Source organism: Diospyros lotus, chromosome 2 (genome assembly GCF_014633365.1).
Source record: "Diospyros lotus cultivar Yz01 chromosome 2, ASM1463336v1, whole genome shotgun sequence".
NCBI classification, from domain to species: domain Eukaryota; kingdom Viridiplantae; phylum Streptophyta; class Magnoliopsida; order Ericales; family Ebenaceae; genus Diospyros; species Diospyros lotus.
The window spans coordinates 42,382,619-42,650,774 of record NC_068339.1 but is presented as its reverse complement, the minus strand read 5'-3'; the positions used below and the strand labels follow the sequence as shown (position 1 = coordinate 42,650,774).

The 268,156-nt window shown below is 36.3% G+C and overlaps 9 protein-coding genes and 1 non-coding gene across 18 annotated transcripts; 3 read left to right on the top strand and 7 right to left on the bottom strand.

Annotated features, from left to right (window-relative positions):
• Positions 1 to 13,989: 13,989 nt before the first annotated feature.
• TRNAK-CUU (transfer RNA lysine (anticodon CUU)) lies at positions 13,990 to 14,062 on the bottom strand. The gene has a single exon. It is a non-coding gene; the product is annotated as a tRNA-Lys (tRNA).
• Positions 14,063 to 83,105: 69,043 nt separating this feature from the next.
• LOC127794548 (casein kinase 1-like protein HD16) lies at positions 83,106 to 92,272 on the top strand. The gene is made up of 17 exons (XM_052325726.1): positions 83,106 to 83,272; positions 83,464 to 83,890; positions 88,478 to 88,606; positions 88,694 to 88,767; positions 88,873 to 88,942; positions 89,057 to 89,109; positions 89,220 to 89,291; positions 89,603 to 89,697; positions 89,791 to 89,857; positions 89,998 to 90,127; positions 90,204 to 90,422; positions 90,537 to 90,679; positions 90,933 to 91,107; positions 91,240 to 91,330; positions 91,421 to 91,578; positions 91,657 to 91,845; positions 91,931 to 92,272. Exons 2-17 carry the CDS (start codon positions 83,525 to 83,527, stop codon positions 91,988 to 91,990), a joined length of 2,091 nt encoding a protein of 696 aa, XP_052181686.1. The 5' UTR covers positions 83,106 to 83,272; positions 83,464 to 83,524; the 3' UTR covers positions 91,991 to 92,272.
• Positions 92,273 to 92,743: 471 nt separating this feature from the next.
• LOC127794549 (protein SAWADEE HOMEODOMAIN HOMOLOG 1) lies at positions 92,744 to 138,455 on the bottom strand. The gene is made up of 9 exons (XM_052325727.1): positions 138,286 to 138,455; positions 137,868 to 137,953; positions 137,669 to 137,714; positions 137,439 to 137,577; positions 112,467 to 112,530; positions 96,539 to 96,590; positions 93,690 to 93,833; positions 93,413 to 93,532; positions 92,744 to 93,143 (listed from the first exon to the last, which is right to left on the bottom strand). The coding sequence occupies exons 1-9, from the start codon at positions 138,343 to 138,345 to the stop codon at positions 93,102 to 93,104; spliced, it is 753 nt and encodes a 250-aa protein (XP_052181687.1). The 5' UTR covers positions 138,346 to 138,455; the 3' UTR covers positions 92,744 to 93,101.
• A 14,320-nt stretch (positions 138,456 to 152,775) lies between these two features.
• Positions 152,776 to 155,144, bottom strand: LOC127795426 (jasmonate-induced oxygenase 1). Its single transcript, XM_052327085.1, has 3 exons — positions 154,370 to 155,144; positions 153,786 to 154,146; positions 152,776 to 153,143 (listed from the first exon to the last, which is right to left on the bottom strand). Exons 1-3 carry the CDS (start codon positions 154,903 to 154,905, stop codon positions 152,910 to 152,912), a joined length of 1,131 nt encoding a protein of 376 aa, XP_052183045.1. The 5' UTR covers positions 154,906 to 155,144; the 3' UTR covers positions 152,776 to 152,909.
• Positions 155,145 to 161,384: 6,240 nt separating this feature from the next.
• Positions 161,385 to 192,387, bottom strand: LOC127794976 (protein MODIFIED TRANSPORT TO THE VACUOLE 1). 3 transcript variants are annotated; one of them, XM_052326333.1, is made up of 6 exons: positions 192,254 to 192,387; positions 191,814 to 192,085; positions 190,435 to 191,184; positions 190,152 to 190,307; positions 174,568 to 175,536; positions 167,557 to 168,077 (listed from the first exon to the last, which is right to left on the bottom strand). In XM_052326333.1, exons 2-6 carry the CDS (start codon positions 192,018 to 192,020, stop codon positions 168,036 to 168,038), a joined length of 2,124 nt encoding a protein of 707 aa, XP_052182293.1. In that variant the 5' UTR covers positions 192,021 to 192,085; positions 192,254 to 192,387; the 3' UTR covers positions 167,557 to 168,035. The 3 variants fall into 3 exon arrangements, with proteins under 3 accessions (XP_052182294.1, XP_052182293.1, XP_052182292.1); XM_052326334.1 differs by lacking the exon at positions 167,557 to 168,077 and adding an exon at positions 161,385 to 161,926 and having other exon boundaries at positions 191,814 to 192,377; XM_052326332.1 differs by having other exon boundaries at positions 191,814 to 192,375.
• A 429-nt stretch (positions 192,388 to 192,816) lies between these two features.
• LOC127795635 (tRNase Z TRZ3, mitochondrial) lies at positions 192,817 to 203,228 on the bottom strand. Its single transcript, XM_052327430.1, has 12 exons — positions 202,827 to 203,228; positions 202,269 to 202,358; positions 200,228 to 200,272; positions 200,043 to 200,097; positions 199,829 to 199,872; positions 199,211 to 199,714; positions 198,875 to 199,143; positions 198,627 to 198,774; positions 198,450 to 198,500; positions 194,133 to 194,536; positions 193,392 to 194,034; positions 192,817 to 193,189 (listed from the first exon to the last, which is right to left on the bottom strand). Exons 1-12 carry the CDS (start codon positions 203,211 to 203,213, stop codon positions 192,872 to 192,874), a joined length of 2,958 nt encoding a protein of 985 aa, XP_052183390.1. The 5' UTR covers positions 203,214 to 203,228; the 3' UTR covers positions 192,817 to 192,871.
• Positions 203,229 to 218,137: 14,909 nt separating this feature from the next.
• On the top strand, positions 218,138 to 222,041 carry LOC127793942 (photosynthetic NDH subunit of subcomplex B 3, chloroplastic). Its single transcript, XM_052324761.1, has 6 exons — positions 218,138 to 218,382; positions 218,525 to 218,635; positions 218,755 to 218,811; positions 219,464 to 219,526; positions 221,243 to 221,305; positions 221,860 to 222,041. Exons 1-6 carry the CDS (start codon positions 218,170 to 218,172, stop codon positions 221,932 to 221,934), a joined length of 582 nt encoding a protein of 193 aa, XP_052180721.1. The 5' UTR covers positions 218,138 to 218,169; the 3' UTR covers positions 221,935 to 222,041.
• An 8,301-nt stretch (positions 222,042 to 230,342) lies between these two features.
• Positions 230,343 to 231,652, bottom strand: LOC127793921 (aquaporin TIP2-1). Its single transcript, XM_052324715.1, has 3 exons — positions 231,399 to 231,652; positions 231,024 to 231,274; positions 230,343 to 230,860 (listed from the first exon to the last, which is right to left on the bottom strand). The coding sequence occupies exons 1-3, from the start codon at positions 231,523 to 231,525 to the stop codon at positions 230,492 to 230,494; spliced, it is 747 nt and encodes a 248-aa protein (XP_052180675.1). The 5' UTR covers positions 231,526 to 231,652; the 3' UTR covers positions 230,343 to 230,491.
• A 6,232-nt stretch (positions 231,653 to 237,884) lies between these two features.
• On the top strand, positions 237,885 to 239,219 carry LOC127794829 (protein JINGUBANG-like). Its single transcript, XM_052326084.1, has one exon. The coding sequence runs from the start codon at positions 237,885 to 237,887 to the stop codon at positions 239,217 to 239,219; it is 1,335 nt and encodes a 444-aa protein (XP_052182044.1).
• A 3,297-nt stretch (positions 239,220 to 242,516) lies between these two features.
• LOC127794461 (uncharacterized) lies at positions 242,517 to 267,895 on the bottom strand. 7 transcript variants are annotated; one of them, XR_008021663.1, is made up of 15 exons: positions 267,792 to 267,895; positions 267,508 to 267,571; positions 265,917 to 266,058; positions 265,020 to 265,285; positions 263,322 to 263,359; positions 263,048 to 263,124; positions 262,020 to 262,087; positions 261,229 to 261,559; positions 260,802 to 260,914; positions 260,658 to 260,723; positions 244,090 to 244,180; positions 243,928 to 243,995; positions 243,325 to 243,417; positions 243,001 to 243,038; positions 242,741 to 242,851 (listed from the first exon to the last, which is right to left on the bottom strand). XR_008021663.1 is itself a non-coding variant. In XM_052325554.1 (14 exons), the coding sequence occupies exons 1-14, from the start codon at positions 267,821 to 267,823 to the stop codon at positions 242,665 to 242,667; spliced, it is 1,572 nt and encodes a 523-aa protein (XP_052181514.1). In that variant the 5' UTR covers positions 267,824 to 267,895; the 3' UTR covers positions 242,517 to 242,664. The 7 variants fall into 7 exon arrangements, 6 of the variants coding, with proteins under 6 accessions (XP_052181514.1, XP_052181513.1, XP_052181517.1 ...); XM_052325554.1 differs by lacking the exon at positions 243,325 to 243,417 and having other exon boundaries at positions 242,517 to 242,851; positions 265,020 to 265,276; XM_052325553.1 differs by lacking the exon at positions 243,325 to 243,417 and having other exon boundaries at positions 242,517 to 242,851; positions 267,792 to 267,894.
• Positions 267,896 to 268,156: the final 261 nt, after the last annotated feature.

The window sequence follows — 268,156 nt, the reverse complement described above, 5'->3', positions numbered from 1 at the left end:
ACGATAATATATCTCATTCTCTACTAAGAATAAGGCTAATTATACATTTTTATTGACACTCACAAAGGTAAATCTAGGCGCAACATAGCCCAAATCTATAAGCCATTTCTCAACCCTCATCCTTTCAAACGGGCTAGATTTATCTTACAAATTTGCAAGAAGGCTAAATCGCGGGAGGAAGGGGGAGTTGCAGCCTGTATCTACCCCATAAATTCGCTTTTGGACACTCATATGGTGTGACTAACATTACCCATGCCACAATTAGGATCCTGATATAGAGATGGTTTCAAAAAAATATGTGGGTCATTTGGATCATCATAAGTTTAGTTGATTGGGCCTAGTTTTTGCACACTAATTTCAATAGTTATAACTTTTAATTGGAGAAAAGTTATTGATGTTGTAAGATATCGTTAAAAAATTTATTCAGAACTCTGTGACATGCCTAAAACAACTCGTTTCAGGTCTCAAAATATTAGGTTGCGTTCTTTTTGCTTTTCAATTTTTAGTTTTGAGTTTTGAATTTATTTTTAGTTTTTTATTTTAGTAGTCTGTTTTTAGAAAATAGAAAATGCGTTCTTTTTGTTATTTTAAAAAACTATTTTTCAAAAACAGATATTTTATTCAATAAATTTGATTATTAAGTAAATTATAAATATTTAATGTTAATACATTATTAAAAATATATATACATTTTAAAATTAATGAGTTTTATAATACTTTTTCCCATTACAATAATAAAATATGAATAAATAAATAAATAAATATGTTTTTAGTTTTAAATTTGTTTTGGATGAAAACATTCAAAATAATTTTTTGTTGTTTTGAGTTTTGAATTTTGAATTTATTTTTAGTTTTTTATTTTGGTAGCCTGTTTTTAAAAAATAGAAAATGCGTTCTTTTTGTTATTTTAAAAAACTATTTTTCAAAACAGATATTTTATTCAATAAATTTGATTATTAAGTAAATTATAAATATTTAATGTTAATACATTATTAAAAATATATATACATTTTAAAATTAATGAGTTTTATAATACTTTTTCCCATTACAATAATAAAATATGAATAAATAAATAAATAAATATGTTTTTAGTTTTAAATTTGTTTTGGATGAAAACATTCAAAATAACTTTTTGTTGTTTTGAGTTTTCTTTATAATTTTTTTTTATTTTCAAAAATACATTTTTAAAAACAACAAAGGGAACGCGTTTTCATTATTTTAGAAAATTAAAAACTAAGAATGACTTGAAAACAGTAAAGAGAACGCAATCTTAGCTTTTAAACTTTTTTTTTATTTTCGTGTTATTTCTTATCAATAATTGTTTTTTATTTTATCATTTCCCCCCTTGCTTAGCTAAGCGTCTATACTAAATTTTTTGTGGACCTCACTATATCAAATCTATTTCCGACAAGCAAACAAGTTTAGTATTTAAGAATATTTGATGTCTTGACCCTCAAAAGTCGTGTTTAAAACAAAAGAACCAATCAACAAAAAAACAATTAACTTTTTTAATGAACTATATATATATATATATATATATGATTAAGTTAAACCAACTAAACTGGAATGCTTCAACCAATCAGCGATCGCAGGTAATTTTTTTGTAGCTTAAGTTGAGGGTTTTTTTTTTTTTGGTATGATTGTGAACTTTTGGTAAGAATTTTTTATGGATTTGTATCTATTTGAAGATGGGTGGTTCTTTATGGCACAGTAAAAGTTATAAGGTACGTGTCCTCGTACATCAGGAAGGATTTGAGTATTTTATATTATATTTTAATTATTATTTATTTTATAAAAATTAACTATGATTGGTGATTGATATTAACTTTTACCGTAAAGTGAACACTTACAAAAAGAACCGGAGTTAGATCTCTTAGGTTGGGCAATGCAAGATAGGCTTAACCACGATTCTAAAATTGGCAGTTCTAGTTTCAATCTGGTGGAATTGGAACCAAACTCTCTATAAATGATTTTGGTTTCAGTTTCCAAGATTTTGGTATCGGTTTTGATTGTAATTGATTTAGTAAAAAAAAAAAAAAAAATAGGTTAGACTTAATTTATATAAATCAAGTTCTCTATCCTTTTGGCATTTAAAGGAATCAAAGTTCAAATAATTCACTTACCATTTGAATTTGTAATCCCCTTAACTTAATCAAAATTATTTTTAAAAATTTTGATTATTATTTTTTTATTTGTAATCTCATATAAATCTTCACTATTATTGTAATCAAATTCAAAAATTAGATTGTAGACCGAATGCAATTTAATTGCATATTGCAGCAATGGTCAAATTTAATTTTTGATCGTTGTTGTATTATATTATATATATTATATTTATTTAATTTATTTTTTAACAATTTTCTTCTTTTTAAAAATTAAAACCAAACTGTAAGGTGGTGTTCTCTTTGTATTTGAGTTTTGAGTTTTAAATTTATTTTCAGTTTTGTGTTTTGAGTGTCTGTTTTGAAATTTTTAAAAACGCGTTCTTTTTGTCATCCTGAAAAACTATTTTCTAAAATGGAAAACTGAAAAACACGTTTACTTTAAAATTTGGAGAAAAATTATTTTATAATATTTTGCTAAATAAATTTGATTTAAAATAAATTATAAATATTTATTAATACATTATAAATATAATTCTAAGACATTAAACTATAATTCAAGAGATAATTGATAATTTAATTTTAGAAATGAAAGGAAGTAATTATAAATTACAAAATAACATAACATTATCAAGGTATAATCCAAAAATTTAAAAATATTTTTAAAACAATTAATACAAAAAGAATTACATTACATATTTAATTTAATATTTAAATAAAATAAAATAATAAAATATAACAAAATAACAAAAAATCAAATCGCATAGAGAGGAGCCACAGCAAGCAGGAAGAAATGAAGAGAGGAGGAAGGAAACCGAAGGGGAGGGATCAACGGTGGTGGGCGGTGGCGGGCCTGAAGGATCATGAACGAGGAAACAAAGCATGCAACGGAAGCGTTTTAAAATAAAAAACGTTCCTCGTATTGATAAGAATCTAGGAGACTTACTTTTGCGGCGGATTACCGGACGGAATGGAGCGATGGGAGCTTCTTCGCGTTGTGGAGACGACGGCTGTCCTGCTAGCCTTCGGCTCCGTCGCATCAGAACTCAAACGCACCCTTTCGATCTTCCGGAGTATGACTCGAACTCGTGGCCTCTCTTCGGTGAAAAAGAATGAAAAACGACTTAGATGAAAAAACAACTAAAGAGAGATATATATAGGGAGAACCCTAGGGTTAAAACACTAGTGGGCCAAACCCTAATGGGCCAAGATCTTTTAATTAATTTTCTAATTGGGTTAGCCCAATTAATTAATTAAAAACCCTAATGAACTATTATTTTATTCTAGCCCAATGGACCATTCTGAATAAAATAATTCTCTCTCAATGTAATTCATCCAACAAGCCAAATGTATTAAAAAATACATGAGTTACATCGAGCTACCCCGGGGACCAAAAGACAAATTATTCACGGCTACTAAAATGACCAAAATATCCCTGCTACCTAGTAGCTATATTTTGTCATTCTAAGTGTTCCAACTATCACCATATGGTAACACTGACCCCACGAATAATTTTGCATATGCCATGTCTTTGACCTACTAGTGTAATGACGAAAATACCCCTCTGCGTAACACCCATCATTTAGAAAGGAATAATGTACTAACACCTTTCTAAATGACTTCTACCATCCTTAGATCACTAGTCCAATAATCCGTGACTACTCGAATGTACTTGCTTATCACTGGGAGCTACCTAGAAGCACACACTCTTAAGTCATGTTCCCAGGGCCCTGGATTATTCGATTATTCTTAGACAATCACAAGGGGGTGAATCACAGAAACTATTTTGTATTAGTTTGTCTTAGCTAATTAGAAACCATACTCCCAACTCAAAAGGATATTGATCTTTGATAGACCTCACCTACAATGAATCTAAGAATATAGCTCTAGGTTCACTAGACCACCAACTAATACTCAAGTATTAGAGTACTCGTCCACGTAGTAGCAGTGATAGACTAGCCCCATGATAATTAGTACTTTGTCATTAGCTTCTATCACAGGTCCACTCTACGCATTCCAAATGCGCTTGTACAATTAGAGTAAACGGACTGTTTACTGGCTAAGGCAAGCCATCCTCCATTAGGATCTATTGCACAATGATCTTATCATGATAGAATGCCCAGTTCTATCAAAAGATCAAGAGTAATATTTTCTTGCTTATTAAGTACCCATGATTCATGCCTAACTGTGAAGGACGACCCATCACATGAATCACTTACTTAATAGCATGGACACATTTCCAACAATTAAATGCAAATAATATATGTGCCATAAACTGAATAAAAGAAATATCATTACCATAAATTAAACAAAACGTGTCTTTAGGGCATACATTTCCAACAGGGCCAAAAAAGAAGAGAGGAGAAAGGAGATGGGGGGTGATCAACAGCGGTGGGCGGTGGTGTCGGTTGCGATCCGAGGGTTTGCGATAGGGGCGGTCGATAGTGGTGATCGTTGTAGTGGTGGCAGAAGCGATCTGCGGCGGTGATGCCATGGCGGCGGTGGGCCAGAAGCTCAGAGAGGAGAAAGAAGATGGCGGGCTATAAGCTCAGCTCAGCGATGGTGATGGCGGTCGACGGCCAGAAGAGAAGAGAGGCAAAAATGGAAAAGAGTGAGAGGTCTGGGTCTCTGCAGCGGGTGGGTGGGGGTTGAATGTGTTTTCCGTGTTTTGGTATTTTCAATGTGCTTTCACTGAAAATACCCATTTTTTTGTTTTGAGTTTCCTTTACAAATTTTTTTCTTGTTTTCAAAAACGCGTTTTTAAAAATAGAAAAGAGAATGCGTTTTCAGTGTTTTGAAAAATTGAAAACTCAAAATGGATTGAAAACAGTAAAGAGAATAGGCCCTAAGTTTTTTGTTCCAATTTTGATTCTTGAAACAAAATTGAAAAGACGATTTCTGTTAGATCCTTAGAAAAATGATTCCGATTTGTTTCATGGTTCGAATTGAATTGTGGTCAAACCTAATGTGAGATACTCGGTGTTAATTTTATGAAATTCTTGGGCTCAATAGATATAGTTCGGTACAAGGCTGGACCTTCCATGAGGCTCATGAGATAGCTGTCTCAGGGCCCATGGAAACTTCACAATTTAGGGGCCCATAAATTGAAAATGGCCCATGAAAATTTCACAATAGGGGCCCATGGAAATTTCACAACTCAGGGCCTCATGCTTTTTCCACTCGCCCACCCCTTCTCGCGACCCTTCTCCATCTCTCTCTTTTGCTCGCTGCCCTAGCCCTACCTCTTTGGCTCCGCCGCGCCTTGCCCTCGCTGCTGCTTCGTCGCTGGTAGCTCGATGCCTCTCTCTCTTCTTGCTATTTCTCGCCCTCGCTTTCTCGCCTCTCGCTGCTCGATTGGCGATGGCTCATCCTCAGCAACTTGCCTCGCCCTCGTGGCCGGTGGCTCGCTGCTCGGGCGCTCGCCCAGCAAGCATCGCCTCTCGCTGCTCTGCTCGGTCGCTAGCTCGCCATCGCCCTCCGTCGCTCGCCCTTGTGGGTTGTGGTCGGTGGCTCGCTACTTCTTGATTGCCGATTTGGTCATCAGATTAGATTTGCTTCTCAGATGCTATAACTCCAGATCTGCTTCAACTTTCAGCGGTTAGTTGCTTCTTCATTTCATTTCGTTTATGGTAGTATCTTTCGTTTATAGTAATTTTTAATTAATAATTTAAAAAAAATTAATTTTATTCTTATGGTATAAATATTTATTTATTTTTTATATTTTATTATACAATTTGGGGCTATTTTCACATCGAGCCTTAGGGCCCCAAAAACTCAGGTCTGGCACTGGTTCGGTAGAGAATTTCCAAGTTAAATTAAGATAATAGTAAATCCCGTAATTTGAAATTAAAATTCAGTTAAATCTATCAAATTATTTTTTAAATCAAGATTGAACAAAATACCGCGTACCATTATTTCATTAGTTAATAATAAATACACATAGTATCCGAAATTCATTGCCCTTTTAAGGGGTAGTTGAGTAATCTTACCCTAAAGATGTGACTTCTTATAAAAAATGCATCTCTATTGGTCTATGTCAACCATTGAATAGTAAATTTTCCCATTTTTCAATTCCATATTCCAATTGGATTTTTTTTTTCGGAACATTATGAGGACATTAACAATTTTGAAATATAGGCCAATTTGAAGTTTTACTTAAATTTCAATATATAACTATTACCAACCTTAACATTTTATACGAAATTTGTATACAGAATTTTTATTTTTATAATATTATTAGGAGTTCCTAATTTGTTATATCAGAATGAATGAGAAAACATTATTAATTGTGCGGGCTTCTTTAAAACAATAATTAATTGAGTAAGCACTTCCTAGACCTATATAGTCTTTGCATGTTTCATTTGAAGTACAACTGGGGGTACAATGGGCATGTATTAATTTAACAAAAAATAATGTTATTCATCTTTAATAAAAATAAATAGTAAAAATATGACATCTCATGTATTAATGTTTGTCTGAAAAAGATGAAATGGTACTCAATAAATTTTATTTTTTATATTATTTAAATAAAAGTATAATGTCAATTAAATATTTTTTATACGAACTGTCACATTATTGCTATTCATCTTTATTAAGAATGTATATTACATAAAAATTAAGTTAAATTAACCGATGAGCATCTTAGTATTCGTATGTTTAATTAATGAAACTACACAAACACAATTTTATTATAAAATTTAGAAATGTTACGTTGAAAAACTTGTTCATTAGTCCTAGAAAATAATTGTAACATCTCGTTCGAGCGATAGAAAGGACCGGAACAACTTACCTTGATGGGCTTACGTGAACTTTCCAGGGGGGTCACCCATCCCTGGATTATCTCATGTCAAGCACGCTTAACTTGTGAGTTCTTTGCCAACATTCAGCTTAAAAGGTATCCAGGTGGTGTTGTTTCCTTCCTTACACTATCCTCGATATATACTAACTTCTCTGGGCTCTTGGGGTATTACATTCTCTCCCCTTGAGCACATGACGTCTTCGTCATGTGACCTTACAACCGGTCCCAGATCTCCCCCCGATGCATGACCGATGTGGGATTTGCCTAAGGTGCCTACACGCACCCCCCTCAGGGACTTACCTTCCTCGCTGAGGTTTGCCCCACCACCGCGCTCAGAGGCTCGGGGGTCGGCTCTGATACCATTTGTAACATCCCGTTCGAGCGATAGGAAGGACCGGAACAACTTACCCTGATAGGCCTACACGAACTTCCCAGGGAGGTCACCCATCCCTGGATTATCCCAGGTCAAACACGCTTAATTTGAGAGTTCTTTGCCAACATTCAGCCCAAAAGATATCCAGCTGCTATTGTTTCCTTCCTTACACTATTCTCGATATATATTAACTTCTTTGGGCTCTTGAGGTATTACAATAATATTCTTATCACATCATTTTATACGACATTTTTGCATGAAAACTATGTGATGTAACACGAAATTACACACCCTTGAATATGACACCTAAATTATCCACGTAAATTCTGGGTATGTGCATTGGTGTGTGGCCGCTGGGTTTTTAGAAACCATGGGCTTGCTGCATGGCGGCCGGGGAATCAGCTGGCAAACAGCAGGACATGTATAGCCTTCTTAATTATGTATGCGAAGGGTCAGATTTCTTCAGTGTTAAGCTTTCCCTAAACTAACTTAAAGCAAAGGGCCGCCTCAATATAATACAACACATTAATTATTTTATAGCCGATCGATGAAGCTACGTACAGTCTTAACGGGGTTAATTATGCTTCCAATCAAAATCAAAAGTTTTTAAATTTAAATATTGTGTTTTGTATAAGAATTTGAATTGATAGTCCATTAATCACATAAAACTGAATTTTATTAACGACGAAGCTTATTCTGTTTATAAAAATAAATGATCAATATTATATACATATATGTGTGATAATTAATGTCCTTTCATTTTCATGCCATGGCAGTACCGGGGAGCACGTTTGAAATGCAGGAGATGACCTAATAATCATTGATCAACCCGGCCTCCAAAAGCTCTTCAATTATATTATATATGGCCCGAAGACATTGGCGAAAGATGTGTGATTTAGTAATCATGAAATCCATGCAAGATTTGCACCACAAGAAATATTTAGATGTGACACCTTCCATTTTATATATTAAATTAATCTTTAAATGGAAGTCATTCCCAACTCCAATCCTAGGAGTTTGGTCACGCTAATATATTCTATGGGTAGCAGACAATTTTAGTTGAATGGGGCATAAATTTATTTGTTTTTCTTCTAATGTTTTATTAGTAAAAATAAAATATCTATCTTGTTGGGCAAGATTTGAATTTCTTATGATTCTAGTAGCAGTAGTCTATAGTCTCATTAACGTTAGACAATTAGACTCATGTTGGTATGTCTTTGATTAGAAGATTGATCTATATATAGTCTATAGTCTCATTATTTATCTATCTTGTTGGGACAGACTAGGCGACCGTGAAATGGAATGGAGTGTTTGATGAATAATAATAATAATACAGATGTATTGAGAAACACGTGTAAGCACAATGGCCAACAAACCTTGTTTAGGAGTTTTTTCATTTTTTAAATGTCAAATGGAAAAAGACCCAAAGAAAGAAAGAAGGACAGAAAGCAGAGTGGGTGAAAGGTGGGGTTGGATTGAGGGCCCCACTCAATTATTGAACTGTACAGTACACCACCAACACCGTGGCCGGCCGTTCATGAATTTAATCAAATCCCACCCTTTCCCTCTCAACTTTACATACTTTTTCAAACGTTTTTAGGTTTGGGAGAGTTGAAATTCCAGTTCCCATTCATTCATTGTTTTAAAATTCGATTCACTTTTAATTCCAACTTATATTATCACTATCACTTCGATCGGATTCAAAATTTGTCTAAAATTAAAATTAAAATTAAATAATATTATTTACTAATAATAAAAATATCTTTTTATATTAAAAATTTTAAAAATATATTCAAAGTCGATTATTAGGATAAGACTGAATTGGTCCAATCTAAATGAACATTCTTATTTAGATTTGGAGATTGAATGTCAAAAATATCTTTAAGTTAATAAAAATATTTCATCATTGTGAGGAAAAAATTATTGTGAAAAAATAAATTAATAAATTTTTTAAAATATAATATGAATCGTGAACGTGTTTTAAGAAGCAATGGGCGTATGATAAAGTTAATGAAAATAATCTTAAATGGCGATATAGGAAAAATTTTTAGATTCATGAAAATGTTAAGTTATAAATTTATATTTTCATATTTGGTATAATTTTTTAAAAATAAAATTATAAAAAATAACATTCTAATAATTTATTTTTAATTAACTTTCTCCCAAAAAAAATTTCTTCCGGGGATTGGGAATCTTAGATTCTCATGGACTAAATTTTTTTTTAAACAAATAGAAATACTAAAAGACTCTTATAATCTCATAGTCCTTTCACGATTATTTTCGTCATATTTCTTACCATCTTATAACCCAATACCTTTTACCCTCTTATAAGCTCATAGTTTAATATTTTATATACTAAAAGAAATTTATCATTTTTAAATAAAAAATCAAATAAGAGTAATTTTAAAAAATAACATAGATTTCTAGAAATATTGCATTTAAATCAAATATAGCAATGTAAAATTCTCATAAAAAAATACCCAACATTCTTGAGAATGTTTAAAACTAATCAAATATTAAATTGTATAAATCATGAGAATCACAAATTTTCTAAAATATTGTCAAGAATCATGAATATTAGAAATTTAAAATTTTCTCTTACAAACGCCCGTTAGGATGTGTTTAATTGGACAAGTTGTAAAACAAAATGTTTTCCAATTTTTCTATAAAATCAAAATTACCCCTCCCCCACCCCCCAAATTGATTTTCCTTATCTTTTCATGAAAATATGACACTTTTGTATTTAGGTGTAAAACAAATCATTGTTGTTAAAATCCCGATTTTATGCGTACGATTTTACGATTCGAAGACCCCCAAACGATTCAAATCCCATGTAAAATCCAATTTGGGATAAAATCCTATAAAATCTCGATTTTACATGTACGATTTTACGATTTTACGCTTCAGAAATTCCCAAACGATTTTACGATTCAAAGACCTTCATTGATTTAAGTTGTAATTTAGAGGATGTTTCCAACGTCTCAATGTCACATAGCATCTGACATTGGAACTTATGCAATGAATTGTTATATTTTGCCTCTAAATTGGAACTTGATTTAACATTGATTGCATAAGTTCCAATGTCACATAGCATCTAACATTAATTGCATAAGTTCCAATTTACTTGATTTAAATTATAATTTTTACTTGATTTAACATTGATTGCATAAGTAAATCAAGACAAACAAGTAATTAATTAATAGACCACCCAACTCCAAATCGGGATATTACTTGATTTAATCAATGTTAAATCAAGAAAAAATTACAATCTAAATCTAATGGAAGACGTTGGAAGCATCCTCTAAAGAATTTTAAGCTATATTTTACCTCTAAATTACCTATATTTTGCCTTTAAATTGCCTATACCAACCTGCTAGTTTTTGAGCTATATTTTGGAAATATCATCTTTTGAATTATAATAAGGAATAATTAGGTTATTAAATGATATTAATTCATTTTCTACAAAATTATGTTATTATAAACATATATTTACAAAAATTAAAGGATATTTTTAATTATCTCTAAAATCTTACGATTTTACGATTCGATTTTACGATACGATTTTATGGACCCTTTGTCGATCCCACTTAAAATCCCGATTTTAACAACCTTGAAACAAATTGTATAAAAAAATGACCAATCAAACACTTAAAATTAAAATTAAACTGAAAAATGTTTTTTTTTTCGTATTTTCCATGCCAATGAAACACACTCTTTACTTTTGGCATCATTCAATAAATGAAGACTGAATTATTGGAGGCTAATGAATGAAATTGATGCATTGACTAATTAATTAGTATAAATTCAGGTGAAATTCGTTGAAATGAGATTTAAAAATTCACGTTAAGATTTATTACGATACGTGTCAATTCCCCAGCTCCAGTCCAGTTGGATTCCTTCAGCCACCTGTCGCGGCCAAATAAATAGTGATCAAGGGAGGACACTTAGGGGAGTTAACATCCTCTCCAATGTACCCCACCAATATGATTCACCAATAAAGTATATAAAATTTCACAGAGAATATTAGGGTTTAAAACTTTATGGTTGTATTTATCTTATATAAAGGTGTGAACTGAATGTTCTTCATTTAAATTTATTTGACAGATGAACTATGGGATGGCCGCTCAATTGGGTTATTAAAAAAAAAAAAATCCTCCGCAATGGGAACAAGTCACTCGTGAGCTTCTATTCATCACATGATGTTGATGTATAATTTTATGCAATATCAAATCATTTAAGTAATTTTCTTAGGATTTTTATACTTTATAAAACAAATACCCTATTTTAGGACAAGCAACCATACAAATAAGACATAATTAAAAAAATAATTCTTTTTAAAAAGGTTACAGTGATGTTTAGTGTTTTTAACTTTTGATTTTATTTCATTTCATAATGATGTTTAATTGATCTCTTTGGCCTAAAAATTAGGTAAATAAACGTCTCTTTAAACAGTATACATATAATAGAATTAGGGGTTGTGACTTGTACTACACGAAAAATTTTAAATAAAAATTTGTTAGATGACTAGTGATCGTTGTAGTTTAGTTCTTAATTTTGTAAGTAAAGGGTAAAAGAGGGATTTAAATAAAACAAGTGTGAAACAATCTTTAGCATGATATATATATATATATATATATATGGGATATGGAGATCTATGCAACCCAAAAGGTGAAGACAAAGGAGAAAGTGGAAGAGGCCAACAAATAAGAGACTCAAGCACTTAAAAAAGCTGTTAAGACTGCTTCAAACTCCTTATTTTAGTGCCATGTTTGGTTGCAAAGTGCCCCCCATTACCAACCAACTTAGCTTTTGAAGCTTTGAAGCCAAAGGGAACCCAGCCATTATGAAAAGGCATTCCATAAATACGCAAGAATTGGACACTTTAGTTTAGGTATATGCTTTTCAAAGGCCACTTGGGCCCTGGCGTGTGTGTGTGTTCACTATAATAATTCAAAGCTTAAACCAAAAGGACAACCCCTTTAGAACTCATCCAAACAATACCATCTGGGGTCCGGTCCTCCCTTATCAGCTTCGTGGATTAGGAATAGGATGAATTAGTATCCCTGCACCCACTTCTCTCATAATTAAGGGTATTTATGAAGTTTTTAGATTATTTTGAGTTTTATATTAGCTCGTAGTTAAATCAATTTGATTATAAAATAAAATCAAATTAATTCAATTGAGTCAAGTCTCCATTTGAAAATATATGCAATGATATAAAAAATTTAAAACATAAAATTATAGGGTCTTGTTATGTTGCCCGACACAAAATACAAGGGGTGGTGGGACTCCCATTTCTCTCTATAGGCTCACGCCCCCTGCCTTTCATTTTGAGACACAAGCAACAAATCAAAATGCTAAAATCATAAATAAAAATAGTAGACATCCATTAATACAAAGATCATATTTGTTCACTTTAACAACAATTGTTGTTGTTGTTGTTGCTTCTGGTATGTTTTGGTAAAACAAAGCATGTTTGATGAAACCATTTTATTTAGCAAACTTGTCTTGTATAATTTTTGGGTAGATTGTAAAGACCACCCTAAGATTTGATGAAATTTCATAAAACTCCCTTACGTTTGGGAAATAGCAAAAGCTACCCCTTTCGTTTGTCTGCCATTATGTTGACCTTGAAATGACAAATTTACCCTTTTCATTTAAAAATATTATTATAAGATTTTTACTATTTGGTGAAATGACCAAATTTACCCTCTCCTTAATAATGTTTCTTCTCACAAATGTGCACAAAATACTCTTACAATTTTATAAAATGTGCATAGAAAACCATTCTTATTTGAATATTTTGACAAAAAGAAACTTCCGGACAACCCAATGATTCTTTTTACCATTTTTCATATTTTTTCCACTTTGTGTCCATACAAACACCAAAAAAAAAATGCAATCAAATCAAATTCTTTACCTTTTCCTCTTTCATTTTCAACAAAAATCGTTTGACCCCAACCACAACTCCTTTCACAACTTCAAGCCATAATGATTGTTTCAAGCCCTAAGCAAAAGCTCTTACTCAAATCAACCGTCTTCCAACACTTTTCTCAACAGTTAGATTGTCTGCAATGAAGACACACCATCATCTAAAATGATTTTAATTTGATGAGTGTTGCAGTTTTCAAAAGTAGTTAGACATATGCAATGCAAAAGGGTATTTTGGCCATTTAATATGCGGGTAAAATGGACATTTGCAACAACGAAAGGTATTTTGGGAGGTTTAAAACTTTTATGCAAACATCGACATGTAATGTTAAGGTTTTTGCATGGCTACTTAACGATAAGGGGTATTTGAAATATGAAAGTAAAACTCGAGGGTATTTTTTACAATTTTACTAAACACTCCTTAATTTGTTATTGAGATCTCTATTTTCACATTTACACGCTTTAATCAGTATTTCAAAGTATATTAGGTGTTCGTCCCACTTACAAATCCATCCATGAAGGCAACGTACATTCAGAATGGTTAACTTAAGAGCCCACCGTCCTACTGAGCCCATGGGCTGAATAATGTTCTTTATTTAACATATTTGGGTCCTCAATTCGGGCCTTGCATTGTTTAATCACAAAAAGCCCATGATCACCCTGCCCCGGCCCGGTAGGTTGCTTTAAGGCTTTCTGGGTTCTAATGACATGGCCCATTGATAACCGGCCCAAAAGTAACTGGGAAAGGAAGACCGTTAAAGAAGTACAAAAATAAATAAAAGAAACGCCCACCGTGGGGCTCGAACCCACGACCACAAGGTTAAGAGCCTTGCGCTCTACCAACTGAGCTAGACGGGCTTGGTTCTAAATTTTTAATATTTTATATTTATTTCAATACTATTCTTTTTTGAAATATAAAAAATGTACGTTTTTAATTATAACAATAAAGTTGAAAAATTATAAAAAGTTTTCTATAACTATTCTAAGGCCATGTTTAGTTGTAGAAAATATTTTATTCTAATTTTAATTGAATAATTGAATTTAAATTTCCATTTTCTAATTTTATTTGAATAATTGGCCTAATAAAAGAGATTTTGACACACTTAGCTTGATGGAATACAAAATAAGCTTGGAAACAGTGGCCTTCTCTTGAGCCCACACCAATTTTCTCTTGAGCCAACACCAATTTGCTGATCATGCTTGCTAGAGAGGCAAATCGAATCAATTAAATTTATTAGTTCAGTTTAATTTTTTTTTTTTACATTGATTTGGTTTGATTATTTTTTCATAAAAGTTCAGTGTTCGATTTTTGATTCAATTTTTTAGTTGGAATAATCGAACTAACCGAATCAATCAAACTTTAAAACGATATTGTTTTGATGTTTATAAAATGACGTTATTTTCTCCAATTTTGTGTGTTTTTTACTAGTTACTTTGATTTTCTTCGGGTTTTTTATTTTCCTTCAGTTAAATTAGTTCAATTCGATTTATATGATTTGGGTTCGATCTTTTCAGTTTTCAATTAATTTGGTTAATTGGGTTAATCAATCGATTCGGTTTTCTGTTTGACTTAACTGGTTATTTAATTTCGATCGATTATGAATCTGATACACCAACTATATCTTAGATCTCTCAGTGAAAATACCTCACTTTCTCAAGCATGTTATAATTTAGGACAATTTTGAGATAATAATTTTTTTCTATTTAAAACCACTTCTAAACCATATCATTCTTCAAATTCTTCCTAAAATTTTCATTTATCTATCTCGAATAAAAATCATCATAAACATCAAATGCAGAAGCTAGAATCGAATCTTCACTTTAACATTAACTAATAATAAAGTAATTCTCATATTTACTTTTTGCATGAGTAAGAGCAAACATGTTTAAAACCATTTCTCTTTAATTTAAAATAAATTTACATTTTTTATGAGAAAGAGAAAATATGTCTAAAAGTAATTATCCTTTAATTCAAAATAAATATACTTTTTGCATAAATAATAAAAACATTTATCAATAAATGAAAATTCAAACATAAACTTTTGAGACATAAATGATCAAAAGAAGAAAACATGTTTAAAGACAATCCATATTTAATTCAAAATAAATTTACTCTTTGTACTCATTTTTAATTCAAATAAATTTATTTTTTATATAAGAAAGAAATATATTTATATCATAAAAATATTTTTGTTAATCATCAAATTTAATTAATATGAGCAAGTTGGCTTAACATTCTCCCTATTTTTTATGATGACAAAAAAAAAAAAAAATGATTTATGAGGTGATTAATGTGATAAAAAAAATTTTGAACTTCCCCTTAATTTTATACTATAAGCTCCCCCTTTCAAAAATACTAATAGCATAAAAATATTTTGGATATACCTTAATAAATAAAATAATTTTTAAGAGTTTTAAAGATCAAACCTGATTGGCATTGTCTTGATTGGATCTGCTTAATGTCTTATCTCTCTAATATACTATTTCCTCACATATACAAAAAAATATCATAATACATTTTTCTTCCCCCATACAAAAATAATATACAATTTAGACTCTCATACATACAATCTCTCATCTCATAACTTCTTATTCTTTTCTCCCTTTTTGTCATAATCAAAAAGACATTGTTAACAAAGAAAATAAATATATATAAACAATATAACTCGTGAGAGAAATATATCAAGTATAATTCAAGATTATACAACATCAAATAAAGTAATCATAGTATAGTCAATGGATATAGTAGCATTACAAAATTCACAAAGCAGTAATCTAAGGCACCCACGTTGATAGCTTTGGATTTCGCCGATGCTCAATGCTGATGATGGTTGCCGAACATGACGAATCCAAATTTATCTATATCAACTGGGAATGGCCATTGGCTATTGCTAGTTTCGACTGGGTAAAGTTGCAAACTAGCCTCTTGGAAATAAGGAAATGATCAATTTTCTTCTTGGATGACTAGGTTTTCAAAATTCCAAATAGGGTTTGGATCATCCACGAGGAAATATCCATTGTCATAATATGGGTTTGAATTGGTTTCTGGGTGAAACCAATTTTGAACATTGAGAGGGTTTGCATAAGAGTTTGTAAATAATAATTTCTCCAATAAAGATAGATGAAATTGAAGATCAACGACCTGCTGTTGGAGGGAAAAAATGTAGCATATACAGCCAAAAATAGGATCTTGAAGCCTAGCTTGTGTTTCATATAAGAGTGTAGCGACAACCCTATAACAGTCACTAATCGGAAACTGGTCCAGTAGTTTTGAGGCATTACTGGCACCAAAAACCTTATGGATAGCTACAAAATCAGTAGCTCCTTCTTCATAGCAGAAGTAAGGGGCAAAACACATGATTGGGTACATTTTCTTCTTAATACTTTTCAGGCACCGCACGGAAAACCGGGTCCTGACATGATTTTCTAGTTGTTTTTATTTTATTTTATATATATTATTATTTTGTAAGACTAGACAGATTTGGCCGGATCTGGGTACTAGGTAGATCTGGGTAGATTTAGCTAGATCTAGGTAATTGGTAGATATATCTAGATCTTGGTAGATCTAACTAGATGTTGGGTTTGGATAGATCTTGGTAGATCTAGTTGGATCTGGGTAGATCGGGTTGAACAAACAGACGGACGACCAGATGGACGGACGGACAAATAGACAGACGACTAGATGGACGGACGGACGAAGAGATGGACAACAAACAAATGGACAGACGAATAGAAAGGGTGAAAGGTTGAAACAGCAGATGAAATACTGAAGCGGCGGGCTAAAGATGCGACAAACGGCTATGGGCACCAAATTTGAAGGCCGGATTTGGGTAGATCTGGCCACGACAGGAAGGAAGGAGGGAAGCTCACAAGAGAAATCAAACAGACGAACAAACGGATAGCTTTGAACAAGATTGTGTTTCAAAGCAAACAGATGTCTGATCGGCGAAGGATTAGATACGAGATAAAGCAAATAGACTTCTGATCGGGATACTAAGAAAGCAAATAGACAAAGAAACAACGAATAACTGAAAAAAATAGAAACTCACCCTGGATTCGATCGACGGGATGACAAAGAGGCGTTGAAGATACGTGTTATGGTAAGAAAATGGAGACGCGATAACACACACATCGAAATGGAAAGAAAAAAATATTTACTTGAGCCTGAAGAGGGAGATCGAAGATGAAACGACACGTGAAGAATAAAGGTGATGACGATGACAACAATCGACGAAGACAATGCTGGCAATGAGAAATGGAACGAATGAGTGAGGGAGAGAGGGGTATCCGGGTGAGAGGAGAGTGAGAGAACAACAACGACAACCGGTGGATTGATACTAGAGAAAATAGAGAGATTTGATGGAGAAGGGTGTTGAGGCACATATAAGATAAGGGTTCAACCTTATCTGGGTCAACCCTTTATTTTATTTTATTTATTTTTTGTATTTTTTTAAATTAAAGTAAATTTAATTTATTATTATTATTATTATTATTATTATTATTATTATTATTATTATTAAACAGAAACGAAATTTGTACAACAGATTTTCCCACTCAATATTCTAAGCTACCAAAAGAGATTTATTATCCCTAATTCCCTTCTAAATCATTATTGAAAATTCATTGTATTCCAAATATAGAAAAAATCTTTTGGTCTTGGAACTAATTTTCAATCTTCATTTTTCTTGCATAACTTTGATCCAAAATTCATCTTCTAAGGCTTGATCCATGTAAGTTAGCTCAATTATTAGATATGAAGGCCACATTGTAAAACATATAGTTCTTACACCTTGACTTGGTTCTCCAATTATTTAATCTATTGGATGATCTTGAACAAATTTATAATTTTTGGGAAGCATCCTAAATCATCCTCGTCTTAGAGAGATAATTTTATCATCTAATTCTCTTAGCTTTCTTTCTAAAGATTTGAAAAATTTTATTATTTGAAAACAAAAGCATAACCAAGTAATTCTAGAGAAACTTTCTACTACAACATATAATGTTTTCCGCCCAAACTTCTAGTTTGTGTAGGTTCAAATAGATCTAAGTGTAAAAGCTATAAATGCTTACTGATTGATATTTCACTCATAGATTTAGACTCTATCCTTCTTACTTTAATAGCAAGCATCTTAGAAATTTCTTCACTGATTTTCATTTTAGGAAACCTGACAACTAGATCAAAATTTTCTTGATTAGGTTTGGATTTGCATGACCTAATATATCTTTTATGCCACAAAAAGAATATCCTTATTCTTTACTATTAGGCATTATTTCTAGAATGTGACATACTTTATTTCTTTAGGAGTGAGATCTATAAATCTCTCCTACTAGTCATGTGCGATGAGCATCTACTATCCATATTCAATTTGCTACCCATTGTGGTTCTCACATACATCTACATATTTGGTAAGATCACGTTTTAGATTTGGGTACTCATCTATAAATGGGTCTCTTAAATATTTATTTATTAGGATCAAATGATTTAATTATTCTTGATATATGTGAATGAGGAGCAACATTTAAGATGTTATGATCTAACTCATTCATTTGCTTGTATTATCCTTTTGGGTATTCACATTTGTACTATGTTGTTTCTCTTAGTTTAGGGTCTTCATCTAGGTTGTTTCCATTATCTCTTAGGTGTTTTGTACCTTGGTTTGGGTTTTGAATTTTTCTTTGAAATTAATGTGGCTAAACTTTTCTCTATTACATTCTTTTCTACTAATAGTTTATTATTTTGAGTTTTTAATATTTTGTTTTCTTCTTCAAGATTAATTAATTGATCTTTTAATTTATCTTTATTTTCTTTCTTGAGTTATTGTGATTTTTCTTTTAAGTTCTTTAATTCACTCTTTAATTTTTCATTTTTTTCTTTATGATTTTTGTTGGTTGTTTTTACTTCTTTTTTAATAGATATATATTTTATATATACTTCTTCGTATGCTTTTTGTAATTCTTCTAACTCTAAGTTATCTTTCTCTTCTTCATCTTTTTCTATATCCATAAAGCATAAATATGTCTTTTCCTTGTTGGATTAGAATGACTCACTAGAATCATCCATATCTCATGCGGGAATGATATTTCTCTTTGATTTCTTGGCTCTTTTTTCTTCCTTCTTCTTTTTCTTTTTCTCCTCACCTTTGAATGCTAATGTTTTCTTTTCATTATACTCTTTAGTATTTTAATTCATTTTTCTTAGCATTCTAAAAATATTTGAGACTTTTTCGAACCATTCATTCAAATTACTAATTGTCTCACTAAGGCATAACTTACATATTTGATATTGAGATATAAGAAAACTCATTTTAGAATTATTGGTTCCTTCATGAATTCTCTCTAATTCTTCTCGTAATTCATGAGATGTGGAGTATGAAGACAATTTTTCACACTCACTAAGCATTAAAGAACTAAGAATTAAATACATTGCTCTATGATCCATTTTTATTTTTTTAGGTATTCCTTTGACCATTCTTCCTCATATTGAGAGGATAGATCAAATCCATCTCTAACAAGTCTCCATAAAAGATAGCTTATGGAAATGATATAGGATTCCATCCAAATCTTCCAAAAAGCACAATCCTTTCTATTGAGCATTGGAGGACTAGAGGAGATTGAAACATCACCTAGGGATTGACTAAAATAAAAGGTCATTATAAGATCTTATCCTAAGATTTGAGATTGATAATCACAAATATTTTAGGATTCGCTCTGATACCAATTGTTGGTCCCTTAAGTATGACCACTCTGTTGTTGTACTTTTTGTATACTAGTTTTGATGATGAAAAATATATTTTATTAAATCCCTAAGTCATGAATCAAGGTGGTGGTTTTCAACATAAATCAATTTCAATATCAAGTATTACTTTGTGAGAATGAAAACCAAATGAATTTCATCAAAATCATATTTTTCTAAGTCTGAAAGGTTAGCACCTTCTAAGGAGACATATATGAAAATGTTTTCTTTTTAGAAAACTAACTCCCGGTAATTCAATAGCTAACATTCATTAGCGATAAAATGATTTTTAACGAATTTTTCAAGAAATAGAAAGTGTATATCTTGGAGGTGGTAAAATCGCAAAATCCTAAGTTTCTACTAAAATCCAAATTCTACTTTCTTATTCTTATGGATTTTGATTTTTTTGATATTTTTATTGAATCCAAATGGGGGGTACTTTCTTATTTACATTTATATATTAAAGTAAATGGAAGGTAAAATATTTACATTTATTTACAAAATGTATATATGTTGTAATGTTTTCAAGTTTCATTATGTTGACTATCTTCTTCATCTGTCGACTATGCCCATAAATAGTCGACTATGCCTATTGTTCTGTCGACTATGTATGGTTTCTGTCGACTATATTTTATTCTATCGACTATTCTATTTCTTCTGTCGACTATGTTTGTATATGACATTCAAAATTTTCTTCATATTTCCGAATCTATCGACTATGTGAATGTGATAGTCGACTATGAGTAGTTTTTGTTAGACAATAGTCGACTATGATTTCTTGTCTGTTGACTATGCTTTGTTTTATTTGAAATATAGTCGACTAACCTATTTTGTTTGTCGACTGTTTGTTTCTCAGAAGTCAATAACGGCTAGTTTTTCATTCTCCAACGACTCAATAACGGCTAGTTTTGGGCAAGACTCTTGAGATGCTTATATATACATATCAAGGAGATCAAGAGAAGGCTAATGGATGGGAATGAAATAATTTGAGCTTACTGTTACTCTCGTTTGTATTTACAGTGATTGTGTTTCATTTTTTTCTCTCTTCAAGACTTTGATTTTAACTTGTATTAATTCATTCAAGCCTTATTTTCATTGTAAGAGAACTTGTAACTAAGAGTGTCAACTCTTAGCATCTCGTTTACATTTGTATCACTTTTATTTTCTTAGCTTGTTATGCTAGATGATTTGCTCGTTGAAGCAAGGGGTTGTAATTCTTAGCTAGGTGCTAGAGGGTTTGCTTGTATAAGCAAGATGTTGTAATTCCTAGTCTTGGACTAGAGGACCTACTTGGTTTAAGTAGGGGGTTTTAGTGAATTGTTTGCAAAATCCTTAGTGAGGAGTTAAGGTAATGGATTAGGCTTGGGTTAAGCCGAACCACTATAAATCCTTGTATTTCTTGTGCTTGTGCTCTTTGATCTATTTATCTTTCTAAGCATTTCATTATTCCTCACTTGGTTCACATATTTATCTTTGTAAACTTACATCTGTCATTTTATATACTTCACGTTTTAAATCCTAAAACCTCAATTTGTATTAAAAAGTTTTTCAAGTTCAATTAAGTTTTTAAAATAACCAATTCACCCTCCATCTTGGTGTGTGCTATAGCACTTCTCAGTCTAACACACTCAAGAGGGGGGTGAATTGAGTGTTTAAATTTTTTTTCCCTTTTAATAAATATTATTGATTAATTATTTTCTCTAAAAATATATATAAATTATTTTCTTTTAATTAAATTCTTGTTATTTAATTTTAAACAAATTAAGATTTTATAACTATGTATATGTAAGTTTGAGATTAATAAATTGCAAACCACAATATATAGTAAAAATAAATAAATGAGGCACAAGACAATTTATAGTGGTTCGGTGTCTCCACATACACCTATTCTACTTTCCTAATGTCTCAACTACTCTTGGGGTTCCACTAATTTCACCAAGATTTTCACACTAACTCACCTTGAAAATTAGATACACTTCTAGATTACAATGGGTTTTAGGAAAACCACCAACACAAAGGTTTTCTCCATATCTTACCTTGGAAACTAGATTCACCTAGATTTTAATGGTTCTAGAAAACCTATACAATTCACAATAGTAATTTAAATGTTACAAATAATTTGTCCACATTTGGACACAAATAAGCAATTAAGAACAAATTATACAAGATAAAAATATTTAAATAAATAAATAAACGGTGACCTCAGTTTAAATGGAGAATATTAGATTCGGCTTTGCGATCTCTTTTTTTTCCTCTTGTCTTGTGGCTCTTCAGTAGATGAACAATGAATTTTTGAGAGCCTTAGAATACTTGAAAATTAGCTTGAGAGCTTTTGAGAGTTTTGAATGTGCAATATGTGCAATGGATACTCAAAAAATGAGTTTAGGGGTATTTATAAGCATTTTAGCCACTAAAGAAATGATTAATATGAAATTTGAAATTCAAAAAATGTTTAGACTTTTTCAAACAATAAGAAAACATGTCTCACATTTAATCCAAAATAAATTTACTTTTTATATGAGAAATCAAGATTTGAAAATTCAAATATAAGATTTTGAGATATAAATGATTAAAACCAAAAAATATGTCTAAAAACAATCTTCTTTAATTCAAAATAAATTTACTTTTTGCATGAGTAAGAGCAAACATGTTTAAAATCAATTCTCTTTAATTCAAAATAAATTTACTTTTTGTATAAGAAAGAGAAAACATGTCTAAAAGTAATTCTCCTTTAATTCAAAATAAATATACTTTTTGCATAAGTAATAAAAGCATTTATCAATAAATGAGAATTCAAATATAAACTTTTGAGACATAAATGATCAAAAGAAGAAAACATGCTTAAAGAAAATTCACTTTTAATTTAAAATAAATTTACTCTTTGTACCCACTTTTAATTCAAAATAAATTTATTTTTTTTTATGAGAAAAAAATATATTTATATCATAAAAATATTTTTGTTAATCATCAAAACTTAATTAATATGAATAAGTTGGCTCAACAGTAAAGAATAATAATATTCTTTTTGTGGCATAAAAGATATATTAGGCTATGCAAATCCAAACCTAATCAAGGAAATTTTGATTTAGTTGTTAGGCTTTCTAAGAATGAAATATCAATCAATAAGCATCTACAACTCTTGCACTTAGATCTATTTGAACCCACACAAACTAAAAGTTTGGGTGGAAAATATTATATGTTGTAGTAGATAATTTCTTTAGAATTACTTGGTTGTGCTTTTGTTTCCAAATGATGAAATTTTTTAAATCTTTAGAAAGAAAGTTAAGAAAATTCAAAAAAAGTAAGATGATAATTTCTCTAGAATGATAATTTTTTAAATCCTTGCATCCCAAGAATCATAAATTTATGCAAGATCATCTAATAGATCAAATAATTGGAGAACTAAGCCAAGGTGTAAGGACTAGAGCGTCCTTACATCAATATTGCAACAATGTAGCCTTCATATCTAAAGTTGAGCCAACTTCCATAGATCAAGCATTAGAAGATGAGTTTTGGATTAAGGTTATGCAAGAAGAATTAGATCAATTCAAAAGAAATGAAGTATGGGAATTAGTTCTTAGATCCAAGGATAAATCTATAATAGGAACTAAATGGGTTTTCAAGAATAAATTAGATGAAAATGGAAATATAATAAGAAACAAGGAAATTCCTGTAACCAAAGGATACTACCAAGAGGTTTATGTGGGACAACCCCACGGGTTTGATGACCCTCACCTAAAGGACCATGTTCAAAACAAAGAAATATCTCTCGAATTAGTCCAAGTCGATTTAATTAGGGATAATAAATCTATTTGGGTAGGCTAGAATATTTAAATGGGAAAATTTACAAATTTCATTTCTGTAAAAAAAAAAAAAAAAGGCTTGACCTAGATAAGGACGACTGTATTCGTCCTCACCCTCTTGCTCTCGCCTCACCTCTGTTAATCATCTCCCTCTCTCTCTCACTCTCCCATTCTCTTCCAACAAACACTACTGTAAATCACCAATTTCTTCAAAATCAAACCATCCGATCTTGAATCCAACCGAATTTTCACCGTGAAAGCAGCCATCTCCCTCAAATCTCTTCATCTTCGGCATCTCCCTTATTCACCGCCGTCTCTCTGCCTTTGGTATCTCCTTTGTTCGTCGTCGCCTCTCTATTCTGTAGCTAATCAGATCCACGGCGTCGATCAAATCCACGTGTCTCGAGTCTCCCTCATTCGACTTCATGGTGAGCTCCATTTCATTCATTTTTTTTCTATCTTTGTGATTGGTCTTGTTAGGGTATTTGTTATTCATTTTTTGTTTGCCTTTGTGTTTGTGTTTGTTTGTTTATTATGTCGCCCATAGCGTCCGTCGCAGCCATTTGCATCCTTGTTGCTGTTGCCGCCACTCCCGACCTGCTCTCCAGCCCCCAAATCCACTGCCTCTCGTTGATTCACTCATTGCTTTGCCTCTCTCACTTTGTCACTCATGGTTTCTCCCTCGCTCTCACATATCGCTCTTGTCTATCGTTGCTCTATCACTCTCTACCTCCCTCTTGCTCTCACCATCGTCCTCTCCCCTATACTAATCGAAACCCTAAAAATAGTGACAAGTCATTGTTTTTAAAAATTAATGATAATAATAATAATAATAATAATAATAATAATAATAATAATAATAATAATAATAATAATAATAATAATAATAATAATATAATAAATAAATAAATAAATAAAAAACTAAAAGATCATGTCAGGACTCGGTTCACCGTGCGGTGCCTACAAAGTATTAAGAAGAAAGTGTACCCAAGCATGTGTCTTTGTCCTTTACTTCTGCTATGAAGAAGGAACTACTGGCTTTGCAGATATCCATAAGGTTTTTAGTATCAGTAATGCCTCAAAACTCCTGGCCCACCTTCCAGTTAGTAATCATTATGGGGTTGTCGCTACATTCTTGTATAAAGCTCAAGCTAAGCTTCAAAATCCTATTTACAGTTGTGTCTTCTACATTTTTTCCCTCCAACAGCAGGTCGTCGATCTTCAATTTCATTTAGCTTTATTGGAGGACTTACTATTTGTAAACTTTTATGTAAACCCTCTTAATGTTCAAAACTAGTTTCAAACAGAAATTAATTTAAACCCATATTATGACAATGAATTTTTCTTCGCGGATAATTCAAACCTTATTTGGAAGTTTGAAAACCCAGTCATCCAAGAAGAAAATGGGTCATTTCAATATTTTCAAGAGCTTAGTTTGCAACCTTACCCAGTCGAAACTAGTAGCAGCCAATGACTATTCCCAAGTGATATCGATGAACTTGGATTCGTTGTCTTCAGCAACCATTATCAGCAGTGAGCATCGACGAAATCCAAATCTATCAACATGGGTGACTTAGATTAGTGCTTTGTAGATTTTGTAATGCTATTGTATCCCTTGATTATTCTATGATTACTTTCTTTGATGTTGTATAATCTTGGATTATGCTCGATATTGTGGATTATGCTTGATATATTTCTCTCATGAGTTGTATTGTTATATATCTTTGTTCTCTCAACTCACAATAACTTTTTTATTATGACAAAAAGGGGGAGAAGAATGAAAATTTATGTATGAGAGTCACTTGTAATTTTAAGTTATAAATATTTTTGTATGAGAGAGAAGAACGTATGATACAAAATTTCTTATTTATTGAGGTAAGGAAATTGTATATTTGAGAGATAGGAAATCAATTTAGGCATTCAAGGCAAGTAGGTGCAATCAACGCAATCAGATTTGGCAATCAGGTTTGCTCCTTAAAACTCTTAAAAAAAATATTTTATCTATTAAGTTATATAAAAAATACTTTTATACTACTAGTATTTTTTATAGGGGGAGCTCATAATATAAAATTAAAGGGAGTTCAAAAATATTTTATCAAATTAATCATCTCATAAATCATGTTTTTGTCATCGAGGAGAATGTTGAACCAACTTGCTCATATTGATTAAATTTTGATGATTAACAAAAAGAGAATTTTCAATATGCAAAATATAGTATTTTTAGTGATTAACAAAAAGAGTATTTTTATTAAATATATTAATTATAGTATTGAATTATGTTTAATTAATTTATAAAATATTTTTCATAACATGTGTATTACCAAAAGTATTATTTTCTATTAAAAATATTTTTTATATAATTAATTTATTAAACATTTTTTTTCATATGTGTATGTATTTTTAAAAATGTTATTTTCCATTAAAATTATTTTTCAAAGTATTTCTAAAATGTATAAAAAATAATTTTGCCAAATTTGGATAAAAAATTAATTTTTCACTATTGCTACAATACCGCTACAGTGACGCTACATTGCCCCTCCAACGGTTAGAATTTTGATCGTTGCTACAGTACACATTATCGTTACTACAGTGAACTTGACCGTTGCTACAGTGCTGCTACAGTATTTTCCAGAATGCTTATAAATAGCTCCAAATTTATTTTGGAGAGCATTCTTTGCTCATATTACTTATCTAAAGCACTCAAAAGCTCTCTAGCTAATTTTCAAGTATTCCAAAACTCTTAAAGATTCATTGCACATCCATCGAAGAGCCACAAGGCAAGAGGAGAAAAAGAGATCGCAAAGCCAAATCCGATCTTCTCCATTCAATTTGAGGTTATAAATCTATTTATTTATTTAAAAATTATTTTCTTGTATTATTTGTTCTTAATTGCTTATTTGTGTCCAAGTATGGACAATTATCTGTGAATAATTAAATTATCATTGTGGATTGTATAGGTTTCTTAGAACCGTTAAAACCTAGGTGAATCTAGTTTCCAAGATAAGCTAGGGAGAAAACCTTGATGTTGGTGGTTTTCCTAGAACCCATTGTAATTTAGGAGTGTATCTAGTTTTCAAGGTGAGTTAGTGTGAAAATCTTGGTGAGATTAGTGGAACCCCAAGGGTGGTTGAGACCTGAGGAGAGTGGAGTAGGTGTGTGTGAAGACACCGAACCACTATAAATTGTCTTGTGCCTCATTTATTTATTCTTGCTATATCTTGTGATTTGCAATTTATTAATCTCAAATTCACATAGACATAGTTATAAAATCTTAATTTGCTTAAAATTAAATAACAAGAATTTAATTAAAAGAAAATAGTTTATATATTCTTAAAGAAAATAATTAATCAATAATATTTATCAAAAAGGAAAAAAATTTTAAACACTCAATTCACCTCCCATTTCGAGTGGCCATACCTTAAGGGACCATCACTATGATTTCCAACTAATCCGATTCTATATGTGAGCATGTAATCTTTTGTTCTCTATAAGTACCTCATAACTCGTGTAGTCGCTTTCCAATTATCCATCCCAGGGTTGTTTAAATATCTGCTTAGCATTCCAATAATGAATGCTATATCCAAACGTGTACAAACTTGAGCATGCATTAGATTCCCAACAACTGATGCATAGGAAATCTTCTGCATCTTTTAACTTTAAGGTCATTCTTAGGGATCTAATCAAGACTAAATTTGTCTCCCTTAGCGACAGGGGTGTCCCTTGGTTTACAATCATGTATGTCAAATCTTTTAAGCACCTTATATCGTTTCATCAATGTCACCATTGAGAAATGTTATCTTAACATCCATCTGATATAACTAAAAATCAAAATGTGCAACAAGCACCATAATAGTCCTAAAAGAGTCTTTCGTAGAAATCGGAGAGAAAGTCTCTTTGAAGTCGATGCCCTTCTTTTGGGTAAAGCCTTTAGCTATAAGACGAGCCTTATATCTTTTCACATTACTTTTTGAATCCCTCTTGGTTTTAAATATCCATTTACAACCAATGGGCTTCACATTTTCTGATAATGGGACAAGATCCCATACTTTATTGTGTTACATAGACTTGTACTCCTTATTCATGGGATCAATCCAGTTTTGAGAGTTAGAACCCTGCATGACCTGATGTGTAATATGCCAGATTTTCTAAAGGACTCAAGAATAATTTTTAACTTGGGTCATAGGTGAAATTATCAAAAGATTAGGAGCTTAAGTATAATTTCTTACAGTTTTCAGTACCGAATCAACTATAGGAAATGCCCTGGAGCTTAGATACCAAAGGAAATGGATATGGGATTGTCGAGCGTTTCAAGACGTGAATTATTGTATCAAAATAAATTGAATTAAAAATAGTTTTTGGTACAACTAAAATACAACTATGACTTAGACTAAAAAACTGAATTGTCATAGGAGACTCTCGAGAAGTCAACAAAACCTTGTGAGGGCTCCAATTTTGCATAAGGATCAACCCTGAAATGGTTTCAGGACGAAATAAAGGTTCAGCGAAGGCATAAAGACGAAATCATCCTTATCGAGTAATCCATGAGTTATTAATTTTAGATTTTCAGTGTTATAATGCAAATTAATTTGATGTTTGAGGGTGTAATTGCAATTAGAGAATTGCATAAGTGAAATGGAGATAAAATTTGGGATTTAAATGTGTGATTCTCTTTATAGTATAGTGTAATATATAATATATTATACATTTATATATATATATATAGTTGTCCGTGAGAACCCATGCCTTTGCAAGATTTAGCCATGCCTTGCAAGATTTAGGGAGTCTTTCACACAAAAAGGTATGGGCAGGCAGTGAGGGAGCAGTTGGGAGCCTATAAATAGATGGTGAAGAATGAAGAAATGGGAAGAAAAGCAAGCAGTAACAGGGAGTTGCACAGAGAAAGAGAGAGAGCGGTCGCGAGCTAGAAAAAGATCGGAAGAAAGAGCGAGGCAGCAAGGGTAACTGGCCAATGGTCAATGATTGGTGGCCGAAGTTGGCTGCAATAGCAAGCGGCAAGAGGCGTCAAAATAGGCAGCGGCCATGGCAACTGCGAATAATGCATAAACAGGGGCGACTAAGAGCGGTGGAGGGCGCGAGGGCAACAAGGCGAAGCGGTGGCGGTCTGAGCAACAACTAATGGTGGCGTGGTGGCAGTCGGCAGGCACACGGAGAAGGACCGGCAAAGCTGGGCCTGGCGAAGGCAGTTCGCGCGCATAGAAAAGAAGGAAGGAAGAAGAAGAAATAAAGAAGAAGAAAAAAAAAAGGAAAAGAAAAGAAAATAGAGAAAATTGTAGAAAAATTTTGAGAAATTCTAGAAACTAATTTAGGGCTAGAGGAGCATGCTTGAAGTCAAGAAATTTATCGGGCACGCATTTTGAGATCATAACATGCATACCGAGGAAGTTTGAGAGGCTAAGCTAAGGTAAGTAAAATTTCTTAAAAAATTTCAAAAAATCAGAAAAGTTATTTTATGAATTGTTATAGAGAAATATTGGAGAAAATATTTGAGAAATATTTAGTTTGAATTTATTGAGGAAAAATGAGAAGAAATAGAGGAAAAGTATGAGAAAATTAAGAAAAATAGAATATTGATATTCTCGAATAAATATGATGGGCAGGGTACATTGAGATTTTGACTTGAGTACGTTAGAAACCTAGCATGAGAATTAAGATATTTTGAGATGCATTCAAGGTAAGTGGTTCGACCCATAACCTGATTTTATGTAAATGGTTTTATCATGTTGTCATGTCTTGATGTAAATATGTCATGTAGATTGCATTTACATGCTATTCACTCAAGCCATCTCCTAAATAGGCACACGAAAGTCCTGGTGTTGACTGTCCGTGGTGATTTACACCAACAAACGGAGAAAACGGCATTTCGTATCTATTGGTTAGGTATGTGGTGTCAAATGGGACAACATTGTCAAATTCCTTGTATGCTTGTTGACACCTATTATCAGCTCAAAAGACGTTATTTAATGGATACTCTATCTAAATCCACACTAAAGTAAAAACCCAAACAAAAGGCTTGCATTTTCGAAAAGTAAGCTTGAATAGTAGCAGCAACATCTCCTTCCTTAAGTCTTAACCTTCTTACCCAGTCAAAACAATTCCTGCAATCCTTTCCCACAAACGTTAGGTTCTCATATCCACCAGCTTTAACAACAGTTGAGTTATAACTTTTGTGTAATGGAATTCCAATTATATCATTCGCTTCAAGTTGTCACTTCACATGTTTGCTCAATTGTCTGTTACATCAATATAACCTATATTTGGTTGGATTTGTTTTATGGTTATGCTCAAGATGGACTATGCTTATTCGCCATGTTCCTAAAACATTTGAACATGTTGTCATCCTAGCTTTACAACCTAACTGAATAGTTGGTTGAGGGTTCATAGAGGTGATAGCTTTAATATTTCTTTTACCTTCTCAGCTACAAGCATATTCCACATATTGTACCACCTCATCATCACCTTTCTTCAAATTCCTTCTTTTAACAGGAAAACTAACATGGTAAGCATATCTTTTATAAAACTCAAAAAATTCATTCTCATTATTAAACTTCATTCCAACTTTAGGGACAAGATCACTGTCTTCTCCCAATAATTCGTCATTTAACGTAGGACACTCATGATTTTCGATAATATCCTCATTAGCAATAAAAGTTTCCTCATTATCTTCGAATGACTCTGCAAGCACAATATGATTATCACTTATTTTTTGTTTCCTTTGTGTTGTAAAATAAAATTGATTATTTGCACACAAAAAAATGTAAATAATAAATTCTATTCACGGGAACCTAAATAGCAAATTAATCACAACAAATGTAAATAGTAAATATCACTCAAAGCAAGCTGTTAGCATTACGTTAAATGCTTCATTTGCTAGTTGTTAGCTATTCTAATTTTTATTTAACATCTTACTAATTTTTAATTTTAATAATTGTTAAATAAAAATAAACATCAAATCTGGAATAAATTCACAACTGAACAAAATATCAGCAAAATGTAATGCCAAATAAAAAATAAAAAATTGAATTTCATGAAAGAAATTATATTGTGTATGAGAGAGCTGACTATACTACAAGAAGGAATACTAATAGCATGTCGAATGAACTGATAGAGATGAGGGGTTACTTATAGCGAGAACGACCGGTGACGAGGGGAGAGGGAATGACTGGCGGGCTCAATCTTCTGGACTTTTGATTGATAAAGGAGCGAACTAACGAAGACCAAATCTAGCAAAAACAATATCGTAGTGGAGATCTATCTGAAAATGGGGGTGTCCGAGAGAAAGAGAGAGAGCGCACCTTGCAAATGCCGGCGACAATGGTGGAGCAACGTCTTAGTTTGGTTTTTGGGAACACACACAGAAAGAATGAGGATGAGGATGAGGATGAAGATGAAGGTGTGGACGGGAAAGAGAGAGAGTGCACCTTACAGATGCCGACGCTAATGAGGGATTGACGTCTCAGCTTGTTTTTAGGCACATAGAGAGATAGGGAGAGAATGAGGATGAAGATGAAAGCGTGGCCGACTTTGCCAAACTTAATAGGGGTATATTTGTAATTGTATTAAGGGATATATATGTAATTTTATATGATGTTGTCAACCAAATTGTCGACCAAATTGATCATGTAGCATTATCCATAATATTAATTGTAAGTGATATTTTTAGTGTAGTAATCAAACACTGATAATAATAACATATCAAACAATAAATCTTCCTTTGGGCTAATTTATTGGTCACATGTAAAACTGATCAATTATCATGCATTTATTACCACAAGTGCACATGCAATTATGTTAAATATTTACCTTCATTTGGGCCAATAAATATTCACACAAGTTATAAGCACACAACCGTTTATATTTCAAAATAAATGAATTAATTTCCACAAGAGAAGTCACTTTGGCGACACTACAAAAAAATTCATTATTTAGTGACAAAATTCATCCGTTACTAATCAGAGACGGTTCGGCATCGCTAATTCTATCGCTAAATTGAAATTCTGCTATAAATTTTTTTAATTATTTTTAAATTTAGCGACGGAATACCCGTCACTAAATATTTTTAATATTTGTTTATTAAAATTTTAAATTTAGTGATCAAATTATCTATCTCTAAATAATTAAAATAAATTAAATAAAAAACACATTTATCTAGTAACGGGCAAACCCGTCGCTAAATAATTAAAAAATAAAAAACAAAATGAAATATATTTAGCGACGAGCAATCCTATCGCTAAATAATTAAAAAAAAATAAAAACAAAATGAAAATTATTTAGCGATAGGTAATCTAGTTGCTAAATAATTAAAAAAATAAATGAAATTTATTTAGCGACGAGTAATCCCATCGCTAAATAATTAAAAAAATAAAATAAAATATATTTAGCGACGAAAAATCCCATTGCTAAATAATTTAAATAAATAAAAACAAAATGAAAATTATTTAGGGACGAGCAATCCAGTCGCTAAATAATTAAAAAAATAAATAAAATTTATTTAGCAACGAGTAATCCCATCGCTAAATAATTAAATCAAATAAAATCAAAATAAAATATATTTAGCGATGGAAAATCCCGTCGCTAAATAATTTAAAAACATAAAATAAAATCAAAAAATATTTAGCGACTGGCAATCCCATAAAAAAATAATTTATTTATTTAGCAACGGGCTATTCGTCGCTAAATAATTTAAAAAAAATAAAAATAAATAAAATTTATTTAGCAACCGGATTTCTTTTCGCTAAATAATTAAAAAGTAAAAATAAAATAAAAATTATTTAGCAACAGGCTATCTCGTTGTTAAATAATTAAATAAATAAAAATAAAATAAAAATTATTTAGTGACGGGCTATTTGGTAGCTAAATAATTAAGAAAATAAAAAATAAATGAAATTTATTTAGTGACGGGCAATCCCGTTGCTAAATAATTAAATAAAATAAAATTGAAATTAAATTTATTTAGCGAAGGGCAATCTTGTCGCTAAATAATTAGAAAAAATTAAAACAAAATGAAATTTATTTAGCGATAGGAAATCCCGTCGCTAAATAATTAAAATAAATAATAAATAAATAAAAATTATTTAGCGACATGCAATCTCGTTGCAAAATAATTAAAAAAATAAAAAATAAATAAAATTTATTTTACGACGAGCAATCCCATTGCTAAATAATTAAATCAAATAAAATCAAAATTAAATTTATTCAACGATGGTCAATCCCTTCGCTAAATAATTAAAAAAAATAAAATCAAAATGAAATATATTTAGCGACGAGAAATCTCGTTGCTAAATACTTTAAAAAAATAAAAAAAAAATGTAAATTATTTAGCGACGGGCAATCTCGTGGCTAAATAATTAAAAAAAATTAAAAAATAAATAAAATTTATTCAGCATCGGGCAGTGCCGATGCTAAATGATTAAATCAAATAAAATCAAAATTAAATTTATTTAGCGACGAGCAATCCTGTTGCTAAATAATTAGAAAAAAATAAAATAAAATTTATTTAGCGAGTGGAAATCCCGTTGCTAAATAATTAAAAAAAATAAAAACAAAGTGAAATTTATTAAAAAAATTACCAACAATATTTAATTGAAAAAGGGTCGAAACTAGGTTAATTTTAATAAATGCTATAAGGCTATAACTTTACTCTCCACACTCCATTTTTTCATATGCTGCAAGACTACAAATTATTTAGCGATGAAACAATTTCTTAACTAAAAAATAAAAATTTAAATAAATTTAAAAATTTTATTAAATTTTTTACTGAATATATAAATCTTTCCACCATATTAAGTTGTTTATTGAATATATATAAATCAGGACCACTTAACAAATTGGTATACAATAGTGCATTAGAAAATGAGAAATAATTTTTCAATTTGATGAATTATATGATTCAAAATCTTATCCACTCTAAATAAAACAAGTGTAGAATGAGATATGGACAGCTTGCAACATGAAAAAAAAATTCACTACATTATTTATGCGGGCTGGGGTCGCCATCTGATCAAATTTCACTACATTGTTTGTAATATTCTATAATTCTATATGTATGAATCAATCGACCAACATTTATAAAAATTTCCAATATTAGCACAACTAGAGATTGTATATTTGATAATACTTGACATGTCATACCAAGTAAAAATGAAATTAAAAACCTAACAATTAATATCTAGTGCCTTTAATGAAATAAAGGGGCGTAAAGATTCAATAAAATAATCTTGATCAATAAGAAGTCTCGGCCTACCAGCCTCGGCCCCCCTACACCATGTGTCCCCCCCCCCCGGTGTCCCCACACCACTCCCATTTGTTAGACTGAGAGGTGTTATGACACACACCAAGAAGGGCGTGAATTGGACTTTTTAAAAACTTGATAGAAAATCTTGAAATCTTTTTCAAAACAAATAAGAATATATTGAAATATTTATAGAAACTTGAAAGTCGTTTGATGGAAATGCTAGCAATGCTAAACAAATTAAATAACACAAGCACAAGAGAAGAATACAAATGATTTATAGTGGTTCAGTTTAATCCAAACCTAATCCACTACCTTAGCTCATCACTAAGGATTTTTCAAACCATCCACTTAAAACTCCCTACTTAAACCAAGTAGGTCCTCTAGTCCAAGACTAGGAATTACAACCTCCCACTCAAATGGGCCCTCTAGCTACACAAGCTAGGAAATATAAGAAATATAAAATATGAGAGAATCTAAGAGATTAATCTCTTAGTTACAATGTCTCTCGAAATTAAACAAGACTTAAATGAATGTATATAGATTTAGATCAAAGCCTTGAAGAGAGAAAAATACAACAGTGAAAGCACAAATTTTATAAGCTCGAGTAAAAATGATTTGAACTCTGTAGATCAACTCGTTCCCATCCATTAGCCTCTTCTTGATCATCCATGAGTTGTATATATAGGCATCCATAAAGATTGAAGAGGAAACTAACCGTTTGTGACCGTTGGAATTTTGAAAAACTAGCCATTGGAAGCTTTCTGCAAATGAGGTAGTCAACAGAAAAGAATGTATAGTTGACTGTATTTTCAAATAAAACAAGGTATAGTCGACAAACAAAAAGGCATTGTCGACTATTGCTCAACCAAAACTTCTCATAGTCGACAAATCCTTTTACATAGTCGACAGATCAAAAATATAAAGAAAATTTCGAATATCATGAACAAACATAGTCGACAGAAGAAAAACCATAGTCGACTATCCTAACATGATAGTCGACAGAGGCCATATATAGTCGACAGATCAAACCAGCATAGTCGACTATTTTCAGACATAGTCGACTATCTACTTGGAAAATCTGGAAACTTAACAGATAACGTATAGAAGCACACTTGATTGATACAAAACATCACCACATATTTACATTTCTTTAGTTTAAATAAATGTCCTCATTTTGTTTAATTTATATTTTACCTTCCATTTACTTTAATACATAAATCTAAATAAGAAAGTACCCCCCATTTGGATTTAATAAAAATATCTAAAAAATCAAAATCCATAAGAATAAGAAAGTAGAATTTGGGTTTTAGTAGAAACTTAGAATTTTGCGATTTTACCACCTTCAATATATACACTTTCTATTTCTTGAAAAATTCATTAAAAATCATTTTATCACTAATGAATGTTAGCTATTGAATTACCAGGAGTTAGTTTTCTAAAAAGAAAACATTTTTATATATGTCTCTTTATAAGGTGCTAATCTTCCAGACTTAGAAAAAATATGACTTTGAAATCTCAATATTTGAAATTCATTTAGTTTTCATTCTCACAAAGTAATACTTGATATTGACATTGATTTATGTTAAAAACCACAACCTTGATTCATGACTTAGGGATTAAATAAAATATTATTTTTCATCATCAAAACTAAGTATACAAAAGTAAAACAACACCCTTTCCCTGCCATGCCTCGCCACACGTCCCTCATTTTCCCACGCGAAATTGAAAATCCTCCCCCCCAAATTATTTCAATTCCCCACCCATCTCCCCCTATTTAAATCCCCACCACCATTTCCCCTCCCCCCCTTCTTTGCACTCCTTTCTACGTCTCTCACTCCCGCCCTTACTCTGACGATAAATTTATATTTTGCAATTTAATCGGATATCAATGCTTCTTAAGGTATTTTTCTTTTCTTTTGTTTATATATTTTTAATTTTTTCATTTTAATGGTTAGTTATAGATTGTTTTCTTTTAACTAATATGTCAATTTCATTTTAATATGTCTGTTATTTATATTTATTGCATGTATGTTATTTTTTATTTTACGTTTATATAATTGTATATTTTATATATATTATGTGTATTATGTATATGTTATTGATGATTTATACGAAAAATCATTACAAAATATGTAAAAAAATTATTATGTCAATCAACATTTGTAAATGAAATATAAAAAATAAAATGAGTATACAATTTTTTTAAAATAGTGTTGGACGTAGTTATTTATTAAATATATTATAATAATTTTAAATAAAAGGCTTGATATTTTAAATACAAATATAATGGTATAAATATTGTTATAATGTTATAATTATTGTTGGTTAGTTAGGTATTTATTAAATACAAGTTTTAAAATTGAAAACACAAATATAATGTTATAAAATTTAATAAAAATTTAAAATGATATTTTTTTTTGTAAAAAAATTATTAATTATATATACAAAATTTAATAAATATACAATTTTTTTGTAAAAACAGTGTTTTAAGTAGTTATTTATTAAATATATTATAATAATTTTAACATAAAGCTAAATTTTTTATTGAAATTTAGTTCTTATTTGTTTTTTAAATTTAAAAATACAAAAATAATGTTATAAATATTGTTGGTTAGTTAGGTATTTATTAAATACAAGTTATAAAATAGAAATATAAATATAATGTTATAAAATTTAATAAAAAATTTAAAATTTACATTTTTTTGTAAAAGAAATATTAATTATATATAAAACATTTAATAAATATACAATTTTTTTGGGGTAAAAATACTGTTTAAAGTAGTTATTTATTAAATACATTATAATGATTTTAAATAAAAAGCTTAATATTTGTATTTTAATTAGTTTTTATTTGTAATTTAAAATTAAAAATACAAAAATAATGTTATAAATATTGTTCATTAATTAGGTATTTATTAAATACAAGCTTTAAAATTAGAAATACAAATATAATGTTATAAAATATAATAAAAAATTTAAAATTACTTTGTAAATGAAATATGAAATATAAAATATTGATTATATTTACTTTGTAATGGAATTTATGGATTTGAATTTTGTGTCTATATTAGTTATCTCACATTTTTTTCTATTCAATTAATTAATTAAATTTTTAATTATCAAATTTTGTATAAAAAATAAAATTAAAATTTGTGTTTTTAATTAAAATATTTCTTAATATAATTATATAAATTATAAAAATATATAAATTAAAAAGTTTAAATGTGAACATTCGTAAATGGTAATATTTATGAAAATATTTATTTTTATATAAAAATTAATTTATATAATTTTATTTATATTTTCATTTGTATTTAATTAATGAAATTATTATTTTTTATTTTTTACATTCTTACATGATTTAAAATAATTGAATTTTATTTAAAGTATAATATATATTTTTTATTTTTCATTTTAAAAAATACTTTAGTGACAGGAACCCCCGTCGTAGATCTGTGACTAGGATTGTCGTCGCTAATCTGTGACAGGTTATCCCGTTGCTAGTTAGCGACAGCAGCCCCATCACAAATTAGAAATTAAAATAATTTAATTTTAATATATATTTTTTATTTTGAAAAATAATTTAGTGATGGGAAGCCTCGTCGCTAAGTGACGAGTAGTCCCTGTCACAGATTAGCTACAAAATAATTTAATTTTATTTGAATTTAATATATAATATTTAGTTTTTTATTTAAAAAAATATCTTAGTGACAGGTTTCCTGTTGCCAATTTGTGACAGGGGTTCTCGTCACTGATCTGCGACGGGAAGACCCATCACAGATCAACAACAAGAGACTCGTCACTAATTCCATCACTAAAATCGCTAGTCGCTAAATCCGTGACTAAATTTTAGTGACAATAGTTTTAGTGATCGATTTTTTCCGTTACTAAATTGTTTAGTGACGAATTTTCTTATTTTAGTGACGAATTCTCCTGTCACTAAATTTGACTTTTCTTGTAGTGACTTGTTGTTTCAATTAATTTATTTCAAAATATATATATAAAACCATGCCAATATTCGAATTTAAAATTGTACCAAAATAATCCCATAATTAAAAAGAAAATTTTGATCAAAGTCAATGGTTAAACATTGATTGGGTTAACTGGGTTAGGACTAGACTTGTAATGACCCAAATTTATTTATTACTATTATTGTTAATATTATTATTATTATTATTATTATTATTATTATTAATTAATTAATTACAAGGTGTTCCCAGCAGCTTTTCTCGTTGCCCACCTCCATTTGCTCCAATTAGTTCCTAAGCTATTTTATGCAACCGATTGAGGCGGTGGAATTGTAGTGGATTTTAAGAAAGGCTGGCCACGTGTTCGGCTAAGGATTTGAGTGGAAGGAGGGTGAGAGTTGAGTGATTAGCTGAGTGTGTAGAAGAAGAAGAAGAAGACGCAAGGAGGTAGCAGAGGAAGAAGAGATTTCAAAACAGAGGAGGACGACGGAAGTTGCTGTGACCTTTGTCTCGGGTTCCTGCAAACTAAATAGGCAAGCTCTTCTCCTCTCCCTCTTCGATTGCTTCTCCATCTTTAGTTGTTCTCGGTAATGGCCGGGTTAAATGGGTGCAGTGGGTTTGTTATTCAAGACTGATTATACAACGTTTATATATATACATATATGCAGCGATGTGTTGCAGAGTCCCTATTTGGCCGAGAGGGAGCTGACTGTTTTTCTGTTCGGTTGCTCCTCTCATGTACCTCTAGTGTGCAAGCTCTCATCCTCCCTCTTGCTGTTATTTTTTCTGTGAAGCGGATATATATATATATATGTATCGTAGCAGGTGGGCTGTGCAACAGGGGAGCTGGTTGTAAGTGCATATGTGTGTCCGTGGGTGCTGATATATATATATATATAATTATACGGGTGTGTGCAGCGAGCAGGAGCGAGACCATGAGTCGAGGAGTTCATTGTGAGTTATTCAAGGTTTGATGTCATAGGAGAAGGCCCTTGGCCGAGAGGTTGTTGGGTGTGTGTATCCATGCGTAAGTGTATATATGTGCAGTCACAGTGAGTGTTTGAGTTTGGATAGTGAGTTGTGAAAAAAAATGGCCTTTGGCCGTGAGTCTACAGGGTGTGTGAGGGAGTATCGCTGTGAGTTGCTGTGTGCGTGAGTGTGTGTTCACTGGGGAAGGTTTAAGATAAATAATAGGTGTGTTTTGGGTGTGTTCACTAATGTTTATATGTATATTGCAAAGGGACAACTTATATTTATATATATATGATGCCTATTGGTGTTCCTTAACAGTACATAATTAGTTGTTTACTCAAGTTTAGAATTCCAGTTAATTACTACTCGTTGGGGAAGGGACTTGATATATATATAAATATATATTTAATCATGTTATGGTAATGGTTGTGTGAAGACGGAAGTGGCAGGCACGTCCTTGTGCTTTGGGGAATATAAGTGTTCTTAATATATATATATATACATATATATGTGTAAGTGTTGCTTAAAGTCTATAAATACAACTTGTGGTATTTAAATAAATAATAATAATTATAGATAATATTAGTAAAGAACATGTAATGTTATTTCTATTATTATCTATCTTTCTTAATAATAATAATAGTAATAATGTTAGTAAATAATATGTATTGTGTGACATAATTCATTAAATTAAGGTATAATTTAACATGTCAATAGATGTTATAAATGTATCCAGTGTTTCTTGGCTGTATTCCAGAGAGTTTGTTTACTCTCTACCTTTTAAATGGAATGAAGATAAGTACATTCGAGTTAAACACTAGCTAGTGTCCATTGAGAACGAGGGTAAGTCTTGTAACACTACTTTCCCTATTCTAACCAGTTAAAAACAATAGTATTTTCAAACGCATGTCTTGTATGTGCGAGTCGGGTTTATGCATTTTGGGGTTGTCCATTTAATCTTGAGTGAATGTCACACGACCATGATATTTATTTATTAGTTGTTAAGCACGAGCATTTACATTTGGTGTGTGCTTTACTAGTTGGGCGAGGCTTGGCAGGATGCTTGGCTTATGGGGGTTTTGTATCCTGTTCGGTCTACTACGCCACCCCTTACATGTTGCATTTGCATGAGTCTTGGCGCCAGTTTTGAGATACAGCTGTACGGTGTTGGGCTTTCCCGGACCGAGTTATTAGGGACGCCTCGGCGTGCCCAGTTTTTATTTTGGACGCTTAGGCGTGCCAACGAGTGTGGTCGCTCCCACTCGAGCGAGCTTTGGCTCGTAGTTCAGAGACAGTTGCCTTCATGGCAGTAACAGGTTTGTTATCAGGACTTGGGTGCTAGTGCATTTCTTATTTGGGCCCCAAGATCCAGTATGTGAGCATTGTTACTTTTCAGTTAATACCTGCTTCATTTTATGAGCTTACATGGCATGTTATGCATGAGTTTTAGTCTGTTATGTACTTGAGAGGCAAGTGTACTTTTAGTGCCTATTCTTTGCGCCTTCCTTTCTTTATGAGCTTGTTGAGTCATTTGGACTCACATTGTTTCTCTTCATTCCAGATAAAGGCAAGGACTCGGTCATGGGCGAGTCTAGTGGGTCCCGACTTCTGGGTTAGACGGTGTACAGGGCCATGCAGACCTAGCAGTTGTCAGCCTGGGGATTTCTTTTTGTACATTTTGTCGCTTCCAGACTGTATTTTCTTTAGTTTATTTGGGTCTGTATGATTTATGTTTATTTTGTGGCCGGTGTGCCAGAGATATTTGTTATGCATGCCTGGGCTATGTAAGCCTAGAGGTTAGTTGATGTATAGCGGTTGAGGTTTTGTTATATGAGCCGGGATGGCAAGTTTTCTCTATCAGTTTTCTCTTGGTATTTATCAGTGGCATGCATGATAGGTTCTTCCAGATCAGGTTGTCTCTATTTTAGTAGGGCACTCGCTCTGGTTCTTTGGGGACCTAGGTGAGGGCCTTACATTTGTTGGTATCAGAGCCTGTTTGGAGTTACTTAGGATAAGATGTCCCTGTACACCTAGGTTGTCAGGTAGAGTTAGTCTTTTTGTTGTTGAGTTAAGATTTGAAGTTGCATTCTGCTTCTAAGAGTTGTTTTTTTTTATGTAGGAAGTATGAATACGTGTAGTGGACGAGGACGAGGACGAGGACGAGGATGACCGCCTTTGAGAGGTCGTGGGCAGAGTATACCTCCTCCTGAGGCTCCTAGTGATGCTGGTGGAGCAGGACAGCAGGATACTCCCGACGTACAGGTTGCCTTGGCGAGTCTCGCTCGTGCCGTAGAGGCTTTGACTGCTGCTCAGTTGCGTCAGGAGCGCCAGGGGCGAGGTGAGGCATCTCAGCTGGTAGCATCGGCAGGTGAGGGTAGTTCTGGGGCAGCTCTTCTAAAGACCTTTATAGCACTGCGACCCCCAGAGTTCAGAGGAGGAGCAGATGTAGCCGAGGCAGAAAATTGGCTACTTGAGGTTGAGAGGCTTATGCGTTCCATGGGATGTGTAGAAAATCAAAAGGTTCAGTTGGGTACTTTTCTATTGAAAGGTGATGCAGGGTGCTGGTGGGAGACCACTAGACAACAGCTTGGGAATCGCGCACCCACATGGCCAGAGTTTGTGGCATTGTTTCGTGAGACGTATGTACCAGATTGGGTACATGAGCAGAAAGTGTACCAGTTCATAGAGTTGCAGCAGGGAGAGATGACAGTTGCCCAGTACGAGACAGAGTTTGTTGCTTTGTCTAGATATGCTCCTGAGATGGTGACACCAGAGGCCCGTAAGGTTAGTAAGTTTGAGAGGGGCTTGAGATTAGAGATCAGACATGCCATGGCTGGTGTCCGAGCAGATGATTTTCCTTTAGTGGTGAGACGTGCTCATGCGATAGAGAGGAATATTCAAGAAGCCAAAATGGAGCAAGTAACCAAGACAGTGGTTATAGGAAAGATAGGAGGAAACAGTAGCAAAAAGCGAAGATGGGAGTTTAGTTCTGGTAATAAAACAGTTAAGGCTACAGAGTGCAAGATATGTGGAAGATGGCATCGAGGACAGTGTAAGATAGCACAGGGTAATGTGTGCTACCATTGTGGGCAGCCAGGCCATATGAGGAAAGACTGTCCGCGGAGGTCAGGTGTAGCATCTAGCCAGGGAATCACGTGTTATCGTTGTGGTAAGCCAGGTCACACATCTAGAGTATGCAGACAGCCAGCACCAGTTGAGGGGCAGAGGACTGGGGGTTCAGGTCAGAGGCCAGCACAGAGATCTACAGCGACTAGAGGGCGGGGAGCAACTTCGCGACCTGCCACTATCGACAGCCCCCAGGTATCAGGCAGGGTGTTTGCATTATCAGCTACAGAGGCGGAGGGAGGCAATGAGACTATACAAGGTATTCTCTCACTCTATGGCTCGGATGTTCGTGCTTTATTTGACACAGGCTCCACCCACTCCTTCATCGCACCACGTGTTCTGCAATTGGTACCTATTGCCAGTAGTCATCTACCGTACATTTTATCTATCACGACACCGGGTGGTAGCATGCTATTAGGAAGGGAAATGGTGCCAGATTGTGAGATTATAGTCCATGACAGAGTTATGCCAGGTGATTTGGTGGTGTTAGCTATTCAAGACTTTGATCTTTTATTAGGCATGGACCGGCTATCTCATCATTATGCTAAGGTCGATTGTCGACATAAAGTTATCACTTTTGAGCCTCCCGATCAGTTAGAGATTGTGTACCGGGGTATTAATCCGGTTGTGGCAACACCTATGATCTCAGTGATGCGAGCAGAGAAGCTAATCCGGCAGGGGTGTGAGGCATACTTAGCTTTTGTGACAGTTACTCTTAGGGAAATGAAGGAGTTAGTTGATCTTCCTATTGTTCGGGATTTCTCGGACGTATTTCCGGACGAGTTGCCGAGCGTACCACCCTATAGGGAGATTGACTTTTTGACTGCACTCTCACCCTGCAATTAAAACACAAAACAAAACACAATAAAAATTTTATATTTTATTATTTATTTAGGCGAGAGGTTTATACTCGTCAGTGTACGAGTGCAGTTGTAGTTCAAATTTAAATTTATACTTTCTGGATAAGTCCAGGTCGTCCACTGAGAGATTTATTTATGGCAAAAGAAAAAAAAGAATGTCACACACACGCACACGCATTTAGATGGATTGATAACATGATTTTTTATGATTTTTTTAGATAACAAATACTAGAAAATAAAGCAAGACAGAAGTTGAAATAAATACTAAACGTGAGAATATGAGATTGGAAAGTACTTGAGTTAAGACAATTTCAGTGCCAACCCGTTGATTCCCAAATATTAGCATAAAAGATTAGCAACATTAATTTAATTTCAGATATGAAGATTTGTTATTAAATGCAATTAAAGATAATGATAGCTCTAGTTTAAGCAATCCCCATACATGATATGCGGGATTCTAATTTAAGAAACTACCATAAATTCAATTACAATTAATACACAAAACAACTAAATTAATCATCCGGGTTTGGGTATGATAGCGTTTCCAGTTCTAGTAACTCTCATGCGTGACATGAAAGCTCTAAGTTAGGCTTACGCTCCAATCCAAACCTAGTGATTTTTCAATAATCAAAACACACTCATATTGAAGTTTAAACCAATGTTACTCATTTAAAGCGTAGCTTTCTTTGGGAATCATTGGCGTTAGACACTGTCCTTGCCTTAACCCAAGATTAGATTTAGCTACTCATCTCTATTAAATTAATTGACATCAATTTAAATGACATAATTTAAATAACAGAATTTAAATGACAGGAATTAAAATAGAAGAAACTAACCGGCCATTTAGGCGGTAGATAATTAAAATACAAGAATTAAAATTGCAAGAATTTAAAGGCAAGAAACTAACTGTCCATTTAGGCGGTGAATAATTAAATGACAAGAATGAAAATTGCAGAAATTTAAAGCCACAAATTAACCGGCCATTTAGGCGGTGAATAATAAAGTAATAATAAATGACATAAGAATTTAAAAGAAGAAAGGAAGGAAGTAAGATCACAAGAGAGAATACTAAAGAAAAGGGGAAAGAACAAGAACAATTCTCAAAGAGAGAATTATAAGGAAACAACTAAACTTTGATTCAAGAATAATAATCACACTTACAAATGCAATCAAGTGAGCTATTTATAGGCCACAAGATGCAATACAAACCACACAATTTCAATTATTCAATTAGACATAATTATATCTAATGGGCACTCACACACTTAAAGTTAAATGGATTTTAGCTATAATACACACCTAATATTAAATGGATTTTAGCTAAAATACATACCTAATAAAGCATTCATAAAGTTAAATGGATTTTAGCTATAATATCCACCTAATAGTTAAGTGGATTTTAGCTAAAAAACACACCTAATAAAGCTCTCACATAAAAAATAAAAATAGATTTCTATAAATTGATTTTTAATCTTCATTAGGATTAAAAATAATCCTTGGGCCTTCTCCAAATAATATCTTCCATGGGTTGCTCAAATTGGGCCTTAATTCTTCATGGGCTTAAATTCTTCATGGACTTTAATTTTTCATGTGCTTGATTTCTTCATGGACTTGAATTCTTCATGGGCTTGACTTTTCCATGAGTTTGATTTCTTCATGGACTTGAATTCTTCATGGACTTTAAGTCTTCATGCCTAAAAAATAAAAATAAAAATAATTTAATGTTATTAATAAATTATATATTATATATATGTATTACACATGGCACATATATATATTATATTATATTATATATATATTACATGCATGCACATAATGATGTATATGTATTATATATAATTTTATATATTATTATTATTATTAAATTTTACTTTAAAATTTCATTTCATTCATTTTTCAATTTAAACTTGCATATAACCATAAAATATATATTAATATCTAATTTAAACTATTTTTAAGATCAAAAGAAGGGTATAATTATAACAAAATTTTTATAAAATTAACCACTAATCATACCCCCCAACTTAAACATTGCTAGTCCCTTAGCAATCAGATTATACACCTACCAAACTTTATTCACAATAACTGTATAAATGTAAAAATTTCAAATTCGAAACCGAAATGCATAAAATTAAATAAATAATTTAGCATTCTAAATCAGATTTTTGGTTAAAGGTCATACAATCTCAGGAATGGAAATTAGGATAACCAACACACAGACTTACTCCCTCGAAGTTTTGACTTCAAATCTCACTATGGATTTTCTCTCCAATAAAAAGGATTCCTCAGGTGTACACACAAAGGGGTGCACCGTTATAAGAGTAAATGCAGAACAAGTTCAAAACTCGGTGCCATCCCAAATACAAGGAACGTATTTTCATGAAAGAACAAGGAAATTGACATAGCTTCATGATTGGAATAATGCTCTAGATGAGTAACTTCTGAATTTAAACATGATTCCCTACTCCAAACTCGAATTCTGAGATCACATGATTTATAGCATCAAAAGGGACCAGACTGGGTTGTAATGGGGCTATAAGGTTAATACGGGTTGTCAAAGAAAAGGTAGAGTGTGCAAAGGGTGTGTCGGGATTTTTTTTTTTTTTTTAGCATTTATTTTGAAACAGTTATGCTGAATAGCTAAGAGAATTTGCCCCCTTTTTTTTTTTCTTTTTCTTCTTTTTTTTTTTTCTTTTTTTTTTCTCTTTTTTTTTTTTTCTCTTTAAATATGAAAATAGAAAGACAGATTAATTCCCAAAATCACACTAGGTTGGATAAAATTCATATGGTTATGGGTTAACCGAGAGTAACGAAAGAAATTGTACTACAAATGGCTCAAATGGGATAGCAAGGGAGGTTAATTTAAAGAAAGAAAAAAGGTTTAATAGGCTCAAACTGAAAGAAATTGATCCCCCTATCATGCTTCTCAGTCATCTAAGTCGAAGTTTGAAACCAGTCAAATTCATCCGCTATCATACTAGACATTCAAAGCGAATTGATATTTTGAAGCCATTGAAAAGATAAGATAAACAAGAGAGCATATTTAGAGTAAGTGTTATTTCACTCAGAATTAACGGTTATTAGGCTCAAACACTTACTTGGGTAATAGTCTCCACTTCTGTTGAGGGATCATACAGTGTACTAATCAACTAATTACTGTTACCTTTGACTTTATGACCGATAACCAATTTCTAAATTTGAATCCCTGATGAATGCAAATTACTTATTCTAATGCATATACGTTTTCAAATAAGAAATCAATGCATTCATGTTTCGTATTGCAAACTTAGCCGGCTATCAGTGCATAACTTCAAAGCTTTAGGAATAGCATTATTTAAAACACATAATTTTTTTTTTTTTTTTTTTTTTTATAAGAGTAGATAAAGACAATCAATTCCCACAAGACTACAAACTAGTAATTACAAACTCACAGTTAAATATAAACCAGATGATTCATGACTAGACCTTACACCCCCCAACTTGAATTGCAATAATAAATCAGGGTTGTTAGGAATACCTGTAACTCCACAAGTCCATAGATTTGCTGTGAACTGCTAAAACTTAAACAACAAATGAGCACACCATATAGATATATATTTATATTTTCACACCAAAATAAAAATTTCATGCAAGTCATAAGATAAGCAAAATGCGTCTCAAGAGTACAAAAAGTACTCCTTACTCAGCCATCTTATCAAAGACTTTGCTAACAACATTCCACAGTTTTGTTTTTTGTTTTTTTTTTTTTTTTTTTTTCAAGAACACAACCAAAAAAAATCCTGCAAGTTGTACAATAACTAGATGCGTCTCAAGAGTACAAAAAGTACTCCTTACTCAGCCATCTTATCAAAGACTTTGCTAACAACATTCCACAGTTTTGTTTTTTGTTTTTTTTTTTTTTTTTTTTTTCAAGAACACAACCAAAAAAATCCTGCAAGTTGTACAATAACTAGATGCGTCTCAAGAGTACAAAAAGTACTCCTTACTCAGCCATCTTAATAAAGAGCATTTCTCACAGTGATAAATCTAAATTAATCGGACCCCTTGGGCGCTTGTTACTAATTGCCTTAGACCAGTCTATCCGAGGCTCATGAGGATCGTACTGTGGAACATAAGCATGTAATTTCTCTAACAGCTTATCAATGGTGGATGCAGAAATGAGAATCTTTCTTGCTGAACGAGAAATGAACTGTTGGTCCACAGCCTGATCAAGAAAAGAGAGTAACCCATCGAAAAAATGGTTAACATTTAAAAGTCCAATGGGTTTGGTATGGAGATTACTCTTGGCCCAGGAGATTATACAAAAGATTTCTTCAAGTGTTCCAAAACCTCCTGGTAAAGCAATGAAGGCATCTGACTGATAAATCTTACAAGCCATGCGCTCAGACATAGAAGTCGTTTCTATAAGTTGACCGCGTGTAATCCCGGAAATATGTGGTTCAGCTAAAGGGATTGGCATTATACCTACCACAGATGAATTTCCAAGATGTACAGCTTGTGAAACATAACCATTCAATCCACGACTTCCCCCTCCATATACCAAATTAATTTTTTTCTCTCCTAATTTTTTACCAAGTTCGTTCGCTGCAAGTGCGTAACAAATATCACTCCCAAGTTGAGAGCCACAAAGTACACATATGGTTTTAATTTGACGAACGAACTGCCCTTCCATGTTTGTTTCTTTTGTATGTCCTGAAAAGAAGTTTGGAGATCAAAAGTAGCTATACAACAATTCAACAAGAAATAAATACAAACAAAAATCTTGCGTATATATAAGTAGTTGTGATTGTGGCTCACATCTTCCTCTGGTTTTACGTCCAGAAACGGCTTAAACACTTTCTATGAAGTGGGGATAAGCTTCCCATCCAATTTTCTTATAGATTGGCAAACAGGGTCGTTTTTAGTCAGATTCCCAAGACTATAGCGTTGGTGGTCACTTCTGAACTGGGTCCATAAAGCAAGAAGTTCTCTTTGCACTATTCCACACGGATGCGTCTCAAGAGTCAATCGGATATCATCCAGAGACTCCTTACTCAGTCCATCCTTTATGAAACTAATTTTATCTTCTCGATTTATGGACGTAAACCCCACAGATTTGCATCGTGTGTTACAGGTCCATCGAGCACATTTGTAACAACCATTCACTCTTTTCGCTCTTCTTTTCTTCGCAAAACTACTCTTCCCTAAGCCTGGAAAATGCTTAAAACTAGGTGAAGTTTCACCAGCTAATCGAACTTTTGCTTCGATCAGCCAACGAATATCTTCAGGGATGTTATTAAGCATCAACAACCTAAGTCTTTCACACCTAGCAACATAAATTTTTTTCAAATCATTCTGCGGGAGAGATGGATAGTACTTGTGAATTTTTGAGAGATAAAGATCCATTTTTTTTTTTTTTTTAACTATACTAAGAAAAAAAAAGTAAAGAACTATAAACTTTACAAAAGGGATGAGAGTACCTGATCGGAGAATAACACAAAAGAGAGAAGACTGAGCTCAAGAAGGGTGGCTTGCCTTATACAGATATGGAGTCTCTTATAGAGCAATGACCATCACTATTTTACACTCGGCTCGAGGCATGCCATAATTACAGGGTTATGCTTGGCGTCTCTTTTTCAACGCTTGGTGCCTCATTTTTCAACATTTGGCAGTGTGCCTTATCCTTTATAGGGCAGTGTGATTGCACTGCCTAAGAAAAGATAGCTACCACCAGCGTCAATTCTGTCTCTCTCAATTCAAATTTTTTTTTTATTATTTTATTATTTTTTTAATTTTTTTTTATTCTTATTATTATTATTATTATTTTTTTTTTGATTTTTTTTTTTTAATAAATGTTTTGTTTTAGGGGCCCAATAAAATCATACATACCACACAAGACAATATTATCGAGTCTAACAAAATTATTTGCACAATAGATCAGTTTCAAACACCAATAAAATCAAGTACACCTTACCCCCCAACTTAAATTGTGCATTGTCCTCAATCGACAATAAAAGGATAGAAGATAGGCATACCTGGTGGTCTTCAATGCATGAACTCGTATGCAAAAAAAATTTTATTTAGACTGCACACAGAGAAACACTATTTGAATCAAAGTTAATTAAGTAATGCAGAAAATGAACAACTTATATATATAATTCTTTATTATTATTTTTTATTTTTTTCTTTTTTTTTATTTAATTTTATTATTTTTTTTTATTTTTTTTTTTCAGATCTATAAACATCCATTTAACCTAAATGGAAAGGTGGTCTTTTAACGTCAGATTCCCAGACGATAGGAAACTTTCCCTACTCATCAGATGATGATGGATCATCTAAATCCACAACTCCTTCATTCTCCTCAACACTACCCTGGTATGGTTTCAACCTATGACCATTGACTGTTAGAAGCTGTCCTGACTCCGGATTTTCTATCTCAAATGCCCCATATCCTGAGATGGACTTGATTACAAAGGGGCCGACCCATCGAGACTTCAATTTTCCTGGGAATAGATGCAATCGAGAATCATACAAGAGTACCCGTTGCCCTACCTGAAAGCTTTTTCGAATGATGTGCCGATCATGTAACTCTTTCATGCGAACCTTGGCCAATCGTGCATTTTCAAATGCTTCATTCCGAATTTCCTCAAGTTCATTCAATTGGAGCTTCCTGGATAAGCCTGCTTCAGTTAGACTCTTGTTGATCTTATGAATTGCCCAATATGCTTTATGCTCAATTTCCACCGGCAGATGACAAGATTTACCGTATACTAGCCTATAGGGAGACATTCCCAAAATTGTTTTGTAAGCTGTTCTGTATGCCCAAAGAGCGTCTACTAGTCTTAAGGACCAATCCTTACGATTAGCAGCAACAGTCTTTTCCAATATGCGCTTAATCTCCCTATTGGCTAGCTCGGCTTGACCATTGGTTTGGGGATGGTATGGTGTTGCAACTTTATGCAGTACACCATATTTCTTCATTAATCCTGTCACTACTTTATTACAAAAATGGGAACCCCCATCACTGATGATTGCTCGTGGCATCCCAAATCGACTGAATATGTTTTCTTTCAAAAATTTCACGACAGTCCTATGGTCATTTGTTCTGGCCGGGATTGCTTCTACCCATTTGGACACATAGTCAACAGCAAGTAAGATGTATTCATGACCAAATGAATTGACAAATGGGCCCATAAAATCCATACCCCAACAGTCAAAAACTTCTAACACTTGGATCGGATGTAATGGCATCATGTTTCTCCTTGACAGACTTCCTAACCTTTGACATCGATCACAATTTGAACAGAACTTGTACACATCCTTGAACAGTGTCGGCCAATAAAATCCACTCTGAAAAATTTTTGCAACTGTTTTCTTGACAGAAAAATGGCCTCCACATGCAAGAGTATGACTGAAATTGATGACACTTTGTTGCTCATGATCGGGTATGCATCTACGGATGATTTGGTCAGGACAATACTTGAAGAGGTAGGGCTCATCCCAAAAGAATGTTCTGACTTTTCTGAAGAATTTATGCCTATCTTGCTTACTCCAATGGTCTGGGATCAGACCAGTTGCCAGGTAGTTCGCAATGTCGGCATACCAAGGGACAACAGATGATGCACGAATAACATTCACTTTAAACAGTTGCTCATCAGGGAAATTGTCATGAATTGGTTCATCAAATTGTGTGAGATCTTGACTTGGAATCCTTGACAAATGGTCAGCCACCACATTTTCTACTCCCTTCTTGTCTCTGATTTCAATGTTGAACTCTTGCAGGAGTAAGATCCATCGGAGCAGACGGGGTTTTGCATCTTGCTTTGTGAACAAATACTTCAGAGCAGCGTGATCAGTAAAAATGATCACTAGTGACCCTACGAGGTATGATCGAAACTTGTCCAGGGCAAAGACAACTGCTAATAACTCTTTCTCTGTAGTGGTGTAATTCTTTTGTGCCTCATTAAGAGTTTTGCTAGCATAATATATCACATGAGGTTTCTTATCCTTCCTCTGCCCTAACACAGCTCCTACTGCATAATCACTAGCATCGCACATAAGTTCAAACGGGAGGGACCAATCAGGGGACTGAATGATAGGTGCTGAAATGAGTGCATCTTTCAATTTATCAAAAGCATTTTGACAGGCAGGACTCCATTCAAACGGAACATCTTGAGACAACAAATGGCACAAGGGTCTTGTTATGGTGCTAAAGGAAGCAATGAATCTCCTATAAAACCCTGCATGTCCCAAAAAACTTCTGATGTCTTTCACATTCCTAGGGATGGGGAGTTTTTGAATTGTTTCAATTTTTGACCTGTCTACCTCCATCCCCCTAGATGAAACGATGTGCCCCAAGACTATGCCCTGTTTCACCATGAAGTGACATTTTTCCCAATTGAGTATCAGATTTGTTTCCTCACATCTTGCTAAAACCTTTTTCAGATTCTCCAAACAGGCCTCAAAGTTACTTCCATAAACAGAAAAGTCATCCATAAATACTTCAACAATCTGCTCAACCATTTCACTGAAAATGCTCATCATACACCTTTGAAAGGTGGCTGGAGCATTGCATAACCCAAATGGCATGCGCCTGTATGCAAATGTCCCAAATGGACATGTGAAAGTTGTCTTCTCTTGATCTTCTAGTGCAATTTCTATCTGATTGTACCCTGAGTAGCCATCTAAGAAACAATAGTAGGCTTGGCCTGCTATTCTCTCCAGAACTTGATCCAAGAAAGGCAAAGGAAAATGATCTTTCCTTGTCACAGAATTGAGCTTTCTATAATCAATGCACATACGCCATCCTGTCTGGATGCGCGTGGGAATCAGTTCATTGTTCTCATTTTTTACAACAGTGACTCCAGACTTTTTGGGTACTACCTGTGTTGGACTTACCCACTTAGAATCAGAGATTGGGTAAATTATTTCAGCATCCAATAGCTTAAGCACTTCTTTTCTGACAACTTCTTTCATGTTGGGATTTAATCTCCTTTGCATTTGCCTAACTGGTTTTGCTCCTTCTTCCAAGAATATCTTATGAGTACAGATCAAAGGGCTAATACCTTGCAAATCTGAAATGGTCCATCCTAATGACTTCCTGTGTGCTTTTAGAACTTCTATCAGTTGTTGCTCTTGCTGAGGTGTCAAACTTGAAGAGATCACCACTGGGAATGCTTCCCCTTCTCCTAGAAAGACATATTTCAAATCACTGGGCAATGGCTTTCTCTCAGGCGTGGACTGATGGCTATCAGGAGCCATGAGCTTACTGTCCAAGTTCCTTAATGGCTCTAAACCAGGCATCCATGTAGGCTTCTCACTTTCTTTGCTTATGACTTCCACTTCTTTTATTTCTTCAAGATCTTGATTTCCTTCTTTGGGTCTTCTCATGAACTCTTCAAAACAGTCATTGGTCAGTGTTTGGATCAAGTCTACCTCCTCCACTTCACTCTCAGTGTCCTGATGTTTGGCTACCCTAAAGATATTCATTTCTACAGTCATGTTCCCAAAAGATAGCTTTAACACACCATTCCTACAGTTGATGATGGCATTTGATGTGGCAAGGAATGGTCGACCTAAGATGACTGGCACAGGAGGTTGAGGCCCCTGATGCGGCTGGGTGTCCAAAACGATGAAGTCCACTGGAAAGTAGAACTTATCGATTTGTACCAGAACATCCTCCACAATTCCTCGTGGAACTTTGACTGATCGATCAGCCAGCTGAAGGGTCACTCTAGTGGGTTTAAGCTCACATAATCCCAACTGTTGATACACACTGTATGGCAACAAATTGACACTAGCTCCTAAATCCAAGAGTGCCCGATCAACCTTTTGACTTCCTATGATGCATGTAATGGTTGGACAGCCTGGATCTTTGTATTTGGGAGGAGTTTTCAATTGGAGAATGGCGCTGACTTGTTCAGTCAAGAATGCCTTTTCATGCACATTTGTTTTCCTTTTGACAGTGCACAGATCTTTCAAAAACTTTGCATATGAAGGTGTTTGTTTGATTGCATCCAACAGCGGGATGTTGATTCTCACTTGCTTAAACACTTCATATATATCTGCATTTTGTTGCTCTTTTTTCAAATGATTCAACCTTTGTGGAAAAGGTGGTTTGGGCCTGTATTGAATTTCTTTCTCATCTTCTTTTTGTTTTTCATTTTTTTCATTTTTCTCATTTTTTTCATTTTTTTCCACGGTGGATTCATGATCTTTTGGTTCTTTTTCTTCATCAACATGTTGGTTTATCCTAGGATCAGTTGGTTTCTCAATTATTCTTCCACTTCTTAGGGCAGTTACTGCTTGCACTTGTTCATGAGTGTTGGTTTCACTATTTGAAGCTTCTACCTGGTTGGTTTGCCTAATTGGGTTAGGATTAGTTTGGGATGGAAACCTCCCGGGTTCTCTCACACTCAATGTTTGTGTTATCTTGGTCAACTGGCTCCTAATGTCTTCTATGGCTCTGTTTGTTTGGTCTTGATTTTTGACAAGCTGAGCAACCTGATTATTGATACCTGTTTGACTTTGGATGAACTGGTGCAAGGTATCTTCCAAAGATCTCCTATGAGGAGGTTGGTAAGTATTGGATGAAGAACCTTGATTTTGTTGGAAGGTATGTTGTTGTGTAGGGAAGGGAGGTTGAGAATGATTTCCAGAATCATTTCTCCAAGAAAAATTGGGGTGATTTCTATTATTGGGATGGTATGAATTGTAGTTCTGATTATTCCCATAATAGGCTCCACTCTGATTTTGATTTTGTCTCCCCTCAAAGTTGTGTGAATGATTGTTATTAGTCTGCCCATACAATACCTCCTTGAAAGCAGGTAGGGTAGGACATTCTTCAGTTGAATGATCTGTTGCATCACACACAGCACACTTTACTTCCACTTGATTAACAGATTGCACCTTTTTGGGTTGCATGTTTTCAACTTTCTTTGTTAAAGCAGTTAGTCTTGCATTTAAATCGTCACTCTCACTCAGTTGGTATCTCCCTCTAGGTTGTGGATTTTCTCTTGAATCAAGAGCAGATGTTGGACCAACTTCCCAGTTCCTTGTATTCTCAGCCAATGTGTCAAAGAAGTGGAAAGCTTCTTCTGGAGTCTTCTCATAGAATTCTCCATTGCACATTGTAGAAACTAGCATTTTCAATTGGGGAGTGAGTGAATCATGAAAGAAACTGACCACTCTCCATTGCTCAAAAGCATGGTGCGGACAAGTGTGAAGAAGGTCTTTAAACCTTTCCCACGCTTGCGCAAAATTCTCATTTGGTTTACAGGCAAAGTTCATGATTTGTCTTTGAAGAGTAGCAGTTCTGTTGGCAGGGAAGTATTTTTTTAAGAAAGTTGTTTGCATTTCTCTCCAAGTTCCTATAGATCTAGGTGGAAGAGTGCTTAACCATATTTTTGCCTTATCTTTCAGTGAGAATGGAAAGAGTTTTAATCTTATGACATCCTCATTTGCTGTATGGTCCATGCAAGTGCTACATACTTCCTCAAATTCTTTCATATGAGTATATGGATTTTCAGAATCCATGCCATGAAAAGTTGGCAACAATTGGATTGTGCCAGGTTTGAAGTTAAACCTATGATGATTGATGGGAAGAATAATGCATGAGGGGGTTGTCTGCCTAGGAGGATGAAGATACTCCCTAAGGGGTCTGATCATCTCCTGATCAATGGGATCAGGGTCACCGTGGTCACTACCACGTGCAGACATGTTCTGTGGAAGTGGCATGTTCTCATTGTGTTAAGACATGAGTGACTGATTTTCTACAGTTTTACCTGACCTAAGTATCATACACTATGCAAAAATAAAGTAAAAAGAAACAGAGTTACCGAATTTATCAGGAGATGCTTCTTCTTATATTTTGTTTTTCCTTTTTGTTTTTGCCTCAATCTCCCCGGCAACGGCGCCAAAATTTGACTGCACTCTCACCCTGCAATTAAAACACAAAACAAAACACAATAAAAATTTTATATTTTATTATTTATTTAGGCGAGAGGTTTATACTCGTCAGTGTACGAGTGCAGTTGTAGTTCAAATTTAAATTTATACTTTCTGGATAAGTCCAGGTCGTCCACTGAGAGATTTATTTATGGCAAAAAAAAAAAAGAATGTCACACACACGCACACGCATTTAGATGGATTGATAACATGATTTTTTATGATTTTTTTAGATAACAAATACTAGAAAATAAAGCAAGACAGAAGTTGAAATAAATACTAAACGTGAGAATATGAGATTGGAAAGTACTTGAGTTAAGACAATTTCAGTGCCAACCCGTTGATTCCCAAATATTAGCATAAAAGATTAGCAACATTAATTTAATTTCAGATATGAAGATTTGTTATTAAATGCAATTAAAGATAATGATAGCTCTAGTTTAAGCAATCCCCATACATGATATGCGGGATTCTAATTTAAGAAACTACCATAAATTCAATTACAATTAATACACAAAACAACTAAATTAATCATCCGGGTTTGGGTATGATAGCGTTTCCAGTTCTAGTAACTCTCATGCGTGACATGAAAGCTCTAAGTTAGGCTTACGCTCCAATCCAAACCTAGTGATTTTTCAATAATCAAAACACACTCATATTGAAGTTTAAACCAATGTTACTCATTTAAAGCGTAGCTTTCTTTGGGAATCATTGGCGTTAGACACTGTCCTTGCCTTAACCCAAGATTAGATTTAGCTACTCATCTCTATTAAATTAATTGACATCAATTTAAATGACATAATTTAAATAACAGAATTTAAATGACAGGAATTAAAATAGAAGAAACTAACCGGCCATTTAGGCGGTAGATAATTAAAATACAAGAATTAAAATTGCAAGAATTTAAAGGCAAGAAACTAACTGTCCATTTAAGCGGTGAATAATTAAATGACAAGAATGAAAATTGCAGAAATTTAAAGCCACAAATTAACCGGCCATTTAGGCGGTGAATAATAAAGTAATAATAAATGACATAAGAATTTAAAAGAAGAAAGGAAGGAAGTAAGATCACAAGAGAGAATACTAAAGAAAAGGGGAAAGAACAAGAACAATTCTCAAAGAGAGAATTATAAGGAAACAACTAAACTTTGATTCAAGAATAATAATCACACTTACAAATGCAATCAAGTGAGCTATTTATAGGCCACAAGATGCAATACAAACCACACAATTTCAATTATTCAATTAGACATAATTATATCTAATGGGCACTCACACACTTAAAGTTAAATGGATTTTAGCTATAATACACACCTAATATTAAATGGATTTTAGCTAAAATACATACCTAATAAAGCATTCATAAAGTTAAATGGATTTTAGCTATAATATCCACCTAATAGTTAAGTGGATTTTAGCTAAAAAACACACCTAATAAAGCTCTCACATAAAAAATAAAAATAGATTTCTATAAATTGATTTTTAATCTTCATTAGGATTAAAAATAATCCTTGGGCCTTCTCCAAATAATATCTTCCATGGGTTGCTCAAATTGGGCCTTAATTCTTCATGGGCTTAAATTCTTCATGGACTTTAATTTTTCATGTGCTTGATTTCTTCATGGACTTGAATTCTTCATGGGCTTGACTTTTCCATGAGTTTGATTTCTTCATGGACTTGAATTCTTCATGGACTTTAAGTCTTCATGCCTAAAAAATAAAAATAAAAATAATTTAATGTTATTAATAAATTATATATTATATATATGTATTACACATGGCACATATATATATTATATTATATTATATATATATTACATGCATGCACATAATGATGTATATGTATTATATATAATTTTATATATTATTATTATTATTAAATTTTACTTTAAAATTTCATTTCATTCATTTTTCAATTTAAACTTGCATATAACCATAAAATATATATTAATATCTAATTTAAACTATTTTTAAGATCAAAAGAAGGGTATAATTATAACAAAATTTTTATAAAATTAACCACTAATCATACCCCCCAACTTAAACATTGCTAGTCCCTTAGCAATCAGATTATACACCTACCAAACTTTATTCACAATAACTGTATGAATGTAAAAATTTCAAATTCGAAACCGAAATGCATAAAATTAAATAAATAATTTAGCATTCTAAATCAGATTTTTGGTTAAAGGTCATACAATCTCAGGAATGGAAATTAGGATAACCAACACACAGACTTACTCCCTCGAAGTTTTGACTTCAAATCTCACTATGGATTTTCTCTCCAATAAAAAGGATTCCTCAGGTGTACACACAAAGGGGTGCACCGTTATAAGAGTAAATGCAGAACAAGTTCAAAACTCGGTGCCATCCCAAATACAAGGAACGTATTTTCATGAAAGAACAAGGAAATTGACATAGCTTCATGATTGGAATAATGCTCTAGATGAGTAACTTCTGAATTTAAACATGATTCCCTACTCCAAACTCGAATTCTGAGATCACATGATTTATAGCATCAAAAGGGACCAGACTGGGTTGTAATGGGGCTATAAGGTTAATACGGGTTGTCAAAGAAAAGGTAGAGTGTGCAAAGGGTGTGTCGGGATTTTTTTTTTTTTTTTTAGCATTTATTTTGAAACAGTTATGCTGAATAGCTAAGAGAATTTGCCCCCTTTTTTTTTTCTTTTTCTTTTTTTTTTTCTTTTTTTTTTCTCTTTTTTTTTTTTTCTCTTTAAATATGAAAATAGAAAGACAGATTAATTCCCAAAATCACACTAGGTTGGATAAAATTCATATGGTTATGGGTTAACCGAGAGTAACGAAAGAAATTGTACTACAAATGGCTCAAATGGGATAGCAAGGGAGGTTAATTTAAAGAAAGAAAAAAGGTTTAATAGGCTCAAACTGAAAGAAATTGATCCCCCTATCATGCTTCTCAGTCATCTAAGTCGAAGTTTGAAACCAGTCAAATTCATCCGCTATCATACTAGACATTCAAAGCGAATTGATATTTTGAAGCCATTGAAAAGATAAGATAAACAAGAGAGCATATTTAGAGTAAGTGTTATTTCACTCAGAATTAACGGTTATTAGGCTCAAACACTTACTTGGGTAATAGTCTCCACTTCTGTTGAGGGATCATACAGTGTACTAATCAACTAATTACTGTTACCTTTGACTTTATGACCGATAACCAATTTCTAAATTTGAATCCCTGATGAATGCAAATTACTTATTCTAATGCATATACGTTTTCAAATAAGAAATCAATGCATTCATGTTTCGTATTGCAAACTTAGCCGGCTATCAGTGCATAACTTCAAAGCTTTAGGAATAGCATTATTTAAAACACATAATTTTTTTTTTTTTTTTTTTTTATAAGAGTAGATAAAGACAATCAATTCCCACAAGACTACAAACTAGTAATTACAAACTCACAGTTAAATATAAACCAGATGATTCATGACTAGACCTTACACCCCCCAACTTGAATTGCAATAATAAATCAGGGTTGTTAGGAATACCTGTAACTCCACAAGTCCATAGATTTGCTGTGAACTGCTAAAACTTAAACAACAAATGAGCACACCATATAGATATATATTTATATTTTCACACCAAAATAAAAATTTCATGCAAGTCATAAGATAAGCAAAATGCGTCTCAAGAGTACAAAAAGTACTCCTTACTCAGCCATCTTATCAAAGACTTTGCTAACAACATTCCACAGTTTTGTTTTTTGTTTTTTTTTTTTTTTTTTTTTTCAAGAACACAACCAAAAAAAATCCTGCAAGTTGTACAATAACTAGATGCGTCTCAAGAGTACAAAAAGTACTCCTTACTCAGCCATCTTATCAAAGACTTTGCTAACAACATTCCACAGTTTTGTTTTTTGTTTTTTTTTTTTTTTTTTTTCAAGAACACAACCAAAAAAATCCTGCAAGTTGTACAATAACTAGATGCGTCTCAAGAGTACAAAAAGTACTCCTTACTCAGCCATCTTAATAAAGAGCATTTCTCACAGTGATAAATCTAAATTAATCGGACCCCTTGGGCGCTTGTTACTAATTGCCTTAGACCAGTCTATCCGAGGCTCATGAGGATCGTACTGTGGAACATAAGCATGTAATTTCTCTAACAGCTTATCAATGGTGGATGCAGAAATGAGAATCTTTCTTGCTGAACGAGAAATGAACTGTTGGTCCACAGCCTGATCAAGAAAAGAGAGTAACCCATCGAAAAAATGGTTAACATTTAAAAGTCCAATGGGTTTGGTATGGAGATTACTCTTGGCCCAGGAGATTATACAAAAGATTTCTTCAAGTGTTCCAAAACCTCCTGGTAAAGCAATGAAGGCATCTGACTGATAAATCTTACAAGCCATGCGCTCAGACATAGAAGTCGTTTCTATAAGTTGACCGCGTGTAATCCCGGAAATATGTGGTTCAGCTAAAGGGATTGGCATTATACCTACCACAGATGAATTTCCAAGATGTACAGCTTGTGAAACATAACCATTCAATCCACGACTTCCCCCTCCATATACCAAATTAATTTTTTTCTCTCCTAATTTTTTACCAAGTTCGTTCGTTGCAAGTGCGTAACAAATATCACTCCCAAGTTGAGAGCCACAAAGTACACATATGGTTTTAATTTGACGAACGAACTGCCCTTCCATGTTTGTTTCTTTTGTATGTCCTGAAAAGAAGTTTGGAGATCAAAAGTAGCTATACAACAATTCAACAAGAAATAAATACAAACAAAAATCTTGCGTATATATAAGTAGTTGTGATTGTGGCTCACATCTTCCTCTGGTTTTACGTCCAGAAACGGCTTAAACACTTTCTATGAAGTGGGGATAAGCTTCCCATCCAATTTTCTTATAGATTGGCAAACAGGGTCGTTTTTAGTCAGATTCCCAAGACTATAGCGTTGGTGGTCACTTCTGAACTGGGTCCATAAAGCAAGAAGTTCTCTTTGCACTATTCCACACGGATGCGTCTCAAGAGTCAATCGGATATCATCCAGAGACTCCTTACTCAGTCCATCCTTTATGAAACTAATTTTATCTTCTCGATTTATGGACGTAAACCCCACAGATTTGCATCGTGTGTTACAGGTCCATCGAGCACATTTGTAACAACCATTCACTCTTTTCGCTCTTCTTTTCTTCGCAAAACTACTCTTCCCTAAGCCTGGAAAATGCTTAAAACTAGGTGAAGTTTCACCAGCTAATCGAACTTTTGCTTCGATCAGCCAACGAATATCTTCAGGGATGTTATTAAGCATCAACAACCTAAGTCTTTCACACCTAGCAACATAAATTTTTTTCAAATCATTCTGCGGGAGAGATGGATAGTACTTGTGAATTTTTGAGAGATAAAGATCCATTTTTTTTTTTTTTTTTTAACTATACTAAGAAAAAAAAAGTAAAGAACTATAAACTTTACAAAAGGGATGAGAGTACCTGATCGGAGAATAACACAAAAGAGAGAAGACTGAGCTCAAGAAGGGTGGCTTGCCTTATACAGATATGGAGTCTCTTATAGAGCAATGACCATCACTATTTTACACTCGGCTCGAGGCATGCCATAATTACAGGGTTATGCTTGGCGTCTCTTTTTCAACGCTTGGTGCCTCATTTTTCAACATTTGGCAGTGTGCCTTATCCTTTATAGGGCAGTGTGATTGCACTGCCCAAGAAAAGATAGCTACCACCAGCGTCAATTCTGTCTCTCTCAATTCAAATTTTTTTTTTTTTATTATTTTATTATTTTTTTTAATTTTTTTTTTATTCTTATTATTATTATTATTATTATTTTTTTTGATTTTTTTTTTTTAATAAATGTTTTGTTTTAGGGGCCCAATAAAATCATACATACCACACAAGACAATATTATCGAGTCTAACAAAATTATTTGCACAATAGATCAGTTTCAAACACCAATAAAATCAAGTACACCTTACCCCCCAACTTAAATTGTGCATTGTCCTCAATCGACAATAAAAGGATAGAAGATAGGCATACCTGGTGGTCTTCAATGCATGAACTCGTATGCAAAAAAAATTTTATTTAGACTGCACACAGAGAAACACTATTTGAATCAAAGTTAATTAAGTAATGCAGAAAATGAACAACTTATATATATAATTCTTTATTATTATTTTTTATTTTTTTCTTTTTTTTTATTTAATTTTATTATTTTTTTTTATTTTTTTTTTTCAGATCTATAAACATCCATTTAACCTAAATGGAAAGGTGGTCTTTTAACGTCAGATTCCCAGACGATAGGAAACTTTCCCTACTCATCAGATGATGATGGATCATCTAAATCCACAACTCCTTCATTCTCCTCAACACTACCCTGGTATGGTTTCAACCTATGACCATTGACTGTTAGAAGCTGTCCTAACTCCGGATTTTCTATCTCAAATGCCCCATATCCTGAGATGGACTTGATTACAAAGGGGCCGACCCATCGAGACTTCAATTTTCCTGGGAATAGATGCAATCGAGAATCATACAAGAGTACCCGTTGCCCTACCTGAAAGCTTTTTCGAATGATGTGCCGATCATGTAACTCTTTCATGCGAACCTTGGCCAATCGTGCATTTTCAAATGCTTCATTCCGAATTTCCTCAAGTTCATTCAATTGGAGCTTCCTGGATAAGCCTGCTTCAGTTAGACTCTTGTTGGAGCTTCCTGGATAAGCCTGCTTCCTGAGAGTTGAGTGATTAGCTGAGTGTGTAGAAGAAGAAGAAGAAGACGCAAGGAGGTAGCAGAGGAAGAAGAGATTTCAAAACAGAGGAGGACGACAGAAGTTGCTGTGACCTTTGTCTCGGGTTCCTGCAAACTAAATAGGCAAGCTCTTCTCCTCTCCCTCTTCGATTACTTCTCCATCTTTAGTTGTTCTCGGTAATGGCCGGGTTAAATGGGTGCAGTGGGTTTGTTATTCAAGACTGATTATACAACGTTTATATATATACATATATGCAGCGATGTGTTGCAGAGTCCCTATTTGGCCGAGAGGGAGCTGACTGTTTTTCTGTTCGGTTGCTCCTCTCATGTACCTCTAGTGTGCAAGCTCTCATCCTCCCTCTTGCTGTTATTTTTTCTGTGAAGCGGATATATATATATGTATCGTAGCAGGTGGGTTGTGCAACAGGGGAGCTGGTTGTAAGTGCATATGTGTGTCCGTGGGTGCCGATATATATATATATATAATTATACGGGTGTGTGCAGCGAGCAGGAGCGAGACCATGAGTCGAGGAGTTCATTGTGAGTTATTCAAGGTTTGATGTCATAGGAGAAGGCCCTTGGCCGAGAGGTTGTTGGGTGTGTGTATCCATGCGTAAGTGTATATATGTGCAGTCACAGTGAGTGTTTGAGTTTGGATAGTGAGTTGTGAAAAAAAATGGCCTTTGGCCGTGAGTCTACAGGGTGTGTGAGGGAGTATCGCTGTGAGTTGCTGTGTGCGTGAGTGTGTGTTCACTGGGGAAGGTTTAAGATAAATAATAGGTGTGTTTTGGGTGTGTTCACTAATGTTTATATGTATATTGCAAAGGGAAAACTTATATTTATATATATATGATGCCTATTGGTGTTCCTTAACAGTACATAATTAGTTGTTTACTCAAGTTTAGAATTCCAGTTAATTACTACTCGTTGGGGAAGGGACTTGATATATATATAAATATATATTTAATCATGTTATGGTAACGGTTGTGTGAAGACGGAAGTGGCAGGCACGTCCTTGTGCTTTGGGGAATATAAGTGTTCTTAATATATATATATATATACATATATATGTGTAAGTGTTGCTTAAAGTCTATAAATACAACTTGTGGTATTTAAATAAATAATAATAATTATAGATAATATTAGTAAAGAACATGTAATGTTATTTCTATTATTATCTATCTTTCTTAATAATAATAATAGTAATAATGTTAGTAAATAATATGTATTGTGTGACATAATTCATTAAATTAAGATATAATTTAACATGTCAATAGATGTTATAAATGTATCCAGTGTTTCTTGGCTGTATTCCAGAGAGTTTGTTTACTCTCTACCTTTTAAATGGAATGAAGATAAGTACATTCGAGTTAAACACTAGCTAGTGTCCATTGAGAACGAGGGTAAGTCTTGTAACACTACTTTCCCTATTCTAACCAGTTAAAAACAATAGTATTTTCAAACGCATGTCTTGTATGTGTGAGTCGGGTTTATGCATTTTGGGGTTGTCCATTTAATCTTGAGTGAATGTCACACGACCATGATATTTATTTATTAGTTGTTAAGCACGAGCATTTACATTTGGTGTGTGCTTTACTAGTTGGGCGAGGCTTGGCAGGATGCTTGGCTTATGGGGGTTTTGTATCCTGTTCGGTCTACTACGCCACCCCTTACATGTTGCATTTGCATGAGTCTTGGCGCCAGTTTTGAGATACAGCTGTACGGTGTTGGGCTTTCCCGGACCGAGTTATTAGGGACGCCTCGGCGTGCCCAGTTTTTATTTTGGACGCTTAGGCGTGCCAACGAGTGTGGTCGCTCCCACTCGAGCGAGCTTTGGCTCGTAGTTCAGAGACAGTTGCCTTCATGGCAGTAACAGGTTTGTTATCAGGACTTGGGTGCTAGTGCATTTCTTATTTGGGCCCCAAGATCCAGTATGTGAGCATTGTTACTTTTTAGTTAATACCTGCTTCATTTTATGAGCTTACATGGCATGTTATGCATGAGTTTTAGTCTGTTATGTACTTGAGAGGCAAGTGTACTTTTAGTGCCTATTCTTTGCGCCTTCCTTTCTTTATGAGCTTGTTGAGTCATTTGGACTCACATTGTTTCTCTTCATTCCAGGTAAAGGCAAGGACTCGGTTATGGGCGAGTCTAGTGGGTCCCGACTTCTGGGTTAGACGGTGTACAGGGCCATGCAGACCTAGCAGTTGTCAGCCTGGGGATTTCTTTTTGTACATTTTGTCGCTTCCAGACTGTATTTTCTTTAGTTTATTTGGGTCTGTATGATTTATGTTTATTTTGTGGCCGGTGTGCCAGAGATATTTGTTATGCATGCCTGGGCTATGTAAGCCTAGAGGTTAGTTGATGTATAGCGGTTGAGGTTTTGTTATATGAGCTGGGATGGCAAGTTTTCTCTATCAGTTTTCTCTTGGTATTTATCAGTGGCATGCATGATAGGTTCTTCCAGATCAGGTTGTCTCTATTTTAGTAGGGCACTCGCTCTAGTTCTTTGGGGACCTGGGTGGGGGCCTTACAAGACTGGGTCAGGTCAACCCGTCTCGAATCTTGCACCAGCTTCGCTAAGTCCCTTATTTCCTTAAAATAGTTTTTTTAATAAAAAATATTTTTTTAAACATGGGAAGATAAAAATAAAAAAAACTATTTTAAACTAATTTACTAAATTTAATTAATTAATTTACTCTAGGCTTAGCTTGCAACCCAAAACCTTCATAGGCCTCATGGGCCCATGTCTGGAAACCCTAGGGATTTCCTTCCTTAGGGAGCCTGAACGCCCCGGCTTTCTTAATGGTGTGGCCATCTTTTGCTTTTCTTAATGTCGTAACCAGAGACCTACGCCATTACTGAATATAAAAATTTTATTTTAAAAACTGGTATATCCAAAAAAAATCAAATACCATAACACTAAAAGTAAATCATGGATAAAAAAATAATGCGATTCTCAATTATTCAACATAAATAATGCTCTGATACCACTTGTTGAGAAGAAATAAATCTTTATGAAAAACTATCACCCAAATCCCAAGAACAATCATGTCAAATCACCAAGAATAAATAAAATAATAGGCGAAAGCGTACTTGTATCCATTGTTGTGATTGATCAGAACATGTTATGATCTTCCAATTGATACGTAGTTCATGGGAATTTTTCTCTGTTGATGGGGATGTAGAGAGAAAGGAAAACTGACGTTCAATTAGGGACCATAATCCATTATTTGTAATTGAATTAGGCAATTAACAACTTTTAATATTTATAAATTGACCTCTCATTAATTTAGAAATACAAAATCTTATCTCTATACATTAATTCCATGATAACTTAATACCCAATAGCCCAAAATTAAACTTTATAGATCACTTTTAATCAACTAAACTTTAAGATAACATTGCACATTTAAAAAATACATTTGTGGCTTTACATGTCGAATCCTTTAGTTTCAACACAATGAGCTGAATGGAGCTCAACACAATGAGCTGAATGGAGCACAAGGATATGGTTTGGGCTTCAAGCAATAGAATATCAAGCCATTGAGTAGGTAGAGATTTAAACCACCATTATCAATGAAAAATAAGAGACAAAAAGGTAAAGAATTGATAAATTTGTGTTTTTATGTGTTTGTATGGATATTAAGTAAAAAATAATAGGGAAAATCTATAAATTCACTAAAAATTTGATTGGATCTTTACAAAATTCTTTTCTTAAAAAATATACTAAAATTAGAGAGGTACCACATGAACATTTTGTAAAACTAAATGATGTTATTTTGCTTTTATTATGGTTTTGATGATGAAAATAATTTTAATTTTATGTTGACAAATTTGTTGGTGCATCTATCTTTCTTCTCAAGCACTAAAATGAAATTCAATTTATCATGAAAATCAATTTCATCCAATGCAAAAATATGTTTTCAATTTCATTTGGAAAGATATGATATTTTACTCTTGATATTAATATTTCAAGTATGTTTTGATGATGCAAAATATTTCAAGTATGTTCTTATTATGTTTGTACCTCATAATCAATCAAAAATCAATTTCTTGATGAAATAAGACTAAATGTATGTCTTAAGGAGATTGAAAAAACAAAGTGAATCTATTTCATTTGTCGACAATTTGTTTTGTAAGATCTCATAACGGTTAGTTTTTTGAATGCATTTAATGCTCCCAACCACCTCTAATTGTAATGACCCGTTAGAGAGCCTAGAATTTATTTAGAATTAGTTAATTAATTATTGAGGTTTGATTAAGAGAATTGGCCAATTAAATTTTAATGTGGCAATTTAGAAATTTTTCATTGAGAGAATAGCATTTAATTATATTTACTTATTATAGAAATTAAATTCAAGGACATGAGGGTCGTTTAAGGATTTGTTATTAGAATTTAATTATTAAGTAAAGTTATTGTGATTAAGAGATTGATGAATCCATCCATGAGGGGAGTGGGATTAAAGTCTCCTAGTTATGGTAGGAGAAGGGTTTCAAGTCATAAAGGAGTCTGATTTAAGGTTTCAAGTGTATATATTTAATCCATTAGCATTAGTTCTTCTTCACACCGCGTGAAAAACAGAAGAAGGAAGAAGCTTCAATATTGAGATTGCTTAAGAGATTTTCGTTGCAATCGTTCGATCCCATCAGAGTTAGCATAAGGCAAGTATCCTATATGTAATTTCTTTCATTACAGATTCATGTTAGTTCGTTCTCAGTTTATTCCAGCTCTTCATTGAGTTATCATATTTATATCAATTCCAGTGTATATATATATATATATAATCGTAGAATTGTGAGTGCATGAAGAGATATGTGTGATTCTTTATAGTGAATCTTTTAAATATGATCTCCAAATCATGTTAGCAGTGATCTCAGAATACCAAGACTCTTTGTTTCTGGTTCCCAGTTTAATCAGACGATATGTTCATGTATGTATATATATATTCATGCGATATGCCATTACCCAGTGAGTTATGTTAAGCTATGTATAATTTTTACAGTGATTTCTTCCAGAAACGATTGATTTATCCATCTTGATATTATTCTATATCAATTGAGATTATTCTCCCAAGATTTCTTTTGGAATGGTGTAGTAATGTTAAGTCTTTGATTCAAAATTTTGTCTCTATTATCGTGAGTTTTATTTCTGATGAGATTCCAGACATTCGAATGAGTCTTGTGTCATTCGAATGAGTTTTGAGGCATATATTATTAATTATAATAATTTTAATTATATAATAATATTAATTATTTAAAATATTTTTTTATTTTCTTCTTTCTTCTCCACCCTCCTCTCTACTCTCTCTCCCTCACTCTCAGACTCCCGAAACCCATCCCTCTCTCACTCTTCGACTCCACCTTCCTTTCTCGGCAGCCACTTAGATCCGCACCCACCATCGCTGCTGGTGCCGCCTAGACTAATTAGTCAAAAACTAATTATTATTTTATTTTTCTAGTGTTTCTTTTATAATTTATTAATATGTTTGTTAGGATACCTAATTAATATTGGGACTAAAAAATTATGACAAAATATTATAATAAAATATTTTTGTCACTGCATGTCTTTTATTTTTTTTATTATGACAAAATATTTTAATTTTTTTTGGCACCATATTATTATTTTTTATGCCTAATATGATGTATTTTTATGAAAAAATAAATTTAATAAAATTATTGTTGTCATTGAAATTATTTTTGTCACAAAAAATTGAATTTCTTGTAACATACATATTTTTATCATATTTTTTTTTATAATATTATGTTGTGACAAAATATTTTTGTTATAAAAATTATTATTTATTGTGACTAAAAAATTTTGTAATTACATCTTACGTAATTAAATATTGTGATAAAAATTTTTGTGACAAAATTATTTTGTCATATTATGTAAGTTGAATTGGCGCCAAATTTTTGACACCAACTTGATGTGACAAAATTTTGTGACAAAAATTATTTTGTCATTATAAATTATCTACATCATTATATTATGACAAAATATTTTGTCAAAATATTATTTGTCACAACTTTACTCACTTTTTGAATTTGGCATAAGAAAACTCTATTTTGTCACAATTTTGTCACAAAAAAGATACTTTTCGTGACAAAATTTAATCTATCACAATTATTTTTGTCACAATATACTAAATTTCTTGTAGTGCATTCGAATGAATTCTCAGTATTATCGTAAGTTTTTCCCTTATAGTGTATCAGTCATTCGAATGAGTCATGTGTTATCGTATAATTCGTATGTGTTTTTGAAGTTTTGAGTTTGTCATTCGAATGAGCCCTTGAAGATTTGAGTAAGCAGTTACTTTATATAGTCTAGCATTCGAATGAGTCTCTCTATCATTCGAATGACCTGTGAGTATTCCATTCATTCCTTTGAATGATTGTATTGTTGCATTCGAATGAATTGATTTCTGCCCGTTCAAAAGTTAAAAAATTATCGAATTCATTCGAATGAATTTGTGAGTCATTCAAATGAGTCATTGGAAAGATCCGAATAGTCTTGTTATATATCATCTATCATTCGAATGAGTCTCTATCATTCGAATGAGTTTCTGTCATTCGAATGACCTTGTTGTAGTCCATTTTTTTTCATTCAAATGGGCTGCTGCTTCATGCGAATTTCTCCTTATGCTTCAACAGTCATCCGAATAGTATCATATAACATTTGAATGACTTCCAATAAATTCTTAATGCAAGTCTTAAATTTAATATAAATATTCAATTATTTAAATATTAAATTTTTATGCCAATATATGATAAAATCCAGTATGCCATGCCCATACTTAGAAATTGCAGAATCTTTGTATCTCAATATAACTAATAAAAATCGTATACCATGTTTAGCAATTAATTATGACATGATCAACATTATTTTGTGAGATTATGTGCATACATATTTGTATGAGCATTGAGCATGACTTTATATGGAGCACTATATATCGTGTGCCAACATTTATATGAACATTGCATTATGCGCACCAAGCGGCTTGTCCGCGGGGATCCCACTAGTATCAGTTTCAACTATATCTTAGTTATGAGTTGCTCGCCTGATGTCGACCAAGGGGCTAGGGGCATATTGCCCACAGTATGTGCTTACAGTTTTTATGTTTGCAGGATTCAGATCAATCAGGTTTGTATTACAGTTATGTGGGCCTACGTGCCAAAGTTGCATACCTGCATTTAGTTTACAGTTTATGTGCATTACATCTTGTAAATGCCATCCAGTAATTATTATATCTCTCAGTACAAGTTCAGTAAGTACTGTTATCAGTATCGATATTCTTCGATTCAACTTCAGTTATTCTTTTCAGTTTATTACTTGTTGAGTTTTGTAGCTCACCTTGTACTATTTACCATTCCAGGTCCTAGTGGGGGAGTACCAGATGTGGGGCCTAGTAGTAGTGTCCAGTAGTGTGTGTACGTGGAGCCGCTCAAGATCAAAGATGTCTGAGAGTTTATTAGTTGGTGTTTTTATCAGTTTAGGTTTATTTTATATTCCAGTTTAGGGATTTTTCCCTTAGATGTAGTTTATGGTTTTCAGTTGATGTTGACTCGAAATTTTATTTCAGTTGATTGAGATGTTCAGTTGGTATCAAATCTTCAGTTTATCAGTTAGTTTTATCTTATTTCCCGTAGCACCTCTTCTCGGGCAGTTCTAGGAGAAGGGGGTGTTACGCCAATGGTCTAAGTTTTGTCTCTACTCACCATCAACTATAAATAGGAGGTTGATGGCTCATTTAAAGAGTTTAAAAAAATTTATTGTTCAACTACCAAGTGCTCAAGAGCTTTTATTGTGCTTAATTTGTATTCTCTCATTTTCATTGGTAAAGCCTTTGTTGTATTCATTCAATATATCATTCCAAAGCCTTTTATTTCTTTGAAAGAACCTGTAACTAAGAGGTAAAACTTTTAGAATCTCTCTTACACTTGTATTGAATTTCCTAGCAAGAGCTAGAGGGTCTACATTATATTTAGGAGGTTGTAATACTTAATCTTTGGATTAGAAGACCTACTTGGCTCAAGTAGGGGATTTTTAGTGGATTCATTTCAAAATCCTTAATGAGAAGCTAAGGTAGTGGACTAGGCTTGGTTAAGCCGAACTACTATAATTCTTGGTGTTCTTGTATGCTTGTGTTCTTTAATTTCTTTTTATTGTCAAGCACCTATCCATTCCTCACTTGTTTCACATATTAATATTTCATTTAAAAAATTTTATATTTATCAAGTTTTACAAGTTAATTTTAAAAATAACCAATTCACCCCCTTCTTGGTGTGTGCCATAACATTTTCATTCTATCAATTGGTATCATAGTAGGTTCCTATTATTTTTGTTTAGGTTTAATCACCTAGGGACAAGATCCACACTTTGCTAGCTCTTCTCATCATGAAGGTCAAAGCACTACAAGTCCACCTTATTTTGATGGCATTAACTTTAATTATTGGAAAGCAAGAATGCATATCTATCTTATGCATGACACAAGCCTTATGCAAGTTATTAAGAAATGAGTCATTTTGGCCAATATGAAAAAAATGGAGAAGTGGACAGCTGAAGAAAGAATGAATATGGAGACAAATGCAAAGGTGATGAACAATTTGATTTGTGCACTATGCCCTAAGGAGTTCAACCAGATATCAACATGCACGACCATTAGAGAGATTTGGAATAACTAGAGGTAACTCATGAAGGTATAAATTAGGTAAATGAAACAAAAAATAATTTACTTATTCATGATTATGAATTATTCTTTACAAAACAAAATGAAACTATTAAGGATATGTACATTGGATTCAATAATATAGTCTCTACATTAGAATCTCTAGGAAAAATCTATCCTAATGCTGAAAATGTTAGAAAAATATTGAGCAGTCTACCTAGGTCTTGGGATCCAAAAGTTATTGCTATAACAGAAGCAAAGGATCAAGATAATCTTCCATTTGAAAAATTGTTAGGCTCTCTAATGACTCATGAAATTATGATGAAAAGAAATGATGAAGATGAGTCAAGGAAAAATAAAAATGTTGCCTTTAAAGTGGAAAATGAGAATAAAGATTCACAAGATAGTGAAGATGATGATTTTGCTCTTTTAGCTAGAAAATTTAGAAAATTCATGAAACAAGGTAAATTCAACCAAAGAAAAAATTTTAGGAAAGATAAGGAACAAAAGGAATCTAACCCTTCTAATGAGATTCGATGTTTTGAGTGCAAAAAGTTAGGTCACATAAGGACTGAGTGTCCTTTATTAAAGAAGAAGGATCGTAAAGAAAAGAAGATGAAAAAGAAGGCCGTAGCCATATGGAGTGAAGGAGAACTATCCTTAAGTGACGAATCACAAGAGAATAAAGCTACAAACATTTGTTTCATGGCCAATCTTGAGGATGAGGTTACTATGGTGTCAAATGATTCATGATGCAAATAGTTTCTTGATAGTGGGTGCTCAAAGCACATGACAGGAGATCGGGAACTTCTCAATTTCATTTGAAAACCTTGTGCTAGATAATGTGTTTCTAGTTGATGGTCTTAAACACAATTTGATTAGCATTAGTCAACTATGTGACATGAATTATAAAGTTTGTTTTGATGCAAATTCTTGTGAAGTTAGTTGCTCTAGAACTGATGAAGTGAAATTAAAAGGAAATAAAGTAGGAAATGTCTATCTTATATTTTCTAGAATCCTTTTCATTGAAGTTTGAAAGTGGTTTTGTAACTAATCTTTCTCAAAATATTGGTTATGGCATAATAGACTAGGGCATGCTAGTATGAACCTAATTAACAAATTAGTGAAATATGATCTTGTAAATAGTTTTCCAAAGTTAAAATATGAAAAAGATCACATTTGTGGCACTTGTATGAAAGGTAAAAAAAAAAATGTATTATTTAAGTCTATAAATGAAGTATTCACATCTAGACCTTTAATGCTTCTACATTTAGATTTATTTGGACCCATGAGAATATTAAGATTAGGAGGAAAACAATATGCATTAGTTATTGTTGATGATTACTCTAAATTTACTTGGGTGATTTTTCTTGCATCAAAAGATGAAATCTTTAAATTATTTAATTTTTTTTTGCAAAAAGGTTAACAAAGAAAAAGGATTTTGTATTGCCAAAATTAGAAGTGATCATGGTGGAGAATTTGAAAATGAATCATTTAAAAGATTCTGTGAGGAAAATGGTATAGATCACACATTCTCTTGTGCTAGAACCCCTCGACAAAATAGGGTTGTAGAAAGGAAAAATAGATCTCTTCAAGAAATGACTAGAACCATACTTTGTGATAAAAATCTTTCAAAATACTTTTGGGCAGAAGCCGTAAACACCGCATGCCATGTTTTAAATAGGGTTTCCATAAGACCTATTATAAAGAAAACTCCTTATGAGTTGTACAAAGATAGAAAACCAAATATTAGCCACTTTCATGTGTTTGGTAGTACTTGTTATATTCTAAACAATGGAAAATATTCCTTAGAAAATTTGATTCTAATAGTGATGAGGGTATTTTCCTAGGATACTCTTCTCAAAGTAAAGGTTATAGGGTATTCAATAAAAGAACTTTAGTTGTAGAAGAAACAATTTAAGTTATAATTAATGACATAAAAATTCAAGTTCTTAATTCCAAAGATGATTGTGAAAATGAACTTACTCAAAACATGAAAAGACTTTCACTAGATCAAAAGGAATCAAATACTTTGGAGAATAACCTATTGGAGGAAGAATATGAGTATCATGAAGGAAAAAAAAACCAACTTTTCCAAGAGAAAGAAATTATATCAAAGGAAATGAGATATTAGGAGATCTATCTAAGGGAATTAGAACAAGGTCATCCATAAAAAATGAATGTCAATATGCTACTTTTTTGTCACAAATTAAACCTAAAAACATCAAAGAAGCATTGGAAGATGAAAATTGGATTATAGCAATGCAAGAAGAATTAAATTAATTTGAAAGAAGTGGAGTATGGAAATTAGTTCCAAGGCCTAATGACTATCCAACTATAGGAACTAAATGGGTATTTAGAAACAAAATGGATGAAAATGGCATTGTAAAAAGGAACAAGGCAAGATTAATAGTTCAAGGATATAGCCAAGAAAAAGGGATATAATATGATGAAACTTATGCCTAGTTGCTAGGCTAAAAGCTATAAGAATGTTGTTGGCATTTGCATGCCATAAAAACTTTAAGCTTTATGAAATGGATGTTAAAAGCACATTCTTAAATGGATACATAAATGAGGAGGTGTATGTGGAATAACCTCCTGATTTTAAAAATACAATGTATGGAGACCATGTTTACAAACTTACTAAGGCATTATATGGTCTTAAACAAGCCCCTAGGGCATGGTCTGAGAGGCTTAGCAAATTTCTCTTAGACAAGTCTTCAAAAAAGGTCAAATAGATACAACTTTAGTATTCCAAACTCATGGAAAAGACATTTTACTAGTTTAAATCTGTGTAGATGATATAATCTTTAGTTCAACCAACAAATTCCTATGTGAGATTTGCAAATTTAATGTAAGGAGAATTTGAGATGAGTATGATGGGAGAACTAAAATATTATATAGGATTACAAATTAGCAAGAAAATCAAGATATTTACATATCTCAACAAAAATATATAAATGATCTTCTTAAGAAATTTAATGCTCAAGATTGTAAACTTATAGCCACTCATATGGGTGGTTCATCATATCTAGACAATGATGAGTTAGGCAAAATGGTGGATAACAAGTTTTATAGAAGTATGATTGGATCGTTGCTTTATTTGACAGCCAGTAGGCCAGAAATTATGTTTAGTGATTGCTTATGTGCTAGATGTCAATCCAATCCTAAAGAATCTTTAGGTATCTCAAGGGATCTTCAAATCTAGAATTGTTTTACCCTAAGTCAAATGTCTTTGATCTCATAGCATACACTGATGCTGATTATGATGGGTGCAAAATAGATAGAAAAAGTATTAGTCGATCATGTCAATTTCTAGGAAATTCTTTAATAATATGGTCGAGTAGGAAACAAAATAATGTTGCACTCTCTTCCACTGAAGCATAATATGTTGCAGCTAGAAGTTGTTATGCCCAAGTTTTATAGGTGAAACACCAGTTAGAAGACTATAACATAAAACTTCAAAATATTCCAATCAAATGTGACAATACTAGTGCTATAGCTTTAACCAAAAATTTAGTATTTCATGCAAGAACCAAGCATATTGAAGTTAAACATCATTTTATTTGGGATCATGTTCAAAAAGGAGATATAAGTTTGGAGTACATTGATACACATCATCAAGTAGCCGATATATTCACAAAACCACTAGATAGAGAAAAATTCAAATATTTTAAAAGTAAATTAGGATTACTTGTATCATGATGAATGTTTCTTGAACTCTTTTTGTTCTATAAACTCCTTCTCTTAATTAGTATGATTCTTGTAAGAAATGTTTGCTTGTGCTTATGTCATTTCAAAAGCAAAGCATGAATCTGTCAACAGATATCATTTAAATTGTCGATCGATTATGTATTATGCTAAAAGTCATGTTTGATACAAGGGAATCTGTCGACAGATGCCTTCCCATTTGTCGATCGACAGTGATCAAGTTCCTCCATCTATCAACAGATAGTTCCAATTTGTTGACCGACTGTGCCCTAATCTCTCAATCTGTTGACAGATCCTCTTAATTTGTCGACCGATTATGTCGATTTCTATAAGAACGAGGTGACTATCAGTATTTTCTAACCCTAGCATCCTCATATCTCTTTCTCGCCTTTTTCTTTCTCTCTCATTCTTCATTCATCTCCTCATCAAAATCCTAACATTTCCATCTTTCCATTCCTCTATCTTCTCAAATGGCAAGAACCAAAAATCCAAGCAAGAGCAAGGGTAAAGAGAAGGTTGGGTCTAGTAATCCACCTCCAATGCAAAGGCCAACTCTCCAACTCTTCAACAATGCAGATCAAAAAGAGGTATATTCATCACTTTGACACTAGAGAAGTTTTAGAGGGAAGATTTCTTGATTTGGAGTATCTAGAATCGATTAAGTTTCCCTACATTGCCACATTCAAGGAGTTTGGATGGTGGAATTTTCTCACAATGCCTAAGAGCATTCTAGAATATGTGGTTAGGGCATTTTATTCCAATGCTAGCAACCTATTTAAAGGAAAGAAGTACGCTCAAAGATATAAAACAAATATCGGATTCACTCGTCTTAAAGTAAACACAAATCCAATACACAATAGATTTGGAATACCTCTAGATGGGGAAAATTACTTCTCATGGATACAAGACCTAATAAAAGCCTGTCAAAAAGTATACGAAGACACTACCATTACAACGCACATTTTAAACACCACGAGAATGAGTCTGAACACCAGGTTACTCCATTTAATTTGTTGTCAAATGTTAGCCCTTAGAAGTGGTATTTTCTCCATTATGACCAAGTTATAATTGTGGTTAATGCAATGTACTATGGCAAGAAGAAGACCTAATTTATGTATTGTCATTATCAACCAAATGATAGAATCATTTAGTGGCAACAAAAGGTTATTTCCACATGGAATGGCACTAAGTGATCTCTTAGAAAAAGAAGTTGGTGGCGTGGAAGAAGCCAGGAAAGTCTACCTCAACCTAGCTCAATCCATTAATGCCTATACAGTAATTCGAATAGGATTCAAAGCTCAAGAAGATGGAACATGGGTACGCGTGAGTAAAAAGAGGAAGGCTGATAATGCACCCATTCTAGTCGAGCTACCTATTGATGACCCATCATCATTTGCTCCTCATCTTCTTACTCATGAGGACTTGTTGATTCATGGCTTGGCTGAAATCAAATCTAATCTTTCACTTTTTAGAGAAAAAGTGCGTGAGGATCTTTAGAGCATTCACTGTAAACAAGACGAGATCTCATCTCAGATATCCCGTCTCACGTAAATTATGCTATCTCACTTCCCTTTTCCAATTAATGTTGTCCTCATCTCTTCCAACAGCATCTTCATCACTTTCTTCTCAAGACTCCTAGATCTTTTTGTATCACATATTTTGTCTTGTATTGGAACAATTTTTTTTTTTTTTGGTATTTTGAATGTTTATCTTTTTGTATTTTACTCTTGTATGCCTTACCCTTAATATATGCATGAACTCTCTTTTACAAGTGTTTTTCTCTAACCTTTGATCGAGCGCATGAATGTATGTTTCTAAGTTATGTCCTCTTAAGGGGGAATGGTTGCTCAGGGGAAGAAACTCTATCTTATCTTTTAATCTTGTTTTACTTCAAAAGGAATAACCACACCTTTTTTACTATGACAAAAAAGAGAGAAAATGGGAGAATGAGTGAAATTGATTGTGTTTTTTTAAATAGGTTTTGTTATCATAAAAAAAGGGGAGATTGATATTTTACTCTTGGTATTAATATTTCAAGTATGTTCTTATTATGTTCGTACCTCATAATCAATCAAAAATCAATTTCTTGATGAAATAAGACAAAATGTATGCCTTAAGGAGATTGAAAAAATAAAGTGAAACATATCTTAAATCAGATCTCTTAGAAGCAATATAAAAGATTTTTCTTAAGACAAAAATCAATCATTTGTCGACCATTTTAGTATTTTGCTTTTGATTTGTCGACTAATCTCAAGTCATCTGCCAACTAACAGAATGGTAGAATTAATTTGTCGACTAACAAAATGAAAATTTCAAATATTTTAAAATTTTGCCTTGATTTGTCGACTAGCCTATATGGATTTGTCAACTAACAAAATGTTTGCTAAAATATTATTATCATTTGTCAACCGATTTCAATGCATCTGCTGATTAACCCTTAGATTTTACTTGAATATGTTAATTAACATATTTCATCTGTCGATAGTTTGTTTTGTAGGATCTCATAATGACTAATTTTTTGGACGCATTTAATGCTCTCAACCACCTCCAACAGTTTAATTTTTGTCTTTACTCACTATCGACTATAAATAGGAGGCTGACGACTCATTTAAAGAGCTTAGAAGAATTTATTATTCAATTACCAAGTGCTCAAGAGCTTTTAATGTGCTTAATTTGTATTCTCTCATTTTTATTGGTAAGGCCTTTGTTGTATTCAATTGATATATCAATCCAAAGCCTTTTATTTCTTAAGGGAAACTATAACTAAGAGGTAAAACTCTTAAAATCTCTCTTACATTTGTATTGAATTTTCTAGCAAGAGCTAAAGGGCCTACATTGTGTGCATGAGGTTGTAATACTTTGTCTTTGAATTAGAGGACCTACTTGGCTCAAGTAAGGGGTTTTTAGTGGATTCATTTCAAAATGCTTGGTGATGCGCTAAGGTAGTGGATTAGGCTTGGTTAAGCCAAACCATAATTCTTGGTATTCTTGTGTGCTTGTGTTCTTTAATTTTTTTTTTATTATCAAACACTTATCCATTCCTCACTTGTTTCACATATAAATTTTTCATTGAAAAATATTTTATATTTCTTAAGTTTTCCAAGTTAATTTTAAAAATAACCAATTCACCTCCTCTTGGTGTGTGCCATAGCACTTCCATTCTATCAAGGTAAAGTTTTATTGTCAAAACATTTGTTTAAAGTTGATTTATCAAAAATGGTTTTGAAACACTTGAAAATTGTATCCATATTTTAATTTTGAAAACTAGCATGTCAACCATTTTTTAAAAATGGTCGACCGTTTTCTCTTAAAGTGTCCATCATTTTTTAAGCATGTCAACTATTTTTATGCAAGCTCTAGGTTAAGTGCGGTTGACAGCTACTACACTATTTTCAATCGATTGTTTCTTTGAACATGTTAACCATTTTTTATTTTAACGGCTAGTTTTGCAAGTCCAATTGCTAGTTTTATTCAAGGCATTAAAAGAGCCTATAAATTCAGCCCATGGATGCATTAGAGAAGGTTAATAGATGAGAATAAGTTGATTTGAGCTTACAAAAGATTATTCATCTTCTCATAAGTGCTTGTGTTTTAATTTTTCTCCCTAAAAGCTTGTTCTTCATTTGTATCATTTTGTTTAAGCTTAGTATTTAATTTTAAGAGATCTTGTAACTGAGAGTATCTATTCTCAAATCCTCTCTTTGTGTACAATTATTGTATTTCTTAATTTGTGAGCTAGACGGGCTACCGGGTTTGATAGGAGGTTTGTTATAACACCACACTTTCTCGAACGTGTTATAACTTATGACAATTCTGGAATAATAAATTTTTTCTATTTAAAATTACAACTAAACTATATAATTACTCTTATCCATCCCAAAATTTCTATACATTTATCTCGAAAGAGAATCATCATAAACATTAAATGCAGAAGCTAGAATCGAACATAATATCTTAATATAAATCATAAATCAATTCTTACATCCTCATTAACTATAAATAAGGTTATACATCATCATTCCTTAAAACGTTCATAATTCAAAGTAACAGAACTTAAATACATAGGCTACATAACATACATTCAATTCATCATACACTTTGCTAAGTGCCATTTCATGCCTCATTTATCTTCGTTTTTGCTACAATCTCCATCTGAAACGCTTGAATATTTCAGGAGCAAAACCCAAGTTAGATGACAAATCATCTAAGTAAGGGTACAAAAATCATATTTCGTACATGGATACAAAATGTCATTTTCCATTTCATTTCGATTTGAGCCGATCGAACCTTAAGGCTACTCCTCATTTTTACAGCTTCCTTACCAGACCGAGGTGTATGGGTGTACCCTTGGCAGAGCAACGGTCCCAGCCCGTACTCTCAAACCCTTATGCGAATGCATGATTAATAATATCATCGTGTACATATGCACATTTCATCATAGCATATAAATGCAATCTACATGACATATTCACATCAAGGCATGACAACATGATAAAATCATTTACGTAAAATCAGGTTTTGGGTAGAACCACTTACTTTCTCAAGCTTATCGGGATATCTTGATATTCGTGCATTATCTCGAAATACGTGCATCATCTCGATTTGTGTGTCAATCTCAAAATTCACACAAGTCACTTCAACTTAAGCCTCAAAGCACCCTAATCATCATATTTATTTAAATAAGCATTAAAACCTATTTTTCCATAATTTCTTGCATTTTCTTTATTTTTCTCTCTATTTCTTCCTATTTTCCCTCAATAAATCCAAACTAAATATTTCTCAAATATTTCACTATAAAAATTCATAAAATAACATTCCTGAATTTCTGAAATTTTCTAGAAAATATTACTCACCTTAAAGGTTTATCTCTAGAAGTTACGGTTTCACAGCAAGCGTCTTAGGTTTCTGTAGAAAATACGAGTTTCAGTAAACCTAACCTCCAAAACTTTTACAATGGGTTGAAAGGAATTAAATATGAGTCATAATTGAAAATTTTCGATGAAAATGGGCCCCACACGCGCCCTTTGAAGGTAGCCTACTCACATTCACTCGCAGCTGTGACAACACTGCGTCACTTTCGTATTTCGGCCATATTTCCCTCATTTTAACTCCGTTTCAACCCCCGTTTGAACCTACAGCTCTCTCTCTTCCCCCTCTATAGGAATATTAAAAAAAATTGGGCTTACCTTTCCTTTTTTCTGACTGTTTAGGATAAATTTTGATAAAGACCCGAAACTCCGTCAAGACTCGTTCTTCTTCGCTTCTCCTCCGATTCCTTCCCTTCTTCTTACATAATTTTCTCCCTTCTTTCAATAACAAAATCTTTACCTTAGAATCACTCAAGTCTCAAACTCCCTTAGAATGATTTGAGAACAACTCATTGTCCTTATTTATAGATTTCTCGGATCAATCACATGACGCTACTTGTCTCTTGAAAAGCTTTGGACTCCAAAGACTCAAAACTAGAATTGAATGTTGTTTGAAATCCAAATCCATATTGGTTTGAATTTTGAAATCCACCAATCACATGACGCCACTTGTTTCTTGATAAGATTTATACTCCAAAGACTCAAAATTAGAATTAAATGTTGCTTGAAATCGAAAGCCATATTGGATTGAGTTTTGAAATCCAAAGCTAATACCCCACACTTCTTTCAAATGCCACTTTGGCCCTTATTTCAATCCTCAAACTTTGATATTTTACCACATGAACTCCTAATTTAATCCTTATTTCATTTGGGTAATTCTTTAATTACAATTATACATTCAAACATTAAATTAATTCTCATTTTACATCTTTATTACCCTTGGGAATCTTAAATTGCAAATACACCATCTCACGTCCAATTAATTTGCATTACGATACTGAAAATGTAAAATTAATAATTCATAACTTACTCGATAAGGACAATTTCGCCCCAGTGTCCTCACCGGGCTATTGAGTCATCCCAAAACCATCTCAAGGTTGATATTTACGTGAAATCGGAGCCCCCTTAGGATTCTGTTTATTTTCCTAAAGTCTCCTATGATGATTCGATTTTTAGCCTGAATTGAAACTGTATTTTAGCTGTACCCAAAAATATCTCAATTCTGATTTCTTTTGATACCATAAATCCTATCTCGGGATACTCGTCGAGACCATATCTGTTTTCTTAGACAATTACACTCCAGGGCATTTCCTACAGTCGATTCGATACTTGTAACTGCTATCAAGACAATTCTTCGGTATTCTAAACTTATTTAAATTACGTAGCAATCTCACGAAAATATGAGATTTTTCATTTGTAATCCTATCTATTTATGCTAAAGGGTCTACTTGGGATTAAGTATGAGGATTTAGTGGAGTTTTTAAAATTCTTAGTGGGAGCTAAGGGAATATATTAGACTGAGTTTAACCAAACCACTATTAATCGTTTATTTCTCTCTTGTATTCATTTTGTCATTTATTTTGATTAGGGGTGTGCGCGGTGTGGTTTGGCCGGTTTAAACCATTTTTAGCACGCCAAACCGCTAGTGCAGTTTAACGACCAAACCAGACCGTGGTTTACCACAGTTTGAAAATAACTTGTTTAACATACAACCTCCAATTTATTATAAATAACCTGTTTAACATACACTTGAGAAGTGCTATCAACTTGAGAAATACACACAATAGTACCCATTTTAGGCTGCATTTTAGGTTGCACTTAGCCGAATCTCTTATCAACTTAAGAAGTTCTCACTGCTCACAAGTCACAACCTATTTTAGACCCAATAACAACAAACAAACAAACACTAGACATTAATAAAAATACACTCACCTACCTATTAGAGAACTGATATTCGCTGCCAGGTACACGGAACGATCCTCGTTGGTGAGATTGGTGAATCGTTTTGGCCCGAGCTTCGGCCCCAGCTATGTCTCGTAGTCGTAGCCGTCGGTCCTCTCCTCTGCCTCGATCTGTCGTAGCCGTCGGTCATCTCCTCTGCCTAGATCTGTCGCAGCCGGTGGTGGAACTGTGGGTGTGGGCTTCTGACGATAATCCGAGGACGAGGAGAAAGAGAAAGAAAAAGAGAAGACGTTGAGACGATGGACTAGAAGGGTGCAGCAGCAAGGGCGATCGGATTGGGGGGAACTGGGGAAGGGTCGCGCGGGTGGGGGAGGGTGCGCAGGTGAAGGAAGGGGTTGCCGATTGTGATTAGGGTTGCAGGTGAGAGAGAGGCCTCTATCGATTGTGATTAAAGAATTAAGGTTTTGGGTGGGGGAAGGGGTTGGCGGGGCTGGGCTAGGGCGTTAGGTACTTTTATAAAAATATATATATATATATATTTTATTTTCTGGGCGGTTCGGTTTAAAACCGAACCGCCCACTATCCAAACCGCAAATCGAGCGGTTTGGACAGCCTTCAAACCATTTTCGATCGCCAAAAAAAAAAAAATCGACCGGTTCGATCTGGTTTGGTTCGATCTAATCGGTTTCCGTGGTGCATCGATTTTTTTGAACATTCTTAATTTTAATTATGTTTCATCATTTTCATATTTTTTTTTGTTTTAAAACCTCCACAAAATTTTTAATTTATCAATCACCTAATTCACACCCTATTGGGTGTGTGGTGCCATTAATTGTGCCAAACCCAACACGAGTCTTGCTGGCTACAACAAATAACATTACATCAATTGTTTGTTCTATTACGATGTGTAAATTTAGTTCAATAGAAAAATATGCAAATACAAGTTCATCCAAATATTATGAAATTACATGTTTTATTTTTCTTTTTTTAAAACTAGGGGCATAGTTGTCATTTTACCTTACTCCTAATGTTTGTCGAAATAAAAAGGTAGTTGTTATTTTCAAAACCTCATGTGTGTATTTGCAATTAAGCCAAATTTTAGGAATGGTCTTCCTAAATTACTCTTTTCAGTTTTATGAGTATTATTATTTTCTAATTTAGGAAGACCATTCCTAGATTATTTTTTGATTAATAATCTATTTTTTAATTTTATTTTAATAAATTATATTTGAACTGTATACTTATTATTTTGAAACTCACGTTTTAAATCTTTCAAACACTTAAATAATTTGTTTATCAAACAACAAGCACATAACTTTTAAATCCTTCAAATGTTTTTTCAACATCATTAAATTTCAAGATATTTTTATGAATTTATTAAAACATTGAGGTTGTTAATTACTTGATATTTTTTCTAAACATCAAATAATCAATTTGAATGATTTTTCAAAACTCAAATATTCTTATATCACTTGAGTATACATTCACTCAAGCCCTTGAAACTTGTCACGTAAACATCAAGACATTTTTATTTTAAATCTTAAGTTTTTATATGATTATTTGAGTAAAATTATCTTCTAAAGTAATGTTTTAATTTAAACTTGCTTTATGTGTTACTCGATTAACATTTATTTAAGCATTAAGAATATCATCTTAAATCATTCAAACGTATTTTAAGTATGTTTTTAAATACCACAAGTCATTTTTTTTGTATTATGAACCCTTAAGTTAATTCTTGAAAAACCCGACATATTAAGAATATTCCTATTAAAGTTTATGTTTTACATAAGGTAAATAAAAATTTTACATTTGACTGCCACCCTCCATGATTTTTAAAAATACCATATTTCACTATTTTGTTAAAGAATTCACTAAGACCATAAATATTAATCAAACATTAGTCTAATTAGAAGTCAAACACATGGCCTTGTCCACGTGTCCTCGCAAAGGTCTTTATTTATCTATTTTTTTCGTAGATCCAAACTCTAAACGAGCACTTATATGTGACTTTCTGATTCGCGCATCTGACTTAGGACCGTTCATCAATCAGGATTGAAAACGAACGGTCCAGATCTAGAGATCATAGCAAAGCACATGGACGCAACGTAGCTAATTAACAATCACTCGGCAGGGCACCGCCGTACTCCTTCCTGGTCAGGTTTGCCAGAAACCCGGGACCCAAGCCGTTTTTGGTAATTTCACTGTTCACTGTTCATTATTAAATCACATTTTTTTTTCAGGCATAATTTCGAGAGCTCTAATGCCACGAATCCGACAATCTCACCGTCCGTTTCAGATCCATCGACGGCTATCATTCACTCACTCGTAGCGACCTATTTTCCCATATTATTATTACAGATTTATACAGAGGCAAAATCCAACCCTTCTCTCTCTCTCTCTCTCTCTCTCTCTCTCTGCTAGTACTATCGAAGTCGAAAGCCCTCTTTTCTCCTTCTTGTTCGAAATCGATTCCTGTCTGGAGATCGAAAATCTAGCCTCTCTTCGCAACCCAACGATCGCTCTCAACTTATTCAATTCGTTCGTATTCGTACATTCTCTGATCGTATTTCGTTCGATATGGCTAGGATTTTTGTATACAGTTGCTAAAATCATGGCTGTCGATGTCGTTGTTTCTTCTGTGTCGATTTGATGGATTTTTAGGTTTTGTTTGGCGTGGTGGTTGTTTTTTGGATGATCGACTGACGTGTGCATTATTTGTGTATTTGCAGGGAGAGTGATGAGGTTTGAGAAAATTAGGGTATCGCGGGGATGAGATTTGAAGGATGAACGATGCCGGAGCTGCGTAGTGGAGTGCGCAGGGGCCGGGCAGCGAAGCAGCAGCCGAATACGAACGCGGTAGAAGCAGGCGAAGCGATTGCGACGAGAACTCGTAGGCGGCGAGCAGCGGCAGCAGCTCCCCAGGACGATCAGCCGGTCAATGTAAACGTGGTTGCCGCGGCGGAGGCGGAGAATAAGGTTCCGGAGCAGCCACTCCGTGTAGGCGCCGCCGGTGGTGGTGCTGGTGGTATTGGTCGTGGTGCAGGGAGGGAGGAGATAGCGGATAAACCCATGGATGACTATCATAGTGGCGGCCGGAGTGCCGATAAGGCTCAGGTCGGCGAAGATGAAGGAAGCACTGCCCCGCTTCCTGAAAAGGTGAGACTTTTGATTCGCATTTATGTTCTTTTGGCTGCTTTGGTACCTGATCAGTTGCATTTTTTTTTTTTTTTGTTGCACGCTTATGTTTCCTAGAGTTGCTTGCTTGTGATGTTAGGATGATGGGTAGCTTTGACGTATATATTCCAGAAGAACTTATATCATCGTTTATCATTCTTCATCTTGTATTTGCAGTTTATCTTGGGAATGGAATTTTAAGATTTTTGGAGTGTTATTTTTTTAAATATGAAAGTGCGTTATGGTTTGTGAATGACTGGAGAGGGATTTGTAAAAAAAATGTTATGATGATCAGGGTTTTGATTATGCATACTGAAAGGTCTTCTTGCATGGAAAGAGATACCTTTTTTTTAAAGACTATATCTCTTAATTAAGTTCCGGTGATGAATGACCATTTCTCTGTTTTGATCATTAATGGGGTTTCTCTTTGCATCATTCTGGTTTCTTCTTGTATGCCTAAATGCAGTAGTTGGAAAGATTTAGTAAGATCATTGCATTTCCAACTGGTCCCAGGTTTTTGTGAAGATGTATACTTTTAAACGGATTAGTATTGAGGGTTTTATTATCCTTATTTTCTCATCTGGAATCTGGGGAGTAATATAGTCTTTAGAATGAACCGTTATAGAACTAATCCACTGACTGTGGAGTTGGCGACAAATTTAAGCTGGGCTGGTCCTGTATTTTTGACAATTGTCAACATGGTTGTGGGACTGGATGTGGGTACACGTTATCTATTATGATGATGATGTTAATATATGCGTACGGACAAAAGGTAATATGTTAGTGCAGAAAAGCATCTTGTTCGGTATTAACTTCATGCCGGGCATTATATGCATTGTCTTTGACTTCTGACTGTTCTTCTTTGTCCTATTGGAATGTGGCTGCATATGTAGTTGTCAGCTGTTTCAGTTTATAAGTTTTTGATTGGTTTTCTATTAATGATACTATACTTCTCAAGAATATTTTATTCGTCTCTTTACTTTAATGGAACCCTTACCTTCATTGGTTAACATTTAAGAATTGGAATTCTCCAACTTTTTGATACTTGTAAGGTGCAAATTCATGGTCCTTGTGACAGGTAATTTATTTGCAGTAGGACCTGGAATGGTCTTGTGACATTTGAGCTTAGAAGACAATTAAGTCGTTTAACAAGTGAATCAACTTGTCGTGTGGGAGCAAAATTTGGATTTTGCTAATATAATTGATGAGAATAATGACATGCCATATATGTTTTATTGGAAGTAGATGGAATAAAAGTAGTTCATAGCAAAAGAGATATTGATGGGAAACTCTTGGGAACAACGTGGGGTATAATGACCTTATAGAAGATGTGATAATGAATCCATTTAGGTGTCATGTCCCCAAGGGTATAGTAGTAATAGATAATAGATGTATTTCTTTTGTTTGTACTTTTTGTCAGGTTGGATTGAACTGGTTGTACTTAGAAGTAGCTCGTAGTTGTACCTAGAAGGCAACAGCCTTTAGTTGTACTTGATTTGAATATTTGGCAGCCCTATTGGCACCAAATCACTACTATCCAGTATGTAAGACTGACCCAGCATAATTCAGGGGCATGAATTAGGGGTGTCAAAAAATATCCAAAAACCGGTGAACCGGACCAAATCGGATTGAACCATGCCTTTTGGATTAGTTCTATGCTTCAATGGTTAGGTTCTGGTTCTAAAAAATTAAGAACCGATATATTTGGTTTAGTTACTAATTTTTTTTTTTTCAAATCGTGGTTCAAACCAAACTGGAACCGATATTATACTTATATATATTATATAATTTTTTGGGTATATATATATACACATGCGCATAAATAGTATCACTTCTTAGGAAAGTAACGAGATTGATGAACTCTTTTATTTTTAGACTTTTATGCGCTATTGCTATACTAAATGGTCGATATAATCTCATTTGATGAGATAGTCTATGAATTATTTTGTTCTACTTTTACTTCAAGACTTGAAACATTAATGAATTTATGAGTTTATTTTATTTAACAAATTTGTTTGTAATTTCATATTTTGCGAAAATGTTTAAAAATTAAATGTTAATTGGATAGAACCAAAATCGAACCGAAATCGGTCCGGTGTGAGGGATTGGTTATGGTTTTTATTTTTTCAGAACCGTTAAAAATGGTTCGGTCACTAGATTGTTATAGAATTGGACCAATCCGAATCGTTGACACTCCTAGCATGAATGAATACATTTGAAATATTTCTGATTTCTCTCCTCCAAATTCTCTCTATCTCTCTCTTGATCTTTCCCTCTCGCACTTTCTATTCTTTTGATTCTCCCTACATTTCTGCTAAATTTCCGCCTCATTCTTCCCCAAATTCTTACCGATTGGTGAGAAAACCCTGTCAGATCTGTGGGAACTGACTATAGGCTGCACATAGTGGGATTATGGCATGCGATCGTGACAATGACATGCATGCCTAGAACAATCATTGCAGGAGATGTAAAGAATGACTGATATTTTCAAAGGAAAGCCCTAAAACAGTAGTTAAATTTTATTAAATTATTCTGCATATCATATCTGCTGATGCATGACTTTCAGTTTTGCAATCTTGATGGATTAGTGAAAGTTAGCTATGGTTATTAGGATATAATTTTACTTTGGTGTCTTCATGTCTTCTCTTTGAACTGTTTTAGGATTTTCTGTCTGAGCATATTTTATGATGTGACTGGTCTTATATTCTTGCATCCACATTGTAATTCCTGTCTATAAGTAATAAGAAGATTGATTTTTCTTAATCAATAAGTTCCATTGCAAATATGTTTATTGATGTTAACATGCAAAATTGGCTGCATTCATTTCCACTCGTATACCCATATCCAATCAGATAGATATACGTTTGATAATTGTGTGTGAATTAGAATACCACCCCCCCCCCCCCCCCCCCCCCGCGGGCCTTTCCCAAACAAAAAAAAAAAAGGCAAAAAAATTGTAGCTAGGCAATTCCTAGAGTGCTCCATAATCATTACTGCCTCTGCCTTTTCTTGAAAAAGTACCTGTTTCTCCAAAAATCTTCCAGAGTTTCTTCTTAGATTCTAGTGGAGATGGCTGTATGATATTCCATGATCCATACCATCAACACTTGTGGGGTGCCTCCTCTCTGTTGCGCATACAAACTTCTTCTTGAGTCTTGCTTGCTTCAACCTCCCCAACTCAGTACGTTCTTTCCTTCCTGCTGCATGTGCCAAGTGCTTTTTTCCCATCTATCTTATCCAACTTTCGTACTGTTATAACGTATACAACTCATATAAATTGTCTAGATATAAACGACATTCCATACAAAAAGATAAACTATCTAATATCAGCCGTGCAGGAAAGAGGGGAAGAAAGCTTCAACAGGAAAGAGAGTGTGTTTCTTGTTTAACAATAACGTTGTCTTGTTTCTTACTTTGAGTACTTCTGCAGTACATGTGGGAGAGGAGGATGGAATGAAAATAATAGAAAAGCATTCTCCTCATTCAGGAGAGAGAATTATAATGGAATGGAATGAAAATAGATGGAAGCAGTTTCCATTCATATGTCTCCCTTGAATTGGGGAAGAATGGGTGGAATGGAAATAGATAGTAAACTTACTTTTGTGTTTTTACAGCATTAACTTTAATGTTTTTTAAAGTTCAATTTTGTCCTTGACTTAATCGCATTCTGTCTTTTCATTAGAAGGGAATAATGGCCATCTGTTGTTTAATATTCTTCCATTGCTTTCACTAGAAAGGAGAAACATTTTCCATTCTTTCCATTTCATACTCCCCAAATCAGGAGAAAATATTTTACATTCCATTCCATCACTAAATCTCTTCCAAAAAGCCTTGTGATATAATAAATTAGCATTAATCTGCTTTTGGATTATGATATATTTACTTATCAATATAAACTGAAACTTACTCACAATTGATGTAAATAATTTATATTATGTCTGTGTATTCTTTAGTTATTATTCTTTGATTGTTATTTTGTTCTCTTTTTTTTTTCTATCCAGTCGATCCTCTTCCTTCCTGAATATGGTTTTGGTGGTAGCTGAACATATGGCATAGTAGTCAGTATTGTGTTTCATTGGAAGTTGTAGAAGATACTTAAAAAGAATCTAATGTTTATTTTCTTTTCTCATCTCCTCTGGCTTCTGCCCCATCCTCCTTTTACGGTAAATGGTTGGTGTATTCTACTTGTGGCTTACTTGAATTGCTTATTTATATTTGTGTTTTGGATTAGTACTATTGCTCAGTTATATTTTCAGGATGCATCTAAAGAGGGGGAAAAAGTTATATTATCAGGAGAATTTTATGGTAGATGATCCTCTTTTCAGTGAATATTGGATTTCTAAATGGTTTGGTGGCTGCATTTTTTTTTGGTTTTATGCTGGCTTTGTTATCATTTAGATTAGTCTGCTGCACCATAATTGATGAAACCCCACAGGTTGTACAACTGAAGAATTTGAAAAAGAATGAGATGTTAAAAATAGAAAACTTGTGAATATTATGGAATGAGATGCTGCCAAGTTATGGATTACTGGACCACTAATATTTCTTGAGCAACTTTCTCCACTACAGGTTTCAGTTGGTGGCTCACCTATGTATAGGATAGAAAGAAAGCTTGGAAAGGGAGGCTTTGGACAAGTTTATGTAGGTCGTCGTGTGCCTGGTGTTCCTAGTGATAGGACTGGGCCTGGAGCTGTAGAGGTATGTCTTGTAGCAGTAAATTGACTACTTTTCTGATGTATGCTACTTTAATAGAATAATAACGTAACTAAGGCCTGTCTGTCCTAGGTGGCTCTAAAATTTGAGCATCGAAGTAGCAAAGGGTGTAATTATGGGCCACCATATGAATGGCAAGTTTACACGTGAGTGCAACTGGTCGTATGTTTACAATAATCATTGATGGTAATCATAAGATCCATATAAATAGGTTTGCATTTATTTTTCACTGTTTTTTATTTCTTGCACAGCACCCTTGGTGGCAGTCACGGGGTACCTCAAGTACACTACAAAGGTCGGCAAGGTGACTATTATGTCATGGTATGTTAATTCATTCTTTTCTGTACTGGGTTCTTTTATTCATGGTAATTTTTCCTGGTTCTGACTTTAGTGTCCATAGATTGGCTGAATAACAGAAGACCGTTTACTATGCAGGTTATGGATATGTTGGGACCAAGTTTATGGGATGTTTGGAATAACTCTCACTCGTGCGTATGAAGTTTTAAATATGTTTACTGTTTGGACATTTCATAAGTCTCTATTTCATGTTTCCATTCCCTGATTAATTGTGTATTTCCTTCTTTGTTCCAATTATCAGGATGTCCATTGAAATGGTGGCATGCATTGCCATTGAAGCAATATCTATATTAGAGAAAATGCACTCCAAAGGGTAAGTTACCATGTTCTTCTTTCTTTTGATGAAGCTTCCCATTAATTAGAAGGGTAGTTAAATGTGTATTACTTTTCTAATGCTTATTGCAATTGCATGAAGCTTTGGTGCAGGAGAATTGTGAAAACATTCAACCTGCCCATGCAATCTTCTTTTTTAGGTTTTAGTTGGGCAATGAACTTATTTTTTTTTTTAAAAAAAGGATTCAGTTTGGCTATGCTCTCTCTTAATATTCTTATCTGTCCTGTATATGATGAGTTGTCTGGACCAACCATGAAACAGCTAACATTTTCAATTTTTAAATATGTCAGGTATGTGCATGGGGATGTAAAACCTGAAAACTTTCTGCTTGGCCCTCCAGGAACTCCAGATGAGAAAAAACTATTCTTGGTTGATCTTGGATTAGGTACTTTTTTAAGTCAATAAAGTCTTGTGCTTAAGTAGTAAGTTGATAATAATATTTACTTAATATTCATCTCTTAATTCTCTGGTCTATTAGCTACTAGATGGCGGGATGGTTCAACTGGTTTGCATGTTGAGTATGAGCAAAGGCCTGATATCTTCAGGTATCACTTTTGGTTATATAATGGTTACTTATTAAGCAGTTGATTATACCATGGTTGATTGTGGGAAGTGCCTGTCTAGTTTCATCAATGCACCCTGACAAAAATTGCTGCTTTTGCTGATAGCCATTCGGTTTTGGCAGGGGAACAGTACGCTACGCCAGTGTGCATGCTCATTTAGGTAGAACAGGTAGCAGGAGAGATGATTTGGAATCTCTTGCTTACACCCTTATTTTCCTTCTGCGTGGTCGTCTGCCTTGGCAAGGATACCAGGTTGGCCATTTACTTCTGGTGATCAACTTACTTTGGTACTTCTCCAATTTGAAATCTGACGTAATGCTCTGTGTAGGGTGAGAACAAAAGCTTCCTTGTGTGCAAGAAAAAGATGGCTACATCTCCAGAGTCTCTGTCTTGCTTTTGTCCGCAGCCTTTTAGGTTGTTCATAGAATATGTGGTCAACTTGAAGTTTGACGAGGAGCCTAATTATGCGAAGTATATTTCACTCTTTGATGGGATTGTGGGTCCAAATCCAGATATCAGGCCTATTAACACTGATGGTGCACAGAAGGTACACCATGGTTTCACTTCACATCAGTGTCCTGCTCCAGAATGAAGTTGCTACATAAAACCATTAGTTTATGCACTTTTTTAGTTTGTATTTGACTTTTTTCCCACTTTGAAGCTTATCTACCAAGTTGGTCATAAGAGAGGCCGGTTAACTATGGAGGATGAGGAAGATGAGCAACCCAAGAAAAAGGTTCGTATGGGGATGCCTGCAACACAATGGATTAGTGTTTACAATGCTCGAAGGCCTATGAAGCAAAGGTATCTTTTCATCAAGTTTTGTGTTGCACTCTATAATTGTACCTTGGTAAATTATGCCAAGTTCTGCCAAAATTATTCTGATGAATTTGTTTTTCTAATTTCCTTTTCAGCATTTCTTGGGTTTTTGCTCTCTTATATTATTTATTTCATGTTATTCTTATTTCTATCCTGTATCCCTATTTTATCAGAATGTTTGGGGAAATGAAGATAAAATTGTAACATGAGATTGCCTGTGTTGACATGTGGTTTTTAGGTATCACTACAATGTGGCAGATTCAAGGCTGGCCCAGCACATTGAGAAAGGAAATGAAGATGGCTTATTTATCAGCAGTGTAGCTTCTTGTCAAAACTTGTGGGCATTAATCATGGATGCAGGAACTGGTTTCAGTGCACAAGTTTATCAGTTATCACCTTATTTTCTGCACAAGGTGAATAATCTAACATAATTTTATCACTAGCAGAACTTACCTTACTGTGATTGGTTCTCCAACAATGTTTTACATCGGTTGTGAAACTATATTTGAGTTGACAAATTCTTGTGTCTTATGGCAACTTTGAAGGAATGGATAATGGAACAATGGGAAAAGAACTACTATATCAGTGCAATAGCAGGAGCTACTAACGGGAGCTCATTAGTAGTAATGTCGAGGGGTTAGTATAGGATTGTTTGATTCATAGATTTTCTTTGAATAGCTTTAATGAAATATTTGATTTGACTCATCATGATCAAACTGACTGCAGGTACTCAGTATTTGCAGCAGTCGTATAAAGTTAGCGATTCATTTCCATTTAAGTGGATAAACAAAAAATGGAAAGAGGGCTTTTATGTTACTTCCATGGCCACCTCGGGAACCAGATGGGGAGTTGTTATGTCTCGTGGCGCAGGATTTTCTGATCAGGTTGGTTGGGGTATTGCAATGTGGGATTGATCTCATTTGTTCTTCATATCCTATGCTAACTCTTTTTATGATGTTTAGGTTGTTGAACTAGATTTTCTTTACCCTAGTGAGGGCATTCATCGGCGTTGGGATAATGGGTACCGTATTACTGCAACTGCCGCAACCTGGGATCAGGCTGCATTTGTTCTTAGTGTGCCCAGAAGGAAGCCAGTTGATGAAACACAAGAGACTCTGCGGACTTCTGCTTTTCCTAGCACACATGTCAAGGTGAATTATTAACATACAATCGTTGGTTTGTCTTTGTTTCTCAAGTGTCCCTTTGTTTTCATGTTGGGCTGTCGTGTTTTTGCAGGAGAAATGGGGAAAAAATCTTTATATTGCGTCTGTTTGTTATGGGCGTACAGTTTCTTGAGCTTCCAGATGTTTGATGCCCTACATTCATCAGCTTTTCCTTTTGAGGACTGGGCTACCAACTCTAAATCTCGGAAGCGTCATCGTGGCTGCTGCTGGACAAGTTTTGATGAAACCCAAAATTATAATTAGAATTGTAACTTTTTATGGGGATTCTGGTTTGTCCCATTGATCAACCAGAAGGCAAAAGTAGATGGGTGTCTTCAACTATCTGTGGTATTTAAAGTTTGTATAGCTTTTAACGAGTAGTTGGTTTTATGGCTTTTTATTATACCTATTTGAAGCTTTTGGTCTCGGGTTACAATTTCTCTAGTATGCTTTTGAGTTGACGCCCTTATCATATTACATTGTCCAGAAAATTGCCAACCGAACTGAGATATTTCTAGGTTTGTTACATCCCGCTGGGGGCATTTTTGGCTACATTTCTTTCTGGCTGGCTGGCAGGCCGTGCTAACCAGTTTTTGTGGGCTACAAAGAAAAGGGAATTTTGTTGAGGCCATGGAAAGACCACCTGTTCTTAAAAGCATGGTCTGTGTTTGCTAATTTCATTCTTCTTAATTAGATGTGTTAAAATCGTGGGCGACATTCTCGTGTTCACAATTTGGCATTTGGGGAAGAAACCTTTATCAGACGATCGCAATCGTCAAGGAAACACCAAGTTAGCATATTGAACGCCAGTCTTTTCGGTTTCGTCTATGCATATATATATATATATATATATATACACCTGTCCATAGCTGACAACACCATTTCTTCCCCTTCTGTTTTGTTTGTTCATTGGAAACCAAATCATTAGGTCCAAGAGCCATTGAAAATTGGGCAGCCATTATTTTGCTGTAAACAGCTAAATGAACAGGGCATGTATCATACAGTTGAATTTCTGTCTGCATTTTAGTTCTTCCCCATCCCTCCCAAACTGGCTGAGCATTTCATTTCAACTTGGAAGAGCATCCATGTTTGGACTCCACTACCCAGATTATCCACAGGCAATCAATGTTTCATAATTTTAAACATGGAAACAAAGTACCTTTACAACTTGGCGGATAACAAAAGCTTAATTTCGAGTTCTCAACTTAATACTGTTCATCATTTTAACAAGCAAGAAAAATGCATCATGCTGGTCTGCGGCATATTCTTGTCAAGTCAACAGTTTCCTGTCACGCGGAAAAGAAAATGACATGAGAGAAATCAAGGGGAGGAATAAATATCAATAGCTTTCTGTGATATCTCCTAATAATATAGTAAGACTAGTTACGGTTGTATATAACTTTTTTCACTGTTCAACAATAGAATGTCTCTATTACTATCATTTTCATTTTCCTTTTAATTATTATGGTTGGTCAGAATGAATCACTCTGAACCATGACGGGTAAGTGAGATGACATCAAATGGGATTTCTCAGAGTGATAACAGTTCCAATCACCTCAGCTCTGTCGCAGACATAACGAACCAAAAAGATGCACTTGCAGCTAGTGAAATCATGTAATTGCCTCTGAATTCCCACAATGTGTGCATCGCAGTATATTGCATGATCATCAGTTTCCTGGGGTCATGAAAAACAACGTTAAGCTGCTCTCCAGCAGTTGCCAAATGTTACATCAGTAATGTCTCCATTACCTTTTACTCGAGGAGATGTTTCTAATCAAGCTTTCTTTGCCATCTTCAGTGTTAAATAAATTACATAGAAAGGAAAAACATACCCTGAAGCATAGCACCAAGTCTCCAACATTGACACGATCACATTCTGAAGCTTCTAAAGGAATAGAACGTTCACGTAATCCTCTTTTTACATTGACCCATTCATCATGCAGGTTACTAAATCCAGCAAATCGAACACGAACTTCCTGTAATATCAGCACGAGTTAGTGTACAATTGATGCAGACAGTATCAGAACAGACTCAATTAAGTTGTATATGATGTCATAAAATGGGAGCTAGAAAATGGCAAGTCTCTGCCATACTTACTGAATTCATGCTCCCCATTATGCCAGCAACTCACAACACAATTAACATCTCCCGGCCCTCCCTTCTGGGAGGTCCAGGCTTCCAGCTCCATCTGGGCATAATAAGGATTTCCAGTGTGAGGTTGGAGAGGGGGAGCTCAGCGTATGGGATGATCTGTATGTTCTTCCTAGTGGAACTACAGGCCCCACCAAAAAAGGAAAAAGAGAAATGCATATTACAAGAATAATTGCTAGTTATTGTTATTCTACAAATACCCATTTAGTGAGATTAAGGCTTGTGATTGTTGTTTTTGTCTGGTTATCCTAGACATTGTTGAAACCAAGTTTTTAGCATATTACGAATTAGCTGTGTCATTTTCTTCTCCCCAGCTCTGAAGTCTGAAGCAGACTCGTGTGCAGTGTGAATTATGCATTTTGCTTCTCATAAAGGTTTCATAGTTGCTTTTCTCTGCCAGTATTGTTACAATTCCTTCTTTAATGTTCATACTTCCTCCATGTAATCCATGAATATCCAGTTTCCCAAAATTTTATGCGGCCAAAAGGAAAGCTAGTATGATCTTGTGTATTGGTAAATGAATTCCAGGAGTGTGTTTTTATATTTGCTCTCCATATGCCAAATCAAACGTAACTTGAGGACGGACCTGTCAATAGAATGGGTCTGACAAGACCAAGATCAGGTCTGGTCAGTCAGATCTGGTCCACTAATATGAGATCTGAGTCATCTGAGTCAACAGCCCATTTATTTCTTCAAGTGAGTCTAGATCTGGCCCCTGTAGGATCTGAAAGCTAAAGGAGCTTTGGAGTAGTATATCTGCTCATAGGGGCAACATTCCTTGCAGGGTTTCACAGTCCATATGGCATAACCATTGAAAAAATCTATGTTAGATGGAGTGAGATTTCAGAAGCTCAACTGTTGATATGACTCTTGCAGCCTAAGGACTGGAGATTAGGCTATGCAGGCACTGTAGTCAAGAATCACATAAATGGGTGTCAATCTCAACTACATATAATAGAGATCACACCTAGAGAGTAGGAAGATATAGAAGAATGCGGTATTTTCCAGGGATGTCTAGAAAATTCCAGAGAATCTACATGCTTCCTGAATAATCTAGAACACTCTAGAAGTACCAAGAGTATTCTAGATGGTACTAGGGTTCCCTAGAAGATTCTACAGAAGTACAATGTATTGAGAAGCTTATAGCAGCGTGTAAATATCTTTAGATGTACCAATCCATGAATAGGGGAAGGCTTCATTGGTAAAGGAATCCAAGAAAGGTGTACAATTTTGAAGTGTAATACAAGGCCCTTTCCAAAATACGCTTGAGTGTTTCCTTTGCCATTCTCTTCTATGTTCTTTCAATCTAACACTACAATTTTTAGGAAGTAAGGCTGAACTTAGGCTTTCTCCAGTGAAGGAATTGAGAAGCTTAAGTGCCGCACGGGTATTGGAAAATTATGCCTGTGAAAGGCTGTAGCACGTTCTTCTGATGAACGCTAGGGTTTTGAATATTACTATCTAATGATGCAGCCACACCTTACAAGGGACAGTGGAGTGGCTAATTTTGGCCTAGAGTTGTTGATTGACAAGCACAATAACCAGTTTACTTGTAGGCATTTGGCCAAGGCTGATGTGTTCATGACAGCATAAGGCTTACACAGGATGAAAGGCAAGCATGCATATCGCAGAGGACTGAGGTCCCTCCTCTCTCCAAGCAACCTGCCCTCAGGCTACCCTCCAGCATGTGGTCCACCATAACTAACCAACTACAAGCCAAATACTCTCAAGGACTATTCAAGCACAAGAATGTGAAACTACAATCATTCTAATCCTCTACTTCAGCTAGCCAATGAAGGCACAGGAACCTGGCATTGGCTTTAAGGTATCCTAAGGTTATACTCGTGCTATGAACTGCCACTAGTGGCAAAAAAATACCCTATTAACTCATGCCAACAATGGATAAACAAACTTACATATTTTAGAATTCAACATAGAAAGTGTTATAGAGGCGGGTATGCTTACTGGTTGTACTGCACATGGGTGCATGTTTGAGGCTGTGAGGCTATAAATAAGCCACAGCTAGAGAATGGGAGTTCATGTTGAGAAATGAAATGAATCTTTTCTGCTCTGTCTCTCTCACTTTCTGTTACCTTTCTCTCTCTGTCTCTTGAGCATTCTCCCTCTTTCTTGCTGTTTCCCTTTCTTCCATCTGAGTTCTCCCTCCCATTTCTTCTCTCTTCATCTCTTAATCTTCTCAATTCCCATCCTAAAGACTAAACCCTAGCCCAACTAGGGCGTGACAGAAAGCTAGTTCATTTCATTAAATGATAATTCCATGGAAAGGGACACAGGTTCAAAAATACAGAACAATGCATAAATATAACTAACCTAATTCGTAAAGACTCGTGGAAGACTACAGATGTTAATATTAAGTAAAAAGGCTAGAGAAATTGAAAGGAAGCAGAAGGAAAAAATTATTAAAAAGGAACAATGCAATTTTTTATTCCTTTTTCTGTTAAAGTAATGTTTCGTAGCATTGATGAAATTCTAGATTCATATATCAAGATATAAAATATAAAGATCTTACAAGTTCGCCAGAACAAAGAACTCTGTAGCTGAGGAATGCTGCAACGTCATACCTAGAAAGCCAAAAAGGTTGGCAAGTGGTGTCAGTCTAATTTTAGAGTTGAAGTAAGAGTTTTGTATTCCTTTTGATTTCTGCTGCAAATGTAAATTTATGGCGTTACAAACAAATGAAATTATCAATCGCCAAAATACTCTAAACAAGGTATAAATATTGCACTTCTTAAAACTCACTAGTGTTGACAATTAGCAAGGGCTCAATGGCTTAATGTTATGATTGTTGTAAAAAATCTGAATTTGACTAGGATAATATGCACATTAATAACAAAACGGAAACACAATTGTATAATGAAAGGAAATTTGGAAAAAGAATATAGAATCGGATTGAAGTGAGGTATGCTGAAGCAAATCTCCTTAAGATAGATTTCACCCCCTCAATGGTGTTGAAGGACCAATGGACGTCTATCTCCCAAGATACAACACTTCTTCCAAGAATTAGTATAGCACTATACTAACTTTGACGAGCGAAATCAAACTTGATAGTACTCTTCTTGTTGACTGGAGGAAAGAGATTAGAATCTCACACACTTGACAATAATTGAAGTTTATAGAAAGGAAGTATATTGGAGGAGGAAAGAAAGAAATCAATTTACTTGAATTGATTTTGGGATGGAGAAAATAGAATATGGGGGGGGGGGGGGGGGGTCCTATTTATAGTTTTCAAGTGTCTAATCATGAAAGGTCATGTTATTTGACCCAGTTTAATCTTCATCTCTAAATCGCATTCTTTCATATTTGGTCACGACCTGACGGTTCAGATTGCACCATCTGGCAAAGGTACATATCTCTTCCTTTGCATCTTTCACATCCAAATAATGTGACCACTCACTCAAATGGACATATCCACTCACCCGCGTCTCGTATGAACAGTCGTGTCCAGTCTTGGAGACCTTTCCAATTCGCATATTTAAGACCCATTAATTCCAACAATGGTCCACAATGCTTAGGTTTCCAATACAATGCCTGATGATTGAAAGAAAAATGTCAAAGAAAAGCCAAAAATAATGTCTTTTCCTTTCATTCCCTCTCCCTGGACAAAAGAAATTCATATTTGAAAAAAAAAAAAAAAAATTATCACTGGACATTCAAGGCCTGATATGTTGTCGTTTATCACTGGGCATCTAAACCTGCAAAAGTATTTATCAGAGGGTAGAAAGATCTGAATCCACAAGGATCAGCAAAAGTCCAAGCTAACATGTGAAAGCAGTACTTGAAAGCACTAAGTAGAGAGTAGAAGGATCCGAATCCATAAGGATGAGCAAGTCAAGGCTAATATATGAAATCAGTTAGTTAATAATGTATCAAACAATCTCATATTTTGAGACAATTTCCATATAGCTTTCCAAGAAAAGTACAAGAGCACTTTATCAAAAAGGGCACTATAAAATGAACAAGTAAAAAGTTCCCTTTGTGAAGAGTTTCATCCCATCTGTCCTCCCCATGCCTTGTCATTGCACAGCATTGTACCAAGAAAAGCTGACAGTGAGTTTATTTCTTAGTCCTAATTTCTTGTTTAACTCCAAGGACCACACTATGCCATTAGGAGTTATAATGAAGCAATCCATCACCATATACTCTTCATTAGCAGCCACACTATTAGGGATGTAAACGAATTCCCCAATTAACCCCATTTACATGTTTTAACAAATGTTATAATAAGCCTTATGCCTATACCCCCTAATTATGAATTTTCATACTTGTTTTAATTAGGAGGATTTTGAATGGGGTTAATTGGGGACCCATTTACATCCCTATCACACTACAAAAGCTAGGAAGGAAATCTACCAGAGGCCAGTGACTTCACTTCCTATTGTGCCAAAACCAACCCCATCCCCTCGCAGCCATAAAAAGAATAAGATGACTAAAATCACCAAAATCCTCATAATAGTCCCCCTCAAGAAAAACAATATAAGGACACTACATAAGATCTCCATATTCCCCTATGACTCCTATATTTGTGTGCAGCCACTTCCCCAAAAAAATACCATATTAAACTGACAGGCCTAAGAACACCACGCAAGGAATACAAACATGCATTCATACCACCTACAGAAAATGTAACTCTACGAACCTCATCCAAAAGTGCTACCCAAAGTTAACTCAGACTCATAGCACCAAAGAATATACCACCACGCAAGTTTCTAATCCTTATCCAACCCTCACTGCCATCAATACACATCTGTGCACACTTGAGAAGATAAAATTTAAACTCATTGCCTAAACCATGACATAGAAAATGTCAACACCATGGGCCCTGACCAAAAAGTACTAACTGAAGTTAATTCTTGGATTTATGGGATGAAATAATAAACTGAAGACCTTCCTAATAGACTACATATGCAGGATTAGGTTATGATAAACTCCCTTCCATTAGGCCTTGATGTCTTTGCTAGCCCAAAATCTCTCATAAACCTAACCCAAGGTTAGCCTCAATTCTCAAACATAATTTCCTAGCCTGAGTCTACACAATAATAGTGCAGGGTCAATCCTAACCTACAGGCTATTCACATTAGGCCAAAAATATCATATCTTATAAATATGACCTAGGTCAATTTGAAAGAATATATTGGCCTGTACTCAACTAAATACTAGTTCTGGGTGACACTTACATCAATTATAATAACATGAGCCCTCACCCAAAAGTTTTAATTAAAGTTAACTCTTGAACTCATGGAACCAAATGACATAATCAAGACAATTCCTGTAACGGCCCTGCCTCCTGAAGCCCCCGCTAGCATAGAGGATCCGTGAGAGGGTCATTATTTGGATGATATAGAACAATAACGCAAAAACCGAAAACTCACACCAAACTCTTTTAATTAAAAACCATAGCTTTCTAATCACATGACAATTTACAACCACTCTTACATAACCGTACACAACATGAGACGTGACCAAACAAAATGACACCCAGGATTCTAGTTTTGGGAGAACTCTGCACTTGCTACCATGGCTCAACGTCTGGACCCAAACCCCGCTGAACGTACCTGCCAACTCAGCGAATCCCTTACCTAGAATGATGGAAAGCAATGGTGAGTCACAAAACTCAGCAAGCTCAAGAAAAAAAGGCCATAGGTTAAAAATAGACCTTCTCCCAACACCCCATGCAATTCATGTCAATATAACCACATACCATACCATGATTGATTCATGCCTTAGCTCTAAATGCATAAACATAAAGTCAAACTGCACATAGAGGGTCCTTGAGGCCCACATAAGATACACGTACCGGTGCCCAAGTTTCACGTACAAACCTGCTAGCAGCCCAATATAGGCTATCATATCATCATCATTGACATATCATCATAACATAGCATATCATCATAACATGTTACTGTCGTGGATCCGTTCCACAGGCTTACGCCGTGGGCCTCACCCACCTCTCATAACCACTCTTTCTCACCATGCAATGCAACACATAAGAAATGCAATGGCATCTGCAGCATAAACGTGATGTCAAGGCCCCCATAAACCAAGCATCGGGTCATGTTACGCCCACATAAGAACACACATGCAAAATGCTCTAAAAACATATGCTCACTTAAGGTACCCAAGTTGACTTTTAGACCAACCGGGTCATGCCAATGTGCACACATCACCACACATACAAAGAATGTTCCTCCCAATGAATGCAACCCAAACCCCATACATCTAGCTATCGACTGCCACGACTCACAATCGATAGTTAGTAACTCTGTACCCCATACCTTTAGACATACACAGACAACATTAAACTTACATTCTTTAGACTTAACATCTCATAACTTTTTCTCATAACTCTTCATGCACTTGATAACATGAACATCATCATACCATACATGTTCTCGTCTCTTCTTAAACATAGGAAACTGTGTCGTTATACATATTACCGAACACTACACTTTTTCTCATTAAGACTTTTAACACAACCCAAGAAAACCATAACCAACTCTTTTAAGAACCTAACCCCAATGGGTCAAACATCATTCCTAAAGAAAGCGGAGTGATACAAAGCCCTGTGACGGACATAAACAACAACACCAAAGAACCATTTGCTTGACGTATTTCATTGACAATAGACCCATCAATAAAGCACAAATCATAAAATGGTTGCCACGCGAATTTATATTATTATTGCGTGGAACTGAGTCACGGTAAGGGAAGGGATAAAATATGAAGAAACCATGGAGACTTGCATAGAGATTGAAGAACATAAAGAGAGGGTTAGGCGCTTGCACAAAGGAAATAAAAAAGTCGAAGCTTGCCTGTTTAAAAGTGGATCCGACGATTTTTCTACAGAAAACATCAGTTCCTATAAACCAAACATCATATATTTTTATATAGGATTGTAGAGAATTAAAAGAGGAGTTGATATGCAAAATTTCAGGCAAAAAGGGCCCTCACGTGCCCCAAGACGGCTGGCCACGTGCCCTCACTCGCAGCCCCTTCCGACACATGTTCTGCACGTGCCACCGTCTTCTCCGACGACAGCACGCGACCTCTCTGGTTTTTCGACCATATCTTCCTCGTTTTAGCTCCAATTCGACCCCCGTTTGAATCTATGGCTTCCTATCTTCCCCCTTTACAGGAATATAACAAAAAATCGAACTTACCTCGTTATTTTTCGACTGGTTTGGCCTGAACCCCGACGAAGCTTCGATTTTTTTGGCGAAGCCCGTTCTCCCTCGTTTCTTCTCTGATTCCTCCCCTTCTTTTTGCAAATTTTTGCTCTCTTTCTCAAGAACACATCCCTCCCTCTCAATCCCTCAAAATGGAACTCAAAGTGACCCAAAATTATTTTGAATCCTTGATCTTCACATCCATGGCCCTATTTATAGAACTTTCCGACTAATCCTCTTCCGCCAAGTGTCCCACCACCTAACACCACAATCATTACATCGCCACTTGTCTCAGTCCTATCCCGCCACGTCTCAAACTATATTGGAATTTTATTGGGAATCCAAAGCCAAATTTAATAAGTTTTGAAATCCAAAGTCATATTTAATAAGTTTTGAAATCCATTTCATTTAAGTCCCCAAGCTATCCTTGAATCTCACCAATTCCTAGGTCTTTTAGTAAATTACACTTGTTCCTGGGTTTCTTTTTCAAAAATTACACTTATATCCGAACTTCAAAATTATGATTTTGTCCCTAGTTCAAAAACTGAACTTTTATCTCAAGACTTTCATAACCCTTTGAAATGTCCTATTTGAACTTAAAAATCTCGGGCATTACAATTCCAATAAACTATTGATGTGTAATTGGGTCATGACAAAAAATCCCTTCGTAACCTTTCCAATTTCTTATGATAGAAATAGGAGACAAGAACAAAGAATGGTGTAAGTGGCATGGGGGAATAAAACAATCAATCTTAAGATAAGTTTATCTCCTTTGGAGAAGGTATTACCTCTTCCAAGAGGCCAGTTTCACACAAATGTTTTAACTACCTATTCCAAATAGGCTTCAAGTAATCCACAAGTAAGTCCAAATAGAAAGAGGGAAGATCTCCCACCTTACACCTCCCCAACTGATTTCTTAGCCATGTTCACATGACCAAAATCAGCTGAAGACAACATAATGTTGCCCTCAAGAGTCTCAAATCTCTATCCAAAGCCACACAAAAAGGGATAATAAGTATCATTTGCGAAAAGGAGATGAGATTTTTTCAATGAGAGATCTTCAAGTTTGGATCTCCCTATGTTTGCCCACACTTGGTTTTCTAGACTCCATAACACAAGGCTAAAGACTACCATGAATAAAACAACAAAGAACAGAGAGGGTTCCCTTGCCTCAATTCTCTACCTATCACTAAGATACCCCTAGAGGGGGATAAGGCTAAGCGGAGTGAAAAGGGTTTCCATGAGATGGGAAATGAAAACTATTAGCCTCACACAAGGTTAAAGGTACTAAAAAAGCTTTTTTGAACACCATTAATAAGGGACTGAGAATCTAACAGCTGAGAGTAGAATGAAATCCACTTCCTCCATCTAAACCCAGAACTCATCATATCCAAAACAAATAACAAAAAATTCCATTTGACATAATCATGTGCCTTGAATTTGCGAGTGGGATTAAGACTTGCTATGTTGTTGTTGGATAACCCTTCTGAATATATTTTGCAGATGATCCCTGGAGACATACTTTTCAACTTAGCATTCATGCACTCATTAGCTATTAAGACAAAACCTAAGATTTGGTGTCCACCCACAAAAGCATTTTGGTTCTTAGAAATGTAAGAATGGAGATCAAGACCCCCTCTCCCATCCCCATCCTCACATCCCTATCTCCATTGGAAATGTATTTAATTCTTCATATCTATCAAATAATGAACCCATCAAGTACCCATTACCCAATTAATTAATATAAAAATGAAAAAATAATTTAACATAATAATTCATCTCTAAAAAGTATTTGTGTTTTCAACAATTTTTTCCAATATAGATACCTTTATGTCCCAAATTACTACTAAAATATAGAAATCAAAATAATACTAAAAGTATATTAATAGATAAAAGTAGATTTGAAGATTCAAAAAATAAAAAAAATCTCTCCTAAAGCATCATAAGCTCAAATTTGGCAATGGGAAGGAGCAGACCTTGAAGATTAAAAGTTTTATATTTTTTACATAAGACACCCTATACTAAAAGAATGGGACTATATGTAAAAATAATAACCTATTACCATGTATTCATTAGGGTGGGTTCCTATTTCCATTCCTGCAAAAATGGTGTTCTCAATAACCTACTGAACTCTTATTGACAAAACTTCAGCTGTGATCTTGTAAATGTTTCCCACAATACAAATTAGTCTAAATTCTTCTTACCCTACAGCATTGCTCACCCTTGGGATTAAAGATAAAAAGGTGACTGATGAAAAACACGAAAGAGAACCCATTTAGACCTGAGGCTTTGTCTCCATTTAAGGTACTAAGAGCCCAAGCACCCCTTCTTCCATGAACACTTCTCCAGCCTCTCCGCTCCCGCTGCCCTCTAGAGATAAGTGTTGAAATTTAACCTAGCATGAAGATGTCTCCACTCCTACTCAGTGAAGATACTATTGTAGAATATCACCTTTTGAGAAATATCCTTTTCCTCACCACTTCTTCAACTCTCAACTTGCAAATGTTATTTCTTAACCTATTCGCATTAGCCATTTTATGGAAAATTATGGTGCTCTTGTCTTCTTAAAGAAAATCATACTCAACTTTTATTTTTGTGATGTTTTGAGAGAAAAACATTGTGTTCACTTATCCAAAATTGGTATATCTATATATACCAATAAGATACAACTACGTAAAGCACTAAGTACAACCCTATCTCTATTATATATATATATATATTACACATATATATATAACATTGTATATAATCATAGTTCTGAAAGGCGCGAGGCGCAAAAGGTCCTGGAGCCTGAGGCGCGAGGCGCATGAGGCGAGGCGCACCTTTTAGAAAAAAAACTCAAAATCTTGTAAAATCATAAAAAAAACTATCAAATTATCAATAATAAGTCATACATATCATTAATGTTTCATTATCTTCAAATTCTAAACTAACAACATCAAAGTTGATTCATTCATCATGCAATTTGCTCATCCATGTTATTTTTCTTCTTTTGCATGTACTCTCCAATCTCTTGTTTTATTGATGGAGGACATTTTGGAATAGCTTTAGTATTCTCCACAATCAATAAACACTATAAGTCCACAATCAAAAAAATGTTTTCATTTTGAAAAATGCTATTTTTCTAGATCTGGAAGATTAGCGTATTTTTTCTAAGTCTAGAAGATTAGCGCATTATAAGGAGACATAGAAGAAAATGTTTTCATTTTGAAAAACTATCTCCCGGTATTTTGATAGCTAATATTCATTGTTGTTAAAATGATTTCTAATGAATTTTTCAAGAAATAGTAGGTATGTATTTTGGGGGTGGTAAAATCGCTAAATCCTGAGTTTGTACTAAAATCAAAATTCTATTTTTTTATTGTTATGGATTTTGATTTTTTAGATATTTTTATTGAATCCAAATGGGGGGTATTTTCTTATTTACATTTATGTATTAAAGTAAATGGAAGGTAAAATATAAATAAAAGAAAATGTGGACATTTACTTAAACTAAAGAAATATAAATAAGTTGTGATGTATGCATGTTGGAACTGAGAAGAGGGGAGGCTGGAGAGGAAAGGAAGAGAGGATGCAGGCCACGGGTTTCATGAGGCGCACCTCGCGCCTCAGCGCCTCGCCTTGCAAGGCCAGCGCCTTGCTGAAACCGCCTCACCTCAGCCCAGGCGAGGCGCCAAACTGGCACCTTGCGCCTAGGCGCGCCTTTAATAACTATGTATATAATATACTAATTTTAACACTCCCCTTCAAGCGGACGTATGTATATCATATGGGCCTAGCTTGGTACAAATATAGGCAAGTTGTGGACCCCGTAATGGCTTGGTAAGAAGATCAGTCAGCTGGTCATTACAACACAAATGACGTACTAATCTCTTCAGAAATCAATTTTTCTCACAAAGTGACAATCTATCTTTATGTGTTTGGTTCGCTCATGAAAATCACTCTCAAGCGAGCGTATATATATTATATGGGCCTAGCTTGGTACAAATATAGGCAAGTTGTGGACCCCATAATGGCTTGGTAAGAAGATCAGCCAGCTGGTCATTACAACACAAATGACGTACTAATCTCTCCAGAAATCAATTTGTCTCACAAAGTGACAATCTATCTCTATGTGTTTGGTTCGCTCATGAAAAATTAGATTAGAGGCAATATGAAAAACCGTTCGGTTATCACAAATAAGTTTCATAGGTCCTGAATCTCTAAACTTCAACTCCGTAAGAAGTTGCTTGAGCCAAATCAACTCATATGTGGCTAAAGCCATAGCTCGATATTCAGCTTTTGCACTAGATCTAGTCACCACATTCTGCTTCTTACTCTTCCAAGACACTAAATTTCCTCCAATCAAAATACAATAACTCGAGGTAAAGCGCTTATCTATGGGACAACCAGCCCAATATGCATCAGTATACCCAACAACCTGTTTGTCATATGTTCTCAAACAACAAGCCTTTACCAGGAGCACTTTTAATGTATCTCAAGATACGCACTAAAGCGTGCCAATGATTTATCACATGGAGAGTCCAAGAATTGACTTACCACTCTAACAACAAAAGAGAAGTCAGGCCGTGTGATGGTGAGATAATTAAGCTTCCCAACCAGTCTCCTATATCGCCAAGGATCCTCCAATGGCTCCCCCTATCCTAGTACAAGCTTAACATTAGGATCCATAGGAGTATCTATAGGCCGGGAATCAAGCATACCAGTCTCTTCCAAAATATCTAAGACATACTTCCTTTGAGAGATGCACACACCATGGGCAGATTGAACTACTTCAATGCTAAGAAAATACTTCATCCTGCCCAAATCTTTGGTCTAAAAATAAGAATGCAAGTGAGTCTTCAATTGCCCAATACCAACATCATCTTTTCCTGTGATAATAATGTCATCTACGTACACCACCAATAATATGACTCCATCAAGAGAATGGCGATAGAGAGCAGAATGATCATCTTCACTTCTACTCATACCAAAAGACTGGATGACCGAATTAAAGCGACCAAACCAACATCGAGGAGATTACTTCAAACCATATAAGGACTTTTTCAGGCGACATACCAGTCGAGACTCCCCTTGAGTAACAAAACCAGGAGGTTGCTCCATATGCACTTCCTCTTGAAGGTCGCTATGAAGAAAAATATTTTTAACATCCAACTGATAAAGAGGCCATTGCTGAATAGCAACTATAGCAAGAAAAACACGAACGGAAGCAATCTTAGCCACATGAGAGAATGTATCACCATAATCCAAACCAAAAATTTGAGTATAACTCTTAGCAACCAACCGAGACTTTAGACGATCAATAGAACCATCTCTAACCTTAACTATAAACACCCACCGACAACCAACAATAGACTTCCTCGGAGGGAGAGAAACTAGATCCCATGTCTCATTAGCCAACAAGGCAGACATCTCTTCATCCATAGCATGTCTCCACCTAGGGTCAGAAAGAGCTTCAGCATCTGTCTTAGGGATAGAAATAGACGAAAGAGCAGAGACAAAAGCAGAATAAACAGGTGATAAATGGTGATAGCTCACAAAGGTATAAATCGGATCAGGATTACGAGTGGAACGTGTATCACGGTGAATGGGAGCTTGGGTAGAGTCGGAGGGAGACGGAATAATGGCACTATTTGGAGGAAGACATGAGTTTGGAGAAATACCATCATCTACAATAGGAGGAGCAAGAGTTGAAGGCACTGATGGAGGCTTAGAATGACGCTGATAAGTTTGGAGAGGAACAGAAACAGTACTAGAACTAGAGAAGGAAAAGAAGAGACAAGTAGGACCTCATGAAAAGAGGAAGAAAACCCATTAGACGAAGAAGAGAAAAAAGGTGTAGACTCGAAGAATGTGATATTAGAAGAGAGAAAGTATCTACCAAGTTCAGGGGAGTAACACTTATATCCCTTCTGATGATGAGAGTAGCCTAGGAACACACACTTGATCGAGCAAGGAAATAATTTATCATGACCAGGGGAAAGAAGATAGACAAAACAAGTTAATCCAAAGACATGAAGGGGGATAGGATAGATGGGATCGTGAGGAAAAAGTAAAGTATATGCAATGGCCCCATTCAGAATAGTAGATGGCATCCAGTTGATTATATACCTAGAAGTGAGAAAAGCAGCATCCCAAAAGACAGAAGGAGCATGCATGTGAAGGAGAAGTGTTTGAGCAGTCTCAATGAAATGGCGGTTTTTACGTTTAGTCATCCCATTTTATTGTGGAATATAAGGACAAGACAATGCCCCGAGATGAGAGAAAAACCTGAAATGCATGAGAACAATATTCCTTGGCATTATCACTGCGAAGAATTCGAATGGAACGACCAAATTGAGTAGAAATTTTATTACAAAAGGAAGTAAAAAAAGATTGCAATTCAATACGATATTTCATTAAGTAAAACCAAGTATAACGAGAATGATCATCAACGAATGTAACAAAATAGGAGAATCCTTGCTTAGACTTGACTCTACTTGTAACACCCCGCTCTCCCAAGGCGTTAGGTAACGTAAGATTCCGAGGATATATAATTTTTTTCCAAATAGAAACTCATCACAAAAACCGTTTCCCGAAGATCCCGTTATACCTTCTTAGTATATCAACTATGAACCATCAATAAACTAAGATAGGTACATCATCTCAAATGCGGAAGCTAGATTGAAACCTCAATAAATCATAATCGAAACCACTTTATTCATAATATAAAGTCGAACCAACGTTTACATGACATCCTCAAAATAAACAACATAATTAAAACGACATAATATAAAACATCCACTAATCGCCGTCACTCCTCGGCAATTCCCTTTCCCTTCGCACTGCTGCCTTCACTTGGAACGTTTGAATATTTCACGGACAAAGTTCATATTAGATGATGAATCATCTAAGTGAGAGTTCAAAATCATGTTTTCATGAATGAATGCAAGACATGAAATAAACCAACACAACCCGGTAAGCCCTAGCCCAAGAGAATCCCAAAGCGCTTAACCCCTACCACGGAAAAAGAGCAATCTCTCTAAAAGTTATGCCACCATACCGACACATCGACACGACGCGATTCTAGTTTAAGAGGGGCAAGTCAACGCATCTCTCCAATATCTCGGGAACAATCGTTACCAACTCCCGGCCCAGGAGGGTCACATCAACGCAGGAACCCGGCTTACCACATTTACGTTAAAGATTACGTTCCCACTCTAAGCATCCAGAAACCACCACACAATCCCAATTCCAAAAGTTCACATGGACCACCTAGCCATCCTAGTGCAACTTCCCTGACCAAACAGCTTGGCACAGAAACCAAGGCAATTATCCCAGCATACTCACCAACACAAGATACCCTTATTATTCCGTCACGCCCTTAAAGAATTATGGTTACACTATTCAGACAACATCCTAGGCTGACATCCCACATGAACAACACAATATGGGCCACCTAGTCATCCTAGTGCAACTTCCCTGACCAAACGGCCTAGCACGGAAACTAAGACGGCTATCTCGGCATGTACACCAGCACAAAATACTCATGTTATTTCGTCACGCCCTTGGAGAATTATGGCTACACTATCCAGACAATATCTTAGACTGACATTCCATACGAACACACAAAACGCAAGATAATGCCACATTTCACAATTCAATGCATCATATAAACAACATTTTATAAAATGTAATGCACAAGTTCAAAACATTTAGAGACAAATCTCCCTCATAAACCAACCGTCACCGGTTACCGTTTGCATGCAATAAAACCATTTTGCATGAAATCAGAACATTTTTAAAAAGAACAAACACCAAGTTTTTAGGGTAAAACACCCATAGTAAATTAAGTTTTGGAAATGAACCACTCACAACTTAAAACCAAGTTTCTAGGTAGAGCACTCACAGTAAATCAAGTTTTGGGGGCGAACACTCACGGTAAACAAGTTTTGGTAGTGAACAACTCACATTAAACAAGTTTTGGTAGTGAACAACTCACAACTTAAAACCAAGTTTCCAAGTAGAATACTCACCTTAAATGTAATTCAAAATGCCTCGAAATTCGAGCTCAACCTCGACTCTGGTGCCAACCTGCTAAATTCTGAGCCCTAACACATTCCTCGAACTCTAAATAAATTTCTAAAATTTTTCGAAGACTTTCTACTATTTTTTTTCTCTATTTTTCTCTGTATTTCCCTCTTTCTCTTCTTCCTTCTTTCTCTTCTCTTCCCTACCCTTCTCCACCTTGCGCCCAAGCCTATTTATTACCCTCCATGCGGACGCTCCTGCCTTGGCCACCACTTCACATGTACATTTTATAATTGCATCATCCTTGGCCACCACTCTAGATATACATTTTATAATTGCATTATCTTGGCAACCACTCCAGATATACATTTTATAATGTCATCTTGGCCATAACGTACCTTTATGTATATTATATGGTATATCTACAAGAGCGGCCAAAATTGGATGGGAACAGCCGGATATGAGAAACCAGCCACAAGATTTGATAAGTGGCCGCGAGATCTGAGACGGGAGTGGTTGGATCTAGACGGGAGCGACCGGATCTGGACGGGAATAGCTGGATCTAAGAAACCAGCCACAAGATTTGAGACAGGAGTGGCCGAATCAGGACGGGAATGACCAGATCTGGACGGGAATGGTCGGATCTGTGAAACCAGCCACGAGATCTGATAAGCGACCATGAGATCTGAGACGGGAGTGGTCGAATCTGGACGGGAACAGCCAAATCCGGACGAAAGCGACCAAATCTAGATGGGAACAATCAGATCTGAGAGAGTGAGGCGCGAATCTTGGTGATGGAAGATGAAACGGCCACGAGATGTTCCAAATTTGAGAAACGACCAAGAGAGATAGCGGCAATGGTGATGGTGTGGAGAAGAGGCCATCGACTGATGACGATAGAGAGCCCAACGGCGATCGCAATGGAGAGGACTGACTGATGGTGGAGATTTGACCATCGGCAGTGTCAGGTGGCAGCAGCGACGGCCGGTGGTAGTGACGGTGGCTGGGTTTAGAGAGTTTGTGGCTCTGATACCATGTGATGTTTTGATAGAAAAATGTTGAGTTCACTTATTCACAATTGGTATAACTATATATACCAATAAGGTACAACTAGGTAAAGCACTAGGTACAACCCTATCTCTATTATATATATATATATTACACACACATATATATATATGTACAACACTGTATATAATATACTAATTCTAACAATTTCCAATAAATTTCCTCTGCTACCAAAAGCCTAACTACATAGCCTTAAAGACTGTTCTCCAGATCTCTTCTTAAGAAAGCCCTTCAAGGCCTTATTTCGTGACTATATGCTTGCTAGTTGTGATGTACAATGACAGAATTTTCAAAATTAAGTTTCAATTAATGGGTTTCTGTTACAGAAAATATTCGCTAAATGAAACCAGTGATTAGCTTCTTGCCCAAGGAGAATGGAGATGCTTCTTAAGAAGAAGAGGTCATCGAGAGAGAAGAATGTAAGAAGAAGAAACAGAGAAGGAGAAGAAGACTGAATTGATTCTTATAAAAGTTCAATGCTGTTGCCTGAAGGCTATCAAACTAACTCACAACTGTAAACTAACAGGAATAACTACCAACAAACAAAGAAACAACTTCTCAACTTCCCTGTACAAGCAGCAAGAGCTCAGCTCCACAAACACAGCTATAAAGCTCTGCACAGTTGTACTTCAAGTTCCAGCCTTGATCTCCTAAGCTTCTCCTCAATGCATTTAGTCCTATTCCAGCTAGGAACATCTCTTCCACCTAATACCTTTTAGGGATCTTCTTCCTGGAACTTCTCCTTCCTGGAACAATACTACTCTGCTCCCCTTGGTTAGTTATCAGCTTCACTGTAATCACTCAATTCTTTTTCTCAGTTCTGAATAAGTTTTAACTGCAAGCCAGTGATCAGACCTAAGCAAAATGATCTAGGATGAGGAATTTTAGAGAGAAAAGAAAGGGAGAGGAAAACTGAATTCTGATTCTTCATATTCCAAAAGAATTGAGTACAGCAACCACTTATACTAGGAAATTGGAGAAAAGAGTACTTTTGCAGTGATCTTCAACCATTCTCCAACTAATTAACAGTACAACAGATATAACTCTACAACAGCTAACTGATCATAACAACTAATATAATTACTACAGAAATTAAACAAATAATATAACAGCTTTTAGAAATAAACTCATCTGCAACAGCTGGCTGCCACTTGCAATAATTATTCTTGTTAGTACAAATGCTCCTCTGGCATTCATATCATTCCCTGCCCTTGCAAAATGAACCTTGTCCACAAGGTTTAAGTTAGTTTAGAGTAGAAAAAACTGCTGAAAATCTCATCAAACAGCTTCTTCCACTGGTAACCCCAACCACTGCACTCGTACTTGTTTCATTTAACCCCCTTTAGTCCCTAATATCCTATTGCTGACAATGGCTAGGGGTGTGAGGATTGGTTTATTGTTCACATTTAAGGATGGGAGTGGAGTGAGAATTGGCTTGTAAATCAGGTCCTCGACATGTCTTGAGCTGGGAAACATCGAAAATAGGGTGGATCCTACTGTTTTCTGGAAGTTCCAACTTGTAATCAACTACGCCAATTTGTTGCATTACTCTATAGGGCTGTAATTTGAGCCAAATCCAGTTTTCCTTTATTGAAATGCAGGTCATTTCTATACAAATCAGCTTAATTTTTCATTTTATCCCGAGCTTCCTGTAAATAATTTTCTGGTTCCTGAATAAACTGAGTTTTGTTAGCCAACTCTTAGTCAGCAACTTCCACCTTGAATGTAATTTGGAATATTTGCATTCTAAATAACAGTTTGATTGATTTATGTAACTATGTCTATAATTGATTGGTAATAATTCTAAATTAGTAAATAACCAAGTAATAATAGAAAATAAAAAACATGATAAAAAATATGCATTTTGAATATGTATTCTGGTATTTTAAATATTGTGTGCCCAAGAAAATAACCATTTTCAACACATTTTCAGTTTTCATGATAAGGAAATAGTTTTCATATCAACAATTAAATACCTTTTCTAAAAAGTGTAAATGGATATCAAGAAAACAATTCCTACAACTAAACAAGCCTTAAGGGTTTTAAATGATCACCCTTTTTTCTCATGAATTTTACAAAATCATTACAGGGATAAAATCATTTCAAATTCCAAATTCCATGCACAACAGTATAGAAGCACTTGAAATGCTAAGCAACAAACATATAGTTTCAAAGACACTGTCATGTGAAGCTTACCAAGCACCATCCCTCGACGATCTACCTTCAAACATCAATTCCGAGAGACTTGCAATCCTTTCAGCTGCATAAGAATTAATGTCAGAAGACAATCAAGGTAGAGCCAGCAACATAAAGATGGGAAAGTTATGGATGGGGTTGGGATTTTTCCCAAATGGCAGGTTCTGCATGATAGGGTGCAATATACCAAATATTGAAGTGTTCCAAAGCTCATTCAATGTGGAAACACTATATTTCATGCATGTCATGCTGCCATACATCTTGCAAGCAAAATTTTATCCTAAAGTTTGTAAATTGAAAGTTATTTTTTATTTTTTTGCCAATCATCAATTGATTAAGAGGAATAGTAATCAAATACAAGAATGAAATAGAAAGGAGAACTGAGAAAGACCCTTAGACAGTAGCAGATCTGCTGTATCCTATATGTTCTGGGGAAGTAGTACGAATACAAGGGATGGTGCTTTTCTAGCATAATTCACCAGCACATGAGCTGCCTTATTGCTGGACTTGTTAAGAGTGATGGATTGCCCAAAGTGGATTTGCACTTAGCACAGCTTGTATATCTGAAACCCTATCAGATATCAGCCATGGAAGATCTTGGAACCTCATTTTGGAGTATTTCACAGTGAGTAGGGAGTCCAATTCAAGAATAACTGAATTCCAGCCACTTGATAATGCCCATAGGCATGTTTCCTTGGCTATATTATTATATAGTTTCTAAGTAATGACCTGGTCACCTGACCATTATGATCTCTATCTAGACTCCCATCATAAAGTTACTGTAGTAGGAAACATGAAAGTTGATTTTATAGTACCTGGATTGGGAGCCATCCATGGAGATGTATTCAGAATATGTGCTCTGTTTCTTGAGATTTCTAATCCCAGACCTTCAGCAAGTTCAAGGCGCTCTTTCCAATTGGCATTAATTGCATGTTCATGTGCGTGCCTTTGTGTATATAGATGGCAATCGTAATCCACCACAGACGACAACAAGAAGCACAATGATACCAAGCCTTAATCTCACTAGACGGAGTCAAGTACATGAGTTTTAGTGTGCTAAACTCGCTATTCATGACTATGTTTTCTATAGGGTCATTATATCTTATGTGATGTCTGAGAATTTTCCATTTGAGTTTTATTTGGTCTTACTCTATCTCTTTTGCTACAAACATCTTTCAATCTGTTCACTCTCCCCATATATCCAGATCATGTTAATTGTGTCTTTGTGCATCTTATCTTCAATAGACATCACTCCATCCTTTTATAGATAATCTTCTCTCTTTCTTCCCTTTTTTTAGGTATGGTTGCATATTCACCATAACATCCTCATTTCTACTATACTCATATTTTGTACATGTTCTCGCTATTCATGACTATGTTTTCTATAGGGTCATTATATCTTATGTGATGTCTGAGAATTTTCCATTGAGTTTTATTTGGTCTTACTCTTATCTCTTTTGCTACAAACATCTTCCAATCTGTTCACTCTCCCCATATATCTAGATCATTTTAATTGTGTCTTGTGCATCTTATCTTCAATAGACATCACTCCATCTTTTTATAGAAAATCTTCTTTCTTCCTTCCTTTTTTTAAGGTATGGTTGCATATTCACCATAACATCCTCATTTCTACTACACTCATATTTTGTACATGTTGGTATTTAATTGCCCAACATTGTGCTATACAACAAAGTTGGTCTTGTAGCCGTCTAATAAAACTTACATTTTAACTTTAAATGGATTTTACAATTGCATAAAATGTTGGAAGCACTTTTTCACTTTAACCATGATGTTTTAATTCAATAAGTAACATCTTTAATAATTTCACCTTAGTTTTGAAAATTAGATCCAAGATAGTTGAATTGATCTTATTAAGAACTTGGGATGACCGCCCTTGCGCGGTCCCCAGTACTCGTGCCCTCAATTACGCCAGATGAGGTAAATCGTAGGTGTGAGACTTTGTCTTATTGCGCAAAACGAGAATCAAACTCATGACCCACCAAACTGACACCAGTATATCGCTTGCCTGACCGCTCGACCTATGTCCTAGGAGTTGATCTTCTTAAGAACTTATTTTTAAGTTAGACGACTCGCACCATAACATTATCCCCATCTCTATTTTACTAAATTGCATTCCATATATTTGGTTTTCGACATGTACAACTTAAAACTCTTGGATTTTAAAATATCCCTCCATAATTCAAGCTTAATATTCATGTCTTCTTTTACTTATCCACCAAGGCAACATCAAGGTAGTCAAGGGAAAAAGGTGCCCTTAAGGCGCAATGATGTTTGTTGAAAAAGAAGAATAATTCAATCTTATTCAGTCTAAAGAATTCCAGCCATATATACATGCCTATAATTCATATAGGCATCAGTTTCCTAAGTCTAATTAAAACTTCCTAATGATGTTTATCTAATTAGGACGTTTCCCAATTAGATAGATTCCTAACACTAGTTTAGGAATTATGTACAGAAGAGGAATTATACAGAAAAAGAAACTACAACTATACAATCAAATCAGACAAAGAAATAAAATACAAACATGATACAACCAAAATAAGGAATCTGCTGCATATCTGCATATAGAAATCTGCATATTAGGAAAGTTGCATAAAGGAAATCTCTCGTCTTCTAACACTCCCCCTCAAGATAGAGAGTGTATATCATACAATCCCATCTTGCTCAAGATCTTGCGGTACACATGACCCGGAAACCCTTTAGTTAAGACATCTGCTAGTTGCTCTCCTGTAGGGACAAAGGGTGTGCAGATAAAGTCACTCTCAAGCTTCTCTTTAATGAAATGCCTATCAACTTCAACATGCTTGGTCCTATCATGTTAGACCAGGTTATGGGCAATACTTATTGCTGACTTGTTATCACAATAAAGCCTCATAAGCTGATCTTTAGATCCTCCAAAATAATTTTCAGCCGTAGTAACTCACACATACCTAGGGCTATAGATCTGAATTCAGTCTCAGCACTAAATCTAGCCATCACATTCTGTTTTTCACTCCTCTGAGTGACAAGATTTCCACCTAGAAATGTACAATAGCCTGAAGTAGACCTCTTATCAACAAGAAATCCTACATAATCAGCATCATTGTATGCTTCCAAAGACATTTCTCCTCCTTTCTTAAACAAGATACCCTTACCAGGAGTTCCCTTAAGGTAATGGAGAATCCTGTGCATAGCCTTTACATGGCTTTCCTTAGGGCATGCATGAATTGGCAAGCCACACTCATTGCATAAACAATGCCTAGTTGAGTATGAGATAAATAAATGAGTCTTCCTACTAACCTCTGATAGAATTCTTTATCCACTGCCTCCTCTTTAGAATGGTCGCCAATTCCATGATTTTGCTCAATAGGAGTATCAAAGGCCCTTCCCCCCAAGCATACCAATATCCGTCAAAAGGTCCAACACATATTTGTGTTGGGAAATGAAGTTGCCTTCCTTAGATCGAGCCAGTTCTATGCCTAGAAAATATTTCAACTTTCCCAACTCCTTTATCTCAAATTCTTTAATCAAACATTCTTTTAAGAGCTTCATTCCTTCCTTATCATCCTCGGTAACAATTATATCATCAACATAGACTAACAATGCAATTAACTTCCCTGTTACTGAATGATTGATAAAAAGGGTGTGATCCCCTTGACTTTGCTTGTATCCCAAATCAAGCATAACCCTCATAAACCTCCCAAACCAGGCTCTTGATGACTGTTTCAATCCACAGAGAGCCTTTTTTAAACGACATACCACATTCTCATCCTTATTTTGCAACCCAAACCCAGGAGGAACTTCCATATAAATCTCTTCTTTTAAATCCCCATGTAAAAAGGCATTTTTGACATCAAATTGAGATAGAGGCCAATCAAACATAGCTGCTAATGACAATAATATCCTGATAGTGTTTATCTTAGCTACAAGGGCAAAGGTTTCAAGATAGTCCACTCCATACGTTTGGGTATAACCCTTAACAACCAACCTAGCTTTATATCGTCTAAGGACCCATCAAACTTATATGTCACGGTAAACACCCACTTACACCCTATAGCTTGCTTCCCTTTGGGCAACTTAACCAATTCGTTTGGTTCTTCTCAAGGGCTGCCATCTCAACCCTCATGGCATCCTTCCAACTTTCATTACTTGATGCTTCAAACACAGTCCTTGGGATAGGGATAGAATTTATGTTGGTTAGGAAGGATTTGTGTGTAAGGGACAGATTTGAGTAGGTAAGGAACAAATGCAGGGGATGTTCGGTGTAGGCCCAGGTCCCCTTTCTAAGGGCAATTGGGATGTCAAGGTCATCAAGATCAAGTTTGGGTTGTTGATGGGTATTGGAAACAAGGTCTGATGTAGTTGGATCAAGACAACTCATAGGCTGGATAGGGTTTGAAATAGGTTCAAGATCTGGACTTGGTTCAAATAAGGCAGCCTGCTCAGGTTGATGATCTAGGACCTTTCTCCTTGAGTATACCTTTAGCGGACTATAAGTAAGCTGAACATTTTCCCTAGGTATCATATTTAGAGAATCCTATGGAATATCCTTTAGATGAGGTAAAGAGTGATAAAAGGATGAAGAAGGAAGAGTAGGAAGAAACAATTCTCCATCACTTCCTCCCAAGAATTCAGTCTCCCCCTAAGGATAGACATTACTGAAATAAGAGCTCTCCTCCACAAAACTTACATCGGCTGAAACCAAAAAAAAGTTTTGAATGGAGGATGGAAGCATTTATAACCCTTTTGTGTAAAGGAGTACCCAACAAAATACATTTGAGGGCTCTAGAATCCAATTTCCCTCTATTAGGAGAGTGATTGTGAACAAAAACTAGACAACCAAACACTCTAGGAGAAAGACCATTAGGAGGCATGAACTCTGGAAGAGCCTTAGAAAGAAGCTGAATTGGACTATTAGAATCAAGGCTTCTAGAGGGTAACCTATTAATAAGATAAGTAGTTGTCAAGGCAATTTCTCACCAATAATGTTTAGGGACATTATTGTGGAATAGCAAGGCTCTTGTAATAGCTAGCAAATGGCCATTTTTCCTCTCAGCTGCCCCATTTTGCTAGGGGGGTATAGACAAAAGATGATTCATGGATTATACCCTTCTCTTGAAAAAAATTAGATAGGGTTTGGTTGAAAAAGTCTTTAGCATTATCTGTTCTAACCCTTTTTATTTCAGCTCCAAACTAATTTTTAATCACAGCGTAGAAGTTTGGAAAGATGGTGCATACTTCTGATTTGGCTTTTAATAGATATAACCACGCCACTCGTGTGTAGTCATCTACAAACAACACAAACCACAAAGCTCCCGAGAGATTAGGAACAGGAGAAGGACCCCATATGTCACTATGAATTAGAGTAAAGGGAAGATAACTTCTATTATTATTGAGAGGGGAATGAAACCCTTCTATCTATGTTTAACAAGTTGACAAACATCACATTGGAAATCCCTAATATCTAATCCCTTGAACAAAGAGAGAAACATAAATTAAAGAACACTAACAAATGGATGTCCTAGGCGAAAATGATGAAGCCAAAGTACATCCTTATTGGATTTAGCTAAAAATGATGCACAGGAAAAATGTCTCTTAGCAATCTGTCCGCTAGGATCTTCAAGATGATAAAGTCCCTCCTTCACCCTAACATGCCAAATCATCTTCCTCGAGTCCTTTTCCTAAAATTCACAAAATGAGGGACAGAAGATGACACCATAATTAGCATCATGGGTTAGTTTTTTAATGGAAACAAGGTTGGTGAAAATCTTAAGGACATGAAGGACATCCTTCAAGGTTAGGTTGTTGTTTATAAGTATATCCCCTATTCCAGCTACAATAGTTAGGGAACCATCGGCCAATACAATTTTCTTAGTGCTAGGGCACGGTTTGTAGGATAAAAACTTGTAACAGGAAGGTGTCATATGGTCTGTGGCTTCGGAGTCGAGAATCCAAGTATCTTTTAAGTGCTAAATCTAAAGCATGTAAGTTAAAAATAATGGAAGTTATACCTGTGAAGGCTAGGTTAGAAATACCTACTCCCGACCCCTTTTCAAGAGTTCCCAGTAGGTTCCTCAGCTTCTCTATTTCCTCCCGGTTAAGCTCCATCAATTCAGCCTGTTTTGTAGCTTTTCCTTCTACAACCTACTAGTTATTGGCCACATAGGGAATCTACTGACTATTGGCCACATAGGCCTACCCCTTTTGTTATCCACCTTTGGCTGGCTTCCCATGAAGCTTCCAGCATTTTTCAATAGTGTGCCTCGGCTTCTTGCAATATGTACACCACAAGTTATCCTTATTTGTGGTTTTACTTGGGTCCGCATCCTTCCTATCTTCTCTAACCCATCTCTCCTCCCCAAGACCCTTTAGAGTTAAAAGGGTTGAATTCTCCATGTGATTGGTCTCCAACATCACTCCTTTTCTGCTTTCCTCCACATGCACTATGGATATTGCCTCATTTAAGGAAGGCAAATCCGTTTTGCCAAGAATCTGGACCCTAACTGCATCATACTCCACATTTAGTCCAGCTAAAAAATCATAGGTTCTCTCCCTCTCCACAAACCTTTTTTGAATGGCAGCATCCTTACTGCACTTCATTTGGATACATTGATAGCGATCCAATTCTTGCCACAAGTTGGCATACTCGGTTATGGATCGACTATCGAGTGCCCTGCTTAGTGGCTACTACCTTGGTTCTAATCTCATATATTTGAATAACATCATTTACCTTTGAATAGGTGATCTTCACTGCTTCCCAGATCTCCCTAGCCGTTACCATTATAAGGAACATCACCGTGTCACTGATTTCTAAAATCATAGAATTCTAGAGCCCGGACATGACTAGAGAATCCTCCTCGATCACTATCCTTAGGTCATGTTCCAAGCAAGTGGCTCAACTTTCCCTTGCCCTTTAGGAACGTCCTAGTGAGTTGGGACCGCTTGAGGTAATTCTTCTCATTCAACCTGTAGGCTAGTTGAATATTTTGCAACTCACCACCGGTTATCGCATCACTACTGGAACTACCCGAGAATGGGACTTCATTGGTGCTACCAAATTCTACGGTTTCTGTCATAACTTAGGTTTATGAAAGAAGATTCTGGCTATAAACAACCGAGAGAAACCCTAGTTCGTTGATAGAACCTAAGGCTCTGATACTATGTTGAAAAAGAAGAATAACCCAATCTTATTCAGTCTAAAGAATTCCAGCCATATATATACATGCCTATAATTCATATAGGCATCAGTTTCCTAAGTCTAATTAGGAAGTTTCCTAATTAGATAGATTCCTAACACTAGTTTAGGAATTATGTACAGAAGAGGAATTGTATAGAAAAGGAAACTACAATTATACAATCAAATCAGACAAAGAAATAAAATACAAACACGATACAGCCAAGATAAGGAATCTGCTGCATATAGAAATCTGCATATTAGGAAAGTTGCATATAGGAAATCCCACATCTTCAAACAATGTTCATATCGCTTGAGGAGCTAGGTGCAAAAAACCTATTGGATATTGTGAAGAACTATAATATTTTCATATATAGATACAATAGGGCCGATCACCCTATTTATACAAGTAAAGATTTACAAAGTAGGAAAGACTACAAAAAGGAAACAATGAGGAAAGGAAGCATAATCAAATCTGTACAAAGAAGTCAAACAACAAACATGGAAACCAATCCCACGATCAATCCCACAATCACAAGAAATTGATTGGGATGAATCTCGATTGATTGATGATTGATTCTTCAACACTCCCCCTCAAGCTAAATAGTATCTGTTGACCATTCCCAACTTGCATGAAATCTCCTGAACTCTTGCTAGTGAAAGACCTTTGGTTAGGATGTCTGATATCTAGTTTTTTGTTGGCATATAAGAAGTAATTATTAAGCCACTGTCCAATTTTCCTTGATGAAATGTCTATCGACTTCTATATGCTTGGTACAATCATGTTGGATTAGATTATGAGCAATACTGATAGAAAACTTTATCACAATACAGTTTCAATGTCTCTTCCAATTTGATCTTGAGGTCATTTAAAATAATCCTTAGCCATAGAAGTTCACATACTCCATGATCTATAGCTCAAAACTCTGGCACTTGATCTCGCAACCACACTTTGCTTTATACTCCTCCATGTGACCAAGTGTCCTCCTAGGAATGTACAATAGCTTGAAGTGGATCGTTTGTCCATAAGTGAACCTATATAGTCAGCATTAGAAAATGCTTCTAGAGTCATACCACCATTGTTTCGAAACATGATTCCTTTTCCTAGAGTTGCTTTTAAGTAATGTAGGATGTGGTTTACAACCGATAGGTGTTCTTTCATTGGGTCATGCATAAATTGGCTGATTATTCCCACAAAATAAGCAAAATATCGGGCCTAGTACAAGACAGATATATTAATTTGCCAATTAACCTTTGATAAGTGCCCTTATTAACTATGTCACCTCCATCTTTTGACCCTATTATGTGATTTAGGTCAGTGGAAAAACTTGTCTTGCTGTTAAGTTTCCCTGTTCAACAAGTCCAAAATATACTTCCTTTGGGATAGGAATATATTATTCTTGGAGTAGGTTACTTCATTACCTAGAAAGTATCTCAACTTCCCAAGGTCTTTAATTTCAAATTCTTATGCTGGATGTTCCCTCGGAGTAACTCTTTCAGCGTCATCATTCTCTGCGATAATAATATCATCAACATAAATTAATAAGGCTACAATCTTACCTTCTCCATTATGCTTTATGAATAGGATATGATCTCCCTAACTCTATTTATATCTCATTTGTCTCATTACCTTTGTAAATCTTCCAAACCACACCCTTCGAGACTATTTTAGCCCATACAAGGCCTTTTTCAAATGACACACTTATTATCTCCAAATAGTTCTTCGAACCTAGTGTCACGGTATAAGTACTTAGAGAGGAGAATGTGCCGTGCAAGTGGCATAGCCTACATGTGTAGGTGGTTAAGAGGTTGGGAAGCTAATTCTAGAAGGGCTAACTATGTAAATAAAATCCCTTCTATATGAAGGACCCGATTCCATGTAATGAGGCATGCAGAAATTGAATTCAAATCCACTCTGACTTTCTTCCCATTTCTATCTCTCTCTCATTTCTCTCAATTCTCTCTCTCTCATTCTCCCTCTGATTTCCATCAGTTCTTCCTTATTTCTCTAGAATTCTCCACCAAATTCTCGAGAATTATTGTCAGATCTCTAAAAATTTGACAATTTGGTATCAGAGCAAGTCCAGGCCAAGGGAATTCAACAAGAGCAACAATGGCGGAAGGGACTAGGATGAAGAATCTTGAGTCGCATGTGCAGCAATTCTACTCGACGGTTACTGATCAAAAAGCCCGAGTGAAATTACTGGAGATCAGATCCAATCGGAACCATGAAGCAATCATGGCAATGGATCGAAAGATGGATACCTCTCTGGGGGCTTAGAGAGAAGGTTGGATGGGATCAAAGAGGAAGTTGGAGCTCAAATCAGGAATCAACTGCAGAATTTCATAGTTATGTTCACCCGCCAAAATCAAGTAAACCGATCACCTAATTTTCCTCCAAGAGAAAGAACAGAGTCGGTCCTCATTGGCCATGGAGTGAGAAATATGAATACGGGGCCCTCTGAAATTGAGGTGGCCCCGAGAGAAGGAAAGGACACTGAAGTGGATCAAAGGCGAGAGGGACCAAGTCCACTCAATCAACCAGGGTTCCCTATGCCAAAAATGGAGATACCCCTATTTGATGGGAGTAATCCCAAATGGTGGGTTAGGAGATGTGAGCGAATGTTTGGTTGGTATAACATACCAGAAGGATATAGAGTGTCATTGGCAGCCACTTACCTCAATGATGTTGGGGATGCCTGGTATCAAGGTTGGTCAAAGGTGAGGGGGGAGTCTCCATGGTATGAATTTGCTGACAAATTGTGTGAGAGGTTTGGGGATAGAAACGGAATGGATGTGGTGGAAGAATTCAATAAGCTCAAACAAGAAGCAGGGGTGCAAGCTTACCAAGCCCGATTTGAGGAGTTAAGGTCTATAATGCTCAACCTAAACCCCCACCTCTCTGAAGCCTATTTTGTCTCTAGTTTCATGAGTGGAGCAAGCAGTCAAGAGTGCTAGGCTGCAAGAGATTATGGTAGAAGCTATAATGAAGAAGCAAAGTCAACAGAGTAAGGGAGTCAACATGGGTTCTACAATACCAATGGTTAAAGGGTATGGCAAGGAGGTAGTAAGGATGAACCCTAGACAGAAAGGGATGACGGTGACTACACTTGTTAACTATTCAATAGGTTAGAATGGGAGGCTGATAGAACAAAGGAGGCAGGCAGGGTTGTGTTTTAAATGTGGTGCCTGGTATTACCCAGGACACCAATGCAAGAGGCAATTGCTCTTGCTAGAAGGTGAGGATGGAGTGATGGGTGAAGAAGAGGAAATAAAAGAAGCAGAGGAGTTAGAAAGGGAAGATAACAAAGAAATTTCACTACATGCTCTCAAAGGGTTAACCAACAACAAAATTATTAAGGTGGAAAGGAAGGTGCAAGAGAGCAATTTGATGATCTTAATCGATAATGGGAGCACCCACAGTTTCTTGGATGAGAACTGCTAAGAAGCTCCACTGTAGACTCACAAGAACCCAACCCTTGACAATAATCATTGCCAATGGCAACAAATTGCTAAGCAAGTCAGCTTGCATAGGGTTTTGTTGGGAAATGCAAGGGAAGTTGTTTGAGGCTGATTTGAGATTACTTAAGCTAAGGGGTTGTGATGTGGTGTTAAGAGTGGATTGGATGAAACAGGTGAGCCCTATCAACTTTGATTTTATCAGGAGGGAAGTGATCTTTGAGAAGAAGGGGAAGAAGTTGACCCTCACGGGCAACAAGAAGATGGGTACTTGGAAGATGATTACAATGAGGAAGCTCTAGAGGCTAGTCAAGCACAAGTGGGCTCAAGTAGCCCAGCTATTTTCCATCCAGGCAATGGAGGAGATAGAGGAAGGAAGTGAGCAAGAAGGGGAGTTTCAGCTGGCCACACACACTCCATATCAGAGTCAATTGGAGGTACATTATGAAAGGAAATGAGGGCTCGAGGCCAAAACCAACAACCAACAACGAGTGGATCTACGAAAGGATTTACAAGTTCTAAAAATTATTTTCAAAACCAAGAACAATATCAAAGCAGCACAAAACAGAAGCGAAAGCAATCCTTACAAGACTCAATATACTCCATCCATATGCTACAAAAGAAAAACCATGCCATAAGGGGTTTTTCTGTATACCTTTTCGAAGAACAAAGATACCGATTGTCCAGACAATGGTTGCTCCTCCTTGTCGTCTGTCTGAGCTCCTACGTCCAAGCTGTTACTCCAAGTGACTAACCCACCTTCTCACTTGTGAATGACCTAGTTAGTCCACGCCCGAGATGCAAGCGAAACCCTCCAATGGAGTTAGGCTAGAACTCTCTCAATGGAGATGAATCGTTGTTCTATGAGTGTTCATCCTTGGGTAGCTTCTTGGCTATCCAATAGCCTCCTTGAATGGGAGAAGAAATGGAGGTGTTGTACCAGCTATCTCTTGGAGCAAGAGCAAGATGATAGCCACAGCAATGGAGAAGAAGAACCAGACAAGAGGAGGAAGGAGAAGCAAAAGGCAAGAGAGAGAGGGGAGCAGCCATTAAAGTTAGCCTCCTCTAAAGCCCTCTCCCTATTAATATCTCAACAAATCCCACTTTTTCAAAACCCTTGCACGCCTTCCGTCCTTCTCTCTCCCATCCTTTGCATGCAGAGCGTCAGGGCATCAAAGGCTCGTGTTGAACCACGCAGCAGAATTCCGATCAACCAAAGATCACTATTTGGTTGACTGAAGTTGACCAGAGGCTTGTTGCCTAAGTTCGATTGATCGAACTGCCTAGTTCATTCGACCTAAGTCGACAGGCGATTTGAGTTCAGGTCAACTAAGCTGCACGATTCAGTCAATCGAACTCAACTACAACTGCGTGGCTCAACATCAGTCAATCATACTGAAAGATACGATGGACCGAAGTTGATCGACTTCCGCCCACTTCGTGATTATTGCATTCTGGCCCCGCTATTAATGAATAATAGCCCTTGCATTATCCAATAATGCCACTAAGGCCCTTACTATCCAATAGCAATCAACCATATACAATAGTGTCCAAAATCATTGTCCCACAATGATGAGGAACATACTAAGAGCAATGGATCACTAATCAATGTATTAGATTCACAGCCATGTAGCAATCGGGACACGTCAACTCCTTAACGACAGCTGATCCCATCGACATAGTAAGGGGATCTCTCCAAATCTCCAAAACACCCCGAAGGATCCTAAGTATCCACTAGCCAAGACTCAGGACAATCCTAATGGCAATGAAGTCTAACTCCATATGAACCTATTAAGGCTCCTCGATTATCGTGCACTATAGTCCTTCCATTGACTAACATCCTGACCGAGTGAGAGACATGGACCGATTAAACTCACAGGACTCGATAACTATGACAGATCCGATAAGGTGTGTGTGGTATAAGTAGCATGTCAGATCCCATCTGACATTGGAACTCTTTTCAATCTCATGCTCACCCTGGCTAGGGGATTTCCAACCACAACCATCAATACAAATTACATAGGATGTACGCTTCCATCCAATGGAGATCAATGGATGCCATCAGTGAACATCTGTCTCCATACGGCATTACTTAGAGACCACACAATGAGCATCCCACCTCTTACACCAGATGGTTCCATTCAACGGTAAATCCTTAACACCAGTGCACAAGACACTATGTCATCTTTGGTCCAAGGACCAAATACACAATCGAGAACCAACGACAGATCATTAATCCTAAAGCCATGTAATCTGTCGCAGGCATCACATTTAGCAGATGTTCTACCAACACCTACCCACATGTCTACTATATGTGTCCCACGCAATATAGCGTGTAACTCACCGCCCCATTCCCATTAGCATCCCATGCTAACAATAGTAGTAGCTCATATGCTAGTCCACTAATCGATATATCATATTCCTTTTTGATAAATCTAAGGATTGGAAATATTTTGAAGAAATCCTAAACTAGAGATCCACGTCACATAGTCTCAACTCCCATAAGAGAATGACCTCTATCAGGAAGTTTAGGGACCCATTCATAAAGATGAGAATGAGAGGTATGAATGAAGATATAACCTTATTATTAATATCAAGAATAAATCAAGAGTGCCATTCACATATATCCTACGTAATGTAAATCTAGCATCTAGGGTACTATCACTAACACATTACTTGCACCAACTTAATATGCTTTTGGCTAAATGTGAGGAACTGTTTGTAGAACCTAACTCCTTACCACCCAAACGAACCCTCGACCACTTAATCAACCTCAAACCTAATTCAGAACCAATCAATGTCAGATCCTACAAATATCCTCCTCATAGAAAACTGAAATTGAAAGAATGGTTAAGGAAATGCTGCAACAATCCTTAATCAGACGTAGCCAAAGTCCCTATGCCTCCCCTATCCTTCTTATCAAGAAAAAAGATGGATCATGACGCTTTTATGTTAATTATCGTTAACTTAACGACCAAACCATAAAGGACAAGTTCCCTATTCCTATAATTGAAGACTTACTAGATGAACTGAAAAATGCCACCATCTTCTCCAAACTGGACCTACGTTCAGGATATCATCACATTCGTATGAATTCTGATGATATCCACAAAGACTGCCTTTAGAACCCATCGTGGCAATTATGAGTTCTTGGTGATGCTATTTGGGCTCACCAATACCCCAACCACTTTTCAATCACTCATGAACCAAGTTTTTTAACCCTTCCTATGCCAATTTATTCTAGTTTTCTTTGATAACATTTTGATATACAACCAAACCTTTAGCCAACATTCACAACACTTAAGAACTACATTTGAGGTTCTCAAGTCCATACAATTGTATATTAAGAGGTCTAAATGTGCCCTTGGTCAGAAGCAGGTAGAATACTTGGGACATGTCATCTCAGGTGCAGGGGTAAGCACAGACCTGAGAAAGGTGGCAGCTATGGTGAATTGACCAAGGCTTACTAACGTTAAGGCCTTGAGGGGTTTTCTAGGGTTGATTAGCTATTACAAGAGGTTAGTGAAAAATTATGGCATCATAAGCCGGCCTTTGACAAAGTTATTGAAGAATGGGGGTCAGAGGCAGAAAAGGCATTTGAGAAATTGAAGGAGGCCATGAGTAAGGCCTCGGTGTTAGGTTTACCAGATTTCAGTAAACCCTTCATACTAGAGACTAATACTTGTAGCACGGGGGTAGGAACAATGTTAATGCAAGAAGGGAGGCCCTTGGCTTATCTCAGCCAAGCCTTGTCCCCTGGACATATGGGACTCAACATATATGAGAAGGAGTTGTTGGTTGTGGTGATGGCGGTTGAGAGGTGGAGGCACTATTTGGAGAGAGGTTAGTTCATAATTAGAACTGACCATGAGAGTCTAAAGTTCTTACTAGAGCATAAGCTTCATACACACCTCTAAAGAAAAGGGATGGCCAAACTTATGGGCCTAGATTACATCATATAGTATAGGAAGGGGAGAGAAAATGTGGTTGCTAATGCCCTTTCCAAGTGTCAAAGAGGAAGGACAATCGACTGCACTTAATGTCATCACACCGGATTGGTATCAAGAAGTAGAGGCTAGCTATGAAGGAGATAACAAAATGAAGGAGTTAATGGAACAGCTAGTTTTGAATCCTAATGGCAGGCCTGGGTACACGTTGAATCAAGGGGTGATAAGATATAAAGGGAGGTTGGTAATTGGGAGCAGTGAGGCACTGAGGAAGAAGATATTGAGTTCCCTTCATAAATCCCCAATGGGAGGACATTCAGGAATTCAAAGAACCTACTACAAAGTGAAACAACTCTTTTATTAGCCTCAACTCAAAAGGTATGTGACTAAGTATGTGTTAGCCTATGACACTAGCAACAAATGCAAGTATGAAATAGTAGCCCCATCGGTCCAATTACAGCCCTTACCTATACCTGCACAGGCATGAGACAATATAAGTATGGATTTCATCGAAGGCCTACCTAAATCAGAAGGGAAGAACTGTATTGTCAACACCGTCGGGACTTACAAGGCTGAGAGCAGAATTCAAGAGAATTCCAGTGACTCGGGAAGAGAGGGAGTGAGGGAGAAAGAGAGATAACAGAAAAGAGAGAGAAAGTATAAAAGATTCTCATTAATCATTGGGAGCATGGCTCCAGTACAATCAGCTTTATAGGATGTTAGGGGATCCTTCTAGAAGGCAGCTGTGACTCAGCATGCCATAACTACCCTGTCGAGGCTCATCCAAGGTGTTACAGAATAGGATGGACCTTTCCACCCCTTTATCTTGCTAGCTACGTGACAAATTCCCCTCTCCTTAAAATATTTCTTGTCCTCAAGAAATTACAAGAGTCCAGCCATACGAGGGAACTGTTTGAGCAACTCCGAAAGGTACTCCCAAGTTGTGTCATCCGGAGGCCGATTGCTCCATTGTACCTACACTTGAATCAAGGGTAAGGACCCTTGGTAGATGACCCTCTTGTCTACAATTGCCATAGGTTCAGATTCCCCTAGTTCTCCTCCTCCAAGTTTGGCGATTCAACACTAACCACTTCATGTGGCCCTACGGATTTCTTGAGTAAAGATACATGGAAGACTGGATGGATGCCCACTCTGTCTGGTAGTTGTAATCTATACACAGAGCATCCAACCTTAGCCGTTATTTGGAAAGAGCCGAAGTACTTAGGTCTCAGCTTAGAAGGGGGCTTGCCCGTGAACAGCTGCTGCTGAAATCTCCTGACCTTTAAGTAAACAGAATCTCCTTCTTCAAAATTCCTTTCAGTTCTCCTCCGATCTGCCATTTGCTTCATTCAGTTTTGTGCCACCATTAATTCTTGTTTAATAATCTGGAGGGCTTCATGTCTTTGCCTTAAGTATCTATCCACATCCCTTTCCACATTGGAGTAGTGCATAACTGCTGGAATGAGCGGCGGTTTGTACCCAAAGAGTGCCTCGAAAGGCAATCGCTTGAGTGAGCTGTGGAAGTTCGAGTTGTAGCATCATTGAGCTAAGGGCAACCATTGATTCCAGCTTTTCGATCTAGAGAAACACACACACCGTAGGTAAGCTTCCAAGCACTGATTTACTCTTTCCGTTTGTCCATCCGTTTGCAGATGATAGGCGGTAGACATATGCAAGTCACCTCCTAGTTGTTTGAACAATTCTCTCCAAAAGTTGCTAGTAAATATCTTGTCCCTGTCTGAGGTGATGGACAAAGGCAAGCCATGTATCTTAACTACCGAATCCAGCAATATCCTAGCCACCTCAAAAGCTGTGAAGGGGTGAGCTAGGCTGAGGAAATACCCAAATTTAGTCAACCCTATCCACCACTACGAGTATAGTGCTCTTCCCTTGAGATCGGGGTAGTCATTCCACAAAATCCATGGAAATTCTTTGCCACGCTTGGTCTGGTATCTCCAATGGCTGAAGTAAACCGGGGTAGGGAACTTGCTTGTGTTTGCACTTTTGGCAAACGGAGCAGGCTAATACATAGGCCGCCACTTCCTTCTTCATTCCCGGCCAATAGAACAACTGTCTCACCTTGTTGTAGGTAACATTTAGGCTGGAGTGTCCTCCAATGGGGGATGCATGTAAGGCTTGTAGGATTCGGGTCCGTAGTTGAGGGTCTTCCCCAATCACCATCTGCCCTTGATACCTCAATAGCCCCGCCTTCAATGTGTACCCTTTTTGTTCACCCCCACTGGCTACGAGACTGGTCATGAGTTCTTGAGCCCAGTGTGTCCCCTCATAGCTACGTGACACCTCTTTGATCCAATCGGGGACAAGTACAGAGACTGCTCGGCACTCCCCATTTTCTTCCCTTCTTGACAGTGCATTAGCCACTACATTATCTTTGCCCTTGCAGTATTGGATACTGTAATCCAATCCTAGCAGCTTGGTTACCCCTCTTCTTTGTAACTGCATGTGTAACCTTTGTTCTCCTAAGAACTTGAGGCTTTCATGGTCGGTCTTGATAACAAATGAGTTTCCCTCCAAATAACACCTCCATTTGTCTACTGCCATGAGCACAGCTATTAATTTCTTATCATAGATACTTAGCCCCAGGTATTTGGGAGCTAAAGCCTGCCTAAGGAAAGCTATCGGCCTACCATCCTGCGCCAACACTGCTCCCACTCTCGTGTCACAAGCATCTGTTTCCAATATGAAAGGCTTGGAAAATTTTGGTAGAGCTAGAATTGGAGCTTGAGTCATAGCCTCCTTTAAAGAACCGAAGGCGGCTGCTGCCTTCTCCCCCCATTCAAAACCATTCTTCTTGAGCAATTCAGTCAATGGCTTGCTGATTATCCCATCCCCCTTAATGAACTTCCTGTAATAGCCGGTTAGCCCAAGAAAACCCCTCAGTTCCTTCACAGTCTTAGGGGTAGGCCACTCCACCATGGCAGTAATTTTTTTGGGATCAGTAAGCACGCCGTCTCCGATGATTATGTGCCCAAGGTATTCCACCTTTCCTTCTGCGAAGATACATTTAGACTTTTTGACATACAATTGGTTAGATTTGAGGACTTGGAATGTGGTTTTAAGGTGGGTTAGATGTTGTTCCATGGTTGGGTTGTAAACTAAGATATCATCGAAGAAAACGAGGATAAACTTTCTGAGATAGGGGCAGAAAATGTGATTCATGAGGGCCTGAAATGTTGCGGGAGCATTGGTTATGTTGAATGGCATTACTAGGAACTCATAGAGCCCTTGGTGGGTGCGAAAGGCGGTTTTGGGAATGTTTGAGGCATTCATTCAAATCTAGTGATAACTAGATCTGAAGTCTAGCATAGAAAAAATTGTAGCTCCTGATAATTCGTCAAGAAGGTCATCTATGATAGGAATGGGGAACTTGTTTTTGATGGTGTAGGTGTTTAGCTATCTATAGTCAACACAAAATCTCCAACTACCATCCTTTTTCTTAACCAAGAGAAAAAGGGAGGCAAATGGGCTTTAACTCGGCCAAATGACTTTTTTTGACAGCATTTCTTTTACTAGATGTTCAATCTCAGCCTTTTGAAACGGAGAATAACGGTAAGAGCGGACATTGATGGGTTTGATGTTTGGTTTAAGATGAATGGCGTGTTCTAAAAAACGGTCTGGAGGTAAGGAAGTGGGTTCCAAGAATAGTTCCTCAAATTCAACCAATAGAGAATGTTGGAATAATCCCCCAGTTTTGTATCTCTCAATCACACTCAAATTCACAACTGAAACTCTCTCAGAATCACTCACACGAAGACACACACAAGATTGGCGATAAAACCAGAAAACAAAACACAAACTGAAGGAACAAGAAACACCAAGAATTTTATCCTGGTTCGGTCTTTAGCAAGACCTACATCCAGACTGCCCTAGGCACTTTATCTTCACTATCTTGAATGAACCTTGAAAAGATTACATGCACTAAATGATCTCTCCAGCCTTATACACAGAACTGCTGAGAGTTTCCCTACCCAAAATACAAAGATATACCCTCTAAGTACTCAAGTAGAACCAGCGCATACTCCTCTCTTCCCCTCTTCCCAAGACGGAATAAAGTTGCTCTAAAAGACTAACACCCGACCTCTATTTATACAGCATAGAGGCGATAACAGAAAAGCTATCAAAAAACTATCGGAAGTTACAACTAACTAACCGATTTAACAAATCTGCTAACTAACCATTCTAGAAACAAACCTTCTAGAATAAAACAAGTGATATACAAATGCTAACAACAAAAGAAAACAACTCTCTCGAGACATACAAGCTAATCTAATACAAGTGATTACAACAAAGAATGTAAAGAGTCAGTAAATTGTACCTCACTCGGGGCGTTGGCTGATGCCTGTAACTTGAACCACTGGCACTTGTATCGGCTGATCATCTTGTGACCATTAGCAACCGTGACATATAGAGGAATGGTGGGTTGGAGAACGCATAGTAGTTCCTTGGTTGTGCTCTCGTCCAAGAAACTATGCGAGCTCCCACTATCTATTAATATCAGAAGTTTCCTTTTCCCAACATTACCTCTGATTTTGATCGTTTTCTCTGAAGGGTGGCTCTCCAAGGCGTGAAGTGAAATCTGCCCTCTTTCCTCCTCTTCTTCCACTTACTTCCCGGTTTCCTCGTCAGGCATATCATCTCCACCTTCGTCATCCTCCCCTTCCATTTGCATTAATGCTCTTTTGCACTGGTGCCCCACTGTATATTTCTCTCCACATTTAAAACACAAGCCCATTTGTCATTTCTGATCCCATGTAAGGGACCGTAAGGGATTGGCTACAATTGGGGCCTTTGGTGGGTAGCTTCCCTTTTGCACTTGGGAATTGCCAACCTTCTGACTCCCCCCTGCCGAGCCTTGCCACCCCACTCTAGACCCTTTTTGTAAGAGTCTGTGCTTTCGAGCGAAGGGCTCCAGGGACAACTCATGCAAGCGAGCCTTCTCAGCCGCTTGCCTGACTATCGCCGGTTGTAGCATTTTCACCATGGGTCTAAGCTCATCATTTAGTCCGCTAAGAAAGCTAGACACAAAATACTGCTCGTCTAGCATTGGGTGGGTGTGTCCTAACCTCGATTTCAGCTCCTCAAATCGGGCCTGGTACTCCTCCACTGTCCCATCTTGCCTTAGCTTATTAAACTGTTCCACCACATCCGTCAAGCTTCTTTCACTGAACCTGGCACAAAATTCCTCTACAAACTCTGGCCACCTCCATTCCTATTGTCTAGCACTCCAGCTTTGAAACCATGAATCTGCTACATCGTTCAAGTATGCAGCAGCCGTGTTGACAGGTTCACCAAGTTCGCACATTTTATTGGCCTAACTCATCCCTATTCAGCCCAAGAAGTGGCCAAGACCTTCTTGGATCAAGTTATGAAGTTACATGGAATTCCAAGCTTGATAATCTAAGGATAAGATTTTCACCAGCTTATTTTGGCAAGAGTTGATGAAGTCCTTGGGGGAGAAACTTAAAATGTCTATAGTCTACCATCCTCAAACAAATGGCCAGATTGAACGAGTAAACCAACGTGTGGATGATTACCTATAGTGTTTATGCTTTTTGCACCCTAAGGGGTGGCATAAGTGGATTTCTCTTGCAGAGTGGTGGTATAATTCCAGCCACCATGCATCAATTAAGAGGTCCCCTTTGAAGCATTGTTCAGTTACCAGCCCCCACTACTCCCAGCAGTAGGAGAACACACCACAGTGGCTACGATGGAGGCATATCTAGAGAAGAGGCAAAGGGTGTTGCAATAGCTCAAAGAGGAGTTAGCTCTGGCTTAGAACTGCATGACGAAAGAGTGAAAGGGAGTTCAGTGTGGGAGAGAGAGTATATCTGAAGCTCAGGCTAGCCCATCTCAAGGCAATTGCTCGAGGACAAATGACCAAGTTAAGCCCCAAATACTATGGACCCTATCTAATTGAAGCCAAGGTGGGGAAGGTGATGGATAAATTATAGCTACCCGAGGAGTCAAGAATTCACCCGGTCTTCCATGTCTCCTTACTCAAGAGATCGATGGGAACATAGCAAGTAGACTCTAGCATACCTCAACTGTCTAGAGATGCGGATGTTATAGCAAAGCCTAGCTCAATACTAGATCAAAGAGTCTTGTACAAGCATGGAGCTCCCATCATACAAGTGCTGGCGAAGTGGTTCAATCTCCACCAAGACAACAACACTTGGGAATACTTACCTGACTTACTGAGGCAATTTCCCCAAGCAACCAGTCTACTCAACATTTCTTGAGGATAAGAAATGTTTCGAGCAGAGGGGAATTTATCACAATATAAGTACTTAGAAAGGAGAATGTGCCATGCAAGTGGCATAGTCTACATGTGCAGGCAGTTAGGAGGTTGAGAAGCTAATTCTAGAAGGGGTAACTATGTAAATAAAATCACTTTTGGCGAGAGTGTGGTCGTGGGATCCTCTATATAAAGGACCCGATTCCATGTAATGAGGCATGAAGAAATTGAATTCAAATCCACTCTGAATTTCTTCCCATTTCTATCTCTCTCTCTCTCTCTCCCTCTGATTTCTATCAGTTCTTCCTTAATTCTCTAGAATTCTCGAGAATCACTGTCAAATCTCTAAGGATTTGACACCCAAATGGAGGCTCCATATAAACTTCCTTTTCCAAGTCACCATGGAGGAAGGCATTCTTAACATCAAAATACAACAATGGCCAATTAAAATAAGCAGCAAGAGAAATGAGTATTCTAACTATATTCATCTTGGCTACATGAGAGAGTGTTTCTTGATAATCTATCACATACGTTTGTGTATATCCTTTTGCTACCAATCTTGCTTTGTATCTCTCGAGAGCCCCATTAGATTTGTATTTCACTATAAACACCCATTTACATCCCATTGGTTCTTATCCTTTAGTCTAGGTATAACCTCCCAAGTTCTGTTCTTCTCTAGTGCTTTCATTTCCTCACTCATAGCAAGTGTCCAATTCTTATCCTTCAATGCATCATGAACCAAATTTGGGATTTTTGTAGTGTCCAATGAGGTAAGAAAGGCTCAACACTGAGAGGACAATCTATGGTTGGATACAAATTGGGATATGGGGTAGATAGGATGTTTTGTGCATTCCCTGGTGCCTTTTTTTAATGCAAAGGGTAGATCAAGATCATGAGACTTAGGTTCTTCTATAGAAATTGGATATCAATAGCGGTATTACCTTCATTTAAGCAGGAATCTTGAAATTGAGTTGGTTTAGGATCAACTTCCTTCCTTTTTTGAGTAAACGAAAGTTTCTTGTGGATTCAAGGTTGGTTGTTGTAATTTGGCCATGTGTTCATCACAATCAATATCTAACTGAATTGGGGTAGATTGACGAGATAAGGTGGAAGGTTGCGACGCAAGGAACCCTGGTGAAGGGAGTGAAGAAGGTTGGCTCGATTGAGAGAGTGAGGGAAGGTTTAGATGAGTGTCTGGAGTGAGATCCTCATCTTCACAATAGTGCTTCCCCTGAAAATGAGGTTGGGGAGAAAAGAAAAAGGGGATATCTTCGTGAAAGGTAACATCCATGGAAACAAAAAGTTTATGAGAGGATGGGTGATAGCACTTATATTGCTTCTAAGTGTTAGAATAGCCAAGGAAAATACACTTGAGCGCCCGAGGGTCAAGCTTATCACGATTATGTTGATGAAGATGGACATAGGTTATGCACCTGAAAACCTTAGAGGCAAAGTGGAAGAAATGGGTACAAACAGGTAGTGTTGCATTAGGAGCCGAATAGGACTCTTGTTGTCAAGGGATCAAGAGGGTAGGTGGTTAATCAAATGAGTTACAGTTAGCACGGCTTCCCCCCATAATTGTTTAGGTACTCAAGACTGAAACAACAAGGAACAAGTGACATTTAAGAGGTGACGATTTTTCCTTTCAGCCACGACATTAGTTGAAGTAATCCTTGGCATTATCAATCAAAATCGTATGATACACACCTCGAATTGGGTTTTGACCATTTGACAGAAAATATGAAGAATAGTAGAAACTTCATATTTGTCTTTCATGAGGTAAACCCAAGTAACTCTAGTATAATCATCAATGAAGGAAACAAACCATCGAGCCCCAATGCAATTGCGAACCCTTAATGGACCCCGCACATTACCATGGTTTAAGAGGAAAAAGGTAAAGCAGACTTTTCATTAACCAAAGGAAAAGAAGTTTTGTGATGTTTAGCAAGTTCACAGACTTCACAACGAAGATTGTCAAGAGAGACATTGTGGAATAAGGCGGGAAACATAGTTTTTAATATGCTAAATGGGGGATGGCCAAACCAACAATGTTGTAGTAAGATCTTGGAAGTAGTAGCATGAGAGGAGATACCTTATTATGAGAGAGCCAATTGTTGCCCTAATCCATTAGAAGTGCTCACTGCCTCAAGATAGTAGAGTCCATCCTTAACCTTAGCAAATCCAATTTTCCTCCCTGAAGTTTGGTCCTGGAAAACACTATGTGGAAAAAAAATGTAACATTGCAATTCAAAGATTTAGTAATTTGGCTAATGGACAAAAGGTTAGTGGATAGCTTTGGAACATGAAGAACATTGTTTAATGAAATGTTTGGGATGAGATTAATGTTGCCTTGACCAGCAATTGGAAGATGATAGCCATTTGCAACAGCAATCCCCTTATTTCCTATAAGAGGCTTATAGGTTTCAAAAAAGGTGGGAGACAATGTCATATGGTAGGTTGCTCCCGAGTCAAGCAAGAATCCATGAAGTAAGATGTGGACTTTCATTAGCATTAAAGGAACAAGCAGAGAGACACTTACTAGAAGTGGCTCCAAACAACATACCAGTGTTAGGATCAGCCAAAGTAAGGCTAGGGTTGCTGATTGCAGAAATTGAAGACATCTTGTCAAGACGGGAGACAGAAGAGATGGGTCAGCGAACCGATTAACCTTGCTAGGAAATGTTATAGGTGGGGCCCTCACAAATCTGAAAATTTTTGAAGCAGAAAAAAGAACCAAAGATCAATTCACAGCAAGGTCGCAGCAACACGTCAGAGCAATAATGTCGCAATGCCGAAAACAGCAATAGCAGTGGCCGCGAGTTACAAATCTAGTGACCCTTTGTCTTCCCCACTGCAAGTAGTGGTTTTGTCGGAAAACAGGAAGTCACAGTAGTAGCAACCAGAAGATCCACGACCCTTCGTCTTCCCAGGTGACAGTGAAGTGGTCAGGCACAATGGAGGATGCAGCCAGCAGATCAAGGAAACCCCTTCACTGACGTCATGACCCTTAGTATTCCTGCTTTGGACACGCACAAGGATGATGGAGTTCCGGCAATAAAGGCCTGCACTTGAAGGACCACACTCCGCAGAATTGCAACGGTGGCAAAACCGTGGAACGTAACAGCGATGGTTAAGGCCAACAAGGAAAAATGAGAAACCCTAGAAGCAATGAGGGCTAAACAAGAAGTATGCGATGGTGGCAGTGAAGGCCAAAGGGACAAAGAGGGCTGGGAAATAGGAGAAGGCAATGAAGGCGGGAAAAACGCCCAAGGAAGATTGCTCTAATACCATGTGAAGAACTATAATATTTCCGTATATAGATACAATAGGGTCGATCACCCTATATGTACAAGTAGAGATTTACAAAGTAGGAAAGATTACAAAAAGGAAACAATGAGGAACGGAAGCATAATCAAATATGTACAAATAAGTCAAACAATAAACTTGGAAACCAATCCCATAGTCAATCCCACAATCACAAGAAATTGATTGGGATGAATCTTGGCTGATTGACAATTGATTCTTCAATAGACATTTATCAAAATGTGTTGCATTATTTTTAAATTTTCCTAGAACTAGATATATTCTGAGACCTGGAAGACAACTGTCTCCATAGCTGCATCATGCAAGTTCACCACTAAAACAAATTAAAGTCAAATTAGAAGGTTAAATAAAAATTGAAAATCAATTGTACAATTAAAAGCATATTTATTATTCCTCTCTGCCCTTGGATTTTTAATTTAAAGAAATGTGTAACTCAAAAATCAAAACTTGACTATTAATAAACTTCCTAAAATAGATATTACAAGTTTTTATTCACACTTATTTCCTAACATGTAGAACTCGGATTATCTTCGTGCGCATAAATACAAGATAAAATTTATCTTTCTATGGGTCACTATTGTAAGTGTCCATGTTATTTTAGTCATTTCTGTTCCAGTGCATTCATGTTTCTTCATATCAATACCCATGCTTCTTAGCCTTGTAAAGGCAACCTTTTCTTGTAAGGGTTAAACTGATAAATGGGGTGACATATATGTAATCTATTTGTTGAAAAACACTAAATCAGCACCTCCACAAAAATCACACATAAAATTGATAAGTAAAGAAAAAGCACGTTCAGAGCTAAAGAGAACCTTTAGATTTTAGAGGAGTTTCAGGTGTAGTGCTCACTATGGCCAACTCTAAGGAAGGATGAAATTCGCCAGGTACAATCAGTGAAGTGGTGGGCTCAGCTGTGAGTCGTCCTTGTTTATCTTGGAACCAACTTTGAACCTCGATCAACAAAATTTTAAGATAAGGACTATTAAGGGTTTAAATTAGAATACGATAAATTTTGAATATTGAGAGAGAGAATGAGAGAAACCTGTTCCCATTTTATACAAGATTGTCCCCTTCGATATCTAGAGCCACTGCACAGAATGGGGCATGCCAAGGGCGAACAAAGTTAACCAAAATTAACATTTTTACAAGAATTTTCTCTACAAGCACAAGCTTCAGTTCTTTACCTAGAAATGTGGTCTATCATTGTTGGTTGTAATAAGATGTACATAAGTTGGACTCACCTAAATCTGGCAGCAACCTCTTGACAGAAGTCTCGACTCGAACGATCTACTCCTTCTTGTTTAAATAATTTCTCCATTTTAACAATCTATCACAGATTGAAATATATTAGTGAAATCCCCACAAGACATGTAGTGATGCAAAATAAAGCTAACACATGCTTCAACTCAAAAGGAAACCCATCCTGGGGAGAAGATTAACCGATCAAGAGAGTGTCGCGATAGTGTAAAAAAATGCAATCACAGCACAAGAAATCCGAGAACAATAAAAGGCGAAGGCACTTTGCACGACGTAGTTCAATAATAGAAACGATGAGCAATGGCAGATTCTTGGCCAGGTGGGAAGAAAGGGGGGATAATTCAAAACTTTTAAGAAAATTCAAGCGGATTAAGGTGCGAGAATACTGTGAAGTACATTTACCTCAGACAGTGTAAACTCAGGAAATTCATCCCCCATTTCTGTTGCCCCTGACCCATTCATCCTCAGAGAGAGAGAGCTCTCGTGGTGTGGAGGGGTTTTCACAGGGTTTTTCTTCTCTGAAGAAGAACGTACAGACTTGACGGGAATTTTGAATTGAGGCTTTTTCTTGTGGTGAGTTACTGAGGACGATTCGAGCCCTTTCTCTTCTCATTTTCTATTATATTATAAATAATTTATTTTTTATTTTAATTTTATTTTAAAAATCATATCTACTCCAATAATTCTTATTCTCTTCTATATTTAATTTTTTATTTTATTTATTTATTAATAAACTTCAATTCTATTTTTTTTATCTTACATATAATTTTAACTATTATAAAATTTTATTATTTATTTTATAATTTAATAATAAATAGTACAATATTAAATATTAATAATATTTAATATATTTTTAAATTAATTTACTAATATTTTTTAAAAAAATAATCACTCAAATACACATACACACAAACTCAATAATTAAATACATAAATTAATAATTAAATACACAACTATACAACATCACTCATTCAATACATAAATAAACAAAAAACTCAAAAAAACCTCACAAACGCGAAGCTATTTTGTGGAGTTGTTCTGCAAGCCGCCGATGGTCACAACCTACCGCTACTCATCAATAGTCCCCATTGGTTACTGATGGGCACCGCTGGTTGCCACAACCTCCATTGGTCTTCGCAATCACCAGATTTAGCCGATCATTCTCTTATTTGGTCGATGTCATCCTCTTCTCCGGTTGATCATTTTCTTTTTTTCTCTATTAATGGCCATTAGGGAGGGGGAGAAATGGTGATGATGAACCTCAAAGAAATCATTCGCCATTGCTGGCAACTCTTTTCTCTTCATCGAAAATTTGGCGATTGAAGATGACAATGAACGCTGTTGGAAGAGAAAAATCGAGGGTGGTTCGCCAAATTTGGAGATGGCAATGGGGATAGGAACTGCTAAAGTCAACCTTAAACCATCTCCAATCTACTTCCCTATTTCAATTCTTATTATATTATAAAAAATTCACTCCATATTTTGCCTTGAAAATTGTACGTGTTCTAACCATACTCTATACATATAATCAATAATCAAATACACAGCATAATCAGATATACATATACACAAATCAATAATTAAATACACATATACACGTAATTAATAATCAAATATACAAAATAATCAAATAAATAAAACAAGAAGGAAAAAATCACAAACCCAATCAAATAAATAAAGCAACGCCACCGATCATTCAGCACGTCGCTGCTGACGACTCTTCTGATGGTCATTGTCGCTGCTTTCGTTAGTTCTCATCGTCAATTCCACCGATCGTTCTTTTGTTAGTGGATGTCATTGCTTCCGCCGATCATTCAACACATCTTCGTGGGATTTGCTCTCGTCGCACTTGCAACTTTTATTGACAACCAATTTCGCCTTCCCTGCATGCGTCGGTCTTTTTTTCTAGCATTGATGACCTTTATGGTGGGGAGATATAGCGAAGCTTGAGGCACGGATTTGGGTCGTCAACCTTGGCAATGGTTTTGAGCTTCACTAATTTTTTAGCAATGGCGAACAACGTTAAAGGGCTGAATTTGGATTTGGATCACTACAAATGACTTGGCGATTAGAGATGGAAAAGCCGTTTGAGATGGCCTTATGCCATTACCTCTTGTTTAGGTTTTTGTTTGGTACGTTTTCATTTAAGTCTTTGATAGGTCTAATAAATAAAGTGTTATCAATTTTAATTTAATTTATATGTATTTAAGTGTTTAATATAATTTGAGTATTCTAGAGTTTGTTTGATATTAAAGACGTGACACAAATGAATTGCATGGCCCTATCTTTGTCAGTCCATTACGAATCAAGCTTAGTTTAACATGTTATCATAGTGAATCAAGCCTAAACAAATTTAATGTATAAACTAGTTCTTGACCCATGCGATGCACGTGATACAATATCCTAAAAAAACATGTATAAAATAATAATTCAAAAAATGGAATGCCCATTACAACAAGTTTAATATACTACATGAATTAGTGAAGAAATAATAATTTTATTTTATTGTTATTAAAGTAAATTTAGGAAGACTTCTTTGTATACAACATTTGTGGTCGAAGTTGTTTGTTCACTCTCTTTATCATATATTAACATCTTCAACCCACTACAACTTGTGACTCTTGATATTACAACGTACAATTGCCCATGAGTAAATATAGGTTTCTTAAAAAAAAAACCTACATGGGTCAAAGACTGGCCTTAACTCTTATTGATAGTCATGGCGTACGAAACAATCATGGGAAACTATCTTCGTGAAATTTGAAATGCAGCCTTATATCGAATGGAATCAGCGACATTCTTGGAATGAACACTTTATGCCCAGCATTAGCACCCGACAATATTGTAGCCTCCAAGACATGACTTCCAAGTCTTGTAACAATTAGCCTAATCCCATTGCAAAGTCCGACGGTATGATCAATGTTCCTCAACAACATAACCGGAATACCAAAATTTAATGTAACACCCCCTTCTCCTAGAACTGCCCGAGAAGAGGTGCTACAGAAAAAATAAAATAAAACTGACTGATAAATTGAAGATTTGATACTAACTGAACATCTCAATCAACTGAAATAAAATTCTGAGTTAACATCAATTGAAAATCATAACTACATCTAAGGGAAAAATCCCTAAATTGGAATATAAAATAAACCTAAACTCATAAAAACACCAACTAATAAACTCTCAGACATCTTTGATCTTGAGCAGCTCCACGTACACACACTACTGGACACTGCTGCTAGGCCCCACATCTGGTACTTCCCCACTAGGACCTGGAATGGTGAAAAGTACAAGGTGAGTTACAAAGCTCAGCAAGTAATAAACTGGAAAGAATACTGAAGCTGAATCAAAGAATATCGATACTGATAAAAGTACTTACTGAACTTGTACTGAGGGATATAATAATTACTGGATTGCATTTATAAGATGTAATGTACATAAACTGTAAACTAAATGCAGGTATGCAACTTTAGCACGTAAGCCCACATAACTGTAATACATATCTGACTGATCTGAATCCTGCGTACATAAAAAAACTGTAAGCACATACTGTGGGCAATATGCCCCTAGCCCCCTGGTTGACATCAGGCGAGCGACTCATAACTGAGATATAACTAAACTGATACTAGTGGGATTCCCGCGGACAAGCCGCCTAGCGCCCATAATGCAATGCTCATATAAGTACTGGCACACGATATGTAGTGCTCCATATAAAGTCATGCTTAATGCTCATACAAATGTGTATGCACATAATCTCACAAAAATAATGCTGATCATGTCATAATTAACTACTAAACATGGTATATGATTTTTTTACTAGCCATATTGAGATACAAATATTCTGAAATTTCTTAGTATAAGCATGGCATATTGGATTTTTATCATATCTTGGCATAAAAATTCAATATTTGAATTATTGAATATTTATATTAAATTTAAGACTTGCATTAAGAAGTTATTTGAAGCCATTCAGATGCCATATGATACTATTCGGATGATTGAGGAAGTATAAGGAGCAATTCGAATGAAGCATCAGCCCATTCGAATGAAAAAAATGGACTACAGCAAGCTCATTCGAATAGCAGAAACTCATTCGAATGATAGATGATATATATAACAAAGGCTATTCGGATTTGATCAAGGACTCATTCGAATGACTCACAAATTCATTCGAATGAATTTTGACAACTTCCAACTTTTGAACTGGCAAAAAGTGACTCATTCGAATGAATGAATGGGATACTCATGGGTCATTCGAATGACAGAAAGACTCATTCGAATGCTAGACTATACAAAGCAACAACTTATTCAAATCTTCAAGGGCTCATTCGAATGACAATAAAACTCATTCAAATGATAGTCTCAAAACTTTAAAAACACATACGAATGATACGATAACACATGACTTATTCGAATGACAAATGACTCATTCGAATGATTGATACATTATAAGGGAAAAACTTATGATAACACTGAAAACTCATTCGGATGCTTCGAAACTCATTCGAATGACACAAGACTCATTCGAATGACTAGAATCTTATTAGACATAAAACTCATGATAACAGAGATGATATCTTGAATAACAAACTTAATATTACTACACCATTCCGAAAGAAATATTGAGAAAACAAATCCCAATTGATTCCAAACAAACTTATGAATGATTCAACAATAATGCTGATAAGAATCGCTGAAAGTAATCATGCATGATCTGGTATACATACTCATTGCTCGTGCATATATATATATATATATATATACACTGACTGTAACATAAATCTGAAACTTAAACAAAGAGTTGCTGAAACTGATGATCAAATGCTAAATACGATCCTGTAAGAAAGGTTTACAGGGAGAAGAACTTGCCTTTCAAACTCTCTGATCGATCGAATCGATGCTTTCAATGAAAATCTCCCTATGCCAAGACACTGCGATGCTTCTTAACTCTCTGCCTCTTCTTCTCTCTTTTGTTTTTCACACGGCGTGAAGAACTATTGGCCATCAAACTCTCTACATGTATACTTTGAAGCCCTAAAGCCCATCTCAATCTCCTAATATAACTACGAGTCTTCTAATCCAATCCTCTCACGGATGGATTCATTAATCCCTTAATCACAATAATTATATTTACTAATTAAACACTAATATCAAATCCTTAAATGACCCTCAATTCCTTACATTTAATTTCTCATAATATAAAAAGAATTAAATGCTATTTAAAAGCTATTTTCTCAACTAAAAATATTCTAAATTGCCACATTAAAATTAAATGGAAAATTCTCTTAATTAAAATACCTCAGTAATTAATTAAATAATTCTATATAAATATTAGGCCCTTTAACTGATCGTTACATTTAATCTCAACTCGTGGTTAGGACACCATAACATTTGATATTGTTTAAAAATTATGTGGAATAAAGATCTTTCAACAAATTAACATTTGTATCTGACCTGCAAATCGTATATTAGCTTAAGTATGTCATTCCTTCACAATCACTAATAGAAACCATGTAATCGTTCACTAATAGAATGGCCTTACCTTGCAAGTATGATGTATTACCAATGTTGTTTGAAAATGACAGGTAAGTGGTCTCAACAATCGATTCAATCTTACTACCGAACCTATGTATCAAAATATCATCCAGTATTTCCACAGTTGCATGTCCATCATTTCGGCCACCTAAAATCCCATCACCGATGCTTGATATCCATTCAAAAAATTATTTAAAGTCAGCACTATGATAGTTATCAATGAGATTTTGGAGTCTCATATTCTTTGTCAATTTCAACACCTTGTAGTGTCGCCACAAATAAGACGAATTAATTGTTGCACACACAATATATTGCCTACTACCTTTAGGTATAACTAGTAAAATCTACCTGAAATCCCCACCAAACACCACAGTTTTTCCTCTAAATGGCTGGACTAAACTTGATGGATTTTTGAATCTCATAATATCTCGCAGACTTATGTCAAGTGCCTCGAAGCAATATCTATGCATCATAGGGGTTTCATCCCAAATAATAAGCTTTGTCTTTAATATCAATTTAGCTAATGGACTCCCCTATTTAATGTTGCATATGGAGTCTTCGGTTAGATTGAGAGGGATCTCAAATCTTGAATAGGTTGTTCTACCACCGGGCAAGAGCAAAGATGCAATTTCACTTGATGTCACATTTAAGACAATTACCCATTTTGATCGCAAACCTATAGAAAATGGTTTTCCATACAAATATTTTTCTCGTGCCACCGTATCTGTATAAAAAGAATACACTACCTTGATTAGACTGAACAACACTCATTATCGTATCATAAACATTTCTCTGCCCATTTGTCAGTCTGGAAACAAACAACTTGTGATCTTTGGCAAGAGACCTTCTATCATATCGCATCTCATCATGGATAAGCCTATTTTTTGAAAGTGAAATGTCGACCTCATACAAGAATGGCATTAATTTAAAATCATGAAGACTCTTCCCTCTACTACGCAATATCTTTTCAATCTCCAAAAGAGCATAATTTTTTAATTCTTCTTCACTCAGTCTCAAATCTATGGTCATTTAAAACAACTAAATAAATAGTTATAAATTTGAAACATATAAGTAAAACTCAGACAACATACAAAATCAATACGAATGAATTTTTGCATAAGTAATTTATGATATTAGTTTTGAATGGAAAAAATAAATCTAAAACTTTTCATCAACATGTTAAGTGATATTATGATCATCGATTCGTAAAAAATTATAGAGTACCTTCATGAGCTAGAATCCTCTGTTGTCTGTGAATGATATTGTCAAATAGTAAACCATCGTTGTTCCCAAACATATTCAAGTCTCGACAAAGAATCAGATGCCAACAATGTTGCGAATAGATTTCTCAACGATTGCATTGAACCCCAATAACTTGCTTCGACAATACTGTCTATGTACTCTTTATCGTCATCCAACAAACTTAGCGCATAGCAAGCATCCCTGAATGAATCGTACTACACACCATTAACACACCTAATCTCTTCGTAGCTCTTCGAACCTCATATTATATTGAGAAAGGTTTTCAAATAATACATCTCTTCATACCTTGGAGGAGCGTAAAATATACGTCCTATTGAATGTAACGTTGTCTTGGAAGCCATTTTCTCTATTCACGTTTCCAAACGAATTTAGTTGGAAATTATACGTATGTAAGTTCTCTTTCAACTTTATACTTTTTGTTAGCATCCATCCAAGTAGTGAACATACTTTCCTTAACCGAATGATGACTCAGAACATCATCAATATGATCATAGTCGGAAAAGAATATATTTTGCTAGTTTGGTAGATGAAAAGACAAAACCAAACATCATTCAAGTTACCTCATAAGATGATATATATCTGCAATAATAGTACATGCTTATCTCATCAACTTGCTTATTAGTGTTTTCATCTGCAATGGTCTGATAAAAACTGGTTGTGACACGATTATGGCCTTTGTTCACATATACTTGAAAAGATATTTAATTAATCTGGATTGATTGCACCATTCCACATTTATGTGAGCACCATACTTCAATAACAGGTAACGATTATGGGGAACGACAAATCTATTGTCAAGATCAACGCCACTCTTGTTGATAGTTCTACCGTTATCTCGTTGTCTATAAATCGGGTACCTATCGTCGTTAACATTTGTAAACTCTGCAAATTTTTTTGGAAAATGCTTAGAGCATTGTCCATTAACCATACATGTGGAGTTGTTTCTCAAATAGTCGCATGGACCATGAATTATTAGATCTCTTACTGCAACATAATATTCAGGATTAATTGATTCATCAAGAATTTTCGCGAATATGATGCGGTCTATGTCATCTCCAGTTGGGCACTTAGCATCTTAAGACAAAAAGAGCAACATATGGGCATGGGGCAAGCCACGCTTCTGAAACTCAATCATGTAGACAATTAAAAAACAATTGAAAAAAAAAAAGAAATAATGTGAACAAAATGTCGTACAAAGTCTCAACTAACATGGAAATAAAATTATTAATTATGAACGTCTAAATAGTTAACAGATGTAAATTTACCTACTATGACCATCCCAAATACTTTACTTTGCCTAAGATCTTTCATCAAATGGTCCAACTTGACCTTGAATATTCTGCACAATATGTCAAACCAATCCTCTGATTTCAAGCTTCTACTTTCTAGGGAGCGGATAACCTCTAGCCATTTCGGGTTACACGTAAATGTAATGAAAAGGTCAGGATATCTAACCCAACAACAGAAAACCATTGCATCTTGATAGTTCTGTATCATGTACCGCGCTCCACCAATGAAAGTAGATGGTAGAACAACTCTTTTTCCTTATGTGGATGGATTAGTCTCATCTCGTAATAATGCGTCAGCCAAACCATTGTAAATGTCACATCTCAACTGCTTCTGATGAGTGTGCACATAATTCAATCGAGACGTCTCGACCATAGTGTACGCATCGACCAAAAATTGATGGAATAACTTTATGGAGAATAGTATGTGAGGCGATTCACAATCCCTTTCCTGCAGTATATATGAAAAGAATTCCCAGATGCTTAAATTTTTTCGTGTACCAGATGATCCTAATCTTGGATTCTTTAACTGAACGTCTTCTTTGTAGCCATCTTGGTCGTACGCGAAAAGCAATGGGTACTGAAGCCCAATATATGAAGGATTTAATTCATTAATTTGCTTAAGAAGTCCACTTCGAGTTTCAACAAGTATATCCCTCTCACCAAGTGCAGTCTCAAAATCACCGGGTACCAAACCCACAACCTCTTCAGCTGATGGAAGGTTACACCTCATTCCATCTGCATCCCGCTTTCCAATTAATCTAGGCTTTACTTCAGAGTAATAAGGTTTTCACATACTTTCACCATCATTGACAACTTCACAAGGACATTGTGTTTTATCAAGCATATCTTGAAGATATTTAACAATATCTGCATGGAATTTAGTTGTCTCTGAAGTCTGTCTACACGGAGGAATAGAAAATTCAAAAATTATGTTGGTACATCGCATTAAAATAATATTGGCATAACAAACTTTTATTTATAAGATTGCTTACCCAACAACATTCATACGGTTCGCAACTTCGTTCGTAGCCTCGTATATGTATAACTGAGCAAATTTTGGTGTAGATCCTTCTATCGGCAACAAACTACCGATCATGTGATAGTTTTGCCCGTGCAATCTAAAGACCGGAGGGAATTTACCATGATTGACACTTGTGGCAATCTTTTCGCCCATTGATGTGAAGGAAAACATCATGTTGTATGCCCTTATGTTCGCCAGAAAATGTTTGCTTTTATCATTACCAAAATAAAATAAATCAATAAGAACCTAAGGCAGAGTAAGCTCTACATTGCCTTATGCAACACAAAAAGGTATTGTAATATTTTCTCACCATTTCCTTGTACTAGAATATGACTCCGCAAAACTCGTATCTATTATTGGGATCTCTTATATCAACATACTCTGAACAATAACATAATCGATATAAGATTATTTTAGCTGAAATAAAAATAAGAAATAAAGGAAAAAAGAATAATAATAAAAAAAGGAACCTCTTTGGACACACTAATTCCAAAGGATCTACATAACATTTTATGGCTCATCGATTAGTGAAGCATAACAGAGTTATGGTAAGTTCCTCTTTTAAGTTCTTCACCAATTTTTTTCCCAAAGTTGGTAATTCAGATCCTTAACAAATATGTTAAAATGACAATAATAATCATAAATGTTGTTTTGATTTTTGATTTATTTATTTTTTGTTGAAGGCATGTGGATCTAAAGGATTCATGAGAATCTATCAAAAATTTACCTTAAGGACAATGCAAAACAAACACTGTATCAAAAAAAGAAAAATAAAAAACAATTGAAAGTTTCAGACACATTAAAGTTATCGTATCTAAGCTTGACATGTGTGCTACAACCTTTAATTATGCACAAATTGTAGTGACAACATGCATGTTTTGTTTATAAATACTGTTTGGAAAAAAATAATTCAACCTTAACTAACAATTTATCTCTCATTTTTTTTTTCATTTCATTCAACTACAAAAAAGGTATATCAAAAAGCAAGATGGGGACATCTCAAGGAAGTGGACCATTCATCCACTTAAAAGTTACAATAAAGGAAGTGTATTATCCAAACGGATAAATTCAGAATATTCAATTTGCTTCGGGTAGATCTTCCAAACTTTGGTGAGCACCTTAATCATCAATCCGTCAATATTATGGTTTACATATATAAAACATAAATATGTGGTAGTTATGTTAACCTGGATCTCGTTTAATGAAGCTTTTGTTTTTTGTTTTATCTTTTAAAACACAACATCGAGGAACACACCACAACCAACAATGCAATGGATTGTTTCGTGATGAAAACAAACTCATTTTGAGGAGCACAACGTGGGCAATAAGTACACACAAATGTTATCAAGGTTAGTCCATCATTAGAATAAATTTAGTATGTTACTATGTGCCATATAATAGATGAAATATATATAATTAAAGTCAATAGGAGGCATAAGTTGTTTGTTGCGCCTAATTTCATATGGCTTTACTAAGAAAATAAGGTTGTGTTCTTTTTGTTATTTTCAATTCATTTTTAATTTTTAGTTTTCTAAAATAATGAAAACCCGTTCTTTTTACTGTTTTTAAAAATGCATTTTTAAAAAAAAATTATAAAAAAACTCAAAACAACAAAAAGTTGTTTTGAGTGTTTTCATCCAAAACAAACTCTAAACTTAAAACATATTTATTTATTTATTCATATTTTATTATTGTAATGAAAAAAAATATTACAAAATTCCTTAACTTTAAAATGTATATATTTTTTAATAATATATTAATATTAAATATTTAATAATCAAATTTATTGAATAAAATATTATTAAAAAAATATTTTTAAAATTTCAAAGAGAACGTGTTTTCTAATTTTTTGTTTTGAGAAATAATTTTTTAAAATAATAAAGAGAACGTATTTTCAATTTTCTAAAAGCAAACTACTAACACAGAAAACTGAAAATGAATTCAAAACTCAAAATTGAAAATTGAAAAGTAAGGAAAACGCAGCATGTGTGTGGATTTATACATTCTCATTTTTTCATAAACTTATTTGTTGGAAAATAAGTCTACAACATGGATATTTATATTGTGTAAACACATAAGTAGGGTAATCCAATTTTGAATGTAAGAAATGGTCGCTCGAGCATACGACACTAATAAGGGTGGTAGGAAAAGACGAAGGAAACAACAAACATTCTAAGTAGTTTAAACCTAGTTGTACACAGTAATAAAGAAAACATTAGAAGATGAAAACTAACATGTTGGTTGAATATCCGAACAAAGAATATCGCCACCTGTATAACCAATTAGACAAATATAGGAGATAATCTACCAACAAAATGATTTAGATATGCTTAAGAAATGTGTAGAAAGAAAAATTGGATTAATTAAATGCACCAGCAGCTCTGTATGTATGGGAAGATGGTACATCAACACATGACTTAAATGACATATGGAAGCACATGGAGTATGAAGTGGCATTTTTTTTTCCATATTCATGATTTTCAATTATTTATGTGTAATTGTATTTAAATTATTATCAATGAGTTATGTTGACCCGGATCTCGTTTAACGAATCTTTTGTTTTTTTGTTTTTGTTTTATCTTTTAAAACACAACATCGAGGAACACGCCACAACCAACAATGCAATGGATTGTTTTGTGATGAAAACAAACTCATTTTGGGGAGGACAACGTGGGCAATACGTACACACAAATGTTATTAAGGTCAGTTCATCATTAAAATAAATTTAGTATATATGTTACTATATGCCATATAATAGATGAAATATATATAATTAAAGTCAATAGGAGGCATAAGTTGTTTGTTGCGCCTAATTTCATATGGCTTTACCAAGAAAATAAGTGTGTGGATTTATACATTCTCATTTTTTCATAAACTTATTTGTTGGAAAATAAGTCTACAACACATATATTTATATTGTGTAAAAAGATAAGTATGGTAATTCAATTTTGAATGTAAGAAATGGTCTATGGAGCAGACAACGCTAACAAGAGCCGTAGGAAAAGACGAAGGAAAAAACAAACATTCTAATCAATTTAAACCTAGTTGAACACAATAATCAAGAAAACATTAGAAGATGAAAACTATCATGTTGGTTGAATATCCGAACAAAGAACATCGTTGTATAACCAATTATACAAAGGAAAAACAAATGTAAGAGATAATCTGCAAACAAAATGATTTAGATATGTTGAACAAATGTGTAGAAACAAAAATTGGATCAATTAAATGCACCAGCATATGCATGGGAAGACGATGCATCAACACATGACTTAAATGACATATAGAAGCACATGGAGTATGAAGTGGCATTTTTTTTTTCATATTTATGATTTTCAATGATTTATGTGCAATTGTATTTAAATTATTATCAATGAGTTGTATTTTTTACAATATGATAATTTTCATATTTCGAAATTCTTTACGTAACACATTTATATGAAAAAATGCAACGTAATAATGTATTTTTTAATATTATGAACTTAGGATTTGGGATTGATAAAGTTACAATTGAAACATTGTAAATGTTGATACCTTTTGTCAAATGAAAAATATTTATGTAAAAAATGTCATGACGATCAACTATTCTTATAAATAATTTACTTATGTCAAAAAGATTTCATAAATGATAGGAATATTAATACATTATGTTATGGTAGGAATTCAGTGAGTCAACTATGTGCAATAACTATCTTATTGTGTGGAATTTGTTGTATAAAGAGTTCTAAATATGCATGTAAATTCAATTTTTGATATATTAAAACTTGTTGTATTCAATAAATTGAATTGTTGGTTAATGAATAAACAGTCAAAAGGAAAGGGTTCAATGACATTGGAACTTATGCTAATATATTTTTTTCCCCAAACTATTACTCTACTTACATTCTTTTTATATATATATATTTTAGCATAATTTAGGCGAGAAAATATGTGAGGGAATTATTTGTAATGACTATCTTACTTATATATATATATATATAAAGATAAGTTAAATTTGTTCTACAAAAAAAAAACTCTTCTCAACTAGGCTCCATTGGCCTATCAATCCTTGTAAGGCACAAGACGAGGTTGAGGTGCCTTTACCCTAATCCTTATATAATTAAATTCAACGAGTTTATTAGAAAATTTATCTATACACCTTAGACATATAAAACATTATATTTGTAATTGACCTTAGCTAAAATTAACCATCAAGGATCATTTAGTTAATATAAAGTCCTCTCAAATTCATTTAACATATAATTTTATCAATGCTCTTTTGTACTATTGAGAAATGTATTACTTATTTTTATGAAATTTTCTTCCATAGTCATCTAAACCTTAGTTAGGTATAGACCAATTAAATATTAACTCCATTTACATACATGTTTTAATAAAAATAATTAAATAATCCTTATATCTATATCCCCTAAATGTGAATTTTTATATTTATTTAATTTTATATATTGTTAACTGCAAACTCATTTACATCCTTAGGTAGGTAGGTAGTTAGGTCTTTATTATGTTAAAAATAATTTAAATAAATTTCTAAAATGATCTATGGTACACATATACAAATAAAAAATATATTTTAAATATTATTCACATAATAACATACCTTTTAAAATGACATATGGATCCACCTTTGTCAATAAGTCTATTATCGTTAAAACTTCAAAAATAAATCAAACACACACCCATACCATCATCGTATTTGGTTTTTGGTGTAGTTCAAGAAAACATAAATTTAAAATAACAGACGTCTTAGGCCACATAAATTGAGAATCCATAAACAAAAAATACATTTTTCTATGTTTGCATCATTATTTATATTTGTCTGTATTTTTTTTATATTTATACCTAAACTTGAGTAATGTATTTAATCTCTTATTCTCATTTCTATTAGATAATTACATATTTGTATTCATTTAATTTATTTAAAATTTATTTATTCGCCATTTATCTCAAAATTTCAGTAAAAATTTAGGGTTGCTACATTTTATAGGTAAAATTATTGTTTTAATTGACTCAGTTAAATCTTAAGTTCAAATTGTCTCACAGGAGTGAATTGTCTTATAAGAGTAAATTAATTGTTTTATTTTTTTTATATTTTTTGCGAATACAATAATTTTTTTTTTTAATGAATTAGGTCCCGCATTTTCAGTGGGCTGAAGAAAAGGCCAACCATACCGGGCCAAGTCAGGGCCCACTTGTCTTTTCCCGTGGGGTTGTCTCTTCCAACAATCAGGCAAAGCTTTGGACCTGGCCCTTACAATCCCTTTTCTTTTCTTTTATTTTTCTAGTAAAAGTTAAACGAGTGTGAAGAACTTTTGAGTGGTAGTTAATAAAGGAGTTTTAGCTATTTATTTAAAATTAAAATAATTGTAAAAATTAATATTTTGAATTATAGAGATAACATTTATTTGAATATTTATTAAAATAAATATTCATCTCATTCAGAAAATAACAGTGGCGGAGTCAAGAAATAATTTTAGTCTAACTCAAATTATAATTTTAACCCTGGTCAAATTATAAAAATTATAATTATTTATAATAATATATATAAAAAATTAAAAAAATAAAAAGTCAGTTGAGATCTTGGCCCCAACTGGCCAAAACATGACTCTGCCACTGGAGAATAGTATTCATTTTCTCATATATTTATAGTTTCCGAGTTATAATAAAATTTATAGTATTTTTGTTTTTTTTAAAATTCACTTTTACTTGAGATCATAGTGATTATGCTAATACCAAGTAACAACTCTTCAAAAGGGTTGTTTTGCATCTCTCCCTCCCCCCCTTTTTTTTTTTCTCACGGTTTTAACCAATTATATAGCGATTTATGAAAAAAATAATAAAAGGATATAATATAGAAGAAAAGGTGAAACAATCACTCGGAGGACAAATCACTCAAGCGGGAGCTGGCTCTTCCCACTGTTTCACTGCTTGAAGACATAATAAACCAAAAGTTGGAAAACCAGAGCCATAATCAGAGCCAGAATGGCTTGTTGACCAATTGATATAGTTTTCTCCTTGCTCATCGTCTCCAAGCTGTTGCCAATGCGTGGGGGAGAATAGAGAAAGGCCATTGAGATGCAGTAGTCTTGGTCACCAAGTTCGCCTTTGAAGATTGGCCTTCCAATCACGTGCTTGTATTGCCCGCCACTCCATGCCTGTAAAGATGGGTGCATGTCACCGTTGAAAACTGAATAGTGATCCGTACAAAGAATTGCCATGATTTGGTTCATCAACTTGAATAGAGTATGCCCGGCATCATGATTAATCATAAAGTACTGACAGCTCACAAGTGTATTGAATTGAAATGTTTTCAAGTACAGCGTGGTTAATTATGGCGGTCATGTTGTTGTGTAGATAAAGATAATTTGTGAGGTTGGGTTTTATGTAATTCATCCTATTTAAATATGATTAAAGCTTGATCTTGATGAGTTGTCCTCACTATCTTGTTTATGGAACCTACTTGATTAATTACCCATTCATCAACCTAACTTTCAATAATTAATTAGACACACCTTCATTAACGCAACAAATAAGAACGAACACTGAAAACTATTAAACTAACATGTAAGAAAACTAAGAGTAAAAATCAACAGACCTTAAGAATCCTGTTTCGTGATACATGAAATATCAAATTAGGCTAATCTACAGTTTGTTCTTCTGTGCGAGAGGCTCGGTACATGCATGAAATTTCGTGGCTTGACAAATAGATATATGCACAAGCGATAATATTCATATAAAAAATTACCTAAAAAATGTAATTCTTTCTATGAAAATGCATAGATGGGATATGGGATTACCTGTATCTGATCTCCAATGGTGATTACTATGGCATCCGTCTCTGGGCAGAATGAAACCCAGCCTTTCTTGTAGTAAACATGAAACTCCGAAGAGCCATAGCAGAAATGCAAACCTAGCGAATGGGAGCAATCCGAGCCTCTTATCAGCATTCTAATAACGTCATATCCCAGTGAATTGTCCCACTGATCAACCGGAGAATTGAAGAAATGTTTGTAGAGATAACAGAGAGATCCAGCAAGGTCTTGCTCCTGCGTCACGCCGTTTTCACATCTTGGCTTCGTCGCAGTGTTCTTCTTCAGAGCTAAGATAATCTCTCCGGCTAACTTCTCGATCTCCGACAGAAGTTCTTCCATTTTCAGGCTGTTTTGCATGGAGAATTGAGGCATTAATTACATGATCATTAGTGGTTCTAGAAAATATTCTGTTCAGTTATGCTTATTGCCATAACAATGTATAGGTTCAGGTCTATACTTTTGCTGCAATGATGTGATTTTGAACATTAGTTAATCTATTGCAAATTGAAATCAAAATTAATTACTGGAAATGCAACAATGGAGACGTTGAATGCTGATTGTTGATTTACCTGAAATTTGAATATTCATGTGGCCAGATTCCCTCCATTTCCAACTTCAAATTCTGGTCTCTGCACCAAACGAACTCTTCACTCATCTCTCTCTCATCTTCTCCGAGGAACTCCTCGAAGCCGTAGGGTTTCTCCGAAGACCTCGAAACAGCTTTCTTCTTCTCCGGCGGTAGCGTGAATATTCCGGCACCGGCCGTCAAGATCGACTCTACGAATTCGCGCTTAATTCCGTGGTTGATGATCTGAAAGCAACCGATCCGAGCAATGGAGTCGAGGATTTCGGCGACGGAGCTGTTCTGAGGCGAGTTCAGGGAGCAAAAGTCTATTTTGGGAGGGTTCTGGATTGACTTTTGGCGAGGGAAGATCCGGTCGGGCAAGATGAGGTCGGGGACGCGGAGAGAGTTCTGGAGGAACTCCGTGAGGACATCCTCGTTTGTGAAGGAGGACCGCCGCCCGGAGGCGATCGGAGAAGGCGGCGGGGCGCGGAAGTCGACCGAGTGCCGATCCGCAGACGATGATTCCGGCGAGATAGCCATCGGAGGTAGCGATCAAGGTTAGTGAGATCTTAATTAATTGCTCGGTGACTGTTTGTTTGAGATACATAATACAATATTCACAATCCTTCCAAAATCTTCTTTCATTCTCTCTCTCTCTATCTGTCTCTCTGGAAAAGAAAAAGGAGAGGATGAAGCAGCAATCATGGCGTGTCCCTGCGTTGCCTCTCCTACATTAGACGACCCACCACTTTTTCTTCTTTCTCCACTTTTCCTTTCCCTTTTTCTCTTCGGCTTTACAGCCTCTCTGCTGCTGTTGGCGGTTGCTGTGTGAGCATCTCCTCGGATTGATGCCGGTAGCCATTGACTCAAACGACTCACTTCTGAGTTGACTCGGAATAACAGATCTAACACATATTTTCTCCTCACAACATACCTTACCGGGTAAAATGTTTAAAATATTGCTAATATAATAAGGACGTGAGGAATAGCTAAAATATTTAAAATATTTAAGTAATATAATAAGGACGTGGTTTTTTATTTTTAAGATATTCTGTTTATCTTGTTATTTTTTTATTTGTAAGGTAATGGGTAACATAATAAATGTATTTTATTTTTAGATAATATATATTTATTATATCTTGATTTTAGTTATAAAATATTTTTATCAATTAATTAAACTATTTTATTACTAAAATAAATATAATAATATATCTTATTTAAAATAAAATATATTTATTATATTTTATAAAAAACAATATTAATAAATAATATTTTTTCCCGACATCGACCGTAAATCTAATTCACGCTTTGGACACTGCCAACCAACGTTGAACCCACACTGCGGCACAAGGCAGATTTAAAATGCACCCCTTTATAGTTTATACAATAATTATAAATAAGTTTAATAATTAATTTTTATAAATTAACATATTATAAATATTCATTTTAACAATAATATTATCCTTATCTTATAGACAAAGTATCGCTAATCAATTATTTCATAATACATTTTTTTGTTAAATAATATTATTTATATAAGCCAATTCATGTCCTTATCTAGGTTTTGTTATAAATAAATTTAAAACAATATATTCGGTTACTTTAAAGAGTGTTTGGTTTATCGGTTTGATGGTTTATAAACTGTTTAATGAGGTGTTTAAGTGCACTCACTAACATTTAAGTTAGGTAGTGTTATGGGCGATCTCTGGAATTCAGCTGACGAGCTGGACTCGATTGCGCAGGGCGAACCCAAAATACCCAAGGCACAATAGGCCGGCCGGAGTTCCTTAGAGACTCGCCAGGCCTAGAGATCGAGAACCACCAATGAAGTCTCACGGTAAAAAGTCAGGTCACCTGAAGACAGCAATCTCGCTCTAAGCAAGCTCACTCAAAACAACATCCCAACATCACGACTTCCGCTTCGCCGAAGGATGCGCCAAATATTAGAACAGCTAGGAGACCGCGAGATTATCGGAAGCGATATACACCTGCCTATCAAAAATAATTCAAATCCCTGAAGACAAGGAACCTATCCCTGATATTCCGGAGCCGATAAGGAAAGCGCCATCAACGGAATAGACTCCTTCCATATTTAGAACTGATTCGAATTGTAAACAACACGACTCTATTTATAGAGAAGAAGACGCCACTGTAAAGGGATCGATCACAAAATTGCATACTGTGACTCTGCCAGAATAACCAGAGAACAGCCGTGGACTAGGCATCATTCGAGCCGAACCACGTAAAAATCTTGTGTGCTTATTGTTGGTTCCTTTGCTTCTGTTCCTTACTCTTCGGCATCTGTTATTGCATTGCGGGCTCTCGAACTTTGGTTGACGGTTCTCGTACGTCAACAAGTAGCTTAAACGCTACTAGCATAACATTTTGCAAAAACTAGTGGGGGGAGTTTTTGCAAAACGTTGTTAATTTATAAGTTTCGTCTATCAATTATTTTACCATTTTATCTTCGTCTTTTTGGTTAATTTTTAGTCATGCCCTTATTCTTCAACCTCTGCCTCCTGCTGCCACTATCGGCCATTGTCGTCACCCCCATCGGCCATCGCCCACTATCCCCATCTGCTTCAATTTCTCAGCTTGAACACCATTTTTTTGCTGCCATCTTTCTTCAGCTTGAACACTTATTTATTTTTTAAGGCATTTTTCTCCTGTGAAAGATTGACCATCTCATAAATATAATTTTTTTTACAGAGATTCCATCTCATCCTGCATTGCTAATAACCATTTTTCTTTATCCTTATGAGATACAACTTCTTGAAAATTCTTTGGTTCCTCATCTTCAGTAAGTAAAATTTACTCGAATTCTGGATATCTTGTCGACGGAATCCGACCTCGTTTAGATCTACGAACTGCTGGGTTAGGAGGTTCACCATTATCTGATTTTTGTGATGGTCCTACAATTTCTGGTGTAGGGAGTTGTGGCTCCCCTTGTTCAACACTTTCTGTTTCTTCCTCTTCTTCTGGTATTTTTTCATGCACCAAATCATTATTTGTGGCAAACTGTGTTGGTACTGGTTTTGAAATATCTTCATGGGCATTAGAATCTAGATTCTGAGACATTGTTGGCTTTTCAATGTCTTTTATCATCTGACTTTCATGGAATACATCTCTACTTCTGATCACCTTCTTCTCCTTTGGGTCTCATAATCTGTATCCGAATTCCTCATCTCCATAGCCTATGAAGATACATGAGGTTGTCCTTGCATCAAGCTTTTGTTTAGGCTCATTGGATATATGTGCAAAAGCTAAGCAACCAAATACTCTCAGGTAAGCATAAGAGGGATTCTTATAAGACCACATTTTCTCCGGAATTTCAAAATTCACTGGTGCTGACGGTGATCTGTTAATTATGTAGCAAGCGGTTTTAACTGTTTCTCTCCAGAATGGCTTTGGCAGCTTAGCCATACTAAGCATACTTTGACCATTTCCATAATAGTCTAATTCATTCTCTCAGCTACACCATTATGTTGAGGATGCGTAAGACCGTATTCTCATGTTGGATGTCGTGTCTCTCGCAGTAGGTATTGAACTTTTTGGAAGTGTATTTGTCTCTATTATCTGACCAGAGACAATTCAACTTCTTTTTTGTTTCACGCTCTACCATGGTATAAAACAATTTAAAGTAATCAAATACTTGGTCATTTGTCTTTATGAAATATACCCACATATTTCGAGAAGCATCATCAATAAATGTTAAAAAATACTTGTTTTCGCCTAACAATTCAGCCTCTAAAGGATCGCATACATCAGAGTGTACAAGATCAACCAACTTTGTTCTTCTTGTTGAGGAGTAACTGAAAGAGATTATATGATCAAAACATCAATTGGACGTGATTTAAAAATTTGAGTTTGAAGAACATAGGCTATGCTCTTCAATTTCTTTTTAAACTTTATGTTCTGATACCACTTGTTGGGTATCCAGAGATTATTATCAATGAAAGAAGAGATAAATTTGAAAGAAAAACAAATCTATTTCACCAAAATAGAATCCTAAGAAGATTTACACAAACTCGCTCTATCTCAAAAACTCACATTCTCTAACCTTTCTATATCTCTGGATACTCCCAAGATATGTAACACAGGAAGGAAGAAGGTATTTATAGGGATCTAAGAATTGCCTAACTTACCGGTAAAGAAATGAACAGTGGCTAGATATTTTCAAACTTGCTGTCAAAATAATAAACAGTGGCTGGATATCTTCGTGATTCTGCCCCTTGTAAATACCGTCCACCCCCTTGCGCGTTGAAGCGACCCCCCTGGACGTCGATCTCATCAGAAAATCAGCTCTCTTAGATTGCCTTTTATGCTGTTTCAGGGACCAGCATCTGTGGACCTTGCAGGGCTTATGGCATCATTAAAATTAGTGGGGGAACATTGGCTGAGCATACGTTCCTATTCTTTGGAATAAACTTAAAAACACTGTAGTCTATCCCACATCGGTCTTTAAACTATATTTTGAAGTATTTATAAAGAGTTTAGTTAGCACCCTCAGGGTACCTGCCGACCACACGGGACGGCGTGAACGGGCTGCAACCTCAATCTTGGTTGAGTTCTCAAGCCCAGGAAAGTCCCCGGGCCATTGTCCACAGAGATGTGGGCTCGGAAACGAGTGATTTCGAGTGCGAAGTCCATTTGGGCTGAGACGTGTGCGGAGCCCGCGGTCTTCGCCCGAAGTTGATTGGCCGATTCTTCTACAGTCATTCACGCGGCTCCTTTGGGCCAACTGAACGGGGCTTACGATCTTGTGTGGTTACCTTTTTATTCTTATTGACAAAACTTTAGCTGTGATCTTGTAAATGTTTCCCACAATACAAATTTAGTCTAAATTCTTTGTACCCTACAGCATCACTCACCTTTGGGATTAAAGATAAAAAAGGTGGCCCAATGAGCCCATTTAAGGTACTAAGAGCCCAAGCACCCCTTCTTCCATGAACACTTCTCCAGCCTCTCCGCTCCCGCTACCCTCTAGAGATAAGTGTTGAAATTTAACCTAGCATAAAGATGTCTCCACTCCTACTCAGTGAAGATACTATTGTAGAATATCACCTTTTGAGAAATATCCTTTTCCTCACTTCTTCTTCAACTCTCGACTTGCAAATATTATTTCTTAACCTGTTCACATTAGCCATTTTATGGAAAATTATGGTGGTCTTGTCTTCATAAAGAAAATCATACTCAACTTTTATTTCCAATAAATTTCCTCTACTACCAAAAGCCTAACAACATAGCCTTGAAGATTGTTCTCCAGATCTCTTCTTGAGAAAGCCCTTCAAGGCCTTATTCCGTGACTACATGCTAGCTAGTGACAAAATCTTCAAAATTAAGTTTCAATTAATGGGTTTCTGTTACAGAAAATATTCGCTGAATGAAACCAGTGATTAGCTTCTTGCCCAGGGAGAATGGAGATGCTTCTTAAGAAGAAGAGGTCATCGAGAGAGAAGAATGTAAGAAGAAGAAACAGAGAAGGAGAACAAGACTACTCTGCTCCCCTTGGTTATCAGCTTCACTAATCACTCAATTCTTTTTCTCAGTTCTGAATAAGTTTTAACTGTAAGCCAGTGATCAGCCCTAAGCAAAATGATCTAGGATGAGGAATTTTTGAGAGAAAAGAAAGGGAGAGGAAAACTGAATTCTGATTCTTCATATTCCAAAAGAATTGAGTATAGCAACCTCTTCTGCTTGGAAATTGGAGAAAATAGTACTTTTGCAGCGATCTCCAACCATTCTCCAACTAATTAACAGTACAACAGATATAACTCTACGACAGCTAACTAATCATAACAACTAATATAATTACTACAGCAACTAAACAAATAATATAACTGCTATTAGAAATATACTCCTCTGCAACAGCTAACTGCCACTTGCAATAATTATTCGTGTTAATACAAATGCTCCTCTAGCATTCATATCATTCCCTGCCCTCACAATATGAACCTTGTCCACAATGTTTAAGTTAGTTTAGAGTTGAAAAAACTGCTGAAAATCTCATCAAGTAGCTTCTTCCCCTGGTAACCCCAACCACTGCACTCATACTTGTTTCATTTAACCCCTTTTAGTCCCTAATATCCTATTGCTGACTGTTAAATAAGGTGATTCAAAATGTATTGGAATGATTTTTATCATTTATATTTTTCATGTGCATTCTGTTTGCATTCTTTCTTATGTGCAAATTGGGTTTTCATTTTACTATATCTAATATGCTGTTGACATTTGTGGTTATTAAATATCGTGGGCCAAAATCCCTTCTTAATGTGGACTGATTTCTTGCTGCTATACAAGGGTTCTTTGATACCCTAATCGATATTGTCTCATTCTCTCTTTCTGAAACCTTATTTTTTGACGTATGAAGAGAGACACACTCTCGTGAATCCCTTCCTTCGATCGATCGGCTTGTTTTAGTAAGATCTACTTGTATTGCCTAATCTCTGCTGTGAGAGATTGAGGTAAAGAGACTATTTGTACAAGTATTTTCTGGCTATTAATGATCTGTATTTATATTTCATTTCTTTAGTTTTTCTTTGCAATAATGTATTTTTTGTGATCTTGTTATAAATCGATGTAAGCTGTTGTAATCGAAAAAGTATTTAATAGATTGATTAGAGGCGGAGCCTTTACCGTGAGTAGGATCCTTAGGATCCGAACACGTAAATCTCGTATTCTTATGTTTTATATATTTTTTATTTATCTTTCATGATTTATGTTTGATCTTGTGGTTTGGCCGACCAACACCGACAATGGCTAGGGGTGTGAGGATTGGTTTATTGTTGACATATTAACACACACACACTCCCACCCACTATTGCCCAAAATATTATAAATCCTTTACATCAATAAAAAAAACTGCAAAAATATTATTCCCGCTCTAGCAGTGTTAGGCTGTTAGCAAACAAATTTGACTGCTACTAGCACTTGCTAGAAGAAGGAAGGGCAACAACAATTCAAACATATGTAGTGGCATTCTGACAAATCTTTTAAATTAGCTAAGAATCATCACGACATTAATCAACAAAGAGATGGCACAAAATCTTGGCCCAACAACATCGACATTAATTCCTTTTTTTTTTTTTTTTCACCAGCAACTAGTTCTAATCTGCAAGCACTCATAGTTGCTCACCACAAAATTTTCCGCAAACAGAAGGGGTAAACTTCAGTTCCAAAGGAAATATAGCACACGCAACCCCACAAACTCATTGCAGTTTATCAATAGTAGCTGATTACAGAATCTAAACTTGAAGCTAACTGCGGAACCATATTTTCACTTTTGCATGCTTTTGCCACTTGGGATGTCCATATAACCTTTCCACCCAAATATTTCCAGTAAAGGAATAGTCTTATCATATACACCAAAGTGTTGGAGAGGAATTCACCTTTCAAGATCTGTGCCGGAAGCACGAAATTTCCAGTATCCAGAGGAAGTAGACAGCCCTGCTTTCCAACGAGACTATGCTTGCCATTGCAGGGGATAAAGAGGTCATGCCAGCCAACAAGCACGAACAAGTCAGACCACCCGCTTTGGATCACGAGCAGCTGCCAAATGATCCTCCAATTTGTACAGGGGCGCGAATTTGTCTTCGTCCGTCGTCGACCCATCGATCATCCGCGATCGCCAATCGGATCCCACATCGGACCCTGAATGCTTTTGAAGTCTGGATATACAATTCAGTAAGCTCACCCAGGCTACCAATCGACCACATGGGACGGTGTGAGCGGGCTGCGAACTTAACCTTGGTTGAGTTCTCGGGCCCAGGAAAGTCCCCGGGCCATTGTCCACAGAGATGTGGGCTCGGAAACGAGTTACTTCGAGTGTGAAGTCCATTTGGGCTGAGACATGTGTGGAGCCTGCGGTCTTCGCCCGAAGTTGATTGGCCGATTTTTCTACAGTCATTCACGCGGCCCATCGGGCCAACTGAACGGGGCTTACGATCTTGTGTGGTCACATTTTTTTTTATTATTATTAAACGTTTTAAATTTATCAACGGGTAAATTAGTAGTCCAGTCTCGACAAAGTTTCGTAAATTTGTAATATTTTTATTACTATAATTATTAAATTTTAATTATATATTTATTAAATTCTGTTAAAGAAAATTAATATAGTATATACTAAGATAAATTTCAAAATAATTTAACTATAAGATTTATGTTAAGTTTATAATACCTCGAGAGCCCAAGATCAGATTTAAAAATGAATTTTAGAGAAATTAGTATATATATTGAGGATAGTAAAGAAAGAAATAACACAAGTTGGATACTTTTTCGTACCGAACGTGGATAAAAACTTTCGAGTTAAGTGTGTTTGACTCATGGTAGCTCAAAAATGGGTGATTTCTGAGAAGTTCACGTAAGCCCATCAGGATAAGTTGATATGTTCCTTCTTATCGCTCGATGCAGGATGTTACAGGTGGTATTAAAGTTGACCCTTGGAGAAGGCGGTCAGATGAGGGCATGGAGTGATGCCGAGGCATGAAGGCCTAAACAAGAAGCGACTCTTGGCAGGCTTCTAAGATAGCAACCCCCAAAAGAGAGAAGATATATGGCCAGTTGTAAGGTCACATGAAGAAAACGTCATGAGCTCAACGGAAGAGAATGTAATACCCTGATGACCCAATATCAGGTCTAAAAAAGGACTCTAGATAAGTTAGTATATATATCGAGGATAGCAATAAAAGAAACGTCAGCTGAATACCTTTTGGGTTGAATGTGGATAAAGAACTTTCGAGTTAAGCGTGTTTGAGATAGGGTAACTCAATGATAGGTGATCCCTAAAAAGTTCGCGTAAATCCAATAGAATAAGTTGATTCGATTCTTTCTATAGCTGGATCTGAGGTATTACAAAGTTTATTATTAAGTGATTTTTAGGTTTATTTTAAATGTATCACGATATTTGTATTAAGATAATTTGATAAAAAATGAAAACAGAGATTGAACTATAACAAAAATAAAAATTTGGTAATTGTGATGTTAAAAATTAAAATACGGGAATAAATTAATTTTGAAATACACAAATTATTTGGTTTGAACTCTTATAAAATAATAGTACTAAATATATTTTATTTAAATATTTTTATTTACATTCATTAAAAGTTGCAAATTCTCTTGAAATTATCTTTAAAAAATAAAATGAGAAAATAGAATGTAGAAAAGAATTTATTTTAATATAATTTATTAGAACTAATAACGTAAAAATCCATTTAGTTTTGAGCAAAATTAAAATATATAGAGATTGCATAATTTTTTCAGATTTTATTTTATTTACTTATTTAAAGTCATTTAAATAATTGAGCCATACATCATTTCAATAAAAAATTGGAAAATGAAAGAAAATTTATTCAAATTATTTTAATCTGATTTATTATATTTAAATTTAATGTGATTTAATTTACATTTTTTTTGTAAATAATATAATTTAATGTGGTATAAATGCTACAGCTTGAACTTTATGTGCATGTACATACGTATTAACGGATCTTAATAGATAAATTTTATTTTTATTTTAAATTTATTAAAAAATATTCATTATCATGTATTTAGAATTATATATATATAACAACACATAATTAATTTATAAAATCACATCAATGTGTTAATTTAGTATCACATTTTCATTCTGCTCGAATGACTCCTTTAATTTGGGGTCTTGTATAAAGTTTCTTTTTTCTTTAATATAATCATTAGAAGTGTTGCAATCTTTTTATAATGTTGTATGAACTTCAGGTCCGGAACTATAGACAAATCAAAGAGTTCATTGTCTCGGGGCCCATAATTATGCCAATATAGGGGACCATAAATTTGAAAATAAATTTATTGTTTTGTCCATGTGTCAAAATGACCATTTTATCCCAATATTAATCACTAATTTATTTGTGAATTTTTATTGATTTGTTGGACTATAATTTAAAAATTAAGTTTAAAGTTATTATTGCTTAAATTTAAAAATTAAATTTGTTTGATATTTTTGCCTCTAAGAAGAGTAGGTGCGTTCTCTTCACTTTTCAATTTTTAGTTTTGAATTTTGAATTCATTTTCAGTTTTGGTAGTCAATTTTTAGAAAATTGAAAACGCGTTCTTTTTGTTATTTTGAAAAATTATTTTTCAAAACAGAAAATTAGAAAACGCGTTCTCTTTGAAATTTTAAAAATATTTTTTTAATGATATTTCATTCAATAAATTTGATTATTAAATAAATTATAAATATTTAATGTTAATATATTATTAAAAAAATATATACATTTTAAGGTTAATAAATTTTATAATATTTTTCCATTATAATAATAAAATATAAATAAATAAATAAATATGTTTTGAATTTTGAGTTTGTTTTGGATGAAAATACTCAAAACAACTTTTTGTTATTTTGAGTTTTCTTTACAATTTCTTTTTTGTTTTTAAAAATGTATTTTTAAAAACACCAAAGAGAACATGTTTTCATTATTTTAGAAAATTAAAAATTAAAAATGACTTGAAAACAGAGAACGCAACCGTAGTTTTTAATTGATCAGTTAGAAAATTTTTGATTTTATTTTGATATGATATGAATATTTTTTTTATATTTTATTATAAAAAATAAAATTTAAATGTACATTCCGATTCAGAGTCTAATGAACTTACAATATTAACTTGTAAATCCAAAAAAGCCTATTAAAGCTTTGATTGTTTTGGATTTTGGCCACTCAAGCATAGTTGATATCTTTCGAAGTCCACAGCTACACCTTTACTCTAATAACATGTCCCAAATACTTCACTTTCTCTCGATAAAAACTGTTCTAAATCTTCAAAGATCTTCTACCAGCTTTGAATGTGATCCTTAACACCAAAGAATACATTTTCATTGCTTGACTCCAACAATATGTTAAGTAAGGACTAAGTAAACAAAAACTTCAACTATTTTTTTTTGTGTGCATTTTTTTGTGGGTTATGCTAATTTTTTGTTTTGGAGATGGGTTTCATTCAACAATCTAAGAAAATAAAAACACATAAAATTTATTCACCAAGACAGGGGGCGGATGCATGCATGAAGTCAGGGCAGCTCATAATTATTTTTTTTTTAATATAAAAATTAATTTTTTAATATAAAAAATAATAAATTTTGTTAATAATTTAGTCAAAAAAAATTTCAATCCACTCAAAATTTGTGATGTGTAATTTTATACCTCAAAAAAAATTTTTAGCCTCCCCTTACATAGATTTCTAAATCCACTCATGCCAAGACATAATGCACAATGATATGGCTATACATGCATGTATGCTTAAAAATTGAGTTTTAATGCAATAAACATAAACTTTACATAAGCATAAATTTCAAGGATGTAATGCAATTTATGCCAAATGAACAGTCTCATGTGTAATAAAATGTAAATTGCAAGGGTCTGAGGCAATTTGAACAAAATCAAAGATCATATGCAGAATAAACTAAAAATATCAAGTTTATGTACAATAACCTAAAACTTTTGGGGTAAAGGAGTCACTTGATAGCATTTAAAACTTTTAAGAAATTTCACACACAACCCCTTCTTCTCTAGGAAACTGCCTCCTCGCCAAGCCCTGTTGCTGCTATCGTTGCCACCAAAACCCTTTGTCGATCACTCATAAGTTGTCACTAGTTACTATTGATGTTTCTTGTTATCTAAAAATCTAAAATGTTACTGAACTACTTTTAATTTGTCTTTTCAAGGAGATTTGGGCCATTAACTACTTAGTAATTATTGCTGTTTTTTTTTTTTTCTCCCTTTCTTCTTCTCTTTTACTCGTGATTTTAAAATTGAAAGAGAAATAGACAAATCTCTATAATTATTTTTAGTTACTTGAACATGCCATAGTTACTTTGCCGGTCATCATCTGACACTACCGCCCGCCCCGCCCCCTCTAAATTATTTTTAGTGACTTGAACATGCCATAGTTACCTTGCCGGTCATCATCTGAGACTACTGTCCGCCCCGTCCCCTAAATTATTTTTAGTGATTTGAACATACCATAATTATCTTGCCGGTCATCATCTAACACTACCCCCCATGAGAATCATTTTTGTGTCGTCCACCCTTGCGTCCATCAACTTCTTCAAATTCAATTTTCATTTTTACTATTTCCCTATTTTTTTTTTTGGCCAATCTTAGTTTGATTTTGTTGAATTTTCTAAGTTTACAGTCATTTCAACCTTTCAATTGCCTGGAACCAAATCTCAATATCTCATCGCAGTTCCATGAATTGACCAATGAGTTTGTCAGCGTTCTTTTTGATTTTCTTTAATTTTTTTTCTTCAAATTTTTAACTTTAATATCTCATGGTTAAAAATTGACGTTAAGTATACCAACGTGTGTTTTTTCTTTCATGTTATCCATAGAAAACAATAAAACGATTTGATCCAATTGATAATCGTTTGCTCAAAAACAGTTTATCCAAATTTTTTGTCATGTCTTGAGCAACTTTTTCTATAATAATCTTTTGAGTTCAATTATTTTCGATGCAAGATTGATTGTAAAATTTAGTTGTACTATTGTGTTCTCAATTATTCTTATTTCAATACCTATCTTTTAGCTTGTTTCAATCCAAGATTATTTAAATTTTATTCAAATTCAAAATAAATTATTTAACTAATCCGTCATCTGTTTTACTTAACTTGAAGTCAAACTACTTTTAATTTTTATTTGTTAATTTTCGACAAACTTGGGTCATGCCTACATCATAACACACAATCTATAATGCCAGTATTGGGTCCAATTTAATTTAACTTACTTTAATCCAATTTTGAACTCAAAATAAGCTCAATAAGTTAGCATAGCATAAACTCTTGATGCCAAAACTAAGAGATAGTTATGATCACGTAATCACATTTATAAAATATTTTCTAACTTGGATAAATAATAAGATAAATATAAAATTTATACCGAAATGACCATTCAAAAGCACAAAACTATTTCTCTCATATACTACACTCAACCAAATTGCCTAGAAGATCCCATTAGCGAGATTTAAGGGGATATTGCTGTATTAAGCTTGTCATGAATTTGATAACAAACAAATTTTACCGCTACTAGCACTTGCTAGAAGAACAAAGGAAAACGACAATTCAAACATATGTAGTGCCATTCTGAGAAATTTTTTTTTTTTAAATCATAGTATTTTTGAATTAGCTAAGAATCATCACGACATTAATCAACAAAGAGATGGCACAAAATCTTGGCCCAAGAACATCCATGATCCATTCCTTTTTTTTTTTTTTTCACCCGCAACTAGTTCTAATCTGCAAGCACTCAATAGTTGCTCACCACAAAATTGTCCGCAAACAGAAGGGGTAAATTTTAGTTCCCAAAGAAATATAGCACACGCAACTCTACAAACTCATTGCAGTTTATCAATAGTAGAATAGTAGCTGATTACGGAATCTAAGCTTAAAGCTAACGGAAGAACCATATTTTCACTTTTGCATGCTTTTGCTACTTGGGATGTCCATATAACCTTTCAACCCAAATATTTCCAGTACAGGAATAGTCTATCATATACACCAAAGTGTTTTGAGAGGAACTTCACCTTTCGAGATCTGTGCCGGAAGCACGAAATTTCCAGTATCCAGAGGAAGACAACCCTGCTTTCCAACATGACTAAGCTTGCCATTGCAGGGGATAAAGAGGTCATGCTAGCCAACAAGCACGAACAAGTCAGACCACCCTCTTTGGATCACGAGCAGCTGCCAAATGATCCTGCAAGAAGACCAAAGAGAAACTTCATTGATCATGCCAAAACAAGGACTTGGTTTTAAAAATAAAGCCATTTTTCTCCTCAAATAATTTAATAGGACTCAAACCTCAAGTCTCTTTACTGGAAGAATGTAACCCAAGGAAAAAGGGATGCCAACTATTTCACACAAATAAATTCTCTTTCCAAATTCCAGTAATAACACAAATCACATCACAGGGAACCCCCAAAAAAAATTAATTTTTTTTCTGCAAAAGGGCAACATTTGAGGAAAAAACCTTTCAACAATTAGGTTCTCATAACTAGGATTGATAGACTCTTCTAACAAAGTGCAGCACCTGTGTGGGGCACCCTAGCCTAGTATGACATGAAATATGCATCTGATACTCCCACTTGGATTCTATATGAAGCTACAAATAACAACCTCTATACCCATTTGTAATTGCCCATTTTATCTTAAACAATGTTTTAAATATCGAATTGGACAAGACAACTAGTACCAGACTAATTCAACCGGCCGGAAAAAAACTGATCAATATTTAGTGAATTAGCTGGTTCAACCAGGAAGCAGATAATCCAAGTTTGTTTAACTACTGGATCATTCTTTCTTTCCTTTCTTTTTTTTTTTAGGGTTTTTTTTTTTTTTTTTTGTGGGGGGGTGGGGGGGGGGGGGGGGGGGGGGGGGGAACCAGGGAAGAAGTTGATGAAGCAGAGAGGAGGGGGCAAACCATACTGGTTTAGGACCTGCAATACCTCCTTTGCTGCCGTAGGAATTCATCAAGTCACCAATGAAGATGGCAATGTGGCAGGCAAGTAGGAAGGCTTGAAGCCATATAGGGCCTGAAATGGAAACATCTTGATAGCACGGATTATACCACCATTGTACTAAGGAAAGCCATCTGTGCCAACTATGTGGCTGTGCGAGGCAACAACAACATAAGTTTCAAAGCATTGGTTTACCCTTTACGTTTGGCTGTTTGTCTCTAGGTGGTAGGTTGTGGACGTGTGTAGACCGAACCCCCAATGACTTAAACAAATCCTACCACACAAGACTAGTAAAAACCCTATCCTGATCTGAGACTATAGTCTTTGGCACCCCATGTAAGCCAACTACTTGATCCAAAAATACTCAAGCAAACTTAGTGAACCGATCTACCACTAACATTATATAGTTTTTGCCTTCCGTCCAATCCTTCCTCAAAGTCCATGGAAAGATAGCTCCACGCCTGCTCCGATATTTCTAGGGGCTGCGACAACCTTGGAGTCGCCATCAACTCATGCTTACAACGCAGACACATGTCACACGACATCACATATTCCTGTACATTCCTCTTAAGGCTGGGCAAATAGAACAACTGCTTGACTTTGTGGTAAGTGCTTCTTATGCTCGAATGACCCCCCCACCGGTGATCGATGTAATGCCTGTAAGATTTTGGACTTAAGCTGACTGCAGTCCCCAATCACGATCTTACCATGAAATTTGATCAACCCACTAGATATAGTATACCCCGATTTACTAGAGGGGTAAGTAGTAGCTGCTCCTGCAAGTCTTTCGTCCACCCAGCTAAAGAATAGGTCTCAATTACCTCTTGCATCCAATCTGGAATGCTGGTAGTAATAGCTGTGACTGACCCTTCCTCAAAGTACCGAGACAACGTATCTGGGACTGCATTTTCTTTTCTCCATTTGTATTGGATTGTATAATCTAACCCCATCAGTTTACTCATTCCTCTCCATTACAACTGAGTTTGTAATTTCTATTATAGAAGGAACTTTAAACTTTCATGATCGGTGTGTATTACAAAGGCCTCACCTTCCAAATAATGCAGCCACTTCTCAACCGCTATCAATATCACCAACTCCTCCTTATCGTAAATGCTTAGCCCTACATGTTTATGGCCTACGGCTTGACTTAGAAAGCTATGGGTCAGCCCCCTTGCATAAGAACAACCCCCACTCTGACACTACTCGCATCTGTCTCTTTACATAAACTGTTGGAAGAATTTAAGGACCTCTTTGCAGAACCCTTATTCTTACCTCCTAGATTTGCTTTTGATCATGCCATCCCACTTAAACCCAATTCAAACCCCATCAGTGTCCATTCCTATAGGTATATGCCCAAGCAAAAGACTGAAATCTAAAACCTTGTTAAGGAAATGTTAACAACAATCCATTATCCAACCTAGCCATAGCCCATTTGCTTCTCCCGTCTTTCTTGTAAAAAAGAAAGAGGGTTTGGGAGATTCTGCATTGATTACCGTCAATTAAACTCAATAACTATTAAAGATAAATTCCCTATACCCATAATTGAAGACCTAAATGAACTCAAACATGCAACCATTTTTTCAAAATTTGACTTCCAGGCTGGTTACCATCAATCCGTATGAGATCGGAAAACATTGATAAAACATCCTTTTGGACACACCATGGGCACTATTGAGTTCAATTTTATGCCTTTTGGTTTAACAAACGCCCCGCAACTTTCCAATCACTGGTGAATCATATTTTTTTAGCCTTTCCTATGCAAATCCGTCCACGTTTTCTTTGATGATATACTAATTTACAGCCCAACCTCCGACATCTCATCCATCTCCTAACTGCATTTGAGATCCTTAAGTTTAACCAATTATATGTGAAGAAATCGAAGTGCATATTTGCCCAAAGGCAGGTTGAGTATTCGGGGCATATCATCTCAGCCCAAAGAGTAAGCACAGACCCAAACAAGGTGGCAGCTATGCAGGATTGGCCTCGGCTTGCAATGGTGAAGGCAGTGCAAGGATTCCTAGGGCTTACGGGATATTACCAGTGTTTTGTGCGAAATTATGGAATTATCAACAAGCTGTTAGCGAAACTATTATGAAAGGATAACTTCCAATGGAATTCCCAAGGCGAAAAGGCATTTCAATAGTTAAAAAGGGTGATGAGTCAGGCCCTTGTTTTGGCCTTACCTGTTTTTGGCAGCCCTTTGTATTGGAGATGGATGTGAGTAGTGTCAGAGTGGGGGCTGTTCTTATGCAAGGGGGCGGACCCATAGCTTTCCTAAGCTAGGCTTTAGGTCCTAAAAATGCAAGGCTAAGTATTTATGATAAGGAGTTGTTGGTCGTATCGATTGCAGTTGAGAAGTGACGACATTATTTGGAATGTGGGCCTTTTGTCATATGCACTGATCATGAAAGTTTAAAGTTCCTTTTACAGCAAAAATTACAAACTCAACTGCAGCGGAGAGGAATGAGTAAAATGATGGGGTTAGATTATACAATCTAGTACAGACGGGGAAAAGAAAATGCAGTCGCAGCTACGTTGTCTCGGTGTTTTGAGGAAGGGTCAATAGCAGCTATTACTACTATCATTCCAGATTGGATGTAGGAGGTAACCGAGAGCTATTCTTTAGCTAGGTGGACGAAGGACCTGTAGGAGCAGCTACTGCTCGACCCCTCTAGTAAACCGAGGTACACTATATTTGGTGGGTTTATTAGATTTCATGCCAGGATCGTGATTGGAGACTACTATTAGCTTAAGTCCAAAATCTTACAGGCATTACATGGGTCACCGGTGGGGGGACATTTGGGTATTAGAAGCACATACCACAAAGTCAAGCAACTGTTCTATTGGCTTGGCCTTAAGAGGAATGTACAAGAATATGTGATGTCATGTTACGTGTGCCATCATTATAAACATGAATTGATGGCAACTCCTGAGTTGTTGCAGCCCGTAGAGCAACCGAAGCAGGTGTGGAGTTGTCTTCCCAAGGACTTTGAAGAAGGGTTGCCAAGGTGGGAAGGCAAAAATTGCATAATGGTAGTGGTAGATCAGTTCACTAAGTTTGCCTAATATTATAGGGCTCTCTCATTCTTTCACGGCCCAAGAGGTGGCTCGAGAATTTTAGGATCAAATAGTTGGCTTGCATGGAGTGCCAAGGAATATCGTCTCGGATCGGGACAAGATTTTTATGAGCCTTATGTGGCAAGATTTGTTTAAATCATTGGGGGTTCACCTACACATGTCCATAGCCTACCATCTAGAAACAAATGGTCAAATAGAAAGGGTAAACCAATGCCTTGAAACTTACTTACGCTATCTTTGTCTAGCTCAACCACGTCAATGGCACAGATGGCTTTTCTTAGCACAGTGGTATAATTTGTGCTATCATAGCTTTATCAAGATGTCTCCATTTCAGGCCTTATATGGCTACAAGCCTTCTTACTTGCCTGCCACATTACCATCTTCATCGGTGGCTGCGGTTGATGAATTCCTACAGCAGCAGCAGGAGGTATTGCAGGTCCTACAAAAGGAATCGGTTCCTGCCCAGCACCAGATGAAGCAATTTGTTGATCGCCAACACAGTGAGAGGGTATTTTCCGTTGGGGACTTGGTTTATTTGAAATTACAACATGCTCACCAGTGAACTCTCACTAACAGCCAGATATCTAAGTTGAGCCCCAAGTTCTTTGGCCCTTTCCCAATCGTGGCAAAGTTTGGAACCGTTGCATATCAGCTACAGCTACCAGCCAACTCCCAGATACATCTGATTTTTCATGTATCTTTGCTCAAGAAGTTAGTGGGGGCACAACTGGTTTCCTCTACCCTGCCGGACTTGGGTTCCGATTCTTTCCCTCTGGTGGAACCAGCCTTGATATTGGATAAAAGGGTGATCTACAGGCATGAGGCTCCTATTACTCAGGTGTTGGTTCAGTGGACTCATCTCCACCCCGACGACAATACATGTTAATACCTTCCTGATCTGTCAAAACAGTTCCCACAATCAGCCAGGCTTCTCTCACTTTCTTGAGGACAAGAAAGTTCTACACTGGGGGGTAATTGTCAGGATCCTATGGGATTCCAGGGAAAATTTGTATTTTTACTTACTACAATTGTAACAATAGACGGTTTAGGCTGTTGGGTGGAGGTTAGATGGTGTAGGCTGTTGGTTGGCGGTTAGATGGTTAAAGGGAGCTGTTAGTACTGTTAGAAGGTATAACAACCAGGCTGTTAAGGTTGTAACTACCGAAGATTGGCGGGAAATGGGGCTATATAAGGGCCTCCCTATTCAATAAAAGCATCAACAAATTTCATAACAGAATCATAGACTCCTCTTTCTTTCAATTTCTCTCCCGAAATTCCTCTGTTTCGTCTTTCCTTCATTCTCTTCTCTCTCTTTTTCTCTCTAACCCTAATTCCCCTCATCCGAGGAGAATTCCACTGTCAGGACACAAGGTCCTGACAAAAGTCTAACCCTAATGTTGAAAAAATTCTAAGTTTGGAACATAATCGAAAATATAGTAAAAAATGAGTTTTTTTGGGGTAATTAACCCTTTAAATTTATTTAGTTCTTTAAAAATCCAGTTCAACCAGAGTCTGACTGTTCACCACTGATCATTTTCCTTGTTGAGTCAATAGTTTGACGGATTTTCAGAACATAGATATTAAAATTCAAAACCATTTAAACAAAATAAAATGTGGCCAAATCTAAGTGTGCTTGGGCGTGAAAACAGTATAAATTCAAAACTCTACTCACATACCCTAGCCTGACACCCACATACAGGAATACATATAACCAGTCTTATTGTCATGCTAAGTAACTTGATTCTAGAATCTCTCTTCAAAACTGTAGCTTAGTATTTCTACCTTCTATATCTGGCTAAATTGACTTGGGTTTCAAAAGTCTTCCTCACTACGAGGGGCTTCTCCACAAACAAATATGTAAATGCCTACAAAAAGGAAAAACAATAAAGTCCAATAGATGACACACAGTTAAAATTATGGAAATCTCATGTATGCAAAAATCCTTGCTCTATTACCCTCCCCGCTTCTTATTTCCTTCTTTTTTGGGGGTTGGGTGGTGGTTTGAGAATACGAACAAAAAAATAGCAGAAGGAAGAGTTCTTTTACAGTTGATGTATGCCCAGAATAAAAATATCCTATAGAATCTATAAACACAATAAGGGAGTTTAAAAATTCCTACAAAGCCATATTGTAAAAGCCAGATTCAAATTGTGAAATGGCATGCCAGTTTCCTCAGCTATCCTATTTTTGCTGCTTCTAAATGCATCACCTAATGCACAACAGATCCAGCATCCACACTTTTGGCCAAGGGCTTTAGCCAGTTTCTGCAGAATAGACACGTTACCTATATGCCTCATTTTGCCACTAGACAAATCCCAATATTTCAAAAACATAAGAACAAAAAAGCAACGAATCATTGCAAAGAATTGCAATAAGGACATGACTGTTAGCAGGGAGGTGTCAAGCTAAATAGATACCTCAACATTGATTGGCAGCTTATATGTTCCACAATAAAAAATCTACAACTACCAGATTTTTATGTCATTACCTACCCCCATCCTAGCTATGATTTTGTGACTGTTGGACTTGGAAGAACAGAAATTTTCAAAAGCAACATGCTCAAGTAGAAGGATGTTAACCAACTCTCAAATCAATATGAGGAAAGGATTTCAATACAAACTACTGTACTAAGATGCTGGTTCTCAAACTTACCGAGATAAAATCAAATGCTTTGGTCTCCTCTTTCCTTGAAGTGTTCATCATTGTCATCGGGATTTGTGTTGGAACAGCTGGATTGAAAATATCAGGAAGAGGGGATGAATGTGCCTCTCCTTTGGTTAGACCAGCATGATTGACACTAGCATCTTGAGATTGAAGGTTTGCCATTTGCTGGAAGTTGGACACTGTTGCTAACAGCTGCTGCTGGGCAAAGAGATTTCCCATGGCACCATAATTCACAGGCTGAGAAGAAAAACCAGGGTTGACCATATATCCAGGTGGTACATTATATCCCATAGGGCCCAAAGGAAACATAGAATTTACATTCATCCCCATTGCTTGAGTTCCGATTAGTCCATTCCAAACACCATTATAAGGTTGGGGGTTGGGATTCATAGTGGGCTCTGGGAAGATAGTCTCAGAGGATGCCCCAGGGGAAGTTTCTTTTGGCTCCATCATTAAGGAATTCTTATTGATTAATAAGCCAGCTACCAAATGGCTAATGTCTTTTTTAGGACCCTGCTCCTGCTTGGGAATTTCAAAAGTAGGACCAAAAATGTCAAATGGCTTGGGTCCACTTCCATTAGCTGCCACATGGACCTCACCAGCTGGTTTATCAACACTCAATCCTGAAAAAATATCAGTAATTTGATCTTTCTCGTCATTGGCATGAAATGAAACATCGGCAAATGGGTCATCGTCAATTTTCTGTTCACTGGCAGCTGTACAAGTGCCCAAACTATCCCCAAATAGATCATCAAATATAGGAGCAGTGGATGTTTTTTGATTCACAATTTCTTGATCACCCTGCATTTTAAGAAAATCTTCTCTACTATTTGAGTCATTGGGACCACCGGTGTCTATTAGGTCAGGCATCTGAACAACAGGTGTCTCAGCCTGTATTGGCTTTTCTGGATGACTCATTACACTGCCGGTCCGTTCTCCATCCAGAAGGCTCAACACCTGCACGCCAAAAAGTATCCATTTAAATTAAAAATGGCTCCACATATAAAATTATTCCATGGGCTCACATAAGACACATGGGAAATAAAGAATTGTATCACATTTTTGGCAAAAACATAATCCGCTACTCTTTTTAGTAAAATGACCAGGTGAAACTGAGAAATAAATAAGATGCGTGTTATTGATTGTAGGCATGGAACAACAACGCTGAGCAAGTAGCAGCTCAATATCCAGTCTTTCTAAACAGTTGCATGTAACATACAATATGTATATGACAGATCATGAGGAATCTACATCTATGCCCAACACTGTTTGGAATTAATGAATTTGAAATGTGGAATTGATTGATAAATGAATTCTACATAGAATTCATATGCAAATAGATTCTCATGTTTGGTATGGCACAACTTAAAATATGGAACTTCAATTGAATTTCCTAAACCTACGTTTGGAATAAATCCAAAATTGAAGTTTTATTTGAAAAAGAAAAGGTTGCTGAGGGGTAGTTTTTTCTATAAGTTTTGCTTGTTTGAGCTTTGTGGAATTCATTTAGAATTTCGACCTATTTTGATAGAATTTGATTATGTTTAATTCCATAGAATTGAATTCGTAGAATTCAAATGAACCTTTTTTTTTTCATTCCAAACACAAATTTAGAATTGGAAATGAATTCCAAAAATTTTGTGGAACCATTCATTCCAAACAGGTTGCTGAACATTCATGATAATACGAACGCTCTTAGAATTTGCATCTTTGCAGTGTTTGGAAATTGCACAATCAAACTGTGTTGATTTTAATTTAATTAAAGAAATAAGCAAATTAAATAGGATATTGCACCCTCTCAAAGCAGGGAGTTTCATGCACTAGGAATGCCCTTTTTAAAAGAATAAGCAAGTTAAACAGGAATGATACATATTAATTCTACCACACACACACACACACACTTAATGTAGGTCCTCCTCCTATGCTGAGCACTGACATGTCTAAGAGACTTCCACATCTGCCTCCCCCAAAAAGACTACAAAAGCCTTTAATAGAATTAGTAAGAACTAAAACTTTCTTTAGAATTAAAGCATCTTGTTGGAGTCCCTGGTAAAAGAGGGTTGGCAAGACAGCTGTAAACGGTTATTCTGGAAAGATTGACCTTAGTGGTGCAAGACTGTAAATGGCAGATTCTATGAAGGCAATCAAGGGAGACAACAAAGCAATTAAATCTAAAGAATCGTGAATGTATATGAGTTGTAATTAGGATGATTCTTGTATATTCTTTCCTTTTGTTTAAGATTCCTAAGTTATAAATTATGAGGTCATCAAGGTCATCTGTCAGAAGCTGTCCAAACTTATGAGGGGCCACAACTAGAACCTGAAAAGGCTAGTCTCTCAAGGGAAAAACTAACTTCTAAGTCTTTTATACAACAACTGATGAATAAGATGAAGATGGACTCAAATACCCCTTCTACATCACACTATGCCCAAGCAAGTACAACTGGTAGTGCTCCTACTCAAGGTACTGTTACAGCATTCTATTCCTCAAGTTCTGTAGAACAACCAACCTGGATCATAGATTCTGGGGCTTCAGCCCACATGACTAGTTTATCTAATTCCTACTTGACCTACACCCCATGTTCTAGTAGGGAAAAGGTTAGAAATGCATATGGTATACTCTCTCCTATTTCTGGAAAAGAGATTATTAACTACAACAAAAACCTCAACCTATCATCTGTTATTCATGTTCCTAATTTTGCAAATAACCTATTATTTGTAAGTTCTATCACAAATTCCTTAAATTGTAAAATTCCATTTTCCCTACCCATTGTGTTTTCCAGGAGGGAAGCACATGGAAAACGATTGACTCTAGTAAACGGGTTGATGGTTTGTACTTGTTGGACAATAAATCATTCTCTCAGCCTAAAGATCAAGCCCTAAAGGTTCATCAACTAACCTTAGCTAAGAAAGAGCTAATGTAGTGGCATCAAAGATTAGGTCATCCTTCTTTTTCAATGATAGGGAAGATTATTCCTAGTATGTGACGCAACGTGTAGCGCGTGTGTGAAAAAACACACCAAAATAAACCCTTGAAAGAGCAAACTTCAATGGCCGAATCTTGGCTTTCAAGAAGACGCAAAAACAAGACTATTTTGCTAAGAAAACCCAAATAGATTGCTGAAATTTGATTGATTAAAACTTGATTACAAACTCTAAATCCTAGGCATATTTATAATATTTGGCTAATCCAAATCCATCTAATATTTGTAAACAAAATCCAACTAAAATCCTAATCCAATATGAAGTAGAATCCTAAATCAAGTAGAAATATGAAATTAAATCTTAAATCAAGTAGAATTCTAAAAACTTAAGAAATATTAAAATATTGTTCCGGCGTGGTCGGGTCGACTTTGGGTCGGGTCTTGATTGGTGATTGCATCATTCACCTCCACTTGAGAAGAATTCGTCCTCGAATTATAATCTGGGTATGACAACTCAACGTCCGGCAAATACAAAGAAAGATCAGCAACATTGAATGTTTTGGAAATACCCATATGATTTGGCAAATCCACAACATAAGCATTATCATTGATCTTTTTTGTAATCTTGTAAGGACCATACTTCTTTGACTTGAGCTTGTTCTGTTGTCCTGTAGGAATCCGTTCCTTCTTCAAGAATATCATGACTTCATCTCCAACCGCAAATACCTTGTGCTACCTATGCTTGTCAACTGCTGCCTTGTACTTCTTATTCGCCTCGTGCAACTTTTGCTTGACATCTTCCTGAACTGCTTGAACGTGTTTGGCTAAGTCACTAGCTGCAAACCTGGTACCTTTGGTAATTTTACCAAATCCAATGCATGATTAGGAACTTTCATGTATACGATAGAGAATGGTGATCTTCCTATTGAGCTATGCACGGCGTTGTTGTAGGCAAATTCCGCTTGAGCTATGACTAGGTCCCATTGTCTTGGCTTGTCTTTGCAAACACTGCGAATCAGATTTCCTAAGGTACGATTCACCACCTCTGTCTGTCCATCAGTTTGGGGATGTGCTGTGCTACTGAAATTCAAAGATGAATCGAACATTCTCCACAAGGTAATCCAGAAGTGACTCAAAAACCTTGTATCACGATCCGAAGTAATAGTTTTAGGGACTCCATGTAGTCTAACAATCTCCTTGAAAAACAGTTTGGCTGTAGCTACTACATCTGCCGTCTTCTTGCATGGGAGAAAGTGCATCATCTTGGAAAACATGTCAACCACTACAAAAACAGAATCCATACCTCGTTGGGTTCACGGTAGACCCAACATGAAGTCCATAGACAAATCTTCCCAAATAGCATTGGGAACATGCAATGGTATGTAGAGACCGGCATTAGAAGAGTGCCCCTTAGCTGTTTGACATATATAACACCTAGCCACAATAATAGAAACATATCTCCTTGCTCTTGGCCAATAATACCTTCCCATAACAGCTTCAATAATCTTGTCTCTGCCAAGATGCCCTGCTAAGCCACCACCATGCAAATGCCGAATAATTTTCTCACGAAGAGATGTGCAAGGGATGCACAACTGATTTCCCTTCATGAGAAACCCATAATGCACATCGAAATCTCCTGATGGTTGCTGAGACATGCATTGTTCCCACACATGTTTGAAATTCTCGTCTGTCGCATATAATTCTTTCAAGCACTCAAACCCAACAATCTCAACACTAAGGGTCTTGATCAAATCCACACGCCTACTCAAAGCGTCCGCCACTCGATTATGCTGTCCCGACTTATGTACAATTTCATATGAAAATTTATCGATAAAAGCAGACCATCTAGCATGCATATCACTCCTCAATTGCCTTTGGCTACTCAAGTAAGAGCTTGGTGATCCGTGTAAAGAACAAATTCTTTGGCAATCAAGTAATGTTCCCATGTCTTAAGAGCCCTCACTACTGCATAAAACTCCTTATCATAAGTAGACCACTTTCTTCTGGCTTCACACAACTTCTCACTGAAAAATGCAATTGGTCACTTCTCTTGGGACAACACAGTACCTATACCCACTCCACTCGCGTCACACTCAACCTCAAACAATTTGTCAAAGCTTGGCAAAGCTAAGACAGGAACGGTACATAATTTCTCTTTTATCAAGGTGAAACTTTGCTCTTGTTCTTCACCCCAATGGAACTTTCCTTTCTTTAAACACTCAGTAATTAGAGCCACAATACTACTAAAGTGTTTGATAAACTGCCTATAGAAAGTTGCTAACCCATGGAAACTTCGCACATCACTGACATTTTTAGGGGTTGGCCACTCTCTAATAGCTCGCACTTTTTTCTCATCTACCTTTACGCCCTCTTTGCTTATAACAAAGCCCAAGAACAACAAGCTCTCACTCATAAAAGTACACTTCTTCAAATTAGCATAAAGTTTGTTTTCCCTAAACACACTCAGCATCTCCCGAATATGCCCCTCATGCTCATTAATAGACTTACTGTATATCAAAATATCATCAAAATACACCACAATGAATTTACCAATGAAAGGGCGTAATACTTGGTTCATTACTCTCATGAAAGTGCTTGGTGCATTGGTTAGTCCAAAGGGCATGACTAACCACTCAAACAACCCATCTCTCATCTTGAAAGCTGTCTTCCACTCATCTTCAGGTCGAATTCTGATTTGATGATAACCACTTCTAAGATCAATTTTGGTAAAAATCACAGTCCCATCAAGTTGATCAAGCATGTCGTCAAGCCTAGGAATTGGAAATTTGTACCCAATAGTAATTTTGTTTATGGCTCTACTGTCAACACACATCCTCCAACTCCCATCTTTCTTTGGTATCAATAATGCTGGCACTGCACATGGACTCATGCTAGTCTGAATGTGCCCTTTTCTCAACAATTCCTCTACCTGCCCACGCAAAATCTCATTCTCCCTAGCACTCATCCTGTAGTGTGGTAGGTTAGGCAAGCCAGCACCAGGAACCAAGTCAATGTGGTGTTGAATATCTCTCATAGGAGGTAGCTTATTAGGTAACTCTTCAGAAACCACATCATGAAATTCCTCCAACAATCCCTGCACCTCCACTGGAATTTGGTTCACCTTCGGTGGCTCACTCACACTCTCTCCCTTGATAACCAATAAGTGAACCTCTCGAGTATCCTTACACTCCCTCATAAACTCAGTGTGTTTATGTGTAATGGTAAGAAAATTTCATCCCTCCACTTTAGAAGCTTTGGTTTGATTCTTTTCCACTATGGGTAACAAAGTATAACGCACACCTTCTTTCTAAAGTTGATATGTGTTCTTCCTACCCGAGTGCTTAGCATCCACATCAAATTGCCAAGGCCTCCCAAATAAAATATGGCAAGCATCCATATCAACAATATCACAATTGACTTCGTCGGAGTACTTACCAATGGAGAAAGGCACCCTGCAACGTTCATCCACATGTATGCCACCAACTTCTTTGATCTATCCAATCATGTAAGGGCTTGGATGTTTTTCAGGAGTTAACTGCATCTTTGCCACCACATCTCTTCCTATGATGTTCTCCTGACTTCCACTATCAATAATCAACTCAAAGATTTTTCCTTTCACCGTTCACCTCGTGCGAAAAAGCTTATGCCGTTGAGTAGTATCTTCAGTCTTTTGAGATAGCATTAACCTCCTCACTACACAGGTATATTGCCTATGTCCATAATCTTCTTCGTCATCCTCCCCATTAGGCCAGCAATATACTTCCTCTTCAGCAACATCTTCCTCTTCCTTTTCTACAATGTTAACTGTTTTCCTCCTTGAACAATCACTAAATCGATGCCCAACCTCATTGCACTTGAAACATTTTAAAAGAATAGGCTTTGCATAAGGATTAGGGGATTTTGGAAGATTAGAAGTAGTACCTCGAATGTTTCCCCCCGTTGTAGCCTTATTAGGGTTGATTGTATGGGGTGGATTGGAGGGTTGCGCTCCCTGAACCGACTTGCCTTTATCAAAAGCTGCTTGTTTATTTTTCTTCCCACTATACCGATGATAGTTGTCATTACGAGCTCTCTCACTCAACATTAACTTAGCCTTTAAAGCTAAGTTCCTTGCTTCTTGCACACCCAGAACCATCTGAACCCCAATTTTATCACGAATAACAGGCTTCAATCCATTCAAGTAACGAGCCGCTTGTTGATTGTCACTTTCCGACAATTGGTTTCTCTCCGCCAATTGCAGAAACTCAAAGGTATATTTATTCACACTCTTCATTCCCTGTGCACATCTTTGATAAGCTTCAAACATATATTGTTCATAGTCAGGGGGCAAAAACTTACCTCTTAACAGCTGCTTCATTCGTCTCCATGTCTGAACTGGCTGTCGGCCTTCCCTCAATCTCGTTTCTCTTAATCGCTCCCACCAAACAGATGCATCGCCCTTCAACCTGTAAGCCACTAACTTTACTTGTCGTTCATCTGGGATCTCCATGTATTCGAAAAAACGGTCAACCTCAGTGATCCAATTCAGGAACCCCCAATATCAAGATCTCCACTAAAGGTAGGAATATCAATTTTTAGTTTATACTCATTGTTGCCCCAGTGGTTGTGCTGATGCGCATTCCTCCTAACCCCTCTACCAACAGGGTTAGCTATTGCTCGACCAAAATCATCATCTTCATCGCTATCTTCAATCACTGGTCTTCTAGGATTAACAAAGACATAATTAATAGGTGGTCTTCCCGTTCTGGCTTGATTCACCCCATTATTTAGGTTCCTGTCATCATCAACTCGTAGTAAGGTGCCCAATTGGTTGTTAAGTTGCTCCAATCGCTGCTAGATAGTACGAGTTACTTCCCGCTGTTTTTCGATTGCTCTCCAAACTGCGGACAACCCCTGATCACCATCATGAGGCTGGTTGTTACTGTTACCTTCAAGATTGGCCATCTGATTGGTTGATTAACCACTCTGATACCACCTGACGCAGCGTGTAGTGCATGTGTGAAAAAACACACCAAAATAAACCCTTGAAAGAGCAAACTTCAATGGCCAAAGCTTGGCTTTCAAGAAGACACAAAAACAAGACTGTTTTGCTAAGAAAACCCAAATAGGTTGCTGAAATTTGATTGATTAAAACTTGATTACAAACTCTAGAACCTAGGCATATTTATAGTATTTGGCTAATCCAAATCCATATAATATTTGTAAACAAAATCCAACTAAAATCCTAATAGAAATAAATCCTAATCCAACATGAAGTAGAATCCTAAATCAAGTAGAATTCTAAAAACTTAAGAAGTATTAAAATATTGTTCCGGCGTGGTCGGGTCGGTTTTGGGCCAGGTCTTGATTGGTGACCGCATCAGTATGAGTAAACAATGTAGTAATATCAGTATATTATGTGAAGCTTGTGAGTTCGATAAACAAACAAGAAGTACTTACCCTACACTTAATAAAAGGAGTTCTAAGCCTTTAATGATTGTCCATTTAGATGTTTGGGGACCTAGTAGGGTTAAAACACTTGTTGGATATAGGTGGTTCATTACCTTTATAGATTGTTTTAGTCGAACAACTTAAGCTTATCTTATGACACAAAAAAGTGAGGTTGGTCATTGTTTCATATCATTTCACAAGGTGGTAACTACTCAATTCAATACAAAATCCACGTTCTCAGAAGTGATAATGGCTTAGAATATAAGGATATACTGCTTTCCAAGACTACCTTCGAGATCAAGGAATCATAAACCAAACTAGTTGTGTTGATACCCTTGCTGAAAATGGTGTAGCAAAAAAGAAAAACAAACATCTTTTGGAGGTCACTAAACCTATGCTCTTAGCTATGCATGTTTCCAAAGTTTACTGGGGTGATACAGTTCTCACTACTGCCTATTTAATCAATAGGATGCTACTTACAACTCTCAATTTCAGAACAAATTTGGAACTTCTAATAAGAGTTTATTCCTATACCATCCCTCCCAAAGTGTTTGGATGCACCTGCTATGTATGAAACCACTCTCCTACCATCAGCAAATTAGACTCTCGAGCTCTCAAACATATATTCATTGGTTATTCTGCCACACAGAAAGGGTAAAGTGCTACCATTCACCTACCCAAAAGTTCTTTGTCAGTATAGATGTCACATTTAGAGAGGATGAGGGTTATTTTCAGTCCAATCTCTCACCTCTTTAGGGGGAGAATATTAGTCCAAGAAGAGGTGTCCATGTAGTGGACTGAAACTGCTTTTGATTTGAGGGCAGAAGGTGGAGAAATTACTAATTATTTGAGGGTAGACGGAGGAGAAGCCGCACTGATGGTTTTTATAATTCAACTAATTTTGATAGATCTAGGTAGGAGGAAGATCCAAGAAATCTTGATTGACAACAGGGACCAAACAGACCTGAGAATGGGAAGTGTTTTGACTTATTTTCAGAGGAAACAAGCCCATCAACAAAGTCTACCTAGCCAAGAAGATTCCCAAGACATCACTGATCTAGGTAAACACTCTACTGAATCTAAACAACTTCCAATTTCCAGTCAATTTCCAGCAACTAACCCTGATCTTGCTAATCTTGATGCTACAATTTCTAAAGCTAAACCTATTTCTGACTCTTTATTTAAACTCTCTAATTTGTACCTTCCTATAGCTATTAGAAAAGAAGTTAGGAGCTGTACACACCATCCTATCTCCAAATCTGTTACTTATGATTCTCTGTCTGCCGCTTATAAGAATTTTCTATCCTCTTTAGAATCTGTAATAGTACCCACAGATTGGAAGCATGCTATCAGTAAACCATGCTGGAAACATGCTATGGAAGGGGGAATGAGAGCCCTAATGGAGAATAACACATGGGAAATCACTGAATTGCCACCTGATAAGAAACCAATTGGTTGTAAGTGGGTTTTCACTATTAAATACAAGGTAGATGGAACGATTGAAAAATAAAAAGCAAGGCTGGTGAGTAAGGGGTTTACTCAAACCTATGGAGTGGACTATGAAGAAACTTTTGCCCCAATAGCAAAAATGAACACAATACGAATTCTTCTATCATATGCAGCTATTCTAGATTAGGACTTACATCAGTTGAATGTAAAGAATGCATTTCTACATGGAGAGTTGGAAGAAGAGGTATATATGAAAATCTCACCAGGTTCCAACAATTCGAAGAAGCAAGGGAGAGTTTGCAAGTTATAGAAAAGGTATGCATGGAAATCCCACCAGGTTTCTACATGGAGAGCGGGAAGAAGAAGCATGCATGGAAATCCCACCAGGTTTTTACATGGAGAGTTTGCTCAAGACCATTTCTATATGGTCTTAAGCAATCCCCCAAGGATTGGTTTGATAGGTTTAGCAGGGCTGTAATAAGACTTGGCTATTAGCAAAGTAATGCTGATCACACCATGTTCTTTAAAAGAAAGAAACACAAGCTAATTGTTTTTATTGTTTATGTTGATGACATAGTAGTGACAAGGAATGACCATGAAGGAATACACCAATTGAAGGAATACTTGGGGGTGAAGAATTTGAGTTCAAGGATCTTGGGCAACAAAGGTACTTCTTTGGAAGTGAAGTAACCAGATCAGAAAAGGTCATCTTTATTTTCCAAAGAAAATATGTTTTAAATTTACTGACTGAAACAAGCATGCTAGGATGCAAGCTTGCAGATTCATCCATTGAAGTAAATCACAGACTTAGAACTGATGAAGGAGAAAAGGCTGACAAGGGCAAGTATCAAAGACTAGTCGGCAAGTTGATATACTTGTCCCATACAAAGCCAGATATTGCGTATGCAGTAGGGGTTGTAAGCCAATTTATGTAGAATCCTAAGTCAATTCATATGGAGGTTGTCTACAAGATTTTAAAATATTTGAAAAAAACTCTTGGGAAGGGTTTACTATTTTCTAACCATAACCATCTGAATATAGAGGGATACATGGATGCAAATTGGGCTGGATCCCTAAATGATAGAAGATCAACCTCAGGTCACTGTACCTTTGTTGGAGGTAACCAGTCACATGGAGGAGTAAGAAACTATTAGTTGTGACTAGGTCAAGTGTTGAAATTGAGTATAGAGCGATGGCTCTAGACGTATGTGAATTATTATGGGTGAATAAGGTTATGATAGAGCTAGAATTGCCTAAAAAGGAACCACTCTTATTATATAGTGGCAACAAAACTGCAATCAACATTGCTAACAATCCTATTCAACATGATAGGACTAAACACACTTAGATTGATAGACACTTCATAAAGGAGAAACTAGTCAATGGACAATTGTGCATCCCATTTGTTTAGTCAAGGCATCAGCTGGCAGATACCTTCACCAAGGCTTTACCCAGCAAGAACTTCATGACTATGATATCCAAGATGGGTATGGAGGATATCCATACCTAAGAAGAGGGGGAGTGTTGGAATCTCTGGTAAAAGAAGGTTGGCAAGACAATTGTTATAGCTATAAACATATGGTTATTATGAAAAAGTTGACCTTTGTGGTGCAAGACTGTAAATGGCAGATTCTATGGAGACAATCAAAGGAGACAACAAAGCAATCAAATCTAAAGAATCGTGAATATATATGAGTTGTATTAGGATGATTCCTGTATATTCTAACTTGTAAATTATGAGGCAATCAAGGGAGACAACAAAGCAATCAAATCTAAAGAATCGTGAATGTATATGAGTTGTAATTAGGATGATTCCTGTATATTCAAACCTATAAATTATGAGGTTATAAATAGAGAATAATCCAAAGGGGCAATATGTCTTTTGCCTACAGTTTCAAAACCTAGTTGTTGCGATTTTTTACACATCTATATCTCTCAAAGGGGTACCAAGTTAACAAGACCAAAATAGAGTAAATCTTAAATTTAGTAGAGAAAATTTGGATTGCATTACATTCATTTTCTCACTTCAAGTTGAAAATAGACTTTTTATAAGATAGAATGCACAAAAATAAGAACATGACCATTCTCTTTGCTTTATGATACTGCTCAAAACAACGGGCAATCTTGTACTATTTCCACATCTCTCCCCCTCCCTCCCCCTCTCTCTCTCTCCACACACACATGAAAGAGACAAGAGTTGGACAAAGAGAACAAATGGATTTTCAATCAGCATAATACCAAAATTATTTTAAAATGAAAATTTATTACAACTACTCATCTTCTTCTTAAAAAGAAAATAGAGTTTTAAGATTTGAGGCCATAAATTTCCTTCACATCATGCACCATTGCACCCTCTATATCAAGTAAATTCAGCTCTTTCAAATTGTCAAAAGTTTCCTTATCTAGGAAGCGCTAAGTTCATTAAACTTTTTATTGGTAGCTTGATGAAACACCACTAATGTGACCTTATTATATTGCACCCTAAGCCACCCTGATGACCCCCCCTATGGCACTCTATATTCATTGATTGACGGATATTTACCAACTTTTCCAATCAAAGGGCCAAAAAGTTAATCAAACTTCAAAACCGTTCCTCCTCATCATCATTAACTGCATCTTATCCTAACCAAGTTAGGATAAGTGGAAAAACATTATATGAATACTCATTTACTTCTAAAAGTTACATTGACAATACAAGTTCATGCAAAAGAACGAGGCAAAATTTTAAGCCAAATGCCCTTCCAAATGAAACCCTCCAGTGATGGAAGGATGAAATAAAGTTCTAACACCATCTTCATATGGAATAGTTTCATGAAATGGTGATAAATGAATATAATTGATATGTTTATATTCTATCACATAGTTGATATTGCGAAACCAACCTATACAACATGGAAACACAATGACTTCAAAATCATTCCTATAACGACAAATTAATTATTGAGTGACAAACAAGTCATTAGCCATTATTTTGTCTATAATATGAGAATTAGGTTCAATCAATGCCATGAAATTATCAAGAGGCAAAGGACAAACTTCAATTAGGCAAATGCTTAGGGGCTGTTTGAAAATGCTGTGGGAAATTTCCATTTCATTTCATTTGTGTTGATTCCATTTTGCTAGGAAAAATGGTTTAATTTTGCTGAGATGTCAAAAAAATGAAAAGAAAAACTGAAGATGCTGTTTGATTTTCCTAATCTTTTTTTTTTTTTTTCAAAAGACATGACAGAATTAAATCTTTTATTTTATTAAACCTACAAAAATGCATCAAACATCTAGAAAAATCAGAAAATTTGGGGGAAAAAAACAATCTTGGCAACAATGGAGAAAAAATAAAGTAAAAAAAAAATCATTTTATTTTGTTAGAGCTAAAAAATTCAAAAAAACCAAAAAAAGTTAAACTCAAAATCAAAAAATTCAAAAAGAAAAAAAAAACAATGAGAGAAGTGCCATGTCCATTGATTTCTATATTACACACGAGAGAGAGAGAGAGAGAGAGAGAGAGAGAGAGAGAGAGAGAGAGAGAGAGAGAGAGAGAGAGAGAGAGAGAGATCAGGGCAACCATGGGGTTGCCAAGGTGGAGGTGAAGAGAAACATAGGTTGAAGATGAAGGCAGAGATGAAAATTAAGATCAGTGATGAGGCCTCGTCGGTGGGAGGTGAAGGTGAGAGTCAGTTTCAGCTTACAGATCTGGATTTGATTTTGTGTGAGAAGAAGGAATGAATGCAACAAAAAAATGGTTTTTAATAGCTGCTATTTTTCCATTTCTTTGCATTCCATTTTCATTTTTTTGGGATGGAAAATATAAATCAAGCATCATTTATTTCCACTTTTTGTTCCAAAATTATGGAAATGAAACATATACTTTTGAAATGCAAATGAAATCAAATCAAACAGCTCCTTAAATACCTCAAGCATCAATTCCCTTGCTAACATTTTATACAATTGTAAAATTTCTTTTTAAGCTAAAAGGGAAGTACAGAAGGTTTTGTCATATGCCTATAGGATCAGTTTTCTTGTATTACACAGAATATTGAGTAGTTAAGCACTAACATGGACAACATATGAGCATGATTAAGATGAAAAATGTTAAGGTAAGTGTGTGACAATCTAAAACAAGAAAAAAAAAATGAGAAAATGAAATTATCCAGAGTATAGTTAGAGTGAAGCCTATTGAAGCTAAGATGTGAGAAACATAATTAACATGTTTAAATATGTTGGGGAAAAAAACAAATAGATGGATCTGCAGAGAGAATGAATAGAATGAGAAAAATTTTGTAGCAAAAGAGGTAGATAACAGTTAAAGAAAACTTGATAGAAAACTCTTAAGCATAACATGAGATATAATGGCCTAAAAAAAAAGAAAGATGTGGTCATGGACAGAGAATTATCGAGCTAGAATTCATATAAACAACCCCACCTAGTGGGATAAAAGGCTTGGTACTGTTGTTATTGTTGTTGAAAATGTGCCAAATGAATAAAGATATAGTTGAGATTGTAGAGTGTTAGGACAAGTAAGATGCACATATAGTTGAGATCTTTTCGTTGTCTTTTTTGTTTTTTGGTAGTCCCTTTTGGTGTTTTCTAAGGTACTTGTGAAAAAAGACAAGACAGAGAATTAATCCTTTTGAAAGCCATGAAAATTCATCATCACCTTTAGCCAAGCTCTTATATTGTTTTGTAATAATAAACCCAATTAAGGAGGGCATGGCAACAATATAGTAGCCCTTCTCAATAGGTAAAAACTCCCTATGGCTAGAAGAGCCACCACCTTAATGTTCATCTCCAAGGCCATCCTACTAAAATTTGTCTTTGGAAATCAAGACTAAGAAATGCAAATATGGAGATAGGTTCCTGATAACACTATCGTGACATGCCCAGCACGAGAATTTCCACAATTACAAATAAAGGTGACAATGGCAAGAACATGGCATTAAAAATCTTTAAACATTTACTTGTAAAATAATAACTATATCTTATATAATAAGTGAATTTCACATCATTACATCAAGGGACAACGTATTTACCCATTAAACAACGAACTATCATTTTTCATATTCTACAGATGAGAAATAAGGGTAAACAAAAAGCCTATAATCTCTCTCCATAGAGACTTTTTTTAACAAATTGAAAGTTTTGAATTTATAAATATTATAAAGTCTTAAAAGAAGACTGGTTAATATTCATAAATGCTAATTGCTTTTATTTCATTTTAGATGAGAAGTTAAATTTTCAAATTTGCAACTTTCATATGCAAAATAGACCATGTGTCTGAAGTGTTTAAAATGGGTCCATCAGGTTATTAAAATTAAAAAAAAAAAAATCCATTTAGACAAGTTTCTGACATATTGTAGGAGTTTTAATCATAAAAGTGCCCGTGCTTGCTAAAGCACCAAGGTTCCAAAGCCAGGTTGCTGAGCAGGAGATGTTGATTGTTCTATCATTAAAGGTCGGTCAATTTTTCTGCAATCTAATTAATGCCAATGCAGTCATTAATTGAGCTATACATAAAAATATTGGATATCTACCCCTATACTTTGGTTAATCTAACACTGATATGCAAAGTAGTCATCCAATTTGTAATGAATTTTATGTAAGAGAAGCATTTAAAGCTAGCAGGTCTCCAAGGATATTGTTCATCATCACGATTTCTTCTTTACTTATATTTTTGGTTTGACAAGGATGGTGGTTCTTCAGGCCATTACTCCCCTATTTTTGAGAGAGAGAGAGAGAGAGAGAGAATAAATGTATCAATACAAAGTAACTCACCTTGTTTGACTTTTCTCTCAAAGAAGCTTGAGGAGACTCTGTACATTTTATGACAACATCTTTATTTTCACTAAAATAAGATGCTACGATAGCAAAATGCTCGATGTCTTTTTTCTTTAAAATTGCCTCAAGAACACAGACAGCTTTCATGCGGACCTGAAAAGTAATAGTGTGTATGAGTATGCAGCCCATGAGGAGAACTCTATGTTAGCACATGCAAGTTCCAATTATACATTGTGCAAAACCAGTATATCAACATGAAAAAAAAAAAAAAAATACATGCCTGCCACAAAGGAGAGCCAAGCTTTGATTCTAGGGCATGACTTAAAGCCAATTCATCAAACTTTGAGGCCTCCACAAGGAAAGCCTGAAGTGCATCTCTAGTGGGTTGTAGTCGTACACCGCCAGATGTTACAATGGTCTCCAACAACCTCTCCTCACGACTCTTATTCTTGTTATTACTTGAGCTGGCATTCCCATTAGTCATTTCTGTCTGGTTAACCCTCAACTCCTGACCCCATGATCCAGTATTGGCATCTCTTGAGAAGCGGGAACCACTTTGTGCTTCATTGCCATGCTCAATTTGATCATATCTATCTGGGTAGTCGATCTCCGTAGTCAATGACCTCCGAAGATTAGGACTCCTGTAACTTCCAGTGTCATTCTTTCCCTGTGATTGTGCTTGTGTTAAACTAGTAAATCCCTGCTTTAGTGTAGCACTTCCAATACCAACAACTTCACTTAAAAAAGATTTCTTATCTTCTGATGGCATCTCAAAGTTTGTATTCCCAAAACCTTGTATCCGTTTGTTAAGATCCTCAGCAGGAGCTGGTTTATTGTCATCTGTAGAAAATATAGCAGATATGGCTTCAGTGGCTGAATCCCGCACAGCTTTATTGAGAGCATCCCCCTTCAGAGGATCCGGCTGGCCCTTGTAATGAAATAACTGCCGCACAGCTGCTGAGTTTCTCTGCATCTCCCTTCTGAACTCTGCACCAGACTTTCCTACTGCATACTTGATCAGCCTCAAAGCCTACAAAAAGTCCAAAAGAAAGAGCACCAAGATCCATAAAATTTGATGTTGGAAGCATAACTAGATCATCTATTAGGTATTATGATTGTCAATCAGTCTAGGGCACCAAACTTGAATCAACAAATATTATAACAAGTTCGAGATGGATGCCAATGAATTGGATTTCATATGAAAAAAGCTGTGGCACGTGGATTCTCATATAGAATCCTTTCAAATGGTTGAAATTCAAAGATTTGCAAATCTCAACATCTCTCTTACAAATTCATTTCTGTTAAGTTAGCCATCTGCCCTACCACAACTTATAGAGAAATGGTTTATTGGACGCAGCGGACGTAACTGATGTGATGAAAAATCAAACTACCACACAAAAGGCAAAACGTAGAATCCTCTTCCGTACGCAGCACAAAATTCAGTATAAAAAAAACTCAGCTAATTAGATCTGCTCGATCAAAATTTTATGGTATGAAACGGACCAACCAGCATAGGGAGAACACAAGAATGTATGAGAAATTGAAGCCCAAATCCACTTTCCACCATGCAATTCAGAATACAGCATACATCGAATTGATCCGCAAACTTGAATTGCCAGAATAACAATCTCCGGAAATTAACTTGAAGAAACACAATACCTTTTGTTTGACAATTGGGCTCTTATGGTCAAGGCGTTTCAATATGAACTCCGAGACTTCCCTAACAATACTGCCATGCGAAGAGCGAAGAAGCTCGCAAATCTCCTCCAATTTGTACACGGGCGTGACTTTGTCTTCGTCCGTCGTCGCCCCATCGATCATCCGCGATCGCCAGTAGGATTCAACGGCTCTCCTGCTCGAATCCATTTCTAGAGATCCACCAAGACCCTAGATTTCCTATCTACGAACAAAGCCTCGGAGATTCGCCAAGCCTGGATTCAATCCGACAAAACACTAGAAAAATTGAATGCCAACACACCGATCAATTCCAATTGCAATAAAGATTTGAAACGCGTAACAGATCTTTAGATGGCAATCATTGCAGTTCCAACAGCGGAAGATTTGGTGACATCAAGTTTCCAGAGAAATTCAACAATTACCAGTAGCTCAGGATTAGGGTTCCCGGATGAGAATTTGGACCAGAATTTGGGGGAAAATGAGAGAGAGAGAGAGAGAGGGAGAGAGAGAAGCTTCTTGCGATTCCGGACAGTTTTTGGTACCCAATTTGCCTGGCAGGCGGTTCACGTCAAGGCTTGAAAGAATGACGAGTGGCGACCCCACCGCGCATGAGAGCCTCGGTGGCTTCTAACGAAGCCGCTACTGGGCTTGTCGTAAATGCCCTATGGTATTAGCCCAAAGATTGCACTCCGCGGCCCAATTATCAACCCAGCTATTAGGGGTGAGTAAGAAGGGATTAATTCGTTCAAAGATGTTAAATTAAATCAACTTAAATATTTAAATTAATTAAACTGATATAGAACTGGTCGACTATATTTTGACAATTTTAAAACTCACTAAAGTGATTCGATTTTTGAGTATCGGTAAACCATCCATTCAAAAAAATTGTCTTCGTTGGTCACAAAATTATGAATGTATGTACCTTACCCTCAAGTTCAGCAAAAATGTTTCATAATTCAAATTCAATCCTGTGAACTCATACTCATCGTCCCAAATAAGATAAAATTTTCTTGCGTGCATGTGCAAAATTACACGGATATTTAGTTAGCTGTACTAGCTGCATTTACAACATCATCAGATTCATCCACAATCATCTCATCCCTGAACAGAATTTTAAGATGGGGAAGAACTCTAGGAAGAACATGTAGATCTGCTAAGTTAACACTCATCAAATCAAATGCGATGCATGTTTTATGCATATGAGTTTCATCAAAGACTGGTATTTTGGGGTATCTTTGGCTGAAGTGGGTAAGAATGATGCGGTACGCTCCGGCAGAATTCCCGACTTCTATCGCCTCCTTCGTCGTGCTGTGGTTTCGCGCTATAGCCTCGTCCAGCAAACCATCCTCGAACGTTGCCTGCAAACCGAACCTCAAACCATCAAATAAGGAACAATCCAGACGACAGAATTGCTAACCAAAGTATCACAAGAACCTCATCACTGAAGGCGGAATGTTCCAAAAAAGTATGCTGTGTGCTTAGGCAACTTTTCTAAGAATTAAGGTATCTCAAGGAACTAATAAGCTCTGAGAAAATGCACAATGCCATGCGAAGACTTGCCTCGTGTATTAGAACCGTTGCTTCATGAGACGCCTTAATTAGTTCTGGGCATGGCCTGCTATCACCGGAGTACACGATCTTCCACCCTGGTATAACTTCCCCAGCAGCATTGGTTCGATCTGCTGCCTTCAGGGCAATGCCAAATGCCTGTGGACAGTGCACGACAGGGAAACTCATTAAAGTCGCCAAACCTGCTTCTTTTAGCATTTTCTGCAAGTGCTTTGAGATGGGAAAAACTATGCTGTTGCTTGAAGGGCTATTGGGTCGCTTCCAATAGCTCTGCATATGAACTCCTTCAGCGAACAAGGTAGAGTTAATGTCTTTATTTGTGTCCTCAGAAGCAACTGAGCTCCCTGGAGGGGAGTTGCTATTATTTGATTCAAAAGCGTCCAATGAAGCTTCTGTGGTGTGCCTGCAATCAAGGAACTGCATATCTAGATCTTCAAGTATTTGATACGCATCTAAAAATCTCTTAAGCTGCCTGGGGCCAATAACGAGCAAAGGTTCGTGTGGTTCTCCCCTCAACAAATCACGTCTGAGAGCAAGTATTCTTGCTAGACCTGAATGGTGATCAGCATGAATATGTGAAATCCAAATACACCTTAAACCTTTCACAGCATCATTAGCGCCCTCAATACCGAATCTGTAAGGGAGAAACATAAAATTCCTGGTGTTAAAAATTATGGAAAAAAAGTTGCAATGCTGCAATGCATTTGAAAATTACTGGACTGCGTTTATTACCTTCTTTTCAGCTGTCCGAGGGTTCCTTCACCACAATCTAAGAGTAAGCTTCCTTTTGAGAAAAGGTTGATGAAGATAGAACTAACATTTCGGTACTTAGAAGGTTGGGAAGAACCAGTTCCTAGAAGAACAATCTCCATGTCTTCCCTTGAAATATCTTCCAAACAACTAGGAATTGTATTTTCAATCAACCATGGCTCTTCGATTAAAAGATTGTTATTTACCACAGGAGTCACATGCTCTTCCATCCATTTGTTCCCCTCCCAGAATCGGGTAACTTCCCTTGCAACATCTACAATCTCCGGAATCTCTGAAAGTAACTCATCTATAATTTGTGAGTGAGAAATTAAACTCGGAACACCAGATCTGTCTACTCCAAGCTGAGCATAAGGACGCAAATGGAACTGTCCAGACAAAAATGAGCACAAGATTACTCAAAGGGGTAAATCATCAAATAAGAACATGTACTTGATTTAGAAAGGCCATATCCTAACTCAAAATTATCTTTTTCTTGTAATAAAAAAATATTAGGAACGAATGTTTGGATATCCAGTGAGCAAAATTCTGAAATTAAGTATCAAATATAATCATTGGCCCATCATGTATTTCAAACTGATCAAGCATGCCAAAGGAAATCTGAAACCAGTCAAGAGGAGAACTCCAATACACCTTTTCAGTAGAGGAGATTTTGATTCTACATTAACTACAAAAAGACAAACATTTCCAGGCATTTACTGAACACTAGTTAAGGTAAAGAAAAACGTCAGGACAAGAACAGCATTTCCAATGAGACTTGAGGGAAGCCCAGGGAAAAGCTGGCAATGAGAAAAGTTTCTGACGTTTCCAAATTCTGAGTTTTTATTGGCATCTGTAACCTTTACCAAGGTTTATATAAATATCGAAAATATTGCATAAGTGTGGTTTATTAAATGCCACAAAAGGTAAGAACATGCTGGATGTAAGAACATGCTGGAAATGTGCTGTCATTACCAGCATTTCAAGCCGCCAGGAATAATCACAAAAACATAGGTAATTTTTCCCAACATTTATAACATATTTACTGGTGTTTATATAAATCCTGGTAAATAGATAGAAATGTATTTCTTAAATGTTGCAAAAGGAAAAAAACACCGGATATCTCAGCCATTAGTGGCATTTTCTACTGACATGCCAGTAAGAGTCACGGTGTTCTGTTAAATACCAAAGAAAGGAATAAAACCATTCTTGATGTTTCCAGAAGCTAAAAAAAATAGTTCAAGAAAACATAGGTTTAAGTCCTAAAAATGCCAGAAAAGGCTTAATACAACATGACAACCCTACTTCTAGATTTCATAATCTGTTCTGGAGTTTCAACTTTCAAACCACATTACCAATCCACAAACAATCACCGAACCAAAATACTGGTATCTAAACACCATCAGTGAACAAATTAACCCACAATAAACAGTCATTATCAAACTCTATTGGCATATCCAACCAACACATTCACAATCAAATGCCAATTGTTATTTGACCAAAACTATCACACTCAAAGACCACCTATGACCCACTGTCAGGACCCTAGGTTTCAAATCTAGGATTTCTAGTTGGCCATCGTGAAAGAAGAAAGAAAGAAAGAGAGATGAGAGAAATTAGAGAAAAAATGGAGAGAAAACAGAGGGGGACAGAATGGATAGGAGAATACGAGAGAACTTGAAATTAATTCAATAATGTCTCGATACAAGGTGGAATAGACTTATATATGGCTATCCACAGCAGTTAATCGGTAACATTGTAACTGACTTTATTAACAACTTATAACAGTTGCAGTGGTTCGTTGTTGCCAGCTACCGTAACTGTAATAATTGCAGTTGAAATAACTTTTAACAGCTTTCTGCTATCTTCTATCTCCTAATTCTTCTAATCACAACACCACCCAAGCAACATTTTCAAAACAAACTTCAACTACTACCCAACCAACATATTGTCCACCTATAGCTACATCCTTTTTCTATTTGATTGTACTGAAATGAAATTGTAATGAGAATTACATAATATTCAATATGTTGGTTGGATAGTACTTGGACTTTGCCAATGAAATGTTGGTTGGGTGGGTGGATGATAGATGGTGTTTGACTGTGATAGTGCTTGTCAAATAACAGGTAGTATTTGATTATGATTGTCTTGGTCGAGTAACAGGTGGGATTCAATTGTAAATGAGTTGGTTGGATGACCGTTAGAGTTTGAATGAATTATTTGGATGATGAGAAATGGTTCATTGTGAGTTAATTTGTTGATTGATGGTGCTTCAATATCAATATTTTGGTTGGGTGATTTTATTTGTGGATGATTTGAATGTGGTTTGAAACTACATAACAGTTTATGAAAATTCGCAACCAAAAGCCAAGTTGGGTTACTATGTTGCATTGAACCTTTCCCTACGTTTTTGAGGACTATTACCAGCATTTCTTAACTATTTTAGGCATTTCTACAAACATCAAAAATAGTTTTATTCCTCTTTCTGACATTTAACAAAATGTCATGACTAGAGGCTTCCTGGCGATTTGCTAGAGAATGCCAGTCATGACAGAGCATATCCAATGTTTACATACCACTTGTGGCATTTAAAAACCATGTCTGTCACATTTTACTGGGGTTTATATAAATGCCACAAAATAATGCTCTAAATGTTGAGAAAATTTACTGGCGTTTTAGTAATTATTCCAATGGTTTTAAACACTGGTAATGGCAGCACACATCATAGTTGTCAAAGGTTCAAGGGGCACTGAGGCACAAGAGTGCTTGGAGCCTAGGAGTGAGGTGCAGGCAGAGTCATCTAGATGCAAGGTGCACATTTAAAAAAATCTGCATAAAAATACTTATACATCATTATTTTCAATATCTACCTATAAAGAGGTAAATGCAAACTTATAAAATCATAAATAAGAAATAGGCAACACTATTTAACTAAACAATAGGTTGTTTTACTGTTTTCTCAATTTTTTAAATTTTTTTTTTATGGTTGTTACTGGTTAGATTTCCACGAGTCCATAAAAAAAAAAAAAATACATAGGACCAAAGGTATGTACCTTGTCCCTTGAGGTGAGGTCCCCTCAGCCGAGCCAAGGCCAAATCAAGGATCAGTGGGACCCTAGGAAATAATTAGTTTAGTGGCCTTCTAAAAAATAATAAAAAATATTTAAAAAAAAAATTGGCTTTTTGAGATGCAAAATCACTAATTAAATTTTTGTATTCTAGTTTAGAAAGTAAATCTTTTTCAATTGACAATATAGCCAAATTACTTAATCTTTCTTGTGACATAATTAAACATAAATAAGATTTTATTAATTTTAATTTTGAAAAACTTTTTTCCTGCTAACATATGTATAATATAGATATACATTTTTTGGGGGGCCCTAGGCATAGGCCTTAGTGGCCTATGCCTTGAGTCAGCCCTGAGCTGAGCCTTGAGCCTAGGCACGCCATTGACAACTACGGCACACATTCAGCATTTTCTAACCTTTTGCAGTGTTTAATAGACCATGCCTGTGTCATATTTCTGGAGTTTATTATAAACCCTGGTAATGGTTTTAAAAAAGTCTATAAAAATTCCCTGTTAGTATTTAATAAAAACCAGGAAATGTCTGTTTTTTGTGGTGTTGGATATGGTTTACAAAAAGTGGATGTAGGTGTGGTTGGCACCAAACCACTATAAACTTTCTTGTGTATTTTGTGTGTTGAGTCTTCATTTAGAAATCTAATTTACATACACACGACAAACTAAAGAGAACAAAAGAAATTAAAATTATGTAGCGGAGATGAGGATGTTAAGATGGATGTGCGGTCATACAAGAAAAGATAAAATTAGAAATGAAGTTATTCGTAATAAGATAGAAGTAGTGCCAATAGAGGAAAAGATGAGAGAGACTAGATTAAGATGGTTTGGTCATGTGAGAAGGAGACTAAGAGACGCTCCTGTGAGGAAAGTTGATGAAATGGAACAATTAATCAAAAAAAGAGGTAGAGGCAAACCTAAGAAGACTTTGAGCGAGACATTAAAGTTTGATATGAAGTGTATGGATCTCAATGAAGATATGACAAAAGATAGAAATACATGGAAGTCTAGAATTCATGTAGCCGACCCCACATAGTGGGATAAAAGCTGGATATATTGTTGTTGTTGTTGACTCAATTCACCCCTCTTGTAACAAACATCAGAAACTAAGGGACCAGCAACAAGATGAAGTCATGAACAGAGTCCTAAAGCACAGAAGAGCAGCAAGGATACACATCAATTTGAACAAATGTGGCTTCAACTAGATAAATATACTATCATACCTTTAGGAGATTTTCAGCAGTGATGTTTTCACAAGGCCTTAAAACAGGAACCTGGAAGAAAGGAACCAAGGCACTGCTCAATAATTAGGAAACACACTAAAATTTTACAGTCACGAAACACATGCAAAGGAAGATAAACTGATCATTGCCTTCTAAAGATGTCACATCCAAACAGACCTTACTGAATGGCCTGGAGTCAGGTGCCGAGCCATTGGAATGCTGAAGAGACCAAAAACCAGGAGATGGAAATAACTGGGGACACAGGTAATTAAGTCGTGCTGCAAGCCTTGCACTGGATTGTAAAATAGGAACCTCTACATTCTTCCTGCGCTAACAATGAAATAATTGCACGATTACTCCAGTAAGAATGATGAAACAATGCAGAAGAATGACTTTGTATCCATTCAGAAAAGGAAAAAACTAACATTTCATGTCCAGCCATTATATGTTGGGTACCACTGAATCTTGTCATCCATTTCTGATAATCAACGGTGTTTATGACAGATGCAGGACTTAAGTGAATGATACAATTGACAAGTTTGGAAGTCCCTTCTTGATTGCCAGACATATCTCCATAATAGTTGTCAAGAAACTGTAAGGACAACATCTCTTGCAAATGACATGATGTTGGGCAATCAACAATGAGTATGATAGGGCCCGGAATAGAAGGACCCAATACGTCACTTGGATGAACCTAACAACAAAATAAGTCAGAGACAGAGAACCAAAGCATATATGAAAGCAATAATTTTTCAACCCACCATGATATTTTGCTTATCTGACTTCACTGAATTCCCCAGCTGCAGTTCACGATACTTTGGCCCAGGTTTCAGTCCAAGAGCAGCTGCTTTTTGGGGATCAAATTTGCCCTTAATTTCAGGTAACTCACAAACATATACAACAGATATGTCACCAGGCTTCACAACAGGTCCTACTTCCTTATTTGTACTTCTTGGTGAAAGTGATTCTGAGTATTGATTTCTCCTGACTTCTACATTAATCTCTGTTGTATTAGGTGACAGAAGCTCTACCTTGTTGAGCTCAGATGCAAAAGAGCTTGGTCGCAGAAGCATAGCTGATATTTTAACAACTTCATCATCAATGAGAACAATGGGGTCAGTAAACTTCCCTGGATCAGGAACCGAAACCCCATCAGAGCCAGGTGATGGTCCAAAGCTGTGTGTGTGAACCATGGCTGCCTTTGGGATGAATGACCTCATGGCATCAATTAAATACTTGAGATCAGAGGGGCCCCAAACATTGACCTTCAAAAAAGTAGCAATCATATATGAGAATCACATAGACCATTTTTCTATCTAATCCTGTTCCACAGCAAAGTAAAAAGAAACTATTGATGCATCAAGCTAATTCATACTCACAGACATTCCATCATCTCCCATGCCAGCCAATGTCAATAAAAGACCTGCAAGGTAGAACAGAGACCAAGTGTTTGTAGGCTCTCAAAACTATCCCAACTATATAGAAAGCATAATACTACTGATTTTAACATAATTTTTCAAAAAAAGTAAATAATTATTTACAGGAAAACATCCATTTTTGAGTGAATTTTGAAATCTTAACTAAGATACAGACCTGGAAGCCCACCCGCCGTCTCTGAACATACACGAGAGAGAAATATGTGATCAATCTAAAGAGAGGCAAGTTATCAGTACGTTCACCCAGAGGCAGACAAATGATATCAAGTCAAAGGAAACACTATCTTAAGATGGCAAGTGCAAGATGAGAAAGAAATTATAAAACTGGCAGATTTATGATACCTTAGACAACTTAATCTTATGCTCCGTGCAGAAGCGTTGTAATCCCTGGAACAGGAACTAAATAGTAAGAGATGTGGCTGCTATGAAGCTCCACATTATGCTCTTCAAGAATTAGATAAAAAAATCAAATTAGAAATTAACAATCTGATTCCCATTGTTTTGCAAGGCATCCAAGGGTCACAAAAAGCTGTTATGCATATTGGATCAATCACAAGGCCAGTAAAAGAACAGAAAAGGACAATGATTAGATAACCAAGCATTCTACCATATCCAATTTGGGCATGCAGAAACTTGTCAAAAAGAAGATAAGAACCCTAGAAGTTAGGAATGTTCGAGCACATGATTTGCTAAAAAAGCAAGCCAAGCAAATATAGCCATTCTGATCACTTTTACAGCAAGTGCAATGAAAAAACCAATTTCACACATGGTCAAAACTGTTTAGTAGGGAACTCTTTTTTAGAGTTCAATTTTAGGTTATGCACATATAGCAACACTTTTCTACATCCATGCAGTTTATTAATGACACTTTATTTATTGATTTGTAAATTTAGCAAAACCAAAAACCAAAAGATATATTGGTTTTAAGTTTCTATCCTTCTTATTCCTTTTGTTCATAAAGCAAAACCGAAAATCAAGAAAATATTGAAAGATGGTAAAGATGTCTGATACCAATGCCCACAATGACATTATCATCATTTACTAGGAGGAGAACATGTGTTGTCCAACCATCAAAGTGAAATCTCCACAAAATGGAGCAAAATTATCCAACTCCTTGTTGAACTTAAACTAAAACTTTACTCTCGGTATACTAAACCATTGGTTGAAACTTGAAATTATATTCCCCCCTAGTGGTCTTTCTGTTCAATGAAAAGTTAAGGTGAAAAACTCAAAACTATTTACTAGAGAGGACATCTCTTTTCATAATTTTTGTCACTCACATTAATATTATGGTAGGTATTTATTGAAGATTGATTATTCATTATGCAACAACATTTTATATAGGTTTAATTCTTGATAATAATTTGGTGTGTATTAGTACCGCAGTTTGTCATAGTTACAGTTAATACAAGAATCGTTATAATTAATAAATACTCAATTGTAAACTTTTACATATCAATGAAGATGAAGCAATAATTTCTTTCTAGTCTTTGTACTTCTGGAACACGTGACATCTCACATTCACATGAAAAACACCATGTTCCTCTTTCTATTAAAAAGGTATGACCAAGCCCTCAAAGTTCAAGGTAAGATGAAAGTAATTTTCCAAACAAGGTCATTCAGATAAGCGGTTTAGTTAATAACAACATACAGACTGACAACAAACCGCAAATAACATAAACAATTAAAAAAGTATAGAAATATAAATAAATCATTACCATGATCGAAAACTTTCTTTTTTATCTGTTAAAGCATTTGCCTTAGATTAGCATTAAGACTCAGGAGAGAAGAGAATCAGAGAAGCATTCCGATATAACAAGGGTTTCTAAAAGACTGTTAGTTGTATGTATCAGTTGTAATGGTAACCGTCACATGTTTTAAATGGCTACCAGTTCCTTGTAAAGTCCACCCTTTATGGATTATAAATAGAGGGTCAGGGGGTCTCATTTGAGACACTGTTTTTCGTTCTATATTGAGAGAGCAAGAGTATGTACTGTATCTGTGAGAGAAAAGTGTGTATAGCTTTGTAATCTCCTGGAGAGACAGCTTGTGTATAGGGCTGCGAGTAGGAAAGAGTGCAGTGCATGTAATCTGTCAACTGAGTTTCAAGATAGTGAAGAGAAAGGATCTAAACAGTCTGGATGTAGGTTCTCCTAACTGGAGATCCGAACCAGGATAAATCCCAGCCTCTTGGTGTGTGTGTGTTCTTATTTTTCAAGTCCTTATTCGTGTTCTATTGTTCATCAATTACGTGTGAGGTATATTTCCTTTCTTGAGGGTTGAATGTTGGATGTTTTGAAGCGGAAATTGGATAACATTATCCATAGATAATACAATTAGTAGACTAACAAGTACCTAGTTTTGAATAGTAAGCAATACTTACTTCTCCGGCATTAAATATAAATCTTTGTCTGTCAAAGAAGAGCAAAACTGATGGTGATGTATCCTGGGTATCCATTCCGGTCCCCATAATCTGCAACATACGGCAAATAAAAGATAAGATCTTCAATCCAAAAGCTGCAGACAAAGTCGACAAATTGCTTGCCAACCTAGGCATTTAAAATCTTTAGAACAGAACCCATTGGGCAACACACAACATTTAAATACTGACATAGAAACGGTTCTAAAACTCCGAGGCTCCAATAAAAGCAACTGAGAAAATAATTTCATAAGTCCAGCTCAAAAGATTAGCCAGAAGAAAAAATTAAGTCTTCACCAACAAAAGTGCTTCCAGCTAAAGAATAAATTGCCCTATGAAAATCAAATGATGGCTCCCCCATTCAAACATACCTTTCACCCAATTGAACCAACTGCCTTAGAAGCAATCAATCACTTTGAACAAAAATTGGACCAATTCGAGCAAGAAACTAATGAAGCCCAGAAAGAACAATGAACCCGATTAAGAGGACTACTTTAATACCTCGAAATCTGTTCCACATACCTGAACATAACAAATAGTATTTACAGGATTGAGCTTGCGTTCCTTCAATGGGAGGACTTTTCGGGGCCTGTCGCTCTTATCCGTGCCCTCAGCCCGCCTCTTGTTAAACCCGGCAACACGTTCGGCCTCCTCCATGGCCACCCCTTTGTCCTCCTCCATGGCCACCCCTTTGTCCCTCTTCTGAATTTCTCTCAGAGAAGTGTTGCTCCTGCGGGTGAGGCTGAGAGGCTGAGAATGGTGGGGCTGTCGTCTCTTGGGGCGGAAAGCAGAGAAGGCGGTAAAGAAAGAAAGTGGCCGGCGGGCGGGAGAAGTGAAAGAGAAGGATGGGGGAGAGAGAGGAGAGGGGCTGAGTAGAAGGCGGCGAAGATTTGGTAAATTGCGGGGCATTCTGCGAGTGTTTGGTATGGTGGTTTAACCCGGATTTTGCATATACAAAGAAAAACATATACTGAGCCCACTCTTGTCTGGATTCGGAGTGGCCCGGCTAAGCCACTTTTTAGGCCCACCAAACCACAGAGAAATTATTTCGTCCCTTCGACATATTACGTCAATACATAACGAGGGTTTCCACTTATAAGTTGCTCTCTTTTAGAAGGTGTTTGGCTAACTAGTTTGACTGCTTATAAGCTATTAATTTAGGTTACAAGCTGAGTAATTTATTTTTTGAAGTATGACAATATCTATCAGGTCAAACGCTATTAAACTTAAAAGTTAATTGACTAACGTTTGGCAAAAGCTTCTCTAACTTTTCACAAGAGCTTATTGCCTTGACCGATTAAATTACTTATTTATCCTCAAATAAAATACACATTTTTAACCTATATCCTTCTTCATTCCTCTACTTTCTCTAATTCTGTCATCGTCAAACCCATCTCTGCCCACCACCATCACCATCATCTATCACCATCGCCCTAGCCGATCGTCCATCACCTCCATTGCTTTCTACGTTTCCATTTCCATTCACTATATATAAATATATATTTATTTATTAAAAAATAATATTTTTATGAATTTTATTTGTATTATTTAACAATATATTTATTTTCGTCTTTTTGTCAAATTCTAATAGTTTATTTATCAATTTTTTCAAATCAAACACATAATTATTAATTGATAGCTTAAAAGCCCATATATTCAAACACATTATTAGCTTAAACACCGGTAAATTTAACATACACTTACTAAACTTTAAAAATATAACTATTTACTCACTAAATTTTGTTTAACGTCAACTATCCATCACCTATTACATCTTGCAAATTGAAACTACTCACGTGATTAACGACATTTAGAAAAATTTAACAAACATTCATTGAACTTTAAATATGTAACTATTTAATCACTGAATTTTGGATTGTTACTTGTCGACGTTTGATTTCGGCCGACCGTGATTCGTTTTGGACCGCGGTGAGTCAATCCAAAAATACCGAGAAGGAAGGAAAAAACCCCTCCCCCCAAAATTCCAAGCGTGTACACCAGAATCTTTTACGTGGTTCGGCCAGAACGATGCCTAGTCCACGGCCGCCATCTGATTATTCTCCCAGAGTGGCGGTATCTGATTATCCTTTTTTTGTCCTTCTTGCCCCTCATGGTCTATTTGATTCTCATTTATATTGAGGGGCTTTTACAATTTAGATAATATATAAAAATACAGTGATTGTATAATGGGGGACAAACAGTTCTTATCGCCTTCGCAAGACCGGGAGTGGGATCCTCATTACGAGGGGCATGGGCTGTTACAGATAAAGTGATCGGACCCTACCTCTGACTTCTCAGCAGCTTTGCCGCTCATGCGAGCTGGAGGTTTTAGGCCAGCGACCTGGATGGGCCAGCGATCTGGAGGATATTTCAGGAGCTCGTTAGTCGATTGCTCCGAGCTCGTTGGGGGATTACCAGGAGCTCGCCATATGCTCGCTTTACGAGTTCCGGATCTTTGGTGGAGGCTGGACCTTCCTTGATGAGGTCGTCCGGGCCTTTTTGGCCTTGAGTGATTGGGCCGGTCTATCGGACCGAGTCTGGCCCATGCGGGGTGATACGGGAAATACATATAACATAAGCTCCCCAGTTCGCGGCACGATCTTCGTGCTGGGAACTGACGCGTGCCAGCTGTTCTTCCATCCCTCCGACTTCTGCCCAATCACCTTAAGTCTCGTAGTTCCACGCAGCACGCTTTGTCGGCAGCGCATTTAATGCGCGCCCCCTCCCCATTTCTGCGCATGATTACACTCGTGGGACCCACAAGCTGTTGTGCGGCCGCTGGATGCGGAGCATGTGATAAGTCGTCATTTGATCCGACGGTTGGGATGGACCAGGCCGTCAGTATAAATAGTGGGGAGTGTCCACCCGCTTCTTCTTTCACGCTATTTTGAAACTCCCTCAAACCTTTGCCTCCCTGCTTTCTCTTTCCTCTCTCGAGGCCTCCATTATCGCCGTGTTTTCAGACGTCTGCCGTTCTCGTCCGGTGCTTGGTACGAGTCCCCATTCAGACGTCAAGCGCAGCTTTTAGGTAAGTTTGTCGTGACTTTCTTCTTCTTCTTGTGAGGCCGTCCACCGTTGGTTAGCCGTCGGTGGTTTCTCTGGCTTCGTCGATCGATGTCGTTCTCATTTTTGGAGAAATGGCACGATTCGGTTTGGCGTTTGCTGGGCCTTTGGGTCCAATGACCTTAGGATTAGCTTTTCATGGAACACTGGGCTTACGGCTGCAGCCTCTCCGCCCTAGGCGGTACCCCTTTTGCGAACCGCTCGGCCTGGAAGACCTAGGGGACGTTTTTAGGATTTTTCTTCTAGTTTCTTGAGGTCTGGTTCGCGACTTGCGACCTGACTGTTCTCTCTTTTCCTTTGTAGATGTCCGACCAACACCGTGGAAATTCAGGTCAAAAGCGCTGCAATTATATCGTAGGAGAAAACGACACTTCGAGCTCCGAAGATTATCTCATTATAGAGGGCCAAAATCTTGGGGGTGCGAGCTCGGGGTGCAGGGAGGTCGCCGTCCCGACCTCTCGGGAAACCGAGCTGAAGGTTCAAGATCAGATCGCTGGTGGGAGTGCTGATCTTGCGGTCTTCAAGAGATTCTCGTCCAAGGCCAAGCTTCACGAGGTGATGACTTGTGCTCAGGAGTTTCGTCTCCCCAGGACCTGCCGAATATACATCCCTGCTTCGAGCTCCCATGCAGCCTACCCGCCAGCCAATTTCATAGCTATTAGCCCCCAACACCTCGAGTCTGGCTTTAGGTTCCCAGTAGCCCCATACCTTATCGCCCTCTTGAACGACGTCAAGCTCGCCCCCTTCCAACTAACACCGAATTCGTATGCCCAACTTACTTCTTTGGCCGTTTTATTCCTTATAAACAAACTTCCTCTCCCTTCGCCAAAACTGATAAGATTTTTATTTTCTTTCAAAAATGCCAAGGACGGGTTGTATTACCTGGCGGCTCGTCCTTCTCCGTACAAGGCCGCCCTTCCTCAGGGTAAAGAAAAGGGGAAGTCCAACGTGGGCGATTACAAGTCCAGTTGGTTCTTCGTGTCTTGCCCTTCCCTTTCTCTACTTAGGAATTGTAGCTTCGCACTGACCCCTGGTAAGAGAATATGAGCTCTCATAAATCTTTCCTTTGTTCCGAGAGTGCTTGTTTTAACTTGCTCATGCTTTGATGCAGATTTTGGGGGGAAGAAACCGATTTTATCGGCCGAGGAGACTGATATCCTTGGCAAACTTGTGGCTGCGGAGTCGAGCTCGAAAATTCTTGAACTTTCGGACGAGCTACTTCGCGAATACGAGCTCGCCCCTCCTCTTGGCACCGAGACTATCGAGGGAGATCATTTCAGGGACTTGGGTGCGGAGATTCTCCCTTCCGGCTTACAGCTCGCTGAGACGAACAGTTCAAGAGGGGAAGCCGACCAAGACGATAATATGGTTGATCTCGAGCTCCTCCAACCGAAGCGTCATCATAGGGCGAGGTCGAGCACTTCGTCCTCCATGACCCCGAGCTATAGCTCGCGGGATGGCAGGTCGGAGCAGCCGCAGCCGCAATCACGCCCTCAGCAGCAGCAAACCCAACAGTCGCGGGGGGGGGGGGGCAGCAGGAGCAGCGGCAAAGAACATTGCCCCGTCATCCCCAACAGTCAAAGCAAGCTTATCTGCAGCTGGGGCATCGGCCCCCTGCCTCCAGAGACCATGGTTCGAGTGGAGCCCGTGGGAAGGAGGTCGCAGTGGAGGTTCGAGACGCTCCTACCGCCAGCTCGAAACGGAGATCGGACCAGCTGCAACAGGGGGAGGATATCAGGGCCAAACGAGTCAGGGTCCGTGAGAAGGAGCTGGCCGTGGAGGCCCTGCCAGGAGGGGTCTTTGTTGGTCCCCTCCTGGATTCCGTGCTCGACTTCCTGGGTCCGAACTCGAAGCCCCTCGACGACCCGAAGTTAAAGGGAATCCCCCTTTGTGACTTTGTCGCCCGTCACAGCCTGGTTGTAAGTAGGAATTCTTCGTACCTTGGTTTCTTAGCCTACTTTTTTAATGAGCTAACATTTCTTCTTTTGCAGACTTCTCTTGCTGCTGTGAAGCTCCGAGCTCAGTACAAAGATTTTGAGGAGCAGCTTCAGTCGGTGAGCATGTCCCGTCAGGCCGAAATAGCGAAGCTTAAGGACGAGAAGAACGCCCAAAAGGCCGAAATAACGAAGCTCTCGGACAAGAAGAAAGATCTCCAGGTCGAGCTCCTTGCCACTCAAAAGGAGGTGGAGGGTTGCTTGACGCGTCTGAGGATGGAGATCCAGAAGAATAAAGATCTCGACGAGGAGCTTCGCAGGTCGAAGAACATGTGGGAGCAAGCCAACTTCGGGCTCACCGGCGAGCTAAATGGAGCGAAGGCGGAGTTGCGGAGGGCTGAGGAGCGACTCAAATCAACCGAGGCAGAGCTTAGGGCGGCGAAGGAGGAGCGGACACGGGCGGATGATCGTGTCGTCCGATGCGAAGAGCTTGCCAAGAGGACCATTGACAATATAAGGGCGGAGGTCGGAGAGCGGATGGACGCGGCGCGTAGGGAGACCAGATCTGACACCTGCTCGGCATTTCTGTACACCCTTTGGGTGAACCATCCTGAGATGGATTTCTCCTTCTTTGGTGCGCAGGCTGTCGAGGAGGTGGCTCGGTATGCTACCGAGGCCGCGGAGGATGCTGATAATGCCAGTCCCCTTGACTCATTTTTGGTCGCAACGCAAGCTCCTCAGGTCGGGGCCGAGCTATCCGGGGTCGCCGCGGCTCAGCCTGGTGAGACTGCCAAGGAGCCTCCTGTGGAGGTTGCCGAGGTTTGCCCAGCCGGGACTGTCGAGGTCGATCTCCAGCCGACCCTACCTACTGAAGCTCGCCCTGTCGAGATTGATCCTGTAGAACCGAACGCCCCTCTTAGCTAGGATTCCCACATGTATTTTTTTTTTTTTTTGTAACGTGAGCTTCATCTAATAATAAAAATTGGCATTTTGTGCACGTTACCTCAGATTTCTTCACGAATTCAAGTTAACTCTGACGAGGTTTTGGCATGACGATTCTTGAATCAATTTCGATGAGGTGACTTGAAAGTAACTTCTTCATGGTATAACTTGAAAATCATTTCAACAAAGCTCCCGTATTTTTGAAAGATTCACTGATAAGAAACTTTTGAGTATGTAACTTGATAACGAACTGTTCGAACATAGGTCCAGGTAGATCCGGAGTTTTATCAGCTCGTAGACTAACGCTCTTTAACTAGCTCGTTGATGATAGTTGTAATAATCAGTGCGAACACTCATACTTAGTCAATTTTCAGGAAACCCCGTTCAGCATATTTTGACGAAATAACGAGAGCCTTCCCGAGATATATGTAAAGTCGGATGGCCTTGTGATCTTGTCTAACATGTAGTGGCTGAGAAGCTCGTTATAGGGCGTGTGCCTGGTAGGTCGCGAATGCTCTATTTTTAGCCAAGTTAAGACGGACCTCAGCTGATAGGGTCCAATACGCAAAGTTTGCTAGGATATGAGATTATGCCATGGCCTCGGCCGGCATGTTGAGGCTTTAATAAGTTTTCAATAAATTGGAAGCGAACACTCAGGTAGGTCAGAGACCATGGCTTTAAGCCAAGATAGGAGGACCCCAGCTAGTGAAAGCGCAGCCTGTACCACCAAGTTATATGTTCAGGCGGGTCATAGAGTGACCCCAGCTAACACACCATGGCTTGTTATCTCGTTTGACTTGTACGGCCGGGATATGTGTCCAGGTAGGTCGCGTTACGGCCTCAGCTAACACCCAGTGGCTTCTACAAGTTTTATTTGAACTGAGAGGGAACACCCAGGTAGGTTACAGACCATGGCTTTAAGCCAAGATAAAAGGACCTTAGCTAGCGAACCCAAGCTCGGGGTTACTTGTGGAAGCGGTTACTCAATAGGTTCCAAACCATGACATAAAGTCAAGATGATTGGTTCTCAGCTCGCAAACCACGACCTGAGGGAGGGACCAAGGTGAATGCTCGGTTAAGCCGTTGACCGTAGCGCCGCGGCTAGGTTATTTAAGCCTCAGCTCGCAAACCATGGCTTCTCGACCCCTCGTTACGGGGGCATTCAATCGAATACCAATAAGAATAAAGTGCAATGAAAGTTCATAAATTCTGACCAGAATCATGAAAGTCATTCGTAATGAAAAAGACGGAGCATAGGCAAGAACGATTATATTTATCTGAAGTAAGGACGAAGGTGTTCTGCGTTCCAAGCTCGTGGGAGAGGGAGGCCGTCCATGTTTGCCAGATGATATGCTCCGTTATTCAAATTTTCTTTGATGATAAATGGACCTTCCCAGTTAGGACCTAAGGTGCCATCGCTTGCCGCCCGTGCTCCTAGCAGTACTAGGCGTAGTACCAGATCTCCGACGTTGTAACGTCGGATTCGGACCTTCCTGTTATAGTATCGTGCCACCCTTTGTTGATAAATGGCGATCCTCACGCGAGCTACATCTCTTGATTCCTCGAGCAGGTCCAGATTAGCCGCCAGTAGCTCGTTATTGTGATCTGAGCTGAAGGTGGCCCTTCGGTGGCTGGCCACTTTATTCTCAGCGGGGATCATAGCCTTCGACCCATACGCCATTGAGAATGGGGTTTCTCCAGTGCTGCTTCGGGCTGTTGTCCGATAGGTCCATAGCACTGTTTGCAGTTCATCCACCCAGGCCCCCTTTCTAGCCTCAAGCTTTGTCTTCAGGGTCTGCTTGATTATTTTGTTGACTGCTTCGACCTGCCCATTGGCCTGGGGGTGATCAAAGGCGGTGAAACTCTTTTGAATCCCCATTGACTTGCAGAATTGGATGAATTGCTCGCTGGTGAATTGGGTTCCGTTGTCCGTTACTATTTGCTGTGGCACTCCGAATCTGCAGATTATGTTATCCCATGTAAAAGCTTGTGTCTTCGCACTGGTGATCTGTGCGAGCTCTTTGGCCTCTGCCCATTTGGTGAAGTAGTCAACTGCCACTATGGCATGTTTGCATCCTCCGCGAGCCGTGGGCAGCGGCCCGATTAGATCCATGCCCCAAATGGCAAAGGGCCAAGGGCTGCTCATCTGCTGCAGGTAAGCCGGCGGAGCTCGCGGAACCTTGGCGAATCTTTGGCACTTCTCGCATTTCTTGACTGTCTCTATGGCATCTTGCTTCACGGTGGGCCAATAAAACCCTTGTCGAAGGGCCTTTTGTGCCAGAGAGAGTGCCCCTACATGATTACCGCAGTGGCCTGCATGAATTTCTTCTAGCACAGCCTGGCAATCGGTGCCGTCAATGCACCTCAGGAGCGGGGCTGAGAATCCCCTCTTGTACAGTCTTTCATCGTAGATGCAATATCGGGCGGCTTGAGCTCGCAGGCGACGTGCTTCCAGCTTGTCTTCCGGTAGTTTCCCGTCTTGCAGATACTCCAAGATGGGGGTCATCCATGAGTTTTGGGGCACCGTAATCAGTAGCGTTTCATCTCGTTGTTCCGTGCTCGAGGTGGCCAAAAAATCGACAGGTATGTCCCCCAAGAATTCTGCGTCCCGGGCAGTTGCTAGGCGAGCCAGAGCGTCCGCATGAGAGTTCTGGGAATGGGGGATTTGATGCATTTCATATTTTTCGAAAGTGGCTAAAAGTTCACGTGCCTTCTGTAAGTATGCTGCCATCTTCGTGTCTCTGGCCTGGTATTCTCCCCGCACCTGGTTAACAACTAGTTGAGAGTCGCTGAAGATCTCCAAGAATTTAGCTCGTATTTCCTTTGCCAGGCGGAGTCCTGCTAATAAGGCTTCATACTCGGATTCATTATTGGTGGCCAAAAAACCGAACCTCAGGGCGCAGAGGATTTTGTGACCTTCGGGGCTTATTAGCATAACCCCGGCTCCCGCTCCTTGTTCGTTCGATGATCCATCGACGTATAGTTCCCAGGACGGTCCTTTCAGGTTTTCCGGCTCCTCGTCAATTGGCCCAGTAAACTCGGCAATGAAATCTGCCAACGCTTGACCCTTTATCACCGTCCTTGGTTTGTACTTTATGTCGAACTGAGCGAGCTCAATAGACCATTTTAGTAAACGGCCTGAGGTATCTAGTTTTTGGAGGATTTGTTTCAATGGGTATTTGGTCAGGACTTCGATCTCATGAGCTTGAAAATAGGGTCGCAGCTTCCTTGATGCCACTATTAGACAGTAAGCCAATTTTTCGATTGGTGCGTACCTTGTTTCTGCATCGATTAGGCTTTTGGAGACGTAATAAATGGGGTGCTGCACCCCTTCTTCCCCCCGAACGAGGGCCGCGCTGAGAGCCTGTTGGGATACTCCTAAGTACAAGGTCAACCTCTCTCCCTCCTTAGGTTTGGCGAGCAGTGGGGCCCGTCCCATATACTCCTTTAGTTGTTGGAATGCGAACTCGCATTCTTCTGTCCATCTGAAATCTTTCTCCTTTTTTAGAAGCTCGAAGAACGGGGCACACTTGTCAGTTGCCTTTGAAATGAAACGGCTCAGAGCCGCGACCTGACCATTGAGGCTTTGCACCTCTTTCTTTCTTATGGGCGACCTCATGTCAAGCAGAGCCTTAATTTTGTCTGGGTTGGCTTCAATGCCTCTGTTGTTTACCATAAACCCAAGAAATTTCCCAGAGACTACACTGAAGGCGCACTTGAGCGGGTTGAGCTTCATCTGATATTTCCTGAGGACTCCAAACGTTTCTCTTAGATCGGAAACGTGGTCCGTCACTTGCTCGGATTTTACCAGCATGTCGTCAACGTATACTTCCATGGTTTTTCCGATCAGTGTTTCGAACATCGTATTGACCAGCCTCTGGTAGGTCGCGCCAGCATTCTTCAATCCAAAGGGCATGACCTTGTAACAATAGAGCCCCCGGTCGGTTATGAACGAGGTGTGCTCTTGGTCCGTGGGGTTCATGGGGATCTGGTTGTAGCCTGAATAGGCATCCATGAAACTGAGGAGGCGGTGACCAGCCGTTGCATCCACGAGCTGATCGATTCTGGGGAGGGGAAAGCTGTCTTTAGGACAGGCCTTGTTCAGGTCGGTGAAGTCGATGCAGGTCCTCCACTTCCCGTTTTTCTTTTTTACTAGGACCGGGTTGGCCACCCAGACCGGATAGTGGGCTTCCTTGATGAAATTATTTGCCAAGAGTTTGTCCACTTCTTCTTTAAGAGCGGTATAACGCTCCGGAGTCATTGGCCTCCTCTTCTGGCGCACTGGCCTGTAGCTTGGATCTACGTTGAGCCTGTGTGACATGACTTCTGGGGCGATTCCCACCATATCTTCGTGGTTCCATGAGAATACATCAAGGTTAGCTTTAAGGAAATCTGTAAGTTGGGATTTTACCTCGGGGGCTAGACTCTTGCCTAGCTTGAGGTGCCTTTCCTCGTCTGCCTCGCCGACTGAGATATCTTCGAGCTCTTCCATGGGCTTTTCGCAGTCGACCTCGCGTGGATCCAGGTCCTCCCATCGGCCGGTTGATCGCGGGCCGACTTTTGCGATGATATTTACTTTCTTTCCCTTTGCTCCCATTTTCAGGGCGTCCTCATAGCAACGTCTTGCGAGGTGCTGCTCGCCTCGTACACACCCTACACCGTCGGGGGTCGAGAATTTCACCGTAAGCGACCTGGTTGAGGTGACTAGATCCAGGTCGTTCATCGCCGGCCTTCCGAGTACGACGTTGTATGCTGAGGGACAGTCAATTATTAGGAATTCTGCCAAAGTAGTGGCCTGGCGATTCGCATCCCCGATGGTGAGGGGAAGGCTGATCCGACCGACGGGAATCACTGCGTCTCCCGTGAACCCATAGAGTGGCTCTGGGGACGAGCTCAACTGTTCTGGTCCCAAACCCATCTGATCGAAGCATGCTCTGTACATTACATTTACCGAGCTGCCCGTGTCCACCATTATCCTTCGCACTTCGGAGTTGCCGACCTGGGCTCGTATAACGAGTGCGTCGTTGTGCGGCCAATTAATGGACGTCTCTGGCGTCTTCTTCCGAGAAAAACATCTTCTCTGGGATTGGGTTACCCCTAGGCCGCTTCGCTGGAACCGGCTGTTCGCCCGATCTCGCTAGCAAGACATGGTTGGCCTCTCGTATGTATTTGTCGCGGGATTTGTGGGAGGATCCAGCGAGGTGGGGCCCGCCATGGATCGTGTAGATGGTTCGTACAGCCGGTGATTGGTCATCATCGGTGGGAGGCTGCTGCTGTACCGGCGGCTGGCTTGGTTGATTAGTCGGCCGCACCACGTAATCTTTCAAGCGACCTCTTCTTATCAGATCTTCGATGGCGTCCCTTAGGGCCCAGCATTCCGAGGTGTTGTGACCCGCCTCGTTGTGGTATGCGCAAAATTTTTCTTTGTTTCGGAATTTGTTTGGGGTTCTTAACGGGTTGGGCTTCCCGAATTCCTCTTTGTTCCTTTCGATGGCAAAGATCCTTTCTTGGGGGTCTGACAGGGCACAGTAGCTGTCAAAGCGCTGTGATCTACGAGGTCGCTCATCTCCTTCTGCCTTCCGAGATCGCTTGAACACTTCATTGCTCGAGCGCTCCCCCCGAGCTTCTCTTCCGGTGTCTCCGTTGTGCCTTCTCTTATTCTGGCTGGAGCCCCCAGCTTCTTCCCTCGACCCGACGGGCTTCTTCGTCCCGAAGGCGTCTTCCCATCGGATTTCCTTGGAAGCTCGTTCATAGAATTCCCCCAGGTCTTTGACTGGGATTCGATAGATGCTCTCGTAGAGCTTTCCGTCTTTTCGGAGGCTGGCGGAGATCGCCGTTAGGATACTTTCATCTGAGGGATCCTCGACGTTGCTCACCTCGCGCCTGAACCTGGCGATGTAATCCCTTAGTGGCTCGTTTGCTTTCTGGAATACGGTGGCGAGGTGGCGAGCTGGCGCGAGCTGCCTCCTTAGAGCCCTGTATTGGTTAAGGAACCTCTGTTGGCACTCTTCCCAGCTGTTGATGCTACGAGGCGGAAGGCTCCTGAACCAAGCTCGGGGGATGTCTCCTAAGATTGCTGGGAAGGCGCGACATTTAGCCAGCGAGCTGGTTGTCTGTAGATCCATTTGCACGTTGTACGCATCCAGGTAATCATAGGGGTCGTTGTCCCCATTATATTGTGGCATGCTCGGGACCTTAAACCTCCGGGGCAGGGGTTTGAGCTCAATCTCTCTGGTGAACGGCGTCCTATCCCCACGGCCATTATTCTAGCTGCGGACTCCTTGTCGTTCTTCCAGCTGTCGCACCCTTTGATACAGTTCTTCCACAGTTGAGTCCGGTCCTACTGATTGCTGGGCTTGCGATCGCCTGCTTCTTTCTCGGACTGGGGAGCGGTGAATTGGGGACGGATAGTTATCCCCGATATCTTCTTCCGCGGGTGGGTGTCTCTCCTCCCGCGGTTGGCGGACCCTGCGAGGCGACGCAGGTGGGTCGTGGACAGCCCGTGCTTGAGCTTGGGCCAGAATTCTGACCGCGTCAGCGAGTTGCATTACCGTATTCTCCAATGCTTCCTGGCGCTGCTGCCAGTCCCGGATCGTCCCTGTCCCAGTGATTTGGACAGTAGGCTGGACAGGGACCCGTGGTGGTATGCCGGGAGCGTCTCCGGCGGGCGGCGGCAAAGGAGTATCGGCTGTCGGGGCAACGGGTCCTCCATTTGGTGGTAAGTCTCGTGGTCGGTCGTGGTGATTTTCAGGTGGGTCAACCGCCGCCTCGGAACTTCTAGTATTCCTTCCTCTAGCCATGGCTATTGATCAGAGCAGCCCCTTCCTCTAGCGCCAAAATGTCGACGTTTGATTTCGGCCGACCGTGATTCGTTTTGGGCCGCGGTGAGTCAATCCAAAAATACCGAGAAGGAAAAAACCCCTCCCCCCAAAATTCCAAGCGTGTACACCAGAATCTTTTACGTGGTTCGGCCAAAACGATGCCTAGTCCACGGCCGCCATCTGATTATTCTCCCAGAGTGGCGGTATCTGATTATCCTTTTTTTGTCCTTCTTGCCCCTCATGGTCTATTTGATTCTCATTTATATTGAGGGGCTTTTACAATTTAGATAATATATAAAAATACAGTGATTGTATAATGGGGGACAAACAGTTCTTATCGCCTTCGCAAGACCGGGAGTGGGATCCTCATTACGAGGGGCATGGGCTGTTACAGATAAAGTGATCGGACCCTACCTCTGACTTCTCAGCAGCTTTGCCGCTCATGCGAGTTGGAGGTTTTAGGCTAGCGACCTAGATGGGCCAGCGATCTGGAGGATATTTCAGGAGCTCGTTAGTCGATTGCTCCGAGCTCGTTGGGGGATTACTGGGAGCTCGCCATATGCTCGCTTTACGAGTTCCGGATCTTTGGTGGAGGGTGGACCTTCCTTGATGAGGTCGTCCGGGCCTTCTTGGCCTTGGGTGATTGGGCCGGTCTATCGGACCGAGTCTGGCCCATGCGGGGTGATGCGGGAAATACATATAACATTACTAAAGATTTACTAAACTTTATTCAACGTCAACCATCCATCACCAGTTATATTATCGTCTGATCATTACAAAAAAATTAGCATTTAGTGGTGGTTTTAATCGTCGCAAAGAGATTTAGCTACGGTTTTCAAAACTGTAGATAAATTAGGTGTCGTAGAGCATTTAACGATGGTTTTTAGCAACCACCGCTAATTATATTTTTTGTGGCAATTTTTAAACTTCCGTAAAATAAGTGATTTAACTGCGATTTTTAAAATATTTAATAACGGTTTCAAAATCGCTGTAAAAAATTTTTTAAAAATGAATTTTTAATTTTAGCAATGGGTTTCAAAATCGTCGCAAAAAATTAAAAAAAAATAAATTTTTAATTGCTCCACTTCGCGCAAGCGTGGGTGGCCAGGCCAAGCACCCGAGCCTAGCCTTACTTGCGCCCGTGCGCCACGTGGTAATACTAGAAATTAACTTCCTAGCCTTCCCTTCCCCTAGTTTCAAGCATAGGACCTCCCTGACACGTGCGCATGCACAAACCATCTGATCTACGAAATCTCCTTATTATATATGCGCGCATATAAATTAGATACTAATCCAACCATTATTTCTTAAAATTATATTTTATATTTTTTAATATAAATTTAAAAAATTAATTAATTGATTATTTTTTAAAAGAATAAAGGAATAAATTAAAAATAAATTATTTGAGTTAAATTAAATAAATTAATTGATTAAAAAATAAAAAAAGATTTTATATATTTTTTAAAAATTATTAAAATTTTATATATTAAAATTTTGTTAAATTTATTTTTATTTTTTTAAATTAATTTTTTAATGAATTTTGAAATTAATTTAAATTCAATTTTTAAAATTCTTTTTAAGATTTTATATTTATTTTTATTAATTTAATTTTTAATTATTTTCTTAAGTAAAATTTAATTTTTTAATGAATTTTACAACAATTTTTAAAAATCATTGTAAATGTTAATTTAATTTTAATTTTAAATTATTTAATTATTTTTTAAATTTAGAGGCAATTTCTCAAAAATTATTGCTAAATTCAAAATTTTAATGAATTTTGCTACAATTTTTAAAAATTGTCACAAATGTTAATTTAATTTTAATTTTAAATTATTTAATTATTTTTTTAATTTAGTTGCGGTTTATCAAAAACCGCCACTAAATTCAATTTTTTAATAAATTTTGCGGCAATTTTTTAAAATTATCGCAAATTTTATTTTAATTTTAATTATTTAATTATTTTCAAATTTAATAGCAGTTTCTAAAATCACCACGAAATTTAATTTAATTTTTTAATTATTTTCTTAATTTAGCTGCGATTCTTTGAAAATTACCACAAAATTAAATATTTTAATGAATTTTACAACGATTTTGAAAAATCACTACAAATACCATGTTTTGTAGCTATTTTTAAAACCGCACCAAAAAATTAATTTTTTTTTGTAGTGGATCTTGCAAACAAAAAATGCCCACATGATTAACGGAATCTAAAGTGTCCTAATTAAATATTTATTTTTTGCTAACTCAGCTTCAATAGTGGTGGTCGCTGCAGACCCCTCTATCCTCTTGCTACCTCACCTCTCATTGCCTCGTCGTCTCACCTTTTGTGCACCAATAGTCACTATTGGAGCAAGGGAATGAGAATGAAATGAGAGAAAGAGCGATAAAAATAAATAAAGAGACAGGGTGTTGTTGAATTGGTCAAAAATAAGGATTTGATTTAGTCACTTTGGATTTCGTTAACCATATGGGCATTTCTGTTTGCAATATCAGATAGTGATATAATAGAGAAATGAGTATTTTTTTAAAAAAATAAGTATAAATAGTTTTGAAACGAGAAATATTTCTCATTTTAGAAACATCAAAGTGGGCTCTCCAAACTGTTTCCGTGCTTCACTGGTTAAAAAAGATCACAAAATATAAAAAAAAAATGATTATAATATTAAAATTTTAATATAATCTTTATTTTTTAATAAAAATATATTTTGAGAGAAAAAGAGTAAAATGATTCAATAAACACAAAATTATTAAAACTTATCCTTTCCCCTCCCAAGACCAAAATGTAGAAGAAGAAAGGAAAATAAGAGGATTGTTTCCCTAATATATTTTCCTCTCTTTTTATTTATTAAATTTATTCTAAATGAAGAGACTATTATATTATTTTTGAAAAAAATGAGAAAAATATATTTTTAGAGTTAGTAGTAGTTTAAAAAGGATTATTGTGGATTTTTTTTTTATATTCGAAAAACAGAACAGTCCCAGAGATAGGATGAATGAGCACCACACAACATTCCAAGCGATAGCCCAATATAAATGGCATTATCCATATAAATATCCCAACTCAATAAAACCATCTCCCATTGCCATTCAAATATCTATCGCAAAATGGGAACGTTACTCCAATTTAATCCTTACGGGTTGTCCCCTCAAACCTTACTCCCCGCAAACCCTACCGCCAAAATCTCCAAATCCCCCATACGCTTCCTTGGCTTCTCCAGAGCAAGGATCAGAGCCGTCGGCACAATCCCCGCCGGCGGCGAACCGGAAGCCGCGGCACCCCCCGAAGAGTCACCCTCGGTCACCTTCGCATTCGTTCATGTCGGTTAATTAAGATCCATCCATCCCATATATATGCTGGCCGGCTCTTCGAAGAAGAAGTCGATTAATTAATTGTTACTATAACCGTTGGTTCATGTAATTACAATTGCTGATCGATGATTTATCTGGTGTTTTGCTTCAGTCGGTGCTGCTTCCCGATGGGACGCCGGACGTGCATTTCCGGAAGGCTTGCGGCGGGCAGAAGCTCAGAGACATCATGTTGGATTCCAATATTGAATTGTATGGGCCATATGTAAGACGAGCTCGCTTGCCTTTCCATAAACAATCGCCATTGCAGTGAAATGATTCATGTTGAGCTTCTGAACTTGCGAATTAAAAAAGCGGTGTTTGTTTGTACTGTGAAATTTTCAGTCCAGGCCGCTGCTAAACTGTGGGGGAGGAGGGACCTGCGCCACATGCCTTGTTGAGGTATGACTGGTAACTTCCAGTTTGTTAGGGTAATTCGACCCGACCCGACATGACTTGAATTTTTGTCATATGCTCTGTTATTAAAGTAGATTATTTATGTTTATATATTTATCTTCATGCAATCAGCTAAATGTTGCTTTCATTAACTCAATTTCTGGCAAACTATTGGTTACACCCTTTCATTAACTTAAGATTTATTAACCAACCAACTTTTTTTTGATAGATAGATACTTTTATTGTGTCAATATAAATATTTTTTCATATATTTAATTATCTTATAAATACACTCATCAAAACAGCAAATATTACAATCATCAATACAGCAAATATTATGATATATATTTATTTTCAATGCTTTCGTTTAAATATGCTATTATGTTCTTATGAACTTTTGGTATTTTATTATGGTATATATATATTTTTAAATTTGAATATGATGTTTTTAATTAATAATGCTTAATTAATGTCAACTATGTGCATAAAAATTTAATTTGAATTCATAATGATATTCTTAAAATTTTTAAATACTATTTTTAAAAAGTGTTTAAAAATATCAAACACATCAATATTGCTTTTTAAAAACTTTGGTTAATGAAAAGCCACCTAACACAACCCATGGTTTTATGAACGATTCTTTGTGATGGATGGTTAGGTCATTGAAGGAAAGGAACTGCTAAGCCCGCGAACAGATAAAGAGAAGGAGAAGCTCAAACGGGTAATTATCAATTCAAGTTAATTTTATTTATTTATTTTTTCTAAATAAAAGTGATTAAATTGGATTCCAAAAGATATTTGTTTGTAAAGTAGTACTTGCAACATCCCATTCAACCAATTAGGTTAGGTTTAACAAGTTAATCACATTTCGTAGGACTAATAGTACCATTGATTAGATTTTAATGTTAACATTATTAGTTACTTCATTTTAAAATAACTTTATAATATGCAAACAAACAACAAACCCTTAATAACACTCACAACTCAAGAGACTTGAGAGCAAAGATGTGTTACTTTGGAGGAGACTTGGAATTTCAAACATTTATTCGAGAACATCTAACTCTCATGTCACTTAGAGTGTCATTCTAGTTGTAAAATTTAGTTTCTCTCCATAAATTTTTTAGTTTGTTAATAATTAATATTATTTATGTTAATTATCTTTGTTTATAAACATCTTCTATATGAAGTTAAAAGGCATATCAGGAGGAGTAAGAAGTTTCATTAGTTTTTTTTTAATCTTCTTCTATCTCTTTTATTAAAAATTTATTTTACTCCATTTACTCTCCCACATGATCAAAATATTTTGATAACATCTCCCACATTTTATTTTTAAGAAAAAGTTACAAGTGGTAGTCTTGAAGTTTAAGGTAATTATAAGAATTACTTTTGACATTTAAAAAAATACAATAAGTATCCTTAAAGGTTAATATTGTGTCGTAATTTTCTCCCTACCATTAGTTAATCTTAGTTAACTATTTTTAAATTATTAAAATATTCTTATATTTTAAAAATTTATATATATATATATATCCATTTCCTTCTCTAGAAATCAAACAGTCGTCTTCATTAAGAAGTTGTTGTCTCTTAACTTTTTTCAACACCTTTTGCTCTCTATTTTTTCTTTGGCCACTTTATCGTCATCACCACCATCTTGACCATTATTGCCTTTAATTTTTTTCTTATATGTTTTTCTTATTTACCTTTTTCTTCTTGCAACCTAACTACATTTGCTTTTGCCACATTTGTGCAACCATCGTCACTAATTGTCTTGTTTTCGTCCAACATGAGGCAACTCTCATTTCTTCTTCTTTTTCTCATATTTCATTCTTTCTTTCTCTATATGTTTTTAGCGATCAAACCTAGATGTAGATACACATTTTGTTAATAGTAAAAGAGATTATTATTATTTTTAAAATATGAAGGGTATTTTTGTAATTACATTAAACTTCAAAGGTAATTATTTCAATCTACCCTATTTTTAATTAAAGCCCCCTTCAACCTTATAACATATGGTCTTTATTTTAAATTTTATACTTTTTTCTTTTTGTGATCATACATCCACCATGAGATTTTCATCTATTTTTTGAATCATATAACAAAAATAATTTTATAATATATACCCAAAAAACGTCTTAAAATCGTTCAATAACGCAAAAGAGATTTTTTTTCTTTTAACGATCCTATTTTAATTATATAATAATAATTAACATCCTTACTAATTTTTATTTTTATGATTATTTTGAATGATTGATCCAACATGCCTCAACTAATAAAATATGTACATACATTGACTTAAGGGAAATAATTTTTTTGTACGAAAAATATAATTAAAGTGTTAAAATAGCATTATTTACTTTAATAAATATTATTCATATATAAGGGCATTATAATTAAAATTCAAGGGTGCTTGTGGCATTTTCAAAATTTCAAATTGCAGAATCCGAAAAATTGGAGGCTTGCTTGTCAGACTACAGTTGGCAAACCAGATTCTAGGGGCCTGGTGTGTACTCTCTCTCTCTCTCTCTCTCTCTCAGCCAGTGTTAAAATAAATAAAATAAAATTATATTAAAATAAAATGAAAATATTTTTTAAATCAAGATAAAATTAAAACCTATTTTAAAATTTTTATTAAATTATGTTTTAAATTTATTAAAATATACTTAGATGATACATGCATTATTTTTTTTTATTTATAAGGGTCAAGATAAATTTATTAGAAAAATGAGATAAATTTATCTAAAAAAATTCAAATAAAAAGTTACGTGACTTATTTTTTAAGAGTTGTCAGATAAATTTAACAAATATAATAGAAAGTACTTTTATATTAAACGTTTTTTATATGTCACTTTTTTTGTTTTATATCTTGATTAATAAATACTATTTTAATAAATTAATTCATAATAATTATATATAGGGTTAAATGGCATAAATCTTTGGTTATTTAGTGAGATCCATTTATTCTCATGAAATTACAATTTCCATGTAAAATAATAATATTCCTTAAGAAAATTTATGTAAAGAATAATGTGACAATAACAGTGTGATCAAATGCAGGTTGTGATCCAACAACTGCCAGAGTGGAAAGGGCATGAATGGCATTACAATACTGAGCCACCTTCAGAACCCTGAATAGTGAATAATATGCTTTCCCTTTTTCACTTTTTACACCTGAAACTTAATTTCTTCCAATTAAAATTCAGTGATTTTTTAATTCAAAGAACATCACCTTACACCCAGTCTCACTCTCAAACATTCATTTGCTGGTAAAAAATTAGGGTTACAGATTCCCGCAAATGAACCCCCCCCCCCCCCCCCCCCCCCTATCTATATAGAATTTGTGTATTTAAGTACATTTTTTCAATAAAATACAGTTACAAATTAACACCTAGAACCAAAGAAATATTAATAATAAGAAGCATAAATTCTACCCAAAACCTTTGACCTCTAGTGATTCGTACGACACCAACCATTCATGTATTTTTTGGTAGATAGCAAAAGGCTCTTTTTCCATTAAAAAATGAGCCAAAAATACTCTTCATCTCTCCTTTTGTTACCTAGAAATTAAATAGCCGATTAGTAATGAATTCTTAATTAGCGACAGAAATCAGGTTGTTGGAAAAATATTTGTCGCTAAAATTTCGTTAACAGATTTCTCTACTCCATTGCAAATTAGTGACTAAATTTGTGACCATTTTCTGAGCACCTCCAAATTTTCAACCATTTTTAGTCGCAAAATCTGTCTCAAAAATTTACATTGAAGTAATGTTACACGTTATGCCGTTTCATAAAATGTATAAAGGATATCCTTTTATTTTTAATATTTCTATAAAAAAAAAGGGATCTTCACAAAACCCAGTTAATTTTTTAATGTTTTTTTCGAATTTCTGCTACTATATCAAAATTACCAGCTACCAGCCAAGCATGTCTTCTTGTACCATTCTTAGAACTCTAAGCACGTTTTCTTACCTCAATAAGCTTGTCGCGCATTAAAAACACCATCTATCTGCAATCAAATTTCATCAGCAAGAAGACACATGTTGGGAACAGATTACAAAATCTTTGGTTTTTTACAACTTTCAATCTCAGATTTTCGATGAACAGAATAGGAAGCAAAACATTCATACACAGAACCGAAAATGAAAACAAAAACAGGCATGAGAGTTTTTATCGTAGTTCACCTCAAAACGAGACTACATCCACGTTGAGCTCGATAGAGAAGAGCTCACTGCACTATGAGATGAATCCAAGATTACACCCACATGAAACTCTCACAAACCCTCAATACAAACAATGGTTCGAGAAAACAAAAACGCCAAATAATCACTTAATACAGATTAGAGGCAACCCTATCGAACCATAAAATATAATCTATACAATCATTTACAGAAAAAGAAATAAAGAGCAAACCAAAGAAGAACCCTAGCCAAAGACGAGAGTCTTTAACCCAAAAACAACCCGATCTCACTTTCTCTTTCTTTTCTTTTCGCCTTTTTCGTAATTTTCGTCTGGTCGGTTCACATCTCGAGGTGAGGTTAAAAGTGATGAAGAGCAGCTAGGATTGAGTCTCATAAAGCATAGATGGATGGATGAGATCACATCGTGCAAGCACAATTGATTATTCCAACAGAAGTAGCAGGCGAGCAGGGAATAAGATCAGGCAAGAGAAAGCAATCAAGCGCCATCAGGGAGTTGCTGATGGTTGCCACGTGCTGCATCCAGCAGCTGCCAAATGGCAAGCTGCAGTTGCAGCACATGGCCCTCCAACCAGCCAAAAGCAACGACGCCGTTTGGAGCTTCACAGCCAACAATCTCCACCTTGAAGCACCAAACAGCAGGAGAATCCGGACTTCATGACCAAGTGCAACATGCTACAATCCTCTCATTCATAGCTCTAGTTGATTAGATCAACCAATACCCATATGCAATAGGTCCAAGCAATGCTTGAACTTTGTTGCATTTAGCAACTTTGTACCCATATCCGCTGGGTTATTTTCTGTAGGCACTTTTAGTATAGAAATAGTGCCATTAGCAACCAAATCTCTAACATAATGATACCTGACATCTACGTGCTTTGTGCGTTCATGGTAGACTAGATTTTTGGTCAAGTGAATCGCACTTTGACTATCTGAATACACCTCAGTCTTACCTTGAAGCATGTGAATTTCCTGAAGTATACCTTGAAGCCACACAGCCTCCTTTACAACATCAGTCACTGCTATATACTCAGCCTCAGTGGAAGACAGAGCAACCAGAGGCTGCAGTTGTGATTTCCAACTGATGCAATTTCTACCTAAGGTGAAATATAGAGCAGTAGTGAACTTTCGGGTGTCTCTATCCCCTGCAAAGTCGGAATCTACATACCTAACAAGATCAAGAGTACTAAATCTCTTTTTGTAAATTAATCCAACATTAACAGAGCCATGTATATATCTTAATAAATATTTAAGAACATCCCAATGAGGTTTACCTGGGTTGGACATGAATCTGCTAAAGGATGATATAGCATAGGCTAGATCAGGCCTAGTACTAATCATAACATACATGATAGTTCCAATTGCATTAGCATATGGAACATTTTCCATTTTAATGATTTCAAAGTTAGACGTTGGGCATTGAGATTTAGTTAAGACAAAGTGTCCAGCTAATAGAACACTCACTGGCTTGCAATTATGCATGTCAAACATTTTTACAGCTTTCATTAAATAGTCATTTTGATGAACTTTTAAGCTGAAATTTCCTCTATCCCTTTCTATTGTCATTCCCAAAATTTTCTTAGTTGACCCTAAGTCTTTCATGTCAAAACTTGTGTTTAACATCTGTTTCAATTCATTTATCTTAGACTTAGACTTGTTGATTAACAGAATGTCATCTACATATAACAATAGATAAATAGGGACATTGGAGAGAATAAAATAGAAACAGTTATCATATTGACTCCTTACAAATCTAATTCCTAAGATAAAATTATCAAACTTTTTATACCATTGTCTTGGGGATTGTTTTAAGCCATAAAGAGATTTTTTCAGTAAACACACATGCTCAGGCTTATTTGAGTCAATATATCCAGCAGGTTGGGTCATATAAATTTTCTCCTCTAAATCTCCATGCAAAAATGTTGTTTTAACATCTGATTGTTCTAATTCAAGGTCAAATTGAACAACTACTGATAGCATCATGCGAATGGTTTTAAATTTAACTACAGGGGAGAAAATTTCAGTGTAATCTATACCTTCCCTCTGTGTAAACCCCTTTGCCACTAATCTTGCTTTATAACTAATCGAGTCAGTGGGAGATATACCTTTTTTTAACTTATACAACCACTTACACTGAATCAACTTCTATTTCTGAGGTCTAGGCACCAACTCCCAGGTGCCATTAATTTTAAGTGAGGACATTTCCTCATCCATGGCTTGCTGCCACTTTACACTTTCCTTGTAGCTGACAACCTCCTCATACATGGAAGGCTCACTGCTTCTTAATTCCAGACCTACCACAAGGGCACAAAACACTAAGTCTGAATAGGCATACCTTGCAGAGGGTCTAAAAACCCTCCTGCTCCTATCGCGGGCTAGATGGTAGTTACTGAGATCTTGGGGTGAGCTGAGATGCTCCACCTCAATCTCAGGTTCATCTTCTTGTTCCTCTTAATCATCATCATGATCAGATGTTTGATTTTCATTTGGGACTAGAACATCCTCTAGGTTGGATTCTATTGGAGTAGCTGGAGGAGAACCTTCAGCCTGCTCCACCTCAATTTGAGACCCTCTTAGAATGATAAAATCATCTGGACTTCTATTAATGTTGGTTTCTTCAGAGTTTACAATTTTACAAGGGAAAATAGCTTCATTAAATATGACATCTCTACTAATAATGATTTTTATCCCACCAGATTGTATTTCCCATAATCTAAAGCCTTTGGTCCCTTTTTAGTAACCAACAAACACACACTTAATGGACCTAGGATCTAACTTACCTTCTAATTTGTGAGCATATGTTTCACAACCAAACACCCTAAGGTAATCAAGATGTAATTTCCTACCAGTCCATTTTTCTTCAGGGCATTTAAGGTTTAGGGCAATTGAAGGACTTCTGTTCACTAAGTAGGCTGCAGTAGACAAAGCCTCTCCCCAAAAGGATTTTGGCATATTAGAGGTGAATAAGAGGCATCTAACCTTTTCAAGAAGGGTTCGGTTCATCCTCTCAGCTACCCCATTTTGTTGGTGTGTATACCTCACAGTCCTATGTCTAAGTATTCCTTGGATATTACAAAATTCATCAAACTCTTTGTTACAAAATTCCAGACCATTGTCTGTTCTTGAGACCTTAACCTTTCCATCTATTTGATTTTCAATTATGTTCTTCCAGGTTTTAAACTTTTCTAGAGTTTGGTCCTTAGTTTTTAAAAGAAAAACCCAAACCTTCCTAGTGAAATCATCAATAATAAAAAGAAAATACCTATTACCACCGTGTGTGGGGACCTGAGAAGGCCCTCATAAGTCTGCATGTATATATTTTAGGCATACCTTCGCCAGGTGAGTTCTCTTATGAAAACTCAGCCTGTGTTGCTTGCCTAGAACACGTGGCTCACAAAAATCAAGGGACCCAACTGGCACTGAACCAAGGTAACCTTGGTTAGACAGTGCCTTAAGATATTTCAGGCTCATATGGCCAAGCCTCAGGTGCCACAGTTCTGTCTTATCAATTTTTACTATGCATGCAGAATTAACATTATTAGAGGGAAAATAACAACCACCCAAAACATACAATCCATTTTTCTTAGCTCCAGTTAGGATTAGTTCATCTCCTTTAAACACATGCATGGATCCATTTTCTGCCTTATATGAGAACCCTAGTTCATCTAATGTGCCAAGAGATATCAAATTCCTTTTTAAATAAGGAACATATCTTACATCAGTTAATGTTCTAGTTTTGTTGTCATGAATCTAAGAGATATGTTTCCTATACCTTTAACCCTACAGGATTGGTTATTACCCATAAACACTGTTCCAGATTCCCTTTTATCAAATTTTTGAAACCAATCAATGTTATGACACATATATATGGAAAAAACAACCTGAATCCATGATCCATCATTATCAATAGAAAAATCTGAAACAGTAAGAATCTCAGCTAAGCAATTTGAATTATTAGGATTAGCATTTACATTTCCCCCTTGCTTTTGTTTCTTAACGAAGTCCTAGCAGTATTTTTTGATATGTCTCTCTTTCCCACAGTGATAGCATTTCCATTTTTTCTTACCCTTTTTGTCTTTCTTCTTACCTTTTTGCCCTGACCCACTAGCATGATCATTATTACCAGTAGGATGTTTTTTCTCATTCTTCCCTTTTACAAAAAGATTATTTCCAGATTTCTTTGATGTTTCTAGTTCCAATTCTCTAGCCTTAATGCCTGAAATAACAAGGTCTAGACTAAGTACTATGCCAGTATATCTTAATGCATGTTTAACAACATCATAATCATCAGGCAATGCATTTAACAAAATCATAGCTTCACTAGAGTCACCTAATGCTTGATTAGTACCTCTAAGTAACAATGCAAGCCTAGTGAATTCGCCTATATTCTCATCCATTGTCTTAGATGTACTCATTTTAAAGTTAAACAACATACCTTTCAAGTAAACTAGATTAGGTGCAGAGATTATAGAAAACAAGGAATCTAATTTATTCCAGAGTTCTAAGGGAGTAGACATACCATCTACTTTGCCAATCACACTATCACCCAAATGGAGGAAGATCAGATTGAAGGCTTCATCTCTGATTTCCTCTATTCTCGCAAGTTGGTCTGCAGACTATTTGAGATCATCCGTCTCAAGTGCTATAAGCACTTTATGGTAAGAGAGCAATACTCTCATATTCTTTTTCCAGTTTCCAAAATCTCATTTTCCATCAAATATACCGATTTCAAATCTGGTAGAATTCATCTTTGTCTTGCACGAAGGTAACCTAGAGGGCTCTAGACATTGATGAGAATCAACACAGCAAACACCCGCTGACACGGACTCTCTCAGAGAACCCTAGATTTGAAAAATGATTGAACTTACAGTAATCCTAAGAGCCGAACTTAACACAACTCTGATACCACTGTTGGGAACAGATTACAAAACCTTAGGATTTTTACAACTTTCAATCTCAGACTTTCGATGGACAGAATAGGAAGCAAAACATTCATACAAAAATTGAAAACGAAAACGAAAACGAAAACGAAAACAGGCACTAGAGTTTTTACCGTGGTTCACCTCAAAACGAGGCTACATCCACGTTGAGCTTGAGAGAGAAGAGGTCATTGCACTATGAAATGAATCCAAGATTACACCCATATGAAACCCTCACAAACCTTCAATACAAACAATGGTTCGAGAAAACAAAAAGGCCAAATAATCACTTAATACAGATTAGAGGCAACCCTATCGAACCATAAAATATAATCTATACAATCATTTACAGAAAAAGAAATAGAGAGCAAATCAGAGAAGAACCTTAGCCAAAGACGAGAGCCTTTAACCCAAAAACAACCCGATCTCACTTTCTCTTTCTTTTCTTTTCGCCTTTTTCGTAATTTTCGTCTGATCGGTTCACATCTCGAGGCGAGGTTAAAAGCGATGAAGAGCGGCTGGGATTGAGTCTCATAAAGCATAGATGGATGGATAAGATCACATCGTGCAAGCACGATTGATTATTCCAACAGAAGTGGCAGGAGAGCAGGGAATAAGATCAGGCAAGAGAGAGCAATCGGGCGCCATCAGGGAGCTGCTGATGGTTGCCATGTGCTACCATCCAGCAGCTGCCAAACCGCAAGCTACGATTGTAGCACGTGGCCCTCCAACCAGCCAAAAGCAACGACGTCGTTTGGAGCTTCACAGCCAACAACACCTTCTTTCTTTGTAGGTTCAAAGCTAAGCTAAGTTGTCCCCGTATGACATAAATGATAAAGCTCTCATGTTTTTTTGAGTATAGTAGGGGATTAACTTTTGGTAGAGCAAAAATGTCTCATTGGAGATTGATCGGGTGTCGAGTGTATAAAGTTGCAATTATATCTAATTTACCTGAAGGCCGAATTAGGGGAGAAGATCGATTCCCACCAAAATTAGATAGGTAAAGTCCGAACACCTAAGTTATAAAAAAAAAAAAAGAAGTTAAATTTGAACCTTATTACGTGATATTTTTAAATAATTGAATTATTTTGGTCATGTATCAAACTGATAAAATAGGCATTATATGCTAACAAATATATGTGGGGGAAGATTATACAAATTTATGAATTGAGACTCTTAAAGCCTTTGGATGACTACTTAACACGAGAGGGTTTCTGTAATGTCATAGTAAAGATCAAGTGTATTTGTTTTTTTTTTTTTACTTAACCATTAAGGGCTAATTTTTGCAATAAGTCTAAACATCAAGGGCATCAACGGCAAAATTTCCAAAAATTAATTAAATTTTTAAAAATTTATTTGTTGGGACGTACTGTCTATAGCAAAATTCGTCCCAATTTAGCCATAAACATTTCCAATCTTGGCCGAAATTTTAATTAAATAATTAAAAATATATTTTTTATTATTCTAATTTTGGATAGATATTTTCATTACAAAATAGTCTCAAATTAGCGACATAGGTTCTTCCGTCATTAATTTATATCAGAAATTTTATTAGATAATTAAATATATATATTTTATATTTTCCTATTTTTCGACAGGCTTTTGTGTTGCAAAATTAGTCTTAAATTACCAACAGGAGTTTTTTATTGCTAATTTTCGTTGAAAAGTTAACTGAACAATGAAATTTATATTTTCTTTATTTTGCAATGACTTATTGCTTTGCAGATCGGTTGCTAAATTTCCTATAGGATTCGTTGCTAAATTTTGCAACGATATTATCCACTGCAAAATTGTTAGTATTAATTTGGTCCCAAATGGATCTCACATTAGCAATGTAATATGTTTATCAATAAAATTTCGTTATTAATTTATTGTTTTCTTATAGTGTCTCTCACTATAATATCTTTTTTCTTATACATAATCGAGTCTTCCTTTTTTTCATCTAACTAGAATCACTTTTTTTGAGAAATTATTCGTCGCCTCCAAAACACCTCATAATTTCTCCTTACTCTCACAATAAAATGGTATGATACTCCATAAGTTACACTATAAACTATATAATATAGTTAAAATATTCAAAATAGTTCACCTAAAATGATGAAATAAGGCGGCGAGACAACGTAAAGCGATAAGGTGCATGACTAAATATCTTTTACCCAACACGGTGAGGTGGCACAAGCCGCTGAGACATAGTAAAGTGAGGCGGTGAGGTGCGAGAAATATTTTTAACTTTCATAATATATTGTGTAATCCATGGAATAATTATAGGATGGTCCCTAATTATGTGGTTAACAACGGTGGAAATCTACTCCAGATAAAAGCGAAGGACAAAAGTCAAGTACATGGTCACCGGCTTCTCAAGAGATGCCATTTGAGTGAACTCTCAACTGAACTGAAGTGAACTAATGAAGAAGAAGAAGAAGAAGAAGAAGAAGGAGGAGGACAACCCAATATTCAAACAAAAGCACGCACAGAGAGATCAAACCAAATTAAAGATTCAAAAGAAAGTAAGAAAGAAAGAAAAAGGAGGGGATCCATCGAAAAGAAATATGAAAGATCCCTCCTTTTATTAATTTAGAAGTCGCCGGAGAGAGGTACATGATCGCGTTGCATGAATACGATCGGGTAGATGATTCCGGCGAGCCCCCCGCCGACGAGTGGCCCCACCCAGTAGATCCAGTTGCCACTGAAGTCGCCGCTGGCAACTGCCGGCCCGAAGGAGCGGGCCGGGTTCATCGACCCGCCTGAGAATGGGCCGGCCGCCAGGATGTTGGCTCCCACGATGAATCCGATGGCGATGGGTGCGATTGTGCCGAGCGAGCCCTTCTTTGGGTCGGCTGCGGTGGCGTAGACTGTGTAAACCAAAGCGAAGGTGATGACGATCTCCATAACCACACCTTCCACGGCTCCCACGCCGGCGGCCAAACTGTGGATTGGAATTGCCTGGAGATTAAACAAATTAATTTCCTCCAAATCAAAACCCAATCAGTAATTTAATATTCATTATCTAATTACAATGAGCTGCCCCAATATCATTCTTTTTATCTTAAGAAAAATGATTTTTAATGGAAAAAAATACAACCAGAGTGTAATTAATTAGGCTTACCAAGCCACCAGTGACAAATTTAAGAAGGTAACATGCGACGATGGAACCTAGGAGCTGGGCAACCCAGTAAAAGACGCCGGTAAGGAGGGTGATCTGTCCCCCCAGAGCCAAGCCGAAGGTGACGGCGGGGTTGACGTGGCCGCCGGAAATGTTGGCCCCGATGGCGACCGCCACGAAGAGAGCAAATCCATGGCAAATGGCAATGGCCACCAGCCCCGAAGGGTCCAAAGCAGCATCCGATGTCACCTTGTCTGCAAACGTGCACATTAATTAAACAACAGAATAGATCAACTGATGAATTTATTGAATATATATAAATATATAAGGGTGGTGCATGTATGTATGTATGTATGTATGTATATATTATTTCAGTACTGAAAGCTATGGCGGAGCCAACACCGGCGAAGACGAAGAGGAGGGTGGAGATGAACTCGGCGAGATAGGCCTTGATAGAGCCCAAGCTGAAGGAATCGTCGAAGCGCCCAATAGCAATGCCCGCCATTTTAATTTGGAGGAGGAAGAGCTGATCAGTAAAGTAAAGCAATCCCTAGTTCGGGCTAGCTAGGAGCAGGAGGAGGATGAATTTGGATGAAGGGAGAGGCTTGAGTTTCAGAGGATGGAAATTGAGTCCTTCATGGACTCGTATATATAAAGAGGAAAAGAACTTGGATCATAAACCAACGTGCTCATTTTGTTTATCAAAATATATTATATTACTAAGACATCATTGTCACAATATTTATTTACAAATCTTAATCCTAATATATATTAGTGAGTCAATTTAATAAATTTTAACTCACTAATTATCTGCTAATGAATATCAACCTAGATATCTTCAAATAAAATATTATTATTATATTTCAAAATAAGATAAGTGCCAAATATATATACATATATATATTTATATGAAATGGAAGACATGTTCAAGGATGTCCACCAATTATTAATGCTACCTTGTGGGAGAGGCTTATTGATTGATTGATAGAAACATGTCAAAATAATTAAAATATCTCTTACTCGTTTTATAAACGGATTTCCTTTCTATCCTCTCTCTCCCCTTTTTATGGTCGCTTCCAACAATTGCTTTTCTTTCATTGTCTCATTTTTCTCACACCTATTATCATTACATCTACCTTGATGGAGAGGAAAGATGCATCAATGGTCAATGCGTAAGAGGCGTGATGTTGCGAGGCAAAGGCGATAAGAGAGAGGTAGCGACATGCAATTGTTAGAGATAGCCATAAGAAAGGAAAGAGAGAGAGGGGACACGATTATGAAAAAGGAAAAGAAAATAAATTTGTAATGTAGTAAAGAATATTTTTATTATTTACAATCAATTGGCAAGACTATCTGACAAAGTAGCAATGCTGGTCCACCAATAGGGTTTAGGGTAAATCCAAGCTATCACAAGACCCTTGCTTAATTGGCGTTTAGAACATTAGAATTGTCCAGAAGCTCATCAATGATAGCCGAGAGGGAGAGGGAAAAAGCGTTTTGATTGATGGGGTCCTCCGAGAGGGAAAAAGAAAGCCAAATGATGACGAAGAAGAAGACGACAATTCATGGCGGTGGTGGAAACGCTGCCTTTTTAATTTGGGCCACAAATTGGCACCGACCCATGACCAGTCTTTGAGTTTCATAGAACAATGTGTGGTCCAGTCTAGGATTAGATCAACTTAATTATTATATCTAGTGATGATAGTAATAACAACAGTAGTGAGTATCTAACTCTTTCTTAATTCTGGGGGTTTAGTACGTATATTAATTAGGGTTTGATAATGAGGAACAGTAGCAGGCCGGGCTGGATAAGAGAGGAGTCTTCAAAAATTATTAATTAGGTAGAAATTGGTTAACTTTATATGCAAAAGGGGATGGGTTCTGGCTTTCTGTCTCCTCCTTAATTTCTGTATTTCTCTGTAGTTTATACTGAATAAAGAAAAAAAGAAAGATACTTTCCAAGGTAGAATGTCTGAAGCTCTATAAAGGATGGGTATTTAAAGTTTTTTTTTTATTATTATTATCAAATTATCGTTAGCTTTTCGTCTCTCTTTCTCACAAGTGCATCTATAATTTTCATCTTATGTATACAAATTATCTTAGTTATTTATATGATTTTATGTTCATCTGAACTTTTTCATCTCAATTACTATTAAATATTTGACTTTTAAGTTATTTTATTTAATTAATTATAGACTGTAATCTGGGCTATATACATGAATCAAGATAAAGCTCAATTTAGTTTTGTTTGGGCTTTGTTTGTTTATTTTTGAGAGCATTTCAGCTCAACTTGTTTATTTATGATTTGAGTTCTATAGAAAATGTTTGAACTCAGTTTGTAAACAATTTTTCATATTCGGGCATGTTTCGGGTTTGACTCATTTAAACTAAATGAGAAGAATTGGAGGTTGTTATGAAGCTTATTCATAAGCAAAAAGTTATAGAGTTTGTTAATGAATAAAAATACAATTATTTATAGAAGACTTGTTTTTTAATGAATAATTCATACAATTATATTATTTAATAAAATAATAAATTTTGAAGTATAAAAAAATTAAACCCTAAAACATCTTAGATATATATATATACTCTTATTAAATAAACAAATAAATGAATTTTTAACGAATTTTAAATAAACAAGTTCGTAAACATAAATAAATTGGACAGATTTATATTCAAGCTTAGCTTGCTTATTAAAAGATCTTTAATTTTTTGTTGAAATTCATTTATTTACTTAATAAACAAACATAGAAGATTAAAAATATAATCTTATTTGATTTGACTTTCAAGCCTATTTTAAATAAATGCATTCACAATTTTACTTGATTAAAAAAAGAAATATAGAAGATTACTTGATTACATAAGACTTTATACTCGATTAAGATAATATAATTTTTGATGTGATACATCTAATTAGTATATTATTCGAGTAACATGAATTAGTACTTGATTAAAAAGATTAACATACTCGATTTATTTATAAATTTTACTCAATTATTTTCTCTATCATATGCTAATTCTAATACACTATTTTGATCATCATCACCGACAAATGTCTCTTTATTTTTTAATCAAATCAAAACTTAACAGATAACTCAACTCTTAATTATCCAATTAAACTCACTTTTAAGTTAAAAGAAAACTTACAATCATATAAAATACTAAGGATACCTTCTCCACAAAGTATCATATGTGCAAAGAGAAGAAAACAAAAAGAAAAATAATTGATCTTATGTACCTATAAAAATATATATCAGACAAGTTACATGTTACCTTATAATTTTTACAGGAAAAAATCCCAATTCTAATCATTATACTCAAGAGAAAAAGGAAATGTCACATGCCACGCCATCATGCCTATATCACTAAGGGAAAATAATTCCACTTAATCATACTATACATGGCATCATGAATTTTATACAGTGTTTAATATATTGGTAGCATATATAGATAGTCTCAAGTTTGACAATAATAAATTTTGGGTAAATGGGAGCCAGCTCCAGCTGTAGCTTCCACAAGACAAAACTAAATTTAGCAATTCTAAGGGTCGAAACATAAGAGACGATGCATTAAGGAAGTTCCCAGGTGAACAGTCAAACAAATTTGTGCCATGCAGACACGAAGTCATTGGGAAAAAAAGGCCAATCTGATAAGACTATTTTAGTTAGGGCAAATGTTATACTTATCAATAAAGTTCACAAATAAATTTTATAAATTTACCAAATACATATAAATTTATAATAATTTTATCTAAAATTTATAATAATTTATACTAGCAAGTACATTTATTATTAATTTTGTTTGAAAAATTGAATGTAAACATGGTATATGAAAACCATATTCAAAATGGATAAAACGTACCGTTATACGCAATGAAATTATATGAGATCTTCGGTTGAATTACTAGTTCGGTAACAAAATCATAGAAATCGCAAATTGTTTACGACCCACAACTTAAAAGCCTCACTTACACAGAGATTGCTTTGAGAGTTTTCTTCTTTTCTTTTCTTTTTTTTCTACACAAGTCAGAGACTTATCGTGAGTACACTTTCACACATGCATGTCACATATATATTGACATGAACGAGCATGCTTATGCAACAATCTGCCCACAAATGGTAGAAAATGGGTTCAACTGCAAGATTGCAGTTGTCTTCGTCTAACTGCGCACAACAGGTCTAGATCTGGAGCTCTCTTTGAGCAATTCGACCCGAGTTCATAACTCGGATTCATAACCCATATTTGTTACATCTCTTATTTCCACGTAATGAACTTCATATATCCATATACTCTCATTTTTCCATAAATTTCATATATACAGATAAACCGTACAACTAGCATACTCATTTATTTCAAGAGCTTATTACTATACAATTATTAGATATATATAGCAACTCCATTCTTTAAGTAAATTCTATATGCTATACCCCAGATCCCTTAAGTCAATTAATCACTTGCTTAATTTATTTTGTATTCACAATTATAATTCAACAAATACTTATAATTGATCGATATGTGAATACAACCAAATGTGACACTTAAATAGATCTTTCCTTTTTTCTGAAATCTTTTCATCATAATCCAATTATTTTTCTAAATATACTCCATCCAATCGAATCACTAATGGTCTTTAGTAACATTCCAAGCTAACAATATTGAATTATAATTTAAATATCAAACGATATTGTACAAGATCCTTATGAGCTTGAGAGTCTCACACAACTAAAAGAAGATATCCATATATTTTGTTACCCTATTATGGTCAAATTTTACACACATGATATGAAACATGTGATATGGTATTATTCTCATTTTTTCATAAAACGTATGTCTCTTATTATATAAATACCATACATGTAAAAGTTCAAATACACTTAGTATCTAACTTGAGTCTATAATTTTATTTTTCACATATTTGTTAAACATGATTTCTACTTGACATTCTTAAACAGATAAATTGACTTGGGCACATCAATGATCTGTCTAACACAACCAACCTGTGTAACCCAACCGAAAGAGACGTAGGAAACATTGAAAAAAAGATGAGACATAACTGGAGGAGACGCAATCGAAGAGAGGAGTTAAGAAAATGCCAAAAAATTGTCATGTCAATGCGTATGCGTATCATTTACTAACTAAATATTTAAATGAATGATTTTACACAATTCATGAGCACATTTAAAAATACAAAAAGTTCGAAAGCATAAACATACTTTCAACTAGATTCAAGAACACATTTGAAATCATAAAAAGTTAAAATTCTATGAGAAAAAATGCAAAAATTCAACAACATAAATATGTTTTTGACCAAAAGAAAAAGATAATTTAAGCCTAATATTATTTTATCTCTTAAACTGAAATAAATCTATTCCACCTCTGCAAAGTATTAAATAATCCCGCTTTGGTGGGATTAATTTTTTTATGCAAGATAGAACAATTTTGCACTCCAATTTGTCTCTCTCTCCACTAATATCAAACAATACCTTATTTAAGATTTACGATACCAAACAAAAAATAAAATTAATTTAAATTTATGCCTCCTCAAAACTTAAAATACTAAAAATATTAATATTATTTTATTCCATTACTAATTTAACTTATGCTTAATATTTATTCTATTACTATTTAATTTAAATACCAAACTATACGAATGCGAAGCAACAGTTGAAGAACCAAAGTGGCAGACAAAGGGGAGTAAAAAAACATCGTCCTTGCCCACCTACCAAGCTTTGATTGATTATTCATATAGCTTTGGTCGTAAGGTTTGAACTGGCAGCCATCTCTCATTTCCATCCCAGCATTCGCATTCCCGTCCCCGACCACCTCGAGTATTTTATTTTTAACTCCTTGTCTTCATTCATTGCTGTTAACTAATATAATATACACTCCTCCAATGTCTACTTCGTAACCCAAATCATAGAATTTGAGGCAATTTATCTATCTTTTATCTAAGAAAAAGTCTTCCAATGGAAAGTGCACCGAGGGCCATCGTCCAACCCCATATGTAAGGTTTGGTCTTCCTCTTCGTCATTTGTTACAAACGCAATGAGCATTAAATAATTTGAGTCATGTGGGCCTCTGCTACAACAGTACGCGAAGAAAGCTAACAGACTCCTATGCAAAGTAAGACACAAAATAGAATAAAAATGGAAATTAGAAGATCGGGTAGGAGGCGAATTGAATGTGGCAAGGATATGGTAGCTGACGCATAAAGAGTACTGCAAAGGTAGGCTTGCTTCTTTACCATGGTTGCCCCACAGGTGCTAAATCAATCCTTGTCAATCCCGTAACTAACTCATCCTTCAACCTTAATTCACACATTTGGGCACTATTACATGCCGACTCTAAATTAATGCAGCCTCTTCCAAAATGGGTACAAGGCATTACTTTACCTGCGTGTGCTTATCTTTGTAGACCTCTGCAAGGAGGCCATCCCTTCCAGGGTTCATATATACTGCACATTATAAGAGTAGGTAGCAGAGAAAATCATCATAATGGGTAATAGCGGAAAACAAGATTATAATGGCGAATAGAGAGGCTATGGAGACACGACCTCCTAAATCTCAGTCCAGTGCACTCCTGTTGCTTCTCAAGTTTAGGCAGTTGGGGACTCGCAATGGCCCTCAAAGTAAGAGATGATGGCCGGGAAGACGTACCAACCATTCACTAGGAACAAAATTAACTACATTTTCTGCTAGTGATCCCTGACCGTAGGAAGGATGGCAAGCCTTTAATTGCCTTCACAGCAGAAAAAGGTCCCCCACAGTAAAAACCTACCTACAAAATTAGGACACTCTTCTACAACCTCACATTCATTTAATCTAACAGCTCAGCACCATTTCTAACCCTTTCAACTCACCAGCCATGGAGTTCTTTGCAAAACAAACTCATTGGAACTTCATGGACGAAGAAAGGAAGAAAATAAATTTACCTAGGAGACTCTCCTTTGGTAATCAAGAATCAGACTCCCACTTTGCTTCAGCAAGAACATCTTCTGCATCTGCAACATCATTTCCGCTATGGCCTACAAGCCCTGAGACACCATGGACTCTGTCCCCTATTCGCACCTCTCCTACTCCTCTTCTCTACCATTGCTTAGCCTCCCTACATCGCCATGAAGGTAACATCTTTTCTATTGCAATCTCAAAAGATTTTATCTTCACTGGCTCTGAGAGTAGTAGAATACATGCATGGAAGCAATCAGACTGCACTGAGATGGGTTATATTAAGGCTAATGCTGGTAAAGTCCGGGCAATCTTGGCTCATGGAAAGCTGCTCTTCACTACACATGGTGACTTCAAAATACGTGTATGGGATGTGTCCTTGACACAGAATTTTCAACCAAAGAAGATCAAAACTCTACCCCGAAGAAGCTCATTTTTCCTGTATCCAAGGAAGAATACTCATCAACACAAGGACATCATCTCCTGCATGGCTTACAACTATGTAGAAAAACTATTATATACAGGTTCATGGGATAAAACAGTCAAAGCATGGAAGATTTCAGAGAGGCAATGCGTTGATTCATTTGAAGCTCATGAAGGTATTGTTAATGCTATTGTGATCAACCAAAATGATGGGTGCGTCTTTACCTGCTCCTCTGATGGCACAGTAAAAATATGGAGGAGGGTATTTGGAGAAAGCTCGCATATTCTCACCATGACATTGAAGTTTCAACTCTCCCCAGTTAATGCCTTGGCATTGAGCTGTTCACCAAGTGCCTGCTTTCTCTACTCTGGCTCCTCAGATGGGCTCATAAACTTCTGGGAGAAGGAGAAGATGTCAAGTAGGTTCAATCATGGGGGATTTTTACAAGGTCATCATTTCTCTGTTCTTTGTTTAGCAGCCATAGGGGACTTAGTTCTCAGTGGTTCTGAAGATGCAACCATACGAGTATGGAGGAGAGAGGAAGGCAATACATTCCATTCATGTCTTGCAGTCATGGACGGCCATCATGGGCCAGTAAGGTGCCTAGAAGCTTCTTTGGAAACAGAAGATACTGTAATAGGACTGTTAGTATATACTGCAAGTTTAGATCAGACCTTCAAGGTTTGGAGAGTTAAAGTTTATCCTACGGAGAAGGTGAACACAGAAAACTCAGTAGCAAACAGTCAACAGTCAGAGATTGCAGAATGTCAAATGAGTCCAGTGCTTTCGCCTTCCTGGGTAGAGAAGAAGATGCAAGGCAGCCACTTTTAGGGAGGACTATAGTATAGTATATGGGAAGATTTGAACTTTTGTAAGTTAAATTTGACATATACATGTGGTCTGTAGTCTGACTCTCAATATCATAATAATGGATATAGAAGTGACAATAGACTTTGTTTCTCCTAGGTCAACTCTTTCCTTGTTATGCACAGTTGAGCAGAAAACAGAAGAATGCATTCTACCAAATCTGACAATAATTTACTATTCAACTTTCTTAATGCCTTCGGTACATGGATTTCTATGAAATTGTCGAGCTCTAATGTCAGGCATATAGTTATCAATGGTGTAAAGGGTGCTTGGATTCAAGGCGTGTGCTTTGGAGATGCAAGGTACACATCTATCCAAAATGTTTATAATATGCTTATTTATCATTGTTTTCAATTTGTAACAATGAAAAGGTAAAAACAAAATCCAAAATCATGAATGACAAGTAACTAACACTATAATAATAACTAATATTACTTCAACAAATCATGAATGTTAAGTAACTAACACGATAATAATAACTAATATTACTTCAACAAATCATGAATGTTAAGTAACTAACACGATGATAATAATAACTAATATTACTTCAACAAATCATGAATGCTAAGTAACTAACACTATAATAATAACTAATCTTACTTCAACAAAGTACAAGAATAAAACCAATAAGCATTATTCAACACAAGTTGATATATCCAAAAAGAAGAACAAACCAAAATGCAAACACAATAAATCACAAGTAAATTTAAACTATAATCTAGATTCTCATGTCAGTTATTAAGAATTACACACTATCCTTAATCTTTATCATCAAACTTTATCATCAAATTAAAGGCTGATGTATTCTTCTTCATCAACTCCTCAGTTTCCTTCAAATCAGTCTCTCTGTCATCCATGAGCTACAATTGAGTAGACTTAGAGGCACTTGCAAAAGAGTATTAAATTTTTTCTTTTGATGAAGAGGCAACAACGCTTGCTTTTGATCTTTTGTTTGATGGACCCGCTCAATCACTCCAGTAGCCTCACAGCAACATTACCCCTCTCTCTCTCTCTGGGAGTACAACTCTCCCCATCATTAGCCCTGCTCGAGTTTCTTCCCTCCACAACAGCATTGGAGCCTCTCAATACCTTCTCTTATGCCTTGCACCCTCCATCCTCCACCCTCAACTTTCACCTACTCAGTCGTCCCTCTTTCACAGATCATTCCCCAAATATCAGTCTCCATAAAAGAACCCTCCTGATTGCTTTCAACTTGAGCTGCAAACTGACAAGACCCAAATCAAAATTTACTCTAACCTTTGTCTCATTGGGCGCATCCTCAGTCCATAGAAATTCAACCCAAATGTTCAAAACTCACTTAAGTTAAAACATAATTCTCCCATCAACAGGATGCGCAGATGGTTGTTGGCAAAACTCCATGGAATGTCATGGTGAAGCTCCTGATTCTCAAAGATCGGTCACCAGATTTGAAGATACAGGAGCTCAACTTCTCTATGGCTGAGTTTTTATTCAGATTCAAGGTTTTTTCCCCAACAGGATGAACTCATCAAATGCCCATTCCACTGCTGCAGTGATTGATCATCCTCTCCGGGTGGATGAATAGGGCTACAAGTGAAAAGAGCCACTCATGAACAGCTCAATTAGGGCTTGTTTTCAGTTCATTGATTTAGTTAAATATATAAACTTCAGGGATTTTTAAGCTCATTTAATAAACAAGCTGAGGTTGAGCTTTAAGCTGCTTGGCTCATTTGGGCCATCAACAAGCTCGTTTATAAGCTTATTCCAAAATAATGTGTTTATAACTGAGAATTTGTCATATTATTTATATATTAAAGTACACTAATTTTATATGTTACTACATAAACAAGCCTGAATTAAGCTTAAAGTGAAGTTTAAGATTAAAGCTTATGAAAAGGCTCACTCACCTAATTAAATGATCCGAGCTAAAGCTTGACAAAATTCTAAATAAGTGAGCTTGAGCCTCAATTTTGAGCTCAACTCCAGCTCGTGCCCAAGCACAAAAGACAGATAAAATTCTAAATAAACAAGCCTGAATTTTTATGGGTTTGGTTTGGCTTGGCTCCTTTGCAGCCACAGGATGAAGTTTGTACTGCCATCAATGGCTGGACTCATTGCCTAACAATGCAAGTTTGCTTCAAAGTAGATCTCCCTCTTTGCTTGGGCTTCACAATCAAGAGCATGCCGGATCAAGATCTCTATATCTCCATCTCATACGAACGACTTGTGGATTTCTGATACAAGTAAGGCCAACTCACACATCTTCAGAATTCCCAGAGGCCACAGCAAATCACTCCCATCTCCCTGATCTTGTCTTGGCCTCATCTCAAAGCTCAACCCATTCGGAATCCCAATCTTGAATAGGTCAAAAATCCTGGTACAACCTGAACCAAGAATATCCTACTTCCTGGCATCCTGCTACAGAGGAAACTTCATTACAGTTCACTCCTGGGTTGAATCTTAAACCACTCCCCTGACGATCATCACCCTCTGATGGCTATGTTGGCAAGGTCCAACTGCAGGACCATTGAGCTGATCACTGAGTCGTCTTATTATTTTACATCCACAAAAGATACTATACCACTTGTGTCCAAAGGGTAAGAATATACAGATGACATGTAAAAGTGACCCTACTGCCCAGCTCAAGGTAAGAAGTTAGTTTACCCAGAAAAGAAGTAGCTGAGGCCTATGCATGGAGGAAGAATCCTGGGGAAATAGATCCATGAATGCACAGAATGTTGAATTCATCAAGAGAATATATATAAACAAAAAATACAAAAAGGCAGTTAAAAATGAGACCATCTAGGGCTTCTCCTTCCTTTAAGCTTTTTCCAACAAGAAGAAGCAGAATTGCTCAAGGCTCTCCATGAGATGACATGATAACTGACATTTGTTCTCATCTAGGACAGGTAGAAACTTCAATGTTTGCCACATACCCCTGCAACTCTGCGGCTACCCTTAATGCATTTCTTTCACCTTTTTATTCCTTGATGAGCGGAACCTCCCAATGTATTTCATATCAAATATCAGATGGAAAGAAATGTTATGATTACCCAATTTGGTTGCACCAGTTCAAAACCAGGCATCTCAAAACAACAAAGTAATGCATGCATACTCTTCAAGGCTTGCATGTTTGCATAAAAAAGTTCAACTGCATGATTACGGGATTATAATGATTACCAATAGTAACACAAACAATGAAGTCTGAACAATTTAAAATTGTGGATTATATGCCTTGCTATAATAGAAAAAAGAATATTACAATAATCATCACCAAAGAGCAACCAGAAACTATTTACACTTTATTCCAACTGAAAGTACTGAATCCATTGTATATTCATGGGAAATAAATTGATCAGGTTGCATACTTCACTAAGAATGGAAGAACAATATCCATTTTTGTCAATATACAAACCTCTGTGAAATAAAATCAATCCAGTTGCATACTTTCAGGAAAAGGAATGGAAGCACAGCAGTGGTAATATCCATTTTCATCAAATGCAAACCTCTGTGAAAGATGAAGTTCACGGATAAGATACTCCCCCCATTCCTCAGAACCAAATTGCTTGAAAATCCCCCTTGCATCAAATGAATCCAACTTTCTTGTCCTTTTCTTCCTGCGTAATTCAAGTTACAAATATTAAGCAGACCGTGAGAAAAGAATCAAGCATGGCTTGAAGGGAGAAGAACCTGAATACTGATAGAAATGGTATGAACACAAATAAATAAAGAAAGAGAAAAAAGAAAGGGCGGTTAAGTATAGAACCGTTTCCTGTGCCTTGCATTCATCACAGTGGCATGCAACTGCAGTTCACAGAACAGTAAGGCATTATAACTGAATTAAGAGACAAATCAAAACACAGATCAAAAGCACAGTACTAAATATGCGTACATACACAAAAATATAAGTTTGCAAGTTTAGCAGTGAGTAGGGTATGCAGTTGGCAAGTAAAGGTAAAACAAATAGGAGACTAATACCACAAGCAAGCAGAAAATGTTACACCGTCCAAAATCATTTAAAATCATTCATAAATGTGCAAGGCCCAAAGTTAGCACATCCCAATGTGCATGTTATAAGAAAATAATTTACCATGTTTTGTTGACTTTAAATGAAGGCACTCCCAGCCTTCAACAAGTAACATGCAGTGCTGCACTGTAGCAGGTCAAACATGTAACACCAAAGCTGCAACAGCATCCATAGCATAAAACTTGCAAAATTCTCTCAGGACAAAGTAAACCACAACTTAAAACTAACAAGGACGGGTACAATCATAATGGATAAACAATGTTACCCCCATATTACCTAAAAAAATCTTTCATTAGCCACAATACTTTTTTAAACCAAAACAATTATTGAACAATCAAAAAGCACTCGTGCACAATTCAACACTAGACAATCAGAAAAAGGCGATGTAAAACTCAATGATTATCATGCTTTGCAACCAAAAATGCCAAGAAGGCAGAGCGTACTCAATCTTGACTAAAATTAGGCAATGCTAACTCAATGATTATCACAGCTTTTAATCTATACCAATGCAGGAAGTAATGACCCGACAGTTTAACATAGAAGAAAAATTGCCAAAAAAAAAAGTAGCAACTAGCAAGCATTGTAAAAATGGAAGCATTCTCAAAAATAAAATAAAAAGAAAGAAAGAAAGAACAAGGGAAACCATTTAAAGGTCACATGTCACACCTTCAATGTCTGCGCAGCATCTTTCTCAAGAACAAGACCAGCTTCAACAAATGCACCAATAATGACTTCTAAGGAAGCTCAGGATAAATAATAGAACAAAGTACAATTGCAAAGAATGCAACAAGGAAGTAATTTTAAGGCATCAATAAAAGAGTAGGATACGACAGACATGTAAAAGTCTGCCCTCACTACCAATTTCTTCAACAGGAGCATAGATGACACGCGCTTTTGCTGGTGAACCTCTCATGCATTCCTGCAAAAACCAAAGATTGAATTCATAACACCACATGAACCAAAATAACATTTTGCAGAGGTGAGAAGACACGAGTCTAAATGAGCAAGTAATGTAACAGTCAACTAAATTTGACCATTCAATATAAAATATTCTAAAACACCCCTTCCCCCACACCCTGGCACAACAGACATAAGCAGATGCATGGGCAAGTAATGTAATACAACAGCCAACCTCAATCCATCAACCACTTGAACTAAAAGATAGACCCCCCCATGCAGCAGGGTTCATGCAATGCACACACACGTGTAGATAACCAACCTTTCACAATTTTCTAATTAAGATGGACTGATAATAGTAGCTTAACAATAAGAAATAAAAGGCCCATGTCAAGGGAGGACGGCTGGTATATGACAAGGGACATAGAAGAAAAGCAATACTATAGCATGCTGCATTACTTAATAAACAGAGGCCACAAAGGGACTCTATTCCATTGGAACACACTCAAGGGGAGCTACCATGCATATTTGCTTAGGCTAGTCCATGGGGAGAGGACTGGGGAGAGAAAAATGTACTGAGCATTTTAAGCACTTTCCTCCCTTCTTTCCTTCAAATTTGGTGAGGAAATCAAAAGAAAAATGTTTGACAATTTAATATTCTTAATACAAAAAATATGCCTTATTATTTAGAGAAAAAAATACAAGCATTGCTTAGATTTACATGTTTAACGTCTTCACCTCTTTTTCATTCATAATTTTTATTTTAGTCAATTGAGAGGAAAGGAATTTTCTTCCCCTTCCACTCATCTAACCAAACAAGAGGAGAGACATGAGTGGACTGCCATTCACTATATAACTTAGATTTGCCTTCAATTTCCTCCCCCTCAATCCAAACAAAATGTAAGAACATAATATCTTGCATAGAAATTAAAGAAAGTCAGCAGTCTTGACCAGGATTCCAACTGAACCAAGATAAGGATGGAGAAGTTTCCAGGTTCTCTGATTTGTTCTTAATAGGAGCTTGAAGATTTCTAAATTGCCTGATATAACCCCTTCTTTTTTTTTTTTTGGCTAGGTGTGATGACTTAATTTACTTGGCACAATAGAAGAACTACAACAATATCAAGCCTTAATCCCACTCTGGGATGAGCCACATGGCTTCTAGTTTACCAACCATCTTTATCTCCAAGGCCACTGTTGATTGCCGTTAGAAACTCAAGAGAAAGAGAAAAGGAAGGCTGCCTTATCGTGTGTAAAGAGTATTGGAAGCTAATCCAAATATTTTGTTTTTTAGAAATCTCTAAATTCAGTTTAGGATACTTTCTTAATTTCAGTTTAGGATACTTTCCTAAGTTGTGTTGTTGTAATCTTTCCTAAGTTGTCAATACTCAACCCTATAACTAGGGTTGTATCATTATGAGATTAAGGAATGAATTATTTCATTTTCACATGGTATCGGAGTCGTGTTTCTAAAAGTTTTTTTGCTGGCCTTCATTGCGTTCTTCACTAGCACTCTGTTTTTCTCTGGCCTTCATTGCCATCCTTTGGCCGTTAGAGCCATCAATTCCTACTTGTTGTTCTGCCTTCAATGCCCCATCCTACTCCTTTTAAACCACCAGTTCAGCCATCTATCCCACCAAATATGTCAGAAATCTCCGAGCTTGCTCCATCTATGACAAGGGAGACTAATCCGTTTGATCAATCAACGGGAAGTCTTCCTACCAGTGATCTACCAGGGATGCATCACTCCTATTGCTTGGATGGCAAGAATTACCTACAGCGGACACAATTGGTGAGGACTTTTCTAAAGGGTAAAGGGAAGATAGCTCACTTGACGGCACTAGGCCCCAAGGTATTAGATCCCAGATTCCCAGCGTGGGATATAGAGGATTCCATGATCATGTCATGTTTGTGGAATTCTATGCAACCGGAGGTAAATAGAAACTGCATGTTCTTGTCTGCTACAAAAGATATTTGGGAGATCGTTAGATGTACATATTCTAAGGTTCAAGATGCCTCAATGATTTTTGAGATTAAGACAAAGTTAAGTAGTACTAAGCAAGGGGCCTTAACAATAACTAAATACTACAACAAAATGAATGGATATTGGCTTGAACTCGACCACTACCAAGATATTAAAATGGTGTGTAGTGAAGATGCAGCCACCCTTAATACTATTCTTGAGATGGACAAAATTGTGGAATTCTTGGTAGGTCTCAATGCAAAATATGATCGGGCTAGGGTGCAAATTCTTGGAAGAGAAAAACTTTCATCTCTTAATGAAGTTTTTTCTATTGTCAGAAGTGAGGAGTATAAGAGGATAGCTGTGAACTTAGAAAGAGAGAGAGAGACAACCCTACTTAGAGGAAATTTTTGTGTATTAAACTAATAGATATCATACCTATATATACAAATACTAAACGGGCCATAGGCCTCAAGCCCTTACATAAAGCTAACCCTAGGTGTAATATACAAACATAAAAATCATCTCTATATACAACTCAACACTCCCCTTCAAGTTGGACCATATATATCATATGCACCAAACTTGTTATAAATATACCCAATTCAATAACCCCTGAGAGATTTAATAAAGACATCTGCTAGTCATTTGGATTGACAAAATTTGTGGTAATATAGCCAGATAAAATCTTTTCTTGAATGAAGTGGCAATCTATCTCGATATAGTTGGTCCTCTCATAAAAGATTGGATTGGAGAAAATATGTAACGTATCTCGATTATCGCAAATTAACCTCATCTATGATATATCTCTAAACTTGAGCTCCTGAAGCAATTGTTTTAACAAGATAAATTCACATGTTGCCAAGGTTATAGCACGATACTCTGCTTCTGCACTTGACCTTACAATCTCCTGCTTTTTACTTTTCCAATATACCAAGTTTCCTCCAATCAAAGCACAGTATCCTGAAGTAAATCATTTATCAAATGGAGAACCTACCTAATCAACATCAGAATATCCAACTACCCAAGTATGACCTCTATTCTCGTACAATAGTCCTCTACCTGGAGCTCCTTTAATATACCTGAGGATTCGAACAATTGCATCCCAATGGCTATCACAAGGAAACTATAAAAACTGACTAAGAAAGAAATGTCAGGCCAAATGATAGTGAGATAATTAAGTTTTCTAACTAGCCAACGGTATCTCCCAAGATCTGCAAGAGGCTCCCCCTATCCTGGTAAAAGCTTTACATGAGGGTCCATAGGATAATCTATAGGTTTACAATCAAGCATCCCAGTTTCTTCCAGAATATCTAACACATACTTTCTTTGAGAGATAACTACACTTGAATTGGACTGAGCAACTTCTATGCTAAGAAAGTACTTAAGCAAACCCCAAGTCTTTAGTCTAAAAATGATGGAAAAGATGTTTCTTTAGTTGAACAATATCATCCTAATCATCACCTATAATGACAATATCATCCATGTAGACAACCAAATATATACACCTCCCTTGTGATGTGTGTTTGTAGAAAATCGAATGATCAGACTCACTGTGAGTTATACCAAATTCCTGAATAACAACATTGAAGCAACCAAACCAGGCTCGCAGAGACTATTTCAACCCATATAATGAGCGACGAAGTTTACAAATCAAACCAGACTCCCCCTAAGCAACAAACCCAGGAGGTTGCTCCATATAAATCTCCTCCTGAAGCTCACCATGTAAAAAATGCATTCTTAATGTCTAACTGATATAACGACCAATGGCGTACAGCAACGATAGAGAGAAATAAATGCACGGAGAACATTTTAGCCATAGTAGAAAAAGTGTCACCATAGTCGACCATAAACTTGAGCGTACCCCTTTGCAACCAAACGGGCCTTAAGCCGATCAACCTGCCCATCAAGACCAACCTTGATAGTATAGATCCACCGACAACAGACAAGAGATTTCCCTGGCGGCAGTCATCAGCGACTCGAATGGCGGAGGGGCGATTGGAACTAGGGTGGGTTAGGGTTTGTATAGTGGCTCTAATACCATGTGAACTTAGAGAGAGAGAGAGAGAGAGAGAGAGAACCATAGTTGGAGGAAATTTTCGTATATTAAACTAATGAATAATGCTAAGAGTCATGACTGATGATGGTGTCATCAATTATGTGACGTCTCCTCATTGGAGAAGGTTAAGGAGACCATGTGTCATTGTCTCTTCTTCCTAGCATCTCCTCCAATAAGGATGCGACATAGGTCATCAGTCATGACTCCTAGCATTACTCTAAACTAATAGACAATACACCTATATATACAAATACTAAATAAGCCATGGGCCCTGACATAAAGCTAACCCTAGGTGTAATATACAAACATAGCAATCATCTCTATATACAACTCAACAATAGCTATGCTCAATGAGACTAATTCTGAAGGGTCAGCTATGATGACCAATAAGGGAGAAGGAACTAGATTAAAACCCCAACAAGGGAAGTTTGATGTGCAATCGAAGTCATAGAGTCGAGAAAGATTATGGTGTACCTATTGTAAGAACCAAGACACAATAGAGAGACCTATTTTAAACTACATGGAAAGGAGGCAATGCTAAATAAGATAAGGGTTTCAGGAATTTAACCATAAAAAATCAAGCCTATCTTTCAAACAAACAGGAGGAAGTCATGGATAAGGCAAAATTAGTTACTGGAACAGACCTAAACCAACTAAATGCAGATGAAATCAGCAAACTCAAGAGTTCTCTAAAAACTATTCATGATGGATCATCCTCTCTCGCTCAACAAGGTACTTGCTTTCACTCTAATTCTCTTATTGTCTCAAAGACCAATAGGGATGACTTGTGGACTCTAGATTCAAGGGCTATTAACCATATGTCTCATGATTTCACTATTTTTGACACCTATAAGCTCTGGGAATTCTTAAACATATCACCATAGCCAATGGGACTTCCATTCCTATAAAAGGTCAGGGCAAGGTCACTCTTAGCTGATATAATTGTTTGTATAGCAATGGCACCACAACCCAAGAGGGGGGGTAAATTGGGTTATTTTAAAATTTTGATTTAACTTAAAATTCTTTTCACTAAAAAATAAGATTTTAATAAAAATGAGTGTAAATGAGGATTGTTTTGCACAAAGAATAAAAACAAGAACAAAAATAATAGTGGGAGACAACGATATATAATGGTTCGGCTAAACTAAACCTAATCCACTCCCTTAGCTCCTCACTAAGGATTTTGAAACAATTTACTATATCCTCTTATTTGATCTCAAGTAGGTCCTCTAGTCTCCAAGACTAAGAATTACAATCCTCTTACTTATACAAGTAAACCCTCTAGCAACAAGTTAGGAAAAACAACCTACTACAATCGATGTAGGCGCTATAGCAATCTTGCTAGGAAATGTAAGAGATATACAGAAAATAAATTCTAAGAGATGAAGCTCTTAGATATAAGATCTCTCAAAATAAACACAAGGCTTGAAAACAAATAATACAAAAATGAATGCAAAGCCTTTCGAGAGAAAAAAAGGATGAAATAATTGAGCACTTAAAAGATTGAGCACTTGTAAAAGCTTGTAGTAGAGTCACTTAGATCTCTTGAATGATCCACAAGACTTCTATTTATAGTGCTTGGCGAGGGATTTCAAAACTATGGTCGTTGATGGTAGATAGCCGCAATTAATGACTTGACGAACTAGCCATTGGAAGACTCTGCACGAGAAAAAGTCGACAAATTCAAAGAATTGATCGACATGTGAGCTTTCAAATTTGAAAAATGGTCAACGGTTTATGAAAAACGATCGACACTTTCAATGGCAAGCTACCAATAGCATGCTTTATGTCGGTCGACAGCCAGAACTATAACAACCAAAACGATCGACAATTTCATAGTTTGTCGACATTTTGCACCAAAACACCAAAACAGTCGACAGGTTCCTAGAACCGATCGACAACTTGGACTTTTACCTTTGAAAAATTTTGCTCCATTTTGACCAATGGTTCAAAACCAATTTTTGAAAATCATTTAGGAGATTCATTTAAGTCATAATACTTGTTTTTGCAAATCTCCATCGAAGATATGAATAAAGACAGTTCATTTGATTTGATTCTCATTTTAACAAAATAATATTGAAATTGATGTTTATTTGAAAAACATAAACTTGACTTAGGGTATGAAACAATTTGTTTTTCATCATCAAAACCAAACACAAGAGTAAAATATCATTAGCTCTATTCTTCCTGTTAAACAGGTTTTGCATGGTCCTAACTTATCCACCAACCCGATTTCTGTCCATCACCTTACTAAGGAACTCAACTATCGTGTTATTTTTTCCCTTATGCCTGTGAATTTCAGGAAATGGACACTGTCATGTACCGTGGGGGTATAAGGGTGATTTTGTAATAAAATGTAAGTGAGGGACGAGTTAGGCATGAGTTAGTTAGCTGCTGAGGGAGTAGTACAAAGTTTGTTGCTGCTATTCAAACTTGTACATTCCCTATAGCTGTAATCTGTTACAGCTTGTGAGAGAGAATCCCAGCTATATAAGGATTCTCTCCCTTCCGTTAATGGCATTGAGAAATATTATCACTATTCCATTGAATTCTCTCTCTCCACTTCCTTACTCCTCCCTTATTCTTTCTGTTTTCTCCCTTCCACTCTCTAAATTCCTAAGTCAGTCCCTCGGGACCTGACATTCTAGTATCAGAGCATCCTTCTTGGGCGTCGAGCAACCACCATGGCAGACGGGACAAGAATGAAGCAGATGGAAACGTAGCTACAACAGAGGACGACAGCCATAGCGGAGGTACAGAACCGAGTGGCATCACTGGAACTATCGATTGGAGCGGGAGTCGATTCCAGAATCGACCAGGCAATGGAACGTTGGAGGATGGAGAGTCGTGAGCAGAACACTCTCTTTCGAGAGCAAATGATGGAACAAATGCAAATGATCGTGCGAATGTTCACTCAACAGCAGCCATTGAGGCTATCTCCTAAATTTCCTCCGCGAGACCGGACGGAGCCCATATTTCCAGGAGTAGGGGTAGAACCTCGACCAGGAGGAGCGTCGGAGTTCGAGTTCAATACGGACACAATGGGAGAAAATGTAAGGGAACGGAGACCGGGAGTAACGGCCCATCGACACCATCCGAACTATCCCACACTGAAGCTTGAGATTCCTTTATTTGAAGGAGAGAATCCGAGGTGGTGGTCGAGAAGGTGCGAACGAGTATTCTCCCTATATCAAATTCCAGAACAGCAGAAAGTCACCATGGCTTCAGCTTACCTGAATGATACGGGAGATGCTTGGTATCAAGGGTGGCTCGCGGTCAAGGAAGGGAGCCCTTGGAGTGTGTTCGTAGAAGATTTGTGTGTAAGGTTCGGAGATAAGTGCATGCAGGACATTATCGAAGAGTTTAACAAACTCAAACAAGAAGGAACGATACGGGTATATCAGCAAAAATTCGAGGAGCTTAGATCGCTGATGATGATACATAATCCTCAGCTTTCCGAGGAGTATTACGTCTCGAGCTTCATCAGTGGTCTAGGGGATGAAGTTAGACCCATGGTGAAGATGATGCAACCGCACTCGGTGAAACAGGCAGCCGAGAGTGCAAGGTTACAGGAGATGATCGTTGATGCCATGACCAAGAAACAAAGGAATTCAGCGAAAGGGGTGATCACGGGAGGTTGGCAAGCTGGAAATAGGTTGCCACCCAGAGAAGGTGGGTTCCAAGGAAGAGGTGTATTGGCTCTACCGGCCAATAACTCTGCTTCCGCCCAAGGAGGAAGTCTGATGGAGCAGAGGCGCGTAGCTGGCCTATGCTACAAATGTGGAGACAAATATTTCGTAGGCCACAAGTGCAAGAGGCAACTACTGTTGTTGGAAGGGGAAGACGAGGACAAGGAGGAAGAAGAAGAACTTTAGGAAAATGAGAAGGAGGACCAAGGAGAGATTTCGCTGCATGCTTTGAAGGGGGTTAACCACAGTAAGGTTATCAAGGTTGAAGGAAAGGTCAATAGCAATCCGATTATGGTCCTCATCGATAGTGGGAGTACTCATAGCTTCTTGGATGAAGCTGTGGCAAGAAAATTGGGATGTAAGGTCAGTCCTTCACTGCCATTGTCAATCACAGTAGCGAACGACAGCAAGGTGTTGAGTCAGTCGGCCTGTAGGGATTTCCATTGGGAGATGAATGGAGAAAAATTTTCAACTGATTTGAGGTTGCTCAAGCTAGGAGGCTGTGATGTAGTGCTGGGGGTGGATTGGATGAAGGGAGTCAGTCCAATCAATTTCGATTTCAACAAAATGGAAGTGACTTTCGAGAAAGATGGCAGCAAGAAGATTCTAACAAGCAAACCAGAGGTGGGAGTATGCAAAATTATCTCAGGTAAGAGGTTACAAAGGATACTCAAGAGCAAGTTATCACAGGTGGCTCATCTATTTTCTATCCATACCATGGGTGTTACCCTCGGGGAGGAAGGAGAGGAATTTCAGCGGGCGCGCACGCTGAGCAGCACCACCCATAGTCCATGGCAGGTACATGAACTTGACTCCCTTAACATACTGCTAATTGATTATAAGGACCTCTTTTCTGAACCAAGTTCCTTACCTCCCGAGCGACCCTATGACCATGCCATTAATCTGAAGCCAAATACTGAACCAGTAAACCTAAGAGCATATCGTTACCCACCCAGACAAAAGACTGAGATAGAAAAACTCATAACAGATATGCTAAAGAAGTCCATTATCCAAACTAGCCATAGCCCATTTGCATCACCTGTATTGCTTGTTAAAAAAAAGGATGGGTCATGGAGGTTTTGTGTTGACTACCGTCAACTTAATGCTATGACCATCAAGAACAAGTTTCCCATCCCAATTGTGGAAGATCTCCTTGATGAACTAACCAATGCTTCAGTTTTTACCAAGTTAAATCTCCGATCAGGCTATCACCAAATTAGGATGCGGCCTACAGACATTCCTAAGACAGCTTTTACCACTCATCAAGGGCATTATGAATTCCTTGTAATGCCCTTTGGCCTAACTAACGCTCCCGCAACTTTTCAAGCGTTAATGAACAAAATTTTCGAACCATATTTGCGCAAATTCATCCTAGTATTCTTTGATGACATTCTAATTTACAGTCCCTCCTTTGCACAACACCTAAGCCACCTGAAAATCACTTTTGAAGTCCTTAGAATCAATAAGCTATATGTTAAGGAGTCAAAGTGTACTTTTGCCAAGCAACAGGTTGAGTATCTTGGGCATATTATTTCCGGTTCAGGGGTAAGCACAGATCCAAGTAAGGTCACTGCCATGGTAAATTGGCCTCGGCCTCAAAATGTGAAGGGGTTGAGAGGATTCCTAGGGTTAACCGGATACTATCGCCGGTTCGTTAAAGGTTATGGTATAATTAGTCGGCCTCTCACTAACCTACTGAAGAAAGATGGATTCAAGTGGGATGATACGGCTGAGGAGGCTTTCTGCAAACTTAAGCACGCTATGGGTGAAGTACCCACTCTAGGATTACCTGATTTTAACAAACCGTTCATTTTAGAAACTGACGCCAGCAACAATGGGGTTGGAGCAGTCCTGGTTCAGGACGGCAGACCCATAGCCTTCCTCAGTCAAGCCCTTGCTCCAAGACATCTCGGATTGAGCAGATATGAGAAAGAACTGTTGACAGTGCTAATGGCGGTGGAAAGATGGCGACATTATCTTGAGGGAGGAAGCTTTGTAATCAAGACTGACCATGAGAGCCTCAAATTCTTGTTACAACAAAAGCTGCATACTCAACTACAACGCAAAGGGATGACAAAGCTCATGGGTTTGAATTATGTAATCCAATATGGGAAGGGGAAAGAAAATCTTGCAGCCGATGCTCTATCCAGATGTCTTGAAGAGGGAAGTACAGCAGCCATTTCAACCATTGTTCCAGAATGGTGCCAAGAAATCGCTGCTAGTTATCTCTCAAGTGATAAAACCCGAGAACTTTTACAGCAGCTGGCCGTGGATCCTTTATCTAAACCAGGCTACACTTTGAGTAATGGAATGATTAGACACCAAGGGAAGTTGGTGATTGGGGAAGAGGAAGCTCTAAAAAAGAGAATTATAGAGGCACTCCACGCCTCTCCTCTAGGGGGACACTCGGGTATTGTGAACACCTATCATCGAGTTAAGCAACTCTTTCGGTGGCCAGGACTCAAGAAGGATGTTATGGAGTTTGTGATTAGGTGTGACACTTGTAGGCGGTGCAAACCAGAAAATGTAGCGCCACCTGGATTACTTCAACCCCTAAATATTCCTGGGGGGCCATGGGAAGATATTTCAATGGATTTTATAGAATGATTGCCAAAATCAGAAGGCCGAGACTGCATCATGGTAGTTGTGGATCGTTTTACCAAATATGGGCACTTTATGGGACTGATTCATCCATATACTGCCCAGGGGGTTGCCAAAATATTCCTAGACCAAGTACTGAAACTGCATGGAACACCCAAAGCCATAGTTTCTGACCGAGATAAAATCTTTACTAGCCGGCTGTGGAAGGAATTGATGGGGTTGCTGGGAGTAAAACTGAAGATGTCTAGTGCATACCACCCAGAATCTGATGGACAAACCGAAAGGGTTAATCAGTGTTTAGAAATGTATCTCCGGTGTGTTTGTTTCCTTCAACCCAAGACCTGGCACAAATGGCTTCCACTGGCCCAATGGTGGTATAATTCCAGCCACCATTCAGCCATCAAACGGTCCCCATTTGAAGCCCTTTATGGTTACAAACCCCCACTTCTACCAGCATTGGCTGATCACTCAACAGTGGCATCCCTAGACGTATACTTACAGCAACGGCAGCAAGCTTTGCAGGAGATTAAGGAAGAGTTGGCTACTTCTCAAAATCGAATGAAACAATTTGCTGACAAAAGGAGGAGTGAAAGAGAATTCCAGGTTGGTGATGTTGTGTATCTTAAGCTGAAACCAGGCCACCTAAGGTCACTACTTCCCAATCCCAGCTCTAAATTGCATCCAAAGTTCTATGGACCTTTTCAAGTGATTGCAAGAATAGGATCAGTAGCTTATCGTTTGCAATTACCAGAGGGATCCAATATACACCCAGTTTTTCATGTCTCCCTTCTCAAGAAAGCAGTAGGGGCACAACCAGCAAGCTCTATCCTACCAAACCTTCCCCACATTGAAGCTCCTCTCCGGGAACCTATAGCTATACTGGATAAAAGAGTAATTTACAGACAAGATGCACCAATTACTCAAGTCCTCATCAAATGGACTGATCATCACTTCGAAGATAACACGTGGGAGTATCTGCCGGACATTCTGAACCAGTTTCCGCGAGTGGCCAGCCTTCTCCATATTTCTTGTGGACAAGAAATGTTTTGATGGGCGGGTAATGTTATGTACCGTGGGGGTATAAGGGTGATTTTGTAATAAAATGTAAGTGAGGGACGAGTTAGGCATGAGTTAGTTAGCTGCTGAGGGAGTAGTACAAAGTTTGTTGCTGCTATTCAAACTTGTACATTCCCTATAGCTGTAATCTGTTACAGCTTGTGAGAGAGAATCCCAGCTATATAAGGATTCTCTCCCTTCCGTTAATGGCATTGAGAAATATTATCACTATTCCATTGAATTCTCTCTCTCTACTTCCTTACTCCTCCCTTATTCTTTCTGTTTTCTCCCTTCCACTCTCTAAATTCCTAAGTCAGTCCCTCGAGACCTGACAGACACAAGGAGGATGATTGGTGTTGCGGAGGAGTGGAATGGGTTGTATGTCTTGAAGAAAGAGAGTGTTTTTCCTAAATGGGCTCAGCCTAGGCTAGCTTGTTCGTCTATTGCTCTCAAACACATATGGCTTCACCATTTTCGCCTAGAACACCCTTTTTTTCCATTACTAAAAATTATATTTCCTACTTTATTCAAGAATTTAGATACTAGTACTTTACATTGTGATGTATGTCAGATATCGAAACATCGAGTGTCTTATCCCATTAGTAATAAACTGTCTTCTCATCATTTTTCATTGATTCATTCTGATGTTTAGGGGCCATCTAGGGTTCTTAATTGTTTGGGGGCTAAATGGTTCATATCTTTCATAGATGATTATACTAGAATAACTTGGGTATATCTTTTAAAAGAAAAGGGTACTATTAGTACTGTTTTGCCTCATTTTCATAAGATGATCTCAACTCAATTTGGCTCTCCTATTCAGAAATTTCATACTGATAATACAAGGGATTAATTCAATCAACACTTACATCAATTTTCCCAACAAGCAGGGATTGTCTATGAATCTTCCTACATTAACACTTCTCAATAGAATGGAGTGACCGAAATTCTAACTCCTTAAAAAGAGAAGTTTCAGAAGAAGAAGCTCAAGATAACTATCTCATAAATTCTGATAATGAGATGATTGAGACAATCAATTATCAGGATTGAAAGAAGGTAACAGAGAATTTCTTAAGATTGAGAAAGAAGGTCCCAAGAATATTGTTCCTTTGCCTTTGGCTCCAGAGAAGGCTGAGAAGTCCATAGCTTTGGGTAAATCAAGCATAAAAAAAGGTTAAGACAATTCCAACAAGAGAATATCTTACTGTTGTTCTGAATGTTTTTGATCCTGAACAATATGACAACCTTGTTGCCATTTCAAATAGTGTAGACCAGTTTTTGGTGCTGGTTTTAGCAGAGCTAAGTAAAGCAGGTACTTCAAGAGATGTTATTTCCTCTTTCATTCATAAGATAAAGCCAAGAAGGAGAGAGAAAAAGAGGGAAAGAGAAAGGCACAGGAAACAGAAAAGGATGAATCAGATAGTGAAGGCAGGGATTGGATGGAGAAACAATGGCCAGTTGCTTTGATTTCTTAGGGACAAGAAATTTGTAAGGGGGAAGGAATGTCACGACCTTGAATTATGAAGTTCCTTTTTTTTCAGTTGTTATATATTCTTTTAGTTATTATTTACAGTTATGTATTAGGGTAGTTACGTGTAGTGGAGTGGTGGAAATGGAAGTGATAACTATTGTAACTGCCACAAATAATTGTTGGTTAACTTTATATATAAAGTTGTACACCACGGTGCTGAGGTAGGAATGAATTGTCAAGAAATTATTGAAGAATCTTATTTCCCCCCATTGTTCTCTCAGTTTCTCCCAATTTCTCTCAATTATGTCTGATTCTCCCTAATATTTTGTATGTTTATCCCTCAATTATGTCTGATTCTCCTTAATATTCTATATGTTTCTCCCTCAATTCTTCCTATTTCTCCCTTAATTCCAATTCTATCTTCAAAGAAAACATTAGTAAGGAATAGGTTCCTGACATTCTATATTCCATGCTTCTATTAGAATTTTATCCATCCAATCCAACCACTTCATTTTTTAGCATTTTCATTGCTTGTTTCACTTATGTCAAGCAAATATATATATATAATAAATATAGAACAAGTAGTTTCTATTCTCCTCAAATATATAAAATGTCCTAACAAAATATTTATTTTTCCCCATATTTATTGAATAGCATAGCTCCTTCTTCTCTCTTTAATCACCATCTTATTTATCAGCATCTTTTGGTCTCCGTCTTTTATACACTTCATTTGTTCATATCTTTTATTTTTCTCTCAATTACTTCAGCTAATCTTTGTCAAGTTGGTAGTACAAATTTTCACTTTTTTTTTTTTTTACTTTGCCTTTCTAGCTGCTTTCTTTGCTTCATTCATAGCTAAAATATAATATCCAAAGTCTTGCAGCAACTTCTCTTAGACTTGATTTTTTCTTGTAGTCCCTCATCCCCATTAAGAACTTTTTGGTTTGGGGCGTTATCCTTGGACTATCTTAGAACAGTTTTTGTCATATTTCAAATAGCAATAATCAGCTCATTCTACATTGGATTGGCCTTACTTTCCACAATTCAATCTCTTCTTCCACACACTTTTCCTTGACAATAAGTAGTTTTTCACCTTTTAAATCCCACCATTTGATTCTTAGACTTAGCTTTGCATCATCCTACATTTTTTGATATGGACATCAAGTACTATAAACCTATGTTAAGTGGTTAGGCACTATCTCATTATAACTTCACAATCTTTACAACACAAGCAATCCTATTATTTCATAAGAACAATCTATTTGGATAGTCAGTAAGCCAAGCACAACATCCATGTATATTACCCAAAAAAAAGTTACAGTAAGTTATAGCCGATATCCCTGAGGTTTAACAAAAATACAAGAGGTACCCCCATATCCTGGAATTACACTCACCTCCCTTGACTTTGCAGAACTGGTAACACTTTGCCCCTACTGCTAAAATTTAGGAAGTACCCAAAATGTCCTCACTCTCTGTCTTTGCCCTATCTTTCTACCTCTCCCTCTCTCTCTTTCAATAGTCGAATTTCTCTCACCTTCCCTCGTCTCCTCCAACAACAGTAACGGTGGTGGAAACTTCCATCCCCCCCCCCCCCAACTCACAGTAGAGTTCGCTAATCCCAGGGATGACTGGATTCAACCATTTCTCTCCCTCTTTCTCCCCTTCCTAAACACTAAACACAAATAGGTTGAACAATAATCTGGGGCCTGGGTTCAGCACCATGTTGAACCCCACTTGGGTTTAGTGGTGGCAGTCACCATCACCCTCTGAAGCATAGAAACGGCAAAAACAGATCGAAACGTTTTTCAGGCCGTTTCTATAATTTGCAAAACATTTCATTGGTGTTTTGCAAATTACAGAAAATGGCCGAAACGCATTTCCGACGACCGATAAGTTCTAGTGTTCAGTCTTCTTCTTTCAATTCTTCGTGTTTTCGAATCCTGAAGTTCCTCACCGTGCATCATGGCTTGCTACTCCTTCGCCATTCCCTCACTTTCAGTTGCCATTGCTTCTTGCTGCTCATATGTGTGTGTGTTGGAGAGGGGGGGGGGGGGGGAGGCCAAGAGAGAGAGAGAGATTAATCGAGGGAGAAGGCTACTATGTTGTTGGATGGACAGAGAAAAATGAAAGAAGACAAAATCGGAGGAGCCAAGAAAGGAGATTTAAGGGCGCTGGGGCTGCTGCCTTTTTCCTTAATGTAAAATATATTAATAATACATTATAACATATATAATATATATTTACATGCAAATATCGACAGCCAAGGGGGGAACAATTCCCCTTTATCCAATTTTGTCCTTGTAGGCGCAATAATGCACCTGCAGCAGCCCATCTCCTCCATTGTCTTTTCTTTTTTTCAATTTGATTGACAATTTTCCAAACCCCTTTGCAATTAATTAATTAATACTTCTAATATAATACATGTATAACAACTATACATAAAATATTATACAAGAATTAATTACACGCACATTTCTCATAATATTAGTTGTACACGTATTACCAAAATAAAATTGTACATTAACTTTAACATGTTGTATTTTTACTTAAAATCTTCTAAGTAACTATTTTTTTTTATAATTTTCTATATTAAAAAATTATATTTACAAAAAAAAAACTATATTTTTTTAATTTACACTTTATCCTGTGTTTCTGTTTCCTACTTTTTTGAAAAAAAATGTTGTTTCCCTGTTTCGATTTCGTATCGGAAACGTTTCCCATTTCCATTTTCATGCAACCTAGCCATCATCATCAATGAATTTTTTAGAAAATATAATATTTTAAAATATATATTTATAAAAATTTGCATATATATAAACAAAAAATTATAGATAAATATATTTTCTAATTACAGGAAAATAGAAAATATACTTATATATATTATAATGTATATAATTATATATATTCAAATTTTTATATTTTCTATAATTAGAATTCTTTATTAGAGAGGGAGGAGAGTTTAAAAAGGAAGGGGTAAAATGGCCAATTTATGCTATTTTTTAACAGCAAGGGAAGTCATTGTCATTTCCAAAATATTGGGGGTATTGCCTATATTTTTGCTTAACCTCAGGCGTGTCAGTTGTAATTTACCCAAAAACTTATAAGAGGCTACATGGGTGTCACCATCAAATACAATAAATAAAATGTAGGTATGTTATTAAGGGCACAAATATCGAGTCAACAAAATAGTTTGGCTTCTACCATGAGGGGTTTAATAGTTTTGGATGACAATAATTTCTTTCATAAAATACATGATTCTGTAATTTTTTTCCAATTTTTTCACATTCTAATAGAAGCATAAGTTATGGAACTTGACATTTCGAGTATATAAATTTGGAGCAATTATGTCCAAACTTTAACTGCCTGAAAAATTAAATTAGTTGAATATCATTTTGATGCTGCTTTGAACCTCAGCTCCCTCATCCCTAGGGAGCGATAACAAAGTCATACTGTTGATGGTTTTGCATATTTACTTTGAACTAAAATGACACTAATCATTATATGCTTTTGACTGGTTTAGTCATGCTAAGCCATGACACTGTATTACAATCTACAATCATGATCCTATCACTCCTTGAAATCCATTTAAATAAGAAAAAAAAATCATCACAAACATGATAAAAAAATGTGATAAGCTACCAGGAATTAGTGATAGAATCTTACCAGCCCCTTAAGTCTAATAGAAATAGGCCGTCCATCCAAGGCTTCCAATACTTTTGGGGAGATGCTCTAAATGGGACATAGAACAAGCTTATCTTAAACAGGAACACTTTAAGCCAAGTATATGTTTAATTTATACAATATCACCTTCAAAACCTCAGCAGCTGCATCAACTCTGTCGTTGTTCCACAACTTCAACATAAGTACAGTCAAGTGAAATGTTTTCGGTTTAATAAATATTGATCTCTCAATTCCCAAATCTGTCATGTTAGAGATATGTCCACAAAAATCACGTGAGAGGAAGAAGAATAAGAGGGACAAAGCAGTAAGTAGGCAAAGTAAAACCATCAAGGGAAAAATGTTGCACACCCTTGACCCCTTAGAGCACTCGCGCACGTGTGTGTGTGTGTGTGTGTGTGTGTGTGTGTGTGTGAGAGAGAGAGAGAGGGGGGGGGGGGGGGGGACCACTGTAGTTCAACTATAAAAATCATGAAATGCACTTAAGGTTATATTTTTGCTTCCAAATGCAACTGACACAAACATTCCACAAATGGGATGAAGCTTTTTTCCATACCAGACAAGGTAGAAGGCTTCAACACTTTCAGTTCAGATGAGTTTGATGCTTTAGGCAGGTAACTAATGCGATGTATATTGGTAATATCCACTTTAACATTTTCATTATCATCTTCAACTTTAAGTTTAACTGCAACATCAGGTCGCTTATCTAACTCTTGGTCCTCGTCAATATCTTCATTTGAATCACTATCCAGATTTTCATCCTCACCAGGACTGTTTGCCCCAAGAACAGACTGCTGAAAGTGGACAAGCTTATGGACCAGTTCAGGATGTATAGCCAATGGGAGTGATATGAAGTGAGAGTAGTCTAGGTTTGGACTTTTTACTGCCTGCTTCAAGATAAGCATATATAAATCATATTGTTCAAGAATTCCTTAAAGGAAAATAAAATAAAAGAATCTAAATCATTTATATCTCTGACCAAACATATTAGCATTCAATGAGAGAAACATCAAAGTCACAAATGCAAAAGATGAAAATTCTAGACGTTGAAAAGAACAAAAAGGCAGCAACATTTTCAGCATATGGCACAAATAGATAGACAGCCCTTCAGGGTCCAAAAAGAAATTCAATTAAACATTTTTTCCTTTAAGCAGTTGGTAAAGCATCAGTGCTTCCACTTCAATACGCTTTATATTGCTTTACTAAGCCAGGTAAACAAGATGGGGCATGGACTCCTAAAAGAGTGTAGGTCCATAACTTAAAATCAGATATTACAAGGTAAAATTTGATTACCTAAACAAATTGTAGTACATTTTTTAAGATACATAATGTGTTTGGCAAACTGACCTCGTCAACTATAACTTGTACTTTTTCTGAAGCTCTAGACACACTTTCAGCAGAAATTCCTTCAATTACTGCAGCAACGAATTGTTCAGAAGTTACTTGTACATAGGCAATAAGAAAAGTAAAGGCAATCAAAATGGAAACCATCCTGAGCAGCCATTGGATAGGATAGCACATCCAGTGTTTCAAAACATAGTGCCAAGGAAAACATGCCAAGCAAGTAAAGCTTAAGGAAGAATACAACAACCTCTAGGGATGAAAACACATGCAGAGGGCTAAAAGAGATGAAAGGTAGTCAGTCATAAAGCTAAAACACAAGTGAAAGGGGGTAACAAGCTTGAAAGACAATGTCAACATGGTTGCATATGCAAAGACCAATAAAAGTGACGAATTATTCAATGGAGAAGTTTAAACACAGACGTGGTTCAAAAATAATGCCATAAAGTGAGTGAGTCTAGATGGGATGGAGGATGAACTTGTCCCAGAACACCCAATTTTAGGGGGGGGGGAGAGTTCAATGGTCTAAAAATCGTTCTCAAATGAAAATAAAAACAACATGAAACAATGGTTGTATTCAAAATTTAAAAAAAAAAAATCATTTTGGAAACGGCAAAAATAAAGAAAACAAACACACAAAAATATAAACAATCGTGCCTTACTTTTCCTTCACACTTGTCAGCACTGGTTGGCTTTTCTGCTGATTTAATGTTAGGCCCAGTGCTGGAGGGCCATCAGGCCAGCCCAAAACATGTTGTGGCTTAATTGGACAGAAAGCATGATTTATGCGACCTAGGTCATTGAACTTCAAGATTAAGGATTACCATGCTCATTATTGTTGAGTCAAAAAAAAAAAAAATAGATAACCCTACATGTCAGCTAAGACCCTAGTGGCTTATCAGTAGCTAAACTAACATATTTGGAGTATGACACGAGAAATAATCTCAGCTTAGAAGAGTGACAACCAGGGAGCTGATTATCTATAGCTAGATATAAAAATGTAACAATCAAGTAATGTGTAAGAAGTGGCATACTGATGGCATCCTCCTTTGATGATGGAAATACAATTTTAACTCCCGTCTCCTCTTCAATATTTTTCTGTGTGGATCCCCTAAGCAAGGAATTCAAGAAAGTTAGTGCCAAGACTCTGTCTGTATTAACTGTGTATGTACTTGTCCAAAAAGAAAAAAAGATTGTGTTGTGTTAATTAGCCAACCCCACTTAGTGGGATTAAGGCTGGTGGCAGTTGTTGAATGTGTTGGTTTAATTAAGTTTAAATCTGAGTGACATCATGATAAAAGTTATTACCCTTTTCCTTTGATGAAACGCATTAAGGCAGCTCCTACCTGCACAGGAAAAATGCAAATGCATGGAGGATCAAAACCACAAAAGGGATTAAATTTTAAGAAGGTGGCCATTCAACAAATATTCAGAACAAAGAAAGGAAGATAATGTACAGCTAGGGTTTCTGATGTCAAGAATGGTGATGGTAATAGCATTTCATTAAGTAATACCACTGAGCTAATGTGAATGTTGCTGGTAGAGAGAAATTAAACACTCCCAACCAAGCAAAGAGATGCTACAAGCAAAGGATCAACAATACCCTTGACAGCTTTCTTCAACTGCCATGCCATCAATAGCATCTGAAAACACACTACGCATTGAGAGATGGATTGATAAACTAAAATCAGAAGTGATTGACCGATAGTTCTTCCAGATTGGCCCATGTCATTCTATATATATTCTAAAGCATAATTTTAATATATAGTCAAGCACGATAACTGAGCTACGGGCCAAAATTGATATATTTTTCTTAGCATTCCTCCTTATAGCATGCTCAAGTCCATTCAAGAATAAAAAAGGAGAAGTAGAAAAAATTAAAAGACCAGCTCTATTGTATGGCATAGAATGTTGGGCAATAAAGCACCAACACGTGCCAAATATGAGTGTAACACATGTGAGGATATTGCAATGGATGTGTGGCCATACGAGAAAAAATACAAATGAGATTATTTGTAATAAAGTTGAAATTGGTCCCTAGTGAAGATAAGATACGTTCAAAATGATTTGGTCATGTAAGAAGAAGACAAGGGCTCCTATGAAGAAAGTGAATGGAATGAAGCAAGCCTTTAACAAAAAAGGTAGAAGAAGACCAAGAAAAACTTGTTGGAAGAATCTTAGGTATAACATGAGCTATATGGACCTTACAAAAGATAAGGTCATTGATAGAAATGATTGGCAAGCTAGAATTCATGTAGCCAACCGTACAGAGTGGAATAAAGGTTTGTTATGTTATTATTGTAGAAAAAATTACACCAGTGATAGAAGTCCAATGTCAGATCATGATATATTGAATATTTCTAGGCTCAAGTCTATTTTGCAAATAAGAGAGATAAGTAGAAAGAAAGTCCAATATAAGTGGAGACCAGTGCACTGAACCCATATAAAATATTGAGCATTTCTTGGGCCCAGAGGATGAATGAAATTGAAAAGGAATGATATAACATATGAGAAGAGGTTAGTGTGAGCAAAAAATAACCATACTAAAACCTCTAGTTGCAAGTTTTAGAGTTGCAAAACCAAGTTTATAAATTGGAGCACTGTTCCAAACATCTTACCCTTCCAACACCAGCAACGGCAGGAACCTAAATATAAGTTTAAACATTTATTCAGAGAGTTCGTAAGAAATTGACTACTTAACTTCATTCTATATTCCAGTTGATTCATAACAAGAACAATTGCTGATATGCAAATCATTCTTGTCTCAAGTAATTGATCTTCTTCATATTAAAAGTGGCATGACAATATTCTATAGCAATCTCAAGTACATAACCCTGAAACAAAAATCCAATGCATTGCAGCCACAGAGGTGTACACAAGTATAAAGCAAGCTAAAAAAAGTGGCATTTGGAAAACCAAAGGTATCAGGCCTGATCAAATACTTTCCAGATTAAAGAAATTGTAAGTCTTATCTTTATTCTGCATTTGAGAGTATCCATCACTTACTTTTACTGAAACTGAATGCTTATCTTCAGAAGGCAATGATGCATTTTCTGGTGCTGTACCTTCACCATTACCCTGAATGGTTTCAGAACGAAGAGTTGGGCCAGCTGGTCCATCTGCTGCTTTGCCTTCATGATGGGTACATTGAGTATCAGATGCACTGTTAAGAATATGCACTTCTTGGACTTCACTTCCATCTTCTACCTTTCCACCATCATCAATCTCATGCAAATCTTCAGACTCAACCCGCAGCTCCTTCACTGAACGTTCTGCAATAGTTTGCACTTTCTGAAAAAAATCTACTTACTTGTCCTCAAACCGATTCATCATCATCACAACCCACTAAGTAGGGTGGACTACATGAATGCTAGCTCTCCAATCATTTCTATCCATGGCCATATCTTCTATAAGGCCATTATATCTCATATCATATCCTATGTCCTCAAAACTTATTACTTGCACAAAGTATAGGTGAAATGTTCAGTTGTTCATAAAAAAATATATACAAATATCATTGCAGAGGATGAAAGAAAGAATAAAGAAATATGACAGACCTTTTCATTACATAAATTCCAATGGCCAGTGAGAGCAAAAGGCTCCTCAACCTTTGACTTCAGTCACATGACAAAAGAGAATTATGCTTCTCCTTTTACAAGAATTACCATGAATGAAGGTGGGGAGAGAGAGAGAGAGAGCAAAACAAGGGACCCTAATGCAACCAGGGAACTCTATCAGCCAAAAGCTAAACGACATGCATCATTTTAGCTATTCCATCATGGTAAAGTTCACTCTTCATTTTCTTTAATGAAACTAGTAAATACGTGAAGCATGAAGAATAAGGAATTTAACAGCTGAACAGAAAAGAAATGCATGTGGCAGAATCTAAACTAGAAACCTCACCCTGGGCCAAAGTAGATTGCCGAAGGACTGGTCTCCATATAGGAGTAATAGTTCTTCGTTTTTTCCTATCCATAAGGCCTTGACTATTCTTTATCCAACCAATTTTCCCCTTATAGTTCAAACCATGATGAAAACAACATTCCTGTCATGCAAAGTAACAACAGAACTAACATTAACTTCAATAATCTTCCAACCCTTCTATGAAAAGCTTCAAAGGATGTGTAGATGCTAAAAGCTACAATGGGAGATATGGCCTCAAAAGATTCATCTCAATAGGGTAATATCTTTCCTTTTCTGAAAGATGCTAATGTGATTGTAAAATTTCGTCTTTTATCTGGTTTGCCAGTCCAAGATGAAGCGATATGTTGGTCTATGCTCCTTTTTGGAGACTAAGTACAGCCCTTATCCAGTTGACATGATCAATTGAAAATTTGAAACAGTTACTGAAGGTTCCAATAGCATGGAGGAGACTGTTGATAGTGAGAAAATAGTTTTTGGCCATTCTATCCGGTAATTGGGAAGACAAACTCTTCCATTAAACGCTATGTTTGGATCTTGGATTAGTGGAGAGGCAAGAAATGGATACCAAAAAAAATGAACTTCTTTATTATTAGATTCAGTTAGACAATAACAAGAAATGATTAGATATTTTGTCAAAAAAGACTTAAACTTTGGCTTGACTATTCAAAAAAATAAAACGTACAGGTAACTTTCTTTTGTTTCATTTACCTTTAAATGCCAGTTCCTTCTCTGTTTGGAATGAATAAACCTCAATTTTTTTAATTCATTTGCAATGAAATCAACATACAATTCATTGAATTCATTGCAAATGAATTATTACGTTTGGAATGACAACCTAAAATATGGAATTTAATTGAATTCCACAAACTTATGTTTGGAATGAATCCAAAATTGAGGTTCCATTTGCTCTTACTACCTAAAATGCCCTTGATACAATAACCTTATTAAAGTATAGAAAAAAAATGTTAGAAAAAAGAAAAAAAAACATATAATACATATTTTTATATTCTGCAATGTATACATATAATTAAATTTCAAAATTAATTCTGGAATTAGGAAATGACTAAATATATTGTCTTCAATAATTTAAATAAAACCAAATACAAATAAAATAAAGAGTTAGAATAAAATTATATACACAAGGACTTGGCTTGCAATCCCCGGTAGCGACGTCAGAGTGGTGAGCGTCGGCGTTGGTGACAGCAACAGAGACTAAGATCAGTGGCGACGGCAGAGAGAGAAGGGGGTATTTTTGTCCACAAACAAATTTTATAAAGTTGTGGAATTCATTTACAAGTTCCACTTATTTTGGTGAAATTTGGTTTAGTGTAGTTAAATTCCATATTTTTTTCATTCCAAACAAAAAAGTTGGAATTAGAAATGAATTTCACAAAATGTTGTGGAATTCATTCATTCCAGTTACGTACAAGTAGCTTTATTTTCGTTTCGTTTACCTTTAAACACTGGTTCCATACATACCCCTTTCTTTCAATTTTTTTTTTTAAAAATTATATTGTTGCACATTTTAATTGGAAACAAGTAATGTGCACTATAGAAACAGAGAACAAACCTTCAAATATTGAACTGGTTTTGATGTCCAACACGAGTTTGTAAATTCCCAAGCACGGTCCACCCTGCAAAAAGCAAAGAACAAAAATTCAATCACAAATCATTCATTCCGAAACCGCAAGATATATATTCGCACTCATGTATAGGTGAATCACGAGAGTAGTTAACATGCAGAACGTTGAAAAGAAACCCTAATTGCCCGAAAGAACGAGATAAAGTGGTTAGAAATGCTAATAAGCTCGTCTAATTGAAAGTTGAAAGGGCTAGGGAGAGGGGGGGGAGTACCTGAGGAGAGATCTGCAAGTGCAAGCTTTCATCGTCGGCGGCGGAAAATCAACGTTTAAGATCAATCTTTGACGGTGTTCGCGGCTTTACACGTGTGCGTTAGAGGCGCAATTGCGGCCACGATCTGGTCACGTGTCGGCAACCATATATATTTTTTTTATTACACCTCATTATTAACGTCTTCAACAACCTCGCTTCTAAAACTACACTGAGAAGTAAATCGAGAGATATTTTTAAGTAACCAAGGTGGTAGATCTTGACACCAGTAATATCACCCTCAAGATCCTCCCCAAAAAGAAATATTCTGCTTCCTCTAAGAATCAAATCCACATTGAAAGTCTCCAAACAAACTTTCAACATGTCCC

What these genes read in the sequence shown, in the direction of transcription:
- LOC127794829 (XM_052326084.1), top strand. Translation starts at nt 237,885, where the DNA reads ATGGAGTTCTTTGCAAAACAAACTCATTGGAACTTCATGGACGAAGAA.
- LOC127794976 (XM_052326333.1), bottom strand. Translation starts at nt 192,020, where the DNA reads ATGGATTCGAGCAGGAGAGCCGTTGAATCCTACTGGCGATCGCGGATG. An exon ending in TTGGCTCTCCTTTGTGGCAG is followed by an intron (nt 190,308 to 190,434) that starts GCATGTATTTTT and finishes ATTACTTTTCAG; the next exon opens with GTCCGCATGAAAGCTGTCTG. An exon ending in TGAGAGAAAAGTCAAACAAG is followed by an intron (nt 175,537 to 190,151) that starts GTGAGTTACTTT and finishes TTTGGCGTGCAG; the next exon opens with GTGTTGAGCCTTCTGGATGG.
- LOC127794548 (XM_052325726.1), top strand. Translation starts at nt 83,525, where the DNA reads ATGCCGGAGCTGCGTAGTGGAGTGCGCAGGGGCCGGGCAGCGAAGCAG. An exon ending in CTGCCCCGCTTCCTGAAAAG is followed by an intron (nt 83,891 to 88,477) that starts GTGAGACTTTTG and finishes TCTCCACTACAG; the next exon opens with GTTTCAGTTGGTGGCTCACC. An exon ending in TGCCTTGGCAAGGATACCAG is followed by an intron (nt 90,128 to 90,203) that starts GTTGGCCATTTA and finishes TGCTCTGTGTAG; the next exon opens with GGTGAGAACAAAAGCTTCCT.
- LOC127794549 (XM_052325727.1), bottom strand. Translation starts at nt 138,345, where the DNA reads ATGAATGGGTCAGGGGCAACAGAAATGGGGGATGAATTTCCTGAGTTT. An exon ending in GAGGTTGCTGCCAGATTTAG is followed by an intron (nt 137,715 to 137,867) that starts GTGAGTCCAACT and finishes CATTCTGTGCAG; the next exon opens with TGGCTCTAGATATCGAAGGG. An exon ending in CTTGTATAAAATGGGAACAG is followed by an intron (nt 137,578 to 137,668) that starts GTTTCTCTCATT and finishes TTGTTGATCGAG; the next exon opens with GTTCAAAGTTGGTTCCAAGA.
- LOC127793921 (XM_052324715.1), bottom strand. Translation starts at nt 231,525, where the DNA reads ATGGCGGGCATTGCTATTGGGCGCTTCGACGATTCCTTCAGCTTGGGC. An exon ending in TGGCTCCGCCATAGCTTTCA is followed by an intron (nt 231,275 to 231,398) that starts GTACTGAAATAA and finishes GCACGTTTGCAG; the next exon opens with ACAAGGTGACATCGGATGCT. An exon ending in AATTTGTCACTGGTGGCTTG is followed by an intron (nt 230,861 to 231,023) that starts GTAAGCCTAATT and finishes TTTAATCTCCAG; the next exon opens with GCAATTCCAATCCACAGTTT.
- LOC127795426 (XM_052327085.1), bottom strand. Translation starts at nt 154,905, where the DNA reads ATGGCTATCTCGCCGGAATCATCGTCTGCGGATCGGCACTCGGTCGAC. An exon ending in CATGAATATTCAAATTTCAG is followed by an intron (nt 154,147 to 154,369) that starts GTAAATCAACAA and finishes CATGCAAAACAG; the next exon opens with CCTGAAAATGGAAGAACTTC. An exon ending in CCATTGGAGATCAGATACAG is followed by an intron (nt 153,144 to 153,785) that starts GTAATCCCATAT and finishes CCATCTTTACAG; the next exon opens with GCATGGAGTGGCGGGCAATA.
- LOC127795635 (XM_052327430.1), bottom strand. Translation starts at nt 203,213, where the DNA reads ATGCCCCGCAATTTACCAAATCTTCGCCGCCTTCTACTCAGCCCCTCT. An exon ending in TTATATTTAATGCCGGAGAA is followed by an intron (nt 200,273 to 202,268) that starts GTAAGTATTGCT and finishes TTCCTGTTCCAG; the next exon opens with GGATTACAACGCTTCTGCAC. An exon ending in ATAAGATTAAGTTGTCTAAG is followed by an intron (nt 200,098 to 200,227) that starts GTATCATAAATC and finishes GCCTCTCTTTAG; the next exon opens with ATTGATCACATATTTCTCTC.
- LOC127794461 (XM_052325553.1), bottom strand. Translation starts at nt 267,823, where the DNA reads ATGAAAGCTTGCACTTGCAGATCTCTCCTCAG. An exon ending in ACTTGCAGATCTCTCCTCAG is followed by an intron (nt 267,572 to 267,791) that starts GTACTCCCCCCC and finishes TGCTTTTTGCAG; the next exon opens with GGTGGACCGTGCTTGGGAAT. An exon ending in GCAATCTACTTTGGCCCAGG is followed by an intron (nt 265,286 to 265,916) that starts GTGAGGTTTCTA and finishes AAACTATTGCAG; the next exon opens with AACGTTCAGTGAAGGAGCTG.
- LOC127793942 (XM_052324761.1), top strand. Translation starts at nt 218,170, where the DNA reads ATGGGAACGTTACTCCAATTTAATCCTTACGGGTTGTCCCCTCAAACC. An exon ending in TCACCTTCGCATTCGTTCAT is followed by an intron (nt 218,383 to 218,524) that starts GTCGGTTAATTA and finishes GTTTTGCTTCAG; the next exon opens with TCGGTGCTGCTTCCCGATGG. An exon ending in GCGCCACATGCCTTGTTGAG is followed by an intron (nt 218,812 to 219,463) that starts GTATGACTGGTA and finishes ATGGATGGTTAG; the next exon opens with GTCATTGAAGGAAAGGAACT.